Source organism: Melopsittacus undulatus, chromosome 1 (genome assembly GCF_012275295.1).
Source record: "Melopsittacus undulatus isolate bMelUnd1 chromosome 1, bMelUnd1.mat.Z, whole genome shotgun sequence".
Lineage (NCBI taxonomy): Eukaryota > Metazoa > Chordata > Aves > Psittaciformes > Psittaculidae > Melopsittacus > Melopsittacus undulatus.
Window position 1 is genome coordinate 137,837,242 of NC_047527.1, and position 267,486 is coordinate 138,104,727.

At 41.1% G+C, this 267,486-nt stretch overlaps 7 protein-coding genes across 11 annotated transcripts; 4 read left to right on the forward strand and 3 right to left on the reverse strand.

The window, feature by feature from the left end:
• Positions 1 to 9,318: 9,318 nt before the first annotated feature.
• BTD (biotinidase) lies at positions 9,319 to 16,944 on the reverse strand. The gene is made up of 4 exons (XM_005144441.4): positions 15,886 to 16,944; positions 13,819 to 14,053; positions 12,051 to 12,200; positions 9,319 to 10,727 (listed from the first exon to the last, which is right to left on the reverse strand). Exons 2-4 carry the CDS (start codon positions 14,035 to 14,037, stop codon positions 9,543 to 9,545), a joined length of 1,554 nt encoding a protein of 517 aa, XP_005144498.2. The 5' UTR covers positions 14,038 to 14,053; positions 15,886 to 16,944; the 3' UTR covers positions 9,319 to 9,542.
• Positions 16,945 to 17,333: 389 nt separating this feature from the next.
• Positions 17,334 to 40,508, forward strand: HACL1 (2-hydroxyacyl-CoA lyase 1). 2 transcript variants are annotated; one of them, XM_005144464.4, is made up of 17 exons: positions 17,334 to 17,460; positions 18,446 to 18,550; positions 23,263 to 23,303; positions 24,495 to 24,575; positions 28,459 to 28,531; positions 29,049 to 29,126; positions 30,088 to 30,182; positions 30,566 to 30,678; positions 32,052 to 32,187; positions 33,481 to 33,586; positions 35,008 to 35,091; positions 35,346 to 35,447; positions 36,340 to 36,494; positions 37,858 to 38,016; positions 38,322 to 38,429; positions 39,009 to 39,195; positions 39,491 to 40,508. In XM_005144464.4, exons 1-17 carry the CDS (start codon positions 17,386 to 17,388, stop codon positions 39,521 to 39,523), a joined length of 1,731 nt encoding a protein of 576 aa, XP_005144521.3. In that variant the 5' UTR covers positions 17,334 to 17,385; the 3' UTR covers positions 39,524 to 40,508. The 2 variants fall into 2 exon arrangements, with proteins under 2 accessions (XP_005144521.3, XP_033924066.1); XM_034068175.1 differs by lacking the exons at positions 17,334 to 17,460; positions 18,446 to 18,550; positions 23,263 to 23,303 and adding an exon at positions 23,653 to 23,902.
• A 9,107-nt stretch (positions 40,509 to 49,615) lies between these two features.
• On the forward strand, positions 49,616 to 90,279 carry COLQ (collagen like tail subunit of asymmetric acetylcholinesterase). Its single transcript, XM_034065056.1, has 17 exons — positions 49,616 to 49,721; positions 62,771 to 62,883; positions 64,648 to 64,752; positions 67,379 to 67,423; positions 68,115 to 68,141; positions 69,824 to 69,895; positions 72,254 to 72,316; positions 73,356 to 73,382; positions 74,035 to 74,079; positions 74,814 to 74,849; positions 75,747 to 75,827; positions 80,263 to 80,359; positions 82,374 to 82,513; positions 85,326 to 85,445; positions 86,035 to 86,155; positions 88,133 to 88,235; positions 90,210 to 90,279. Exons 1-17 carry the CDS (start codon positions 49,616 to 49,618, stop codon positions 90,277 to 90,279), a joined length of 1,371 nt encoding a protein of 456 aa, XP_033920947.1.
• Positions 90,280 to 100,348: 10,069 nt separating this feature from the next.
• Positions 100,349 to 130,471, reverse strand: PLEKHA8 (pleckstrin homology domain containing A8). 2 transcript variants are annotated; one of them, XM_034064065.1, is made up of 14 exons: positions 130,330 to 130,471; positions 119,215 to 119,331; positions 118,399 to 118,554; positions 116,626 to 116,750; positions 115,386 to 115,544; positions 114,633 to 114,673; positions 113,796 to 113,953; positions 111,772 to 111,931; positions 111,256 to 111,341; positions 110,559 to 110,617; positions 109,132 to 109,262; positions 108,560 to 108,630; positions 107,198 to 107,259; positions 100,349 to 106,262 (listed from the first exon to the last, which is right to left on the reverse strand). In XM_034064065.1, the coding sequence occupies exons 1-14, from the start codon at positions 130,367 to 130,369 to the stop codon at positions 106,065 to 106,067; spliced, it is 1,563 nt and encodes a 520-aa protein (XP_033919956.1). In that variant the 5' UTR covers positions 130,370 to 130,471; the 3' UTR covers positions 100,349 to 106,064. The 2 variants fall into 2 exon arrangements, with proteins under 2 accessions (XP_033919956.1, XP_033919960.1); XM_034064069.1 differs by having other exon boundaries at positions 116,674 to 116,750; positions 130,330 to 130,393.
• A 450-nt stretch (positions 130,472 to 130,921) lies between these two features.
• FKBP14 (FKBP prolyl isomerase 14) lies at positions 130,922 to 138,643 on the forward strand. Its single transcript, XM_005144440.4, has 4 exons — positions 130,922 to 131,293; positions 133,101 to 133,252; positions 136,256 to 136,383; positions 137,453 to 138,643. Exons 1-4 carry the CDS (start codon positions 131,097 to 131,099, stop codon positions 137,609 to 137,611), a joined length of 636 nt encoding a protein of 211 aa, XP_005144497.2. The 5' UTR covers positions 130,922 to 131,096; the 3' UTR covers positions 137,612 to 138,643.
• A 10,555-nt stretch (positions 138,644 to 149,198) lies between these two features.
• Positions 149,199 to 184,306, forward strand: SCRN1 (secernin 1). Of its 3 annotated transcripts, XM_005144438.3 has the most exons (9): positions 149,199 to 149,267; positions 158,973 to 159,132; positions 170,155 to 170,336; positions 176,424 to 176,626; positions 179,524 to 179,718; positions 180,116 to 180,281; positions 181,805 to 181,985; positions 183,564 to 183,723; positions 183,996 to 184,306. In XM_005144438.3, exons 2-8 carry the CDS (start codon positions 158,974 to 158,976, stop codon positions 183,720 to 183,722), a joined length of 1,245 nt encoding a protein of 414 aa, XP_005144495.1. In that variant the 5' UTR covers positions 149,199 to 149,267; position 158,973; the 3' UTR covers position 183,723; positions 183,996 to 184,306. The 3 variants fall into 3 exon arrangements, with proteins under 3 accessions (XP_005144495.1, XP_030900849.2, XP_030900850.1); XM_031044989.2 differs by lacking the exon at positions 170,155 to 170,336; XM_031044990.2 differs by lacking the exons at positions 149,199 to 149,267; positions 158,973 to 159,132 and adding an exon at positions 162,457 to 162,583.
• Positions 184,307 to 189,426: 5,120 nt separating this feature from the next.
• Positions 189,427 to 209,495, reverse strand: WIPF3 (WAS/WASL interacting protein family member 3). The gene is made up of 7 exons (XM_034060655.1): positions 209,406 to 209,495; positions 195,775 to 195,907; positions 195,041 to 195,169; positions 192,812 to 193,561; positions 191,174 to 191,320; positions 190,390 to 190,491; positions 189,427 to 189,467 (listed from the first exon to the last, which is right to left on the reverse strand). Exons 1-7 carry the CDS (start codon positions 209,493 to 209,495, stop codon positions 189,427 to 189,429), a joined length of 1,392 nt encoding a protein of 463 aa, XP_033916546.1.
• Positions 209,496 to 267,486: the final 57,991 nt, after the last annotated feature.

A 267,486-nucleotide genomic window follows, 5' to 3' on the forward strand; every position in this document is an offset into this window, starting at 1 on the left:
TCATGTCTAAGGTTAAAATTTTATATCCCTATCACCATTTTTCTTTTCTTATCCTGGAGTTACAGGGGTGGGGGAGGTGAGTTTTCAAGTATATTTCCCTATTAGAGAATAAAGTACCGTGTCTGGTCTGTGGGAAGAGCTGTGTATCTTTGTTGTGCTCCCTTTAGAAAGCAAACAGCAGAAACAGGTCCCTGTAAGGTAGTTCAGATGTGCCCGGAGATTTTTATTTTTCTTATTTATAACAGACTACTGTGGGGTTTTTAATTGCCTGAGGAATGAAAAAACTGACATGAGTAAGCTCAAGATTTGTCTGTTAAATATGAATATTTACTTTATTTGGCTCTGCTTTAACTATATCTGTTACTTTTCAAGTGACTTTGTCTATGTACATGCAAGGAATCCTTGCATGTCCTGGTAAAGTACAAATAAATTACTACAAACTGATTCCAATTTCCTTTTTATCCTTTTTGTATTGTGAAACTGGAAATCTTCATGATACTGTAAATTATCAGCTGGTTTTCTGAACATAGTGCGGAAACACGGGACAATATTTTGATCTATTTGATAATTTTGAGGGGTTTTTGAAGAATTAATGAGCATGTACATAGAAATAGTGACTGCTTGAATACTGTATTTACCTGCACTCTTTCAGTACTTCAAGATTCCTGTATATTTTATGGTGTATAATAAAACCCAAATGTGAGTTCTGCTAATGAATAATTTATTTGTATCTACAGAGCTTTAATGACAAAGTCTCTTTTGTTGAATTGTTACAATTTATAAATCTACTTCACAAAGGCTTTGCCAGCGTTTTCATTCTAAAGTGAAGCTGAGCTATTTACATTTAAAGCATTTTAAATGTCAGTTACGTCATTATTCCTTTAGGCTTCCTTTTAAGTACCACTTTCTTTGCTGTTTGTGCCTGTGTTCACTGTTCTGCTGCAGTGTTTGTCTGTGAGCAGAATTAGATGACCTGGGGGAGATGGTGATTGCTGTACTTTGTTCCCTCTGAATCTTTCAAGTATGGGGCAGTGTGGGAGCAACATACGTGCCTCAGCTGAGCATACAGGCAGCGCTCAAACTCCATACTGGTCTGTCCTGAGATTCACAGCATCTGTTTAAATACAAAGGCTAAACAGACCCATTTTCCTCATATGCTTATGGAAAAGCTGCTTCAAGATGCCAGGTAGCATGCCTGTAATTTAAAAAGGTAGCAACTGGTTGTTTCTGTTAATGAAACTGTCCAGGTTTTGTTGATCCAAAGAAACTGAGAAAATGGGATATTAATATAACTTTATTATCTGCACGAATTTCTGTTTGACTTCAAGATAACATTTCCTCAGTGTGTGGCGCTTGTAACCATTAGTTTATAGCAGGGGACTCTCCTTGAAACATTATCAGGGGACCAGAGACTGAGCTACATACATCCACTGTGTGCCTGGATGATGGAGGAGTAAAAGTTAGAGATTTGCATATGGAATACAGGCAAATACAGGAAACAGGGCTGCCGAACACCTTTGTTATGTCAGTAGGAATTGTGCCTCTTTTCCATTTCATTGCTACTCACCTTTTGAGGAAGAAAACTTTTTCACTGCATTAAATTGCATTGTTTTTAAGTTTTGTGAAATTCTAAAGAGCTAAAGATCTGTCCTACTACAAACTGTTGATGTTCCATCTAGGAATTCAGAGTCCTGTGATTCATGTCTCATCTATCTCATCAGAAGAATTTACATAGGCTGTAGATTGCAATTTGCAGGTATTTGGTTGTTCCTATTTAAAATTAAGAGTACAAAGAAAATCCTTCCATTGCTACCTGGCAGCACGGGTAGGACAGTAATTGTGCCTTGTTAAGTGATCACTGGGACTTACTAGAATGTGCTCTTACTCTGAAACTGGAATGTTACTTGTTTAAAGATCATGCTACTGTGGTCGCAGACAGCTTTCTTAAAGAGAGGTCAAGGAACAGAAGGTTCCTTGTTTCTGTGGAACAAGAACACTACTGTCTGTGGCTGGCCAGGGGTTTGTATTTAGAAAGAAGGTGTTCATGCCTCAGTGGAGGGCTGATCATTTCTGGACAGTGATCCTGGGACCTCAGTCTTTCCAAAAGAAATCCTCTTTTTGTACCACTGAATAGGCACCATGATTGTCACAACCTTCATGCAGGCAGTCTCTTGGATTTTCATTGAAAGAGATCAGTGAGCCTTGGCTGGACCACTGGAACAGTACGTTGGAATAAAAGAAACTATTTTTATCCTGAAAACACAAAGTCAAATGGACTTCAGGAATGAGGACAACCAGCTCTGCTCAGCTTTCTGTGTACTTGTGGGATGTTTTATGTGGTTTTAAGTTCTCAAGATAAGTGTTCTGCAAGAGAAAATGCCAAATTAGTATTTCATTTCCTAGGCTGGGCTGTCACTATCTGGTAGCATAAATATGGGATACTGTTAAAATCACAGAATGATCTGGGCTGGAAGGATCTTAAACATCATCCACTTCTAACCCCCTGCCATGAACAGGGACACCTTCCAGTAGACCAGGTTGCTCCAGGCCCCGTCCAGCCTGGCTTTCAAAACTAACAAAGAATCAGTCTGCCTCTCCCCCCTGCCAAGAGTGTAATCGAAAAGGTTTTCCTTGTAATCTCTTAAAACCTTGATCTTTCTGTGGCTCTTGCTTTGTGTTTCCTTCTATTAGTCTTTATTGCTTTGCCACACAGATATCTCAAAAATAATTATGTATTTGGAACAATCAGAGCTAGAAATACACACTTGTTAGCTTGGATCTTGGTTGTGATTGGTTGGTTTGGGTTTTTTTCCTGGTTGTGTATTTTCTTGTTTAAAATTCTGACTTGTCTACCAGGCTAAAGAAGTAATAATTGTTTGGTTAAAAAAAGTATTTAAAATAATTTAAAATAAATTACTTTAAAACTTTGCTCCTTTTAACATCTACCCAAAGGGCACTAAGGATGCCAAAGCTGTTACTGAATCTATAAGGAAGATGACTAAAAAGGAGCATGAGGTTATGCTTACAGATTCTTCAACCTAATGATTCTGGTTTTGAGAGGGACTGGCCTTCCTGCCTTACCTAAAGATTATGTCCATTTAAAGGTAACAACTACTCCAGTAATGCAGAATAACATACTCTGTTCATGTTCTAGTTTACGCTAAATCTAGTGGTTGGAGATGTACACAGGTGTTGTTCTGATGGCTCAGCTTCTTTAGTGTATGTTTGTGGTGAACTTTGTTAATCATGTGGTAACTGGGTGAGAGGATAAGCCTGTAGAAAGATCGTAAGCGACAGTCAACACTACAGAGGACTGCTGTCTGGCATATATTGTGTGAAGTTGTTTCATGTGTGTCATCCTGGGACACTTCTAACAAGACTGGATGTGTTGAGGGATCCCATACTACTGAATTCCATGCTTGGATCAGTGAGGTTCCCATCTTCAAGACTGAGACCTGAATAAAAAGAGTGAATGTTGATGGAAACAGCAGCTCTGGAGGATGTGCTCTCTGGCTTGATGTACCACAAGATGGGCAAGGGAGCTCCGTGAGCTTCCCTGGCTGCAGCTGGAGGAGGAGCCAGCAGGAGAACCACCAGTCTCCCCATCTCCTACCACTTTGCTCTGTGGCTCTGCCAATGGTATGTATCCACTTCACCAAAAAATGGCATCATACTTTTGGTTAAAAAGCATGGATTCCTGGTAACAGTAATTCCTGGTAATCCAGTCCAGGATGGAATCAGACTAATAGCCTTGGAGAGAAATGCCTTCCTAATCCCTACGTAAGCAGTTAAAACTTTTACCACCACTGCCAAAGTCTGGACTTGAACTCAACAAAATCCATTCTAATATCAAGAAAAAGTAAGTACTTAAATGCTTGAAGGTGGTCCAGCAAATTCATACAAATCCTTAAATCTAAGACTGGTAATTATTGCCTCTTTTAGTAATCTCTCAGTGATCTGTGATAACTTCCCCATAATCCTTTGATTTGCTGCAGAAGCTAATGGGATGGTTGGAGAAGAATTCTTTCAGATTAGGATTAAAAAACTCCTTATAAATCTGAAGCTGTAAAAAATAATAAGTAAAACATTATTGGTAAGAATTTATAAATCCTGGGTCTCCTTTACAGACTGAAACCTGAGACCTAAAACGTGAAGAGATGCAATACAAGCCTCTGAGTTGTTAGCTGGTAGCACTGGCCTTTTTCTGGAGTCCTTTTCTCACTCCAGTTTTCTCATATCCATATGTTTTGAATCATGTTAAGTGAATCACTGTGCAGTAATTTGAAATGGCAAACAAACTGATTCTTAAAATATTTATAGTGATCTATAAACCTTATCACAAAATCCCTCTGGTTTACTATTGAACAGGAGAAGCAAACGCCTAGCTGGACGTTGTAAATGCCACCCAGGCCACTTGTTTGATCCATGTATTGTGTCTACTGAGAGAAAGACCGAACTGGCAGCCTCAGAAAAGAGTGTTTCTTTCAGTTGTTCAGTTACCCAGAGCCCAGGAAAACTGCAAGTGTTCTTGTTTCCTTGCCCTGGGCGAAAACCGGTTACAGATGTGACTACAGCTTCCAAGCTGTGGGCTTCTTCCTGTCTCTACAACTCATGTTGCAACAAACACTCCTGACAGGGAAAGAAGATGAGTATCCCTACTTGCAGGACTTGAGGATTTCTTTCAACTCTTCCCAGCCTGGTATACGTCTCTAATATCCTAGTCTTCCGCTATCATAGTCTATTTGTCTTCAAATAAAGCAGTATCTGACTTACCTGTGTTTTTCTAATGCTGTGTGCTAATTTACATGAGAATAAACCGAACACGGAATGGAGGGAGCTATGTTTTAACAGTATTCAGGGTTGGGAAAGGAACCTTGCAGTTATTTCACCATGTAACTGTAAACACAGTTGAGTAATATGGAACCTAAAGAGCCTTTCAAGCTGTCTTAATATTGTTAACGCTAGTCAATATTTAAAGGGGAGAAACACCCTAAATTCTTTTTGTCATTAAAACTGAAGTGAAGGCAACTGGAAATTCTGCTATTCAGACTCACAACAGGACAAAAACCAAACCCCAGCTTCCAAGCCTTGTCAGATGACAGACGTGCAGGCTTTCTTCTCACTGTACCTGGGAGTTGACTTGGTTCAGAAAGCTCAAGACACCAAGGTCTCATATGCTGTTTTTGAAACAATAGATATCTGAAGCAGTTTTAAAGCAAAGTCCAAGGATTCGCATCCCATCCTGGCAGGTATTTCCCATCCCTTGCCAAACTTTATTATTCAAGCTGTCTGCATGTTTTTCCTGAAATCTTAAAAATCTTTCTAAGAATCTGTTAATTTCCTGAATTCACCAACCTTTCTCATCTTTTTCTTCCAAGAATTCATTTGATCTCCTATAGGTGCCACTAAACTGTCTCTGACTTCTGACCTGTGTTGCCAATGCCTGTCCTCCCAGTGAAGGGAGGAAGGAGAGCACACTGGGTCTCTGAAGGACTTCTGCTGACCATTAAAACTTGATTGAGTGATAACTCTCACTTCAACCTGTGAATATTTTGGGGTTTTAGGAATGGCATCTGTCACTTTATTTTTTTAACCTACATAAATGGAGGAGGAGGGAGGGGGTGGTTCTTTCGAGCCACTGAATCTGTGTGCACGCCATAGTGGTGGTTAGGCACTCTTCAGATCCTGTGACAGTTCTGAAAACCTTATTTTCTTCACTTGGCTCTTCTATTCACTTTAGATGGTACATCTGAAGCAGCCAAAGAGGTCAGTTAGTGGTTTGTGTTGGTCCCCTTCAGTCTTCCGTGATGCAGAGGTGTTTGTTAAATACTTGATGCTGCAAGAGATGTCAGAGCCTGGGCAAAACTGTGCTGTGCCTCATAATGGCTTCCTTACTACTGCATTGGCTGCAGGAAACCCTTGAAGCCCAGCTGATTCATACTGGTTCATTTTACTTATAGAGATCCAACTTCATAAGCTTATGTGCACTCATGCCTTGTGAAGATCTTGTCCCAGGCTGTCACCAGTTCCTAGGCTGTTCCCATGCCTCTCAACTCCAGTGTCCTCTTTGCTAGATGTGCCCTTAGTGTGCTTTCTGGTGGTTTCTCTCCCTGTAATCACAGTATCCTACATCTGCCTGGAAAACTCACTGGTCTGAACTCACTGAATCCCAAACCAGCAGATCCCTTATGAGGAAACTCCATGCTCTTCCCCCTACCTGGACAGACCGTTTCTGTGGTTGTCCTCCCCTTCCTGAGAGCAGTGTCAAGGTCCTTTAAAGACATCATCTCCTGCTGTCTGTATCAGGTAGGATGTTCTTTTGGTGTCAGTACGAATTTCCAAATCCTGGTTTCACCTATAGTCAACAGACTCTGTGACTTGAAGCTGTTCTAGGCTTCACCTGTACTTTCTGTATGTCTAAAGATCCTTGTGGTTTTGTTTGGTTTTGTTGCACTCACAGATGGAAACAGTGCAGGAAGCTTTAATAAAACTGTTTATATCTGTTGAAGAGATAACAGATGATGGACTGCATCTCTTCAGTAAATGGTATGTAGCTTTGTTCACATGAACACTAGGTTGTTTGGGAACAGTGCTGCATTCAGTAGGGCAGTTCTGGGACTGATACTCCAGTGCAGACTTCTAAAAGCCACCCATCGGTGATGGTGAGTGTCACGGGCTACTGCCCAGTCACCCCATTTCAGAACAGGATACATCTGTTGTCACTCAAAGACTGGGATGGTGGGGGGTAAGTTAGTTACTGGTAATTCTCCATTGTGTCTAGTACTGCCTGTTTCACTTTCTCCAGTGTTTTTCTGCTAAAGGCTGCGCTTTTGGCTGAACAAAGTATGAGAACACACAGGGAGGAGACAGAGCAGCATGTCCCGTTCAAGAGGTAAGGCCAGAACATCTTGTTTTCTAACAGTTTTGACATATCCACAATTAGAACACACTTTGCAAGTATCTCACAGATACTTTTGTTTTCCTTAAGCATAGAAAATACATGTAACACTATTTACTTGCTTAGCCTAACTCCTTGTGACACTGGTTTAGGACTAAATCCAAAACAGAAGTTAGTGCAAGAAGATGCATGTTTTTCAGCCTACAGCCTAGAGTGGGGAGGCTTGTCCTGAGAGCTGAAATTCTTCTTCCTTTTAGACTTGCTTGTACAGTACTAGAACCAGAAGCACAAATAAGCACAAAAAATGCTCTTCTGTTTTACCCAAATTCCCGCTCTGGAATTTGTACAGCATTTAGCAAGAACACTGCTATGGGTGCCAAAGAATGAATGATTAATAACCCTGCAGTGGGATGGCCTCCTTTTACAGCAACATGTCTATAACCAATGAGATACAGATATTCCACTTTCTGTATTTCTGTCCAATATATGCTGCAGGATAAACAAACTTGTGTTGCTGCATCAAAGCTGAATGTGACTAGGTCCTGGCTCACAGTAATGGAACTTGGATAAGGAAGGTTTGATAGAGCCCAAAATCGTCAATATTTATATACTTACTTTGTGTAAATATTTCACAAACCTTCAGGTAGAAATTCAGCAACTTCTTGGTTATTTTGCTTTCTGAAGCCAGAAAGTGAGCTTGTTCAAAGCACGAGCTAACTGAGCACTGTCCTGGGTTCAGCAGTAGCATTTTTCTCCTTCTTAGTAACTGGTGCAGTGCTGTGTTTTTGACTTTCAGCCTGGGAACAGTGCTGATAACACCGATGGTTTTAGTTGCTGCTCAGTAATGTCTTAGTCTGACCAGGGACTTTCTGAGTCTCATACTCTGCCAGGAAGGAGGGGAAGCTGAGAGGAAGCAGAGACAGAACACCTGACCCAAGCTAGCCAAAGAGGTATTCCATATCACAGCATGGCATGTCCAGTATACAAACTGGGAGGCAGTTATCTGTAAGGGCTAGATCACTGCTCGGTCAGGCTGGGTATCGGTCGGCAGGTGGCGAGCGGTTGTATTGTCTTCCCTTGTTATTTCCCTTATCATCATTATTATTATTGGTGGCAGCAGTAGTGGTTTGTGTCATACCTTAGTTACTGGACTGTTCTTATCTCAGCCCCAGGGAGTTACATTCTTTTGATTCTCCTCCCCACCCCTCCAGGAGCTGGGGGAGGAAAAGGGGGGAAAGAGCGAACAGCTGCGTGATACTGAATTACTGGCTGGGTTTAAACCACAACAAGCACCTTTCCAGTGAACATACCTGTAGCTGCCACAGTGGTTTGAGCTTGAACACAATTTGGAACTGACTCTGATCACCCACAGACTCACAGCTGTCCTGTTAGTGCTCTGCTCCTCTGGGCTTGACTAACAGACTGAGCAACTGGAACATGGGGACTCACCAACGGAATGGTTGCATTTATTCCATTAGTCAACAGCTATTATGCAAATTAAGTCATAACAGCTAACATGACCACACAAAATGAAAAAGTTTAAGAATCTTATCTGAATTTAACCTCAAATTTATAGCCTTTGAATATTCTCTTCCCAACTTCTTCGCTGCAGTAGCACAGTTTGTCACTGCAGTACAACAGTTACAGCACTTGCTAGCTGCTGCTCTGGAAAGAACGGTGTGTTTTACTTATTTAGCAGCAGGATCCTGCCATCTGGCACACAAAGTATTTATGTAAAAATCTTGCTGACCCACAATTCATTATGTACTTTTCATAGCTCTTGTTGAATGAATTTATGAACAACATGTAAGACATCTTAAAGTCAAAACAGTCTTGAAATGATCTCTCAAACAGGGAAAGTTAAAAGTATTTAAACAGTACATAACATAGTCATTGATATTCACTGCTGTTTTCTTTAAACACAATTTCTTGCACAGTAGACTGGCAATCGTGTCTTAATGCAGTCTAGTTTTTCACAGTCCTTTGATATCCTCTTCCCCAGATTAGCTGTTCACAACTCTAATTCCCTGTTACTGTTAAAAGTATATGATAAAACTCACAGAGTTTTCTAACAGGATTACAGACAACACAGTGGCCAGTGCATGGCTGTGATTTCAGCTGGGAGATTTTGACTCAGAAAAGAAAACCAAATCATGGCACCCAAATCAAAACTCAGACCCTCACCATATACAAGCTACATGTATGTATACAGATACATTTTCGTGCACAGTATTTCTCCCTCCGTTCCCTTTTCTATTTTTCTTCTTCTTTGCAATGGCTTTCCATTCCCTTCCTTTCCATGCTCCTAGCCAGGATCCCAGAAAACCAAAGGATTAAATTAAAAGAAACAAATTCAGTTGAAATAAGAAATGTTACTTTCATTATATAAAACATCTCAATGCATTACAACAAGCCTTTATCCTCACAAGGCAGTTCTTTTACTTCTGGTAGGACTTAACGTACCAAGGTACAGATAACACAGCCTCTTAGGTTAAGTGCTTCACTTATCATTTCAAATGTGAAATCCAATCAGTAGTCATGTACAAACACACCTGAAGCTTTAGGAAGTACAGATGTCCAACAACTTAAGATATATGCTCTCAGCATACAGGCAGTTGTTTTCTGATTCAATCAAGTATCTCTGTTAGTCCTTTTCATACCATCGTCCATATAGAGCAGCTGTCAGTAGGCCAAAAGATGTTCTATTTTTGCTTATGAAATAGTGGTTGTTTTTCCAGCCCATGTGATCAGCAAAGTCCAAGGTAATACCAGATGTCAGCAGTAAAGGAAAGATGTAAGGGGTACTCATATTTCCCCATAGCTGGAAATCTATCAGAGCAGTGGCATGTGTAACCTCCTCTCCACAAGTGCTGAAGTTGAGACCACCACACTTTACTAACGCACAGGCCTGGACATAGTATGTGCCATGCACTGTATGGAGCCCATCAAAAACTCCCAGAGCATATAATTCATCGGTTAAAACAGCTCTCGTATAGTTTAAGTAACAGCAAAGGGTATTGGCACAAACTTGGAGCTCTCCTTTTTCCCCCCATACAGGAACAAAAGTAAAGTTGTCATACATCATTTCTGAATAAAATACAGGAAGGAATTGTTCGTTTCCTTTTTCCAACACTTTGCTGTGGGTCTCTTCTCCTTCCTTAAAGCAAACTTGATCATCCAGTGAGGTGCCTATAGAAGTCTTGCATGAATGATGCAAGTTTTCTCTGACTCTCTCATTACTCTCCACATTGGTTTTATAATCTGTGGTAGTCACAGGAATTTCTGCTACTATGAGCTTGCCACCATAACTTTCCATGTTGTGGTAGATGAACGATTTGACTGGAGTATATATGCCACTCCCTGTCATGCCCAAGGTAGGGTGGTGGATATTAGCTGCTAAAATATTGATGTTGAAAGCTGTTGCAAAAGCTTGTTGAAATTCTACAGCAGACAGGAGTGGGAGCTGGTTCATCCATGCAGTTGGATATACAATTTGTTTCAAATTGTATTGTCTGATGAGGTTCACTGCAGGCTCAAAAAAAAGTATATCAAAGCAAGTGAACATACCAAACTTGCCAGCAAAAGGGGTATCAAAGAATTTATAGTCAGGTTCTGGTGGGGTATCAAAAGCGTATTCAAAGTACAGATTGTGTTTGCGGTATGTGGCTACTAAAATGCCATCAGCATTGAATGCCACATTCGTATTGAACTGGTATCTTCCATCAGAGGGACAGTGAGGATCTGTGTGCTCACACGGCTGCTTAGTTCCTAAGTTTGCCACAAGGAATATTTTGTTCTTCATTGCCATGCAGCTCAGACGCTGAAGAACCTGGAGAACAGCAGGGGGAAATGTAAGCACTTAAGAATGTGGACGAGTAAGCTTTACTTAAAGCAGCTGTGACTTATTTAACACTTTTAAATTTAGATTAGATTTAGATTTTTTAGATTTTAGATTTAGACGTAGATTAGGCATTAGGAAAAAAAATTTCCCTATGCAGGTGGTGATTACATTGGCACAGGGTGCCCAGAGAAGCTGTGGTTGCTCCATCCCTGGCAGTGTTCAAGGCCAGGCTGGACGGGGCTTTGAGCAACCTGGTGCAGTGGAAGGTGTCTCTGCCCATGGCAGGGTGCTGGAACTGGATGAGCTTTAAGGTCCTTTCTAATCCAAACCATTCCATGATTCAATATTTGCACCACGATACAATGGTTTGTAATGGCTTGTTCCTACAACTATATATTTTTACTCTATAATTAAAAAAAAAGATTTCTAACTACAACTTGAGAGAGCAGAGATGGGAATGGGTAGACTTTTCATAGTTATAGAAAGGAAATACAAAAAGTCACAGACTACAGCATTACTGGGATGTTTTTTCTGCACCATAGGCTATATGTACCAAAGACTACCAGTACTGCAATCTCCAAGTAGGATCTGAATGGCAAACTCAGCTCTTGCTTGTTTGCCCATCCTCAGTGGTAGTACAGATTCACAGGGTGAAGTACGTCACCATTTATAACCCTGATTTATGTTTGCACACAAATTCTGCTTAGTAGGCACCTGCATGATTACTTTCATTATATTAACTATGGTAACATTAATAAGAATAGTTTATATTACTAAACACGGTCATTTTCACTTCAGGTTCAGAACAGCCAATGAAAATACTTATTCTGTACCCTGCAGGTCACACTTGGTATGTATTATAGCAGGTCAAGTCCTGTTACTTGTGCTGATCGTTTCACACACAATCACAGTCAGAACGTTCTGATGTCATTAGGTCACTAAAACTGCATAATGGGAATGCATCAAAAGTGAAGATAGTGTTATGTTGTTTTATATAAAACAATATTGCTCAAAATTAAATCACACAATGTATCCTATTAAAGAGTAATTACCATTTCATGGGTGGGGGAGGATGAGATGACAAATCCAGATGGCTCATGAAAAAGCTAATCTTCTTGCATGTAAAACTCTCCTCTGCTAAGAATGAAACCTGCATAAACTTGTGAGTCCATGAAAACAGAATCTAGTACTGTAAGTTGTGGAACTTCTTGCTCACCTCCTTTAGCAAAACCACTACAGCCAGTTTCCCACTTGGAGCACAAACCTAGCATTCAACTATTCCACCTCTGCAGAAATCATTCCTACATTTACCTCCGTGTCATTGAACAAATACGGCTCTCTGCACGGATTCCACTTCACAGACTGTGAATGCAGAACGAAATCTAAGTAGGGATAAATGGAACTTCGGGTGAAATTGAAGCCATGGATTCCATCTTCAGGAAAAACAATGATCTGTGCCCCCTGTAAGTAAAACAAACATGTGTTTTGTAAGCAAAGGAAAACCAACCTAGATACAAAAGGGAAAAAGGGAATCTCATGGGTAAAAAGAGCTAAAGAAAGTAAAGGATAACCCAAGTATATTTTGACAAAAATGTAGTTTCAAAGTACCCCTTCCCTGACTTCACAGTAGATATAACTATCTGTATAAAAAAAAAAAGCTTATTTGACCTGACATATACTCCTTTCCTTGAAAAATAACTTATTGGACATTAAAGGCATGCAAATAAGAGCAGACTTCATCAAAAGTCTTACCAAAAGTATTCTCCATTGATATGAATCATCAAAATGGTATCATTCAGGTTAAAAACTAATGATGTTAAAATTTGCCTTTTCAGAATTACACTATTAGCACACGAACTTTGTCAAAGGTGCTGTACCCACGTCAAAGGTGCAAGCAGCATAATTTAAGCCAGCCTATACTTTGATTAGGTATACAGGGTTGGATAGAGTTCTGGGAGTATTGATTCCAGAAGCAGCTTGACTGTGGTTGGATGGAGCTTTGAGCAGCCTGGACTAGTGGAAGATGTCCCTGCCCATAGCAGGGGGGTTGGAATGAGATGACCCTTAAGGTCTCTTCCATTCCAAACCATTTTATGATACTATGATTCTGGTAGAAATGTAGCCATGCCAGAGCTAGGCTGGCCCTACCTGAAGTTCAACTATTCCTAAAAATGGGGTGAATTCCTCTTAAATCAGACACAGCATCAGAATCTGACTTTCCTGTGACTTTAAAAGTAAGATCAAATGTGCTATGGCTTTGGGATAATTTATGTGTCCTGAATGCCATACTGCATAACTGTTATGCTTCTGGACTGTGATGCCCAGTTACCTGAACATCTATATGTATCTATATGTATATATATATATGTATATAATGGAAAAATTAATGTTTTCAAATGGTACAAAAATGGTAATTCTTCTGTTCCAGAACAACACTTGTGTGAAACTTGCAAGTCAGTTCTTCTCTGCTTCCTCTGACTAGAACCAGCTTTGGATTTTCTTGGGGAGGGAAGGAAAGGAAGCTGTATATAAGAACAGCCAGAAATACTAATCTCTCTCCTCTAAATATATTTAGACTGAGAACAATTCCATGGAGGGCAGGAGAAAGGAATGGAAAACTTTACTTCCACAAAGTTGTTAATGGTGGAACATTAAGTTCCAAAGCATTTAACTTCTTTAGTTTTTAGAAACATTCAGGAATTTCCATTGAGAGCACTGGAATAAAATCAAACCCAAAGACAGCTGCCTGTAAGACAATCTTTCAATAAAAACATTCCATTTAGGAAAGCAGAAAGTAGCTGGGTACTCAGACCAAAATAGAAAATTAATTCCCCTATACTAAATAACTATAGGCATGTTTTTCCAAGCTTGAAATAACTCAAGCCAGGCAAGCTGCTAATTGGCCTGATTTTTTTTCAGAGCTGCTGGCAGGTCAAAATGTCTGAAAAACCAGACCGTAGTTATGTATATAAATATGGCTTTAGTTGCCTGGGAACGCAAATGTGAAAGATTATCCTCAAACAGCACTTACTCTGCATAAACACAGGACACATGCAATTGCTACTAAGCTGTGGCATACCTGTCTTGCAGCAGCCACTGCTTGCTGTTCATAGATGTCTAGGTTCCTGCCCATGAGCTCCAGTGCAGACTGTCGATCAACCAGGGCTGTTGGGTTAGGACTCAGTATGGACTCATGTTCATACACAGCAGCAATATAATGCCCCTCCCTCTTAACTCTTCCTGAGACAACTTGACAGCAAAAGAAGCAGATGAACAGCTTCCAGCACAGATCTGCCATGGTGCACACCAGAAATCTAGGGTGAAAAAAACCCAAACAGGTGGGGTGGAGAGAGCTTAATCAACAAATCATGCCAGGAATTAAAGTTTACTATTAAATATGGACTGGAACTGAGACTCTCAGCAGCATTTGAACTGTGTTGTTTTTAAATTCCTAACTGACCACAGGTGTATTGTTTCTAAACCTTAAATCTGTGTTGGTGCTTTAAAAAACTGTGTCCTGTTTAAAAGCATTTTCAGCAAAGTGTCAATATACACATGCTTTCAAGAGTAAATTTAAAGTTACCTGAAGCACAACGAAAACAGAATAAAGCCTTGGCATCTCTCTCAACATGAATTAAAGTTACTTAGTTTATATAAACAGTTTTGAGAAGTGATGTACAATAAGCTACCCTTGCTCTTCTGCATCTCAAGGAAAAAACTTGGTACTTATGGGGGAGTGGGGTGTGATATCAGGAATAAAGGTTCCTACTTTGTCCTGTGTAGCTTAGCTCTGCAAATGAAATACCAAAGTACATGTTAAGATATAAAGCAGTAACACGAGGAGGGAGAGGAGAGGTAGAAAGCCTCATAGTTAAGGAAGCCACTTAAAATAAACAGTGTTGCAAGCCACTGACAAAACTCCTTTCTATTTCTGTCATCCCTTTAGAGCCAAAACACCTATTTTGGACAGGAATGGGTTCTAGTCAGCTGTTCCTTAATTAAGTTGTCAACTAAGTTGTAATTAGAATTAATCATTACTAGTGATGGAAAAAGCTGGTGAGTTCAGATCACAGGATGGAACCGCTACAGGTTACAAAATTAGCCTTTTGGCCTTCTAAGCTGAAAACACCAACATAAAGAATTAGCAGTTAATGGACTTCTACAAAACCTGTTTTACAGATGTGCTTGAATTATCTTTTTCTTTTTTTCCCTCACCATGTCTTATTTTCTAGTGGTCCAAAACACTCAAAGTACTACCCTGAACCCCTTCCTTGTTTAGATGCACAGGAGGTTTGGCACTGAATATCCAACTACACAGTCCCATCTGGCTGAATCTGAGCCAACTAAAATAATTCCTCTGGATCTTTACCCCTGGCAGTGACTACTGCTAATACTACTGATGGTGTCTAAGCACTTACATGAGTGCTTCCTATTGCCTTTCCCTTGGTTGACAGCTTAAATAACAGAACCCCTCTACCTAATGGGCTGCTTCTAACAAGGAGAGCTGTTACAAGCCCAAAGTCTGAGCTTGGAGACAGTAACCTTTCCAGCCAAAATTAGGATACCATCAGGGTTTCCTCAGCCCTTATAGGCTGTTGAGGCTCCAAATAAGTCTCAGCCACATTCTGTCGGGGTTTGCTGGTTTCTGTAATGCAAAATACTACACTAATAAATCCTTTCCTTGAAGGGAAGTTTATTTGCTTAGGGTCTACAGAACTGTCACCTCACCTGAGCCATGACTTTAAAAGAAATCTGCATGAACTAAAATGCTTTACAATTTCGTATTTTTCTGTGCCTTTCTTGTGACCTATGTGTTTTTTTTGCCTGGGAGACATGTTTCAGTAGAATGATTTCACTGAAATATGAGTACTTCAATACAGTATTACTGTCAGGCAGTCACAGTGTTCTAGTTACAGTTCTATACAAAAGGTAGAAAGACCGGTGTTTAAGTTTGGATGTCAACCCAGACCATTTTCCCCAGTCCTGGTGCAGACTGGTTTTCCTATCCAGTTTTCCAGAATCAACTAATCACAGTACCTTATGAAGCAAAGCATTCAGTCACTCACATTTGAACAACTTTGGAAACTTACAAGTTTGTCAACTCACACCATACATCTATGTATACACAGCGCAAAACAATACATACCCTGCTTCTGAGCACTTTAGTACTTGCAAGAATCCAACAGACTGAAAAACAGAAGTAGCACATTAGTCTGGGTCCTCTTAAGTGAATAATGCCTGTTAAGCTATACTAACATCAACAATTATTAGTAAAAAAATAATTAAAAATGGCTATTGAAATTTGTATTTTTTTAGTAATATCCATAGTGTTGCTGTCATTCTGGTATATTGAAACCAACAAACCAATGTCCCCTGCATAAAGGTATTCTTGTATATAGTCTTTTTATGAGGTTGCGGGGGATTTTTTTGCAGCATAATCACAACTCAATACAAACAGGTACCTTGTATTTCCTTTTCTGAAAAATGTTTCTTCTGTGTACAATGCATTATATAACTGTGCTCTAATTTCCTGGCTTTTATCCAGAGTGCAATCTATTTTTAAAGAATGCTGCCCATTCAAATATGTTTTACAATAAGTTTTCTGTATTTCACAGGATTCCTGACTCGTCTCATAATTAAAAGATCTACGTTAATGAACTTAATGAGCTACGATAACTGAATGCTCCTATTATTAGTGATTCAGCATCAAAAACTCCAGATGGCAGCACAACCTGTAAGCAGGTGGGGCCGAACATTGGGAACTGCGTGCCACTTCTCCAACACCTGCACTTGGCATGGCCCAGGTATGTGCCGTCCTTCAGATAGGATTTGAGGTCTAGTGGAAGGTGTTCCTACTCATGTCAGAGCTTGCAACTAGATAATCTTTAAGGTCCCTTCCAACCCAAATCATTCTGTGAATCTATGACTTCGGAGAAGTGCCTCACATTATGCTATCCCTTCTCAAAACTGCTGGCCGCCGGTTATCTTCATCTGAAACAGCCTGTATTTCGCCGCACTTTGTGTCAGCAACCCCCGACCAGCTCCAGAACGCTTCAGGATCACGCTGCAGAGGCCGCTGCCCTACTTACAAACGCGCTTGGCCCTGCAGCGCCCACAGGCCCTGAGCTCGAGCTGCCGCACGCCAACCGTGGGGGACCCTGAGGCCGGCAGCGAACCCGACCACCCGCTCCCGACCCCCGGTTTGAGGCCGATCGCTCCCGAGCCGCAGGCCTTCCCCATCCCCATGCCCACAGTCCCCGAGCGAACCCCCACAATTCCCCGCTCCAGCCCCTCAGAACCACCGGTTCAACGTCCAGCCCCGTGCGCCGCCGCGTCACCAGCCGCACGCTGCTCCGCCAGGCCGAGCCGAGACGCCCCCTGGCGGCTGCTCCGCGCTCGGCATCCCCAGGTGCCCCCGTGTGCGTGAGGGGGGCGGGCACCTCCTGGCCTCTGATTGGGTGCCCGCTCTAGGCAATAGGAAACTCCCCCAGCCTCAGCCCCAGCCCCCGCGGTCAGAGGTGGGTACCAGCGGCCCCTCGGGCCCGCCCCATCCGCTGCCTCAGTGGCCGAGCGAGGTGCCAGTCAATGGCACCCGACCTTCGGCCGAGGGTCCCGGTGCTTCTCTCTGGGGTTGTGCGCAGCAGGCATGGCTTCCGTGAGCGGAGAGCGGGAGGAAGCGGTTAGCGGCGCTCAGCTCATCGCCGAGTCCCTCAAGGCTCAAGTAAGAGGGCAGGGGAGACCGGCGAGCGGGATTTCTATGGCAGTAAGGCAGGGACAGCTCCCGCCGGCACAGCGGGGCTGGAGGGAAGCGGCCGGACTCACCCTGAGCGCCGCTGCTGTTCTCCCGGGGTGGGTGGAAAGAGTTTGCCCTGCAGCTGTGCGGGGAGGAGGGAGGTCCTGCCGCAGAGCCCCAGGAGCGGCCTGGCCCTTCCAGCCGTGTCCCTGGGCATCCGTGAGGCGGTGACCTCCTGCGGCTCTCTCCAGCCTTTCGCTTAGTGTGGCTTCTTAGGAGCTTGTCCCCTCCCGAGCTCAAGATCCATGTTCCCATCAAGCAAACCTTACCGCACTGTGCGGCTGTACCTATGGCAGCTTTATGTGCCTGCTGCGCCACCTTTACAATTATCAAAATCCTCTTTTGTCTCTAAGCTTGGGGTGATGCTCACGGTCTCGACAAAGGACTTTTTGTTTGGCCTGTCACACGTGAAAAGGTAGTTCACTTGTAACAAAAATAGGCACAGTCTTCATCTGTAAGCTTCTTTGTGCACGGTGCTGCCGTTGTTTCCTGGGGCCTTTTTGGTGTTAATTTTCTGTGAAGGCATAAAAACATGAAACACGGCAAGGAATTCCCAGAGTATATGAAGGAAGGAGGAAAATGGTGTAGCAGGGATTCCCAAGTAAGAAATGATTAGTAAAAGGCACAAAGTACGTGTTAATTGGGGAGCCGGGCTGAACAGTTGTTCCACTGCTTGTAGGCCACCAAAACCCAGTGCTTTCACAACTGCACAGGACTGAGCTGCAAACATCAGCTGGCATTGTTTATATCATAGAATCATATGTTCCCACAGTGGCCTGTGAACATCTGTGAGAATGTGTATCTGTTATAATTTGCTTTTAGACTGCTTGTGTAGTTAGTCTGATTGTGTTTGCTATGTGCTTATTAAAGCTATCTTTTGGAAACAGTTCTGATTTAACATTTTTCTTTTTAGAATATCAAATACATGTTTGGCATTGTTGGTATTCCAGTCACTGAAATCGCAGTTGCAGCCCAAGCGGTTGGACTAAAATATGTAGGAATGAGAAATGAACAAGCAGTAAGTATGTAACTATAGTAGGACCAAACCTTTAATTGTTTTACAATAGAATGAAATCCAGTGTACGTTTTCTTACATCAAGAGTGTGGTCTCTGAATGTTCCTTTAAAACAACCTTCTGGAATAAGGGAGAGGATTGGTGCAATCTTTGCCCTTCTTGTGATAATTTTTTTTTTCTTAATGGAGTTTTAAAAGCTCACCAGACAGCAAACCATAGAAAGTTGTAGTGTTTCTGAATGCTTAAAATCAAGCATGATCATATGCTTAGGGTCTATATATGTAAATCACCTTTGTTGTCTAGGTATCCAGATTTTGAAGCTCATTAGCATTTTGATGTTATACCAGTACTTCTGGATTTGTTTGGCTTTCCCCAGTAGTAGCACTGTAAGCATTCAGTAGTTTCTTAGGTGGTCTGAGGGAGCATAAGAACCTCAGGTTTATACCTCACTTCCAGGGACTGCTACAAAAGCTGGTTAGCTGTCTGCTTGCTCTTGGGCTGCTAGCAAATGGACCATCAGTTTTCCGTGCTCTGATGCCCACAGATAAATAAATTGCATGATTATTACCTTATCAGGAGATTTTTCTTGTGTTTTAACTTGTTTATGGGTTCTGTCTCTCTATGAACATCCTTAATTAGAATTTTACTATTTTTACAAGGAACTCCTTCTAATATTCTGGACCTGCACATATTCAGATGCCTGTACTTTGCGGCAGTATTCTCTTTTTGTTTTCCACCGTGTAGTTCATAGCCTTCATTTTTCATCCCAGGCACAACAAAGTATTATAATAGTAGTTCTTCTAAATCAGGTGGTTACAAGCTGTATGTTTTTGCTGTCTAATCCTTACATCCTTATATTGAAATATGAGAATTTATAAAGAAGTGCTTGTCTTTATGTGGAAAAATCTTTAACACACAAGCAAAGCAAGCATATACAAACATGCTTAAAATGTGTATTTGATTCCTTTGAAGGACTGGGAGTTCAACACAGTCTTTTTATTTCTGTAGGCCATTTAGCAAGTATTTGAGTTTTAGCTTTGGTTATTAACATGATTAAAATTAATTTCCTCATGTGTCTGTAATTAACAGAGAAGATTACTTTGCACTGCCAAATGAGATGCTGTCCTACTTATCACTCTTTACTAAACTCTTCTACTATAGTGCAGAAGACAAGAAGCACCCTACTGTATAAGTGGTGAGATACTTCTGCTTAGGAGAATAACAGTAATGTGAGGGCTTGTTTTAACATCAGAATGCCAGGAGGTCTTTCCTTTGTGAACTGGAAAAGGATGAACAAGGATATATCTTGGAGTGGGTTTGGTTATGCTTTTTATCCTCAGTGGAGACAGAGTAATTGCTTGGCAGAGAAGAGGATAGAAGATTATACACAGTATATTCAAGATACACTTAATATTTACATGTCATAGCTTTAATTGTCTAAGTATCTTAGTTGTGTGGACTGTCTGTGGAGGATGTGTATACAGCCACTTACTTTATTTGTGAAGGAAGCTGTATATGATCTGAGGGGTTGAGTTTCTGCCTCATTTCTGGGCCAGATGTAGCAGAAGCCCATAAAACTGCAGAATAAACAGCTTGACTAGAAAGGCCAGGTTAAAGCATAAAGTTAAAAGCCAAATAGTACTACCAATATCCATTAGCTTGTCTCCTGTGGTCTATAATGTGTTGTAAATTTGCTAGAAGCAGATTAACTCATGTCCTCTATGCGCTTCAAACACTGAATAGTTATATTGCAATTTGATGGGGCGTGTGTGTTGTGTATCTGTCCCTGGGTAGTTAGAGGTTGCTGTGATAGTTTAGAAGACTGATAGCAGGGTCAGTTTTAGACTTCAGAGAAAAATATTTATTGTTAAAGTTGTTCTTAACAACACACTTTGGTAATGTTTAGTTCTTAATCTTTCATAATAATTATCACTATATATTCAAAGCAATCTCTTGATAAGCATATCCTAAGTTAGTTGTGAGTATACAATATACTAGAGGTGGTGGAGTGTGGTTAGTGCTGATGGTGCTGGCTGTCAAGATGATCCAGCTCGAGGACCCTTCAGTAAGAGCAGCTGAAACCAAAGTGGGCATTTTTTTCCTCCTTAGGTTCAAGATCTCTTCTTATAAGACGTTTTGGTCTCTGAACAGATCTTACCCCTTGTCCTTTGTGCCTGGACTATGGACTGTGTCATGCTGGACGGTGCTTTCCCAGGCCAAGACAGGTGTCTTATCCTGCTGCACTCTGTTGGGATTTTTTGTTCTTTTTTTTCCCCTTGTTTAGCCATTGCCACTTTACCTAAAGCAAAGCCAGTGTCATCTCAGATCTTAAAGTTACACTTTCTCAGTGACTAGTAATTGGCCTTTAGCGAATTATTTATTATTCTGAGATTGCTGCTTTCAACTGTGACCTGATTTTCCAGGTCCACACTGAAGTTGTATATAGTAACAGAAGATACCAAGTGTTGAGCTCAGGTTCATACAGCAGATTCTTGTAATGAGTTGATCCCAGGCCCTCTAGGCCAGTCGTGGAACATTGAGCATTGGGTACAATTAAAATAAGGGCTTATGAACTGCTCCTATGCATGGCTGTACTCTTTCAACTGGGCCACTCTGTACAAAAATGCTTAAATGCTGTTTACTAGCTATGCTGTATTAGTTTGCTTACGTTTGAGTTGAAAACATACTAATTAAACCCTCCTTAGTGTACTTCTACCTATATGGGAGGAAGAAGCCTCTGCTTTGGCTACAGTTCAAATCCAGCACTCATGGATGGTTGCAGATTTTAAGTTTAGTGCCTCTGTCTGGCTTCCTACATTTCTTTCTAATGCAGGTTGTGGTTTTGGTAGAAAATTTCATTTTATATGCCTATACCCCTCTTGCCTGTCTGATGAACATCAGGAACTAGTGTATGCTGATAAACTGTGTTGTGACCTTAACAGATAAAGTGCCATCACTCACATTTTAGTAGTGAGGGTGCAAGGTTCATCACTAAAGTGTTTTTTTGTCCATACTATTGTTCACACATGCAGAAAACCAAGAATCTTTTAAGCATACCTTCGAAGTTATTTACCATCTCCTCTAAATACAGATAGCTTTAGTTATGTTGCTTCCTTGCAGAGTGAAGCAGTAAAAGTTTTAATGACAATGACTGTATGTGAACCCAAATTCTACGTACTGCATTATTTTGCCACTTAGTTCTAAAACCTGATTGCCATGGAGACACAACACCATGCTTTGAGCTCCATTAGCAAGATTCTTTTAGTAACACCTACTCCAAATATTGCTGAATTTTTGCACACAGATATGTCATCAAATTGTTACCTGATTCTTAAACATTACTGGCATTTTTCCTCTTCATGTCAGGCATATGAAAAGTAGAAAGAGGTTTTTATTGTCAATGTACTTTTTTTGTCAACAATTCCTTATCTTAATGCTGCAAAGAAAATGAGGGTTTCTTCTCATTCTTTGGGCTTTTGCTCACACAGTTGGTCTGTACCTATGGGAGTGTGAAGATACTAAAGACTGTTGCTCCTTCCATGCAAAAGCTTATAAGACATCTGTGTTTTCACTAATTTAAGCTGAGATTTCTAGCATGCTGTGTTACCTAGAATTATTCCTAGGTTTGAGGAAAATATTTCTTGTAAACTTTTAGGGGCTTGTTACTTCTTACCACATTAGCAGTCAAAACTGACACGCAAAATTTCAACTCTTGCATTTTTAAATAGAGGCAGGCTGTAAGGCCAGGACCTTACTTTAAAAAAAAAACAAGTGTATATATTAAAGATAAAAATAAATTGCAAAATGAGCTTTTTCCATTAAGTGTTAGAACTTGCTGAATTCAAGACAAAAGCATGAGAACATGAAGGAGTTGGCAGTGTCACAGGTGTGAAGCCTTTGGTGTTTGTGGGTCACTTGTCAGCTTCCTTTCTGCTTGATCTCATGTTGTCTTGTTACCAGGTGAAATTTATGTCTGAGTGTTTAATAGATAATTATGCTACAGCAGTAGCATAAAAACATACTCTGAAATAATACTGGTGATAAGCTAGGATAACACAAGTTGTAGGTGTAACTTTTGGGAAAATCATTCAAAATACAGTTTTTCTTTAAAATGTTGAAGTAACTAAAGCTAAGTGTGGTACTAGGAGTGAGAAGTACTTCAGCAGCTCAGCTTGTAAAAGACAATTGCTAACTTCTCATTAGCCTCTGCAGTGTGTGATTTCAACCTTTTGCCAAATTTCTGAAGTACAGTGAGTCATTCCAGTAATTGCTGGATTTCTGCTTACTGCTTTTTTCTTGCAAATCCCTCTTCTGTGTTAGTCCAGAACACAGAAGATTCTTACTTCGCTGTACTCATTTTGCTTCCCTGGTTTTAGGGGTTTTCTTATGTATATGGGGCTTGGGTTTTTTTGTTGTTTGTTTTTTGTTGTTTGTTTTTTGTTGTTTTTTGTTTGTTTGTTTTTTCCTTTTAATCCCAAATATTTCCTGATGGAAAAACAGGAATCTGAAATATAGAGAGCAGTCATGAGATTTTTCACATAAACCTTCATGAACACACCTTACGATGGGGAGGGTGAAGGGGTGCATTTACTTATATTTAAGCTCTGATGATACGGGTAAAATCTGTATCTGCTTATTTTTGTTGAAAGTTATGTGCAAGATATCATTAAATGTGTAAATAATAACTGTATCATTAACTCCAATATTTTCAATAGGCCTGTTATGCTGCATCTGCTGTTGGATATTTGACTGGCAGGTACATTCCATATTTATTAATATTTATAGTAATACATTTTATAATAGTAACTGTGTTAGACTCAAAAGAAGCTAGGAACATTTCTCTGTTTTGGAGCTGGGTATTTTCAGTGTGTGCAGATGTAGGGCACTTAATATGGAACATGAATTTTAAAATAACTGTCAATAAGACTTATCAATATTTCTGTTGCTCTGATTCAGGGCAGAAGCAATGAGATGCTTAAGCTCCTATAATATTGCCCACTTTATAACTTTCCTCCCCACCCCCCCTTTTAATATCTGAAGAGTAGCTTGACACCACTGGTATGAGGGGCAGAAATGCCACTGTTGCTTTTTGCAACTTGGTGGACCTGCTATACATCAATCTCATCGTCTGGGCTTATTGTTAAACAAATACCTTACCAGTACAGAGACTGATCATATGCCTTACAGTCTCCCAGACAAGGTACTGGCTTTTCCTCTTTTACTGCATTTTGTTCTTAAGGTCTTTGGGAAGCATTCTGTGACCTGTGAGGTGTGCTTCTTGGGTATCCCTTGGATCCTTTTCTAAAGTAAACATCTGATGTCTGCTGTCTCACAAATGCACACCCAGTGATGCAGGTGACCATTCCTTATTCCATCTGCAGGCATGACACCCATTATATGCAGTTTTATCATTTTTCATCCTTTGAATAAGCCTCTTGAATTAAGCTGGGGGGTTTTGGGTGTGGATTTTTTTCTGATATGTGTAAAATCTGTAAAGCTACTGAAGAAAAAAAAAGTCATTCTTAACTACTGAGCATTTCTTATCACTTTACGGAATATGAAGTGCCTCTGCCTGGAATTAAACTGATAAAATTTGTGTTGAACTGGAAGCACTTCTTCCCTTGTGAGCTTTCTTTATTGATATCTAGTGCTGAAGTGAAGCTGAAAAAGTGCAAACGTAAGTGTTCCATAAATTCCATATAAATGTGATGAAAGAAGTAAGGAGCTGTGAAACAAGCCTGGGTACATTGCAGATGTCTGTGTGGGTAGCACGTAACAACTGTTCACTTGCTCTTTCAATTAGGTTGATGACTAAATGATTTGATTCCCATGTCTGTCTTTAGTCCTTTATACAAATCTCTTGAATACATGCTTGTTGATTACATGATTAATATTTTAATTTCAGGTGGTTTTTTGTTTGTTTTTGTTTTTTTCTTCTCTTCTCTAGACCAGGAGTATGTCTTGTAGTGTCCGGGCCAGGTTTTTTACATGCTCTTGGTGGGATGGCAAACGCAACCGTGAACTGCTGGTAATTTAACAACATTTTCCCTTTAAAAGTCTAATAATTGTTTGCTATTTGTTGCAGATGTTGAGCTCCACAGTATTTAGTATAGGACTTTTATTTCTTTCATGTGGGTAATGAGAAGCAAATTCGTGATTTATCATCCCTAAAAGTCATTTAGTTCCACGTTTTGTGTTCTCATGGATAAGTTCTCCTTTTTGTCTTACCTCATGTGCATATATTGGGAAATCTGTTATTATACCTGATTGTTTGGATGCATTTGAAAATGAAATGATATTCAGCTTGTAATGCTTTATTGGTCATGAAGACTTTTAAAGGTTTTTTCCTAAATTTAAATACACATCACTGTTGAATTACTCTTTCATATGTGAACAAATTGACAATTGCATTGTTACAATCCTTATTTACTCTCCACACAGACATTTAGAGCAGTCATAAAATATTGAATTAAATGATGTACAGAGTGATAGCATTTACTCCCATAAGTTTTGACTGAGGCATAGCAGTTTTAGCTGGTTTGCCACTCAGAAGGCTGTATGCGGTATTTTGGGTAGAAGCTCTGCTAATACCAGTCACACCTGATGGGAGGCATAAGATGAGCAGTAGCTGATTGACAAGAGAAGCTTCATAATAGAATGGTAGCAAATCAAGTCTCTGGGGAAAAAAATACCTCTAGTGTTCAAATACTTTAAAAAAAAAATTATTGGCTAAAGTTTTGCTGTCCCTATGTGGCCTTAGATAAAAAAAGTCATTTGAAAACCCTTTCTTTGAGCAGTCATGGATTTGGTTATAAGAAAGAAGTATTCATAGCACTTGCTTATGGATTTGCAGGATTTGTTTCTGTTTTCTCACACTTTTGCCTGACAACAGGTAAACAGGCCTTGTTTGTCAGGTAAAACAGACCCATGACCTGATGATACTGCATAAACTCCTAGTAAAAAGTGGAAGTGACTTACCTAGTTCAGCAGATTTCACAATATAGCAAGAAACTGGTTTTCAGTGGCCAAACTAAAGTATTTGGCCAGTGATATTTTCATTGGTCACATCAGGCTTGCTTTTAGCCTGCCACTTGATGAAAGGAGCATTCACAGACCCTAAATTTAGCCTAATGAAATTTTTTTCTTGGCTCATTCATCAGTAGGCACCTCCATTGAGTGGCTGAGAATCCCAAACATGGTTTTTCACATTTACTTTTTGGCTGGCAAAACCATTGTAAGAAAGGATGCCATGCTTTGAAGAGGAAAACAGGATTTTTATGTTAACTAATCATTAGCTTTCTGGCTTGCTTCACTAGATAGCAGCTTGGGCAGAAGTTATGGAGAAGTGTTGCAAGGGAAGAGTAGTAGTAGCCCAAGCAAAGGAGGTGAAAAAACAATACACACTAGGGCGTTTTGTTACACCAGTCTTGCACAGTCTGCATAAAAAGAGACATAGGCCTGTATCATCTCCACATCTTTCTTCTGGCCATGTACTGCTGCTTGCCCTCTTGACAGCTCTGGCACTTGTCTGTCCCAACAACCACATTAGATCTTCCTATTTCTCCGGCAACAAGGTGTTAAGTCTCTTGCTCTATACCATCCCCTGTGAAGAAGTGGTGTGAGTAGACCAATTTGTAAGGCAAGGTTTGCCTTCACAGCTATCTCCCAAGTATCATGTGATTCCATGACACTACGTCTGGCATTGTTAATGTGCTACAATGGCTGAGCTTTGGTCCATTCCTTACAGAAGTAAGCTAATAGTTGATCTGACTCTGCTTGTTCTGACATAACTCGGACTAAGCGATAGTCACTAAAGCTCTGTCTTGAGTTTTTCTCCTTGAGCCTGGAGTCCCTTTCTTCTGATCCTGTTCTGTTTCATTCTCATTTTGAGAAAGAAACTTACCAACTGTAAGAAAGTCAAGCAGTCTGATAGCTTAATGTAATGCTAATTGTGCTTTTTGGATTTTACTGCCTGAGCACATCTAGGCTGAGTAGAAGAGCCTTTGGTTTATCTGGAAGCTTGTCACAGTGAACACTTGGACATGTAAATCTAGCTACTGAGGTAGCTAATGAGGCCTTGGTAGACTGACTTTCTGAGGGTAAAACCTTTTGATATTTCATGTTAAAAGTTACATGCCGTGCTGCCTCTCCTGCCTCATCCTGAGCAAAAGTTCTAGTATCTTCTTTGGCTGTGAGAATAGACTCCAAAGAAGAGTTTGCAATAGTTGGTAAGTTTTTTGTGTACAGTAGCATGGTGCCATGATGCCATGCTCTTCACCTGAAGTTGCACCTGATTTTTTTTTTTTTACTTTCAGTTTGCTTCTCCTGCAAGTCCATAAGGCTTGCTATTCTTATTAGTTTTATTATAGTCAATGTTCTTCCTGCCTCGCTGTTGTGTTTGATTTCATTTTATAAACACAGCTTTTTAAAGTGTCTGCAGTATTGTGACAGTAGTACAATGATTTCATTGGGGGAAGAACTTTTCTGGTTATAACTGTGTAAACCTTAAAAGCAAAACCGAATCTTTTTCAAGATACAGCTATTGGAGTTGACTTTCTTAAGAGTAGAGCATTTTCTTAATTATATTTCAGTATTGGGAAGCAGTAGTTGTTTTGTTTCTTAAAACATACTTAAACTTGAAAGAGATAAGTGAAAGGAACATAAGGTTTGTCACTGAGAACAGTCTGGTTATATATGGATAGCGATGGGCATTTTGCTCAGAGTAGAGAATCAGCAGAATAAAATATCTACAGCATACATCAAATGCATTTTTCCATAATGATTTTTTGCAGAAATAAGCCTGAAATTCTCATCTTGCAGTGTCAGGGGATTAGAACTGTGGGTTTTTTTTATTTGTAGCAGAGAAATGGCATGGTTATGAAGCTTGGCTCTAGATACGGGTATCCCCAGATCTTAGGGTGACTAAATTTAGGATTATACATTGAGCTCACTGTAAATGTTTCAGCTTAATACATTGCATAGATAAATGCAGTCAAAGGAAAGGCTCTATCTGAAGAGATTTTTTTTTTAGGAGAAAAAGCCTAGAAAGCTGTTGACCCAATACTTTATTTAGTGTGGAGGAATGAGCAGATTAATAAAACAGTTCTCTTTTATTGACTCGTCATTTAGCACTTCAAGGATTTGACCTACAAACTGAATAAAAGACCAGTTGTTATTCACTGTAGGGAAATTAATTATTTTGTGGCAGTGATAATAAAAACATGCTCCTGTGGAATGTATAACCTGTATTGTAAATTTGTGCTGCCTTTCTCACATAGCCATGAACTAATTTAGGAAAGAACAGGAATGCTTATAGGCATGTTAATTTTTTGTTCATCTCTTTGGTCTTTGGGGTTTTTTTACAAAAAACAATGCAGGAAGAAATGCTGTTGGATAGTTTGCTAACTTCTGCTACCTTGAAAATTGCATATATATATATATAAAGATTGTTTTCTTCTGTATTTCTAGTGTTTGTGCATCTTACATTGCCTCTTAAACATTTTGATACTTTTTAGATCAATCAGTACTTGTCAGCTTTTTAGATTAGTTGTTGTCATTCCTCTCAAAACGCTTTGTCACCCATGCTATCAAAATTGCTAGAAACATGACTTCAGTTTTGAATTTTTATGCTGGATGCAGATCACTTAAAACGTCCAGATTGTCCTAAAACTAGTGACCCAAAAGCTGATAAGAAATCTACCAGCTGACACACTGGTGTTTAGAATCTACTCCTGTATAGTGCTGGTCACTTCCTATTCCTGTTGAGATCTGTGGGTGCTGAACGTGCACACCATGCTAAGAGCAATAGGATTTGACCATAAGGAATTTACAGATGTGATTGCAGGTATTAAAAAATCTGTATGCTTAAGGTTGTTTGTTTTTTTGTTTTGGTTCATAATACACTTTTCTAGGCCTTTGATTGTTATTGGAGGCTCTTCTGACAGAAATCAGGAAACCATGGGAGCTTTCCAGGAATTCCCTCAGGTATGCAGACATACAGTTTTCTACAGAAAGGTTGCAGTTAAATAATTGATGTTGTTTATTCATTAGTATGGGAATAACACCACCAAACACTAACATTTCCTAACAGATCTTATAATGCTGATGACTTGCTCCATCTACTGGTTGAAAAATGACATTGGATAAATATAGCTGATAACCTGGAATGTCTTTTTCCGTACTCATGTTAGAATTCATGAACCGTTTTAGGTTCTCAGTTGGTATAAATTGCCTTCGTTTGTTCTGAGATGGGAGACTGTAAACTCTCCAAGAAAAGTAGCACCAATTTCCAGGAGGAAAAAGAATAAGTACTTAAGCACGTAAGAGAATGAGTATGGCTTTGACAGTTTCTGTCAACTGAGGAACTGCATTTTTCTTCATGGGGGTTTTCAGCTTGTTGCTTTCCATTTGGCATTTCTTCCATTTTATTCAGGATGAAATGAGATGGGAATGATCAAATCACTTTGCTAAATCGATATAATAGTTATATGCATTTATTCAGGTTGAAGCTGGTAGACTGTACAACAAGCTGTCTGTCCGCCCAAGCAGCCTAGAAGCTATTCCTGCTGTTGTTGAAAAGGTATGAAAAATAATAAATTAGCAAGAGATCATTAAATAACTGTCTCCTTCTATATAAGCTTTGAGGGTTTATTTATGTAGTTGTTACCAAAACCAGTTTTATCTAGCAGATGTTAGGTGATGTAGTGAATTAACAAGCAGAAGGGTCTTTCCTATGAGCAATGCTATGAAACAGGTTAGAAACAGATTCTGGACTAGCCTGATGCTTACTGATACCTGCAGTGTTTTTTGTTAGCTTCAGTCAGAGTTGGAACATTCTTATGAAACAAAAAGCTTTTAGGGAGAGGTGCAATAACTAGAAACGTAATAATGCAAACTTCAGCTCTTCTACCACTCTCATTACAAGAAGGAGATTTAGAGGGTGGGCAGAGGAGATAGTTATATTTGAGTTTTGAGTTTGGTGCTGGTTTGTTGGGATTTTTTGAGGGAATGAGAGAGAACACTTCCTTACCTTAGTGCTTCAGAAAGGGTTACAAAAGTCTCTTGCTATTGCTGTAGCAACACTTTAGCCGTGTCAGCCTAAATTCTGCATACAGTGCTACTGTTTTCCAGAAGTGCAAATTCAGCAGTTCATCTACCTGCAATAAAAGAAGTGGAATGCAAAGTAATAGAAAATGGAGGCATTGGTTGTCATTGTTCAGTGTTTGTGCTACTTTAAAGAGAATGCTGTGTGAAAGTTTAATTTAGGATTTCCAAACATAGCAGCTAATGCAGCTGTCTCACTGTGAATTAGGCAAAAAACTTACAGTCTAATACTGTCCATCTACTGAAAGGCTTCTGTTTGTATTTAGGGGAAAATGTATCAAAACTTTGATTTATTGGGAAAAAAATCAATCCTGTGGTGGTTCAGCAGTATGAAATAGCATGTTCCTTCTCCTGGAGAAGGGGTTTCTTGGTTTTTACACATAAAGATTCTTAATGTGTTCTTAAGTGGTGGTTAACACTGATTATCTCTTTTCTAGGCTGTAAGAACCAGCATATATGGTCGTCCAGGTTCCTGCTATATTGACATACCTGGAGATTTTGTGAATCTTCAGGTGAACAAGAGCTCTGTCAAGTGCGTAAAGATTACATTCATTATTTTTCAAGTCACTGAATGAACTTTAGTTATTTTTGTATTTTCTTAAAACAAGAAAATCCACCCTCTGAATGTAAACATTCCATCACAATGTGCCATGGATTATAGTTTGTAATGAAATGTGCGAAAAGGAATGACGTAATATGATGTTAATACAGTATAATGTCACTTTGTATATCTCTGGAACAGCACTACCTGTGAGATGAAAGGAATATGCAAGAAAAGCTTTAGAGCCTGTTTAAATAAAAATATATTGTGTTCTGATAAATGCTGAGAGTAACATGGTGTGTAGCAACTGTGGCTTTATCTTTCAACATTTCTTGCTTTGAATTTTTTAAGAGCTTCTTTTGCTTGACTTCCAGGTATGTGGAATGCTGCCTGCCACCTCCCATCAGCACAGCTGAAAGCTCTGCTGTATCCAGAGCAACATCTATCATTGCTCTTTCCAAGCAGCCTCTGCTCATCATTGGCAAAGGTAGCATGCTTCGATGTTGCTTTGAACCATACAAATTCAGGACAAGGATAAGAACTAAAGTAACTTCTTTTCCCCATAAGTGTTAGCACTGTCTATTCGCACTGTCCTATGCACTATTAAAAAAAAAAAAGGTACCTGAAACAAAACCTATAAACTTCTTCAAAAGTTGATGTTAAAATCTAATCTGTTCTTAGAGTATTTTTGTTCTGGTGTGCAACTGTTGTCTTTTTCATCTAGTATAAGGGAAAAGGATTTCATCAGTTGACAAGTTTGAGTAGAAAATAGTGGGTAACCACTCTCTTAAGACTGGAGCCAGTACCAAAGTATCACTTCCAAAATTTCAAACAAATACTTTTAAGAACTGAATTGAATTGAAATAACCTACTTATTTCACCCAAGCTATTATCCTACAGTTGCTGGTATCATCCATATCTTGGAGAGAGGTTCTACATTTAATCAGGGACTCAAATGATTGAGATGAAATGGATAATTTCATTGATTAGGTAACAAAATAGTAGACAGAAGGTAGATCAGGAAAGGGTGGGGTTTTTTTTCCTCCCTCTCTCTGGCTTAGTACACATGAACACGAGGGTGTTCTTTGAAAGTGAAAGGTAAGAATATTAAACACGTAAATGCATGTTTTGTTGATGTCAACAATTGAGAATTTACTTAACAAATACCTCTGGACTTTCTGCTACGTATTGTTAGCAGAAGTTTATTCTTCAGTATTTAAGACTTATGGACTTATGTTATTGCATGAGCACCAGTCACTGCTCTAGATTTCTAGATTTCCTGCGCACCCTTAATACAGCAGCCATGTACTGTAAATGTATGGATAGGCACACAGCTTTTTACAATGTCATCTTTTGAGCTGGGTTTTTGTTTGGTTTTTTTTCATTAAAGACTTATAGTAAATCTGTTTTGGGCAGATTGTTATGGATCATGTGGTACAACAGCGTGCAGGGGGCAAGCAAAAAATGACATGACACAACACAAAGACTGTCATCTGTTGCTGCTGCAGAAGTCTTGGCCCCATAATACCAAATTCACCCACTCAAAATTATCATTTTAGATAAACAAAATTTCCTATTTTTTCCCTGCCCTGCTTCACAGAAATAGCTGAATACTTCAGCTAAAGTCTTAGCAGGCAGGGGAGGAGGGACAAGGCTTTTATAAACAAATATGGGAAATCTGAACCCAAATACCTGTAGTTTGGCATATTATGGTTTGAATTCTCCACAATGAAAAATAACAGGCAACTTTCATAATGAGAAATAGTACTCTTTCTGCCATGAATGTAATCAGGTTAATTGAAGTTCAAGCAAATACAGTAGGCTTCTGTAGTATTAAGCAGTCTTTTTCATTTCATTCAGGTGCTGCTTATTCACACGCTGAAAACAACATCAGAAAGTTGGTGGACCTTTGTGGACTGCCTTTTTTGCCTACACCAATGGCAAAAGGAGTAGTTCCTGATAACCATCCAAATTGCGTAGCTGCAGCAAGATCAACGTAAATATAAAGCAAGGCTTCTAATCCTAACATCTAAGAATCAACTAGGAATTCTGGTGGTCTACAGATGCCAGGGAAGACCAAGTGCATACAACAGATTTTTCAGCCACACTTTGTACCTCGTTTTAAAGCACTGAAGATCTTGCTTGGAAAGAGACAACAGATTTAGGTGGATCACTTTTGACAATGCTCTAAGAGGCCTGGCCAGGAAGATACTTTATCTGATAGCTAATATGCCATAACTGTGAAATCTAGGACAAGTAGATTTATCAGCGTTATTAGTATGTATTTAATAACGTAAAATGAAACTGGCAAACAGTTATGTTAAACATTTAACTTGGCGCACTACCAGCTTTTTATTTTAAAACCATAAACAAGAGTTTAAGATGCACACATTGCAGTTGAAGTTTTGCTATCTGCTGTCTCTGCATGATGTTTGCAATACACCATGGGTAAATTCCACATTATTTTAAAAGAAATACAAGGTATTTCAAACTACACTGAAGGACTGTGTTGTAAAGTCATTTGTAAGAGGTGGGGGTTTTTTGTCTTTTGCAAAATTAATGTGAATGGACTGTGAGAACCCTATTAGGTATGAATATGCACAGTCAGCTTACAGATGGAGCATTTAAATACTTTGAGATTACAGTATTTCTGTTGTTGAGCATCTTAGTTTTATCTCTGTTAAGCATGCTGTTAAGAAAAATGGAGAATAAAAGAACATACCAAATATTGTCTGCCCAGTTGAAAGGTAAATTAACAGGAGTCCAAGATGAAAGGTCCACAATAATCTTAATTTTGGCATCTGCTATTGCCAGTGTCAAAGTAGTAAGTCTTTTGCTTTAACCTCAGCGTAGTTTACTACTTACAGTAGTAAGTCTTCTACTCTAATAATTCCTTTCCCAAACATGGTGTATCAGGAAAATTGTAGAATCATAGAATGGTTTGGGTTGGAAGGGGCCTTAAAGATCATCTAGTTCCAACACCATGCTGTGGGCTGGGACACCTTCCGCTAGACCAGGTTGTTCAAAGCCTCATATAACCTGGCCTTGAGCACTGCCAGGGATGGGGCAGCCACAGCTTCTCTGAGTTCCTAAACTCAAGAATGGCTTGATACTTGGCTGTGTAAAAAGATACAGGTCTTGGGGGCTAAGCAAGCAATTTAGAGAAAATAAAGATTATATGTATATTCTGAGGTTTGCTGTGGTGGTTAGGTTTACTTCTAATTTTGCAAACATTATTAAATTTCATACTAATTCCTGCTTAACTAATTCTCTTCTTTCCCTTTCTCAGGGCATTACAGCATGCTGATGTAATCATCCTGCTTGGTGCAAGGTTGAATTGGATTTTGCATTTTGGTCTACCACCAAGGTTTCAAAAAGATGTAAAGGTTATTCAGGTGAGCAGGAAAATGATCATTTGTCATGTGCAGAAAGTCCTCTTCCTGCATTGCCTAGAGCAATTGATGTAAATTATTTTGGTATGGTGTTACTTGCCACATGAAGTGCACTATGGATAGTGACAACAGTGCACCATAGTTATGGTAGTTGTCCAGAAATACTTCTAATTTCTTTCATTATTTCTTTTACTTTCCTTTATTTTTCTAAAAATGGTTACAGTGTTGTTCCAGCCACCAAGGACTTGGTGCGGCTCTAGTGATAAGAGCAGACATTTCCATGTAGCTGGATTACAGGATTAGACTCACTATATTTGCGTGATCTTTGGAGCGCTGGAATTCCTGTGATTGAAAGCAAATTGTGTTGAAAGTGTGACATCTTTCGAACTGTTTGATTGCTCTCCCAGGCAGATTTTCTGAAATAGAGTAACTTTCAGATCCAAGGTCGGTCATTATAAGAGTTAAGTCCCTCAGAAATAAGAGGAAGAAAGGCTATTTAACTAATTAATGTATTAGGCAATCTGCCAGCTCTTAGAAGGACAAGTCATTAAATTGTTTATGTCCTCAAAATCTCCTCCCTTAGAGTCTATGATCAAGGAATATAGAAGTTGATTCAGTGTGCTGACTGGCCTGCCTTCAGTCGTCTGGAACATAATCTCAGGTTCCAAACTTTGCATCGTTTCCAGAGGAATAATGTAATTTTTGTAGGCTGGAGTTCCTTTTGATTTATGAAAGAATACATTTTTTATACTTCCTTCGTCTAAAGAAAGCAAAGAAAACTTTTAATATTATTTCACCTCACTAAAAGTGTATCTTTTCACTGTCAAGGGTTAGTATTGGAATACTGGTTCAGTTCATAGCCTGTGTAACCTGATCATAAGTTAGTATTTCATGAAACCTAAGAGGCCTGCTACATCACTGATAAAGAAAATGGGGAAGTTGCTTCAGTGGTTATAATTTACTTTTCAGTTTCTTCGTACTATCCAAATTCTTATTGCCAGGTAGCACACACAGACTTGGTAAGAAAATTACTGCTTTCTATAGCCTTTAAGGGTATACTTAAGCCTAGGTTTGTAGTTTCCATATAATTATTAGAACATCAAGGAGAAGGTAGTGGTGATTTTAGTGATAAAAGTTCTAAATTGTCAGCAAGAGCTTGTAAGAAGCAGGTAGTTAATTTTAAGTCAATTATATATATATATACACACATATATATATATAAACTTTTATTAAAATAGATATGTACCACAGGATTTTCCTTTAAATAAAGGATTTCCCATGCCATGTCAATGAAAGGCAGAGGGTTTATCTGCACAGCCAAACCAAGTGTGAAGACATTGTTAGACCATGTTTTTCACTGTAACTGAAAAAAAAATGTCTTTAATATCCTGGAGTTAATGGTAGCCTTTCTTTTTGAAATACAGATTGATATTTGTTCAGAAGAGATGGGGAATAATGTGAGACCAGCTGCAACTTTATTAGGTGACATAAATGCCGTGACTGGACAGGTAACGTAACATCAGGTGTCCTTCTGTTTAGAACTCAATCTCCCATGATTTATATGAAGTTACTAGAGAAAAGAAGAAAACTGTTCAAGGAAAACCATTTTTCAGGCAACATATTTAATGTTAAAAGATTCTGATTAGTGTTACTGTGGTTGTGCTGGGATCTTTCTTTGTAATGTTATTCTTGGGCTCATGATGGTTTGTTATTTTTGAAATGCGTTGAAAGAAATCTCTGCAACATTTCAATGTTGTTCCAGTTGTTGGAAGAATTCAGCAAAAGATCTTTGAAATATCCTTCTGATTCAGAGTGGTGGAAGAGACTACGAGAGAAAATGCTGAACAATGAGGAAAAATCAAAGGTAATATTAAAGAAGAGAGGTTTCCTTCCTTAACAGGTACCAATGCATAGTCAGTTTTGTCACTGATTTATGTCCAAACTTCTCAATTCTGACAGTTGTGTCACACAGGCTTTGAAGATTTATGCTATTCTGGTACAGGCTTACTCTTGTCAGGCTTGTGAGCTGTAAGTTAAGTCTTAATACTTAATTCAAACTGTGTGGAAGCCATTGAACTTTGGGGCTGGGTTTTTAAAACCAGTAGCAGAAGACCATAGCCAGAGCTGCTGTATTATGAGCAGTGACCTCTAAGCAATGGACAGGTACTCCAGGTACTTCCAGGTAGTCCAAGTGGAAGCTAGCTTCCATGAAGATACATTCTTAATTTTCTTCTGTAATTGTGCTGGCTAGTGGAGTTGGTGGGAATATAATTTGTATTAAAAGCAAGTAGCTATTCAGGCCAAAAGACCACAGATGCCTGGCATATGCCTAACTGTGCAACTCATATTCTGCAAGTTCAGATGCATGTCTCTGAGATTGGGATCTAAAATTCTAGCAGATCACTCTTTTGAACTACTTCCCAGCACACAGGTGACAGCTCACTTAGGGTTATCAATAGTCAAACGTATGTGCAGAAAAATTTAATGTGCCTCTAGGGTTAAACTGAGTTTTAGTGGGTTCCTGTTAATGATAGGGCATCCAAGGTTGTGGAGCTGAGTGAGCTTCTGATAAATACATTGTCACCAGTATAGGAACAGAAGGAGTGATCTTGATATAGTACATGGAAAACCAAATACTCCAGCCTTACCTAGTAGGGTGCAATTTTATTTCCATCGTTATTATTTACATATCTCAGTTCTGCACCGTATTGTAAAGTCTACCCATAGGAGTTACTAATTTCTCTTACTTTTTTAAGGGATTAGCATTCCAGAAATCTCTGCCTATGAATTACTACACAGTCTTCCACCACATCAGAGAACTGATACCCAAGGACTGCATCTTAGTAAGTGAGGGAGCAAACACCATGGACATTGGACGAACTATGCTTCCAAATTACTATCCCCGTCAAAGGTGCAGTATTTTCTTTGTTGTTCTGGCAACAGGATAGATCTATGTATACATGTTAATATTTAAGTGAGGAGTATGATGGTCCAGATTTTTTTTTGGTCCTTTTTAAAGGTTCTAAATGGGGGAGGGGAAAAAAAAAGTCTAGTATGCTGGGAGAGGGGTTAAGGGAAATTTTCCACTCATTTTCTGATGTCCTGTCGTAGACTTTAATTTTTGTGACTTTTCTATGTGCTCTGCAACAGATCGTTCCTCACTCACTTTCCACAAAAGAGTGAAGAATGTAGTGTTAAATTCCCTCATCTAGATATTTGCTTCTGTTCTCAGAGTCTGGTAAATTTCGATTTAAAATAAAAGCAGTTGTTGGGTTCTGAAGTTGAAGCGAATTCATACAAAAAGGTTTTCTTTGAAACACACTTGAAACCAGAGAAAATTTAAGAAGAATCAACTAATTTTGAAAATTGGATTGTATACTGGACACACTTTCATGTAAACCTGCATACCTAAAGTATAGGCACTCAAATTTGTAAGTGTTGGTATGTCATTATGTCTAGTCTAGTTTTAATATAAGACGGAATTAAATGCCATTTCTTGAATGGTGAAAAGTGAGCTCTGTCTGGTGAGGTGAAATTGCTGGTCTGACTGTGCCTTCCCATGAAAGTAGCCTAAAGTCCTAAATGAACCTAAATACTTCTTTGTGAACAGGAAAACAACCAGCCAACCAAAAAACCCCATGCTTCCAGTAAAGTTGAGGGAAGAGTTTGCATTTCCCCCACCCCTTATTTAAAATAAGGGCCCACTAATGTTAATGGTTGTCTTTTCAGGTTGCATTGGACATATCTAAAAGCAAATTTGAAAAGTCAACCCCAGAATAATCTAGTTCTTTATGTACTTTTGTATCCATTATGTGCTTCTGACTGCAATGATCTAACTTAATTACAGCTTTAAACTTGATTTCAGAAGTTGAACAGAAGACTAAAATTAGAACAGCAGTATTTAACCAATTGCTTCAAGGAATTAAACATGGAAATATTTCATGTAGTCTGCCTATCTCTACAGTAATTGAATGTTTTTTGAAATATTGTTACTATGCAAGCTAAAAGCATACAAGAATAGTTCATTACTATACAGCTGGTGTATGAGAGCTCTTAATTCTGAGTTCCAGTATGTTTATATCACTTAAAATATTTGCAGTCTTATAAAATGTTTGAATATAATAAGTATCTGGTATCCCTTTGTACCAATTGTTCATGAAACAGTATCTGAATATTATATGGAAGATAATTAAAAGTAAAGACAAGTTACTATCGATTAACTTAAAAGCTTGAGCAGAAATGAAGGAATAGTAATTGTGTATTGTCCTCTTTAGGCTTGATGCAGGAACTTTTGGAACAATGGGAGTTGGACTGGGTTTTGCTATAGCAGCTGCAATGGTAGCTAAAGACCGAACGCCTGAAAAACGAGTCATCTGCATAGAAGGAGATAGTGCTTTTGGATTTTCTGGGATGGAGGTGGAGACTATTTGCAGGTAATTGGTTTTTGCTCAAGACCCTCTTCATATATTGCCAGGATCAGTTTAACTAGGCAGCCTAGAACACTGGTCTTAGATAGGATACTCATAACAGCATATGAAAACAGGCCAAAAAATGTACATGGTTGTGTTAATGCTGTTTTGACATCACGTGTTACCACATTTCAGGAAGAAGTGGGGTTTTTTTAAACTATTTATTTTCCTTTTAAGGAAAAGTAACACTTTTAATACACTTCTAACACCTTACAGAAAGGTGCCTGTATTTCAGAATTCTTCCAAATGCATCTATTTTCTCTTTGTAGGTACAACTTGCCAATCCTGATTATCATCATAAACAACAATGGGATTTACACTGGTTTGGGTGAAGATGCCTGGAAGGAGATGTTAAAGTTTGGAGATCCTGCTACATGGTGAGCATCTTCAAAGTATGTCTTGTTAATTAAGGAAGAAGTGGCCAAGTGGTCATTCTCTTCACTTTTAATGCTTTGTGGTCTGGATTAAAATTTTTCATGAAGTCCATTTAGTTCTAGGCTAAGTGTCTGTAGGTAAGAACAAGTTATTAAAGGTAAGCAACCAACCTAATTTACACAACTGTGCAGCAGAGAGATGTGTCTCTATTAGTTGTCTCAGGATTCTGCAGCAGCTCAGGCCACACACATCAGCCTAACCCACAAAAACATGATAATCTCCAAAATTACCTGAGACTTGTACTCTGAGATTACTCTGGGCTTCTGCTTCTGGAGCTGAGAACTCGTGACAAGAGAACTAGGCTAAAGCTTCGCTTGGGAATGTCTCCAGAAGATGAAGATTAGTATGCTACCTTATAAGCATAGTATTAATGGTGTAGGAAACTTAGTTCTTCCAGCCCACAAGAATTCATCAGGCCAGGACAATAATCATCTTAGCACTGATTTAAAGTGTGAAGTAATTAAATTGGTGTCTGGCAGCTCTTCTCTGCTGTTAATCAGAGGCTTTCCATTTTGTTCCAGTGTGCCTCCTGTGTCTCTCCTGCCAAATTCACACTATGAGGAAATTATGTCTGCCTTTGGAGGTAAAGGATACTTTGTTAATACACCAGAAGAATTGCAGAATGCTCTGAAAGCAAGCCTGACTGACAAGCATATGCCTTCTCTTATAAATGTAATGATTGATCCACAATCCGACAGAAAGAAACAGGTATATATATATTCTCCTTTCTTTTTCTGCAAACTTCCTGTAGGCAAGCCCCTGATATCCTCAGGTGGTATCACTTAAACCACAGAAAAAGCATAGTATCTTTAATTGCTGTTTCTGTAATTTATGGTTCTTTCTTTTCATACCTGACAACATGAGACCAAACAAGGTTTTGAGCAGTCTTTACTTGCTGTGGATTCCATTGGGTAGTCAATACATATTTCTGTCATGTTCCGCCTACTGTTTGTCCATTCTGATATAGTTTTTATTCCTTTCTGGTTTTGTTTTTTTCTTCCAGGAATTTCCCTGGCTGACTCGTTCTAACCTGTAGTAGAAGATTGGTGGTGCAATGCAGTGTGTTAAGAAAGCTAAATCAGTTTCCAGAAGCAGAACTGGTACAACTCCATTTTACATAAACATTGGAAAAAAATTCTGGAGCTGCTATTAGAGGACTCTTTAAATGATGAAAAGAAGCAATTCTAAAATGAAAGACACAAATGAATCTATACCAGGCTTTCTATCAGATTGTACAGCAACACTGATGATATGATCTTAAGCTACTCAGTGTAGAACTGAACAGGTTACTTTGTGTCATCTTAAATGCACAAGAGGTTCTTTGTTGTTGTCTATGTAAAAGGGAAAAATCTGGCTCTGACATGGGTTTCGATTGTTTTATTGTCTATTTTTCCATTGACTTTAAGTGCCAGTTAACTAGTTAAAGGCACTTGGGCAGTATCTGCTGCCAGGCCTACAGTTAGGTTTGTTGCAAAAAGCTTGGCTTATTAGTGCTTGGACTTCAGTCTGGGTCTGGCACGAGGCCATGGGTTACTTTTAGGGGGAGGACTATCTCTGCATGCTTTTGCAGAAAGAGAGCATCAGACAGGAGCAAGAGTACCAGAGTCTGACTTGGATGTACCACTGCCTCTTATGGCTGTGGGAAGAGGCATGTGGCATTAACTGCTTGAGTCAAGATAAGGCAATATCCTTAGGAGGACTGCTAACAAGTGCAAAAAGATAAAATGTGCAGAATGGATACAACTCATGAACAAGTGTATGAGAGAGCAGAGATGCTGTGTTTCCTGGAGTACTCTGCAAGGAACATAGATCGTTGCATCTTGTCACCAATTTTGTTTCATTCTTTTTAACTCTCAGAAGTTGATTTTAATGTTGCAGTGATTAAACACAATCCATTATGATGATGTAAAATATCTGTAAGAGTTAATGCTGGAACTGACCACAGGGGAGATCATGTGCATTGGATGCAGAAATGCAGAAATTCTTGGTTTATATTTGAAAATTAATAAAAAGTGATTTTTATATGTTTTTGCCTTTAGTGAGAGTATTTAAATTAGATCAGTGTTTTGTGTCAGCTTTTGGAAATCAGCTTCCATTGGATGTTTAGGAAAGTTGTTGAATAACTGCAGTAACATGCACAATTCATTCTAAGTCAAGATGCCTAGAAAATGGAAGGCAAAGAATTTGAAACTTTCCAGGTGATGAGAGAAGGTGATAACATAATGAAATCCCAAAAGAAAAGAATTAACACTGCAGTGTTGGGCAGATGAAACTATACGAAAGAAAATCATTTTGGAGATGAAAGAGAAACAGAGTACCTCCAAATTGTCCTAATTTTATTAAAAGGAGCAAAATGTTACAGATGCTGTAAGTCTGGGAAACGATGTATGTGGCTCCAGCTGCTGGAAATTTTTCTTCAAGGAAAGAGCATGGAATTAAAAGTATTAGACAGACTCAAGAGCTCTTGAGAGGAAGAAAATGATGGGGCCTCAGCTGAGGGAATCTGCTGTGGAAGAGGTGCAGAGTGTAAATACTGAGACTTACCTGGGACCAACAAGTGGTTACAGGAAAAGCATTACAGAGAGATCCAAAAGCCAGCAGGTAATTTACCTGTGGGACTACAGGTGAAACTGTCAGCAGCAACAACACAGTGGCCAAGAATAAAGAATGAGAAGTAAGGTTTGTTACTGTCTCAGCACCTCACAAGATAAAGTGTTGTGTGTGTGTTCTCAAACTCCTGGTGTGCTCAGCTTGCTAACGGGTTTAGGTTGTAATTAATAACTTTTTAATAATTTTCTCATTTAGTTTGCAATGAACTCTGTAGAGTGCTTGCCCTATGAACATTTGGGTATATGTTGTGTATGCTTGACTTTGATTATTATGTTATATAGCATATCCACTTGGAGGAGAAGTGAGATGTATACGTGGTCTGGCTGGATTTGTTGTTAAGCATGCATGCAAAATCCCAAGTACACTAAAACAAGCAGCAATACATCTTCAGGCCTGCTACTCAGTACACAAGAAACTAGACATAGTGGCTATAAGCTATAGTACAAGTCCTATTAAGAAGTATAAATGACACTTCTTTCCTGATGTAGTTCCTATATATTGGAATCAAAATCCCCATTGCAGCTCTTTTTATGCTATTTAAAGAGCTTGATGGCTGTGCTTAGTAGAGAAAAGAGCAGTGTTCTGAGGTGGTCTATTTAGTGGTGTTCTGAGGTCAGACCAGGTAGAAGAGCTTATTGTCTTTATGACATACAGGCAGTGTAACTTCTGCCTAGTTATTTACTTAAAACTGAATATTGTAATGAGTAAGAAACAGCTATTTTGGAGGAGCCATTTGCTGTTTCTTTGGATGATTTAATTGAAACCAGATGGACAAGGTTTGAAAAGGCCCTCAGTAAAACAGGCCCTTCCAGCTAATTATGTCACACTAATATAAATGAGAATTAGTTCAGTGTCTGTTCTTTCCAGGAATCTCTAGGCTGACTGAAGTAGTGCAGAAATAAGAGAATTAATAGAATGACAGTTTGCTTACTTGAGTCAGTATTCTTAGAAACCTTTTGTTTTCATCCATTTTTTCAAGGAGGTGATAGAGATACAGAAGCACACCACTGAAAATATTGTATAGAATAGTTTAAGCCAGAGTTCTTTTACGTTTTGGCAGCTATAGGACATTGAGCAATCCAAATAGCAATTAGTTGTGTAATACTCTATGTCAAATTCTAAACTGGATGTGGAAAAGAGATGCTTTTGAAAACAGGATTTGAATTGCTGGATTTTGGAGTTGAAGAAAGGGATTAGCAGCTCAGCTAGGTCATGTAAAAGACTACAGACACATGAATGTCAGCATTGTAGGATATCTTTGCACACAGCTGGTGGGAGATTTCCTCTAAGACTTGGTAATGCTATCACATAAGGAAGATAGTGAAAGACTGTATAAGCTTTTTTACACCTTGAGTCTACACAGCAATGTGTTTTGTGGCTTTTATTTCCTGAAAGCAATCACTATTCCTAGGCATGAATTTTGGACAATGACTACCTGTAGCCGTTGCAGTATGAAACTTCAACCAAATTGGGCAGAGAGGCCCTTCTGCTCTCCTTATGGTGGCTATAGTGGCTTTGCCTACTTCTGCACCACCTTGGAGCTGCAGTGGTGACAACACATCCTCAGGCACTCATCCAAGCTTGAGCTCCACCGTGTCTGGATCTCAGCCTCTCTCTAATGAAATCAGCACATAAAAAGTATTTAGCAAAAAAAGAAGCTGGCACTTTCTGGAAGTGTCTGAAGAACTTGTCATCTGTCTCCTTGGCACTGTCATTAAGATACTGTGCACGTGTCATTTTATAGACCTTCACATTGGAGACACTGATGTCAGTACTGGTGGACTTGAAGATACACCTGAAGTTCCAGCCAAAGCAGTGCACCAGTCTTGCAGCAAGGAGACGCTGCTGCTGGCATTTAGATAGGTAAAACCTCATTAGCCAGGCCATAAAACTTCTGCTTGCTCTGCAAACAGGGATATCTTTCAAGTGCTCAGAAAATATGTCAGGAAAAATTAATCTTTCAGCCCTATCAGTGCTTTTAAGCTACCACAGGCAAGCAGCTAATGCTGGGCCTCATTCTGTGTAGCTGAAATCAATGAGACCTTTACACTAAAACTCAGCAGTGAGAGCTGTTTTTTTTCTCCAAGTTTTCATCCGTGTGCCAAATTGCTGCTTGGTAAGGATGTCTTAAATACAAATGATTGAAGCTTCAAAAGTAGGAAACGCTGATGCAGTCTAAGTTACAGCTCCCTGATTCTGCAAAGGAAGCTGGGAAAATGCATTTGCCCAGTTAGATTAGGTTCATCTGTTAGTCTGTGTTTGGAAGATGACAGCCCTGGCATCCCAGAATGACTGGGCAGTGTGCAGGACCACAGTAAGACCCAGCACCCCCAGAGATCAGCATGGAATTTGCCATCAGCTCACCCTACTATAGCAGTTTTAAAACACATGTGTGGGCTGCCCAGCAACTATGGTGTCAGAGAAGTCTTACTGAGTTCTGCTTGCTGTAACATCATGGTCGGCACTTGTGGCTGTCCATTTGCTAAAATCAGAAAAATGGGCAAGCAAATTTGGCAACACGCTGCTACTTCATCTTGTTCTGCTGTGACCTATTTCTTTACTCATCCCCAGCTTCATAATGTTGATCTTTTGTCAGGCCTTTGGGTAAGTGCGTGAGTGCTGGCTTCTACTAGTGCTCCCCAGTTGGGCTCAGCAGCTCTGCTACTGGTTTTGCATTGTGCAAGGCACAGGATCCATAAATATTTAGTTCCCAGAGGTACTCATGAGAGGGAAACCAGCTGCGGGAAAATGAGGCATCCTTCTATGCTGAAAACAAAGTATCTGAAGCTTTTTGAAGGCCTTGTTTGGCAAGGCACCTATACACAGCTTCATGGATTTCTCTTGCATGCCTGAGGTTACACTCGTGATTTAAGTCTTTTCCTGAATCTCTGGTTCTCTGCTCAGCTCATCTGATAAGGATCATTTACAGAAAGCCACAGAACCTCTGTGAGGAAGCACTCTCCTAGGTATATATGGATTAGTGTTTGGATCTATGTTTGCTTGCATCTTTAACGGGCTGTAATGCACTATGAAAGTTGGGAATAGAATGCTGCATTGCCAGCATTCATAAAGCTATCTGGAATGAAAAGTCCTGAGACTGGTGTGAGCATTACGACAATAACATTAGTATTTGTTCTCTTACACGAATGTTAACAGAGAAAAAAAGGAGGTTGTGCCTTGTGTTTAATTGACTGGGCTGTTTGGCAAGCTAGGTGATAAATCACATAAATTAGGGGTCTTGAGAGCCAGCTACTTCCAGGTATACTTCTGTTCCATGCTACCAGCAGCACTGCAGTGATACTCGTATGGGCAGTGAGTTCTGCAGGTTTTACTAATAGAAATAAATTGCAGCACTGAACAATCCAAATGAAAATAAGATGGAAGTATTACTCTGAGGCCTATTTCCATCTCCTCTAAATATGAATATCAAGAACAGATTGGGTGATAGTTGTGACTTTTCTGCGCTTCACCTCCCTAGGATGTTAAAAGCTATTTATCTACTTACCTACAAGTCAATGTAGATCTTAGCCGGCCAGGACTCCCATTGTCAAGGCCATTGTACGTGTGGATTTCTATGAGCATCTTCCTTTTCCAGTAGAACATTTTTCCATGACTAATTCATTTGGCAGGATTTCCAAATACCTGGCAATCCTGGACATAGCTTTTGATTCTGTGCAGGCTTGTGATCATATGTGATGAATGCATCTCATCCAAAAAACATCATGCGTTCAGCATGGTGGTCTGCTCCTGCACAGTAGATACAGCACAATGGGAATGTGTTTGGCTTACTCTGTGTGCACCACATACCTGAACATTGTGAGCAGCCACCAAACATTTTGCTTATCTGATCAACACATGCAGCAAGTCCAGTGAATTCTTGTCTAGATTTTTACAGCACATGAGTGCACTGTAGGGAAGCAGAGGGTGTTTCTGTGTGTCTACCATATTGTGTATATGGACATATTTCAGCTGTGAAGGGTAGCACTGCCATTATGCAAAATCTGGTACAATCCCACAGTGGATGCTAAATGATTTGCAGTTTGAAAGGCAGGGTCTAGAATACAGCTGAAACAGGAAAGGGGAGGCAGAGTAATCTTATAAAGATCTGCAATTGAATTATTGTTTTAAAGTTGTTCTACTTTGTTGTGCCTTCCACCATTACAAGGCCACAGTGGGGTTTTGATAGCGTTGATGGAAGTCACTTTGCATTATCCCATTATTTTTAATCATGTCCATAACTTTTCTATTTGGTAGTTTGTTCCATTATCATCAATAGAAAAATGATACATGGGGATTACTCATCAGAGGAGAAAAAGTGAAGGACTGAGTCTTTGAAATAGGTGTAAAAATGCAAAACCAGAGTTTGAGCTGAACATACTAAAAATGGGGTGAGAGCTCTGGAAACAAATAAAGCTGTAAAAGTACTCTGAAAGGTGTAAAATAACTTGGATTCCCTGGCCAGCTTTCATTTCTGTGAACATGGGGTATACAGGGAAGAGGAGGCCGGAAGCCAACCTCTAGTTATGCAGTGTGTAGCATCCATTAAGCGGCTGATTTCCAAAAAGGGGTTGCTTTTGGAAGTTGCTAGACAACAATGTCCTGCCTTCACCCTGTTCATCCAGTGGGTAATCTGAAGATTTACTAGCGCTGGCTTGCCTTTAAGTGGCCACTTGCCCTGTGCCTGATATCCAGCTGGGTGACTGGCATGGGTGGAGCTGTGGGGTGAGCCAGAGCTTCATCATGTGGTTGAATTTACTTCATCACACACAGTTAGTGGGTCTGCTCCTAGAGGGGCTTCTGAATTAGATTGAAATACACCAGCATGGTGAAGCTGTTTGTTGGTTTTCTGCACTTAATGTCCTCTTTACATCAGCAGCTGCCTCTGTACTTCAGAGAACACTATCTGAGTTGAAAAGCTCAAGCAATAGTTACTTAAGCAGGTAAAATGTGTGGACTCTTTTTCTCCATCATGGGTTGGTTAGCTTTTGGCATTTTTAGTTGCTACTTGAAATAGAATTCTTTTAAACTACAGTTGATTTGCTGCGATAAGACTGTGGGGGTCCTTACCTTTGAACACTAAACTACAGGTAATGTTTGGTGTTCTGAGGTTCTCACTGTAGAACAGTTCTTTAAAATTCAAGTCCTCAAAACCTCTTGTTCTCACTCAGGCCATTAGGGTGCCTTATAAGACTCAGAAACTGCAGTGTGAAATCTTTGCTGTGTTTCTTTCTTAAGCTAATGTTACCTGAAACAGAAATAATGCTGCAGCCATTATAATTTCATTCAATGAATGCTGCTCCTGGTATCAGAGTCATAGTTCTAGGTGAGACAAGAATAAGAATTATAGATTACTTCTGTTTCTAGCAATGGCATAAATTTGCATAAAAATGTAAAGATTTTTTAATTTATTCCACTAAAGATTTAAAATATTTTATTCTCAATTCTTTATGGATCTTCTGCAGTGGTTGCACTGTGAAGTCTTACTAATGTGAGTTTTCACTACACCCAGCAACTGCAGCTCTGGATAATAAAACCACAAACTTACCTCTAATCTCAGAGCACTGGCCTTAGCTCCCTGCTGCAGAGCTATCTGAAGGGAGCAGAAGCTTTCCATTGGCTTTATGATCCCATGGCAATAGCTGTAAGAATGCACTGCTTGACGGAGCAAGTTCACAGATGACAGATGGCTCAGGGGCCTGCAAAGCACACGTCTGTCAAATTTCTCACATCGTGTAAGACTTGCACTGCTACGTGACACTTCTCCTCCTCAGGATTGTCTCTGCCTGTGCACCAATGCCGCAGTGGTCAGAAACAAGCAGTGTAACCAGGTGTACACCCCTGTCATCTAGCATTGGGTGTCAGTCTTGTGAGTTGTCACCTAAGTCAAAAGCAAAAAGCCTGCAGCTATTGTCCATTTTATTTCCCATAGACTTCATTTATCTCCTGCTGAACCATTAGCAACCTTGCCAGCAGTTTCAGCTGGTGATGCCAGTACCTTAAAATGAGAGGAAACAAAACCCAGCACTCGAACCTGGAAGTGGCCTGGCTCACTGCCTTGTAATGAGTGAGAGCTCTCCTTTGTGCTGACCTAATGGTGGTCCCAGTAAAAAGCAATGAGTTGGACTACCACTAAATCACGATGAAGAGGTCTCTTCAAACGTAAACCCAAACATCTCCTTTTGAGTCTTTAGTGGATGATGGTGTTTTCCACAGCAGACTCTTTGCTTAAAGAGCTTTCTTCTTGCATTGGCTAAAAGCCAGTTCAATTCAAACAGGCTTAGAGTGATGGAGATGCTGTGTCAAAAGAAAGGAGAATGTTGACAAAACATTCCTTTTTAGTCATGGTTCTCCACTGAAAAAAATGATAAAAATTTTACCTAAGAAGTGACTGCAAAGCCATCTATGTGCAAAACCATCATTTAAAATCTGAAGCAGCCCTGGCTTCCTATGTAGTTCCTGGTCCCCTCTAATATAGCATTCCTTCTTACAAGAAAAAGCTACGTTCCTTGTTCCTGTCTTCTTTAAAGCAGATCAGAGGGTGGATGTGGTTTATGATAGAATTCCTTGCAACATTCTTTGAGGAAGATGTTGCATTTTTTCCAAAATCTGTGTTTCTGGTTTAGGCTGAGCAACCAAGAACTGACATTGGTAAGGAGGTGATGGAGGAAGGGGAAGATATGGGTCCTACTGCATGATCTTAGTTCTTTGCAGTATTATTGGATTAATTAATTTCCTTCTCAAATAGAACATATTTTACAATACAAATTTCTACCAAATTTTCTATTGCTAAAAGACTGCAGGAAGGCTTCAGGAGGAACTGAAGTTACTCAACTGCTGCTTTAACTACTGAGTCGGTCAAATGTTTTCAGAGGTGAAACTTTTGGTAAGATTTTGACATTCTAACTTTTGAGCAATTTCTTCCAGCATCTACACAGGCTTTCTTAGGGCTTGTCATGATAAACTCTGCAGGAGCTATGCCTTTCCCTCTGAGATGCAGCATGCCTAAATGGCATGCTAATGGCACTTACCTGATCCATGGCCATCTTGGTCTAAGAAGGAAGAAGTCAAACTACTCTCTTCACCAAAACTAACGAACAGTAGCAGCTAGTGGAATAAAGTAGATTAAATTAAAAAATAAATTCAGTTATCCAAAGTGTTGCAGTACTGGAAATAGATTTTAGAAAGCATTTAATGATAGAAATATATAATACAGATGTGATTGTTCCTATCAAACCCTTACATTTAGATTTTGTTAACATGTTTGCATTATCTTGAAAGTAACGGTCAAGAGTGTTTAACTAGAGTTGTGGAAATAGATCACTTTGCCCTTTAGTGGTGTACTCAGTAGGAATTAACGGCCAGGGGAACAGGTCATTGTCTCTGTCAATGAGTACCTTCCTCAAATGAAAGTAGCCCCATCAATTCTGTAATTAATCCAAAAGGTTTTCGTGTTTGTTTTGGGAGGAGCAATAAACAGTGGGCAAAGGAAACCATCTCCATCTGAAAGAAAGGGCGTAATGATGGTTTTGACAGCAAAGGAGCACCTCTGCTTTTCATGGAAACCACAGTCAGATTCCAGGCAGAAAGGAACATCCCTCTGTTAGTTATTCACAGGACAGAAATTTATTTGCAAAGCGCTTGGGAGCTGCAAGTGAGGCACAGAAACACCAAGTTTTTGTACAAGGGCATAGGTTGCTTTTTGGAGTGACAGAGGTTTGTTTTCTTCCTGCAGTGCTGTATAGAGTGTTGACCATCACCACGTTGGGAACTGACAGCGTTTTGCTCACCCCATCATGACACATGTATTGTTCCTTCCACCTGTTGCACCCTGTCAGTAAATCCTTACGTCCTACAATGTCTGGCACTATCAGTGATGATACTGTTGGTTTCACTTAAGTACTAAATAATAACAGGTTCTGCGGTTTGTGAAGCCTTTGTGGCATCCCCCAGCCTGCGCTGCCCTCTGTAAATGAATGTAACGCTTGTAACTACCAGTGACAAGCAGATGTTAGGTCACGGCTCATCTCTCTCATTAAGGCAATTAGTGACCTGTACAAGATGATCGGTCAGGGGGTTTATCCATCTCGACATCAGTGTCTGGTTGCCTGGACCACTGTTTATAGTCTCTTTCATAATTTCTCCCTTTCCTGTTCATCATTATTATTATCCGAAGTGCCTTTTTGCTTCTGTTAGCAAAACCGGAATCCCCCATGCCCCAGTTTTAGCAGCTAATGTCCACAATAGGGGCAACTGATCCAGCACAGGAGTTAAATATAACCGTGTCTAGTGCAAGGAGAAGATTTAATGGGAAATGGTTGTCATTCTTTCTTCCTAAAGGCACGGGAAGGGGAGGGGGGGGAGCGAGAGAGGGAGACGTACACACACAGACACACACGCATCCCACAGCGAGGGAAGAGGCAGAGAGCAAGCAAGGCAGAGAGGGACCGAGGGTAGAGACAGAAAGATCCCCAAAGCAGCCCTGTGCCTCTGAGGTGGAAGCTGCCAGGGCACAGCCAGCATGTTGGTCCTCAGCCCGCTTGTCTGGGGATCTTACCTGCAGCTTGTCTTCTGCTTTGCTCTATCTCAGACTGCGTACATTGACAATGTCTTCTCAGTTTCAGCAGGTAAATTGCTTTAAGTCTTGTTACTTTTCCTTGCTTAGAGCTCTCTGCACTTTGATTCTTGCAGTCTCTGGTGATTGGGAACACAGGAGAAAAAGACATGTAGTTGAAATTGCAGATCTTGGTGAAGGGATTTTGCACTACAGACCTGTTCTGCCACATGCCAGGATGTTTTGCTGCTTGGTTGTTTCTGCTTTTTTTCTTTATAATCTCTGTTTTTAAACTTCTCTCTTCCCTTCCCCATAAAAAAATAATAGACAAGATCCTCAGCTGCTTTAAAATGCCTTTTTTCCATTGGCTTCTCTGGTGCTGTGCTAATTCATGGATCTGGCCCAATTAGTATACTACTTGCATGTCTGCATGTTTCTTTCTATTTTGGATGAGTTTAGGTGGATTACAGCAAGGGAAAGAGAATGAATCTCAATGTATATCTGCTTCTATAAATAAAGTCCTGACCTCAATGAGCGCTGCCGGAGTCCAACTGGATGTTAGCAGAATAAACATCATCTGGCTCTGGCTATGACACTAACAAATACTCGAATGACTTACATAGCAAACAAGAGCCCACTGCATGGAAAATCCCTGCTGGGCAAAGGCAAAACAAATTAGTTGTCAGCTGAGCCGGGGCCCTGGAAATCCCACTTAATAGATTTTTACAGTTTCATCAGCAAGATGTTTCTTTATCCACGTTCTGTGCAAAGGAAGGGGAAAGCTGCCCAGAGCTCTGACTCCATCTCTCCTATGAGGAACTTGTGCCAACTTAGGCAAATTGCTGTCTCCCACCTTCTGTCTGCTATTCTGTATCTTGTCAACAGAGATGCTTTTGACTAACATCCTGAATTCCTTCAGTGTCAAATCTGAGATGGTTCAACTGAGATTGGTCAAGGTCAGCTATACCTATAGATCCCCCCTCCTCTGTGTCTTTCACATGAAGACAGTGCCCAAAAGGGTGCACATTTTAAGGCTATATGTAAAATAAGCCTTAGACATGATGCTAAAGACATACGGCCTTTCTCTTTCTGATCTCTGGTGTGACCACAGAACCAGATGGTTTAATTCAGGGCATTTACAAGATAAAGGTATCAAGAGGGTAGCTTCTATGAGGTGATAGATTTCTACATTAAGTTATAGAATGCATGATTTTTTCTAAGGGTTTGAGTTTTTTTTAATCTTTTCAAGTATGCAGAACCAGTACACTGTATTTCACTCCAAAGAGTCTGTCTGAACGGTCCGTTCATTTAAAGATATTAAAATAATAAGATTCTGAGGGCCAGAGAGTCATGCAGATATCCTTTGGGGAAAAGCCCTATAGCATTCAATAATGCAGCCATTATAGTCCTGTAGTCATTTCAGATAGCTTTTAAAATAGCATCTAGAGAAGCCCAATGTGTGAAGAAGTACATGCTTTGAAAAACAATTTAATCCATTCTTTCAGAATTTTAGGAACTAATATTTTTTTCTACTAGGCTCTGCAGGATGCTAAAGAGCAATTACGTTTGTTACCATTTCTATTCAGTTGGGTAGGCTTTTTCCATTATGTTGAGATTAGTTAATGCTGAGGTACAGGCATTGTCAAGATTTATTTTCACTCATATATTCCAAATTGCTTTACAATAACACGTATGTTATTAGACCTTAAATGTGTTTATTTGGCACTTGTATGGGCTGCCAAGTCAAACAAGAATGTCGTGTATCCATCACCTGCACGACCTGGACTTTCTCATATGGCACGTACTTATGTGTCTAGAGAAGCCATTTTAACCGCCCCCTTTAAAAAACAATTAACTTCCCCTTAGAAGAGGAAAGACTTATCATCTCTACTGAAACCATAGCAGAACAGGCAAATATGAAGGAAAATGACAGGCTCTGCCCTTTGCATTAGAACATTTTCCATAGTGCAGCCCTGGAGCCTTGCCTGCAAGAGACCCCAGGGCTCCCCACGCAGACTGCAGCCAGCCAGCAGCTTCTGGTTTTAGTCTTGGAGAAGGTGTGAACCTGACTGGGAAATCTGGTTCCCCATGTGGTGCTTTGGGTAGATTGCGACCCCATGCACCGCTCTGTGACAAAGCCCCACACCACGCTCTTCTGGCCAAGCCACTGGGAATCACCTTTATACCCAGCAAGCATTAGGAAGGCTCTTGTCGCAAATGTATTATAAATGTTTACTTGATAACATGTGGACAAAATAGCGTCAGACAGATGATTCGGCCATAATCCCACAGCTGAAGGGCTGGATTAAGAGCCATACTTTGGAAAGCTGTTACATACCTGTGTACCATTATTATTTGTTAATTAGGGCTATTTGGTATGAAAAATGATGTAAGAAAAAATTCCTTTAGTGCTTTGGTTGCATCTACATTTTAAGAAATACCTGCTTAGAAAAAAGCTGGTTGAAATCTCACAGCAGGTACAGGAGGTGAACTAATTCTCTTTAAATTCTCAGTTATTTTAATGGTTTCTGGAATGTTCAGTAACTGTTAGCTGTATCTGGCACCAGGATGTAGTTTCCCATTTAAAGAATGGATTCAGCACTATGCTTGCAAAGTCTATAACTAATAACATTTAACAGTGAGGATGTTTTTAAGCAACAACTTGTCTTTCCTACAGTTGGGAAATGCATTTGGGTATTCTCCAGGCATGCCTGAAAACTTCTGGGCTAAAAGTACTTTCATTTCTGCATAGCCACAAGTCACATATAAAGAGGTTTATAAATCACAAAGCAGTAACTGGAAGGCTGAGATAAACAACTGGTAAGGGGGTAATAGACTTGTCTTGTAGAATAATTGGGGAAAGAAAGATAATCTGGATCTTTGTCCGTTTTGCTGCCAACTCCACCTTATATTCCCATCAGCCTCAAGCAACAGCGCATCCTTGTTTCTGGAAGTATTTTCAATGTCACAGCAGCTCCAAAGAGTTGAGTCTTCTGGTACTGAAGCATCAATCCTAGAGGCAATACTTCAGGGAACAATACTACAGCACACTCGAGCATGTTGCTGTGGTTCCACTTGGCAGTGAAGATCTCCAGGAATGGGTAGCTCAGCCCTTCTGGAGACAGCAGGTTTATTGTCAGGGTAACCCCTTGGATCCCACCTTTATGCCACTGAGTTTCTGGTGTCATTTATGACTGTTTTTCAAAGCTCTGCACTTGAGGAGGTTGCACTCACATGATATAAGTCAGGCATGAAGTTTATAGTAATCTTTAGCAGGGTCACATGAAGCAGCCTGCACCTTGTGAGAGCCAGCCTGAAGGGAGCCACCTTCCAAATTCAGGTAGCAGGAAGACACTCATCCTCTCCCCTTCATTCCTTATCCTCCCCTATTCAAATCACCCAGCCCAAAGGCTTATGAGGCTTTGCAGAGAGATGGGGAAGTATTTAAATAACCAGAAACAGCTGGAGAATAAGAACAGCATCTTGATGCTTCAGACCTTGGCACCCTCTGTGCTGCTCAACTAAGGGAAGAGGATGATTTTCATGGGTGAAAGAAACATCAGGAAAGATAAAACACAAAACCAAGTGGCTATTCCTGACACTGAGGGAATCAGGGTCCCAGCTGCCTTTCTGTAATATATGACCCTCACGTTTGTTTTAGGGTTTGTTTTAGGTTTTTTTCTTCTGATGAAATAACCTGTAGGAGCTCTAAATATTGTCCAAAAGGACAGAAGAGATGTCAGGTGGATGATTTTGTTTCTAAAGAGAGTAATTGTGAACATTTGTTTATGTAAAATCACCAGGGAAAAAATGATCAGAGTGCTTGCAGGAGTAAGTTAGATTCAGAAGGGATTTAAAATGAGACCAAACGTAAAAGCCAGAAGACTCTCTCAGAGCCTACTAAGGAAACAGCCCAAAGGTGACCAGCAAGCAGAGATGAATCTTTGAGGGGCAAAAATACCAGCCCAGGGAAGGAAGCCTGGCTCTGCTCTGGAAAGTCACCGTGGGCCCAGGAGGTGCCCAGCATCCTGACACTGTAAATCAAGGGTCTTCTTGTGGAACACATGAGCAGGAAATCTTTGGTAGACCAAAATTCCTGGTGGAAATGAGCCCCTGGCAGAGGCTTCATTAGGAGAAGGAAAGCAGAGTACCACTGGCCATAAGACAAAGCAGTCACCTGGTTGTGGATCGGGCTAGGAAAAGGTCTTGGGGCTGAACTCTCTTAGGGCTGGGCATTTAAAAGCTTTCTACCTTGTCTGTGACTCACAGAAGCCTGAAAGAGAGGCAACAAATTCTTTCAGTAGAGTATCTCTTCAGCTTGAGAGAAACAAATAACTTTGGGATAGGCCCAAATGAATGGCTAGAATGATAAGCCAAAAGAACAGTTGTACAGCAGTTAACCTTTGAAGAAGGTAGCTCCTGAACAGCCTCTGGGGAAAAGCTTGGACTAGTAGCAAAACAACAGGCTAGTATGGTGTGGTTGCTCTTGCTTGAGGTAAATGGGTCATTAAAATAAACACAGTTAGGTTAAAGAAGCACTTGATTTGTCTTTATCCATAGTTCCACCCCCTAGTAGAGATGACCTGTGAGAATTGCAGATCGGGTTCCATGCTCTGATCAATGCAGGTAACGCTCACGGATGAGATTACTTAAGGTTTCATAGACCCTTCTCTTGGGGCATATGGTGCATTGCCTGTGCTGAGTCATGGAAAGCAGAGCAGCCACGCTGGTGAGCAGCCTATCCATGACCTTGTGCCTGCAGCCAGCTTCATGTTGGGAAGGACAAGGGGAAGATTGATGCAAGTCACCATAGCAGAGGATCCTCAGGACATCCTGTGACATTAGCAGTAGATCAATGATTAGCAGCCCACTTGATCCTGTGGGTAAGAGACAAGGAAAGGCTATCAGAGGTAGTTAAGGAGGCTGTGGGATTTGCTTTGGAGCAGTAGATAAAAATCAGAAGACACAGTCACTGGTGAGGAAACTATAAATTGTCCTTGAATACAGCTCTGGGTTTTGCATGCAGGACAGGAATGGGGGCTTCTGACCTGCTTGTGGCATTACTGGATGACAAGGTGCTCAGCTTGTCAAAAAAGATGCAGTGACTATGGTGAAAATTAAGGGAAATGGTTCAGTGAAATGCTGCTTAAGGTGAGTATCATGAATGTTCACTTGCTCAAGAAAATGCATGTCAAAGGACCATATGGTGTGTCCCTCCCCTGGGTTCCCCTGCTACCCCTGACTTGTTTGGCTTCATGTGGTGAGCTGATGAGGGCAGAGGCATGCTGAAATACAGAAGGCACATTTCATACCTGGACTCCTGAAGTGCAGGAAGCTGGGACTGCACCACAGAGCAACACTTGTATGACAAGTAAGCCAGCCTGAGGCTGGGGAAGCTCCTCTGGAGACACAACCACAGCAAAGCCAGTAGTTGTTTTGTGGTGAACAAGTTATCCGCCTGCCCGGGACAGAGGTCAGGACAGGAGCTGAGGCAGTGCTTGCTTTCTTTCCAGCAAAGGAAGCAGTAACTGATCCGAAGGGTTTTCTATAACCTGTGAATGTTTCTGACAGCCAGCAGCAGGTCCAAAAGGGAACCTCAGGGCAAGGATGGGAGCTCCACTGACAAGCAATCCAAAGTGCTGAAAATCAGTTTATTCCCTATGTACATGTAGACAGTTAATGCCTGTAGACCTCTGCTCTAGTATAGACAGTTCATTTGTGGATTTGTCAATGTTACCAAACCCTGCACAGGAAGAGAACAGTCTGTGCCTTCACATTTTAGCCTCCTTAGTTTTTACAGCCTGTTTCATACGGGATACAGAGACTCCCCATTGGGTAGGCTGTATTGGCACAGGAGCACGATTGCAGCAAAAGCAATTGCTAATCTTTGTTAAAACTATAGAAAAAATATCAGTGGTGTTCATGCAGAAGGAAGTTTGTTGTCAGGATAGGCCATGTATCCCTGCAGTCTTTAACTCTCAGTGCTAGGACAGAAAGTGATTGCAAAATCAGGAGTCACATTCAGCTGTACTGCAATATTGGACTCACTCAGGACACATTCAGGAGACCTACATCATGCTGCCTCTTAACAACTAGAAGAGAACTGGGAAAGCCCTTCAGTTCTGGGGCTTTGAGAAAGATCAGAAATAGGCAAGAGATAAAAACCCCATAGGAGCTGACAGACCCCAGACTAGATGTGTTGTTTCTTCCCTTCTTCTCTCCAAGGAATTGCTATTTTAATGGCAAAGGCATTGGGAGGATGCTTTCTGTAGTCACACAATTTTAATGGTACAAAGGCATTTGGGCTGAGAAGATGAATGTAGGAAGAGCACAGAAGAGGACTGAGACTGTAGGGAAAAAAAGAAAAGTAGCTATTAACCATTTTTCTCAGCAGCTAACAAGTGTGTTTGCATAAATACACGTGCCTGGGGAATGCACACAAGTAAAGGGAGATGCTTTATCTAAAGAAAGCAGTGCTACGACTTCAGTTGTCTTCTATCCAGGGAAGATGTTGATGGATTTATTTTTTAGCTTATGGAGACTACAAAGTTAATGACTTTTTACAATACCAAGTCAGTGCAAAGTTATTTCTTGTGAAGGGTGGGAGAATAAATCTGGGCTGTGAATCTGTCACAGCAAGGGAGTCATGAGGAATGAATCTAGTCCATGGTAGCAAAGTCTCAAAGAGGAATTTGAAAGTCTATCTCTGAAGTGTTTCTGAGCACACAGCAACACCCACGGTCTCATAGGGATTGTCTGGGACTCTCTGAGCATACAGTGGAGCAACATCAAAGTCAAGTACATGTTTGATCTGTGCCAGCACTGACAGATTATGATCTTGCAGTTGCAGAAGGGTGGCACTGGTGTCTCGGCTTTATGGCTACTGATCTCACAGATAAAGTGGGAGAGGACTGCGCAGCAGTGAATGACATGTAGAAGTTTTGGGGCTGATGCAGCAGCCATCTTGCATTAATCTTTTGGATTTCAGGCTCTTCTACAGATTGTAGAAGGTTCTTAGGCTTTTTATAGAATATATATGTTACACTGCTGGTATGACAAGCAGTTGAGTTTTATAATCCAGCTCATAAAATGACTCAGATATTGTAGTTTACATGAATGGAACTCTGTTTCTGGTATTGAGTTGTCTGTGGCTTTGGGGGAGTTACTTAACTTCTCTGTGCCTCAGTTTCTCATGCACTAAAGGGGATCATATCGAATTGCCAGCATTGTTTAGCAGTGTCTAGAACTCTGGGCATATGCAAATGGAAGGCAATAGAAGGAAAATGGCACAAAATAGCCCCGTTGTGGTTGTAGGGAGTTATAAGGCATGGGTTTATTTTATAAACCCATATAATAAACCACGTTACACCCATGACAGATTTTACTGGGATTTTCATGTTCTTGTGAAACTGAAGTGCAGAACCAACCTGAACAAATGCTTCTCTCTCTGTACTGACCTCAGCATTTTCCTGCTGCAGTCAACCTGGGAGAACAGAATGTAATCTTCTAGTACATGCATTGCCCTCATACATGCACATGCACACAGATTAAATGTCTGAAATATTTGTATATAGGGAATAAAAATCCTTTCCCTTGCTTAGAAACCTTGCGTCTTGCCATTTCTGCAGTGTTTTCTAAGGCTGTCCTGCAAAGATGCAGCCACCTATGACTGCCCAGCCAGGCTGCGGGGGCTCACTGGGGCCTCACTGCCTGTGAGCACATGGGGGTGCTTGATGATGCTGGGGGACGTGGGCTAAGTATTAGGTGGGGACATGGGACAGAGTGTCCTTGCTCCTCCAGCCGGGTGAATACCAAGATCTGCTGTCCAGGCAGTGTGCCAGGATCCTGCTATTGTCAAGCTTGTTGAACGTGGACTGATTTTAAATACTTTTATTTGTCATTTATTTGTTTGTTTGTTTGGTATGACAGCTTCTGAGTGTGAGCCAGCTACTAAAGTGCACACTACTGCTGCCACAGCCCATAGCCACTTTGAGGACTGAAAATGGTGTATTTCCAGATTTGTATGAGTTTTTCTTGGCTGAAAAGAGACTTGCAAAGGTTTCAGCTGGATTTGGTTAACTTTTTATCAGAAAGATGGGAAATTATTTTCTCATCAGCTTTTCTCTGTTCCTTAAATGCTCTGAAGCCCCATTTCAAGCAAAAGGAAACCAGAAACAAGGGAGAGCTGCAGCTCTGTGTCTCATCCTGTAACTTCCAGGGGAGCTTTGTGGGTCACCACCTCCTTCTCCATGCAGACACCATTACCTAAGCTGTAGGGCTTGGTATACTTCTTTGGTATGTTTATGTTAGCTGGTTTATAGGGAAAGATATATTTAGCCCATCAACTGTAAGGTCTAAGTTCAAAAGTGTACTGAGAGATGCAGACCATTTGCAAACCTGACTTTTCAATCCAGCTCCAGACACAAGCTCTACTCCCAGCTATGCTTATATGTCCGTAAGGCACATTTCTGGTCACAAAGCTTTGTAAAGCATGCTTTAAAGAGGTATGTATTGTTAATATGCTGCTGCATGTCTTCGGGGTTTTAAAGAAGAGCTTAGCTCCTGCGTCTGCTCTGTAAATAAAGTATTCTGACCTGTATGGCTCTCAAACGGCACCTTTGGCAGGTTCTTACACTTTCGTAACTTAAAAGGAGCATGTGCTATAGTAACCTTGCAATAGATGCACAGAAAAGCACCTTGTGGCTGTGGCTCCTGGCATGCTGCTCTTCTTGTGAGGAGAGTAAGAGAAGCATGAATGAATGACAACAAAGCAGATGAAAGCAGATGAAAGTCTCAGTTTCATCTGTGACAAGCCCACAGTCATTAACTGGCTGGTCTGCCCAGCTTGTTTATTATTAATTCTGAGTGCCATCCAAGCAGGAGAAGCACCTGTGATGGGGTATCAGCCATCAGAGCTCCCCATCTAGCAAAGCCCTGCACATCACAAACTGGGCAGGCCACCAGCACTGCTGTCAGGGTGACAAGCCTTTGGATAGCAGCTCGGCTTCCCGTCAGGGCTTGCTGGAAGAATGTGGTTGCAAATAGGAAGGGAAACACATGTTAAGTATCTCTTTCCTTCCATGCCCTTTCCTCCTGACAGTTGGCCTACAGCTTTGTGATTCATAGAATCACAGCATGGTTAGGGTTGGAAAGGACCTTAAGATCATCAAGTTCCAACCCCTTTGCCATGGGCAGGGACACCTCACACTAAACCATATCACCCAAGGCTCTGTCCAACCTGGCCTTGAACACTGACAGGGATGGAGCATTCACCACTTCTCTGGGCAACCCATTCCAGTGCCTCACCACCCTTAACAGTAAAGAACTTCCTTATATCTAACCTGGACTTCCTCTGTTTAAATTTGAACCCATTACCCCTTGTCCTATCACTACAGTCTCTGATGAATAGTCCCGCTCCAGCATCCTTGTAGGCTCCCTTCAGATACTGGAAGGCTGCTATGAGGTCTCCACACAGCCTTCTCTTCTTCAGATTTTAAGGTAAAAAGTAACTTTGAAGGTATATTTATGATTTTTTTCAATGAAATCCTATAAATTCAACTGTAACCCAGGACAGGACTTCTCTGGTACCCCCACTGTAGTGTAGCTGAGGGGGTTTGAGGGTTGAAGGTCAGCTCTAGGATCAGCTCTATGGGAGCCCAGAGACCTCATATGAGCCCCATTCCAGAGGACTCAGCATGGGTGACAGCTTCTCTCTGGCTCTGTCAGACCACCTCAGATAAGAGTTCCCAGACTCTTGGGTCAGAAGCTAGCAGCCTGCAGGAGCAAATTGAAACATTACAACAGCTTATCTGGAATATGTTATTTTATAAAGCAGCCATTGCCAGTATACCCATAGATATATATAGTTACTTTCTTGGACTAGATTAGCATATAGTGTGGACTGAAAATAAAAATAGACGGAGTTTGAAAAGGGTACAGATTTTCTATTTTAATGCTCACTGTTATGATTTTTATGTTCTTTGAAAACATCTGTCACTTAGACAAGTCTTAGAAGGAGTTCTTCATTTTGTTTCCCTTCTCTTATTGAACGCGTTCTTTGATACTGAAGTTGTTGACAGAGCAATTTCCATAGGAGATATGTAAACACACACTCTGTGTGGGCAGGGTCTTCATATTTCACAGAAAACTATGACAGTCCTATTCTTGGGCTGAGATTTTTTCCACTGATGGGGACTGGGGAATTCTGAAGCTGTGTTTAGCAAACAAAGCTAACCTGGAGCCTAAAAATACACACTGCACTTGCTCAGGGCCTGTAAGCCTGTCAAGGTAACCCTGTTGTGATATAAAACAAGCCAATAGTGAACTGATTGTGTATCTTAGACCCATCGCAGTTACAAAGTCCTTACCAACAAGATGTGGTGCTTACTGGAAGATCAAATTATAGCAGTCATACCTGTAGTCATTCAGCCACCTGCTGTTTTACTCTGTCTGCTGTCCTGTCACGTCTCATACTCAGTGTGGGAGGCCCTTTTGTCCAGGACCAGCCTTTTCTTAAATATTTGCTTTACAAACACACCTTCCAGAGCATAGCCATAGTTAATGATGGAGCCCCTGGAATATTACCTACCCACATCATTTGTAATGGATATCTATCCTACATAATAGTAATTAGATACTTTTTTCTTGTTTCGACGAGATCAGTATATGCTATCACCATTTATGCCAGCAAACCTAAATTGGTTTGGTACAGTAGTATTAGAATAAGACTATAAAGACTGAAATCAATGGCTGTTTTGCTGCTAAATTGCTTAGCTAGAGTGTTTTTCATGATAAAACCCATTCCACAGAATTTCAGACTTTGCTGCTAAGAAAGAAAATCCAAACACTTTATAACCCAGGACTTGACTTTACTCATAACAACATGATAAATTGAAACTATTAAGACTGTAGATGTACATCTATATTAAATCTTATATTTGTAAAATAATTGAAAGACAACACTTTAATCTACTCTTTTTTTAAAAAAAAAAAGAAAAAGTAGCAATGCACATGCAGTAACTAACACCTATTTCTGCAGTGCCTGGTAGTGATCTCTTAGCAACTAAACCATATTGAGCCAGCTTTGATATTCTTATTCTTATTGAACAATAGCAATCCTATTGAAATTTAGCTAGATCCTGGCATAAAGTAATACTAAAAAAGAGTCATGATATTGGAATATGGCCTAAAATAAAATAATAAGCACATTTTAGGCTTGCTAAATTACCAGCTGTCCATTGTCTTAGTAATACGCAATTTAGTCCCAATGCAATATGTTCAGATACAGTCCTGAAATTAAGAAAAAACAAAAGTATGTGTAGTAAAAATTGAAGACCTTAGTTACAGCTGCGTAAGAGTGACTGAATTCAGGATAAGCCAATATAGAATGTAGCTCTACTTATCTTTCTATTTTATCACTTGTGAGACTGGAGACAGCCAAACTCAAACCTTTGCTACTTTTCAACAGGCATTGGCATATTCAGTATGTATTTAAATTTTTAAATGAAATAATATGGGTCTGAAAAAGGGTAGACTTAGATTAGTTATTACAAAAAAATTCTTCATTATGAGGGTGGAGAGGTGCTGGCACAGGGTGCCCAGAGAGGCTGTGGCTGCTCCATCCCTGGCAGTGTTCAAGGCCAGGTTGGATGGGGTTTGGAGCAACCTGCTCTAGTGGAAGGTGTCCATGCCTGTGGCAGGGGGTTGGAACTTGAGGAGCTTTATGGTCCCTCTCAACTTAAATCTTTCTATGAGTCTATAAATTTTTCATTATTATTATAAAATCTTCTGCCTTTCTCTTAAATTGAAGATTTTTGTTCAGTTTCAAACTTGTGAGGAAAAATTGTGAAAGAGTCTTTATTATGGAACTTTTCAGACTTTAATTGACTCAGCTCTCAAAGGTATCATCACAGATAGTATTTTGATAGAGAAAAATATATGGATAACATAAACAATGCCTGAATGCTGCTGAATCACATTCCTCTGTGCATGAACATTTTCTGTGCATCAGGACTGAAGATGCTGCCCCCATTAACATCACAGGATGATAGAACTGATGTAATGCATTTTCTGAGACATTTGAAAAATCTCAGAGTATCTCTGTCCCTTGGAAAATTTGCCTTACGTTGAGATGTGACCAGTATCCAGCTTGTGATTGATTTGCACACAAATCTAGCAATTTTATCCAGTTTGCTTTCCTAGAAACTTAATTTAGAGATTTTCTATTAATACCAGATACTCCACCATAGGCTTTTCTTCCTGCTGTGTTTGGCTCTCTGCCACCCTTCAGTTCACTCCAGCTGCCTTTTGCCAAAGGAAGAAACCAACAGACATAAATAAATGTTTGCTGTCCTTGGCAAAACCTTTGTAGAAGGTCCCCACTGTGATTAGAGATGTATTTCCCAAGGAGTAAATTGATGAAAAACACCCTCCCCCCAGTATAAATGCATCATCCTCATACCCTTTCTCTGTGAAACTTTGGTCACAGCTTCTCAGATTGTTGATGGAAGTTTACCTCCTAGAAAAGGTTGAATACACTGGTGAACACAACTGAGATCCTGCCTTATCGGTCAGCTGGTGACAAGGCTACCAACTAAATCTGGGTTGCAGAGTATTTATTCTTAGGGATGATGCATGAATCAGAAATAAGGCAACCTGATTTCAGTCCCAGGGGAAATATAAGCAAATGTGCTGTCAAACAGCTTCCCACTCTGTTATCACAAGAGTGCCTGAAACAATATGGTCCACAGGGAATGTTAGTGGGCAACAGCACAGAGTTCCTGGTGACATTCAGGCCATAATGGGAATGAGAAGATGCTATTTCTAATAAACTTTTGGAAGAGGAGAGAGAAAGCAAGAAATACTTCTATTTTCTAGTGTTGCCTGTCTGAAATTTTCCAAAATGGCCACATTAAGAGTTTAAAACTCCACACAGCCTTCCTTCAGCACAAGAAGGAACTTATAAACGAGGGGCCATCTAGTTTCTTAAATCCGTGCTTGGATTACAGTGTTACAATCAGTGCACATAAGATGTAGAAAAACCCTGTGAAATGGAAATTCCTCTTATGATGTAAGAAATATTTGTGGTGTTCAAGACAACCCATGAGTGTTTGTATTGAACAGATCTCCCTTGTTTGGAACAGAAGAAACAGCCCAACCTCAGAGCGTGCTGCCTCTTCATCCCTCCTCCACCGCCCCTGTTCCCACCACCATCCTTCAGGCATGGCTGGAACACTGTAAGTGTGACCCTGAAGCCTTTTTCTTTTACATGACTCTTTATACATGATAAAGACTGAAGCATCCTCTCAAGCACTGCTTCATGGTGTCACTCAAAAAACCTCTCTGATCTGACTTTATTGATATGGCTCTGTTAGGAGAATCATTCCAGATTGTGGCTTGAAGTGAATCTCAAATAGGTCAAGGCATGAAATGAAGTAGGGTTTGTTCAGGCAGTTAATTCAATTAACTTAAAATATTCTTATTCTGTTTTGGGAACTTACTTAGCACAAGGCAATCCTGAACTAAGGGAAATGGCAGTGCAATAAACCAAGTAAGGACAGAAAGGTAATTTTCCACCCCACACAATGATTTCATGGTGTATGTGTTCTGGTTTAAATCACATTTGCCTTATCTAGCAGGTGAAATGAAGATCCCAAAATCCTCCAATCTATTCCCACCATTTCATTTTGTAGAAAGACAGACATGTCTGAGTTGCTGTATGCAATTTTCACTCACCCACCTATGCACATACCTGCTTTATATGATACGTACCCATATGCATGTTAACATACAGAGCATACAGTGGCAAATGGGTATGTTTGCCCAGTTACTCTTGTTGCCAGGGTCTGTTAACTCTGATATATTTTCCATCCCAACATTAAGAATTTTTCTACCTACTCCATAATTTCTTTTTCTTAATACTACTGTTCATTTACCATATACAAATACTGCAATTATTGCTACTGTTATAGAAATAATCATTAACAAGATGTCTGACAAGAGCTATCCCAAGAAAAAATACAGTGTAAGATCCTGCATTGCCTTCAGAGAGCCCAGGCTGCTGTTTCCCCCAGACGAAAATCTAGTTGCTTCCATCTTCCTCATCCTCTCCCTATGCCTTGATGTCCATAGAAAGGAGACCCAGAGAAAAGATTTCCTTAGGAACGTGACATATCCCTTCACTGAGGATGAGGTTAGGACCAGGGCCCTGAGATTCCCCCGGGCAGCCCAGAGAGTAATCTGAGCATAAATTCACCCTTCACATCATCCCCCTTATGTTGGGGAGGGAATAAGACAAATTACTATGAGGATGGGAGACACATGAATTCACTATGAACTTTGTGCTTTAAAGTCTCTAGCTGGAACTTTTCTGGAGACTGGCTTTTTGCTGGGAAGCTGAAGATCAGTTTTGTAAATCCGGTGTTTCTGGCTCAGTGTTAGCCTACATTTCCAGGGGATATCACTTCTGCCACAAGCCATAAGGCAGTTTACTCATGCAATCCTAATTTTTAAGTCAAAAGATTAAGCTTTCATTGATCATCAAAGACATCTGCTCTGGTCTGGAGTGAATGAAAGCCTATGGGCTGGTGTCTTCTGGATCGAAGTTCACACTGGCTATACCCTCGCTGAGCATAGTCTCCATTATTAGAGCAAAGATGCTATTTTTGGAGAGGTGCAGATACATGTAAAGTGGAACATAGAGAGCAGGGTCAGGTCTAAGAATAGGCCAGGATCCCACGCTGGCTCTGAAAGGCGTATGGCAGCCTGGCTGCCATGTGCCTCTGTGAGAGGAGGGGGAGGAAGTGTGGGGCAGGACACTATGCTGAAGTGCTAATGTTCAAACATGCGTGAAGTTAACCTTGTGACAAACCCTGGGCTTCTCCCTAAGGGGGCAAATAAACTCTCCTGGGGCTGTAGCATTTTGTGACACTTTTCTTATTGCATTTCTCCAGCAGGCTACATATGGCTGCATGTTTATTCCTATGTTTTATTTTATGTAGAAACTCCTTGCCCTGGATATGAAAGAGTTGTGTCAGCAGCACCCGATAATGCAGCCTCCCTCTCTGCCCAAATCATACTGCCCTGCAGGGCCACCTGGCCCCCAGGTGAGTGATGCCCTTGTGATTAAACCACATTGTTCTCTCACTTGCTCCTAGGTCCTTACAAAGCTGTAAAACATCTGCAAATGCTTTTTGCCTCTTAATAAGCCTATCAAGCTCTAGCTTAATTTCATTGTGACATGACTATGCATAAATCATGTAGGCATTCTACACTATGTTCTCATCTCTGCTTTGTGTACTCTAATTGGTTTCAAGTTCACCCTTTGTTTGTTGTGGAGTTTTACAGTGGGTAGCAGCCATCAAAAAATCACAGAGGTGCAATCGCTTCCTTCAGAGGCTCTTGTTACTTTTCTCTTTGCTTTAGACTCTGTTGTCCTTCATGTGAGCCTGTAAATGGATGCACAAAAAGTGCAATGAACTTGCATATTAGTGGAGTACATCCCTGAGATGGCAAACACCTATAGGAAACATCAAAGACAAGGAGAGGCTTCAGGAGGGCAGTGGGATTCAGGGGATGTGGGATCTTCTAGCTTGACCTGCAACATCTCTGCCTCTGACTTGCTGGGTAGCCTTGGGCTGTTCTTTTTGATTTCCCATTTCATTCTGTACAATTTGCGTGTTCAGAAATGTTCTGAGTGAGGTCAGAAATCTCCCAAGGAAATGGTCCATCTCTAGGGGTAACATTTTTGCACACATCTCTGTAGCATGGAGAAGATCACCCGTCAGCCTTTCCATTCCAGTTCATTCTATCCAAAGAAAAATCAATGGAGGCATAATTCCAGTTTCTCCTGGGGCATAGGAGTTCCCAAGCTACATGATGGTGCACCAGGACAGCAATCTTTCCCAAGGCCCCCAGGTGTTGATTTTATTGCGATACAGCTAATAGCAGACATGGCACAGGACCTTTGCTGCAGCAAAAGCTGTGACTAGAGCTTGGGCAGCCCAAGAAGTTAACAAGCACCCGAAAACTATTTAAAACATATGGACAATAGGTCACAGTAAAGGTTCAGTTGTGTGGAAAAAAGCTTAGCTTTAATTACTTAGGAGTCAGTACTTCAGAAGGTATTTGTAAACAGTCTAGAAGCTGCAATGTGAAACAAAGTCTTGTTTCACCAACTTTGACTTTATTGTCCTGCCATTTTGTCTTTGCTGAGGTGCAGGACGAGGCAGATTCATTTAGCATGTGAATGATGTGAGAAGTGATGGGAAGTGTTTGTCCTGTCCTGCATTATGGAACAGCCCTGCAGCCTGGTTGGCTATGATCCAGAGTTGCAGTATATGTTAAAGAAGACGTTGTTATTTCAGTCTTCTCTAGACTATCTTTTATTTTTAAGAAAAATCCTCTTAATGTTCTCTCTGACTTAACTGGAAGAGCAGAAACATTAATTCTATCATTCCACAAGGTCCATTGCTATAAATAACGCTGATCTTGCAACCAGATGACCTACGATCCCTCCAAGAACATTTTTCAATGGAGTAGGCTGGTAGATTTTATCACAGCAGCAGACAGTAGGGTGGGTATAACATGGCTTTGGAATTTTTAATTATACATGATGGGACTGTGTCGTGTAAGGGACAGTGCTGGAGCCAACAGTCGTCTGGGCAACACTTTATGGCAATGATCACCTGAAAAGAAATACTACCATTACAAAAGAGAAAGAAATAATCTAAGAGGTAATTCTGAATTCTTTTCTGCTGTAGCTTGCTCGGCTTTCCAAGGTGTTCTAAAACCTCCAGCTCTTGACTCAGAGCTACATTTTAACACTTTTTCATGAGAAAAAGAACTAGAATTGTAATGGTTTAACTCACAGTGTAATAACCTAAGGGAAAATGAAAGTAACAAGATAAAATTTGTCTCTGTCTCTAACAGGGTGCGTTCTGATTTACAGTATTGAAAACCTAAACCAACTGCACTAACAAAAATAGTTGGAGTAATTTGAATTTGAGGGTACACTTTGCTGCTATTCATGTACAATTTGCTTTATGTTTTGGACAGCATAAGTCAGCCAGGATCCAAACCTGAAGTGATTTGTATGATGAATCTGACACTCCTCTGATACAGGCTCATAGGAGTTTTTCCCTTGGTCATTCACAAATGAAAGATGATCTGTGACCTGGAGCACTCTAGAAACAACACTGTTTTTCTGATTTCTTTTTCTCTGAGATGGGGTTCAAGGTCTGTCTGGATTAAGAAGTCTCCTGAAAGAAGAAAACCATCCTCATTTGAGGGAGAGAGATATGTCCGGGATTCAGAAGTGGTAGCAATACACTATGTCTGTACCACACTGCAGAGCCCCATGTTTTATGCCACTTCCCTTACCACCCCTTTGGCTGACCTGCTTTGCCAGGTGACACAGTGTCTCTGTGCCCTCGTTGTCACTAATTCTTCAGGACTCCAATAACTTCTCATCTTTCCTTTGCCCCAGGCCTTTTTCCTGCTGGTTTTCTTCATTTAGAAGATGCCCCTGCATTTCTCACATCAGCCCAGTTCTCAAGCCTGCCATTCAGGAATGGCAGAGACTTGGCATTTAGAGGCCATGTTCAAACACCATATCCAACATCCCAAACTTTATTCCCAGGAGGCACCTACAGGGTCAGGGGTGGAGGGAAGACAACCACCAGTGCCTCCTTACTAACGTAGTTTAATAACAGTATTCACTTTTCTCCCTAGGGCCCACAAGGAATTCCTGGTATAATGGGACCAAAAGGGGATAAAGTAAGTGTCTCTTGATATGGAGTTTGTTGTGTTTTTGAGGAAGAAAGAAGGGGGTGGGGGCATGTTCACTTTTTTCCTTTTGTTTAGTGAAGGGTGGGCCTTACTGATGTTGGGGGTTTGGTTTAATTTGAATGTAAGGCTCTGAAATAGTTTGAATCTATAATTTAAAGCTTCATATTTCAGTGTATGTTTTCAGTCTATGCATTTTTTATGGCTTCTCACCATAGCTACCTCTGTCTACAGTATGTGTTAAGAAAGCAGCTCAGGTGCACAAGTCAGTGATCATACTGATCCAAAGGCTTTTGAATGTCCTGTCCTTCTGGAAGGACATGAAAAGCAGAGCTCTCCATGCATGTTAATTGCATGGGTCAGCTCAGATGTTAAAATTGTCCTATATGTTAAGTTTGGTCATTTGCTTCATGATGATGATTTTAGGGGCCTTATACCTGAAGTGGGACACATAATTATGTGCTTTACTATACAAGGGGATGACTGTAGAATTAGGGCTGAGAACACAGGAAAAACCAAGGAGCTTTCTTACAGCAATTTTTCTCATTTTGCCTTTGGAAGCAAAGCCCTGAACACAAAGGTATTCCCAAATTGTTATTATTTTTCATATAAATGCATTGACAAATGAACCTCTGTGCTTTGTGTGGTGCCTATGGGACTAACATGTTCCTTTCTCTGGCAGGGGGAGATTGGCAGGCCAGGAAGAAAGGTATGAACAAAAGTGCTCTCTCAGAGCCCACCTAATACTTGACATGTAACAGCTGTCAGAGAGGGGTGCAGACAATAGTTAGGTAAAGATTAGCTAATGTTCAAGTTTAACCTGTATGTGCTGTTTCTCCTGGTACCACCGGTGGGTGGTAGGGAGCTCTGGATGAAGGCTGGAGAGCTGGGCCCTCTGGTTTGGAGACCTGTCCCAGCTGGTTTGCATTCAACAAATTCCCTTATTAAAAGCATACATCTCTGGCCAGACAATTCAAACAGAATGGGAAGTTACCTGACCTATGCCTTCTGTGGACAGGGAAAGAGGATTATGCGAGCTATCACAAAAGGTGCATGAAGAAAAGTCCAAAACAACATTAAACTTTTTACTTCTCCAAAGTCTAAACAAGGCTCAGAAAAATACCCCCAAAAGGGGGATAGCCATTAATGATTACACTTCCAAAGTTCTGGCACCAATACAATATGCTGACTACAGTCCTATGCTTGGTGACACGTGAGCCATGATATGCTGTCCGAAATGTGTCCCTACATGTGATGAAACAGAATACGTTACCTCAGTCACTAAGTACCTCCATTTAATGTAATTAACTTTGAAAGAAGACAGCAATGCAGGATGAAATCAGAGATAAGCAGAGGGTAGTCACTAACCAGGAAAAGAAATACCCTTCTAATAATACACCAAGGATTTTAACACCTTTTAAATAACATACAAAGGATTTTAACACCAATCAGTAATTCAGATAGATATGAAGCAAATAAACAGAAGAGTTCTTTTTCTTTAATCTAAATTGCAAATGCCCTACAGTAAACAAAGATATTACTTATATAAATTCAAGAGTTCAAAATTGTAATGTCTCAGAGAGGGTCACCCACCAATCTACAAGAAAGTGCAACCTTAAATCCTTAAATGTAGTACATCAGTACTTACTCTTCTAAAATAAACTAATAAGTCCAGAAAGAGAAGGTACTCAAGTTGGAAATAAAACAGTTTAACCCTTGCTAAAAGTTGTCTGGTTTGTGGGAGGTCATTTATGGCCCTGGATATCATAAGGACATTTCTAAGATCATATTGTCAAGTTGCATAAAGCAGTGGAGTAGCACTAATTTGCAGCATTTTAGGAGATACTCAAACAGTGATTTACAGACAGTAATTAAAATAGATAAATAACTGTATGTATGTTGTTATCCCTAGTCATAAAGTAGCTAATAAAGTAGCTGTTAGTAATATGGGAATGTTCAAAATAACAGTAAATAAATGTAGAAATATCTCAGCTAAAAACCTGTTTCTGTTCTTAACATAGATATGTACTGATATGACTACATGCAAGTCTTTTTGATTTACATTGTATTATTAAATGAAAAGAAGATTTAGGTTATTCACACTGGGGTTTTAGGATAATTATTTTAACTGCATGTAGATTTACTGTGTAGCTGAACTGCTTATTTGAATCAGTATAATTTGGTATTTCTGTAAGCCCTCCTCCAGCAGCATCAACATAAACTGTACTATGAATATAATATAGTAGTTTTTGTATTGAAAACAAGGTAAAGAAGCATTTTCAGGTCTTTTGCTGAAAATACTTTATTCCTCCATATCTCCTGTTTGCAGTGGAGGCCTGTGTGTAGGAATGATGTTGCATGAATTGTTGTAATTGGTGTTTTCCGTTCAAGGGTAGACCAGGTCCTCCGGGTGTCCCTGGAATGCCAGGACCAATAGGATGGCCTGGACCTATGGGGCCGAAGGTAAGACTAAAATTTACACAGAATAACCTGTTCAATATCACCATCTGAACATGAGAGTTGTCATGGGAAGTCATTGGGAAGTCTCTAAGTGATTATCTGCTGGAGGCTGGGAAGTTGCAGCAGTGTTTGTCCTGTTTCTTACACTGCTTTGCAAAGACCTGCCTAGTCCAGGGTTAGGTTTATCCACCTTCATCCTAACCCCTGTAGCACTTCTTATGTTGATTAAAATATGTCAGAGGGAAACTGAAAATTAATCTAATGAAGACTCATTGATAACCACTGGTGTCTCACAATCACATTGATCAGTGCTTTAAAGCTGATCATCATCAGTGTTCTTTATGATGATCTCTTTGCCTGAATGTGTTCTTGGCAGCACAACTATGGGCCCATGCAATCAGAGGGAAAACACCAGGCTGGTTTTAGGGGAAGGAGATTACAAACCATGTGGATTACTGATCACATCTTTGAAGTTAATTCCCGTACAAACAGACATTTATTCCTGTGACTTTTAATAACCAACAGCAGAAGAAATGTCAGGACATGCTTTGCTACTGCTGAGTGGTTGCTTCCTTTGCGTTTATTATAAAAAAGCTTCAGGGCAGTCCTTTGCTGAGTATTATATGATGCAAAATCTATACAGCTCTTCACAGAAGCCACAGTATATGGCGTTTCTACTGGACTTTTGAGATGACTTGCTTTCCTTCAATTTGGTGTGCATCAGGCAAAAGAACTGCACACAATGTTTAATTCAAAGCTACATTTTCCGGTAAATCTTTGCTCCGTGAAGACTGGTGCCCCCACCTCAGAGGACTACAAGAATTAGAGTATGTGACTTCTGAATTCAAGCCACATCTGGAAAGCAGACCCTCAACCCTAACACATCTTCACTGTGTTAGATGAAAAACATCATGTTATAGAATGTAGGTAAGCAACAAGAGTGTTGCTTAAAAGGAGACAATGTTCACTTTGAACTGTGAGATAGCAAATGGTGTCCCTCCTGAAAACGCGTTGTGTGCTGTGATTTCTGACAGTAGGGGCAGTGAGGGTAGAAGGAAGCTTCAATTACCTCCTTCTCTCACAGTCTTAGTACTAAGAGCAGAGTAGTCAGAAAAATCATTCACTTGGCCTTTCCTTATGTAAGCTTTAGTTTTATTTACAAAGTCTTCCTAATTTTGATACTATCTCCCCTTTGCCTATTGTTACGCTTTTTCATCACACTTCCAGGAGCATCCTTCATATTCAGTAGTAATACTTTTTCCTATACTTTGACTGCAAGAGGTACTTGCTGTTTGATTCCAATTCTTCTGCTTTTACTGTCTCCTCTGATACCTGTCTCCTGTGTTCCTTAGATGGGTTCACATTTTCATGTCTCCTGGTCTTTATAAATTTCAGATTCCTACTTGTCAGTAAAGGCTCCAGTCAAATAGAGGCCAGCAGATCTCTGTGCTTGCTTCCATTGGTTGTGTCTCTCTTTCCTTTCTCTCCTCATCTTTCATCTTCGCAGACTCCTGATACTCATCTTCTGTAGTCATTTGCTGCATCCTCTTCTTGCTGTAAGCATCTCCAGTAAGATGCTCTTTGTTTTGTTTTACTTTGTTTTTTTCTCTCATTCCCATCTCTGTGCCTTCTGGTTTTTAGCTGTGTCTCCTTACTTCTCTTTCTTTGACACAGTGTTGGTCTAATCCTTACTTCTACTTTGTTTCTTCACGTCTTTTCTGAACTTCTGCTGGAGCAGAAGCCAATGTGAGAATCCTCTTCATTTCTAGGACAGTGAAAGCCAAAGGAGAGTAAGAGCCAACTGTATTCTGCTGTAGTGCTACTGCATGTCTGCAGGGACTGCTCTGTATTTCACGCTAGATATAATTAGCTGGCAGCAGCCAGAAAAGTTGTTGTAAAGCCTTTTCATGATTTACTGGCTCCAAACCACTATAAAGCACATGATGTCTCAGAGCTGCAATAAAACTAGTCACTGTGTTTTCCCAAGACATAAAGACTTGCAGCAGAATAGTTTTATTTTCTGCAATTCAGTGGAAGTGAGGCTGGGTAGAGAAAATGTACCTTCATGCAGAAAAAAATGATGCACTGCTGCTTCTAATTTGTTTGCATGTCCTTTAATAGCATCTGGCAAAACTGAAGCACAAGTTATGCATCCAAGAAGATGCCAATAGAAGGATAAGATAACATATGAGGACTCAGGCAGGATATAATTGAAATATAGACCTCAGACTACCATACTACACCAAGGTCAGGCTTGTCTCAATCATTTGACATAAAACCTCAACTGCTGAACTGTCAGACATTCAAATATGACCTCATCAGAGAGCCACAATGAATAACTCTCTTTATTGACCCCTTTAGGGTGAAAAGGGAGAGTTGGGTGTGATGGGATTGCCAGGTACAAGAGGACCAATGGGCTCCAAGGTTTGTTAACCAAACGCTGCATTTTCAGACATTGGTTTCTAACGCTCTGCTGACAGCTGCTTCCTTCATGAATTGGCTGGAAAGCATTTCTCAAGATGCATCTTTTCTAATACAGCTTAAAAGATGTGTTCCTCAAGCAAGGTTATGTTGTCTGGTTGGGCTTGGCTGTGTTTTTGGCTTTTCATAAAAATGCTTAGGTATAGATTATTCTAATGCAAAAATTTATGTTAAAAGCAAAACTTGTATATAATTGTATCCCACTACAAAACTGGAGTTGTTTAGTATATCTGTGGTATTAAATCATGTCTGCAATGTTTTCCACCCACCTCACAAGACTGGAGATCATTTTGGTCCTCTACTAAATCTATGCATATGTATTGACAGTCAGATAGTAAGCACAGTTTGGTCTGTACATTCTAGTATCTGCACATCATGGTCTATAGCATAGCCTTTGCCCTTACAAATTTAAGCCACAATATTTTTAGGTACTTGAAAAAGATTGTGCAGTCAGTTTATTCAAATAAAGGCTTGGAAAGAAGAATTGAACACCCTTGATTATTGTATGTTTCTGAAAGAAAAACTTGTGTTTATAGTAATCTTCACATTAGAAGGTTACCTACATATAATTTAGAGATGTTCCATGGGGGGGGGAGGGGGAGGATGACAGGGGACCTAAACACAACAACCCAGAAGAAGAAGACTATTGCTAAAAATATTTTAGATTATTAATTGTGTCATCTAAGGCTTTATTCAGCTACATTTTATCTCCCTTGTCTCAATTTTAAAGCAATATCAAACCTGCTAGCTTTACCCGGCTTTTTCATGTTGGCTTTTGGGCTGAGTTGTCTTGCCTTTAACTCATGTTTCATAGTTCTGTTTCAGTGCAATTTTAGAAGCTGTAAATACTCATTTGCATTTACAAGTTGATGCAGTTAATTATTTGTGCTTCACTCTTTTTCTTCACTTCAAAGTTTGAAAGTTCAGCTTCTTGGGTGATGTTGAAAGCCAGAAGCATTAAAGTGTCTATCATTCCCTTTAGGGTTTTCCTGGAACTAGAGGAGAAAAGGTCAGTGTGACAACAGAATAATGTGTAATTTAACCATTGGAAACAGTTATGCAAAAAAAGTAACTGTAGAAATGAGACTGGGTTTTGATGGGGTGAAGTCCAAAGGTCCCACTGAGAAACGAAAACAGGCATCAGTAAGGAGCATGGTCTTGTGTTTTGGGCTGGGATGCTGAAGAAGTGAGTTTTACACTGTCTTGTGAACAAATTACTACAATGCACCTCATTATAGCTTCTCCATCTGTAGAATGGGTATGATAATTCTTAGTTGTCCCTCTGGTTTATTTAGACAACATATATATACTTTGACACACAGACAGTTTTTACTGTAAGACCTTACAATGGAGCCTCAACTTAGATGAAGCCAAGTGGGGCAAAAATCAAGTTTGGAAGTATTATATCCAGGAAAGCACCTATTTAAAGTAATTATCTGGGGAGAATGAGTCCCTTTTCCTGCAAGCCTTACTTTTTATTCTGTTGTAATGTCAATGAAAGTAAAAGGGAAACATTTTAGGGTATCAAACCATATGCCACCTTCTGAAGATAATACTTTATTATGTGTGACTCCAAAAACGCCTCATGTGGGAGAAATATATATTGCTTCCTCATGAAATGGTAGTAATTAAGCTGTTATTACCCTGTTATCTCCTTCCAGGGATCCAGAGGTGACAGGGGTGACAAAGGAGTCAAAGGAGACCAGGTAATTTTCTTTTCTAAAGCTGTGAGCTTTAGCTGAATGTGCACATGAGGACTAATGTAATTCTGATGGCAAAAACCAGGAATGGGTTGGAGGAAGGGAGCCTGGAGGCATCTTCCTTGGAGAGCAAGAGTGGGGAGGGAAGGCAGTGGTCCTGCCTGACAGGAGGGTGGTGGGAGAGCATCCATGTCCATGTGCCCTCCAGTGCCAGTACACAGAGGGGCTCACAAGTCAGGGGGGAATTCCTTGGGGATAACCTCAGACTCTCCTGGCCTGTGCAGTCCAGAACCCCAACAGCTTGCCAAAATGGTTTTAACTGGTGAATGATAATGCTGAGGATAGGAGGGAAAAGGAGGGGTAAGATTCGTGGCTTGGGGGTTCTTTTAACTGAGAAAGGAAAAGTAAACTGTTTCTGATGTAAATGGAGAAATGCTATTCCAAAACGCAGGAGCTGCCCAGGTAGCAGAGCTGCCTGCAGACAAAATACAATCAGGAAGTCCTTGCTGGAGGAGAGGAAGCAGGTGGCAGAGGAATAGTGTTACTGTACAGGGGGATTTACAGTAAAATTGTGTTTATAATTCTCCACCTACTGCATCACCCACAGTGCTGAATCACAGTGTGGGTTTCTTTAACCAGTATCTGTACATGGCACTTGTTCTTCTTGTGTCCAAGGAATATGCTGCTTTGGCAAAGATGACTCCACATTTTTTTATCATTTTTGTTCTTTTACTTTGTAGGGAGAAATAGGCTTCCCTGGAATGCTGGGACAAAAAGTAAGTGGCTGTGATGTGTTGGGGAGCTGTGTTAAGTGCTGACACAGGGTCAGTCAATGGTTTCAGGGACATCCTGGAAAGTATAAGACACTGAAAGTCATACCTGACTTCTTAGACTGATGATCAAATTCTTCAGACCTTTTATCTGAGGAGAAAACCCTGAAATTTAGTCATTAATTGTTTCTCTTTTTTCCTCAGAACACTGGTTTAGTTATAATTTTCCTCCTGTTTAATATATTCAAACCCTTGTTTACAGATTCATAACTGCCCTAATTGTTTGGAGATTATTCATTTGAAGCTTATAAACATTTCCTTCTTGGTACTCTGAATTCAAATGGCACTACTACAAATAGCAGTGATAACCCTGACCAGTTTTTATGTCATCATAAATCTGTACTTGAAAAACAATAAAATTTGGATATTGGCTTCTGGATAGAAACTCTAAAGGAGGATAATTTTAAGATGTGATCAGATCTTGTCTCTGAAATTAGGATAAGGAAATAATTGTTGCTTCTAAAGAGGCTATAAGATGAGTGAATTCACTTCCCTTTCCCTGAGTGATTTTATTATACCTCCATCTTAACAGCAAAGCAAGATATTGCCAAGGCATTAAAGAGTTTTGCTAGCCTTGGCCTCTCCACATCTCTGAGCATGTTTCTGGTCTTTCCATTTGGCCTCCTCTTAAATAAAGGATTTTTCAGGGAAATTTTAAGCAATATTTTTTATTTTACACTTGGTTGAAAATATTTAATTGAATTTTGGATTTTTGAAAAAGAAACAGCGCCAGCATTATCCAGAGGAATCATGTAAATGAAAGCACCATCCATCTGCTGCTTCGTATAAGGCAGGTACAACCATGTACTCACATCCTGCTTTCTTCCCTCTGCACCCACCAAGGGAGAGATGGGCCCGAAGGGACAATCAGGAGTACCAGGACACAGAGGACCTATAGGAAGACCTGGAAAACGAGGCAAACAAGTAGGACCATGGTGTTTCCTTTTCCTGTGACTCGTGGCATATGTGTGGTGTGTGCTTGTGTGATACCAGGCACTTTATCACATGAGGAGCAGACAAATTCTGAAGCCCCTCTTATACGTGTACAGGCTATGCAGGAGTTAAAGCCTCAGCTTTAGGGCTGGAACCTTGTCTGTAGCATTCAGCTCTCTGGCCTTGCAACATGGGGAAAATCATATTTTTCCTGGCTTGGTAATGAACTCATTGACTAGAGCTTGACCAGACCATGAACACCTCCTTTGAGTCCTAAGCAACACAGAGCTACAGTCTCAGCCCCACCTGATGGTTAGATAGTAGATGCAAGGTTCAGGTCTTAGTGTGGGATATAACATTGTGGTGCCTTACACTTTGTAGATCCTAACCGTGAAGCTGACTTAGGGAGCAGGGCTGCTTGATTTACAGGCAGGCTGCCATGGCAAATGGGGTATATCCAAAATTCAACACCCAATGCCATCCTCTATCCCTCACAATAGCAGGTTCCTGGGATGAGTGAAAGAAGGTTTGTGTGGAAACACCTGCCTTCTGAGCTTCTGAATGGGGAGAGGGATTGCTGTTGATGGTACAAAATCTAACTCTTCCTCACCTCAGCCGTGGGCAGAAAGGGCAGCATTAGCATCTTGCAAGGGAGATCCCATTGCCAGTCCATGTATTTTCTCCCTGGCTCACCAGTGTCAAGAGGTACACTACTGCTAATAAAACCACTGCTTGTGTGCACTGGCAGGAGCTGCCTGTACGCTAGGAATGGTGTACTGTAATGGATTAAACTGGTGTGTGTGCGGTGGCAATGAAAAACACTGGTCTACATGTCCAACATGCAGCCTTGTACTGCATTGTAATGCACTCTGGGTTTCTAGCGCAGGTACAAATTGTTTACCCAGAGTATATTCAGGCTCTGCCCTTGCTACCTAGCCTGCCTGGAAGATGCTTTCTGTTCAAACTATCCAATTTGGTTGATTCAGCCTTTGCACAGACTCAGGTGTTGGTCAGCACAGATCAGCTTTCACAGCCACAAGGTCTTGGAGGTGTTTGGCATTCAGTGCACTAAAACACCCTCTCTGTTTCTCCCATTTCCTCTGTTAACTCTAAATCAAGACTGATGTGTTAGACTAGATATTCATATGGCAGTTCTCACAATAGTACTGCATGCCAAGGATAGATTCTTCTTCTGCTCTGAGAAAGGTCAGGAAGACACATAGTGACTTTAAGGAACGGTAATCTTGTATGGAACCTGTTCAGGAATGGGATAGCTGACAAACAGTCCTTATTTAGAGTTCAAAATAATTATGCTGGTAGAACTATTTTTCTCAGACTTTCAGTTGAATTGTAAAGACCAGGAGTTGTGTGTAAATTTGGTATTGACTCCTCTGCTATAGCATTTTCCAAGGAGGAGGTAACAACATTAGTACAGTTACCCGTTCAAGTCACCAAATGGGCCTCTTTGAGTGAACCTTTCCTTTTGTATTCATTTTAAACAATTATACTGTGGGTACGAAGGAGACGAGTCCCTGGTGCTCTGAATTGCTGCCTCAGAGCCTGTTTCTTTCTGCTGACCAACAGGGAAGGGAACCTGTTCTCGCTACACTCACTTGGTGTTAATGTACATCTGTATCTGCTCAGACACAGGAGCTTGTAGATGAGGTGATTAACAGGCTTAGCTGAATGTATTTTGTTCGCAGTCTGGTTATGCCCAGCGCTGCAAACAGAGACACATCTGCTTCTAGGGCTTTGATGCTGTCAGCTAATATCTGAAGTGAAAGAATAGCCAGTGTGGGGAAAAACTGAAAGTTGGGTGTTAGGAAAAGAAAACAGGTCACCAAGTAGGGAAAGTCTGTGCAAAGCACATCTGCTTTGTGACCCACAAGAAATGGGGGTTTTGTCCTTGGTTTATCAGGTCTTAAAGGCTGATGTGTGCTCTCTTCTCTTTTGGTTTTGCTTGTTGTTTCTATGAACTGTGCTCATCTGTCGGGTCAAAGTAATGCTCACACAATGTCTTTCTATAGCACAAGACAAAGAGAAGACACAGCACCTGTAGATCAACCTGAACACAGCATGTTCCTTACTTGACCTTCAACATTTTGTCACATTCCACCATGTCTTAAAAAAAAGTGGTGGCATAAGGCATGCCACAATTTAAGGCAACAATCTGTGTGACTGAAAGAACTGTAGTCTGGCCCTAAATTAGGATTTCTAGGCCCAAGGCTCAATACACAAACCTTTCTCATGCCCTGAAAGCAGTCTTAGTATTGGTCTTCTGCATGAAAACCTTGCTTTTTTTCTAATCCTTTGAAAAAACTTGACAGTGGCATTTTAAGGCTCTGTGGGTCTGGGTGCTGCATTTAAGTGCTGTAGTTGTCTGGCTGTTTATTCAGCTGAGAAGATAGTTTCCATCAACATGGGGCCATTTCCTGTCTCTTGATCCCCCTGACATCCTTAGATAAAAGCAGCTAAATTAGGAAGGTGTCACTTCCGCTTCCATTTCAAGATGTGTCTTGATTATCTCACTGACTTCTTCAGCTCTCCCTTGCCTCTGGGCAGGCTCTTCCTAAAAGGTGACCAGGAGGTGGGAGTCACAAGTCACAGCCTCATTGCCCTCTGAGCTATAACACCTAAAGCTTTGTAACCTGGGACTTGACCCTAAGGAGCAAGTTTAGTGTTTCAGTCTTGATAAGGAGGAGTGACTCAGGGCTTTAGACAATGTTACTTTGAAAGAAAGGAAGGGAATATAAATATTGTCCCTGGGGAAAGCTTCTCTGATGCCATGCGTACATTTGAAAAGAAGCAAGCAAACATGTTTAATATAAATCTCCACCATTATTATTTAATCCATCTGCGCTAAGCAAGAGAGCATTAAGCAATCACTCCTCCAAAGCAGGAGACATAGAAGACAGCTCATTTTCAGGCAGTACATGTCCAACTGGCACTGGCTTGTCTCTGCCAGATCACTGTTCTGTGGGGGAAAGAGGTTTCCCACAGACTTCTTTGGGGCTACAAAATCCTGGTCTGCTCATTCTGTGTTGCATAATGTAAGAAGTAATTAGGGATCAGCATCGTTGACATTCACATAAATCCTGGAACAGTGTGATGGCACAGAGCTTACCTAATAGGATTAAACAAGGCAAATATTCGATTAAGTTCTTTATGGGCCACGGCAAAATCAACCTTCCTCAACATTCAAATGTATCCATGGAATATGACATATTATACAACAACAGATTATTCTAGCATACATTACCCCATATGCCTTATTACTCTGCAACTAGACGTGTAACAACTCATCATAAGCTCGTGAATTTACATTAACCTAGAATTACACCATCTTTGAGGAACTCATCTCCCTTCTTATTAAAAGAAAGCTTACACAACATACACCATTTTTGTTATACTAAATAATGTATACTGTTACATAAAATCTAATCAGATACTTAAAATTTAAGCTATGTAATATGCTTCCGAAATATAAAACTGGGAAACCCAAGCCTTGGAGAGTGCTTGAGCAGGAAGATAAATATAGGTATTTTTAATAAGTGTCACCATATTAAATTCAGGAGCGTAAATATGAAGGTGCTGAATAATTCTAGGGTGAAAATTTCAAATGCCTAAGGTCATGGCTGCAGAAACAGGAACTCAGGAGGCAAATTAGGGCTGATTTTGCAGAATATTAGCTATTGCATGGTAACTGAGTGCAAGCTCATCTCCCATAGATAATGTTACAGCGCTTTGACTGAGAGATAGGGTACTGGAAAAACACTATTTGTCAGTATGGGCTTGCCACACACTAGATCGCACTTCTTAAAGCCAAGCCCTTGCTTGCCTTGTGATTTGTTAATGTAGCTATACCTGTGGTGAAAGTTAAGGAGACACAGGAGTCCAGACACCTAAGGTACTTCTGGAAACAGTGTGGGCTTCAAAGTCATTAGTGTCCTTCTGAAAGATGGCACCCTAAGACTGGGAAATGTCACTGTGGAAGCCATTGATGAATGCTTAGTGAATTCTCTTTCTTTTCAGTGTGTATTGATCCAGTAACTAGGGATTTCTGGGATCAGCTATTTCAGCTCCACCAGCCCTTTCTGTCTGAGCTGCACTGACAGCTACTAGGGGTAAAAGGTATCCTTGAAGAAAGGCTATCAAATAATTGAAGTCAGGGTGATTCCTTACTCCACACAGAGCAGAACTCTGGGACCATTCACATTTAGGAGCAGAAGCCCTGCCTTGACACACTTTTCTGTCTCCAGGTAGAAGAAGACAGCACCTCTTCCTTGGGGTGGTGGCTATTAAGCTTGTGCTGCATGCTTTGACTGGCAAATGTCTTGGTTTCCTAGAAAGGGAAGCCAGTGCTGGCTGGAAGAGGTTGTGTGTTATAAATGGTTTATCAAATAAATGAATGCTTCCTCTCTCCTAGGGGCTGAAGGGAGACACCGGACCTGCGGGTGTCATGGGTCCACCTGGAAGGCCAGGTCCTTCTGGCCAGCCAGGCCCCCCTGGACCTTCAGGATCAGGTAAGCAGTGTCCCTTCCTCCCTAGCCCCTCCTGACTCATCATATATGCCTACATAGCCCCCTTTACAAAAAGTGTTGCAGGGCTACATTTGATTCTCCACTGACAGCAAGCAGAGGATTTCTCCTAATGCCATCCTTGTGCATTGTAAGGATTCTATACCTCACTTTTAAGCCTACATTTTGGCTTCTGATGTTTCAAAGAAAAGCAAAAATATGGCTTAAGTAGTCCTATGGGACTTTGGTAGATGGGGAAGATGGAAACCCATCTGGCAGCCTTGGAGGGACTAGTTAATCTCCATCATCAAAGGTCTGCTGCTTCTCCAGATACCCTGGCTTACAACGAAAGACTGGTTTCTAATCAACATACTCTCCCTGTGCAGCTCTGTAAAAGAAAACCAGATAAAACTCAAGTCGCAATAGCATTAAGGAAAGAAGGGAAGGGACAGCAGTTGGTGGGGGAAAAAGCGGAGAAAAGCTTTAATAATTAAGTGCTGGAGATCTGTGCTTGCTGCAGTTGTGCGTGTGGCTAAAATCATGAGAAAAATCTTGTAACTGGTACTTGTACAGCTTCAAAGCTATGCATGCACATGAGCTCTGGGCAGCTTGTAAGACCAAGTGTAGACATGAAGGACAATACACAGCCCACAGTGTTCAGTGACTGGATATATACTAAGGTATCTGAAAACAAAAGCAAAACCATTTGGAAACTATTGTTTCTTCAAATGGGCAACAGCTGCTTCTACTGCAGCTGATCTGTTCAAACTCTTCCATTTTGCTTTCCCTTTTTCTTCCCCTGCTTATGTCTGTGAGCAGGAGATCTCTTCTTGTGATGATGTGGAAATGGTACATCTGTGAAGCTGGGATTTGCTTCAGAATCTTCACATACCTCATGTCTCCCATTATAAAACATCTTTGTCTTGAGTAAATTAGCTGGAAGTTGTTTTCAGAGGAGACAATTTTCACTATGTCAATGGAAAGGCAGCCATGATCTTGAGATTGAAATAATTCCATCCATGGAAAGTTTATGTGGTGTCAGGCTTGTTGATCTTTTTCCTTTAGAATATAAATTCTCATCCTAAAAGACCTTGCTGTAATGATGTCACTGCTTGCAGTATGAATGTGTTGGCTCACTGTCTAATTCTGCAGAGTAGCGAATCCTTGCCAAAGTTTCAAGTCAAAAAGCAGTATCTTTTACATTTTAATTTGCAGCTCTCCTGTATTTCTAGTTGTGTTTTCTACCTCTGAAACAGTATTGCTCAAGTGGTTATATAAATGCACAAGTCCAATGCATTGTGGATGTATACATAGACTGACTCTGCTAAACTTGGCGCATAGGTGCTATAGAGTGATCTGTGTGTTCATCGTGTCCTAAATTTCTATAGCTTGAAACAGGCTGATATTTGTTCTAAGCAAATAGTGTCTCTTTCTCTGCAAACCTGGTAGAAAATTTTAAAAGAGAACTGAAATAATGTGACTGTGGTACAAACGTGGATCTTTCTCCTGAAGTGCTGGAATTGATGGTTTTGCTAATCATAGAATCATAGAATTCATAGACTCAGAATGGTTTGGGTTGGAAGGGACCCTAAAAATCATCCATTTCCAAGCCTGTGCTGTGGCCAGGGACACCTTCCACTAAGACCAGGTTGCTCAAAACCCCGTCCAACCTGGCCTTGAACACTGCCAGGGATGGGGCAGCCACAGCTTCTCTGGGAAACCTGTGCCAGCGCCTCAGCACCCTCACAGGGAAGAATTTCCTCCTAATATCTAATCTAAATCTCTCCTCTTTCAGTTTAAAAACCTTCTCACCTTGTCCTATCACTACATGCCCTTATAAAAAGTCCCCTTCCAGATTTCTTACAAGGTAATCTCTTCCCTCAGTTCCCAGTGAATTTAGCGGGAGATATGCTTATCTGAAAGCTTATATCCACCTGACTTGTACTTTTTCCACTAAGACTGTGTTTGTGTTTTGTGTATTAACTTCTCAACAAAGGCAACCTGGTATTTTGCTTCCTAGGGCATTTCGCAATAGGACCAAAAGGGGAAAGAGGACTTCCAGGACTTCCAGGGAGATGTCTCTGCAGACCCCCACAACACATGAGCAACCCACCGTATGAGGAATCTGTGTTTGGATACAGTTATCCAAAAGTCCCTGTGGTAAGCAGATTTTCTGGGAGATGGTGTGAGCAGTTCTTAAGTATTTTTATTGTAAGAGGTGGTGTACTCACTAATATTTTTGATTTAACACAGAAGACATCTGTATGTGGGCAATGTGTTATTTCTAGTATCCAAAACTTCTGCAATCCAGTTGGTGCAAAAGAGTTTGATCTCATAACTAGTTGAAGGGTTTTGTGATTGTGGTGCTGAAATGCAGCTGTTTCAAACCATCAGTAATGTAGCATGTGTTTAGAAGCCTGAGGATGCTCTCTTTCATCTTCTACTGTACGTATGTGAACTGTTCTCTTTATTTCAGTAAACTGAAATATATTTCTGATAGGTCAGTGAAGTCTCTTTCTTGCTTATTTTTTGTGTCTTCTTCTGCAAAACCAGTGACTTTAGAATTGAATATTGGGATCCCAAAGCACGGGCCATCTACCTTGAAATAAAAATTAATCTCTGCAAACCGTGGCAGTCAGATTTCTGAGCTCCTGTCTGTAGATGTACATACACTTTGTATAGCTAATTCCAATATCTAGCCTCCTTGAAAACATTTAAGTAGGCAAATTGGACACAGCACTTTAAGGAAGTCATTGCTGGAAGGTTACTTAGCAATTTTTCATCTCTGATTTCTTTGGACTTTGTAAATACTATTCCTGCACATTTTCCTTCTGCTGGGCCCTGCCTTATTATTCTGTGCATTGTAGCACTCAATCAGCAATGAAAATGCTGCCTTGCTGCTGTGTACCAGCACAGCCCAGCCACTCCACTCATGCATGGATATTGCTGGTGTCTGGTCCCCTCTGAATGACAAAAAGCAGCAATTAGCTGTGTTAACTTTCCCATCTGTCACGTTGTCAGAAAGCTGTTAGTGTGTGAAAAGGACCTACTCACAACACTTCCCATTAAACCGGGTCATTGAACTCAATCTTCTGCTTGAGTGTACTGCAAGTCTTGTCAGCTGCCCGTTCATCCCTTTCTTTGTTGCATTACAAAAAAAGCCCTATTGTTTTGAAAATGTAATGGTGAGAGAAGAAAGTGCATTAAATGAATGTGCATACTGCATGCTGCTGCATAAAAACCTATCGTGTGCTTCATGGCTGGAGAGCTTGTAGGAAAAGGTATAAGGCTTACAATAATCTGTGTAGGTCTTCTGCTCCATCAGGCAGTTTCATATTAGATCTTAAAAGTGGAAATGATAATGTAACCACCTAATAATATAATACCCTGCTCTATCACTGCGTACCCTCATTTGGTGATGATCAAATGCCATTTTGTCCTCAGAAATGTGGGATGACAAAGCAGCAAACCTCGGCTCTCTGGAAGTGGAGCACACACATAGCAGGAGTCCCTGTACTCCTGCTCCATTTGTTTTACTCCTTGAAGTGTCAAGAGCAGGAACTTAAACATTGCTGTTATTTATTCTGTTCAGATCCCCATGCAGCAGCTTTGAAGTCTGCCTTGTACCACTTGAAAACTATCGTCAGGGTTCTTATAGCTGTACATGAAAAGACCCAGAGATAGTGCTCTGTGCCCCAGTGTCGAGTGGTTTGCCAAAGCAGCATCCTTCTGCAATAAGTCCCCAGTTCACTCACCCGTTTGCCCATCATCTCCTCCAGTGCCAGTACTGCCAGAGAGGGGAGAGGCTAGGAAACAAAGCGCTGTTTTTCTGTCACTGGCTAAGGTTCATTCTGGTTTTTAAATCTTTTGCAATTTCAAAGGCCAGTGTCTGTAACAGAGAGCACAGATCTGCTATTGATTTCAAGGGAAATTAGAGTTCTGGGGCTGGGGCTTGAGCTCCTGAACACAATTACAGGATCAGTTCTTTGTTGGCTTTCTATTTCCTTGCTTTCTTTCATTCAAGCTGAAGGCAATTTTATTCAGTGCTTCTTCAATGAAATTGGTCTTTGTTGAGGGCTATGGGAATATTCTGCTATGTAAAAATTTCAGGGTATTTTGCTTTAAAAAGAACTAATTCTGTTTCTGCTAGTGGGAATCAGGCTCAGCCCTGAATCCATTTTGATCAGAAGCAGTCCATTTGCTTTTCTTAATTTATAAATGGTTTAATCTTGCTAAAATTAATTTGGTTAAACTGCTGAAGCGAGGGACTGTTTCCTAATGCCCTTTAAAGCCCGTTGCAGTGGCTGAGACATTTTAAAAGAGGGTAGGAGAGGAGCTCATCCTAATTTCTCCATTTTAAACTTCTTTTTTTTTTCTGTTTAATTGAAGACTTGTCTTTAGACCAAAGTGCATACATATAAAGAAGCATACATTTCAATGCAAATTAAGTCTAAACAAAGTAAAAGGTAGTAAAAGTAAAGGTTGCATTGAGCTATGAGTTATTTATTTTGTACACATGAGCATGCCTAAAGTGTTATAGATGAACCTCCAAAAAGCACTTACACCCATGTGGATTTTGCAGTTGTTCCAGCCTTTAACCAAGTTGTTCCAGCCTTTAAACATTTGAGCATCTGACAGTTTTCCTTAGGAATGACTGTGCCTAAGTGTTTGTATGTTCATTACCTGTGGAAGTACGTGCTGTAATAGGGGCCATTGGAGCCATAGCTGCGTGCTCAGGAGAGGCAGTTCTCCTTTGGAAACTTGTGTCTCACTGATCACAAAGGAGGCTCTTATGGTCTGTCAATGTGCGTGTAAGTTCTCACACCATTCTGTATCTGGAAACAACAAAACCCTTTTTCTGTGTAATTATGTAGCTATGTGCAGATACATGTGTCTGTCGGCAAAACTAGGTTCTGTGAGAAGCCAAAATACTTCAAGAGGGTCACCAATCACCTCTTTTTCTGTGCCCCAGATTTTTGTGGTGAATAATCAAGAAGAATTGGACCGGTTAAACACAGAAAATGCCTTAGCTTTTAGAAGAGATCAGAGATCTTTGTATTTCAAGGATACCTTTGGATGGCTCCCAGTCCAGGTGAAAATATGACTGTGGTCTCAGAAAACTTGTGAGTGTATGTTTCATTTTTAACTACAGAACATAATGTCTGTACTTAAGGTGTCACATGTAGAACATTATCATTTTTGAGTACTGCCACAACTGTACATAGTTCTGTGATTTTTGTTCACAGGAGTCTTAATTACTGAGGCATTAACTCATCAGTGTTGCAGGTTGTGATAACACCTCTGTGAACCAGGCTCCACTGGTGAGCAAACTGGGGACAGTTTGGGGAACTACAATAGTAAAGAACTTTTTTTAGTTAATACAAAATAAAGCAGAACTCACCAGGGTACAAAGTTATGGAAAAACACAAACCCTGCAAACCAAACCTGTGGATTTCATTTCTGCTTCATGTTCCTAAACTAAGTCCTGCTGAAATCAGGAGCAGGATATTTCTTCTGTCCACTGGATTTTGAATCAGATTCTGTATAAACTCTGTGAGCTGCCAAATGGCAGGATATTAAAACCTGGTTGTAGGATCTGCCTCCCACAGCCCTTCACCTCGGCTTGCTAGCCAGGCTGCTCATGGTCCAGTTCAGTAACCACTGTGTGTTTGTTTGGCCAGCTATCCCCCTTCTATCCCATGGATTACCGCTTCGAGGATGGCAATACCTGTGGAGATGGGATTGTACAGGATGGGGAAGAGTGCGATGATGGCAATACGGTTGTGACTGATGACTGTATAAGTAAGTTGCAGCACATCAAGAGAAGCCTCTTTCTAACTGGGAAGGTGCATGAATTGTTTCCATAGGGTACATGTCACACAAGTATTTCATTTAGGGACGCTTGCATGGCTTGTGGGTAAAGTGCAGAGGAGTTAGGCACAATAGCCATAGTGTGAAAACTGAGGTCCTTTGTGCATGTGAATGTCACACACCAGTACAAGCTAGATCCTGGGTCAAATCCACTTTGGATTTTGTTATTCACTTGCATAGGGAAAGTGTCAGCCTTCATTACCTTCACTGCTTGGTTTATACAACATTTTATTCCTGTCTAGTTGAGCTTCCTTTCATTTTGCTAGTTGTGTATAGCAAAGAGCATATAAGTATAGAAGCAGCTGTGGCAACTTTGGCAACTGTGGCAACTGTGGCAACCTTCGTATCTACCTTTCAGTTACTTTTACCACTTGATTCCTTCCCCAGAGCACAGCTCTGTACCCTATCTACAGCTGACACACATCCGGTTTGGTACTCTGTTGGTTCTAGCAAAGGGATGCTTCTTCACATTTCAGAACCTGCATCAGCTGACACTGAAAGATTTAGTTTTTCTTTGTCATTTATATAGCACTCTGTTCTTTAACCTGACTTGGCAAGTGCAGTGCATGCAGCCATGCTCTATATGAGTTTATCCACCCACCTGTCCATCACCACGCTTCCCCTCATAACTTGGGAATCCCAAACAACTTCTCAATGACAACACGAAAGAGATTTCAAAGGCAATACAATTGCAACGGGTATAGGAAGACTTATAAACAAATGCCCCTCTAAGCTTGCCTGCCTGCAGAGTAATCCAGCAAGAGACTATGAGCTCTTCAGCCTCTGAGCATGAGAAAATGATTCAATTAGAATTTGCAATTAACTCTGGGGAACAAGCATACAGGAAATGATGTTCATTAGTTCTAGTGCCTGCAACATTGTACATTGCTTGTCTGGAGGCACATCATGTTACTTTGTGCTATATGCTGGGCAAAACTTCAGATCAATCAAGGCCTTCTGACAATGATGCGACCTGAAGAATTATCAGTGAGTTACTTGTAATTGAGCACATTGTCATCCTTTGGCTCTTGTGGCTGAACCAGAAGAAAAAAGTTAACCAAATATTAGGTAGATTTAACTGTAAAATAGGCTTGTTTTTCTTGGAAGCATCAATATCTAATAAACAGATGCCTGGTGAAATTAATTAATACCTCTTTGTAAATAACTCACATTACCTCCTACAGACTCCCTATTCTTGAGTGTCCTCTTAATCTGTAGCTTAACAGTTTTCCAAGAAGATGTCAAAGGGATTTTAGCTAAATGAATTTGAGTCACACTCAAAAAGCTGAAGATGTCAAAAGCAAAGTCTGGTTGCTAGAACAGCAAACAAACCCACAAATTACAACAGCCTACACTTCAGTTAGCATGAAAAAAGACACACTCACACCCCAGTCAGTAGGAGTCAGCAGTGAGAAAAACACCTTTTTGGCAACCATAACATACTCTGTTTTAATTTTGATAGACAGGCAATAAGTCTGCATAATTCTGTTGGTACGTGGGAACTCATTTGCAGTAGACACACGTAGATACCATGCAATACTGGGAAAAGGTCTAGGCTGGGATTTTCAAACCACTTAAAGACCTCAGAGTGTTCTTTTGAGATTATTTATGCTAACTCTATTTTATGCTTAATTTACTTCATTTTGACAGTAATTATCTGGGGTAATAATAACTATTAGAATACCGTTGTGATTAGTGTTTCTGTAGTAAACACCTTCAGTAGTTATCCACTCTTTCATATTCTTTATAGTGAAGAGTATTCCTCCTCCTAAGACAGTTCTTATAGGATGCCCTCCCCAAAATGCCTTGTTTTATACTTTGTCCTTAAAAATCTAGTTCCACTTACCTTACCTGCTTCTTGTACATATGAGGTGCCTTGAAAGTATTTCTTTCCGTATTTTTCACCAGGATGCCGCCGTGCTTACTGTGGAGATGGCTACAGACATGAAGGGGTTGAAGACTGTGATGGAAAGGATTTTGGATATTTGACATGTAAAACATATCTCCCTGGGTGTGTATGACCTGCTTTCACTTTGGTTCAGGGGCTTTGGTTTGGTTGGCTTTTCTTTTTTCTCTTTGCCAGCTTTAACACAAAAAGGTATTACCCACTTCAACCTTGTTCCACTGGGACCACTGCAGGCAGTGGGAGAGAAAGACTGTATCAGATGATTTCTGTATATCATTGACTTTAAGAGACAAATCTCATCTCTCAGTGATTGCCACATACCTCATCGTACAAAATGACATATATTTGCTCAATGTTTGCAAGGTTTCCTCATTTTGTGGCATTATCATTGCATTAATGCTCACCCGTAACATGGCAGGAGTAGAAAAGACCATGATACAGAAAAGATTACACCGAAGGAAAAAACCCAACAAACCAAACCACAACCTCCAACTGTCCTCCTGTTGTCCTTACCTTTAATGGGTACTTGTATCTTTGTTTCTGAATCAACCTGTCATCTATGGACCTTTCCAAAGTCCAGGAAATTCACTGAGCTGCAATGCAAAGCCATGCATCTGCTTAGCAATGGCCTTCATTTAAAACGTCTGCTTATTGTTGACTTGCCTTCTCTTGCCTTTGTTTAAACAGCTTCTTCTGGTCAGCACTTTGCCTCCTGCAGCAGTACCCCTGTTTAACTGTCAGGTATTGTTACTGGCTAGCAGGAAACATTTAATTTGCAAACGAAATTAGGCACAGAGCCCTCATCATTCACGGAAGAATAATGTGCTAATTGACAGGAGTAAGAAACCACAGGATGTCTTTGTAAATCAGGTGCTGTGCTAATCCTTCCACTGTAATTGTTGGAGCACTCCTGGTGTAAGAGATTACCAACATGGAGTATCAGCAAACCTGGCAATCTGAAACATTTTACAAGTATCTAATCTTCAGACAGTGTGGATCTGTTCTCTACTATGAAAGCTATTCCCTTCTAAGAGTTCAAAGTTTGGTGCCAAAAATAGCAAGCTTTTTGTTGAGATTTTTTTACAAATGTCACGTTCCATGTATAACCAAGTCGTGAAGAGCAACTGAGATACTTTATTTTTGTGCGTGCAGTCTGCAAATCATCTGCTAAACTAAAGAAAAGGCTGTGACTCATGAGTAAAATGGAGTATGTCAGCAGGCACTCCTGTGGGAGTTCAATCCCAAAGCACCCTCTCCTCCAAGAGCTCTGCTACAACTGTTTTTCCCATTTTCTACTCTTTCCAGTTCCCAAATCCACCCTCGTATTTCACACACCTTCACTTGAGATTTTATGTTGGTTTTCTGAGAATGTGGGTTATCCCAGGACATAGCTTTAAGGACCTGCTCAATGGCTGCTTAATCCACAGTCTGTAGATTATTTGATGGGTGAGTTATTCACTTACACATATGCTAGCAATAAAAGCTCATCAAAATGCTTACTAACATCTCTGCTCAGGTCTTCAGTAGGTAGAGTCACAGCACACAGTTTTAGTCGATGGAAAGACTAAAATCACTGGTTTTATCTAGACTAAAATCACTTATTTTGCAAGGACCCCCTTCTTGTTTTTTTAATCTCAAAGATGTGCAAGCATCACTGTCATTATTTCAAGTACACAAAAAATAAGTTAAAGGACAGGCACAGTCATGCCAGCTGGAGATATTGGAAGTAACTGGAAAAACACTTGAAGGCTCAGATATTTCTTTACACAGTTCCCACGGGTGAGCGCCAAGGCTTCCTGCACCCACCCCTGCTCAAGTCCCAGTGCCCACAGGGATTTTATTCTTTAATTGACATTACTGGGAATTAAATCCCCACTCATAGTTTCTCCAGGACTCTTCTTCTATTGAGAAGTGGGAGCAGAGTGGAGCACTGATGAATTACCCTCTTATTTTGGTTCCCATATGTTGCAGCTCCATATGGCATTTTCTGATGTTCATCACTCCTACAGAGTATATCCAGAATCCACGTAATGTGAACTATAGCATACTTTGAAACTGAAATATTCTCTTTTATTTTAGGTCTTATGGAAAATTGCGATGCACTTCTTATTGCTACATTGACTCTACACAGTGTCGATACTTCACATGAGTGGAGTGGAGGTGGGGAGCATCCCACATGCAGCGGGGTGCTAGGTGCTACACTATCATCTATCCAAAAAGGACTGGGACAAAAAAAACCAACTCACCCACCTCTGTGTGAAAGCAACGAAAGAGACATCATGCTGCTGATTGCCATTTAGAGATGTTTTTCTTTTAAATTGTCAGATTGGAAAAAAAATAGGACCACTGCATCCTGTCTTAATAGAGAAATGTCAAACGTGTTTGCCAGTAAGACCTTTATGGTGTGGGTGGCAACCCACGCTCCACCACAAATGCCATGTTAAGCTACTGGAAACTGAGTTTCACTACCCAGGAATATCGTGTAACAATTACCTCGTTTTAGCACTGTTAAACCTACATGTAAGATCATCAGGGTTTCTGTCTTTGAACCTTCTCAGCATAAACACGAAGCATATCTTGGATGTGCTGTTTATAGAAACTTACTCTTTTATTACAATGTGAACTTTGCAAGTGTTGTACCCATGAGTGATGGCTTCAGCAACATAAGGGTAACTGTACACCTTCATGGGTTGAAGGAGTAAATGCCCTTCAGTAAATGCTTTCAGGATCAGCAAATCAGCCCAAAAAGCTAGTTATCTTCACCTTTAGGCTAAGACATTCGGCTGTGTGTGTCTGCGTGCGTATATAGCAATGCAATCACAGGGGTCCTGAAACTGCAGACCAGAAGGCCAAAAGGACAAATATACTATGAAATAACCAAGGAGATCTCTCCCACAAGAGAAATCAGACAAGGAGTGAAGATAAAGAAGGAACATGTTTCATTATTTTTCACCTTTGTGCTAAGCTGGCTGGAATCTGTGTGACCCTGAAGGGGCTGGGACAGCATTGGTCACCTGCCTGAAACTACATCGTGACCATGTACACATTGCCTTCACTCTGGTTTCTATACTGGAAGGTCTTCTTGTTTTCATCCCCTTGTCCACCCAACCTTCATCATTGAATCCTGGTTATACCCTGTTCTCTCCCGTTTGTTGTTTCCACCATTGTGTCTGGGGTACCCCCAGTGTATGTTCTCACTTTTGTATTGCTGTAAATCAGACCTTGGAGTAGGGTGTTCACGGATGCTCATACATGCTGTGTAATGAACAGTGTAATGTACATGTATTTTTGTTTTTAAGAAAGTTTGTTCAACTATATTAGCTCTGATAGGAGTCAGGGTAATTATATACTTATTTATTAGTAAGCATTAAAGATCAAATTTCACATGGGAAGCATATTAAATGTTATGTGTGAAAGAGTCTACAACAGAGGAAAATGAAGCAATGGATGTGCAGAATACAGGACTAAAAGCCTCAAATCAATGTGTTATTTTCATCCAAGCCCCTCTTTCCTGCTTCACAATCAATGCTGCAGACAACTGTTTGAAATGCAAGAGTCATCTGTACCAGTGACAGCACTGTAACAGCTGCACTCACACTGGTACTGCTGTAAAGGTTAAATAAAGGTGGGTGTTGTGTTATAGTGATAATGCATTAAAGCAATCAAGAAATGCATACAGCGTTCACCACCTGTATAGAAGATTCTAATTCCACATGTCCAAAGTGATACTGGAAACAACAAGAATGACTGTGTTCTTTGTGGCTATCACTTACTTGGGCCATTTATGTTGCTATGAGGCCAAGCCACCAGCATCTGTAGCCCAGTTCAAAACTTTTCATCTGGTTGCTTCTTTTCTTTTTAAATAGAGGTCTTAATAAAAAATCAAGGAACCACTGGGGCAGGAACTTGCCATAAGCTCTGGAAATCCGTCCGCTGGCACAGCTGCTTTGTAATTTCCCATGCTTTTGCTGTGATGGGTTCCAGCAACGTCACACCATGCAATAGCATGCATCCTGGCAGGAGGCTCTCGAGGACAGCCATGCTTCCAGCAGCACATCCTGCTGGCCAGCCTTCCAGATGAACCTTTGACAACATCTGCCTGGTGTTACCATCCTGGGCTTGGAGATACTTCGTCTGAACCCCTGACCTTCTCTAAGGAGTTCACCTCTGCTCCCCAAAAGGCTGGAGTCTTTTGGAAAACTGATGATTCCAGTGGCCTTTCATCTTCAGCTTTAAGTCACATCATTTTTAAAAGCTCCTACCTCCAAAGGACATTGAAGTTGCAAAGTGTGTGGACGGTGGGGAATATAAACAGCAAATCTGAGCGTGTAGTGCAGTTGTACTGTGCTGCACGTTCTGGAAGGGGCATATCGGTCTGGTCAGAAAGCATTCACAAAGTATGGATTTTAAATGAACTTCATTAGTACAGCACAAACAATTCAACATCTTAACAGACAGCAAGCAATGTAAGATATAAAGGAAAAAAAAAGACTTGAAGCAAGTTTCTCTGCCATTATTGTCTTGTTTCCCTCAGATGATAAAGCATGAGGAAGACATCTGGGAAGTTGTTAAATATATATGATTTAAAAGGCTGCAAAATAAATCCTTCCCCTTTATTTCTGACATACCTGCTTTACCATTGACAGGGGATACTTCAGCTGGATGGTGCCTGGGCTGCTGTGAATTATCTTCCCTCCTTCTCTGAGTTTCTTAACACGTGCCAAGACTGATTCAAAAGTTAACTGGGGTATTGCAGTTCCTTGGCCTTTTGGAGCAGCAAATGCTTGTGGGAGAGTTCTCTAGTGATTAGTACACAGCTCTAGAGAAATACAGAACCAGTACAATCCTACACCGTGCACTGTACTAAATGTCTACTAAAAATCCAGCTTGCACTTAATATATAATTAAATATATGTAGTTACCTACTGTGTGTATTAGCAGCTCCTGTCAATAAATTGTGCTGCCTTAGTTCTGCTATGTCCTTACTTTCACCTATTTTGTTTTGGGTTTAGTAACACGGTTTTTAAAGACAATGACCTACTTTAAGATACTGGGGAGAAAAAAAAGCCTGTGCCTCCTCTCCCATGCCTGCTGCCTCTCCTGGCCTGCCTCTGGACCTGGCTCTGTGCTGTCACACCAGCATGGACAGCCCAGGGTTGTGACTGTGCATCCCCACATCTGGTCTCACCTCTGCCTCAGCCCCACACTGACCTTTGCAACACGCCATGTGCGGAAAGGCTCCACTTTCATTGCTTTCTGGTTGCAATCAATGTCACATGGGCTGCTTTAAGGCAGCTTTGAGCTGAGTTTGGGTGTTATCTCCTCCTGCTACCTCATAACCTGCTGGCTGGTTTGTAACTCCTACCAGCGGCTCAGCTGATGGCTGCAAACCAGAAAGCAGCGGTGTTGGGTGCTAATGGAAAATGGGAATGGTGTTGGTGGCATCCAGGGTTTGGTCAGCCCCAGCAGCCAGCACCCAGGCTTTGGGAAGAGGCTCCTGCCTTGCCATAGCAGCTGGCAAGTCTGCTGTCCAGAGGCTTTTTGTGCAAGAGGGCATCCCAGAGAAGGGCAGTGCTGTCTGTCCCTGGGGGAAGTGGAAGTGAACTGACAGCCAGAGGATGAATGAGTCTTTGGGGTGATATATTTCCTGCCTCTCCTTTCTATAAGCTCACCTCTGTGACACTCACCTCTCTGCCTTTCCAAACACTTACATCATGTCTCTCTTCACTTTGAATCATTCAGAACTGCAGCCAACCCCGTCCTTACCCATAAATCTGGCCATGCAGCTCTTGGCCTCTCTCCATCCTTATGGTTTCCTTTAACATCACCAAAGTTCATAGCCTTTGTAGTCTCTCCAAAACCCTGCAATGCCCTCACTGCTCTGCAAGCACTGGGTTTAGTTGGCTTCTTTTTCAGCCCCTTTCCAAATATCTTCTGCATGTCACAGTCCCACAAATGTCACAGCAAAGCCCCTTGGCCACAGCTCTTTCCTTCTTAAAGGTAACATTGGTGCAATCCCCATTTCAGTCTCAGTGATATGGACCGAAGGAGAGGGGATTGGTGGTTATCCTTACACTGCGAGTTCCCCAGAACAGGCACTGTCTTTGAGCACCATCTGTTTATGAGTAATAAAAGTAAAAAGTCACAATTTAGGGGCTTTTGGGGACAATTCAACAGCTTTGGCACTCTGCTGCCACATACAATCAGGGCATGTATGAAGAAAAGAAGACCAAAATAAACCCTAGAGAAGTGACCCAGTGCTGTGCTGTGATTCTGTGATGATAGTCAAGTGTGTCATGCAGGCAAGGCAGTGCCAAAAGCAGATCTTTAAGGAGTTGCTGGAAAACTAATGGTTTAATTCACAAAGGGTGAGGCAACAGACAACACTTTGTGATAGACTTTCAAGTTCTTCCTCTGATACCTTTGCCTAAGGAGATGGATACAACAAAGCAAGTGTCTTGCCCCTGGAAACCATTCTCCTGTGTGGAAAACACTGAGTAATAGGCTATTGAACTCTGCTACAGGCAGTGTAAGGTGCTGACAGAAAGACAAACTAAAACAGGCAGGGAGTGAATGTTCAGAGTAACTGATGCTTATTGATCTGGTGAGGGACTGTGCAACTTGCAGACTGTCTGAGTGCTGCCAAACCTTAATCAAAGAGAAAAAAGGAACAAAGCCCAAGCAAATGAAACATTTTGTGTCTTTATTGAACATGGTCAGTGAAAAAAAACCCACTGGATTAATGCATCAGCCCCATGCCCAGCAGTGTGCTCTTTGCTGGAGTCCTCTGTGCTGAAGGCTGGTGTGACTCCGGGGCTGCAGAGGCCAGAGCAAAGGCTGGGCACATGCTTTCATTGCATCAGTAATTACTGGGACAGTTAGGAGGATGGCCCTGAACCAGCCCAGCCAAGGAAAGGCTGTGTTTGAAAGAGTAGCCAGGCCAAATTGTATTAGAGGAGTGTAATCCTGCTGGAAATCACATTACTGTCTACTTCCCTCCCTCCTGCCCCAGCAAAATCTTGGCACTTAGAAAGCACTGAGTTATAGCCCTGGCCTTTTAGGGATTGTAATTCACTCTTAACAGTTTCCTGTACATCTGATGGAGGGCGCAGTTTGGATGCATGATCTTCTCGAGTGAGAGAGAATAGGGTTTAAACAGCTGCATTTTGCTGCTGCCAGCCCACCCACTGCTGAACAAGTATCCCTCCCTGCACAGGCTGCTGCTTAGCATCTTCTCTGGGAAAGGAGAACCATGGAGCTGAGCCCATCAAGCTAAGCAGTGCTGCAGGGCACTGCAGGGAGCCAGAGCCTCTCCGGCCATTGTGCTCAGGGTCGAAAAGATGCCACACATGCATCTCTTCAGGAAACGCCATGTGTCAGGCTGTCCCATTGTCCCCATTGTCCCCCAGGGCTAATGTTACCAGTGGCATCTTCTGCAGGACACCACGAAGGACAAAGCAATCCCAGAGCTGTTTTGCAGGCATGGCTGGGGCCTGCCTGGCTGGTGTGTGACAACACAAATGCAGAGCCCTGATGGAGCAGGGATCTAAGGTAACAGGACAATAAATCAGCCAGGAGGAAGAGGAGGTAACATAAACCTCCTCTCACTGCAGCACATTGAGTATATTTAGAAACTCAGCAACTTATGTTCCTCTCAGCCAGTTCAAAGTGTCACCATTTAATAAGCAAGCACACTGACATCAGCACTAAATTCAAGCCTGTGGCAAAATATATGTGCTTGACCCTTGTACCAGGTATGGGAGGAAGCTTTCAGGATTCGTCTTGGAGAGGAGACAGAGACCTGTCTGGGTCCACAGCATCTCTGGTGTGGAGTGAGCAGGGGGGTGACAGCTATTCACCATCACCCTCCCAGGAGGAAGAGGCACCCAATGGCATTTCCCACTGAACCACCAGCAAGCACTGATGTAAGTCATGGAAATGCAGGCATGTAAGACTGCTTTTCCTTTGCCCTCTTAACCAGAGCATCTCCAGCTTGGTGAAGCAAGAAGGAAATAGCCTGGGGAGTCCATATGATTCCCAAACCTGCTAGTGAGGGGCCAGAAACCTTTTAGTGATGAATTTTGTTTGGAAGAGAAGAGCTCCCATTGCTCCCTGTCCTTATGTCCATCAGCCATGAAGCTCACCATGCAGGAGCTGAGGGAGGTTGCACTGAGCCAGTCAGACATATGGTACTTCCCATGCCTTCCTCTCAGACGTTATTTGACAGGCAAACATACAGGGAAACCTGGCAACCCTGATGCTTTATAGCAATATAATTCCTCTCATACATTTCCATCAGGTTTCTCGTCTTACCTACCTGGCACTACTGCTCTGAGGACAGGATGCGCTGAGCAAGGTAATACTGAGGACTGCTTAGGTTTCGAATTGTTACCAGATTTTAAGGGGAGGATGACTGCTTAGGGGTAAGAAACAGAATAGCTGAGGCAACTGAAGTGTCCAGAAGTGTCCTGTTGAAATGTGTATTACTGGCCAAAATCCACAGGGAGGCTGGTCAAGAAGTACAATAAAAAGCCAAGTTTCATCTGTAATGCCCCAGTGCATTCAGACAAACCATCATAAACCATCTGGTTACCATAGTAATGAGTTGCTGTCTTGCTGTCTTCTGACCAGAGATTGGCTGTCAAACCCAGCAGTAACCCCAAAGCAGAAGCATGGGTCCAGCAGGGTAAAGCTGACAATCTCACAGGTCTTGGTAGTCACAGTGAAGGGCAGAGAGGCTTGCTCTGTGCGAGGACATTTTGAGCAAGACAACACCTGGCATGAAATGCTGCAGGATTACAGCTTCTAAATAAAGTCCGGGACCTGTACCTGCTGCTGCTTAGGCTTGTCAGGCTTGCTCTGCCTTAAGCTGTCTGAGACAGAGCTGTTAGGCTGATCTAGATGTTAAATATTTGTTCTCCACTCCACACTACCTTGTTATTTGATAAGTGGTAATGTCCTGTAGGTTTGCCAGGGGGTAACCACAGCAGGAATGACTGAACTGATGTGACTGGCCCTTGGGGCAAATAGATTGACTTAAGAGAGTTTGCACTGGGCATAGGCAAGGAAGAACCAAGTCCTGAGGACATATAAGTAATGAGATTATTCCTCCTGCATTCAGCAGTCAAGTATCTGTTACACAGACCATGTAGAAGGGGAAAACCATACTCTCTACTCATACTATTAGGGACTGTAGTGATAGGACAAGGGGTAACAGGTTAAAACTTAAACAGCAGAGTTTTAGATATATATATATATATATAAGGAAGAAATTCTTTACTGTGAGGGTGGTGAGGTACTGGAATGGGTTGCCCAGGGAAGTTGTGAATGCTCCATCCCTGTCAGTGTTCAAGGCCTGGTTAGACAGAGCCTTGGGTGACATGGTTTAGTGTGAGGTGTCCCTGCCCATGGCAGGGGGGTTGGAACTAAATGATCTTAAGGTCCTTTCCAACCCTAACTATTCTATGAGTCTATGATTCTATGATATTGTCCCTGTATTACGGAGCCCTGAGGATGGTGGGACTCTAGCTGTGGGATAAAGGACAGGCAGAACGACCCCAAAGGTTGTTCCCCATGTCTCAGTGATGGGGTTTCTGCAGCACCGCACAACACTGCACAGCGATGTCTCAGGGGGCTCTGGTGTCTCTCCTTGTCTGCAACACCCATGCCCATTTTCATGGCTGGGTGGTCTGTTTGGTTAGCACATCTGCACATGAAGGTTCAAGTCTTCTTAATTTCTACTGTATCGATGCACTGCATGGGGATTTGGGAGCAGAAGGAGCTCCCTTCTGCACCTTCACCAGTTACAGCTCAACTGAAGGTTGTTGCTGAGACTGAAGGCCACATGCTTGACAGCTCTGATTTAAGGAGATAGCCAGATCTGTCTAATGGTTAGTTATAGAATAAGTGTCTGATGTTTATTTAGGGAATAGAACCAAGGCACTTTTCCAGATCCTGTCTTGGTTCACCAAATTTTGAAGCACACAAGGAAAGTCCTTTAAGGCAAGACCCCCCCAGCAGAGAACTGATTGCTTCTCAGCTTCTGTTAAAAGAGTAATAACAAATAGTTATCTTTGAGAAGTTACATTTGTGCAGGAACAGCCTACTTTGACGTGTTTTTAAGCACCTACATCACTAGCTGAAAGCAGTGCTCCATTTGAGATGATCTGTGGACAAGAAAACATGAAGTGGACAGATGAATCCTCTCCCTTGTACTGGTAGCAGGTACATACTCACAGGCTGTTCACACTGCCTGATGATACAGGTTTAAGAAAATGTAAATTAATACTTAATTAATTTATCCAAAGTGGAAGAGCTTCAGCAGAAAAGAGTGCTATTTCAGAAGGAGCAAAGCCTGGATGTATGAACTCTCCATGTAAGTAAAGGACCAATATAGAAAATAAAGCACCACATAAAGAAACCTGTGGGCTGGCTGACAAGAAGCATGTCCAAGTTCTTTGAAATAGCTTCCACTCAGAGGCTGGTTCAAGCCCACAGGCAGAGCAACCTTCTCAAGGTGACTGATGAAGGGTGAGGTGAGTAAAGCCGCAGTGATTTATACACCCACAGGGTGCTGTAATTAAAGGTGAGAGAATACAAATCCTTAAAAGACTTTGGGGGAAGGGGAATTTAATAAGCTGAAGAAAATAAACTGAAAAATCCTGGCAGGATCCAATGTGCAACTTGTTGCTCAGCGTGTCCCTGACAAGGAGACAACTCCTGTATTACAGACAAGTGCCTGCAGGAAGGTCCCTGTGCCTGGCTGGCACATCTTCTGGAACAGGACTGGTGGTGCCTCAACACAAGGGTAGCAGAAGGAAGCCCTGTGAGGGAGAGGGAGCCTCTTGCTCTTGATGAGGATCTCCTACTGTGGTTTTGGCAAGAAAGCTCTCCCAGATGCCACGGTGCTGAGGGGCACAGGTTTCACAGGGAGATCCTGCTGCACACACAGATGTGTCCTGCTGCAGGGCAAGGTGTCTTGTTCTGTTGGTTTGGGAAAAGCCGGTTGCTGCTCTATGTGTGGGATGAGGAGCTTTCGGCTCAGTGAGTGTTGAATGCCTGAGATCACAGTTCAAATGTCACGCTAGGGAGAAAGCAGGGCAAGCAACAGGCAACACAGCAGAGGCTGCACGACACGTTTTCCTCTCACTTGCAGGAAGGAGACTGGGTACCAGCTGCTAAGCAAGAAAGCAAGTGGAAAACTATGACCTATAGGAAACTATGTGTGGCACGTCTGGTTGCTGAAGGCTACAGATGAGCTGACGGTATCAACACTGGAAACAGATGCTAAATTGATTGGAAATTATTTTGGCGGAAAGCCATAGCTGGAGCAGGAGCGTTGGTAGGAAGACAAATTGATGTAAAAATGCGTTCTGAAGCCTCAAATCGGTTTGATTTTGAGAAAAGCGTGACCTGCTCTCTCTTTGGCATCGCTGCAGGACTTTGCACAGGGCCCACACCACTGCATGTTGCTGAAAGCAGCAAGGTACACGCTTAGAAAGCAGCCAAATGCTGCTGGTTGGCACCAGGATCCATTAGGGATCCTGACAGAAAAGCAGTCTCTCAGTGACTCCTTGATTGACAGCTCTGGGAAGACACAAGTATCGCCAATTCCAGGTGCCCCTGCTTCAGGTGAAACTCCTGCACTAATGGTGATGTCTTGCTAAAGCAATGGGTAAACAGCAAAAGATCCTGGAAATTTTTTGCTGGACCTTGGAAGTAGAAACACCAGCTCAGGGGAATGCAAGAACACAATGGAACTTGGAAAAGCTTTTTTCCTTCATCCCCAAAGTCAAGATTGAGCCTGTGCTGCTGTCACTGCAGCTTCTGTGGGAACCATCCCTCACAGGGTTGGGAAGGGAAACTGGAAGCTTTCTAAGGCTGATGTGTTTTTGAATGATGATATGCAGGAAACAAATCTAAAATCTATGTTAGACACAAAAGGAGAAAAAGGAGAGGAATAAATATCTGTTAATAAATCAGTATATTGAAATATTAGGAAAAAATACATAGCAACATCTTGGATGAAATATTCCAGATAGACAGACCCTTAGCTTGGTTGCACCCATGTCTGGAAGTGCCCAGCATCCTGCAGCATCTCCTGCACTTCATTTTCTCCATCCTAACAGTTGCGCTTGATACTTACTCTCACGCTGCCAGGCTGGCTTTTGTTACTACAGCCTTCACGTTTTTACACTGGCCAAGAACCCACAACCATATGCCAGAAACAGCTTTTATTCTCATAATCTAAACAGGCTCCATGTTTGTTAACATTCTTCATACAAAGATACATACAGGTAGTTTCTGTGAACCAGAAACATACTGGTTTCGACTGCTCACACAGTACCTAGAACAGATGCAGTCCTGAAGAGCACTTTAGGCCCCCTAATGCAATAAAAGAAACAAAATCCATGCAAGGAGAAAGCAAGATTTTAAAACATGCTTATTTAAAATAAGTTTATTATAATGAAATGATATAAAAGTCAGACAAAGGTCTTAACAATATTCCAGGAGACAGATGCTGTATGATTTGAGAGATGATGTGGACTGGAAACTCCAAAGTATCTTGGACATAACAGCTTATGAAAGCAACAACTTGTGCAAAGCTTACACTGGAACAGGTGATTTTGGGGGCATGAACAAGCCCTTAGAATTAGGTAAATTTAAAGTGTGAGGCAATATACCTTCTCTTTATCTTTAAATGTATTTCAGTGTGCATGTAATGTATTTTAGTATGTATAAGTAAGGCTTTCCATAAGCTCAGCTTGACATTGGTAAAACGTATGCCCAAAATTGGCTTGAAAAAAGAAAATAGAAAAGGAAAACACAAAAGCAAGCTGCTTTGGTTTTCAGTTTAGTCACCATATTCTGGAATGCTATTTACTTGTCAGGTTTCAAGTAGATATAAATCTCAAACTTTCACAATGGTTTTAAATAAAGTAAGTTTTGGACCCCCTGAATGCTGCAATGAAAATGAAAAATAACAGTGTTAAGCAGAAATCAGGATATGAAAACAAGGAAGTGTCATACACACACACACACACACACACACGTATAAAATCCACCTCCATCACATCTGGAGTATGTGGGGGGAGAAATCCTATATCAAGAAAAGGGTGTTAAAAATGACAGTCAAAGATCACATTTTGAAGAACTGCATGCCGGTGGGAGGGTGCATGAGTGTTTAAGTGACGCATATGCCTATGTTCTAACTTCAAAGTAAATGCTTAAATCCGTGTGTGAACCATGAGCAGGATCAGCTACCGCCTGGGCTTGCTCAGAGCCAGTAAGCGCGCTATGATACCTCTTCTGCACATGGGTGATTTTATATTGCTTAGAGCATGCAGTAGTTTGCAGGGTTTGTTCACAAAGAGGCTACAGAAGGTAGCAGCATGGCATGAATTCAGTTATTCCCAGCCCCCTTCTCTTTTTGTTTTATCTATACTATGCAGGCAAGAGAAGAGAAGTCAATGAAAAACAAAAACAATCCCTGTGCTTTCACTCACAAGAGGTAGAGCTGCCAAGTCTGAAGTGTCCCAATTTAAATTTCAGCAGTGCAATTAAACATTCCAAGTGGTGTGGTCTTTCCAGCAAAATATATCAAACCAAGGTGAAACTGCAAACAAAAGCAACACATTCTCCATCTGACTGTATGTGTGGTTGCCTGCCAAAAAACTGAGGTCCTATTTTCCGCATTTACACTTCTACCACTTAAAATTTCCTACTTGTGTTCTTATGGAGAGATGCTTTGACATGACAGCAACAATGGAAGACCTGACAGATGATAGCAGAAAGAAAGGAAGGGATGGGGACCAGGTGGGGTAAGAGGGAAATACAGTCAGGGAGGAACATGCTAACAAACTTATCTGGGGTCCAAAACACACTTTAAGGTTCCCTAACTTTTTTCACAACAGCTGAAGTGATAATAAAAAGTGATAATGAAAAGAAAAGGTTAGGTCCAGCACATGAACATGGGTAATACTGTTTTCTATAATGGTCCACACCCCTTGGCCAAAGCACCCTGTGAACAACTGGAGCAATTTTGGGCATACTTTTTATACATCCAGCCAACAAAGTAACACTTTTCAAACTATGGAACATTTTAAAACCAAGCAGCTGTAACCTAAATTATCTTTACAAACAGCTTGTAAGTGAAGGTATATGGCCCTTAAAAGTTAAGTGCATCTGTTAAAGGGAGAGCCATATTACAACAGTGTCAAGATGGGATGTTTCAAAGATTCCTTAAGTTTACACTAAAGCATTTGAGTATCCAGTTCATATTATACAATTGTAAAGTCACTGTACATCAATATGCAACTGAGTATGGGGTCTTAACATAGCAGAGGAGGCTGCAGAACATAGTTTAAAAAAAACCCCAAACAACCAAGCAAAAAAATCCCAAAAAAACAAAAACAACAAACCCCTCAACAATAAATAAAATAAATAACAGCCTCCCATTGCTAAGCAGAACTCGACTGAAATTATTTGAGAGCCCTGCTCTAATGCCAACGGCACTATATTACAAAGATGCTTGTATGATCTCTATTCAAATATGCTGACTGCCATTATTCAGTACTAGATAGCACTTCTATCAGATTGCTTTGGGATTTACCATGTCTCAGCAAGGATGTGCACTGGATAGACACTGCCAGTGTCATATGCTGTATCAGAGTTCTATGCTCAGCTATACTAATTTGACAAACAGCAGCCTTACTCCACTAGGGTAAGGCTGTGATTACTCTTATTTTGCCATGGCTAAGTAAAATCCCTGAGAATATGCAACTGTTAGACATTGCAGGAAACAGCCGAAAGCATTTCTAAGGAAAGGGATGCAAAACTTTAGACTAGTGCAGTATAAGAAACTAAAGCTGTTCATGTAAAGTATACAGAGCAAGGGTGCTGTTATCTGGGGATCATGTGGACTTGTATCAATGTGCGGGTTAGCTGTTCGTAAATGTCAGCCATTAAAAAAAACTCAGAACAGCCCTAACAAATGAACAAACCAAACAAATCAAACAGAAAACAGCAGCCCTCTCTCCCTTCCTAAATCTGAAGTCCAGAAGTCAGTTGCTTGTTCTCTATGATCATTAAAATCAAAAGCAATCCTGTTTGCCAAACTGGCATCACAAGAAAAGAATTGTGCAGTAGTGTATATGCTTCCTCTTGGTCATCTGTCTACTGCATCCTTAGGGGTATAACCTGGGGTTCAGCTCTACAACACTGTGCATGAGTTTCTTTCTCAGTGGTGCTCTGACTGGAAAGATAGCATTTGTGAGTCTTAGAAGTGCTCAACACCCCACAAGAGAAGTGCATGGTGAAGTACAAGTTTTGAAGGCAAGGAGACTTTGCTCAATTCCATCTCTACAAGAGAAGGCCCCCATTAACAACACACAGGAGCCTCCTGAAGCCATTGTTTCCTAAAAACATTCTCAAGCACCATTTCTAGAGTTCAGAAAGACCAACTTTACATAGGAGAGCAAGACAAGGAAGCCTGCTCTGAGGCAGGGTGTCATGCTGATCAGAGAATATGCATTGTGGACCACTCTCAATTTGTTAGAAGAAAGAAGAATGGTAGGAATTAGTAATTGCTGAAGCTAATGAACCAATGAAGCTGTAAAGCTCTCTGCCTATGAAATAAAGCCTCCTGACTCTTTGCATCAAATACTGGGTATAACACACTACTAACAAACCAGTGTTTCTCCAGCTAGTTAAAAAAAACAACAAACCAAACAAATCAAAAACCAAAACAAAACCAACCAATTGAAAACAGAAAACCCAAACATACCTCCAAGACTTTAAGTGCTGAATACACTTCCCTGCTACTGGAAAAGCTTAGAGCAAAAAGGGAACTCAATTTTTGTCATGATCTGACAGGTAATTTCTAGAGAAGACAGATCTCATCCAGCCGATATTTTGTGGAATTATGGTTTCCATTACCTTTCCAAAGCATTCAGCTAAAAACTATTACAGCAAAGTTTTCCACGTAACAGCTGAAAACCTTAAGGAAACCATGCTAGGTAGAGAGTTAGTTGCTCTACTCCACAAGTAATTTCTTTGCATTCATGCTTAGGAGCAGCAGGCAGCTGAACTTCTACCTCACTTTCAGTACTGCAAGAAGTGAAATAATTGAATGGAGCTTTGGTCAATTTAACTTTGTACTCAGACATAAATATATACTATTAAAATTAAGAAAATCCAAAAGACTAAAAACTCCACATCCTTCTGATTCCTTTTGGAGTACGCTGGAACTACAGATAGGCACAACTCGGAGAAGATGACAGGAACAAGGAAATTGCACTGTTCAAATGCCTAATTAAAGCCCTGGTATCTTGCTTTATACAGCAAGTGTGAGGTTTGGTCTTTTCTTCAAGCATCACATGCTTTCCTTAAAGCTCACAATGCTAGGCTCTTTGAAAAGGATCAAGTATTCAATGTGCAGAGAGGCTCCCATTGCAGAGCAATGCAGGGCAGCAGGTCTGCAGTACATTCATTTTACTGACAACATGGTTTTTAGCCTAGAAAAGCCAGTACTTCTCCTGTATGGCGACACTGACTTCTATATTTATGAAGACTTACTTATTACAAGTACCTTACTAGCACAGCCTTCTCTCCTGCATATGAGTTAAAACTCAACTGTTTGCACAAAGCCATGTGAAGCCCTAGGTCACCACTGAAAGTCCTCCTTATGCTTTGAATGGCCAGTCAGTAATTCACAGGCAACCTTCTAGTCATCAATACAACTAGGAATTTTGTCCATTCCAGATCACTAGGTAAATGAACTCCCTTGTTGTTTTTAATAGCAGCAGTGTTAAGGGGCACATTTTTATCTGCATCAGCAAAATGGGAAAAAAGGCAAATCTTACATTTTTAATTTCTAGTCACTTATATGTCATTTCAGGTTTTTAGGTTTGTAACTGTCCCAGTAACAGTGTAACAGCTCCATGACAAATTCTAGCTTCCCCTATGCTTTACTCATTTAATATCTGCTTTCATGAAGTCTGCCCATAATGGCAGTTTAGGAAGGATTTTAATAAAATCTGCCTCTTAAACTACCAGCTGTATTAAATTTAAAAGCAAATATTTTTTTGTGTGTGAATTTAAGAAAATCCTAAACCCAAAATAGAAAAAAACCACCAAAACTTTAATAAACCAGAATGATGAACATGATCTTCAATTCCTTGTGTGAAGCACTGTTGAAATTAGCTGGGCTTTGCCCATCTGTGCCAGCAAATTTCTTGTGGACCACTGGCAGGAGCTGACAGGGAGACCATAACACATACTGGGAGCTGGCCAGGGAACATGACACCCAGTTTCAAAGGCTGGCTTCCGGGGAAGCTCAGACCACCAGCCACATACACCTGTGGTGAAGATCTCTCTAATAGCTGAGGAGATGCTGCATTAAAAAGCTGCAACCTAAATTAAGGGACAAACTCACCACATACCTTATAGGCTGTTATTCAGGTGCCCTTTTACTACCATGCTAACTATAACTCTCTGCCTCTGTCCTACACAGTCACAGGGAGTGGGCACAGAGCATGGGAAAGCTACAGCCAGCAGTGCCTGCATGGGCACCGTGTTGACATCCCAATGCTCCACTGCACACGCAGCTCTCTTCTAAGGGAGCAAAGGCCAAATTCTGCTCTGTTAATCTGATGAGGTGAAGAGAAAAGGAAGCACACAGGCAGGAGAGAAACAATCAAAAACATTCATCATGGACATAGTTATGACCCAAAGAGAAACAGTACCTCTGCATTTAAACACAATCCAAGTGTAACAAAAAAGTAAAAATCACACACACCCTTCCCACAAAACACAACACCCTTCCCATGTGAAAAGACACAATGAACAGAAAGGATGTCCAAAAATAAATCAAATGAAAGAAATCTTTGTTAACAGACACAGTCCCTGAAGTTTTAAGACATGGTCTTGCTGTAGTCATACCACCTCATCTGACTCCAAACCATGTACTTCATAGAGAGTGTCCAAGATATTTAGCTGCTTTTCCATGGCTGGTAAGTAAATATTGAGGTCCCTCTGCATTCCTTTGTAAAATGTTTCTTCCTGAGGATCACAGTCCTCTACAGACAGAGCTGCCACAAAGTCTTCGTAAGTTGGAGCTGCCCTTAAAGCTAACTGGGAGAGGAAACAAAGCTATCAGATTTGCAAAATCTTGAAATTTTAGGAAAAGAAACCTAACTAAAGCCAAGAAAAACTTCCAACACATCCCTCACTGCACTTAGATTACATAGCTTTAATGTATTTATGTGTACATGCATATGTTAAGGATTTTTACCAGTAGGAAGGCTAACAACTTTTTATTTTACTGTTTTTATTATCCCTGCATAGATCCCCAGTCCAAATGATCTTCAGGGAGGCCTGATTTTTAGGGAGTGTCTATATATCATATTTTGTACTGACAAATAACATACATTAAATACAAACCCCAAACAAAGTACTGTTTGTTTGCGGAACTCCCAACTCAGTGTCACACACTATTGCACTGAAGTCCCATTCTCAAAATGCTCTTCAGAAAGCTCTCCTCAACATTTCTGTTTCTCCCGGTTGAAGTCTCTGTTATGATTGCCTGGATGAAGTTTTCCTTTCTCCTTCTGCTGTTTCAGTGATAACTTCCAGTGATAAACACAAGGGGGAGCTGCCAGACTGGCCAAAAAATAAACCATTTCCTCTAGCCGATATATTCTATTACAACTCCTAACACATTCTGCCCTAGACCTCCTTGAACGATCACATCCAAAGACAGATCAATCCGCAAAAAAAAGCAACCTTAAACTCTAATTTTGAGGCCTGAAAGACTGTGCTGAAAAACACATAATGAACAAAGTGTACATGCAAGTGTGATCCAGTTTGGCAGCAGAAAGCAGGTTCCACCCTGAAATCCCAATACTAAACATAGTGATAACTATAATCCTCACCATGAGAATTAGGTTGGACAAAGGCATCTATTAATTGTAATGCTTAGAACTTTAGCATAGGTTATTAATTACATACAACATAAGATCATATGAACAAGACCCCCACCTTCATCAGCAAGCAAGATAAATACTTACTGCAAAGACCCCGCGGACAACCCAACCATGGTGTTGTCGTAATGTCTTTCCATAAGCATTGTCTTAAAGGAAAAGTAAATAAGAAAAAAATAATTAAAGAGATAGATGTATGGCAGGTTTAAGTTTGCATCACAAAGAGAACTTAGAGTTTAGAAATTATTATTATATGATATATTCTTGTCACTGGATGCAAATAATGTCTGTTTCTGAGCACCACAGTAATAACTGAACCTTGATGACAGATATAGGATTTTTGCATGGGGGTCTCAGCTCTGCTGTCAAATCTTCAACACATCCTCAGCAAGTAAGTGTTCTAACAGATAGGAAGGCAAATGTAATTTTTATTTGACTACCTGTGCTTCATAAATAACACCTCTTCTACTGTCTAGAACTCAGTTCAGTGCAAATCTGAGAACATATTATATGGGGTTAAACAACCCTGCAAGCTGATGGTTAGCCAGCCTCAAACAAGGTGGTTAGCTCAGGCATTAACGAAGAACTCCATCTTCACATCTGAAGGTCCAGTTCTGAGGATCACTAGAACAGAAAGCACCAGGCCTTTACTAAAATAACCCTCAGGATCTCTCTTGTGAATGCCCAGAGTGTAGCCTTTGATGAAGACCCTTGTTATGTTCCTAGGCACCTCCACTTTCATATACAAACTTCCTATATGCAAAGCCAAACATCTCTGAGCTGTATTTTCCCAGTCTTAGTTTGTTACTGTTGTATTTTCATATTCTTGTGCTTCAGTTGAATATTTAAGTATCTGACATTGTATCACACTTTCCCTGAGCTGTTCACCTTGAAGAATCACCTCTGCATTTTTCTGCTTACTCAGGGATAACTACATCAAGTCTAAAGCAGGTTTGTATTTTGTTTTATACTTGCTATGGGCACTAGCCTAATTCGGTGTCAGAAACTGTGTACTTGGAAAAAATTCCTTCACTTCTGTTACAAGTCCCCTTCTAACTGATACAGGCAGTTCACAACCATGCTGGCAAAGAGGTGATTTCAAAGAGCAATGGCCAGTCTCACAAGGAACTAAAAACGTAACACTACAGCAGCTACAAATTCCAGAGCACTCCTGCTGCAAACTCATGGAGAAAACAGAAAGAATACTTTTTCCCTTGGTATGTGAATTAAGAAAATCTTTATCTGCTATTAAATCAACATTGACCAGTTATCCAATAATCCACTTGAAGGTGGCCACTTTCAAAACTGTGGTTTTCAAAAAAAGTTATGTCTTGGAGATTACTTGCATCATTAGTCACTGCAGAAAAGAAAACAGGTTCTAAATGAGTAGGAAAGCAGCCTAGTATGTAAATTCAGAAGCACACAAAGAACAAAGCAGCTGGCACTTACTCAGAGCTGTTTGGATATTCTTTTCCCCATTCTTCACTTCTGTCAAAAACCCTTTCAAGAACTTTAAGCCTCTGTCAGGATGAACCCATGAAATAGGAAGAAACCATGTTTATAACAAAGTAACCCAAAGTATAACAAAGCCCCTAAAGTCCCAATACAACTCATAAGTGCAATAAAACTCAGAATTAAGATGTTATTTTCAATCTGGATTTAAAAAAAAATGCAGCCACAGCCTCCAGCTTCTCTCACAGCCCAAGGAAAAACACTTAGCTAAAACATTTCTGCCACAGCCTGAAATCACCTGCTTGATGTTCTGGCCCAGAAAGATCAGTCACTCACTGTAACTTCACTTTTATGGGAAAAACAGTTGCCTGCCATTGCTTCCGCAGGCCTTTTGGCAAAACTGCAGCGATACAACCACAAATGACACATTAATCTTGAAAGTAGCCAATTTGGATTAATGAAGCCTGTGGAAAGTAACTGATTTCCTTCACATACATAAGCCTGCACTGGTGAAAGGTCCCTCATTGCACCTCAGCAGTTAATAGGGTGAGTAGATATGAGGCTGTTACCTTTTCAGCCACAGGAGAGCCTCCGTAGCAGAATTTCTAACTTGTGCTACACCTGCATTCACTTCATGCAGCACTATCTTCTGAAGAGTATCAAATTCTTCTTTGTTGGTTATAAATTTCTGGTTTATTTTCTGGGAAACAAACAAACAAAACAAAAAAACAAAAAACCAAGAGCCAAAGCTTTAGGTTTTTAAGACAAAAGAGTTGCCTGCCCTATAAGTACCACCTATTTACCAGAACTCTTCCCTTCAAAAGCATACACAGATACCCAACCATGTCACACTCTCCCCACCGCACGACTGCTCCGCCGTGCTGGACATGACTCCCCAGAGCACCACCCGAGACACATGTGACTAGCCATCTGGGTCCTGCCACCAAAAAAAACCCATCTCAGTCAAAGATTTACATGGAAACTGTGTAACAAAATGCTTTGGATTCACATGACACCCCCCACACTGGTGGATAGGAGTTAACTCAACCTGCTCTCCAAGCAAGTCTTATTTGCCCTGTGCTTCAGTTATAAGCAAGACTACCTTCTGACAACTGCTAAGCTGCAAATTCTTGATTACAGTTAGCAGTCATCAGCATGCTTAAGCTTTCTGAATTTATTCCCAAGTTTGTTATACAAAACTCCTCACAAAAACGAGAAAAACTATAAGGGGCAGATAAACAGATTCTTCTTCTACATTAAAGGTGTAGCTGCCTATCACTTGACAATAAATATTCAAGGTTTTAGGTTTTTAAATAGCATTCTTCTCTCTTGCTATTTTCTGTCTTTCAGTTACTAACTTCAGTGAGATAAGCAAATACGTGCCTTTGCGCCAAACAAATCTCAATGTATGTGATGCTCCTTATCATCCACTCAGAAGGTATGTTTTGCCTTTCTTTTTCCCCTTTAAAGAAAAGCTATGAAGTCTCGCTATGAATACATCTTCTCTCACAAGCAGCACTTCAAACCTTTTCAGACTTGGAGCTGGAAGAACTTCCAGATCAAGAACTGGGGCTGCTGAGGAGCTGTTTGTTAATGCACTAACTTCCTCCTCCTTGGTTGAGGAAAGGGTTCCGCCCCGCCCTTGCCTGTTTGTTTTAGAGTCTAAAGTCAATATTGCTACCACCTCATCATGACTTACAACCTATCGAGCTAAGAATCAAAGTCATACTCCTTAGGTGTATGACATAATTTTATATGGCAGTCAATCAAGTGTTTTATAAGCTTATGCACAACAACTGGATTTATCAAAGCCCACATATACTGTGAGAACAGATTTAGGGGCATTTCAGCATTCTGATCTGACAGATGGTAGCATCATCAAGTATTAAACAGCCTTCCAGTATTGACTCCTACAACAAAGATTCTTGAGCTTTAGTCCCTAAAAAAGATACTTTGTTAATTAAAAAAAAAATCAGTGCTAGATATAAGCTTTTACCTTGATGTTACCTACAAAATCCATTTTAACAGGAGCAAAAACAGTTGGCCCCAACTTGTCTAGAAAAGAAAAAAAGTCCATACTTTAAAATTGTGCCTTTTTCCAGCCCTCATGTCTTCATGTCTTAGTAACAATTAATTTCATTTACTGTCTTAATCCTTCTAATTGACAAGAGAATATCGATAATATCAATAAATGAACAATCAAAGTTTTTTATTTGGTGTTTCATGCAAGTGTTAAATACACCAAACTACAGTTTGGAAGCCTTCAGAAGCGTGCATGTTCAAAGGCCCTCACATCCGCTGTTAGATGCAAGGACCAAGCAGGTAGATCTCCATTAGCTGGAGATAGAAGTCTTTCAAGAACTCATATAGCTAGTTCAGCTGATGGTGTGCTGTCAGCTGTACTGGATGTGTAAGGTATCCACACTGCTCTTGAAGGGAAGAAATCTATCCCAGATAGATTTACATATTTACAGACAGCCTATACATGGGTCTGTACTAAATGAGAGTGGATCCTGTATAATGGGAAGGAGTTAGAAACATCTTCAGCTATCAGTCAAATTCATTCTGCTGATAGGAAGTGTTTCTACTATATCACTTTGGCAGAGAAATTAATTCTTCAAACCAACTGCTCCACCTTTTCTTGCAGCTGGTAGCAGTCAGAAGTAGTCAGAGGAAAAGAAGGAGCCACTTACCAAGAACAGGCACAATTGCGTAACATGACTCCAGAAACTCCTCTGTTGGAATGCCCTCCTCCTCACGAAGTTCAATATCACTGAACCTGGTGTCCAGGGCAAGCAGAAAAGACTGTTACCTTAACTCATTCTGTGCAGCTTCTAAAGGCAGAATTACATTTCATGCCCACTTCATTTTCATAGAAGTAAACTTTATAGATATATGCAAAACTAAATAAAACCTAGAGAAACAAAACCAGCATGACTTTTATTTCACTTGGTTCAAGAAAATAAGTGCAGAAAATACACACTCAGTGGTGTGCAAGCACGGCTTGTAATTACAAACAAGGAAAAGACCTCCCACTCTACCCTGCACAGCTAATTCTACAAAGGATATCTTCTTCAATTATACTGTGCTCTATGCAGTCTTGTTAAATAATCTCAGCAAATACAGCTTTACAGACAGGAGTCTTAAAACTGAGTCAATTAAAAGCTTAACAAAGTTTCAATAATCTTTTAAACTGAAATTTGTACTACCTATTGCTCATGACGCTGAAGAAGGTAGGAGAATCATTGTCATTTCTGTCTTCCTCACACAGAGTCAATCCACTTAAAGAATTCATTTCCAACTGCAGCAACTTGTGGGCACCAGAGCTTTCTACCGCTTGCAGCTTGCTCTCTCCATCTTCTTTAATGCCTTACATTTATAGGAAACAGAAGAAAAAACAATAGAAAGAGAAAACAGCTACCTACCCATATTGTTATTCCTATTCATCGAGATGTTTTCTATTTGATGGAAGGCACTTGGATATCTGGATCATGCAAGTTTAAAAGCTTTCCTGCCAGCACTATGACTCTCACCATAGGTGGTCCATTGGGTCCTCAGATCACATTTCAACCAGTCCCCTTCCTGTTTCTTTTTATGAAATAGGCCAACCACCGGGCTCCAATGAGGTGAGCCCACACACCTTCAAGCAAGGGCAGCCTTATGAGAGAAGAGGATTGAAGAAGTGATTGGGTGTAGCAGGGAACAGACCATCTCCTCAAAAGAAAGACTACTTCTTACATAGTTCTAACTTCCCCAGTGCTGATAAAGTGGCACAGTGCATTTTCAAAAGCAAAAGAATAACAGTGACTTGTTTGCTCCTTCTGATAACTAAGAAAACTGGATGCTCAGATGGATACTGCTATGATATCAAAGGCTGCTATGTTCTCTCCAATTTGCGTATCTTTAAAGTTTCTCAGAAAAAGATCCAAGTGCCCCTTCCACACTGTGGTCTATTTTATCTCTTCTTTGGGGTGAAGCACATCCATTTCAAATGAACAGAACACTGCACAAGCATCTACAAAGGAAGACAAAGTCATATATATCCTTTGCATTTCTGACCTCATGAAGAACTACAAAGAACAAGTCAAGAAGCAAAAATGATATACTCACAGCATCTGCAGCACACAAGCCACGGCTACAGCACATCTTGCTGCCAGAATGTCAAACTAGCATGCAAGATTTCTCAGGGAACCTGTCTCTCCAGCAAAGGAATACTTTCAAGTGCCACTGAACACTATATACCACTAATCTCACTTGAATTAGTTTGGTCTCCTTACTTTAGCACTGTATTCTTGAGGTGTTACACTAAGTGGTGACACATGCATATTACTCTGCAGGGACTTAGTACACTACATCAGCCACAGAAATGTGGGGGGGGCAGAAATAAGTCAAGAGAAAACCCATTTAAGAGCAAAATCACCATGTTCATTAACTTGGGCTTGGGCTTAAAGACTTCAGCTAATTCACTGACTTGCATGCATATGTTTTGGAATAACAGCCAGGCAGAGAAAGCTACTGTTCACAAATGATACAGTCCATTTAATAGGACTAGCAGAAATAACATGTTACTTATAAAGGCTTACCAAAATCAAGCTCAGCAGCCCCTAACAATATAGCTACTTCGGATGAAATTTTATACTCAATCAGTTCAACAGCCTTTTACTGAAGTCATGCACAAACCTAAGTTTCATGCTGTTGCTAAGGTAATGGAAGAAATAAGGTCCTTTCTAGTAAACTCTTAGTTGCAGAAAAAGGGTTAATTTTCTGTAAAGATTCCTTATAGCAATCAAGAGCTACTACAAGGTCAGCTCCTTACAGACAGGCATACAAAGCTTTAATGTCCCCCTTTTGACATTGTAGCTCTAAGTATTAGCAGAGGTGCCAGCATTCCTAGTGGAGGGCCTCTGGGAATAATGTGCCTGTCTACAGGCAAGAAGAACCCAAGCTCTGCCAGACTGTATTGTTACACATGTCAATCAGCATCCAGAGGAGTCTCCACCTGTCAAAAAAAGACTTTTTAGTTTCCTCCCCCATTCAGTCCCACATTAGCTATGAATAAGGGCTTCAGCTTTGTGGTTATAAGACTTGCAAAGGTCAGATATCAGACTAAAACATACTGACATTCCCCCTCCTGGGAAGCAAGGTATCAGCACACTCTGAAGCAGCCTACACCTCCCTCCATTTACATTTAAAAAAGCAATGATCCCAGATAAATGCTGATGCATGTATTTACCTGCCAAATCCTCTGCTATGTGATTGTCAATAGAAACATCCCTACTTCCTTCATTTGTTTCCAGGTTTAAACATTCCAGACTTTTAATAAGGGTTTGCTCTTGATGGTTAATTTCTACTTTTACAGAGCCATTTTCACAGGGGTTCAATTCCATCTGCCTGAAGAAAGGGAAAGAATAATGGTTAGTATATAAAACATTGCTTGGTAAGCCTCTTCCTGTGAAAACACACAAACAACAGTAAGAGAAAAATAGCAGACAAATTATAGGCTGCCACAGGCTGCTCTGAGCAAAAGAACTTGTCTAAAATAATAAAAGGAACTAGGCAGCTCGTTGCAGCAAGCAGGACTAATGATTCAACCTCAGTTCGCAGAGTTTGAATGTATTTCCAGTGAACTTTATTGAAAAGAAACATAATAAAAAAATAACACAATTGATTACAAAAAAGAAAATCACAGGCAGGTGTTGCAACTAAAATAATATCCCCCAATTGGTACTTTAAAATATATACCCTTGCCATCTATTCCACAAATCACAGCCTGCTCTCTATCAATGATTTTATGAGGTTAGGGAGTGCAACCAGAGTGCTGAAGTGGGAGAGAGCTGTCTAGTGACTGACCAGTAAGTCACCAAGTAGACGGCTGAGAAAAACAAAGGGGAAAGGGCCGCTAAAGGAGAGACATTGTGAACCAGCTCCCTTTTGTTGTGTCAGCTTTCAAGTACACGTCTTAGAGCTATACAATTCTGCCTGTATACAATACTAGAATAAACATACGGAAGTAACAGATACTAACAAAAACAGGTTAGAGAAAGACTGAAAGTAAAGAATTTTGTTGTACCTTTCCATTGGGGTGTGACCGGACAAAACAGAGTGCTTTATCTGTAAGATAAGTGGGGAGGGAGAATTCTTTAAAGCAAGATGACTGTATCATGCTTTTCAAACTTCAGGTTTTATTAAACACAAACTGGAGTCAGCAAAAAAGCTGAAAAAACTAAGCATATGCTCCCTAATTCTCTGACCAGGAATCAGTACGCAGACAAACACAAAAGAGGTGCTACATTATTACACCATTACAATATTTCTCAGATGCAGTGACACATCTACCTTCCTACATATACCTTAATCTGTTTGCCAGAGATGATTCAGTTTTGCCTATGTAAGTTGTGGATCCAGGATTCAAGAAAGTGCCCTTGTCTTAAAAGATAAGCTCATCAGCTCCTATTGGCATATTACCACAGATCCAATGTTGCAGGAGCTTAGGAGAGTAATAATTGTGGTAAGCTCCTTCAGTGAACCAACTTGCCATACAGCCAAGGTATTTTGAAATACCACAGTCTGCAGCTGGAGCAGGCCCCGAAAGTTAATGCTTAGTAACTTCCCCCTATCATTAAAAGTGAAAAGATTGGTCACTTCTTGTTAAAGAATGGCCTACCTCACTTGCAACCCACAAGAAACAGCTGAGTACATCCAGTGGAGGATTACTAGCTCTCTTACAGTTAAAACCACATTCCCTACTTCTGAAAATGCTGCTTTATGAAACAGAGCCTTAGCATCCCTCCCAAGGCTGAGAGAAGATGATACTGTCCATTACCTTGTTCGTTCTGAGAACTGCTAAATGTGGGGATCCTGGTGGGGTCTGATGCAGTAACTCAGAAGTGAAGGCAGTATTTGCAATCTGCATACATTCTTCAAGAGTCTTCAGGAAGGTGTCACAGGTTGATTTTAACAGAGCTCCCATGTCAATCTCACTCTGTGGGAAGAAACCAATTGGAACAAATAGACTCACTACAGAAGATAGATTTGGAGCAACCAACATCTACAAAGCCCACAGCTGCTACAGTCATGATTTTTGTTTAACATGAATTAAAATGCAATGTGTCAGTTTCTCAGAGAACTGTCATCATGTATTACTGGGGCTATACCCCCAATAACATTACCAGTCTTGTCAGTCTCTGACCACAAGCTCAGTATGCTTGCATTTTAAAATCAATGCCTTTTGGTTACTTATCTCTGATGTTAAAAGTGTATTAAATACTAAGCCTTCATGTATTCAACAATGACATTCCAGAAGACAGCACTGACATGAGAAATGAAAAGTAAACTAAATAGATACAGAATGTTCTGCAGACAATAATTTCAAAAATCTCATGAACAAAATTACTGCAGTTGAAAACCAGGCAGAATGAAGTATCACATTGCCACAATACTCTTCATCACTGCAAACCACAGTTATTGATGCTGAAATGCTTTTAGCAATAAATCTTTCCAGTTAAATACCAGCAAGATCAGGGAAAGTGAGTTTTCCCCGAGAAGCATGAACTATGAGCTGGATAAATACCACATTACTTGTTCATTGTCAAACACCTGTGAGCTGCAAGTTTTAACAATGACTTTTAGTCACACACTACACCATGCTTCTGCACTGGCTGTTAATTCACCATAAACAGCTTATCAGATATCTTTACAGAGACAGTTTGGAGACACAAATGATTAACCTTCAGATGTTTTGCCTGCCTGTCCTGCATCTGAGGATGCATCTCTCCAGGGGGAGGCATCCTGGAACTTCACACCAGCTTTTCTAGCAAGTGATGTGCATCCTCCTTCACATCTTTCCCAAAGCAAGGGGAAGATGACTCTCATTAGGAGACTGCACTTAAACGAAGCTGCTTTGGTCAGGAAGATTTGCAAAGCTTGAAACTTTAACATAAACAAGGCTAATCAAGCAGGGTGAAGTATTAAGAAATTGTGAGTGAATACTACATTGGCTAACCAGAAGAGTTCACAATGCTCAAGAGTTTACAGATGTGATCTACACCAAACTAGGGCTGTACCTCTGGTTCTGATACGCCAGAAATGCTAGCTTCCTTTGTTTTATGCACCTGCTGAACAAGGAGGTTACAGTACAGTCTGAGTTCAGACATTTTGGTCTTCAAGGCTTCTGTGTTTTCAGTGAACTCTAAAAAATGAAACAAAAGATGAATTAAATTTATTGCATTCATCCGGCAGTATATGACTTTGGAAAGCTGCTGAAATAGTATTATTCAATCTAATTCAGTCAGTGCTTCCTTACTTCAAAACATTTTCTATCAACTTAAAAAGGTGAGCTGGATTTGCCATAAACTGTGCTCCTCACAGATAAAATACTGTTTTATTATTTGCCATCACAGATAAGAACAGTGAATAGGATATGCTCCTAAACTTACAACATCGAAAAAGCAAGTACACAACACTTGACCTTAACAGGCCTTGTAAGTAGTGAAAACAAAAAATAGGATACGTACAGATTTCATCCTGAGTAGTTTAAGCGGCAAACAATTACACTGTGAATTAAAAGATCAGGGTTCTGGGAGAAAACACTGGAGGAAAAATACACATCCAGTCCAACATAAAGGGATGAATTAAATATATATACTTGAATCTTGAAATAGTTGAGGTTAGAAGGGATTCTGGAGACCACAGAGTCCTGCTCCCCTGGTCAGATCAGGGTCAGCCAGAGCACATTGCTCAGGGCCATGTCTAGTCAGGTTTTGAACACTGCTAAGGATGGAGACTCAGCAACCTCTCTGTTCAACCTGTTTCAGTGCTCCCTCATCCTCACAATATAAACATTTTTGCTTATGTCATGTCTCAGTGGAGTTGCTTGTGTTTAAATTTATGCCCATTTCCCCTCATCCATTCACTAAGAGTCTGGCTCCACCTTTTTTATGCTCTTCCAGCAGATATTTCCTTTAATCATCTTAGTGGCCCTTTGCTGGATTCAGTCCAGGATGTCCATATGTTTCTTGTACTGGAGACTGCAGAACTGCGCAGATTAATCCAGATATGACTAACAGTCCATCTGAGATTTTTCAGAAGTATTTTTTTTACACTGGAGTCCCAGAATTACAAACTAAGTTTGTCTGTTAACAATACTGACATTATTTAGTTCTGCAAATACAGCAGTACTTTTTCACCCATGCAACTGCAGGTCAGTTATACCTACAGATTTTACCCTACTTCTAAGCACTGCACATCAGGTCTCCACTTTGTGCAGGACCCTACAAGTCCATCCCTGGCAGTGTTGAAGGCCAGGTTGGACAGAGCCTTGGCTGACAAGGTTTAATGGGAGGTGTCCTGCCCATGGCAGTGGGTTGGAACTATATGATCTTAACATCCTTTCCAACCCTGACTATTCTATGATTCTATTGTATGATTCTAAGTATCATCTTCTGTTCCGCTCTGACTCAGTTTGAACTGGTAGATGCAAAGCCTGGGGAAGATGCACATAAGGCCAAGAGGTGAAGTGATTTCTCACCTCGGGTAAAGGAAGTATCTGCTGCCCCTGCATTTGCTCAGGATCATCAATATATTAATAATTCAATGTTTTCCCATCTTCTACATAGTCATTGCACTGAGGTTACACAAGGTTAAGCCCAGAGGTCTCACACTAACTCATGAATAACACCATACTTGTAAGCAAGAAGGTTTTTCACTGCGGTGAAACTAAGGTTGTTGATGAAAGCAAAGAGGTAGGTGAATTAATCTTCACAGCCTAACCATGATGGCATTTCAGTTTCCAAATACTAGTAGGCATATTTAAAATCAATCACAAAGGGTATTCTTGCCTTTCTCCTTCTGTGTTCTGCTGTCAGTCAGACAGGCTTTGGCAGTTCCTAGTGCAACCAACCACTTTTGTCTTTCTACTGCATTTCTTGCCTTCAGATAGAAGTATTGTTCCCCTGGGATGATCAGGTCCATTCGTGTGTTATCTGCAGGATGAACTGGAAGCAACACAGATTTCAGACCTCACCCTTTCCGAGCCCAACTGAGTATCTTAACAGATATGTTAAGGGGCAGGTCAAGCAGTAATAAAACAGAGGCAACATACAGCCCAAAACTTCACCTGTTTCAATTTCATGATTTCACTTCTGGGTTGGGGAATAGACAGGACACACACATGTACAGTTGTGGCATAAAAAGGTATGAAAGGCAGTTTTGTGATCAGTACTGTAAAATCTGGGAACCTTTATGGAAAGGCAATCCTTTCTGGCAACCCTCTCTTTGAGGTTTCCAGCCCCTAACTGCACTTCAAACATGTGGCAAACATGCTCTGAGCAAGCAGACCTAGTACTTGTTTATTATTCATATTTCTAGCTTTAGCTTTGTTCTTATAAAGAGTCATTTGAAGCTGTATGATGTTCCACTGTGACTCATGAAACACAGTGACCCACATGTAGAATATCCATTACATTAGAGGCTTGCAGCTCTCTAGCATTTTTAAAATACTATAAAAACTAGTACATAGATTAATATATATACCAATACAAATACATACCAAAGAAATCAAGCTACCAAATAGCTCTTGCGACCTGAAATCTCATCTTGAGTACAACATTACTACAAAAACTTCACGCAGATGAGTGTTACTGTATCTTAATTACCTTGGATTTCACACACGGCCATTTGGATGCTTCCTTTACAACCCTTCCACGCATCTTCCTGAGAGTCATAATAGGACAGGATGCCACCACAGAGAAGAAACCATCTAGGCTGCCAGCCTGAAAAACAAAACTGCATTTCTTAGTTACTCCTCTCCCTGCAGTGCCACCACCTCTCTCATTTGGGTTTCAGTACAAGTAGGGCCCCAAAGGTTCTCAGTCCCCTCAGAAAATGAAATCCTCTGAAGTAGTAAAGATTTGTGGACAGGCCTGGATGCTGTACATCACAACCCCTGCTTGCTGGCAGCTACATGTCCTTTCTGCAGACAGCTGGACCACAGCAGTATGCTCCTGAGATGCCATGTCATTTTCAGTAGCTTTGCTAACATTTGTGTCACTGACATACTCTCTTCCAAACCCACCTTTTCAGTTCACCACCCCTCAATTCCTTCCATGACTCCACAAGCGACCTCTTCTGTCTTACCAAAAGCTATCCCAGCTATCTTGCCTTACATGTCTTCCTTCCTTGTTAGAAGGGCTTGAATTGTTGAAATCTTGAAAAACAATGGGCAATAAACTCCTAAAAATCAAGGGAAGGGGAGGACAGAGGCAGAAGCACTAATTTCTGAAAACCATCTTTCAATTAAACAGTTCTCAACAGCTCTTGAAACTCCCATGCTGCCCACACAAAGAGTCTTGAATTAATGACGTGCTCTTCTGGGTACTTCCCCAGAGAACAACCAAAATGCCAGACTAAACCAAAATCAATAGTTCTGGTACACTTTTGCCCACCCTGCTGCCTGACTTCAGAACTAAATTACCCCTTTTGTTTTCTTCTTTTGGAAGTACTACAGAATCATGAAAAGATAAAACCAAACAAGGCACAATTAAATGTCTAATTAAAAACTACAAGCTCATCAACTTAAGAAGAAATGAGACATCACTGGAGGAAAGCAGCTTTCATTACTGAGCTACAAGTTTCCCTGGCCAAGATCAATGGAGTGAGACGCTGAAGCTCCCACTCCACAGGAATGACTGCGCCTTACCACCTAGGCACTGATCCCTTAGGCTACTGCTGAAGCCAAGCCCAACTCAGTTTAAGGTCTGAAAGCCCTAAAGCCACAAGGCTAATAGTAGGAGTATGGTTTGGGGTTTTTGTTTGGTTATTTTTTAAACAAGCAATACCACTGTAGCTGGGCCAATCTGGCCTGTAGATTGTTGAACCTTAGGGGAGGCTGGAAAACAAATTAAACAAATCCTTTTCCACACCCTTCCAGAGCTTTCTCATATTTCCTAGAAGAATATAAAAACATTATAAATCCTAAAGTATTCTCAATACTTCTTTATTTTATATGTAGAGGAAAACAATTGCAAGAATGAGAATTAAAAAAAAAGAAAACAAGACTGATTTTGTCCTGCCACCAAAATAAAGAAATTATCCTAAAAGTCACTACTGATATAGAGGAACTCACAAAAACAGGAGGTGATTGTTCAGCAGAGAGAAGCAGTTAATTGCTTCAGACACTCAATGGCACAGAACCAATCCTTTAACTAATGCACAGCGCCACAGTCAATACAAGCCTCTAATTCAGTCTGGAGATCCTGCTGCTGCACATGAATCATTTCAGCCACAGCCATACAGCTTACAATTGCAGCTGATGCTAAACCAAACTGTATCCCATCAATCAAAGGCTGTGCAATCAATTAGCCAACATACAAGGCACTCTGCCTCCATCACTCTGGAGGCTGGTTAAAAATATGTTATGAGTCAATATATTTTGTTGAGGTTTTTGTTTGGTTAGGGTTTTTTGGCAGTGGTTTTGGGGGTTGTTTTGTTTTGTTTTGTTTTGAGGGGGAAGCAGCAATTACTTGTCATCCATTGCAGAACCTAGCTCTTCTTTATTAAGATATGCATTAAAAAGTCTATGATAGGCAATTGTTAACTAGGACAGCATTTTCCAAACAGAACTGCTCTGATAAATGTAATAAAAACACATTTTTGTAAAAGAAAACCAATTTAAAAAAATTAAGAAGATCCCAGCAAGGTTCTTTCTGTCAGAAGATGCAGTAACCACCTGGTACTCACTGACACTGAGTCAGCGGCCACTGGAAGGTTATCCTAAACAACCAGCTAAAAATAGCGTGTGGCTGACAAATCATAGGCAGTGCAACAGGGATACAATCTTCAATTACAGGAGCTTCACATTGACAAGCACGGAGAAAAGGGAAGGAAGAAAAAAACTCCAAACAACAAGAACCAACAACAAAAATCAAAACGGCAAAAAGACACTTGGATGCTTCCATGGACACAAGTGTTGGGTTTATTCGTTCTTATTTTCTCCCCCTAAACTGTCCTGAGAATACTGCAATTTTTGGAACTGCGCATTCAAACCTCACCTGATACAGAAAATTAAAGCTGATCTTTCCAAGGTCTTATTGGTACTAGCACTAATACAACTTTGGAGAAGAATTTACTAAGCCCATTTACAGTGGTGGTGCACAGACAGGACAAAATACAGCTCATACTTCCACAGCTCATTTTGGAGGCACAGAGCCATTAAAAGTAAAAATTGACCTTGCTGGAGAAAGACAGGTATGAAAAAAAACCCACCCCAAACAATAAAATGCAAAGCACAATAAAAGCTAGCAGTAGCTTAAGGTATCAGCCATAGAAGAAAATTAAGAGATTCCAGACAACTTCACAGATACAGGTTAAGGTCCTAATACATACTGCGCTCCTGTGTGAAACTTTTAGTACCTACAGTACCTGGAAGATTTGACAATGTCCACTATAGAAACAGGTATTTAAGCAATCTGTGCCTGCTGCCTACTTCAACCATTACACTTCAGGAAGTTTGGATGCAGCTATCACTGAGCAAACTTGACATTTCTCAATAACACAGCTGAATTTTGGACATAATTCAAACCTAAATGTTATGCAACTCAGGCTCCAGACAGCATTCGTTCAAAAGTGCCAAGCCTGAAGACAGAAAAAAACGTTTGAAGACATGCAGATCATGTTAGACATCCACAAAGCCAAACCATCTGGGAGAACTGCATACTCAACAAGCCAAACTGATGACCTGGAAAACAAGCTGCAATTAAGAGATGCCAGTTCTAGTTGCATTTCTAAAAGGCACAAAGAGCCGACACTCAGGATTTTATTATTGCTTGCTTTCCACTAGAATGATGTAATAGAATCATAGAATAGATAGGGTTGGAAAGGACCTTAAGATCACCTAGTTCCAAACCCCTGCCATGGGCAGGGACACCTCACACTTAACCATGCCACATAAGGCTCTGTCCAACCTGGCCTTGAACACTGCAAGGGATGGAGCATTCACAACTTCCTTCGGCAACCCAATTCCAGTGCCTCACCACCCTTACAGTAAAGAACTTCTTCCTTATATCCAATCTAAACTTCCCCTGTTTAAGCTTTAACCCATTACCCCTTGTCCTATCGCTACAGTCCCTTATGAAGAGTCCATCCCCAGTATCCCATCAGATACTGGAAGGCTGCTATGAGGTCTCCATGCAGCCTTCTCTTCTCCAGGCTGAACAGCCCCAACTTTCTCAGCCTGTCTTCATATGGGAGGTGCTCCAGTCCCCTGATCATCCTTGTAGCCCTCCTCCGGACTTGTTCCAACAGTTCCATGTCCTTTTTATGTTGAGGACACCAGAACTGCACACAATACTCCAAGTGAGGTCTTACAAGAGCAGAGTAGAGGGGCAGGATCACCTCCTTCAACCTGCTGGTCACACTCCTTTTGATGCAGCCCAGGATACGGTTGGCTTTCTGGGCTGTGAGTGCACACTGCCGGCTCATTTTCATTTTCTCATCAACCATAATACCATAATACTTTATGCTTATTAATTTCTTGAGCTTCAACATAAGTCTATATAAAAAAACTCATGCAACAGACAGTGCTTGGAATTCTCTGACCTTAATTCAGATTTTAAGTGTGGATAAGACATAATTCTGAAATTTCTATGTTATGGCAACATCTGCCTGATGGAAAGGAGAAATTAACACCTTCCTAATATTATGGGCAAGACCCAAGACTTAGCTGCAGGTGGCAGACAGGGGTAGATCCCTGTTTTCCTGTGGAGGATCACAGGAGAGCCCCAGAATGGCTCTCTGACAGTCAGAGACATCTCACAGCAAGAATAACCAATATCCATCTTTTCATCCCACCCTGGGCAAAGTAAGCTGTGCTGCGTGTTCACCATACCATCACCTACTGCTTTATCCCCCAGCATCCAAAGGTGGAATAACCACTGGCTACACTCAGTGCTGTATCAACAACTGATAGCTAAACAAGAGCTGCTGAAACCTCAGCTCAAATGGGACCAAGAGAGTTCAGGTGTCTTGAAAAAAGCAAGAGCAAACCCGATATATGTCGTTCCCCAGTTGTCACTACTGATGTAAGTCTATGAATGCTGCCAGGTTCGCAACTTTGCTAAAACCCAGCCTGCTCCTGGTTGTCCGCATAGCAGCTGTTTGCCAGCAGATAGCACCTTCTCCTTGTGCAACTGTGACCACAAAACACCTGCATTCCAGTTACGAGGGAAGTCATATTTTCCAGTTGGAGGATGCATCTAACAGCCAAAACACTGGATCACGTCAATATATCTTATTTCCAGTTCAGAAAGACTACTGAGCTGCTAATGGATTGTGCTGAAAAAACCCTGGCTTGTGCACTGAGCTCCTCAGCTATACAACACAAACGTTTCATACTGGCCCAGAAGGACCACTGCTGGTCTTGGTGCACCAATGTCCAACACATATTTATTTCCTTTAGGAATTAAGGCTATGGAAATCTCCATGTCACAAATTTCAAGATTTGCTCATTTTCAAGATCCCAGAGCACCAACTATTGGGCACCCACACTAAATCTTACAATCTAGTTCTTAACAACTGAGTGCATGACTAAGTTCCGTGCAGACGACCATGTGTTTCATGCTGTCAGTCACCACCATGTTTCTAGCAGGAAAAAGCATTCAGCCAAAGAGTTATCTTACACAGACCAAGCTTGAAAACTTTCCCTTTCTTCTCATACAATGAACAGAAGTAATACAGTTAAAGGGTTATCTCAACATAAGCAATCTGCACCCAAAACTGCTGCCTGCTTTCTCCATACAGCCTCCTAAGGATACCCAGTATTTTGGAAAGGGCTATCCCAGGTAATAGAAAACATTTTGCAGCCTTAATTATCTAGCAAAACAATTTGTCAGGATGAAAATCCAGTCTATATCCACGAGGGACAGGAGAAAGGTAGTCAAGAGTGTGTGACAATTCATGTCTCTCCTCTGAGATATTATCTCTCACCTAGAGATCAGCTTCTAAAAATGCCCATATTGTAATTTAACTCTGATTATGTGCATATTAACAGCAGGAATCAATACCAAAAGCCCCTAACAATAATGAATTTAACAGATGTAGCACTTAATTGTATCACTTTTTAAAGTACTTGTTTGAGGGACATGAGCAGCAACTGGAACTGGCTTTAACACAGTGATCCTCTCCTCAAATGATTTTTCTTGCAAGGATCCCATAAAAACCACTCATTTCAATCACAACTGTTAGGGCAGTGCTAGCAGCAGTGGAAAAGCATCCTGCTGTCTGAGGGATTTGCTTATAAACGATTTTATGCCAGTGACTAGCCAAGGCATGTAGAGCACAACGGATCAGCAGTCAGGCATTTCTGAAGGGGCACAGCGAAAGGATGAAGGGCAGAGACAGGATCCTGATGAGCAATGGAGGCAAAAGTTCAATAATCCAGGACACTGCTCAGACATGTTCATTCAAGTCATTCATTGCTCCTGGGAGTTTCCATCCTCTGTTTACACTTCCCAGCCCCAGCAAACTAGCTGCTCCTCTCTCTGACCCCTGGGGTGATTATCAGGCCAGACTCAGCCAACCAATGAATTTATGTAAACACAGATACCACACTGCGGTATCTCTTCATGATCATTGTGTTACACCTTTCACTTCTGTCCTACCCAGTCATTCCCTGTGAGCACGCACTTACTTCAGTGCATAATGACTGAATGCAGAGGCACTGGTACTGCAGCATACCTGGCAGGGAACACTGCACCATGTAGGCTCTGCAGCATTGCTCAAATACCAAGAGATGAGAGAGGCGACACTGATTCCCATTCCTGCAGCCTCACCAAACTTTTCTGCTGCAAGCACATTACTAAATTCCAAAAAAGTATGACAAAAGCAAGATTGCTTAATGAGGATGATCAGGGGGAAGGAAAGAGAGACAAGAGAAGGAAGGTCAAACCACACAAACATAATTATGCAAAATCTGAAGAGAATGAACTAACCGGTGCCTATAGCATCTGGCATGAAAAGTGTAGCCAGAACTGGGTGAGACTTGGTCTTCCATCTAAACCAACACCCAGTATCTGAAAGCAGTGACAGTCAACAATACTGGGCAGACTACTGCCCTGAAGGCAATAGAAACCTCTTAAGGTCCACCTCCACAAAAGTCAGACTTCTAATTTCATACCACCAGAACTTAGACTATACCCAGAGACTAAAAAGAAGGAAAAACATTATAAATAAAAACTTTTTTGAACCAGATGTTTATCTAAGTGTGAAGTTTTCAATTACTTCCTTCACCTCTGAGAACACAGGACTTATTTCCAGAGCTTGGTATTAACCCTAAAAGGTCAGATTTCTTTAGCTGAACTCCCAAAAGAAAGATCTATTATAAGCAGTATCATGTACATCCAATTCAAACTATAAAACCTAATGCTTTTCCACATTTTCTTGAGCTGTATCCCCAAGTTTGTTAAGGAATTCCAGATTATTAGAAACAAGAATAATATAAAGTTTTATGTGAATGCTGAAATTTACTGCTTGGTGCTGGCTCTGGGCACCTTCAAATAAACTGAAAAGAATTCAGACCACAACAAACAAGTGGATGATCACATACAGGAAGATGGGGAGAGCTAACTATGGCATGTGGTGCAATGCAGTGTCACTGGTGATTGCATGAACACAAATGTGTCATACCTTGAGGAAGATGAGATAGTGTTACTCAGCACAATTAAAGAAGCAAATGTTTAAATGTGAAGAAAATCTTAGGTTTGTGAAGAAAAATGATCAAAGCCATTTCACAGAGCACATAATGAATACCAGGCAAGTCAGTGGAGGCAGTCAGCATTTTTCTTTCTAATGACGAAGCTGCCTTTGATCCCCAAGCCAAGAGCTGATACATGCAACCTCTTCCAGAGTCAGTGGCAATCCTGCCTGTGGCCAGTGATCCCACGTGATGTGTGCCTAAGCTGAATATCTGAACTGAACTGAATTTCAGCAGGGTGTGTAGGAGGAATTAACTTGAAAGCGCCAAGCTCTCACACACACCACTGAAGAAAGGTATTCCCCAACTCCATGCTCTATTTTCCTGTGGGTAAGCAATAGCTTACTCATTCCATAAACCTGATGAAAAATAAAAATTGCAGATAATTTTTACAAGGCAATCTCCAAAGAGTAGACAAATCTGCTTTATTAATCAGAAGGTATGCTTAACAAAGAATATGAATTGGAGCTTGAGTTCAGAGTCCTGTGGGAAAGAGCTTCCAAACAGCAGAGAGCAGCCTTCAGGTGCAGTTCACCTCTACTCTCTCCTTTCTTTGTTCTGCCTGCAGCATCCCCTAGGTTGAGACCAGTCCTGCTACAACACTGTAGCCAGGATCTGCTTTGCTGCTGTCCACAGCAGAATATTTTATGTTCAGCCAGGACCACAGGCAGTGGCAGCACAACAGACTGGGGAGCTACACTGAAGGTATTGGGCAATACTTTTATCACTTCAACTGCTTACTACAATAAAAAACTGAAATAAGTGTTACACTCCCTTTATCCATGTAATAAACCCATCCCTAGCCTCCACAACCTTTGCTGTGCAATGCTAACGTTAGATAGAGTTTTGTCAGAGGGTAAAGTCTTGGAATTTTTTAAGATCAAGTTGCATTGCATACTTTGACTGCAGGCTCAGCTGAGGCCAACAGTGCCTGCAGGATGTAAGTCACCCAGCTCTGGGGATATTTAGGATTTATAATTTGAAGTTTGCAGAGGCGTCATATACTTGCCCAAGTGAAAAAGTGCTATCACACTTTCTACATCAACAGTAACTCTTCTTGCAATATTCCCTCCTCTCTTAAAGTTTTAACCAGGCTGGGGAGGCAACACAGATGAGAGCAATCTCAGGACACATTTATTACAAACACAAGATCCCAAGTGGGTTTTTATAGGCTAAACCTGTATGCATGCATATCCAATGCAAAGCTGGCACACTTCACTTAAAAGATGACACTGAGAAATCACTATCTGGTGGCCACTGCATTAGTGGGGAGAAAAATTCTAAAATCTCAGTTCTCTGAACTCAAGAGATTTCAGAGGCAGTACTGGAACCCCTGCATATAGAAACCACAACATGAGCTCAGGATCAACACCAGAGGAAAAACCCTAATTCAATTAACCCTAATCTATATAAAGCAAACAAGTGCATTTGTTATAAACAAGATAACTTGTTTGAGCAGTAAAACAAGCTAATCTATCTTTCAGTTGTTGGCAATCATGCTATGCTTTCTTTGCCTACAGAAAGCCAAACTTGTTTCCTAGTTCTAAAATGCTCTTGCTGTCAATAACTATGTAATTTACAACACAGATCTAGCTCCCTGCCCAAGAGCCAGGGGGAAATAGGTCAATGTAGACTTGACCTCTCATGACGGTGATGTTATAAAACCAAAAGACTCTATCACCAACAAAGTCATATCAGTTCCTCTTTCACAGCAAGAAGGGAAAGCATTTCTCATTTTCGACAGTCAGAAGCTTGTTCTTCATGAACGTTTTATCTCCTCTCCGTGTGAAACAAAAGTGTCCTTTGTTATGAAGAGGAAAGTTTGTAAGATACCTGCTGTGTTTGTTTATATCAGCACTGTGTTACTAGCACAGGCACATACCAACATACGGAGATTATATACATTTTCCATGCCCTTTGCATACATCCTTTACACTATGCAGCACCAGATTAATTAACCTTGGTGAAGAGGAAAGGCATACTGGGGGCATAATATTGGCAGAAATGCTGTTCTGGATGACCTGTTGAACCTTCTTAGTTCCCTTAATCCCTGAAAGGAGGCTTTCCTGTCTCTCACTCCCCAGCTCTATGCTACTGCTTCAATAAATGCCACATTCCAGCATGTGGGTTTTTTTTTTTTCATCATTGCATAGATTTATAACTTCATGGCTTCAGGGCAGGAATTCTTCATTTCATGCCAAAAGAAAGCGCATGTAAGCACAGTTAGCTTGCAGAGCAACAAATTTTTTGTTCTCAAACACATGACATCTTCTACAACCTAAAAGGCACGTAGTGACCTTGACCACCACACTTATGAGAGTCAAATTTCAGCAAAGCAATCAGAAAGATGCATCAATCCTCCACCACAGACTTTCTCTGTTGAGAACAAAACCTCCATTAGTTTTTAGCAGATGCAAGTCTCATATATCTGAAGAAAAGATATTCCCTCCGTCTGCATTCAGTTAGAGAGAGGTTTGCAAACCATCATCCTTCTTCATGAAGGGTCATTTCGGTTGAAAATGTGTATCAGAGCGGCTAGCAAAAGAAAAAATATTAATATTGATGGAACAGGTATACTTCCGGTTCTTAGGCTTCATCTTATCATCAGAAGACAAGTCCAACTGATCCTACCACACACTCACTTGGGCACAAATACTACAATGCCAAATGCCTGTCAGTCCTCTCTCTACAAATGCACTGGTTCCCACAGACAAACATTCCCCGGGTCTCATGGCACAAAAGCAAGCGCGAGGGTTCCAAATACATACCAGCATTTAAGCAATGCAAAGAAAAACACACAGATAAATGTAACCACAGATGTTTTAATATGGTGAAAGAACTAATCATAGAATAGTAACAGTTGGAAAGGCCCTTAAGATCATCTAGTTCCAGCCTGCCTACCATAGCCTGAGTTCTACAAACTGAATGGAAAAGCCAAGCCACTTGCTCTATCACTCAAAAGCAAAAAATAGATAAATAAATAAAAATCTATGTCTATTCACTGAGACCTGACAAATTTTGATTCCCTTCTCAGAACACATATTGCCTAGAAGGGAAAAGCTGCAGCAGTCTTCCAGCACACCAATAAGTCCAGCCTCATGCACCGCTCTCCCCATCCCCCTGCCACATGAATTCACCACTTGCTTGTACTTCAGCTTTTTCTTTGTTTAATCCCGATTTCCTACACTTTCGCAAGGAACCGGAGAGATGCAGCTGTTCCAGCCTCTCTAAGAAACTCCAGCAAGAAGGCAGCCCTCATACATACACTACCGCGCAGAACTTGCACATGGCAATGTCAACGTGGTCGTGGTTATTTTTCTTTGACCATCAAGTATCCAAACTGCTTCAACAACCCACAGAGAGGTTTTATAAGCCTAAATTACAGTCAGTCCCCCCCACCCCCGACTCCAACGCATCCAGCGGTGGACGTCCCACAGGAATACAGGTGGCACCGATCCTCCCTGCCTTTACAGCATTTCTAACCCCACCACCTCCGCTGAACAACCCCTGGCCATGTACGGCTGTTTCCAGTCTGCTAACAAAGTCAAACTTCCCACGGCACGGGGACACCCCCAAAATTACAATCTGGGCCTAACGCCAGCAGGACAGTTCCTGTTCTTTCTTTTCTTGTTTTCAACGCATTTTCACCCAAACCTCCCAAGTGTGATTTAATGCCGACACCTTTTCCTCCCAGCTCTAGGATTCCCCCAACTCCCCACAGCGCCTCCATAAGAACAATCAAAGTTTCACAGGGGAAGTTCACTGGAGAGTATGACCCAGCGCATCCAGAACAACCCCTAACGCCAACCCACCACCCCACGGACCCCCCCACAAGCGGGTCCAACGCCTCCACCAGTGCTGGGCGGTTGTCATGTAGCAGCGCAGCTGGGTGAGCCGGGACTGGTCCCCAGCACGGCGGGGTCAGCGCTGATCCACACTCAGCCAATACACACACAAAGCAGAGGAGGGCACCACGCTGGGGAAGCCCGCTCAGCGCGGGGGCTGAGGACTGGCAGCAACTCACCACTCAGGTAGTTGGTCCACTTGTACAGCACCCCCTCCATGGCGGCCGGCTCCCGCCCCCATGCAGCGCGGCCGCCCCCCGGCGGAGTCACGCTGCCCACCGCCGCCCGCGCCCCACCGCGCCGCCGGCACACAGGGCCATAGCGGGGCACCGCCCTCCTGCAAGAGCCGGCCCGGCCCCTACCGCCGAGCCGGCCCACCGCCGCCACGCTTCTAGCGCAGCCGCACACCCACAGAACGACCCCGCAGCGCTACGCAAACGCAAACAGTTCCAGGAATCGCAGCCCATGTGACAGAGAGAGGGGAGGAGGGGAGCAGGAGCAGACCGCCCAAAGCAGGTGGCCTACGTCAGCCAATCAAAACCCGCCGTCGGTGAGAGCACCGCCCAATCGGCGCCCGGCAGGAGCCGGCTCTTTTGTGTGAGCGGTCCGCCGGGCTCCCCCGCTCTCTAACGTTTGCTTCCTGGAGCCCCAGGGCCCGCCCACTCGCACGGAGCGCTGCCGCTGATTGGGCAAACTGAGGCACGAACAGGGGCGTGCCCCAATGGATGGCTGCTTTTGCTGGGCTCGCTCTCAGGTGAGCCAATCAGAGGGCTCACCCCGGGTTCTGGGCCGTCGGAAGCCTGGGGCTGCTCCCTGCAAGAGCCGCTGCCACGTCTGCGGGCCGGGCGAGTGGGGCCGTGCACCGGCCCTGGCCGCTGCCTCCCGGGCGAGGGGTGCGGGATGGCGGCCCCGAGGTGCTGAGGTGGGCCCTGGCTGCGGAGCGGCGATGGCGGCGCTGCTGCGGGCCCTACTGCTGGGCGCGGTGCTGCGCTGCGCGGCCGCGGCGCTGATCCCTGCGGCTGACGTGAAGGTGGAGGTGCTGCAGAAGCCGTTCATCTGCCACAGGAGGACCAAGTGGGGGGACATGATGCTGGTTCACTACGAGGGCTACTTGGAGAGGGATGGATCCATGTTTCACTCCACGTAAGTAGCTCGCCCCGGCGGCCCGCCTTAGAGTGCGCTGGTGGGTGAGCTTCAGCGGGAAACACCGCTATACCTCTCGATACATACCTTTATTTTCATGTAGGTGATCTCTTCTGGCGGCCCGCATCCGCACCCCTCACAGCAGTCCATCCCTCATAGCTCTGTAAGGAGTGTTGTTGAGGACGGGTGGATTTTTATTTATACAGTTACATCTTCCTCCCAAAATTTGCGTTTGCCTGCGCGCAAGAAAGCAAAAGCAGTGGATGTGTGTTCATGGCATGCCCTGGAGCTTATTTGCTATTTAATTAAAATAGCTTAACGCTGCAGAAACCTGTCAGTGAGACCCTTGCCACCACCACCTGTTCTCAGAAAGTTTGGTTTACCTTTATGCTTTGGCAGTTTAGGAATCATTGGCTCGCAATGCTATTTAAGATGAACACCAGTAGTAAAACTTACCTCCTTCCCGTTTGCCAAACCGAGGCTATAAAAGAAACCTTGTTTAGCTTTTTTTTCTGGTTAGTCTGTAGAAAGCAGAGCCGTGTGGGGTTTGTTAAAAGGGGGAGATGTTAAGCGTTCTCTGCTGGAATTTGGATGGAGGATTCGCTTTATGATATCGGTAGTTTAATTTAAAGTCTTCTTCCGTGCACGAATTTCTAAAGCAAACTTCTAATTTAAAAAAACACAAACAAGTGTGTGTGTGTGTGTGTGTATATATATATATATATATATATATATATATATATGTCCGCTACTGGCAGCACAATGACAGCTTTTCATTACTGAAACGGCGGATTCTTCACCGGCCCCCGACCAGACAAATCAACATACCAGAGCCACAGTAATGCAAGCAGGAGGAGAAACCAGAAAGTCGAGGGAGTGCTAAGAGCCTGCAACTGCTTGCTAATGGCGCTTTTCCCGTAAAACATCAGCGAAGTGTTAATAGCGGGAGACAGCAAAATACTAAAGTGTCTGTAGGCCACGTCTGAAATCTGCTTGTATGGAACGTATTGAAAAAGTCAGTGTTTTGCATGTTTAGTCTCTTGTAGGCCATTAAACTAAAATCTCACTAATTTTCTCTTGTAGTTAACCTGCCTCTCTAAAAGGAGCTATAGTGGCACTCTTAAGTTTTTGCTGCTGACTAACTTCTGTAAGTGCTGTTTTCTTGTTAAGTACCTTTCCTGCATAACTAGTAAATCGAGCTTTTAAAACTGTGTCGGTAGAGTGAAAGTAGTCCTGGTGTACCATCTGGTTAAACTGGGAAAGGGCCTTGTCTGTCTTTTTAAAACTTGAATGTCTTGCATGCATTTGTTTCTGTTTTTTTTCTAGACAATCTGTCATGTAGCTGTTTTTTATTTCCCCATGGCTTTTTTGGAAGAGATGTGGCCAGTTCTTCTGAGCATGTTATAAGGTATATTGTAATCATGACCAAACTGGGTTTTGATTTGCAATTTACCAAAGAATATGCATGGTCTTGAATGTAGATTTTGAAGTAGAAATGCCTTTCTAGTCTGATCAGTTTCAAAGTGGAAATAGGTGATCAGGGAAGTGAAGGTGGGTATTCAGGTTGTTTAGTGTCATAAAAACACCATGTAGATGTTGTTTTATTCCTACTTCTTAAGCAATCTTCTCATGCAAGCTGTAGGTTTAAAGACTTTAAAAGTCTGTGTTTTTCATATAAGAAATGCCAAGGTGCCAAATAGTGGTGTGTTTTTAATCATGTACCAATGCTCTGAGTATATTCCATGTGCTCCACATACCTTTTATGGAACTTGCTGTCTAAAGACTGCTTTATTCTGTTCTTTTCCAGTCATAAGCATAACAATGGGCAACCTATGTGGTTTACACTTGGCATAAGGGAAGCTATCAAAGGCTGGGACAAAGGTTTGAAGGACATGTGTGTGGGAGAGAAGCGGAAGCTAACTATTCCACCAGCCCTTGCTTATGGGAAAGAAGGGAAAGGTAAAACACCCAAAGTCCTTCCCTTAATTGTTTTTAATCTCTGTATTTTACTGTTATTCTTGGACTAAGAGGTGAGCAAGCTTTCCAGGCTGATTCCATTAAATAAGAATTGATGGAGTCAGGTGCTCTTTCTCACTGATTTATTTTCTGCAGAAGCAACCCTTAAGTGGTTACATAACGAATGCAGGAAAAAAGCCCAGGAATTGATGGTAGCTGCTGTGTGGTATGTTCTGAGTGCCTTCTCTGTTAGTGCTGTGCTCAACAGTGCCTTCCTTTTTTTATTTTCCTTTGCTTTTTTTCCCCCTTTTTACAGTCAAGATGGAAGTGGTTGCTTAGGTAACGGTTGGCTTTTTGGCTGTTGCATCTCTGTTTGTGGTACTACTTCATGAATGGGAATGTACAAGCCTCATTCTTGCTCACAGGTGTCGTTTAGAACCATAAGAAACTCCCTGTGGTGCTGCTTTTCTCATCTGATACAGTGAAAAGTCACCACTTACTATTTCATACAGGGCCACTTAATTCTTTCCCTTTTTTAGCTATTTTCAGTTTGGACAGTAAGATAGGTAAGGTACATGAGTGGTCATGTTGACAGCTACTGGAAATGTATTGAGTGGTGTACAAACAGATAAAAGTATTCTTTGTCCTGTTTTCTCAACCTAGTTACTACTGATGAGTTTGGGGTTTCCTTTCAAACATTTCTAGATTCCTGTTTCAATAGGAGGGCCAAATCTGGAATTCACAGTTAAATGAGTGACAGCTTGAACGATCTGAAGGGGGCCTACAGAAATGCTGGTGAGGGACTATTCATTAGGGACTTTAGTGATAGGACAAGGGGTAACAGGTTGAAACTTAAACAGTGGAGGTTTAGATTGGATATGAGGAAGAAATTCTTTACTGTTAGGGTGGTGAGGTACTGGAATGGGTTGCCCAGGGAGGTTGTGGGTGCTCCATCCCTGGCAGTTTTCAAGGCTAGGTTGGATGAAGGGTGATACGGTTTAGTGTGAGGTGTCCCTGCCCATGGCAAAGGGGTTGGAGCTTGATGATCTTAATGTCCTTTCCAACCCTAACTATGATTCTATGATGGTTGCTTTTTCTGCTTTATGGGGTTTGTTTTAGTTAACTTTTATTGAAGCAGTTATTAACTGACAACAGTTATCACAATGACCTAAGGTAATACAAAGTTCCAAAGCAGAAAGGATAAATGTCTTGGAACATGCAGTCTTTCCTGTTGCTGTCCTCTCCCATTAATCTGAGACTGTTTTAGAAATGAGGAGTGTTTACATGTCTGGATCTTCAGGCAACTAGGCTGAACATTGGCTAAGTAATAGTCCATATTACTCCATGATACATAGTACTCCATACATGCAGTATACTCCATACCTTCCTTTCTTGAAAGTATCCTTCTAAAACATTTTTTTTTTCTAGAAGCCTTGGTTTCAAGAGATAGTATTGGAAATAATCATGTTTCTAGTAGAGAACACAAAACTTGTGGTCAGCTGATGGTATGCAGGGCACAACTGTAACTTTCCACCAAGAGATACTAAATGCTGCAGTATTCACAGTTGTCACAGACTAATTGCCTTGATTAATATGTAAAGCACTACAGTTCTTGGGAGACTTGCAAACTTCACCTCTGTGCTAGTGAAAGAAGGTTGAACAAGTAAATACTGCTACTGCTGTGAGAAATTACTTGCTTTGGGAACACTTTGAAGTACTTGAAAATAATTATGTTGCTATATTCAAGTTATGCCCTTGAAGACCAAATTACTCCATTTTCTTCATGCTTTCCTCTGAATGCACATAATTTCACTAGCCTCCCACCTTACTTGCTGACTTAAATGGTGAGTCAGATGCCTTTTTCTGTAGCACTCAGAAAAATTACCTGTCTTCCAAACTCTAAGCAGGCCACTGTGCCCTGTATTTCCAGAAGTTTATGCACATTTATTTATCCCAGAAATTTATTCAATCCCAGAAAATAAACAAGGCTGTTTACTGCTGCAGTTCAGGGTGTATTTAACACCATAGCTCCAAAATACAAGAAGTGGATTATTTTTTCCCCCTGTCTTCTGAAGGCACAGGAATATTTTTGGGGGATACTGCTGGCCAATACAGAAATATATTTGGTCCTATTCAGCCCTTTTCTATATAAGGAGGAAAGTGGTGTGCAGAAAGGTCTTTGACAGGAGCTTCAGCCATTGGCATGAAGGCATATTACAGCACTGTAAATACCAATGTCTGATAAACTGGAATCCATGAGGGGTGGTGACACAGGGGGGAGTGGTCCTTGGTGCTTTTAGGAAGTGACCAGTTTGTTCAGCTGCATCAGAAAGGGCATGATGCCAACACATGTCTTTGGGCAGATTTACGTACTTAGTTTTTGCTGTGTGTTTGGAAATGGCTCAGTTCCCTGTGCAGCTATGGAATACTGACAGCATTGCTGGCCTCCTGGCTTTCTCTGCAGGAAGAATTTTTCCAGTGCCAGACTAGCCAGGTGCAAGGTGTTTGTTGGCAGTGAAGAAGAATTTGGACACTGGTGGGTTTATGGTGTGTCAGGAGGACTGGGCTCTCCCTTCTTGCTACCCTGTCCATCAGTCTTGGCTGTAAGTTGCAGTGGTGGCCAGCTGGCTGGCTGTACAGTCTCCTTCACTGTTTTCCACTTTATCTGGCTCTGGCCATGAAAATAAAAAATTCAAGAACGTTGGTCTGATAAACCTGTGATGATGACTGTTGAATATGAGCTCACATCAACATGTACTCATCTCTCACAAACCTAGTTGCATCTCAAGTTGTATGTGTGCTCTAAGGGCTGCTCAGGGTCCAGGCTATGGTCTGAAATAGTTATCACTGTTACAGTTACTTATCCTCTTCAGTTCCAGTTGAAGGATTCTTTTAAAGTACTAGGATTACTGGAATATTTATCTGAGGTATTTTGCTTTTTGCATGGCACTGAATATGTATTTTTTTAAGTTTTTAACTTTTCTTCATGTTTACCGTTTTGGGCAGGAAAAATTCCACCTGAGAGTACACTGATTTTCAACATTGACCTTCTAGAAATTAGGAATGGACCACGATCCCATGAGTCATTCCAAGAGATGGATCTTAATGATGACTGGAAACTGTCCAAGCAAGAGGTGAGTGGGTTACCCTTCTGTGAGCAAAACTAACAGGATGGGATAGTGGAAAGGGAAAGCTTAACTTGAGGGAGGCATCTAAAGGTAATTTAGATTTTTACCTACTACCGTGCACAGAGTAACTCTGCAAGCAGAATACACGATATTTAAGAATGCTTAAGGCAGTTATTTATTGAGTGATGCACAATATGGGTAACTATTTGTTAGCATAACTACTGAACTGATACTGTGAATGGTAAGACACCCAAAAAGTCATTGCTGGCCAGGTGATCATCAGTCATGTGAGAAAGGGTGGGTCTTTGTTCTTCCTCGAAGATAACTTTTTCTATGTTGCTGCTTTCCAGCTCTCTGCTTTTTTTTGACTTTGTTTTATGCCTTTCTTGTTGGTATCTCTGCTGCTGAATGTTCTTGAATTCCCGGCTCAACAATTAAGCTCCTGTGTGTGCTTTGCCTTTCTTGCATGGCCTCAGCTCGCATATTTTCTTGCACCTTACCAGTAGATTTCTTTATTTTTCAATATCAGCTCACCTTTAGTAACTAGCTTAGTGTACATGACTGTTCCACTAGTCTGTTTAAAAGCTACCTCAAATCTTTGTCTTTCAATATTGAGATGTCTAGAAATAAATCCTTATTAATGTAGTTCCCATGACAGCAGAAGACACTGAGATTGTGGACAGATTTTTGTATATATTTGGGATGGCTGTTTACATCTACTGGTTTGTTAAAGTGCTAGGATGTGAAAAAGCTCTTTGAGGGCCTGATCAAATCGGTACCTGATAACTTCTGCCTAGCTATTTATACTTTATTGTATAGACACCGGATGACAGGTTTTCCTGGTTCATGTTTCAGTCAGATAGCATAAAGGTATGGCAACTGCTTTCCTAGTTTTACTGTCAATTATATTACTGGAGTCTTCCATCACTGATCAGGGCTGCAGAACCAGCCAGACAAGTATTGCTTTGGCAGTGGCATAGGAAGGAAGGTATCTATTGTCTAATAGTACAATCCTTTACATTGTAATAATCCTTTCACAAGCCTAAAACATTATCTCTCACCTTTTGTCTAATAGGTGAAAATTTACTTGAAGAAAGAATTTGAGAGGCATGGAGCAGTGGTCAATGACACCCAGCATGATGCTTTGGTTGAAGACATATTTGATAAAGAAGATGAAGACAGTGATGGGTTTATATCTGCAAGGGAATTCACATACAAGCATGATGAGCTGTAGAAAAGGGTGGCATAATTTTTTTGACACAAATGGCAGTGACTCAGACTGTCTGGTTCTCTTGTTGACTTAATTCTGTGTTTTGGAGTTGACAGTTGCTGTCGGCAAAGAAACGCTATTTGTTTATATAAAAGAATTTCTGTTCATTATGGACAAATGTTTTAAACTATTTTGAAGTATGGAAATGTGCCTCCTTTTATGCAGAAAAGACTTGCACATCAGTTTTTTTTTAATTTTGTATTAACTTATTTTTCAGAAATGAAACAAACTTTACTGTTACCAAACATTGTGAAAATCAAAATCCAGTTCAGTGCCTTTCTGTGATTTGTTTGTGTGTTTAAGATCACTTTCAGCGACTCCTTTATGTATGATTTCTACTCTGGGGCTAAATTACTTGCCCTTCCTTCTTGAGTGCCACTGGTTAAAAAGTAGTGTGCTGACCTTTTTTTCCTGCAGATTTTAGAAAGATGCACTAGAAAAGCATCAGCATCTCTTTATACAGCTGAGAAACTGATACAAAGTTGAATGAGATGAATGACTACCCTGTCCTGATTTTGCTCTTGAAAGTCTCTCTAAAGGTAAAGTATTAGCAACCAATAATTGTCTGCATTTTTCTTTATATTACATGAACAAAATAGGAGTTAAATGTCAGACTTTCACTTTTAATGTCAGCAAGATTCTAGGAAATGTCTGTAATTTGGAAAATAGCAAATTATGCTGCAGTGCAGAGGTGATATCCTTTACATTTGTTTTGAAACTCAGAGCTTGCATTCATGAAGAAAGGTCATACCAGTCCCTTCCAAGTTTTGAGGAAGATGTTGAGCACAATGTTACAAGTCTGAAGTTTTTCCCATATCCAGAAGGGGAAGAGCATCCTGACAGGAGGATCAGTATGGCCTGAAGAACAGTCCGCATTGGCTTGCCTGCTTTGTGACTGCCTGAGTTGCAGAACTTGTTTCGTCATTCCCCTTTGCAGTATTTGCACAAGTAGCACACAAATGGTGTGAATTTTAAATAATAAAGTGACTTTTTTTTTTTAGAAAAATAGAGGCATGAGGTAAATGTTAGTACTGTGTTTTCATGAAGGTTCATGAAGGTGGAGACCATGAGGAATTTGACTCCAATTTGCATGTGTTTAAACTGTTTCTGGAGAGGAAGAATCATTCTGCAATTTCTATGGTCTCTTAAATGAGAGGGCAGGGTAACTCAGGGGAAGGAATTGGCCTCTGTTCTGGCACCAGTAACACATGGGGCTCTGAACATCTTCCACTAGACCAGGTTGCTCAACCTCCCATCCAACCTGGCCTTGAACACTTCAAGGGATGGGGCAGCCACAGCTTCTCTGGGCAACCTGTGCCAGTCTCACCACCCTCACAGTAAAGAATTGCCAAGTGAGATTCTGCATTCAGATGCTATAGATGAGGTAGGTATTTTCCCTGCCACCTAGTGTTGCAAGCAAGTATTAGAAGACTACCTTATTAAACAGTTCGACTGCATATGGATCTTACAGGTTATTGTCTGTTTTGGCAGAAAAAATGTGTCAAGTAAAGGCATGCAATAGTTCGGAGTTTTGATTTGTGGGTTTTGTTGTTTTTCCTTCTGATACTCTGTGGCTTATGGCCTACTTGGAATTGTGGCCACCTATTTTGTTTTCAGTAACCTTTAGGTCTTTCCTCAATGCTATCTAGTTTTCTTGAATGTCCCATGGCAATGATTTTCACAGTAGAATAGTGTTGGAAACTTTTGGTTTTTAGGCTTGTTGCCAATCCTGATTCTTGTATTGTGAGGGAATAATGAATATTTTAGCTCTTTGTACCAGCTGTGATTTTGCACATTGATATTTTTTTCTCCTTGTTAAATTTGCCTGATTTCAGCTTTCCCAAGGTTGCTTGCATGTTCTGTGCTGGGTATGTTGATTTACCCTATGGTCACCAGAGCACCTGGTATCTGGGAGCAACACATCACAAGTATATAGTGTTCATGTTGTATTAGGACAGAAGCATTACCAAATAGTTCAACTCTATTGACTACATGGGGAGCCTAAGCAATAAGCATAGCCTAGAGCAAGGAGGGCTGGTAGTGTATGAAGTTTACCCTTCAGGCAGCCTTGTCTAGGATGTGGAACTGGCAGGTACCCAGCCAAAGGGGAAATACTGTGTGTGCACTACTGAGAGAAGTGGAACTGAGACTTGCATTGCGTTTGTCAGGGTTTCAGGTGACTGCAATGTTTAGTGTGTTTTCTAAACATCTGGCAGGAAAATAAAAGCATAAAATCATGAAATTAAACTTAGCCCAGATGACTAACCAAATATATAAAAAGCTAAGCTTAAAATGGAGTGCCAGTATGTGCCTTCAGTAAAGGGCAACTGTTGTTTCCTTTGTATTAATAGGAGTTCGGAGCTGGTGAATGCTGTGAAATGCACATATGCATTATCTGCTGCTTAGTTTTTTAAAGCATTTCATAAAAATAACTGTTGGTGAACATGGAGGTAAGTTGTTAATGCCAGCAGGCATTAAAGCTGCAGGTCCAAGGTGTTTTGTTTGATGTTGCATGTTGGTTTATGCTGGATGAGTGGATGGGCTTTGGTTTTAGTGCTCTTGGTAGCTGTGTTATTCTGAAATGGAACTGAAAAAAGATTTCAAAAGTGCAGGATCAGCAGCAGATTTGGGAAGCCACTTCAACATTTTTACTGTTTGCTATTGTTACCGTCCTTCTGTGAAGATGAAGGGATTTTTTAGGTAGAAATAGCACTGCTTATCTTAACCTCAGTTGCATCTGTTTGTGAATTCACAGGCATTGTGCTGCAGTGCCAGCAGGAGCCAGCTAGCTACCTGCAGGAGAGCAGGAGCAGGCAGCTAGCTGCCTGTCCCCTGAGGGGATGAGGAGTATTGGAACTTCAGTGGCACCCAGCAGCATTTTGGCTAGCTTGTGTGTGAAGTGCAAGGTGTATTGAAGAAGAAACAAACCCTCATTGTGTGTCATTAAAATGCAGCATTTGAAAAAGTGGAGAGGGTTCCATACAGTGCTCTTTCCCCCTGTTCTTAGGGTATTCTTTATACATTTCTTGTTTTGTGGTTATATAGGAAAATATGTACTGATGGCTTTTAGAACTGCAGCCTGTCATTCACAGCCGCAACCTAACAATTACAGTGGGAGTTGCTGCCTTGTGTAGGTACAGTATCAGGAAGTGGTGCTTTTAGTCTGAAATGTTTTTTAAAGCTTTCTTCTTCAAGATCAACTGACAAGGCAAACAGTGTTGAAAATGAAGGAATCACTTTATCGGGTCTTAAGTCTTTGCTTTTCAGTACCTTATGTCCTTGTGCTGCCAATAACATTCCCAGTGTGGAGTTGTTTTGGTGAGTGCTTTATGTGACAGTCATAAAATTGCAGTGTTAAGTACATATCAAACTGCTACCATAGCTTTTTCTTCATGACATTTAGAACAAATATGATCCATAGTGTATTTCCTGAGTACCTCAGTGTAAAAAATGGGTGGTACAGGTCAGCTTTTAAATTACAATTGTGTTTGTCATACGTGCTTCCCACACCCCCCATTGTTTCTGCTGTTAGATACAAAGTGGTTTATCACTTAATACAGACATCCCAGTTTCAGATGGCAGGTGAGTATCAGCAGGATGGGGAGAGCTCATTGCTTTGGGACATTCTAGGAAGAGGAGAAAAATTCGAGGAAAAGGAGCAAAATCAGTGGTGTGTGTTTTTGTATTTCTTACAGAGCAATGTGAGAAATACAAAAGATTTTGTTTCCTAGTTTCTCTGGTATCTGCTTACTTGGAAGAAAGAACATTGGCAGGTACTGCAAATAATGAATCTAGCTCTTGGTCTGACTTTGATTAGAAATCACTGCTTCAGCTAGATCCTATATGGATTTTTACTCTTAGCACAAAGCTTAAATTCATACTTCCAAGATCCATTAAAGAATATTCAGGTATGTTGAGTTTGCTTCCAAAAAATACATTGGCCTCGTCATAGAGGTCTTGAAAAAAAAGAAACTACAAAAAAAAGCCAAAACCCAGTATCCCAAACTGCTTTGTCTTTGACACTGAATTGTTTTTAGTACCAGGAAAATAAAAACAACAACACCGAAACAAACAAACTGCATCTATTTGTATAATCCTGGATAATTTTAGCCTCTCCTGAAAGTTAATCGTAGTGCTTACATTCTGTGCCCTAGTTTTCTGCTGGTACATAGGAAAAACAATTCTTTGCCAAAAGGATATTTCTTTAGCTATCCTGCTTCTGGTTTTATGCTTGTGCTTGATTGTGTAAACAGTTTCACACAAGAAATGTTAGTTGAAAAGCTCAGTAGGAAACTTGCCTGTACAGAGATAAGGGCCTTCATTATTAGCCCTCCCAGTCTGGAGGGGATTCAGATAGAACTACCTCTTATATCACACTTCTTCATTCTAGGAGGTTCTGTTCCAAAAGCAGGCTGGTTTAGCTAGGGGTTGCACCCACTTAGGAGTAGTGTGGTATTTCTATCCTTATCAATGATGTAAAAAAAAGTAGGAGATGGGTTTTGCTGAGAAATTTGCCATGAACATAAAGGATAGTTTGGAACTTGTCAGACAAGTAATGTGCAAAGTTTGTGAAGGCAACATTCCTGATGGATGGTTGGAAGTTGTTCACAAGGATAGTATTTTTCCATTCTTTCCCTTTTCTACCTTCCTCCTGTTTTTTCCTTCTCGCCCTTTCTCTATTTTCCCTTATTTCATTCTGCATCTCCATTAGGTAAACAATGAACAAATTCACTTCTAAAATCTGAAGAGCTAATTGTGGAAAGCTAGTGTAGCCAGCTCTTCAGAGCTTCCCAATTCTCAGTTATGTTTCCCTCTAAAAAATCTGAGACTGATGCTAGCTGCCATTGAGAACTGCTCTTCATATTAGATACAATGCTTCTAATTTCTAGTTTGTGTCATGCCATGCTTAAGGAGATTAAATGATGCAGGATAATTGATTCCCATCTGGGAGTCAGACTGAAAGCATTAAATCAATCCTGTTCTCTTAGATGTTACTGCCATTGAGATTTCTTTAAAGCAACTGATGTTTCCTCTTCTGCCTCTTTCCCTGAATAGTGAACTAAGTAAAACCTATTTCTTTTGCGTGCTTGCCTGCTTTCTCTCTGGGAGTAAATAGCACAGCTTAACTCTGGTCTCTCTAATCTGCTGGGATATGTCTTTAGAGAACAGGTTTTCATTCCATAAATACAATGCAGACTGTTTTTGGTGGCCCTGTGTTCATCTTGGGATACGGAATCTATAGGGCAATAGCTAACGGATTAATCCAAGCTTAAAGAAAATTACTACTTGCTGTGTTTTACTCAGCAGTGCTGACCACTAAGAGAGGTAAGGCTGGCAATGTTCCTTTTAACAGAAGGTAAGAAGTTACATTTGCATACAGTATTGTGGCCCTTATGTGCCATCATGTCCTCATTGTCAGTGTCACTATTATTAGGTTAAAAGCTGGGCTTAACATAGTCACATGGGCATCACGATGTAGGCTTGCCCTCTGAAATAACTCGGTGCTGTGCCTCTGCAGAACTCAGTCTGAAGCAAGGCTCCCAGACACGTGTTGCTCATCTTGCAGCTGACGAACAGCCACAAACTGCAGTGGGAGCACGTATGGAGCAGAAACAGTCGATGCTTCTACTCATTTGGTACCACATCCTGTTATTGCTAGCCTGAGCCATAGCACCCTTTGGAAACAGCTACAACCGGCCCTCCATCCAGTGATGGAGCTGTGTGAAGGTGGGCTGATGAGGTGGGCTCTCAGCACCAATTAATATGCTCTGCCAGACCTCTGGTGGCTTTGAGCTTTCACACCTTGCTTCTTGAGCAGGCAGCTGCGGGAGGGCAGCACAGGGCTATGTCAGTGTCAGGTTTGCATTGTCACACCACCGCCTGAGGGTAAAGCCAAGAGCAGGCTTGGGGCTCTTGCGCTGGGGGGGAAATTACAGATGGAATAGGCAGGGGATATAGGGAGAATAGATTCTGTACTACCTAGTTTTTCTTGTCTGGCATCCACATCTAATATAAGGAAGTTCAAAAACTCCTGAGTAATTTATGGTAGACATCTCTTTATTAAAATACATTCATAAGGAATAACATGCAAGCAGCATGAAATGTACAATACAGTTTGAGCTTTGTTATTTTCCCCATCTATGAACTACTGTTACCCAGTTGTATGTTGTGGACAAGGACATTTATGTAAATGTGAGATCTTTAATGACTGAGATACTCAGCTGTAGACTAAAAAAAATATATATATTTTTTCTTGTCCTTTGGAAGTGCAGGACTGAAAAGGACTTCTTTGTTTTGAAAGTTTGAAGTAGTTATCAGATGTCCCTTTCCACCTGCAGATATTTACCACTTTCATGAACAAGGAAAACTATTTAATCATTGAGGCAAGCTCCTTAAAGCATGCCACTGCTCACAGCCCCCAGTGTACTGTGTATGGTAGGGGAAAAGAGGTTGCTGATGCTGACATATGCATAACTTTCTAAGTGTACTCAGCAGACCTGTTGCTGTGGTAACTAATCAGAAGATGCTAACTTCCCCTGATTGAGTGCTGTTTGAACTGCACCAGGTGGCTGATAAATCACGTGGTGGAATTTTCTGTCCCTTGAATTACTGTCTGATCTTTTCCCTATGTGCTTTGGTTTAATTTACAGCAATTTACACATAGATTATTCAGACCTGACAAACTAATGGAAAATGCAAAGCTGCTTCAGGTATGTAGTCACTTTAGTGAACTCCTATATCACTAGAACTGTTTTTTGGTTTATGTATTGATGTTCAAGCTGTTGCAATTTTATGAATAATGCTAAGCTCAGAAACACTATGCTTGAATTTTAATATAATTTTGATAAAGGGTAACTATATAGCACATAGTTACTATGGCACATTTCTTGCAGAGGGAAGTGAGACACCTTTTCGAGTTTATTTGTCTGCTACAGCATTTCTGTACAGGCAGCATTCTAACAATGGAAGCATACATGAAGATTAAACAGGGTCATTGCATAAGAAAGCAATGCTGTTGTCTCTATTTTCTGCTTCTTTGTTGTCACTGCTGGTTTATCTTCTCCGGATGACAGGTTTCCTTTTTCCACCCACCTCAGTTGTTTATGAGTCTTAAGCTATTGTTAAGTGGTTTAGCCTCATTGTTACAGGTTCTGTTCTAACACACTAAAAAGAGCTCCAGGCTCACAGATTTTATAAGCCAGTACTAAAAAATGTGCCTTTTGATACCTTTTAGAGTTATGAAAATAAGTATGTTGTCACTGGTTACTGTAAATTAAAACAAGGAAAAATACAAAAATTATGAAAACAAATCAGGAAACTGATACTTTCTTGGTAAATCATTACTCCAGAAGGCAACAACCTTTCTGAATGGGCAACAGAGCAGCTTAGTTGTGTGGTGTAGTGCTGTTCCTGATAAGTTTCTAGACTCCTGAGTCCTCGCAGCTCTTCATCTTCTGTCCCTGTGACACAAAGTAGTTGTGTTCTGTCATGTTACTTGTGCAATGTAGAAACTAGTCACCTTCTGTGGCTCATGAATAAGAGTTTGACACCTCAGCCTGCCGTTGTGCCTACAATGACATCTTATGTACAGCTGCAGCTGTTTCCATAGATTAATCTTCAGTGGTGTAATTGGATAAAGGGACTGCAGCTGTGATTTCTCTTTTGGTTTCCATTTTGAATATTTACTGAGCTGAGCAGGTGACATCTTTACTTGACATCAGAGTATTCCACCTGCCACCCTCTTTCTTTGTTATGGCTGAAGCCACCTTCAGCATGGGAAAAGTACTATCAAGTTTCTGTTCCAGACTGGAGCATATGAATATGACCATATACAAAACCCAGGACACCCAAGTACTCTTGATACTTTTTGTTCTTTAACATTGTTTTATGACATCAGTTGAATTTACTGGTCTATGGTGAAACTATTATCTAGGGTCTTGCAGGGTTTTTCAACGTTTTCAACTCTATCTAACACATATAAGAAGTTATTTTATTCTTATCACTCACTGTGAGAGGAATAATTTAAATTTAGTGAGATGCCTTTATGGGTATAAGATTTGAATTCTGACTTGGCAGCAAGTAGGTTCACTTACTCTGTACAACCCCTAAAAATCAGTTAATCTGATTTTTAAGTACTCCAAATCAGTGCTCCATTGGAGAGAACAAGACTGAGACAGTGGCTTGGAACAGCAAAAAGGAATATTGACATGAAGGCTTTCTTGGATACACTACCCTTTCACCAAAATCTGTCACAGTAAATTTTTAAAATATAATTTCAACTCTTAGATGGTCTTTCTCACCATCTGCATTAAGCCACCTTCTTTCATTCTAAACACTGCTGACAAAACCAGTTCCATCAGCAGTATGCCTGCATGGCTGCTGTCTGGAACTTGCAGAAGAAAGTATTTTGGAAATGACAAATCAAAGATTAGTGCTGCAGTGTCTTGAGGATTTTTGGGTACTAGTTCTGCTGAATAGGCTTTGATCTCAAACTAAAGAGGTGTTTAAAAAAGAACAAAAATAAACTGTAACTTAAGCTGTATGGTGCTTTATTTGCCTTCTGGTCTCTTCCTTTCACAGATAAAACATGGAATAAAGGTTCTTTGAAATTCCCTTTTCTAAAGATGTGTCCTTCCTGCACTCCTTCTTTGATGTTTCATCCAATTGGAAACTTGTTTTTCATAGAAGAAATAAATAATTTTTTAATACCCATAAATTCTGCTGCTATGTTGGTAACGACAAAGAGCAAATAATCAATAAATAAGCATTGCGGCTTTCTCCTAATTGTTATACTTTTGTATTTTCTGTTTACACAGCAATCTCCATTCAAAGTTTTCATAGATACAGCTGTGTGTAAATGCTCTCCCCATTTTATGGATGAGGTAATTTAATTGCTATGAGGTTACAAGATTTATCCAAAGCCAAGCAGCAAGCTTATTGCAGAACGACACACCCCAGGCTCTCTTAATTCCCAGGACCATGTTCTAACCACTCATCCTTGCTGCTTTATGCAGTTCATGACAGCTTGCACAGAAAGGAAGCCTCAAGGATTTCTGTGTTGCCAGTATGTAATCATTCTGTAGACTGCCTAATAATTCTTAGGTAGATTATGCTCAGACATAATCATCTCCAGTGTAATTAGAGAATAGACTTAGTCATCTAAGTGAGCATAATATGGGTAATGCAAGTGGTGCATTATAGGATATAATTTAAACCTCCTTTTAAATTGCACCTGCTCTTTTCATCGGCTATCTTTTCGATTCTAAGAAGCAAGCTGCTTGTGACATGGTTAATCCTTGATGTAATTCCAGAGCAAAGAATTTGGGTTGTTATGTTCAACTGAAATTGTTATGATTAAATTGGTATAAACTCCTCAGCCTTTTAGTGATTCCAATCACCTTTCAGTTAGGTATTGTAAGCAGGAGATATCCAGCCTTTTTTCTATTGCAGCACACATTGAACTGTAATTCTGATGACAGCAAACTGATAGTGGAGGAAAACAAAGGTCTTTCTTAAAATACATAACAGAAAATCGTAAAGTATGAAGGGCCCCATGTTGCTGATGATCAGCCTGGCATTTAAAAATGAAAAGCATTGGTCTTAAGTAATAACTTCTAAATTAGTCCCTATTCAGGTAACTGATATACCCCCAAAAGGTGCAGATGCCACAATGTTTCACATTCACTGAGATTTAGATGGGGAACAGTTAATTTCTCTTCGGTTATATGATGTCTGTGATTAAGTTTGACAGCAAGTGTCCAAAGCTTGTCCATAGTTTCTGAGCACATGCAGACCCCTGGATCCTTCTGCTCCTTGTGGTGTTGAAAGTCTTTTTGCTGCATATCATTCCAGGATTTTTCCTTCTAAATTTCCTTTTCATGTAGGATCCCATATGCAGATCCTGCCTGGCATTTTGTTTTTTTTGCCAGATTACTAAGCAAGGTCTACTGATCTAATAAGCAGTGTGATATTTAAGTGTCTTGATTCCTACCTTGCAGGAGTGCATCACCTGTAGTACTAACTGAAATTTGGACTGGCTCTCAGTCCTGTGCTTTTTGTGGCAGCTGCTTCTGCAGACATGTTAGCCTGGCTTGCCCCTTGTTAATGAGTTAGGCTCCTGAAGAGAAACAGGAAGAAAAGCAAGTATCCTGAGGAATCCAACTCTGACCACCCAGCCCAGTTGTGCAGCACTATGGCAGAAATGCTGACAGTGTTCTAGGTAGTTAGTTCTGCTGGCAAAAAGCCTTGAAAACTGTGAAATGAGGCAATAGCTGAGTGTAAAACCTCTTGGACTTAGATACAATGCTCTTTTATAGATTTCTGTATTTTCTGTGCCTTCCCCAAGTTTCACGGTGCTGCACCAACCTAACACACTTGCTCCTTCCTGCTCTGACACTGAAATGCTCTAGCTTTTAATGCTCTTTGTTCTAATGTCATCCACACAGCTTTGCCTTTCTGACCTTGTCACCAGCTTCTTTTTAACCCTCCTGTCTTCCCATCAAACATATCTGTCATTCTCCTCCACACTAAGTGTGTCTGAGGCAGGTATTGGTGCAGCGTGCATCAAGGTTCCTTGGTTCCTTACCTTGAAGACAGAGATAGAAACACAAAGGTGATGCCTCACACCAGCGAACCGTGTTTGTTTTCCTAAACCAGAGCAGTTTGAACCAAGTAGCTGGGGACATGCATGGTTAAACCTAGCAGTGAAGCTACTCTCACCTCTGTATGGAGGCACAGGTTGTGTGCTGAACAGACCGGACAGCTCCATGCGGTGAATGGAACAGGCCACCCACTCCATGCACGACAGTTGAGGGATGCTGTTCTCGGTGTGATGCCTCACAGGGATGGTCGGTGCCACCTTGCTCCGGGCCTGGCAGTGCCGGTGCTGCTGCATCCCAAGAGCTGAGAGGTTCCCAGGGGTTCAGCTGCTGCAGGGGCAGGACCCCACTGTGATGCTTCTCAGGTGGCCAGCAGAAATGTCCCCGGCCATAAGGAAATCCTCATAGCTTTGCCAGGTGACTGGTTAATCAGGTAGCAGCCACAGTTTGAATTACCTGCTTTATTTACTCCCTACACTTATCCTGTGTGTGAGGCAGAGGGACACAACTTACCCACCCAATTATATGACAAAAACGGAACGAACGAGCTTCTACTCTTCCAACACATAAAGTGAACAATTGTGGTCCCCGAGGGGCTGAAGGATGCATGCACCACTCCCTACCCATGCATGCGGGACACGGATGCCTCTTACTGCACTTTGGGGTCCTTTCCTTCGGCGCCGTGTTTGAGGGTACAATCACCCACCGGCGGGGCACCGCTTGCCCTGAGGGCAGCAGGCGCCCGCCAGGACCTGGGGGGACCTGAAGCAGTCCCCGGCAAGGGCAGGACCGTTCCCCGCGGTGCCCCCCTGCCCGTGACCAGGCTGTGCCGTCCACTGGGGCTCAAGCAGCACCGCCGCCCCCTCCGCCAACACCCGGGGCCGCGGCACCAGCCGGGACTCGCCGCGCGGAGCGGTTCGGTGGCGGCTGCGCGCGCAGGGAGGGGAGGGTGCCGCGCGCCTGCTCCCAACCGGTAGGGGCCGCCACCAGGCTGAGGGGAGCGGAGCGTGAGGTGTCCTGAGGTACGGTACCGTGCTGGGAACGGGCGGGGAAGGGCGGCAGCAACCCGACCCCTTCCTCCTGTGAGCGGCGGGGTCGGTGCCTTACTGAGCGGCCAGGGGGATGCGGGGTCTGCGGGCAGCGACTTGCCTGCGGGGCTTGTCCCGTTCGCGCTGGGCAGCGGCAGGGAGGGAGGATGATGGATGGATGGATGCCTCCGGGAATGGCGGGGAGGGATGGCGCAGAGCCGGTTTACCGGTGTCGGTACGGGCGCCGTTCCCCGGCAGCGATGTCCTTCTGCGCACCTGCTCCCGTGGCGGCGGCGGGAGGCACCGCACCGCCCTGGGCGGGGGTTGCGGGTACTGTGTAGCATGGCTGCCCCGCGGGGGCCGGGGCCCGGGTGTGCGGGTGGCGGTCCGGGGCCGGGGGAGGGCTTGGTGTTGCGGCTGGCATTGGCAAGCGACGTGCCCCGCTGTCCCCTGCCTCCCAGTCTGGAGCCGGGCTCTACGGTCTCCGTGTTCCCTGGCTGCCTTCTCTACACTGCTGCTTTCCCTTCTGCTCTTTAAAGACCTGGCGTGGGCTGTGTCCCCCCTCCTTTATTTTGAAGGTGCCTTTTCATATAGTCACCTTGAAATGTAGATGCCTTCATGTGCGTTTCTAAGCATACTGTTACGCTTAGGTAGGTATGTGATGGTTTCATGCTGCTGATGAGCAGACATACCTCCCTGCAGGAGCCTATAAAACTAAGATCTCTATTCGTGCTACTATAGTAATACTAGAGACTATGATTAAGCTGCGTTAAAATACAAAAATTGTATCCAGTAATGATAATTAGAGGGGGGGGGGAATTTCAGCTGATAGCCAGAAGACAGCATTGTTAGGGCCTGATTCTAGAAGTGCACATATATATAAATCTGTCCCTATGAAAAATGTCTTTAAAACAGGGTAAACCCGTCCATACCCTTAAGATGTGAAACTTTAATTATTCCAGAGAAGTGGCTGTGCTGCAATTCACTTGTTAGATTCTGTGATGCAAATTACATGTGTATGTTAAATTTGCTCAGTAGTGTAGAAGGTAATAAATACCTGAACTTGTGAGAAGTGGAGTGTCTGACTCATTTGGCTATGGACTATTATGGTTTCAACTATTGGTCTAAAAGCTGTTTAGAATTAGGATTAGGGATTTGAAGCACCTCTAAGCATGTTGGTTTGTTTCTAACATGCTCCCCAAACCCTCCAGAGAAACAGAAAGAAATCTGGACTCCTGAATCATAAATGTTTAGGAAATTGACCTCTGTGGACACAGCACTTTCACTGGTTTGAGATGAATCAGGACTGAAATTGACTTAAGGCATTCATAGTGCTGTAGCCTTTCCCAAGTACTTTAGAACCTAGAGCTTACATAGACAGTCTAGACCCACAGGTGTTATACTGAGGTAAATGTGATGGATGCAAATCCTTTATTGATGTAAGTAGGCTTGGGCCTCCCCAGAAAAGTATTTCTGATGCTTAGAGTTTGAGATTTTTATGGTAACTTCGTGTTTTTTGAGGAAATTTGCAACTTTTTTCCTCATAAATTTGGGCATGGCTTAAGCTCCATTTATTTACTCTTGGTGACTTTGGTGTTTTTGGTAAAGGGTACTGAATTTGGCTCTCCATCCTCTCCTTCCAAAGTCATCAACTGTGGATGCTTTATGCAACTTGCATGTTGGAAAGTGTGCTAGTTTATGCTAGAAGATTCCATAAGAATTTCTGTGCTTATTGTGGACTTGAGGAGTTGTGAAGCTGGACATTGTCTCTGTGGTATGTTGGCTTTCTCTTTGTGTAAGTTCAGCAGACTGGGAAGTTGCACAGAATTGCTGTCTATACTGCCTCTCCATAAGGTACCCAAATGGCTGGTTTCTGCCAGTGTGTTTCATTACATCCTAACCTTTGCAAACTGTTGCTAGTATTACAACACTTGCCGTTGTTCTAGGTTATCTTTTAAACTAAACTGAGACTTCCAGCAAGGTACTTTGCTTTTTATTTTGCCCTTTGTTAGCATAACGATATTGCTAATTTGAAATGACTACCAGTCAGTGTGCATTAGCCAGCTGTGCATGGAGGTGGACAGTCTCTTATGTGCAGTGATGAAGGCCTAGCTAAAGCACAAAATTGGGTTATCCTGGCTCTTTACAAAGAGGAAAGCTATGTAGCTAAGTGTTACGCAGCACTTAGCGACTTCTCATTATGAAGCTGTGTGTTGTGCAAAGATGCTTTAGATGCCAGGAGCTCCTAACAAAGGTCTCTGCACCAGTGGCAGAAGCAGGAAAACAGGTGCTTCTCTATGGAATGGAGGGTTTTACAGATACGACCTTAGGCTGTAGACTGGAATACCAGCTACAAAAGGAACAGAGTTCTGTGGCTGCTTGGAGACTTAATTAAGTGCACTGACATCCACTCAGTAAAAAGTCTGTATAAATAATGAATTTTGCCTCTATGTGCAGCCTGTGATGGAAATGAGATTTAAATCTGTTGTCTTCTGGGTGACTGACCCTGATTTGTTTTTAAATAGAACTGCCTTCAATAACATAATTCAGATTTCTTGAGGCAAAAAATAAGCTCCTATCTTTTTTGAAAGCTGCCTACTTTGAAAAGTTGGGTGTGTATTAAAATAGAACTGATTGGTCAAGGGACTGTAAACTTTTATAACAGCTGAAATCTTACCATTTGTTAGGACTTCAAATGCTGAAGAGTTTTAGCATACTCATTTGGTAGCCAGTATCTAATCTGTTAGATGGTCTTAAGAAATCTGGCAGCTGTTGCCAGGAATATTACAAATTTTCCCACATGCAGCAAGAGAAGTATTTTCAGTTCCTTACAGGCCTATTATGCATTTGCTCAGTTAAATCACTGAAGGGGGTGTACTGCTTAGGGAAGCTTTGAAGCGCAACTTGATTTTATGCTGGTGTAGGGAATTGCTATGTCTTGTAATTCAAAATTAAAGTGAACTTAGTGGGGAAAAGGACCGTTTCAAATCCCCAAGTGAAAGTTTGAGATGGTACTCATTTTGAGCAAATTCTTCAGAAATTTTCAGTAGTTAATGGAGATGGGAGGGAGGAATGGACAGAGAAATGTTGAGCATGCTAAGTTTCAGCTGCTGATAACTCTTCTCGGGTACCTTCTCAAACACAGTTTAGAGAGACAGACACTGTCCAAGTTGAGAGTGGCACCTTCAAGTTGTAAATTGGTGGTGTCTGTTGGTGGTAAGGAAAGAGTCAAACAGTTTGAGTAAGGTCTAATGATGAAATGTCCAAACCATAGGGACATGGAGATCTGGCATGGTTTTGTGCTTTATATTCAGGAACAGTCTCTGCTTTCTAGTTTCTTGATAAATGCAACCTTCCTCTGTCCTGATAAGTCATGCATTAAAGCTGTCCAAATTGTCAATTAAAAAAATAACCTTTCAATGTTTCCTGAGATGGAAACAATATTATTGTTGTGCCTTTCAGTTTGCTGTCTTTGTTCTCTGCTTGCAGCTGAATGAATTTTGCTTTTCATTTCTGGTTTTGGAAACATTGCTTTTCTGCAGGATGCAGAGATCACATGTCTCTATGTGCATAAGACACTAGGCTTGATTTGTAAATGGAAATATAAGCTGTCTCAGGCACAGCTTAATTTAAAAGCTAAAACAGGGGTTCAGAACAAAGAACTGAAGCCTGAACAAAGTTTTCACAGTTCTAACTGACCTTTCTTTCTGCCAGCCTGTTAAAAATATGGAAGAATTAAGAATAAATGTGTTGCCTATTCGATATATTCTTCCCCTCCTAATGTCTTGATCCAAATCTGAGGATCCTTGTTCAGATGCTGCATCTCAGTTTTTCATTGTACATGTTTCTTGCAGGTTATGTCACTTGTTCTGTTTGGTAGCAATGAAAACAGGTCTTTAAATGCTACTGAAATAATTCAGAAGCATTATCACAGCTGGGTTTCTGTTTTATAAAAGCCCAAAATATAGTGAAGTCATTCTTTAATACACAGAATGTCTTTGTAAAAGGTTTAATGTGCTTCTGGACTTCTAAAGCAGCTCAAATCTTTTATGCAATATAAATGTTAAAGAAAATGCTGTCAATCACCAAAATTGTGCTGAGAACTTACCAGCAAGTTTGGCACCCTGTGTATTTCTGGTACATAAAGCACTCGCTCCAGACCAGCTTTAATTTAAAGAAACTGTAGGAGAGAGAGTGGAAAAAATAGGCTATATGATCAGACCAAACTGCTATGGGGGTCTGAGATGAAACCCCAGCGTTAACCCTTCCACCCTTGTTTTTGTGGTCTCTTAAAGACCTGCACTGTCTTGGAAACATGATGTTGATTATTGCCAGCATTGGCAGTATCTATTTTGGTTATGTCTGTGCTTCTGAAAGCACAACAGTTAATTCCAAAAACTCTCGAAGACAAACTCTGAAGTTGTTTAGAAGATGCATTTTTTGTGATATATCTGTGCAGGTACCTCACTAAGCTAAATGAAAGCAAGGTGTAGTGTTCCTGGTTCCATCCATGCTGGAAAACTTGCTAGCATAGTGCTAAACCCAGGACGCATAGCTATGCTTAGTAATGAATGTAGCAGTTGTGTTCCTAGGTGAAGGTTTGGCTTGATCAAGCTGAAGTTTTGCCAGCTTCTGAGTCAAATTGTATCAATGCAAGGCAGATTTTACAGTTAAATCTTATGCATAGTAACATGAGGTGAATGCTTTTCTGTTGTCAGTGCTGACTGCTTGGGCTCACTGAATTTTTCTTCCTTGATATCTACTTGAGCGTTGTTTTGATTTCTTGTGAAGACAAGCAGTAATAGTGGTAGCTGACTTCTCATGTAATATCTTTTACTGATCTGGTATTGCTCTATGTGATGGTGACTGGGTATTATTAAATTCTTAGGCAAGAGACTATATTGGTGTAGAAAAAAAAATCCTGCGTGGTGTATTAAGGGCAGAACTGTGTACTTGTGCACCTAAATGGTGCCTTGTTAGGAAAGCAGTAGCTCTACACATAGGAATAGCTACTTCAGAAATTTTTATTTGGTGTAAATCTTAGTTAACATTAACAGTAAATCTTAATTATTACCATTTCAGAAGCCCTAGCTAACCTAACTTGTATTAAGACTAAAGGACTTGTGTATGTGATGTTAGGGACATCTTTAGATTTTCCTTAGATAAAGTCACGGTGCATTAAGTTAAAAGCAATTAAAAAAGTGTGCAGAGTAAATACTGGTTCAGTTCAATAAACATGAATAAAATTTCAAGACACCTTTTTTTTGACCCTGTTTTCTCATTAATCCTTTCTATTGCCCTTTGCTTCCTAGTGAGTGCCATTTCATTATAAGCCTATTGTTTTCTTTTCCAATTGAAAGAAAAGACACAGAAAATAACCTGCTGTTGGTTTTACTGATTTAGAAATAAGCTTTGGAATTGCTCAAACAGTAAGTTATTAGAAGAGCTTCAAAAACTAATATTATTAAAAAAAATAACGCTATAAGTAAGACACAGCAACTATGAAAGCTACCGTTGGCAAGCCAGTATTCACATAATTTATAACTTCATAATACTAATATCTACTTTGTGCTTAACATCTTCAGGGTGTTTTGGCAAACAAGGAAAATTGGTTGGATTGAAAAGAGGACATCTATTTGATATGGGAGGATGAAGTTACCTTTCTGAGAAGTTATTGTAGCAGTCAGATTCTTGAACTTTATAAAAGATTATTTCAGTACCAAGTTGCAGCTTTGGGAGAAGCAGTACATAATGTTATTCAGAGAAAAAACCCACCCAGAAAAGCAAACAAAAAAGTCTTGAGCAAGTTAGTATGAAAATCTTTCTGTCTTTAGTCTGGTCTCTGACTTGCTAAGCTCAGAGTGCTTTGCTGTAGATACACAGCTATTTAAGTTTTCCGGGGTTGGGCTAGTGGGAGGAAGATTCCAAAACATGCTGAATAATATATGCCCATCCCTATTATTCTAGGAGTGTGGCTTCCGTCTCTTGACAGCTGTGTTCATCAGGGGAGGATGGGTTACTGCAATTTTCCTCCATGTCTGTTGCTATAACAGAACTATTTGTCTATGCCTTTTTTAATAACTGAAAAATGACATCTAAATGAAGCTTTAATTAGATTATGTCACAATCTGTATGTACAGACTTAAAGAATAACAATTTTTTTCCTTGTTAAACACTCCAGAAGTCTGGTTGAAGACAGATTTTGACACTAATAGTACAAGTTGTTCTAATTAAATTTTATGACCTGTCTTAATACACGTTGGCATTTGTAAGATCCTCATATTGTGGAATTGAAAATACTCTAAAATGAAATGCTCTGGATCTTGGTATTTTCAACTGGAAAATTAGTTTTTTGTTTCTATCAAAATCTGTGGGTTAGTCTTCTTGAGATGGTGCTGGGCAATAGCACTTACATATTCACCCTATTTCAGGAATATGGTCATGTTCACGCATGTTTATAAAGGCCTCATAATTGTCATACCTGTTGTTTCAGATGGTGATGTTTGGAGCCAGATGTTGCCCAGTGCTCATGTGTTTTACTGCTGACAGTAGCGGTTATTTGTTCATAGAATTAATTTGGCTTGGCAGCTTCTAAATGAGATTTATCACAGTGAGAGATGATCTTAATCAAGGAACTTGTAAACCAAAACTTCATAGTGTCAGAACACAAACTAAAGGCCACAGTGACCAGAAGACTGAAAAAAAAAGATGGCCACGTGTAATATTGCATCCCTGCTGTAGTACATTTTTGTCAAATAAAAAGATAGCAAGTGGAGTGTATTACCTTGTGACTGTTGCTCAGAGCTGATTTTGCAACCTTCGTGGAAAGTGATTCTGGGTCAGTCAAGTGTGGTGCCTGTTAACTATGTGAAACTGCAGCAGCATTACATTGTGGCATAGCATAACATACAGCTCTTTGTCTATTTCTACTGCTTTCATATGTAGAATGTATGTAGGTTTTGTATATAGACTTTATGGTCCCCGTTCCTCTTAAGTTGCAGTGGCCCGTCCATGAGTGTAATGGTCTGCAAATATAGGGTCTGTTGACATACAGTGTAGATTTACCTTTGTCTACACCAACATGTAGACCTGAGAAAATCAGCCTTGTGTGCTAATATGCACTCTGGTAATGAACTGTGTGAGTGGGTGTTCTTTGAGATCTATTTGCAGTTATTCCCAGTGTTTTCTAAGGTTTTCAGGGTTGCCTTTTGTTGGAGGAGCAAATAATCTGTGAAGAAAGAGTAGGGATTAACGGTAGGTGGTTTTGTAAATTAGCCTGATTTATCAGAGGTACTGTGGAGGAGGAGTATTCTGTTCCTCTTGTAGATGAAAAATGCTTGTTCGGTACTGAGTCAAGATGGTACCTTGTGAGAGGGCAAAGAGGTGGCAAATGTGTGAAACTGAGAATGAGGGCAACCTGAAATTGAACTAAGGAAAAAAGAAAGTTAAGTAGGCAAGTAGAAATGTCCCGCTTAGATAGGCGGCTACTAACAGACTGCTTTAGTTAAGTGATGGAAGGTGAAGTTCAGTAGTTTTGTGAACAAACAAGCTGCAGGTGTATCTGAGAAACTGCCATCCTTACCATATTGAAAATGAACCAAATTAGGTTTTAGGAAAAACTGCTACCTAGCAAACTGAGTAGAGTTAAACTGTAGTACACGGCTAGCTTCCTTCTCTAGAAATACGATTTAAGGTCTCAGTGCTAACTCTTATGACAGTCATGTTTTCAGTATAAGGTTGTAATATTCAACTTGCAGTGTTTAACTGTTATATACCCACCCCCCATGAAATCTGTTGAAGTGAACTCTAGTTACAGTGTAGTTTACTCATACTTTCGTACTTTAAAAGTGTTAACAAAATGGCAGTTTGTTTTTTTGTCTAGTAACTGTTGGTATGTTTAAGGGACAAAAATTAAACAAATCCTCACAAGTACAATTGAGGCTGCTTTATTCCAAGGAGGACTTCAGGAGTCTGTAAAACATTAGATAGAAGTTTTTAATTTTTTTCGCTGCCTACTTTAGTCTGTAGGTATGTGAAAGTCTGCCTTACATACCTTCCAATTTGTTCAGTAATACAGTGCTGAAGTCTTCCCTCCTCCATCTTTTCAAGCCTACTTACAACTTAATGTAATAAAAATCAGTATTAATACTTTAAACTTTCTCTCTAGGCTGTTGGGTGTCTAATGTCTTTCAGCTGCCTTATGTATTTCAAATAAATCCACTTAGTTTGTGTTTAGAATAAAGAAAATATTTCTTTTGAGTACTCAGGTCTACAGTAAGCCTGCAAGTTATTCAGGATTTTGGCTGATCTGGGAAGGCATCAGAAGACAAATTTAGAGCACTAAATGATGACTTAACTGAAGGTAGATGTGACTTCTTAGGGTGCTGGAAAGCAGTTATGTTGACATCGCCAACACAGCAAAATGAATGTACATACTCAAATAATTTGTAACAAAACACTACATGATTTCATTAGTATTTGAAGCTTGGGCAACACTCCACATGTTGCATTTCAGTTTAATCATAATGCTTTGATGTCTCAGAAGTGGTAATAGTGGCAATTGAAGCGGACTTTGTCTTCATGTGTGTCTGCAAGACACTTACCTAAAACAAGTATACTGACAATGTTAAAATACTCAAGTCTGCAGGTACGTGTCCTCTGCTGGTTGTATTCTCTCAGCTGAAGCCATTCCAGTTCATAGTAGCTTGTCCTTTCCCACTGGTCAAAACTCTGCTTATAAAAAGGGGTTGGTTTGTTTCCTAGTGCACTTCCAACTCAAATGGCAACTTTGTGTATAATCTTACCTAAATTAAAAGGTCATGTCAGTTCTCCAGACAAGTCATCATGCCACATTGTGTTGGTAGTGGAAACCTTTAACACTCTCTTCTCTTGAAGTTGTTTTTTGCAAGGTAGAACATCTGTTCATAATATATAGGCAAACTTTTAAGTATGTTTTTCACAAATGATTACCACTTTATGGGTTATCACCTTAATCCAAAAGGTATTCTTTCTTTGGGTTAATATTGGAGGCCTGCTGTCCTGTGAGAAGTGTGTGCTGAAATGGTATGGCTTAAAAAAAGCTTTAGGTAAGGGCAGCAATGCAGGCAAACCACAGAGAAAATAAAGTGCAGTTAGTGCTTCAGGCTCTCTCTGATCTGAGCAGATAAATTGACAGTTCTTGATATAATTGTGTTATATCTTTGTTCAGTTCCCAGTTACACCATTGCCCTCCTTCAGGAATCCCTCAAACATGTTTTCTCTTTTTTAAAATACCAAACTGCATGGGAGCAGAGAGTAAGTTATTTAAAGTTATTCTGTGTCTCTGCACTTGTCTGAGTCAGCAGAATACATTTAGGTCATGTGTTCCTGAACAGCTCTGGTGCAGAATATCTTCTTTGTGTGAGGGCTGAGTAGGCTCATTAAGGTACAGTTATCTTTTTTTCCTCTTTATTATTCCTTCACAAGCCTTGGCTGAAAAATGTCTGAAAATTACTATAATTTTTTATTTTATTAATAAATAAAGATAAGCTTCCTATGAGCTAATCTTCCAGTATCATTGGACAATCAAGTGACAGATAAAAGGAATGCGTTATCTCTTAGCTACAATAAGTAGCGGTAGACTGAGTGATTCTCTAATGCATGCAGTTATGAATTCAACAAACACTAGTTTTGTTTGTTTACTCTTCCTTTCCTTTCCAGGATGGCTGCAGCTCCCCCAAGTTACTGTTTTGTAGCCTTTCCCCCATGTTCTAAAGATGGGCTGGTGGTGTTCGGAAAGAACTCTGCAAGGCCAAGGGATGAAGTACAGGAGGTTGTCTACTTTGCTGCCGCAGATCATGATCCAGGAAGCAAAGTTGAGGTAAGGGTGAACTGTTACATTCAAACTGTGAGAAATTATTATCATTGGAAGAAATGAATGCTGTCTTGTTTTCCAGTAAGACTGTGGAGGCCTTGTTCCCTTCACTCAAACCTCTCAAGTAGAGAACAGACAAGAGTTTTGACAGTCCTGAAAGCGAAACTCAGAATGTAACTTTTTTGTTTATTTGAGGAAAAAGCCACAATCCAGAGACAGGCCAGACTTTTTTTTTTTTAAGGGAAGAGTATTCTGGCTAACTGTAAGTTAGAGCAAATTTTCAAAGTTTGTCACTTGCCATATGACTTATTCTTCTTCATGATAGTTTGTTTTAGAGTTGTAATGGAGCCTCACTATGCTACGCGTGTTGCAAAACAGGTAGCCAGAAATCACTGCCTCAAAAGAACTTATGCTCTAATAAGGCAAAGTGAGGAGGAAAGCAATAGTGTAAACTTTGTAAGACTGATGTAACTCTTGTTCATACAGTTGGCTTTGACATGTTCTGCAGCTGAGGCATCTGCATCATGGGCAGTTTTCAGTACTGTGGCTTCTCTCTGAGTCCAGGCTGGATGTGGAGTCCTGTAGCTAGATGTTGATGCCATGGATGCAGGTTGAACGAGACCCTGCTAGAAGTAATTTTAATTGTAGTTTTTACTGTAGCCTCACTTTAATGATGGAAGAAGTGAAAGGATAAGCAGATGTGGAAGTGTGAAACAAGGGGACAAGTGAAACAGGAAGATGGGAAGAGGGGAAAGTGTGGTGAAGAAGGAATGAAGAGACAGAAGGGAAGATGAAGATTGGTGCAGGTAGCTAAAAAGCAGAGGACACAGAGCCTGACCTGCACTGCCAGGAGCTTTTAGAGTTCACAGGTTTGTGCTCTTGCTGGCAGCTGGGAAAGCAGGAGCTGTGAGGTTCCTTGCATTCAACTTCCTCCTGTCTCTGTGCAGAAGGCTGAGAATACTAGGAGTTCTGCACCAGTTGGTGACTGTCATCCCTACAGGTTCCTTATGGATAGAATTGTCACTTCCCCAGAGGGGATCCTAAGGGCAGTGCCAGTTTTAATTTTGTATTTCAAGTGGGACAACTTCCAAATGTCAGAGGGCTTGTTTGTTCTAATAGTGAATGTTCTCTTGATTATTGTTTCTACCAACATCTGGTACAACTCGTGCATTATTAAATGGTTCAATCTTGAATAGGAAGAAATCCCCTCCTCCTGTCCAAAAGCACTACTTGGACAGTACAGGTAACTTGCTGTTACTTCTAGTGCTGTATTGGTAGCACCTTGTAGACTTGTGTTAGCACACAGAACACAAGTGTGACAGTAAGACAAGAAGAAAACTTCAGAGTCTTTTTTTGTTTGTTTGTTTGTTTGTTTGAAGGTTCTCTTCATTGAACTGGAAATGGAGAGAAAAAAAATGTTATTATAGAAACATAGAATGGTTTGTGTTGGAAGGGACCTTAGAGATCATTTTGTTCTAACTCCCTGCCATGGGCAGGGACACCCTCCTCTAGACCAGATTGCCCAAACCCCCATCCAACCTGGCCTTGAACACTGCCAAGGATGGGACAGCCTCAGCTTCTGTGGGCAACAGCTTTACTTCAGCAACAAGTTTCTCACCACCCTCTTAGTGAATAATTCTTATTGTGGAAAATGAACTTCCAGAAGCTCCTCTTGAGTATTTTTATCCTTTGGATAAAAAAGGATACTTTGTAAGAACTTAATGTTAGAGTACTTGATTCCTTTGGTCTTTTTGCACCATATTTTATTCTTTGATGAGACTGTCATGATTTGATGAAGGGTTTAATTAAGACATATGTGATCTTATTATGATCCCTCTCTCACCCATGTAATGCTTTTAATAGCAATCAGTCATAAACTGGACTCTCTTGCCAGTCTTTTGGAAGCAGGGAGCACAGTCCTTTTGCCTAGCACACTGCCATTTGTAGATCTGTTCTGCTACCCAGTACCTTCATGCCTCCCCCTTAAATGTTCGGTTGGTTCTTTATTAATGAAGGTGAGGTTTGTTGCAATGTGGTGAAGATGCACTTTTAGAAAAGGGACAGGAATGGACTAATACTTTATTTAAGTAGGGGCTTAAGCTCTAGTTAGCTGGATCATTTGGCTTCTGCATAATTTTTCATTAGCTAGCCTGAGGTTTTCCAAGGATAGTGGTATGCAGAAACGTACAGGCTTCAGATGTTTGTTGAAATTCTTCCTGTTTCCTTTAACTGCTCTCCTTTGGACAGACCTAAGCATAGATGTATTTGTTAATTCTTCTTTAAAGTTCAAGATTTTTTCCCCCACTTGCCAAGAGTGAGTGTTCAGTCAAACAAGTCTAGAAAATGCCAGTGCTGTGGGGTAAATGTCTTTAGAAATAACCTATTCTATTCTTTTAGAACTGGCCACTTGAAAGGTCTTTAGAAAAATGTTATAATAATCTGCTTTGTAGGAATTGTGAAAGATTGACTGATCAGTAAGTGCTCTACAATCCAAGTTTTAGGCTGCTAGGTTTGCTTCTAGGTTTTGCTGTTTTACAAAATAAGGACACTAGTGAATAAGAAGATTGATATTTCAAACATGCTTTGTAATAATAGAAGTACAGTCTTCAGTTTTGTTAATTAGCTGAAATGTATATATTTCTCCTGTTGTAGGGTTGTGTCTAAGACTACTCTTGTTTTACAGCAAATGCATGTATACCTATAGGCAGAGCTTCTGCAAAGTCTGTTAATTCCATGTGTGCAGTTAGTAGTACCTCTGAAAGTTACGGAAAGCTTTAAGGAAGCTCTTGAATTCAGCTGCTTCATGTTTTTTAAGTATAAGGCGTGCAACACTATATCCATTTTATAAACAAACTTACTGTCAGAGGTAATTAGCTAATAGGGAGAGTGAAGAGGAATGTCTGTTTCTAGATGCAGCCTTTGACATATTCAGAATTACTACTTTGTTCTTTAAAACCTGTGAAAACTGCCAACACTTCAGTTATCATTGGGTGGGGGTATTTTTGCTACAGTTTTCCTTCCCTTGTGTTTTCAAAACTAGCTAAGCAGGTCTGCTATAAAGGAATCTTGCAGACAGTGCAATATAGCTATCAGCCAGTTTGTGGCAGAGCCTTAAACACGGGAATTCAGTCAATACTGCAAGTCATTTTAAGCTTGATCTTTTTGGCTCAACCTACCAGACAAGTAACTGCAGCTAACTCATCAACATAATTCCTTCCCTTCATGTCAGCAGATTCCCAAGACCCTGAACAATGGGGCTTTTCATTAAGGTCTGCTCTCTGTGTGACAACTTTCCAACTTTCTCAAAAGTTTGTTCTTGTCTTGCATTGTAATTTTGCAGTTTCAGATGCTGATCAGCACTTTTCCTCGTTGTAGTGATCAGTCTAGTAAGCTTGTTTGTGCAGATCTGCTCCCCTAACCATAAATAGGGGCCTTTTTTTGAATTTCTCTACTAAAAGTAAGTGTGCTCTTTTTTTTCCCCAGTTGTGGATTTCAAGAGTTTTTCATGTGTTTGTGAGGATTCAGGTTGTATTCATGTGTATTAGAGACAGGTCCCAAAATCTAATCGGAGCACTATTAGTTTTAAGAAGTGAAGCCCTCTATCTTGTTTTTAAGGTAGACTTTACTGACTAGGTTTCTCTTGTTCTCTGGTAACATGCTGCTTGCTGTGATTTTCTTTCTTCTTTGGAAGTCCTGAGTGGGTGACCTTTTGTTAGCTGAATTTTCCAGGTCATTTTTTTTTCTTTTTTTTCTTTTAGATCAACCTCACTTTTTCTGATTTGACCTTCGATCCATGATTTGAAAATAGTCATGGTTGCTTGTTTCAGTGCAGAGCTGTAAAAGCTTTCCTAACTTAATAACATGCAAGTTATGGAGGAGTGGAAGTGGGAAAATAGAAAGGATGCTCTACAACAAAGTCTATCAAATTGTGGAATATGGACCATTTTTCTAATATGCTGGTATCAAACACTTCTGGGCTTAAAGTCAGCCCTCTGTGGTGCAAGAGGAATTCTGTGTTCTCTGAAACTTCGGGGTACAGTTATACCTGAGTGGTTTTGGTTGTTTGGCTGTTACTTTTTCTTTTTTTTTAAGGATACCCTACCATCTCTTGCTGAGTTTTTTTCAGAAGAGCAGGAAGACTTTGCTGTGTGTTGTTCTGAGCACTGACACAGAACTTGAAGCTAACTGAGGGGTCTCTATCTGATGTTGCAAGATAGATACAAAGCTTGGAAAGCAGACTTTGAGTGTTTTAAAGCTGGCTTTGTATTACCTGGAGGTACTTAATTCTGGTACTTGTAACTAAATCCCCAGGTATCATTCTAATGCCACAGTTTAATTCTGGTATACTTTGATTCCTTGTTATGCCAGCTCTTAGGGTTATTTGCATTAAATCTGGGGATAAGATGTTCAGAACCTGATAACAAAAGTCAAGCAGCAACCTAATCTATTGAGAATTTGCTCCTTGGGGAGCCTCCAGATTAGATTGACAGTGCCACTCTTGCAGGCAAGTTACTGCAGCTGCAAACTTGAATGGGGCACCCCTGCTATGACACCTCCATGGGTAAGTGCTGCCTAGCAGGAAATGATGAAACACAGCAGTGTTTGTGCCGATGATGAAAATTTTCATTTACACTATATAGACAAAAAAGGTTGTAGTCTAAAGAGTTACAATGCTCTGAGTTCAGGAACCTGCTTTCTCTTTGCTGCTCAGTTGAGACCCAATAACTCGCTGTATAAGCAGCCTATCTCATGACCCAGGCAGATGTCTTGCATCAAGCCACCTTGTTTGCTAACCCTTAGACTTCGCAGAGAGATAGAAGGGAGGCACTATACAGGCAGATAGCAACTAATGAAAGTGGTTTCTGCCTTCAACAGAGTATGTTGCTTGGCTAATGTGGGCTTTTTCTCTGTTCTGCTCCACTGCAGGCGGCTGGCTTTTAAACTAATGTGTTTGACTTTGCTTTGTAACACAGTGCATGGGTTGGCAGCAGTTCAGAGGTAGAAGCCATAATCTCTTGGATGTTTCTGCCCTCTCAAAGCCTCTGTTTTTTTACTGCAGGAGTGCTGCTGCTTTGCTCCTTTCTGCTACTAAAGCAAAACTGGTTACCTTGAACTTTTTTTTTTTAACTTACTCTCTTTATTTTTTAAATTGGAACAAAAAGGAAGAGGAGGAAGAATGCTGGAATTGTCTGGGGCAAAAAAAATTGCTGTCTTGACCCAAACTGTTCATTAATGGCAAAACAGATGTGTAAGCAGGCATTTGAAAGTACCCAAGCAAAGAAATCAGTCCTAGGATACCTGAGAGTTCCAGGGATATCTCTGTGATGGGCTTTTTGTAGCTTTTTTGACATCTTTTTGTAGCTTCTTTGACATCTGTTTCTTAATGTTTTAAAATATTGAATTGATAAGCTTCATCCCTTTTCAGTTTTACTTTTGCTCATCACCCACATTTGCAGCATAAAGAACAAGAGGTGAGTTGACTGCTAAATCAACTCTGACTCTGTCTTCAGTGAGTATTCTCAACCTTGGGTGCCTTGCTGTACTTTGTGGTGTTTTATTTCTTTAAAGATTTTCGTATTTAATTTTGCTGAGCATATTTCTGTCCTATGGCTCCCCTGCCTGAAACTCCTTGGTGGCATGACAGAGTAGGTTAGAGTGGGTCAGAGTAGTTCTGCTTTTGGACAGGAGAACTGTTTGGCTCTTTCTAGCTGCTCCAATTATTTTCTAGAATAAAATCTATCATCCTTAGTCTTCAGGATAAATAACACTGCTGGAGATCAGAGGCATACAGATTCAAATTTTGCAGTTATCAATGAACAGAAACAGCAAGGAACAATAAGCAAATACAAAAGTTCACATAAAATGTGCTAGGCTCTTCATGAAAAAAGGAAAAACTGTTCTTAATTCAAAGAATGGGTTTTGTTCTGTATTTCTATACCTAGTAAATGCTGCTGCTGTTTGTATCTGGCTAAAACATCAGGTTGCAAGTACTAGCATAGCATGTGTCTTTGAAAGCTAGCTACCTAAGGATTCATCCTGCCACTGGGAGACTTCTGTTCACCATTCCGGTTTGACTGTGTGACGTCTAGAACTAGGGCTGACCACTTGAGGTGTACTCAGCCTAGGTGTATCCTCATGCATGGGTGTCCCCTCCACTGCGGCACAGCAGTTTTGCTGCTAGTTTTATGATACCATGGCCGTGCTTAATGGGTGTTGTAAAGTTAACCAGGTGTCTTCCACTGTGTACTTGGTGCTGGTTAAGTGCATAAGCAAGCAGTGCTAAGAGCATCAACTTGCCACTAGCAGTATGTGCTGCTGCTTGCATATTTTTCTTTTCAGAGAATGTCATTCTCAGTCCTTTTAGCTGTATTGCATTTTTTTCCCCTGTAAATAAGCAGCAACAGAAATGTCTGTAAAACTCATTCTGTCAGGCACATTCACAGGGATGTGGGGCTTTATTGAACAACCATGTTTTATCTTTCCAGTTCCTTATTTCACTATGGTGGGAGGGCTTATGTAGCCCATGTCACCTCTGGAATTGCCTGTATAGACAGATCCCACCAGGCTCTCAGTCTTGATGGCAATGGAGGCAGCAGGCTGGCAGACTGCCTTGTCACATTTTTGCCATGTTAAAAACAGCCACAGTGCAACTTCTTGATTTAATGCAATAGTTCAGCTATTTTGCTGTTTTCTAATATGTGCTGTGATACAGCAGTGCTTGAAGTGGCTAAGAGTTAATGCCGACTTAAAGTCTGGGTCTGATGAGAGTGGTGTGGAGGAATCTCCTCTGGAATCTAGAAGTTTATGGCCCTTCTTCAAAGATTATTTCTTTCTAAAGCATTCCCTGACTATTGCCTTTGTTATCCGGGGCTGAAGCCTGTGTGATTTCACTGATATTTCATAATGACCTGACTGACAGTGCTAGGAATTGGGCTTCTGCAGCTTGGGTACAGTAGAAGCTGCACAATAGTTCTTTTCATTAATGAAAGAAGAAATCTCTTGTGCTTATAACTGTTGTGTCTGGTTTTGGAATACCTCCAACATATCTGTACGCCTTGGCTAGGGTGGGAGATCATCGGTGCCTTGTACTGTGCTTAAAACTGCCTTCATAAGATGCTTTTCTTGATACACTGTAAGCAAAATAAAAAGTTTCCAGCCTGCTCAGTTCTCTTTAAAGTCATTGGCTTGTTCTCTTGTATGTGAAGTCTCTGTTTGTTGCTTTGAAATTTCCTGATGGGAATTTATTGTCACAGGGCATCATGCCAGTTATGCTGCTTTCAGGGTTGGGATTCTAGCAAATGAATGGAGCCTGACACCACTCATTCAGAGCCATTACCACCAAATGTATGAGTATTCTTCTGGTTTAGCTTTCATACTCAAAGAAAAATGTTACTGTTAGGACACGCTGAGGCTGGATGCTTCAAGAATTTTAAAGACAGGGCTGGTAGCAAGCAGAATCACAGCAGTACCTTATGTCCATTTTATTTGTTATTGCCTAGTTTGACACCGCTCTCAGCAGAACAGGATGCTATGCGGTTGTGCTGGAGGGATTTGCCAGGTCAGTGGGGTGCAGGAGAGAGGACAGGGAGGTTGTCCCTTGTGCTTCCTCCTGAAATCTTGTAATCATCTGAGGTCTAAAGATATAGTGGCCAGGGTGGTCTTTTGGTGGATAGTGCTGTCTTTCCCCACTATTTTCTTCCATGTTTGCTTCCATGTATACTGTTATAACCATACGTTCTGATTTCTGTGGAATAGGCAGCAATGGTTTGTTGTGCTGCAAATGCTAGTTGAGCTACCTTTGCAATTGATGTGTCTTGGCTACAGGTGAATAGTTCAGCTCCTCTGTTTCCTACATGAAGATACTCTTTTATCTGGAAGTTTATAATGTTATCTTAAGGGGGGAAAAGGGAGTGGAGTTGCAGAGTGGGAGGTTTGTTTAAAATGAATAATCTATTGTCACAACTGGACCCTAGTTTTATGATAAGCTCATACCTGTTAGCAAATACGAGCCAAATGCCTGCCTTAATACATCAGTCGTATTGACTGCCTACTTTTCGGCTTACTGGATTAATTAGTTCTAATGGTAAGGTAAAATCTTATCAAGGTTTTTTCAGCAATAACCATGGCAAAGGATTGTTGAACAAGAATCAAGACAATGCTAGTCCTACAAAGCCTGTCAGCTGCTATCAACTGGAATGGTTTTCTGTTATTTAGGTCTCCTAAGGCATTTTATATAAGTGAGGCTTGAACATTGTGTACATAAGCTAACGTATGGAAGCTGAAAATAATATGAAGATATGGTCCATGTTTGCTTATCACTGGACTGGGGAATGTAAAGAAGCAGTTTAGAAGGTGACAGCTCTATTCTGAGGTAGAGGGGCCTCTAAATGGTTTCTGGCATATGATTATGTAGTTACAAAGCAAAAGCACTTTTTCCCCAGAATGCTCTGGATCCTTCAAGCAGGAGCAAACAATTTCCTCTTTCCCCTTTCTTGACTGCTACCATTGACAATAAAATCTCTATCATGAATAGCAGCTTTGGAAATGTTTGGCTTTCGAATGAGGCTCCAAGTAATCAGCAGTTGGTAGCAAGGGTAGCCAGAATGTTTTGCAGGCAAAAGGCATTCAGCGGTTTTTTTTTTTTTTTTTTCAGCCTAACCATCACTTTTTCAGTGTGTTTTAATCAATTTTTTTTTTCTTCTGGAAAATCAAAACAGCAGCATAAGCAAGCTTGTATAATAGGGCTATTCAGCTAGAGAATGCTATGCAAGTGCGGATTTATGGAGTACTAACATCTCTTCCTCACTGTGCCTTGGTTTTTGCTTTCTGCTGCAGTGTGAGGAAGAGTCATGTCCTGAATGGCTCTGTAGGAGGGCTCGAGCTAGCTGACCACCTGTGCTGAGATTTAGGGAGTCCAGTGCTGTGCAGGGACTGGTGTCTGCCTGGCTGCAGCCCTGCCTCCTGATAGCTGCTCTGGTTGCATCTTCATATGTAATGTGGGAAGGTGCTTGTCCAACCTTTTTCTTGCTGCTGCAGCTCCAGTTTTGCATGTCCAGGAAATACAGTTATTCTCTCTTCAGTCACACACATGCTTATCCAAACAGCTCTCACCTAAAGCTCTGAAAAAACTCAGTATGTCAAAAAATGCAATTTGCTTGCTGGCAGCTCACATGGAGAAGGTGGAGTCCTGATAAGAAATGTCTGCCCTAGTGTGGCTGGGTTAGCAAATGAAGCAGAGGGTGAGCTGTGTAGTGCTTTTTATTAGTGGGATCATAGCTCCTGGCCAGTGCCTGGTGTTGTTGCACCTCAGTAGATGAAGAATCTGCCTGTACACAATCATAGTGTATTACTATATAAACGATTTGGTCAAACAGCTTGGTCAAATATTAGGGATTTTCTTCAGCAAATACAGCAGGTACTTATATAAGTTCCTGCTGGGGTCTTAATGCCTAAGCCAAAATCAAACTGAAGCACACAGCAGAAAGAAAAAGGGAAGCATGTCCCTACTCTATTTTTAATGCCTTGGAATGAAAGAATTCCCCACCTTTTTTTTATCATGTGTCCTTGGTGAAAAATCATCCTCTTGTTTCACCTGTCATTTGCTTTATAAAAAGGTGACAGTTTGACCTGTTTCCACACAATTACTAATGAAGGTGGCAAGCTCATTTCTAGTGTCCTTCTTGCATGGTTAGAGTGAAGGACTCTACAAATGCCATTCCTGACCAAAGGTGATCTGTTACACATTTTAATTGTATGCTAGCCTAACTATTACTGTGAAAATCATTGCCCAAAATTAGAGGCTGAAGGTTATCATGCTGTGCAATCCCCAGAGGGGGAAAGACAGGTTAGGGAAAAAAAAAAAGCTTCTCATTGCTAATAATCTTGGGCTGATTCTTCTGGCTTTAGGTTCCAATGTATTCACAGTATGTGTTTTCATGGCAAACAACCTCTAGTCCACTAGTCCAGTCTACTCATCCTGCTTCCTTTGACACCTCTGGCCAAATATTCCTCCAGAAAAATGTTGCCGATTACTTCCTGCAAGGCAGATGCTACAACAGGAATGCTGGCCACTCAGAATGTCTCATAAATAACACAGACAGCTTCAGCTTCCTCAAAAGAAAATTCGGTGGAGTTTGGTCCTTGAAGAACACAATGTGACCTCAGTAATAAAATGTAAACCCCATTTTTTTGGCTGGTACAAGCCAATGATCTAATGATGGCTCAAGCTCTCTTCCATGCTGTCTGGAAAAACAGTGCTTGTTTTTAAGTCCAAAAGCAAGGGAAAGGTAAATATATTTGAAGGATAACAATTTATTTCTTCCTTGCAGTTTCAGTGACTTCAGCCTTCCTTTGTATTTTTAACGTAGGATACATTCACAGAACTCTGATCACATTTACACTAGCAGAAGCACCAGCTTTAAGCAAAAAAACAATGCCTATGTTTTATTTCCTCTGACTGCTTATCAAAGCATTCCACTGAATCTTTTCAAGTCTTGATTTCCACCCCCACCCCCTTTTCTACTGGCTGTCTCAGTCCTGGGGGCAGTTGCAGGGGGGGCAGTTGCAGGGGAGGCAGCAAGGAAGAGAAGGAAGCCTTCTGATGTACTTTATCCAGTTACCATTGTTATACTGTGTACTTAACAACATACTGGAGATTGTGCTTAGGTGAGATGGTATAGTGGTTTGATGTTGTTGCTATGTACAAATGTGATCGGTGCTTTACTGTAACAGTACAGTCTGTCTACCTCTGCTTTCCACTGATTTTAGCATTTGTGTTCTGCTTGACTCTTTAAAGCCTGTAGCTACCAAGAGAGATGTATTTTTCCAGACTTTTACAATATAAGCCTATAAAGGTTCAAATATAACAGTTAAATGTTGTTTAAAAAATTCCCTGCTCATACATAAGATGTGGACTTTTTAAAACTGATGTGTCCTGTCTGTACACAGAAGTTTTGCGTTACTTCAGTCACAGCATTAGATAGAGTGCTTGCAACTGGTTTGCTTTTTCTCTTCCTGCTTTCTCTGCAGTGCACATATATTGAGATTGAGCAGGTGCCGAAGACTCACGCAGTTGTGCTGAGCAGGCCCTCCTGGCTTTGGGGGGCAGAGATGGGAGCGAACGAGCATGGAGTCTGTGTAGCTAATGAAGCCGTCGTAACCAGAGAACCAGCTTCTGAATCTGAAGCCTTGCTTGGAATGGATCTTGTCAGGTGGGTGGTTTACCAAGCTGTGACCAGCCTTTCAAACACCAAGGATTAGATGATAATGATACTGGATAACAGCTTTGTGGCAATGATATCAGGAGATTTTAAAATGGTATAAGCAGACCTGTCTAGGCAGAGCTTCAGACACAGCTGAGTTAACACTTAAAACACTTGGAATCTGAATTCGCTCCTGAATATGTACTAGTCTAATGAAGGTTCACTAAACCTACCTTGTCTATGTACCTTATAGTCTAGAAGTGGCTATTCTGACAAGATAAGAGATATGATTCCATTGTTAGCAAAGAACTGCTAAGTGATTTGTGAAATAGGATTGCTGGTGTGTCCTTCATTCTCCCCCACGTTACAACAGCCTACTCTGACCTAAAAAGCTTATCCTGGGCTTACAGCCAACTGTAGGCATAAACAGGCGACTATGTCTCACTTCAGCCCATGCATTCCAATGTAAACCATTGCCCTTTTTTAAATGCTGGCAAACTCCTGTAAGTCTCTTCATTGAAGGCTGGCTGCCTAAAAGGCTTGTGCTGCACTGTAAGCCTCAACCTGCATGCTGATCTTGTAGGGAGAGAATTTCTCATAGGAGAGTTGGGTAGGAAAAGAAAGCTGAAAATGAAAGAACAAGAGAAAATGGGGCAGACAATACAAAGAGAAAGGGAGCAAACAGACTCAGTTAAAGATAGGACAGTGAAGCATGAAATCAGACTCCACAACTCAAAGAGAGTTATAAAGCGGGTATGTTTATTACAGCGCTGGGTGCAAAGGGGATAGCTCTTCCTAACTTGCACACCGAGGGGTTAAGCAAGCAGGTATTTATTACACAGAAACATGCATATTCATTAGGTTCCTGAGAGTTCGGTGGGGATATTATGATTAGTTTAGGTACTCATTATCATAAGTCTCCTCCCTTTTGGCACTTGCGCACTGCCCTCTGATGGTCGATGGTCGCGGGCAGTAGTCTTCAAGATGAAGCAAGTAGTCTTCCTCAGGGTGCACTTTTCACCTTTGACACAGTTGGATGCCCCAGTAATCACAAATTAGCTGAAACCAACTGTATCTGCAAGTTTCTGATAGCTGGCAAAGATTTAAAACAGTGCAACCTTCATCTACAGAATTTATTGCCTCCCAAGCTAGCAGATGTTCGGGAGTCACTGTCTCCAAACTAACTGATAATTAGAAGGATGGTAAGAAGTACTTCACTTATTAGAAGGATGAAAGGAAATAATTCACTCTTGTTAGTAAGACTACTAAATTCTGTTATCACACCACAGACTTACAACATATTGTTCTCTTAGACCCAAGTTAAAAGTATCTTAACCCTATGTTTTCCAGGCACTTGCTTTCCTTATATCAACAGGACAACTGCTTGTTTAAGCGAATCAGTGTTAGACCCAGTGGTCCTGCTGACATTTGCCTTAGGGTATTTAATGAGTGGGCTGAACCAATTTCAGATGAATGCACATTTTTCGTGAAACTAGTGAAAGATGAAAGAGGCTCTGGATGACTGGAAAAGGTTAAATGTTGTGGATATGCTTAATAGGGTTAAAACCAGTTGTGGTTATACACAGGTTATAGACCAGTGGTTATTAACCACTGTTCCTGAAGGGGAGAAAAAACACTTTAAATACCAGTAAATTGATAACTATGCTATAATAATTGTTAGTCAAGAAAAATCCTGTTGGACCATTCTGCTTTATTCCTGCTATAGGTTAACAAATTTTATGAGTAGAGGATAGGAAATAGATACCTTGACTTTTAAGAGGGCATTAAAACCTTAGAAGGTATTCCCGTAAGCAAGCTGGGTTACAAGAAATTGTCGTTAGATATATAGCTGCCTGAAACTGTAATTGTAGATGTTCTTTAATGGTGCCTCTGTAGAAATACAGTATCTGATTCCATCTACCATTAACCAAGAAGACTATGAGCCAGTTGGAGAGAATGCAGTGGAAATGGGAAATATGATCTAAGATCTATAGAATCTGGCCAGTGTGAAAGTCATGAGGAAATTTGGGTTATGCTTCTCTTTGATGTTTTCTCTAAACTCTGTATTATAGAAGGAATCTGCGAGGAAGCTGAACCTCAGAGGACTAATTGCAGTGATGAGTTTAATTTCATGAATGGAGACTCAGGGTCTCTTGAGAAAATATAGGACAAGCTTTTGTCAATAAGAAGTTATGTTAGGTGACTTTCCAAGCCCCACCTTCATTTTTTCCCTCCTACTACCATTGTTTTGAAACTTTAACAAAGCATTACTTTAGATGCAGAGTTCCACTTATTTTTGTCATAGTTATTGCAGTCTCAAAATACTTTTTAACGTTCAATTATATAGGTTGTCCAGCAGCTCTAGGTTTACCCACCTAGCAAATCAGGAGATCTCAAAATAAGGAGAAACTGGTAGTAAACTATGAGTGACCATCATGTGTCGATATTACTTTGTATCTGCAGATGAAATGGTCTGTAGCTCAAATGCAGGGTGTGCTTCAGGCAAGGAGAACTAGAGATATGTTGCAGACTACCATCTGTCACTTGTTCCAGCCAAAGTGATTCTTTTTCTTACTGTGAAGACTTGGCCAGTTGCATTAAGCTTATCTGTTTTGGATCACCTCATAGAATAGAGAGCCATCAAGTACAAAATCAGTCATATCGCCTGCAATGAAGCAGCTGGCATGAGCTCTGCCTCTTTTTACCTCTGAGAACAGGCTGATTCTGTCACTCAGGACTTCCTGGAATAAAAGTAAAGCCTAATTAAGAAATGCATATCTCTGCTGGCCAATTTTTTTCTCACACCTATGTATGTGTTTGACTTCTGTATCTGTGTCAGACCTTAGTGAAGGATGAAGATTGATATTCTGTGTGTGCATGTATGACTAGCTGTTTGCTAAAGAAACTTGAAGGCTTATACTCTGAAACATATTCTTCAGAATTGTCAACCCAGGAATGTCATCCAGGTAATAGAGTGAAATTTTGCATGAGTGCTCAGGCTCCCCTAAGAGTTTGTTTGTGTGTTCTCTTAGGGTTATTCTTTTTCTCTAGGGGAGTCTTCCTCTCTCTTGAGCTGACCTGGAATTGTCACTTTTCAGTTAGGATTTAAAATCCAGCCAATATGGGCAAAGGCTGTAGGTGGGTGCTGGGAGAGCACATGGTATTGAATAGATCAGAGGCATCTTTCAGCAGGGTAGTGTAGTTCTGAAGTCAGCTTGTGCTGTTGTTGAAATAGGAAATTGAAAATTCATCTTGCAAGTTCATAGGTAAAGGATTTGTTTCAATAAAGGTCACAATGCACATCAGTAAAGATGTATTTCACAAAGTTTTCAGCTTGTTTAGCAACTGAACTCCTGGCTTAATAACTGAAAAGTGTGTTACCCAGAGCACTGGGTATCTGAGGATTACGACCTATTCGTGTACAGTTTTGTTTATTTCAGTACAGCTAGAATAGGACAACATTATCATACAAAAAGTATATATGAAGAAACCTGTAAAATACACCCTTCTTTTTGTGTTGTTGACTTAGTTTTTAATCTCTGTGTGTTTGTATTGTTTCTTAGTTCTTCTCATTGCTGGTGCAGCCACTTTTTCAGAGCCACACAGAGACTCTCTTGGCAAGGAGTCAAGAATGCTCTTTAAAATTGTATTAATTTGTTTACTGATGTCTTTCCTGAGAGACATCAGAACTGAATAAAGTAGAATGTCATAATCATGCATGTTACTGCGTTGGGAAAGTTGGCATCTCTAACTGATAAATTAAAAAGCTTAAGATAATGTTTTGACAGTGTGATAGCATATCGGAGGTACTGAGGCAATGGATTGCACAAAGTCACTGAAATTTTCTTAATGAATAATTCAAGCTCTCATCTGGGGGTAAAATTGCTTAAAATTTTCTTCCAGCTCACCTTGAAGGGTCCTCTGAAATGTGTTAGTGGGAGGGCTATGCTGCAGTTACCCAGGACACTGGTGGGGAGAGATGAGTGTCAAGACCTACATTTTTGTGGAGATGAGCTGTGTGGTTGTTGTGTAGGATGGGTTTTCTTGCTGTCCTTTGTGACTGACAGATAGGAGCACCCAAACAAAAGCAGAGTCTAGGCCTTTGTTAAATGGAAGTAAATGTAACATTGGAGCCATTTGCAAAAAAAAACCCCAAAAACCTGAAAGATTTCTTCAGCCTGAATATCTGCTGGAGTTTTGACAGAGAAAGGTAGACCATAGCCATCTCAGAGGGATAATGTCAGGGAGACTATTAAAAGTTACGACGTTATGCCTCTTGGCAGGTTTGGATCTAAACCTGATGCTTTTGGTCATAAACAAAGGAGAAGGGAGCAGATTATCAATGAACCTAGTGACTATATGATCACTAAGGTAGTTGTCAGCCTGTTCATTTACCTGTGCCAGTGACAGCAACAGCTGTTTGAATTGCTCTTGGGGAGTGAATCAGACATGCTTTTGGGCTGGCTTTTAAATGATTTCTGTGTTAAATGCTAGGACTGACAACTCTGTATTGCTCTGAAAAAGTGGTTGCACCAGTGATGGAAAAAATGGAGGAATAACATGAATGTAACAATACAGAACAAGTTTCAGCTAATATAAAAAACAAGACGAGGGAACAATTATACATGCAAAGTAAGAAGATGATGGGGGAGAAACTGTCACTATAAGTTAGGACCTAAAATTCTAGTTGGCTCTCCTTTGTCATGAAGTGATAAAGAGATGCTGCTGAGAGAGATGAAAACACTGCTTTCAATAATTTAACCTAAATGAAGGTTAATAGCAGCCAGCTATTTAACAAAGCAGGCTCAGTGCAGAGATCAGATAGAAATGTATTTAGATCAGCAAGTTTTATCCAAGTTATCAGGAGCTGATTTGTGTACTGTAGTTTTTAGGAAAGAGACAGTAGTGTCTTGTTGTCATGTGAGTTCCAGGGAAATCATAGAATGGTTTGGGTTGGAAGGGACCTTAAAGGGCTAGCATAGCACTTACATTTAAACAGGTGAATTTCCTGGAGCTATCCATCAGTCAAAATGGCTTTGTCCATAGAACTATTAGATAAACAAAGCAGTAAATATTAAGGTGACATAACAAACAGGGAGAAATGTTGGACTGATCCAGGTAATTGTCCTAAAAGACAGAGGCATGGATATTCTGTTGCTTGAAATAGTGCATTTCCTCATTAGCAGTAATTACATTTTGGAGTGGAATTGTTTGCAGGTCTGATTTAGACTTTTCTAGTTACTGTTTTCATTGATTAACTTGGTTAGGGCTGTAAATTATATCTAGGGATTATTTCATCCAATTTATTCAAGTCAGGATACAGTAATTCCCTATAGCTTCATAGAGCCTATTCTTGTTCTTCAGCTTTCTTTTCCCTAAAATACCCTTGATTTGCTTAAACTTCCTTTTAAAATTGTGTTCTTTTAGACATATGGTTAATTTTAGTTTAGATGAAAGCCTCATTATCTGGTGTTAAATGGTGAGGGTTTTTTGGGAAGCCTCTGCAGGAACACTGAAGCATGACTGTGCAAAAATGCTTCTGTCTACAGTGTGCAGTATGCATCCAAGGATAACATACATCTAGCTTTGATGGCCAAATGAATATTGGAGCATTGGGAAAGAGAAGTTGTACAGAGATTGTAATACTGAATACCTCTTCCATTTTGTGATCTCTGGCAATATTAATTTCCAGTTCCCCACTCTGTATACAGCTAAGTAAGCTTGCATACAGCTGTTACTTTAAGAAGACCTCTGCAAATTATCCTTCAAATTTATTCTGCCTGGGGCAGGGATAAATAGAGCATTGCATGCTTACAGCATGGTTGAGGTCATTGGTTGGTAGTTGGACTCTAATAAAAACCAGCTACAGGTCAGAATGAAGAAGCAGTGTAGAAAATAAAGGCTTGAAACAAATTATATCATCTGATATGTCATCCTGTAATTCCAGTAACTCATTAAAGCAGGAATTCTTACACTAGGCTGACACTTTGGAATTTTTAAACCAGATCAGTACTGATGTTTAAAATCAGTAACTTACGAAGCCCTCACTACTTACTATATGTCTGTCTGAATCTCAGTTTTTCCCTTTTCCTACAGACTTGGCCTAGAAAGAGGAGCAACAGCTAAAGAGGCACTGGATGTAATAGTTGGTCTGTTGGAAGAGCATGGACAAGGTGGAAATTATTATGAAGATGGGAGCTCATGTCATACTTTCCAAAGTGCATTTTTGATTGTGGACAGAAATGAAGCCTGGGTACTGGAGACTTCTGGAAAGTACTGGGCAGCGGAAAAAATCACAGGTCAGTATCATTCACAGCAAAACTTCCTTATTATAAATAGCTGTGAGAATTGTTCTGGAAGAATTGGTCTTAAAGTCAGAGTTTTAGTAAGTGACCAGTTTATGCAAGTGTTTGATTAAATAATTGATTTTAACCTCCTGTATTTGTACTATTCCTTTTTTTTTTAATGTTGATTTGCACTGGCTGATGTAACTTAGCATTTTCTGTGGAGCTGGAGATTGTTACATGTATACCTCAGCTATGTAATGATCATGCTTAGGTTTTTGCCTTTGGTAAGTGTTGTATTTTCCTAGATTTATTTACTGCTTGGAATGTGTCAAGTGTCTTTCTGATGCAGTTAATGCCCAAATTGGTACTTAAAAATCGAAAATATTAAAAAGGAAGGATAAGCATTGATAGCTTTGAGAAAAGGGCTCCTATTAGGTGGTACATGGAACAGGCCGCTGCTGGTTGCTTTAATGCAATAGCCAGAGTCCCTGTATATCACCATTTCTTCTTTGATACTGCAGAACAATGCTTTTCTGCTCTTTAAACTTGTAGGTGGTTTCTTTTTCTGTAGGTGTGAAGCCAGAGCTGCCAAACTATCTTCTAGATTTCACTGGCTTAGTGGATGAACTTAATTAAAACTTAGCTGGCAAATATTTGCTGTCTTAATATAAACAAGTGTCTCGGGTTTTATATTTAATTTATTATCAGTTGTTGGTTTTGGTTTTGAAGGGATTTTTATTTTCGTAAGAGTAGAGCTTTTAAAATTTACTCATGTTTGAATGAACTAAAAATTCAGGTGACTTGGAAGGATTTGTATCATCCGTGCTTTGAGCTGTGGCAGATACATTGAAATCAGTTTTCATTTCCCCTTCAATGAAAGGTAGGAGATAGCAGATATGGGGAGGTGGGCGGTTTAACTTCGGAAATGCCAAAGCAAAGAAATGGCACCAGGCTGTGTAAAGTTGTGTGATGGCCTATTGTCAGTTCATGCCATCTAGTATGAATCAGTTTACCTTAGCAGGGATGGTGTTTTCCCAAGCAAAGCTTGCATTTTAAGGAAACCTGCAGGACAGAAGTCCTCTAGCACGAACAGATACCAGACATAGGGGAGGGAAGAATGATAATGCTGTCCTCAGGTCCAAATTCTGCAAAGCAGTTGGCTCCTGAAGTTCCTGGAGTCATGCAGTAACATCCTGCTGCCTCCTGGTGCATACCTGGCTGATACTTGAAGAACAGTGGTTTTTACTAGCCTTTTTAGCTGCATCCAGCAATACGTAACCTTCACATCCTTCTTCCCAGCAAATACACTGCTGCCTTCACCTGCTGCTTGCAGCTTTTTCAAATGATGCTGCAGCTCTGTTCTGATTTGACCAGCGCATTTCTCTTCAGGAGGGCCCTTTAAGCTGCAGATAAGTAGTTTCCATCTCCTGCTGTATGCTGAGGCTTCCAGGCTGCTGGCTCTGCAAGAACTCTGTATTTCATAGTTTTTTCAGAGGGTTCTTCTTTGGAACCATAAGTGTGCCTCTGAGGCTTTCAAATGACAGCACAAATGCTGCTAAAACAGGGAAAATGTGTCATTCCCCACTGTGAAGGCGTTTGTTTTTTTTTTTTCCTGATTCTGTCATCATTGCTGCAGTTCTATAAAGCTTATAGTGAATATTTATCAAGCAACTATCTTACAGTAATTTAAGGATAAACACTTTCACAGTCCTTCCTATTACTGCTCTTCAGTCAGAGTGGAAATATTTATTTGCTTGATAAGTTTTCATTTCTTGAAGGTGATAAAGCCCATGAAATATTATTTTACAGAAGTTAGTAAATGTGATACTCAAAGAGCTCTTAAGGAGTGGCTTGCCTAGCTTGACACGAACACAGATATTCCTATCACTCAAGAAATTCAAGACAGAAAGGTGTTTTCTGTTTGGGAGTGTAAATCAGAACAAGCTGTCAGTGACCCTGGTAAAAGTTGGAACTGAATGACAGTGACTTTTTTTTGCAGGCTGATGCAGAGAACTTCCTACTCTAAATTGTTAGTCATATCTAAATTGCGTGCACAAGGCATTACAAAAGCAAGCTTGCTTTTGGGTAAGGCAGTGTAATAGCTTTCAGAAATACTGCTTTGGTTTCTGTTTAAGAAAACCTTTGTGCTAAATTCCAGAATCTGGTTTTGTTTTAGTTTAGAGATTACTTTATCAGCTCTTTCTCTGGCTTCCAATGCATTTGCTTTATGCTCTCTGAGGAGTATCTGCAGCAGCCACCATTCGTCATGCTGTAGATACATGGATATAAGCACTGCAGTGTTTTTGAGGAAAGCAAATTAAAAGACTCTAATACTCTTTGAAGGCTACTTCCACTTTCTTTTTAATTCATGCCATTTTAAAATGTAAGACTTAAAATTAAGTTCAATTTAAGCCCATCTTGCAGCTAAGAGTAGAATTGTTTTCAAACTGGGAAGCTCAAAGCAATTGGTAAGCTTTTAAAACCATCTTCCAAATTGAATTTTCAGTTTAGGAGGGCAAGGAATGTTCGTGAAACTAAATGCAGTCAGACCTCAAGCCTTGTTGTGGCAGTGGAATACACTATTGGAGACAAGAGTAGGAACATTTGGAGACCACTGTAATTTCATGGTCAATGTGAGAGGTCCAGATTGCAAAACTGGTATTCTGACTAAATACCACTGTTAATCACAAGGCAGTGTAAATATCTAAGTAGGGCACAGAGAATTGAGCTCTGCAGCCTGCAGTGATTGGTAATTCTGTGTGTGTGTAGCTGTGTAGTTATGCAGTCATGCCGGTGTACATCCTAACCAATGGTTTAATTTGTTTCCTAATTGAAATTAAATTGTCCTTCCAGCTTCTCCCAGAAAAACTGTATTAGTGTTTTCTTTTAATACGTGGCTCTTTCTACAGAGGGGGTAAAATGCATTTGCAATCAGCTTTCATTAACTACAAAAATTGATGCTGAGCATCCTGAACTAAGGGATTACGTGAGAAGTCAAGGCTGGTGGAATGGAGACTCCGACTTCAATTTTTCTGAAGTGTTCTCTCTAACTGATGACCATTTAGCCTGCTCTTCTGGCAAGGAGAGCCTAGAAAAGCGAGGTGGTAAGTGTTGAACTATTTTCCTGTGTATGTGGTGGGACTTTTAGTCACTACTGTCTCTTTTCAGGCATTCTGTCCAGAACATGTAATTGGGAATGCCTCTACATGTGAACAATGTGTACAGAAAGACCAGAGCTGAAGACTGTCCCTAAACTTGCCACAGTTTAGGATGAAGCACTAATGTCCCCCTCCAGTTTAATGCTTTAACCCAGGATTGAAATTATAAACTAAGTTTCTTCACTGTTGTTCTGATGTGCATGATGTGCCACTGCATATGTGCTTTGGTGTAATTATAGTGACCCTACCTGCTGTAACACCCTGTGAATATATTCAGGCTGAAATCCATACCTGGAGTCCAAGCCATTGAACACTCAGGAAATTTTTCTCCTCCTCCATATAGGTGACGTTTCTGCACAAGCCATGATTGATGTCCTGCGTGACAAGGACAGCGGTGTCTGTGTGGACTCTGAATCTTTCCTTACTACAGCTAGCATAGTGTCTGTTCTGCCTCAGGACCTTAGTTTTCCCTGTATTCACTACTTCACTGGCACGCCAGACCCTTCAAGGTAAGCCACAATTATTGGGTTCCTTGAGGGCAGAGCAGGTCATGGGTTGAAATATATTAAACCCTGCTACCCAAATTGGAACATACATTGGGAGCGTGTTCTAACCAGAAAAGCAATCAGTAGTTAGTGTTGTGTAATCTGACAGTCCTGTGTTACTGAACTGCATCTTGCTGCAATTCTAGATGAGCACCACTGGGCTGAAAGGCCATACTTGGAACTTTGCCTGAATTCAGAGCTCCTAGAGTAAATATAACTCAGGGAGGTCCCAGGAACTGCTACTCCAGCCTAGTTCCTTTCCATTGGGTTCTTGTTGAGGTGATGAGGTTGTAGACGATTTTAGTCGCCTCTCTTGAATAAGTGGGTGCAAAACTGAAACAAAGTGTCTAACTAGCAAAGGTGGGGTGTGTACTCTAGGTAGCCGTGTATGACATCTAAACATTACCTGGGACTTGCAGATGTTTCTCTGTTATCCCAGCTATGTTTTTTATTGGAGGGACAATTTCCAGTTGGTTTAAATGATATTATTCAGGACATCTGCCACTTGTATCAAATTAAAGAGGTTATGGAGAGAAGAAAATGGCACAGCTGACAGTCATTCCTGTAAGAAGAGTGGTAGTAAGCACTAGGTTCTATTGAGGGCTACAGAAGTCATCCATGCCAAAGGGACTTTTCACCCACTTTGCATTATGCAACTCAGACTTTCAGGATTAAATATGAAGTTTGAGCTTGCTTACCAAAGCTTTGACTTGGTGCAAATCCTTTGAGATAAAAAGGAGCAAAGCTTCAAATGGTTTTGGTGCAATTTCTGTCTTTTTAAAAGGTGGAGAACGTAGCTGTAAAAAAAACCCCTTGTTCAGAGGTCCTTTTTGCTTTATCTTACACTCTAATGCAGTAAAAACCACATTATTTTAAGTGTGCAACTAGTGAGTCACATAAACTCTTAGTCAACAAAGCTTCATGACAGTGATGGAAAGGGTAGCAGCAATGAACTTGCTGACTGTGTGGAGTCAGTGGTTATTAATCATGTTTTGCAGAAGTCTTGCATTTCTGGCAGCTTCTTTACTGCAGGATGCAGGGTGCAGTTTCTCCATGCACTTGCCAATACCTACTCTTAGATTCTGTCAGTGGTTTTGATTTTAATGACAGCTAAATCTGGGAGGAGAAGGAGAGATGGCTGTATGAACAGAGGAGAAAAAGTGGTGCAAGGCTGAATGCTGAGGTTTCTGTAAAACAAACTTGGAGAGGAAATACAGTCCTACTTTTCTAAAGAAGTGACAGAGCTGGCATGAAAGAGACCAAGCATAATTATAGGTAAAAGGTCTAATAAAGTTTTACTGTTACTTTAAAGGACATAAATTTATTTTGCCTGTGACCAGTACCAACTCTCTAGCCTAGCCTATGCCTAGTGCAGATGAATTACCTTTGCTGTTCCATATCTGTTGTTTTATTATAGCCTGGTGAATATTTCAATTGCATATAAAATCTCTCTTACTACTGCAAGCAGTAATTCTCATTTATTTCAGGTCCATATTTAAACCCTTTATTTTTGTTGATGATGTAAAATTAGTACCAAAGGTACAGTCGCCTTCTTTTGGCAATGATGATCCTGCTAAAAAGATACCTCGATTCCAAGAGAAACCTGATCGCAGGCATGAATTGTACAAGGCACATGAATGGGCCCGATCTCTCCTTGAGAATGATCAGGTAAGAACTGTGGGACCTGGAATTAAAGTAAATGTACATTCCTAACTCCATAATTTACTTCAGAACCATTCACTGAAACACATTCTCAGCATCCTTGCATGTTTAGCTTGAATAATGATGCCCTCTGAAGGACAAACTATTCTGCATGATAGGTTTTCTGGTCATCCAGAAAGTGTTGCTCTGCTCCATTACTTTTACAAAGTGAAAAGTCAAACTGAGAAGCTGATGAGCTTGTTCAGCCTCCACTGTGTCTATAGTCCTTTTTAAGTGATTATTGAACACTGGATGTTAGTGCAACATAATATCCGCATTGCATACTAGGATGATGGCAGGAATGTTATAATTTAAATTATATGATGGATTAAGAACTACATAGTTGGAGGTTTTGGGTTTTTTTAAGAACTAATTTTCATATGACAGTTTTGCAAGTCTTGATTTAATGCATTTCTGTTAATTTGTAAGAACTAATTGAAAATGCTGTGCAAGAAAAAAAGATGCTTTCTGGTGCTGTGCAACAGGTACCTGAGTGCTGAAAACTTTTCAGTGTAGAAATCTGAAGTGTCAAAAATCTCTCATGGGAATAAATAAAGGCAGGAAGGGAATTATTCTATCCAGCTTTTCCAGCTGATTGAGATACAGGGTTTGCTGTCATGGTGCAAGCAGTTTAAGAATTGTGCTTTGACATTTGTAATTACAGCTACAGCAGTAAACTGGGTAACTGGCTATAAAGAAGTAAATCAGAGGAACAGATCACCAGGGCATGCCAGTCACACTTATATTGGACAATTTCTGGCAGACCTACATAGTCATGTTGGATTTGATTTTCTAAAGTTTTCATCTGTGTTTGTGTAGGTCAGAGTCTTGCTAAGATCATAACAGCATTTAGAGTTGCTCATTAGTGATTTGCTAGTACAAACTTTATTTAAATGCAGTTTTGGCTAGATGTGGTTTTTAGTCCCTCAGAATGGTTTATTTTAAAGCCTCTGGTCTCTGGTAATATCAACTCAATATGCTGGATAAAACAAAATGACACTTTCTTTAGGAGAGAACTTCCTGCCTAGAACCATGAAGTGCAGTATGTCAGAATGGCACACAAAACCTTTCCTGGGACCTGGAGTCTTATGCTGCCTACATTACACATAATTTCAGATTTAATCATCATCTTGCAGGTGATGATCTGAGGAATATCCATATACATACTATGATCTGTACAATCCTACCTCTACTCTTCTGACATAGTTCCGTTTGCAGGTTTACATGCTTAGTAAGTTGCTTTACTTCTTTCTCATGTGTACAAGGATTACAGCATTATCCTCTGTCCATCTCTCATTTCATCTGCCTTCTCTGCTATAAACTCAGCAACTCCTTTTTGGTTATTTTTCTTAATGCATAAGGTGTCCAGCGCTGTTCCTTTTAGCCTTTGACCATCCAAAAAAAAACCTGTTCACTGGAATAGTTTGTACTTAAAAAAACTTTCTTGTTTTAAAAATACTTGAAAGGATCTCCATAATAGAACAGTAAAATGCTTTAATGAGTCTGTTTCCTGGTTAATTGAGTTTGGTTGTTTCATGCCCATAGGATAAAGGCCAGAAACTGATGAGGATTATGTTAGACCTTGAAAGACAAGGCTTAGAAGCAATGGAAGATATCCTCACCCGTGCAGAGGTTCTGGATCCTGCTGAAGTAGTGGATCTTTTCTATGACTGTGTTGACACAGAACTAAAGTTCTTCAAGTAAAGTAAGCAAATACTTCCAATTCTTTAGATACTGAGTTTCTGCTACCAGGTACCAGTGAATGTGAAATGTTGGATCCGATTCCGATCCTCCTCCTCTTTAGCACTAAGCTAAAAATGTTCAGAATCAGGTCCAAAGCCACCTTTCTACCTCAGTGCATCTGCCCACATTGTCTCTGGAGTTCCTTTTCCCTGTGTTGCATTGCAGGCAGTTTTTATTTTTCTCAATTTCACTCTTGCTTGGAATGGATTTTAAACGAATTTTATCTCATTTCAGCTACGGTGGCTATTGCTAGCCTTTTCACTGGAAGACTGCAAAGTTCTTCAGGCCTTGACAGAAAGTCTTTACACCTGTGAATTTGCAGGAAAAACCTTTCTAGAGGAAAAAAAGTTACTTGCTAGCTGTATCCGGTTAACAAATTGCTTTTCTTTGTTCAATCTTGTGGTGTTCCTGTTTGTGTATGTATATAGTGAAAGGAGAAAGTCACTGACTGGTCCAATTACTTTGTGCATGCTGGCTAATTTAGTACAGAATGTTTAAATATGTATGTTGGGCAACCAATTAAAGCAAAGATTAACTTCATCAGGCTAACTGGCATGTCATCATTGAAAGCAATCTGGTTTGCCTCTGCTCAGGACTAAGCTTGCTGACTCACATTTTCCTCTTCTTACTAATTCAAAGAATGGTAGAGTTGAAATCCCAGTTTTATGGGGGCAGGAAGGTAAGTCCTGGTTCTTGAGCTTGCTGTACTGGCCTCAGATGGATATATCTGGTTACAGTAGCTCTGCTTCTGACACTGTGCCTGTACAAATGAGCAGAATTAGGCCCCCCAGGTTTTTTCTTCACCTGCACCCAACTTAAGGAAGCTTGTGTTTGTAATGCACCTGGCTGCTGCTCTAGTGCTAAGCACTGAAATGCAGAGCCAGCCTGGATGCTTAAGACATCTGTATATAACCTATTGGCTCTTAAGGTGCAATTAATAAGATGTCATGTTTATATACAAGCTACAAATTGGGAATATTTTAGGGAATAGATGCCGGACATTAATCAGTAATACTTGACTATTCTCCATCTTTCTGCCTTTGTACAGTTCCTTGTAATCTCTGTGGTGCATATTCATGGTTGGTGAATCCAGTAAGTACCAGTGAGTTACTGGTGGTTGTGGCAGTCCAGCTGGTTAGGCTTAGAAATGGCTGTCTTAACACTTCCATTTGAAGTGTGGTTCTGCAGCATGCTTCCCTTCCTTGACAGTCCTGCAGACAGAACTGCTTTTCATGTGTTTCCATCTTCTAGAAATGAGATAGGGCAAACAGTTTTAAGAATTAAACCAGTGACCACTCTTTCCTGTCATGCAAAGATGGATGTTTTTTTAACAGGAGGTTCAGACAAGAATTCCACATCTTTGATAAGTGGAAGTTAGCTTATGGCATTAAAGTCCTTCACTGTTCAGGGAAGGGGATTGTGAGGAACCATGTATTTCTCTACTGAGGAAATCAAAGCTCCTTAGAAGGCAGCAACACCTCAACTTGATACTGTGAGAGTTGTGCATTTGGGAAAGAGTCATTGCCATATTGGCACATTTAGTTCTCAGAAGTTTTTGGAATGAAATTGTTCCATTCAGACTCATTGCTTTGGTGCTGCCTTATCTGACAACTGGCAGTTGGACAAGAAAACATTGAGCCTTCTCACTTAGGAAAAACAAGCATGAAGATACTTTCTCTTAGGGCCTGCCAATCTTCCCACTACCAATTCACTCCTCCCACACTCTCTATTGAAGGAGCAACTAGTGTGCTTTGGTATTATGAAAATGGAGACAAGGGAGGGAGAAAATAGGCAAGGTAACCCTAAAATTAAGCTTCTATCTGCCTAGCCAGAATAGGGTCTGCAAGGGCCATGCTTCATTTCTGAATGTGTTGTGCTATATCCACACTGCCCCCTGAAGTAAATGGATTTCCAAAGAAATCCACTTTTGGAATGAAAGGCTGCTTCAAATGAAAATATTCCGAGTCAGAGTACATCTAACACATACAATGTTGAACTTAAAAACTGCTTCTTTAAACTGTTGCTTGCCACACACTTTGCATCCTGATAGGAGTTGCTAGATGTTTGTGAACAAGGGGAGAACAGGGATGAAATGACTGACCCATCCAGAGGGCTCAGATCAGGATATACCACTTCACAAAGCTCTTTTGCACAACTCGGATCTGCATTCTTTGGCAGGTGGGAGGGAGGCAAGATGAAAGAATGTGTTCCTGCTAAAACCATAATATATCTTATTTGCTTGTTTCTTAAGAAAGAAGAAATGAACATTTGCAATTATCTTGTGGGAATTCATGTCCTTATTTGGAACTGCTTATGCCAGAACCAATAAATTGTTTTAAGCACAGTGATCCAGGTACTAATTTTCTAGTAATATGTTGCTTTTGCTTCAGCCACCACTAGTTCTACAAGTTTGAGAAACCAGAGCACTCTCACAGCCTTAAAACTACTGGGTAGTCTTGAGTGCAGGAGTGGCTTAGTGGAAGGACAGAGTGGGACTACTGGGAGTGATGGCTGCTGTGATTCTCTGTTATCTCCAGGTTATAGCAACTTAGAAGCTTCAGTAGATCTTGAACAACAATATAGTATATAAGGGAATAACATTTCACTACTGCTTCCAAATATGCACAGGCTTTCTGGTTTAATCCCTGAAAGATGATGTTTGCATCTAATTGTAATAAAAACAGGAATAAATTTTTTTCTCCTTTAGTTATCTCCCGGCAGGTCACCTAGCATTAAGGAGTTGTGAAATCCTTGTGATGGTACTTACTACAGAGAAGTACACAAGTTCCAGAACAAATGAGAACCAACAATAAGTCACCTTTAATAGTACTATAACAAAATATTCGTCAAAGCAGTAATAAACTGGCTGTTTGAGCAGCAGTGCATGTGCTGGCCCCTGCTTATTACTATATTCATGCATATTTATCAAGTAACTATAATAATGACAGCGACAATAATCAGTGACGCTTTGACCAATACTTATTTTTTTCTTTTCACATGATGTACAGCAAGGTATCATAATAGGCTAGGAAAAGACTAATAATGCTTTCTTAGAGGCCTGCAGGTGAAGAGCTGCTTACCCTTATACCATCTCCACCCTATGAGCATGCACATGTATGGGGGTAAGAGATGGAGCACAGCTGAGCTGCTGCAAGAACTAAGAGAAAAGCAGAGATATGTGAAGACACAGTTACCTGTCTTTTCCCAATAGTTTTGGTCAAAGGCATGGCCATGGGGAAATATCTTTACCTGTGATCTATACTGTTATTACAGTTGTAACTGAGGGGAATTTATAGCAATTATATAAATTAATGCCATAACTGTTAATAGCCTGGCTGTTAGCACCAGGTTCACCCTGGAACAGCAGTGCCCTTTTAAGGCTGGTGAATCATAATTGTTTAGATAGGAAAAGACCTTTAAGATCATCAAGTCTGTTAATCAGCACTGCCAGGTCCCACACTAAACCATGTCCCTAAGCGCCACATTTACACCTCTTTTGAATACAGTCACTTCCCTGGGGAGCCTGTTTGACAACCCTTTCAGTGAAGAATTTTTTCCTAATATCCAGTCTAAACCTCCCCTGGTGCAGCTTGAGGCCAATTACCTCTTGTCCTATTGCTTGTTATCTGGGAGAAGAGACTGACCACCACCTCACTACAACCTCCTTTCAAGTAGTTGTAGAGAGTGATAAGGTTCCCATTTCCCCCCCTTCTTTTCTCCAGACTAAACAATCCCAGTTCTCTCAGCTGTTCCTCACCAGACTTGTGCTCCAGACCCTTCACCAGCTTCACTGCCCTTCTTTGGACCCATTCCAGCACTTCAGTGTCTTTCTTGTAGTGAGGGGCCCAAACCAGAACATGTTATTCAGGGTGCAGCCTTAACCAGGACCAAGTAAAGTTCCAGCCACAGCCACTCTTCCCCAAGCCTGCATGGGTTTGTAACCCAAGTGCACCAACTTCTGTGATAAGGGGAATCAGAGAATTGTTGAGGATAGAAGGGATGGCTGGAGGTCATCTGATCCAACCCTCCTGCTCAAGCAGGGTCACCTAGAGCAGGCAGCCCAGGACTGTGTCCAAATGGCTTTTGAATATTTCCAAGGATGAAGACTGCAGATCCTCCCAGGGCAACCTGTACCAGTGCTCAGTCACCCTCACAGTCACAGAGTATTTCCTGATGTTCAGGAAGAGCCTCCTGTGTTTCAATTTTGCACCCATTGCCTCTGGTCCTGCCACTTGGCACTACTGAAAAGAGGCTGGATCCACCTTTATACTTTCCCTCCAGGTATTTATGCACTTAGATGAGATGCTCCCGAGCTTTCTACAGGTTAAACAGTCCCAGCTCTCTCAGCCTTTCCTCATAGGAGAGATGTTCCAATCCCTGCATCACCTAGTGCCCTTTGTAGGGCTTTCTCCAGCACGTCCGTATCTCTTGTACTGAGGAGCCCAGAACTGGACACAGAAATCCAGGTGTGGTCTCACCAGTGCTGAGTGAAGGGTAAGGATCACTACCCTTAAGCTGCTGGCAGCACTCCTCTGAAGGCAGTGAAATGGACAAGAGTAATTCATGCTGGAATCTTGACCAGACCTGAACATCTGCGATCCAAAGACCTTACCTCAGGCTGCATATGAAAAGCAGAAGCTCATGTCTTTGCTCTAGGTTGTTACCTTTTTTCAGCCAACTCTGTGCTTGGGAACTGCTTGCTCCACGTGGTGTATTTTGGACAATGAATCCTCATTGCCTTGTGTGAACAATAGTAGCTCTAGTTGCCTGTTTAAAATGCAGGTTTTGGACCACTCATCCAAAGGCCTCCTAATTGCTGGGTAAAAACAATCTGTCACACAAAATGGTAACTAACCACTTGGCCAGCAGAAAAATACAGGACACTTGCCCTTACATACATATTTCATGGCATGTGTATGTAAAAACCCACTAGGGTGTTTTTTTGCTTACAGTAGAACAGCTTCTCTTCCAGTTTGGAAAAGTTCCATCTTTCTTCTCAAGTCAAGTCCATGATCACCCTACCCAGCTGGGCTTCTTCAGACACTATCCTATAAGGATCTGTACTCAATAGGAGGTAGGCTAAACAGCAGCCACAGCTCCTGGTCATCTCTGTCCTCTTCATGCTTGATGAGAAGAGGATTTTGGGCCCATCTGTTCATGAAAGTGACATTCTGCTGCAATCTGAAGATAGGCAGAATAGAAGAAATAAAGGACCATACAAAGAGACTAAAGGTAGCATGTTAGTTTCTGGCAGTTCATTGAAAAGTGGCTGAATAATAACTGGAGAATTTTCAAGATACTTTAAAATTATGATGGAAGGGGAAAAATTAACTCCAGGCATGTAATGCAAAAAAGTATCCTGAGGTAATGTGTCAGCATGATTGAGAATTGTTTCAACACTACAAAGAATCTCAATTTTATGCTGCTTTGCTTAAAAAATATCCACCTATATACAGTAATTTAAAAGCCGGTACTAACACTCCTGTAGTATGTAGTCCAGTTCAAAAAGCATCATGTACATTGCTGTTTCAGTCTATAGAATATTAACAGTGCAGCACTTGCAATCCAAATACAATCTTTATCACTGTAATGGAAACCCCTGTTTCAGATATTATCTTGATGTTCTTTTTTGAATACTAATCCAGAGAGCATCAAAAGACTCTTCTCATCTAACGTGTGTTCTTAATGGAGGATTTTTGGAGGGATCTGTAAATAGACAAGAGAGGTTTAATCAGAGGAGATAGATACATTTTTGGGGTATTTTGGACACAGTTCTACAGCAGGGATACTGCATTTATGTCTAATCCTTAACTGATACATATCTATATATATACAGACATATATTGCTTATGCTCTATAGTGAAAAGTCTCTGATCAGATCATACAGCAGACAATTTAGACTGACAGAGGCTGCTATGAAAAGTCATGCAAAGTACCTTGACTTGGAAAGAGAAAAATCCCCTTCAACTTTTAAAGTTGAAGATAAATAGCTGGAGCTAACAACAGGGAAAAGGCAGGGGTTTATAAAAAGCAGAATATAGGCATGACATCTTTCAGCACCTTCAACTACCAGTTTTCAAAGCTGGATAGGTGAACTTTTGCTCTTACCACAGTGACCTGATACCCAGTTTTTAAGTTAAGGAGAAGCAAGGTTCAGTCGTTCATCCTGACATGGCTCAGGTATTAAGTTCCTTTGTTACTCAGGTATGTAAAACACCATGTGCAGGATTTAACTCAAAACACATGATGGAAGACACTGATCAAGTCACCTTTCTTTTGTGATTTTACAAGTTCATGAACAAAAAAAACCAACTCAGTAGCTGCCTAAGTCTGCTTATGTGACACCACTGTTCTTAACATTAAGGGCTCTGTAAATTCGACACTCCCCAGAACACAGCCTGCATGCCAAGCCACATAATTTTATTTTTAGCTCTTAAGACTTTAATTAATTAAGAGTGTTTCATTATATCTCTGGTCCCTGTTACCACTGTAACAAATCCCATTACTCTCTGTGCCTATGCTGGCAGCCCAGTTCTTCAAGTTAATGCTGCTTTCTGTTCTTTATTTTCACTCTCTGCTTCTAGTCCTGTTGGGTAATTATCAGATCTTCTCATGTTTACACACTTACCTCTAGCTATCTTGCTGGGATAGATTTTCTGAAATGGCTTGAATTCGTCAGGTGGGGGGAAATCGTCCACAGAATGGAAAGTAAATTTAGATTCAAAGTCATCTGAGAAGATTCAGAGAAACAGACATAAGTCACTGTTAGAGACAGACTTAAAAATAATAACAAAAATGCCACAAGTCATTTCAATTTAAAATGCTGACTCGTTTTCCCTTGGAATTATTGATAGTGGCTCATTCTGTATAACCAATCTTGGTGAGTACTCTGTGAGCCACCCAAGTTTTCTTGCTTAATTGCAAACACTGCCTACTAATAACTGAAGTGAAGCTCCTGGCTGGAGTTCCAGTTTCCTGCATTGGTGATATTGTGGTACAGAGGTAATTCCTGGGTGATTTTCAAGCCATTTAGCTGTGAATGAATGGCCAGTTCATCAGACCACAAAAATAATTCTTCGCAGTCTTTGCTCTATAGTATTGAAGCTACTAAATATCCACAAACTGGTTTTAAGAATAGTAATACAAGTAATACAAGCAACTTTTCACAGTCTTAAATAATTCTGCAGGTAGCTTACGCTTTTCTCATCTACTGCATGATTCAAAGCCTGTGTGAAAAGCCTAATTTTCTCTCATTATATAAGGTTGCACAAAAATGTTTCTAATGGCTCTGGTTATACTACCCTGTTAGTGCTGTGAGAAAGTCTTGACTGGCTTTTTGAGGTCTCAGACACACAGGCTTTTCTATTGAAGTTGTTAACTAAGGCTAAGAGATCTGATCTAGAGGATATTACCGATGATGTGCATGTTTCCATTTTTAAGTGGTGGGTATGGGTCATGAGCTGCAGCCCAGGCTGAGACTCCAGACTTGCTGGTGAGCTCAGTTGTAGGTGATCTTGCTGGTGGCTGTGGAGGTGTGACTAGCTTCCCAGCACCAGTTCCTGAAAAAGCAGTAGCAGACCAGTGCATAAACATCATAGTGACTTCACAAAGCAAGCATAAACTTTGCAGAAGAGGAGGGGAAGTGTAGAAGGAACGCAATACTCGGGGCAAACATACCCAGCTTCATAGCTGTTTGTCAAGCCTGACCATGGATTTAGAGCATTAAGTATTAAAGTCACTGTGGTAGTTCTAGTTCTAATGAAAATCCAACATCCTGCAGTATGGTTTAGTCCTGTTCCGATGGGAGGACTGTCATTACACTTTCACAAGAACAAGCAGTTTCTTTAATGAAAAACAAACAACCCGAAGCCAATCCAACCATGCTGAATGGTATTTCTGAAAGAAAACAATTTCCTGACACCCTGGCAGCCATGCAGCGATATTACCATTGTTCTTGTGCATTTCACTGAGGAATTGCAAGAGACATCAAAGTTTGTACTTTCTGGGCACATCTATCATGGGCACTGTATAAGGGGGAAGGAGCCCAAGGCCTCTCCAAACTGCTCTCCCCCTTGGCAGCCAGGAGACAGGCAGGCTGATGTGATGAGCCGAGAGCTGAACCACCATGTGGTATAGATAGCTCAATAAAATAATGGCTCATCAGACAGTTCCTGAGCAGCATTAACCCCCATCAGGAAGCCCCTGACCTGCATACGGCCCTTCCCAGGGCTGTCACAGGGAACCAATAATCTTTCCCTCGACATGTGGCTGCTGAAGCACGGGGACAGGACATTGTGCTCAGATGTGCCTTATTGAGTCGCTGTCTCCTTTTCTCAAACCCACACAGATCTAGCCTCATTTTCTTTTAATTATCTTCATTAGATCAGAGAAGTCTGATAAATGCCCTCCATCTGCTCAAGGGCACACTGTAGCTCATATCCCTGCTCGCCAAGTAGGCAGAGAAACCTTTGGCCCCATCGCCTTCAGCGCAGGAGGCACTGCCTGCTCCTCTACTGAAGAGCAGAGGACTGCACCCACGTTGCCTTTGCTCATCTATGGCTGGAGCTGCCCCATCTTTGTTTTATTCTCTCCTGTGACATTCCCCAGCCATTGCTGATATTGCTGCAGACTGCAGGGGTACAGCAGTAGATGGATGTCATGGCTAGGCTGGTGCTTGAGCAGGTGGGGCAGACACAGTGGTGTGCACTCCACTGCCCTACCTGAGAGTGTTAGGAAACTGCTGGAGATGTAGCAATGCCAACACAAAGGCAAGAAGCAGCCCAGCAGTCCTTTCACTGATCAGAATGTTGCTTCCAAGGATCACAGTTAAATTACATGGCACATGTGCCCAGCGCTAAGAAGAACCTGATGTCTTGCATGCATGCCATGCAACCTACTGGTGTTCCTCCCATGCCATGGACCTCATCCTTCAGCTGTCCTTGCTCCTCACTTCACCCCTCCAAGCTCTCCAGCCACCAGTGCAATTCCATGACTGGCCAAAGGGAAGTAAACTCCCCCCATCCTCCAGCATTCCAGGATGTCGCTCTCACCTGCGCCTCGGCCGGGCCTCTTCTTCCTGGTCTCCGGTGCCACCGCCGCTGCGGGCTGCGGGAGGCCGGGGGTGGGGGGCAGCGGCAAGGACTGGATGCTGCTGGGCTTGTGGAGCTGGGACAGCAGGTTGGGAGACTTGGGGGGCAGGGGCGGGGGCACGTCAGCGCTGCCGGGAGCGCTGCTAAAGGCTGGGGAGGGCGGAAAGGAGAGCCTGTTGGGGGTCAGGGGGTGTCCGTGGGGCGGAGGGGGAGGCGGGGGGGGCGGGGTGGGGGGCAGGCAATCCCTGCCTTCAGCTGGGGTGGGAGCAGCGGCCGGGAAATCGGTTGTCCTGGTTGGAAACCCGCAGGGGGGCACAAAGGGCAGGGGAGGAGGAGGAGGAGGAGGAGGGGGGGGTGCGTGTGGAGCACCTGCCTGCAGCTTAGCGAGTTTGTCAGGCTGAGGAGGGGCCGCGCTGGGGGGCACCCCCTTGGGAGGGCGCTCTGCTGGGGGGGGCACAGCGGGAGGAGGGGGGAAGGTGAGGGAAGGTTTGCTGGAAGCGGGAGGCGGTGGAGGGGGGGCAGGCAGGCTGGGCCGCCCGGGCCCCGTGCCGGGCCCTCGGGGGGCGCTGGGGGGATCTGGTGGGGCAGCTGCCCTGGGGCCTTCGGTGGGATGCGAGGGGACGCTGCTGGCCTTGGCAGCGCTGCTGTTCGGTGCGGCAGCGGGCTTGGGAACCGCGGGACGGATCCCTGGGAGCTGCCCAGGCTTCCCAGCTGGAAAACAGGTAACACGTTATACACTGGCGTTTTGTTCCTGCTCCTCAGGCAAAACACTGCACAGGGCAAGAGCTTCATCTGCCCCTTCCCAGTGGGGACCCCGAGTGAATAATCCTCCCAAAACACCTCATAATCAACATGTTGCCCCTGGTGTAACAGGGTTTAGGAGGTGGTGGCTTCCAGTGAGCACCAGGGACTCTGCTCTCCTCCCTGCTCGTCAGTTTCTGCAGAATGGAACAGTGTAAGGAGAAGTGGCTGTTCTGCGGAGGCCTGGAGCTTCATACGAGCCCCATGTGCCTGGTACTGCCTGCTGAACATCCATGAGCTCTCTGCTTGGAGGAACTGAGGGTCCTAGACCCTCAAAGAGCACAAGAAGACTGACATGCATCAACTTGCACCCTTGAAGTGCTCACTTAAGATTAAAACCTTCACACCAGCTTTACATGAATCTCAATCCCACGGATAAAAGCCAAGGTCTTAAAAGCAGGGCCCAAAGGCTTCCCATAATACACAGGTTCAGATGTTTGCTTCTCAACAGCAAATGCCCAAACACTTGACCTTACAAATGTATTTTGCTGATTAAATGTCAAGGATTTTTCACAAAGCAAGATGTCAAAAAGGCATCAATTCTGTATTCACATAGTCTAATAGGCATAGTCATTGAAACTATTCAACAATTCACAGCAGCTACTGCAGCTGATGCTGTATGAGGAAGCCCTAGCACAAGCAGTGCTGTGTATCCTGGGTTTGCCTTCCAGGAAGAAACAACAACCCTGGATGTAGAGCCAAGATCTCTCTTTCCCTGCACATACCTGCTTTACTCTGTGCTGCCTGAGCAGGCACCAGCTGCCCAGCAGTGCCAGGGGCCATTGTCTGCCAGTCTACAAGTCACCCCTCACTGATACTGGCACTTCTTGAGGTGAAAGCAGCAGTAGGGCTCCCACACGTGCCTCCCTCCTGCCTTTGTGAAGCAAGAACCTTCTCTGTCAGGTCGGTAAGCTACCTTTCTGGCTCAAAGCTGTGCTTTATAAAAGCTAGAGGGCAAAAATCTTAAATACAGATCTTTAACACACAAGCCTGTAATAACTTAGAAATACACACTAATGGAGGGAGGGAAATAGGACTGCTTTACCATTTGTGCTGAAGTTGATAAGCTCAGATTTCAATACTATTTGAGGCACAGTTAGAAGTTTTCATTAAACTGATATAAAAAGTCTTAAAACTGTACAATCTATTCAATCTCTTTCCTACCCCATGTAGAGACAGCTCATTATTTGCGTTTTAAGGAATAAGGCAGCTGAGGTCTAGAAAGATGATTTAAAGCACATTATTAATTGAGCCTTCCATGAGTACATGATGAACTAAGGGTCCAGGAAAAGCCCCAATAGAAATCAATCAATAAAGCTCACACCAAAGTATTTATACCCCAAATCACACTTCTCCCCAGCTATTCTTAGATACAAATGAAGCCCTTACCTGACATGTCCCTCTGGCCTGCTGGTCTGAGGACAGGAAAGCCACCTGCAAATAAGCCTCCCAGGGGCTGCTGAGGGCCACTTTTGTTAACAGCTGGGTTAACCCCATCTCTGTTAGTACCTTTGGGTTCTGTTAAAAAGAACAAAAAAACCAGGGTATATCAAAAAGTCACTTCATCCTCACACTGCTAAACTTGGCACCAAACATAGCCAAGACCAGACTTTTCCCTCTTTAAGCACTCAGCAAGGAAAGTTACTGGTAATACAGTAAACTGCCATTAATTACTCTCTGACCCGTATCTTGGAGAAAGTTCTGTTTGGTGCTTTTTAATCTCACATCAGTAACGCCACCAGAAAAGTTGTGTTAGCCAACATTATATTTATGCTTCCAGATTTCTTTGGTATTTTTTGTTCTTAGTGAAGAACAACTTTTCTGCTAGAGCAAACAATTCCCACTTAAACATCTTGTTGAGAAATTCTCAAAGATTTCATCATTTGTGTTTTTCTGGGATGAGGAATCCCTGTTAAGGTGATCAGTTACAGAGCCATTATGAAGTGTTGATAGTTGCTGATCTTCGAGCAGGATGCAAGTGTCCCCTCTCCGCACCCTAAAGCCCTGTGAAGATGCAGCCCTTTGCTGAACTTCAAACCTGCCCTTCAGTTTGAGCACCATCCAAATGACCTCCACGACTGAGTGCAGCTCACCCAGGACCTTGCACAGGAGCACACACTTACTGTCAATCTGTGGTGCGCTGCGGTCATTGATTTGAGTCACTTTTCTTAAGCGAGTTCCCTGCTGGATATCAGCTAAGAGTGCATTCCGTGCCTTTTGGTCTTCCTTTCGCAGCTTTGGTATCTCTGAACTTGCCTGTGGGCAACAAGAACATTAGATGGGAGGCACACACGGAAATGGATGCTTCGAAAGGACACATAAGCAGACACAGGGTAGAATGTTAGAAATTAACCATCCTTAGCAGCCATCATTTCAAGGCCTTTGTGTTGAATCAACAAGAACAGTATCTAGTTGTACAGGAGGCAGGAAAGCTGAAAGTTCAACACAGAAACTTAAACAGGGGAAGTTTAGACTGCCTATAAGGAAGAAATTCTTTACTGTTAGGGTGGTGAGACACTGGAATGGGTGGCCCAGGGAACTTGTGAATGCTCCATCCCTGGCAGTGTTCAAAGCCAGGTTGGACAGAGCCTTCGGTGACATGGTTTAGTGTGAGGTGTCCCTGCCCATGGCAGGGGGGCTGGAACTTGATGATCTTAAGGTCCTTTCCAATCCAAACCATTCTATGATTTTATGATTCCTTGAAAACAAAAAAACACAACTTGATGATAGCATTCTGAAAGCAAATCCAAAATCGAAAATACTTGTCCAGCTGCTGAATTAATAAAATGTCAGATTTCCCCATCTTAAACGAAGAATTATACCAATGCAACTTCACTTGTGGTTATTTTTGTACTTGACAAAACGAAACCAAAACCAAGCTAGCTTCGCAGAGCCCCACTAGATGGCACTCCAGGCCGCTGGTAATGCTGCCGCGTTCCTGACACCTGATGTAAAACTCTGAATTAAAACCTGGCCGAGGCTGTAACCTATATTATTTTAAAATATTGGAAGTTCCCCCCCCCCCATCACACGGTTTATGAATCTGAAGCAGCGCTGCCTGCCCTTGTGCTCGCGGGACAGCCTGTCTGTCCCACTGCCCATTAAGCCAGCCCAGAAAAGCTGCCAGTGCAGGCAGCGTTAGACCAGCCGGGAACTCTTTCCACTCAGATTCTCTGTAAGCTGACAATACTCACTGTGAGAAATGGAAATACCATAACTGCAAGAGGATGATTCCCCTTCTCGCAAAAGCTTTTTACCCGAATCTTCAACTTCACACCTCTCTGCTCCCGCTAGTGACTTTGCTGTACCAGGACAACCGGGATCTAGATGGATCTGATCAAGACTTGTTTAAAATTAGATCCAGCAGCTGTCTTTTTGTTTCCGGGTTCAAGTGTCCGTATATTATGCCAGCTGTCCACTTCATCTCCCTGATCCTCTTCTCTGAGCGGGTAGGCTACTGGAACATGAAGTCTTCATATGCCAGTAGCTATTAGGCTAAAATACCCCACATGTGACAGGTTGTATTCATGACTGACCCATGACTTGATATCACTGTAACATGGTTAAGAGACTAATTTGTTCACAATCTGTAGCATGTAAAAGCAGCAGCACTATGCCACAGGCCCATAATGCAGCAAACAAGATGCCTTTTCTTTCAGTAGATCCCCTTACTTCACAACTTCATCCCATTCCCCAGCTGCTTCTTCTTCCCCCTTGTGTACGTGAGAGATACAATCTTCCCTGCCCAGCCTGGTGGACTCAGGTGATTGATTAGCTGCTGAGTAGCTTGATATGGATTCTCTTTTTCCATTACAAAGTCAAGATGCTCCGGGGTGTAGTGTTGCCTGGTTGCACAGCCATCAGAGTTCCTTTGGATTTGTTGTTTGCTGCCTGCACTCCCAAAGCCAGTGACAGTCCCTGTCAATAACCATTTCCCCAGGTAAGTCTCTCACCCATTCACCTACTGGTGTCCAGCATTTGCAAACCCGTGTTTTCACCATATTGCTTTGTGATACACAATCAGAAAGGAACCTTCCTCCTGTTGATTAAGAAATTAATCTGGGATGCACACTCATGCTATGCCTGCAATCCATAGCACAAGAACAGATACCAAACATGTAAGCTGTGTATCAAGAGAAAAAAAGAGGAACTCCATGGGTGCCAAATCCCCAATCCTAATCACGTGCAATAGAAGCATTTCAGCATGAAGACAAATGTATTTCGAGTCACTGAGTAAAGCCAGCTGCAAGATAAAAGATGTAATCCTGAGGCTGCTTTCTACCCTGCCATCTGCAGGGCAGCCACATTTATTTACACAAAGAGAGACATCTCAATCTTTCAGTGAAAATCAGGAGGGAAGAGGAGAAGAATGTGAAGATCGGTTGCCAGAGCTGCCTCAGGTAACACAGGGTGAAATTAAATTCCATACTTTATTTACATGAATTGGTCGGAGAACGGTGGGTTCTCATTACCTTAGTAACCACTAGGTTATTCTGCTACTATTTCAGACACAAAGAATGGCACATTCAATACATTATTGGAAATAGATCAAACCACACATGTAAATAGCCTGGATGTAAGTGAACTCCTCCCTTTTCATCTCACCAGACTTCATTAGTTCTGTCTTCAGTGTCCTAAATTACATACTCAGCTTTGCCCTTGAGTAAGGTATAGGGTCAATGTATGAGCATTATACCTGTAAACAGGAAAATACCATCAAATCACAATATCTAGAGTGACATTCCAGAGTGTAAATCACCAGTGATGGAAATAAGCATTTCAAAATTTGCAGCTGATAACTGAGATTGGCAGAGAAATGGATGAGGACAGCACGGTTATACAAAGATCCAAACCACTGCAGCTTGAGGAGCTGAGAAATAGAACAAATCAAAACATGCTCCCCCACCACTGGGGGAGAAAATCATGAAGGGAAAATGATAACAAAACCCCAGAAGATGCATAATACATAAACTTAAAGCTGAAGATGGCTGGATGAAAAGTTCTGGCCATACCTCTGAAAGGCAAGCCTGTGTCCGGAGTGCCACAAGCCTGAACCTGGCAATGGGCTCCAGTGTGCTTGACCGCCTAGCACAGTGCTGTGGCAAGGAGGGATAGCACACTTCTCTGAGATATTTTACCCCTTCAGAAAAGATCATGTGAGCAAAAATGAAATTACAGGTTCAGCTCTGGTCTGCAAATCTTTAAAATAACATTGGAAAACTGGAGCTGCATAGGAAACATCCAGAGACGTATTCAAATAGGATGGAGCAAACAGTTCAGGTTTTAGCAGGTCAGTGTGGTCTGCCAGCCCCAAAATCTATCTGAGGGTTGTCTGCCTGCACAACACACTGATCTTCACAGGGAAATGCTGGTGAGGACTCAGCAGAGACAGGGATTTGGTGAATTGATGGAAGACACGTCCAGGGAAGCTCTGATTAGAAAACAGCAAGTACGGGAACAGCGAGACTGACAGTTCTGTGCAGCAAAGGGCTGCGGGTGGCAGCAGACTATCAATTTCTTGAGCTTCAGATCCTCTCTGGCAGAAGTGGGTTTTGTGAAGTGCAAGTCATTATGCCCCATGCAGAGCTACTTGCTGACATGCAGTACCTTGCAGTGGGCAGGAAGCCCGTGGTTCATAACAGTTTCTTGCATTTACAAATTCTGTGAAAGTGAATCATTTTGTTTAGGAGAATAGCTCTGTTTATGCTGTATGTACGGATCACACGAGGTCTGGCTCTGATTAATCACAATCTTAACACCCCAAACTGGATTGTGTCAGGCAAATTACTTGCTGAGACTTTTGGTTTTAAGGAAAATGGACTGAAATCCATGGCAATGAGCTCAGTTTCTGGGTGTATGACTGCTGAGGTATTTGCATCACCTTGAGAAAGTCACCTTACATCTTGCAAGACAGATGGGAGCATTGCCCTACCCTCTGGGCTCCCATGATACTTAAAATATTTAAGAGGTATACGTGCTCAGATACTAAACTGATGTAAATGCAGAAGGCACCAGGCATTTGAAGAAGTTTATAGCAGTGCTAACTATTGTCTTTCAGATCTGAAAGAGCACCCCTGCACACAGAAGAGGGGAAATCCTCTGGACTCCAGGCAGGTATTGCAGGTCACAGGTGCTGGCAGCAGGCATAAGCAGCACGTATTTTGGAGAAAGAAGCGTTTGAGAACACCCCTTAGCAAATCCTTGCCTTTGTATTATTTTTTTATCTGCCATGCTCAGCCAAACCCACACAGACAGGGGTGAGCCAAGGCATCTTCACCAGTGCAATGTGCAACACCCCAGGTTTGGCTTTTGAAGAAGGGAAAGACATTGGAGCAAGATAAAGATGGGAACTGGAACTAGATGAGGGGACGAAATGATCTTGAAGTCCTTTCCAACCCTAACCATTCTATGATTTTATGAAAGAAGGATGAACAGAAAGCTCTAGAGTGAAGGATACTGGATCACAGACACACACACATTCATGGAAACAAGCATTTCTGGGCCAGTGCTGGCCCTCTGGCATCCAATCCAACATGATTCAGGTGCCAAACTTAGATTAAGAAACACAAAAGAAAAAGTGTATAAACATGGCAATGAACAATTAAAATCAGCATGCAGAACAGCAGACAGGGCAAAAGCAGCAACAGTTGCATAGACAGTATGGTCAGTAACCTGACAGTGCCAAGTCTGGCCAAAGAAATCATCCACCAATAGTGAGAGACAACTGAAACACCTAAACCTTAATTCAAGGACCTGCAAAGCATTAAAGAAGAGCCTGAACAACTGGAAATATAACAAAAGTTTCTGTCCAAATATTACTCCTATATTAACAGTAAGTAGAAGTCTGGTGTAGACATATATAGATAGATCAGGAAAGAATGTGAAGGTAGCTGTGTGACACTGTACGTGAGTCATGTCAGAAGGAATATCTAGAGGAAAGCACAGCTTGTTGGGGGCTGGTAAATCATCTGAGGAAGGATGATGGGTGTTCTCAGCACCCATATGGCACAGCAAGGTTCTCCAAGTAGGAGAGAATGGAGGGAGAGAGGATGATTGCGTCCTCATCCAGCCATAAGGCTCCAGCTCCTTTGAAGGGAAGCCAGGCACAGGGCTGGTACTCACAACAGTCTTGGAGGGCACAGACACACAGTGAGGAGCCTTAAGGGCAACGTCCAGCTAAAATACCCTTCTGGGAGCACTGTGATGAAAATGAGTGGACTAAGAACAGGGGAGACCTGCTTGCAAGCAACTTACTCTATAACTTCCTTCCACTTAACCACAGGCTCCTGACCACAAATGCTCCATAAGGAAATCTCTGTAACCATCAGGATTAATGTATTTACATGAATTAAACTCTTTAAAGTCTGCACCATTTTCCAAACAAGAACTAACAGCAAAAGAATACATTGACAGTAAGATGCCAGCTACAACATATTTTAATATAAGAATGGGGTTGTTTTGGAACAAGGTAGAATATGGAAGATGACCAGGAATCCCAGTGCTAGCTAGCCAGGATATCTTAGCATAGGATAGGATTATAACCTCATAGCATAGGATTATAACCTCCCTTTTGCCCATGGAGGTTGTGAATGTGCCTAGGGAGGTTGTGAATGCTCCATCCCTGGCAGTGTTCAAGGTCAGGTTGGACAAAGCCTTGGGTGACATGGTTTAGTGTGAGGTGTTCCTGCCCATGGCAGGGGGGTTGGAACTTAAGGTCCTTTCCAACCCCAACCATTCTGTGATAGAAGTCATCTATGTTTCTGTGGCCCAACATGAAATCTGAAACGCCAGAAGAACTTGTTTTCCCAAGGTGAACTTAATAGATTAGAATTATGCCAAGAATTCATGATTCTGTATTTGCAGCAGCAGCAGTTTGCCCAGCAGGCAGGAGCATTGCTTTTACAATGAATTCTTAGAGCAGCAGCCAAAGCCTCCCTGGAGAATGTGCCGAGAAATGCAACTGCAACAGAAAGCTTATTAAAATAACAAAATAAACCCAGTTTCCAGGAAGTCACAAGAAGTACAATAGAGAAGAGTATCGTCATCCTTCTTAAAGTTACTTTAGATATGCATCAGGTGTGGTTTCATGCATGTACTGTCAAATGCAAAGTAAAATAATCAAAACAATTTCCCCATCCAGCTTAAGTTAAAACCCAACAAGTCTCAACAACAAAGCATGTGGCAGCTTTCATTTTAAGTATTTTAACCTGTTTGCTTATAAAGAAACTTGTGAGGTCTGGTACATGCAAGTTTGGGTTCAGCTATTCACAATAGAACCCTGACCTCTGATTTAAAGCTTTTTAATGACTGGAAACCTCGCCACAGCACGAGACTCCACCTGCACAGTCAATCGCAACATCAGAGCTGCTTCTTGTGTTTCTGCTGTGTAGCATAGGATGAAACTAATTAATTCTTGGCACTTGATCTACATGGCTAAACACAGCAGCCTCTCAGCCTTTGAGCAAACTCAGCTTCAGATACTTCCCATGCGAGTGGTCACTCTCCAGCCAACTTTTCTGAGGTAAACCACATAAGGGGACCTGACAAATAGCTTCCTGGCAGCAAATACAGGCATTGTTTCAAGAGAATGACAGGACCAGCATTTCACGATCGCATCTACACCCAGCTCAATAATGATTAACTGTGATCTCAGTCTCCATCACACAAAGTTCTGCAATCTGAACCTGCCAGGTTGAAAAGGTCATCAAGCAATGTGTGTACTTAGATAGCCTGTGCATACACTAGCCTTGTTCCTCAGCTTCTAGCAAGGGAAGTACCGTGCAGGAGCTGTTACAGACCTCTTCCCGGGGTTTTAGCCGCCGCCTAGTCCTGGCGTTAGTCCCAGATACTGAGGCATTTCAGCGTGAGCAGAGCCCAGTGCCTGCTCTGCTCTAGCATCGACCTGCTCAAAGTGTACCAGCAGAAACAGTGGCAGGAACAAAAGATGGAAGAACAGCATTGAGGAGTTTCTCTCCTCTACACCTGCATTCCAGTGCTCATTTCAAACACCACTGTGCCCAATAAAGCCCTCTTCATTTTATGTTAACATCACTCCATCAGACAATGTAAAATCTTGTCTACTCAAAGGTTCAACTGGTCCTGTTAGTAATGGAGCAGTGGGCTTATTAATAAGGGTGTACTTCAAGATTTCCAGTGTGGGTTGCTAAATTTCTGTGCCTGAATGCAAAAGCACAACAGAATCAATATGATGGTTTATACCTGCTGAGCCACTTAGCTTTTCTGTGGGTATTTAACCTTCTGACACACACATTTTAAATACAAATTCCGGCTGTTCTTTCACTAAAAGAAAGTGTGCAGTAAAAGAAGCCATGAAAATTGGGGGCAGTATGAAATAAAAACTACCCTAGAAGTGTTTCCCAGCAGTTCAGAAAGATCCTAAGTCACATACCAAAAATACCTTGAGACTGGCTTCAAAAACAAATCTGAATTTCACCTTTTGATTTCTAATCCCTTTTTTATTCAAATTCCCAAGATTTGCTCTGCATCAATAACAACAGAAATAAAAATTCTTATATAAACAGGAAACCTGAGCCCCTGGTATTGCAATGGAAACATCAAGCAGCATGAGGCTGAATATACTGTTGGGAGAGCTGGTGATGCTACCGCTGTTTATTCTCTCTGTCTACCATAGCTGGGTCCCCACAATGGCTACTTCGAGCATTGATAACATGTCACAACCTACATGTATCACAAATTGTATCACATTCTAAGAACAGTAGGGCATTTTCCCCACCCAGTTACCCGTATTGAACTACTGATCTTTCTGAAATGCCTTTCAGCATCCATGCAAAATTATGCTCAGCCCAAGACAGGAGAAGAGTGAGAAATAACATTTCTTGCAATGTCACCTTCCAGCCATGCAGGGAAGTCCAACTCAAGGACCGCTATAATTCTGGGTTCTCTTTTAATTAAAGGGCTACAAGTGTAGCATTAATTGACAGATGGAATTTAATATGTAGCCACTGTGTATTGCTTTTCCAGGGCAACAGTACCTTGTTTTTAGAAAGGTAAATTAACCTATTAGATCTCTGCAGCTAGGCTGCTTCTACTACACGGGATTGATCGTTTACACTGGTACCTCTGGGACATGCTGCAATCCCTACACTTTCATACAAAAATTATACACAGGAAAGAGAGCAAAAATAAGAAAAATTAATTTAAATGCTTTTCATTCCATGCAGACATGAACAACACACAACATTATGAAGAAACCTGCAAAACTGAAATCACCACCTCAATATGTTAAATGTGTTCACCTCAGAGATCTCAAGTAAAGCATTCAAGATTAGCACATATGAACACACATACTCTTGTACCTGTCCACATGAAGCACACAGAGCAATATCAGTATTTAGGTTTTCTTTACACCTTCCAAACCTTTCCTATCTCTCACTCACGCCTCCTGCCTTTGCTGACTACAAGAATAGAAGGCTAAAGCAGCAACACTTCAAGATGCCATAGCTAAGCAATCACACACATTCCACTACCTGAAAATTAAGTAATATAAACCACACAAAGGCACACCATTTTTTTTCTACATAATTGCTTCTCACTTCTTTATGACAGCAGACTGGTACGAGATGTGGTACATTATTAAAACACTATAAACCAGTTTCCTTTATTTTGGCTGGAACAAAGCATTCTCAAAGATTTCAGCTGCACTCAGCCCAGCCCTTAGCACAGTCTGCATGATGGCCAGTCATCAACAAGATGCACTCAATCTGCAATAAATATGATCTAGTATCTCCTGACTTAGGGAATTCATGACAAAGTACTAAATGTCATCTTACTCATAGCTCACATTAAATTTTAATAAACACATTCCTTCATCTTTCATAGTTGGCACTATGCATGATTCTGTTCTTCCAGTGTTATGCTTGCACATCTAAGGGTCTGAATGAAAACTGCAGAATCACCTTAAGTTTTACAATAAATGACTAGCAAGCATGCACACACATTATGTATGTTGTTTTTTCTCCTTCCAACGAATGGTAGTGCTAAATGTCTTAGGAGCAAGTGCAGGTCCCACAAGCTTCAGGTAAGTACTGCAGCTCTGAATTTGTTTGGAAGGCTGAAGGAAACAGCTCAACAAGGTTTACACTCTGACAACTGTGTGGAGGAGGAGAAAAGAGCATTCCCCCAAGGAAAACTACTAGTTGATGTTTTTCTTAACCTTGGAAATCCACCTCTGTAAATTGTGCATTTATTGTAGTGTTATACCATGAGGAATTGCTTTTATTTTTACTACAGGGGTAGAAAACAAGGTCAGGATAACAAGGTAAACCCTGACATATGTTTATTTACATATGTTTATCCTATTTCTTTTCTTTTTTTCTTTTTTTAAATTTATTTTAGACTACATAAGAGGGATGTAATCATTAAGATTCATGCATGTGCCATCCAGCATTCAGTATTATTTCAAGTGTCACACTTCTTTCACTGAAGTAACCATACCCCTTTCTTCTGCTGCTCTCCTAGTTCTCAGTGTGGCAATAATGCAAATAAAATCCTGGTGCTACTTTACTGGTTTTAAGCATCCAATTCTTGCAACTTTGGGGGTTAATTTCTATGCTAAGACTTTAATAATAACAATTCTAAAGAGAGCAGAAGTATTTTCTTAAGCTCCACAAACATATGAATCATTAAACAAACATCTTCTCTGAATAAGGCATAACCCAGCAGGGCTGCTACACATCCACACTTCCTTCAATATTAACATTTTAATAAGTGATGACTGATTGTAACACTAGGAATTCTAATGTACAAAGGCTGCACAGCAGTGAGCAAGCCACCACTGCATGTAGAAAGTGAACATGGTATATCAAAGCAAAATTCTCTCTCAATCCTCTTGTGGGAGATTAGGTAAGGAAGACTTTTAGTCAGTCTCAGTGGTGGTATCTACTCCAGGAAATACGACAAACCAAAGTTAATCAGAATGCCTCCCAGCAGTTCAGCTGAGAAGGATAAGGGAATACTAGTGGATAAATTGACTACAGCAGTGTGCCCTAGCGGCTAGAATGGACAACAGAGATCTGGGATGCAACAGGAGAAGTGTGGCAGCAGATTGAGAGAGGTGATCCTCCCCCTCCACTTGACACTTGTGAGGCCACATCTGCAGTGTCCAGTTCTGGGCTCCTCACCACAACAAAGACAAGCAGCTTCTGGACAAGGTCCAGCAGAGGCCACAAGGATGATCAGGGGTCTGGAGCATCTCTCTTATGAAGAGAGATTGCAGGAGCTGGTCTCATTTAGTTGAGAAGAGATTGAGAGGGGATTTTATTAATGCATGTAAATATCTCAAAGGTGGGTGTCAGGAGGATGGTGCCAGATTTGTGGTGCCCAGTGAAAGGACAAGAAGCAATGGCCAGAAACTAAAACACAGGAAGTTTCACCTCAACATGAGGAAGAACTTATCCGTGTTGAGGGTGGCAGAGCACTGGAACAGGCTGCCCAGGGGTTTCCCTCTCTGGAGACATTCAAAACCCACCTAGACACATTCCTGTGTAACCTGCTCTGGGTGGCCCTGCCTTGGCAGGGGGTGGGACTGGATGATCTGCAGAGGTCCTTTCCAAGTATAATGATTCTATGATATGCCAAATTTTGGTTTGGCAAAAGAAACAAAAGGAGAATAATAAAAAAACTTTTCAGGAGCAGAAAGCTTTTTGAAAAAAACCCAAATCATAAAAACATAATGCTTCCCCCACCAAAAACAAACCTATTAAAAAACCCCTTCCTTATGTGATGTACTTATGCCTATAAAATTGGAAGTGGTTTAGAGCAAACATCGTAATGCCTCCTTTCTAAGATTTCTTAATTGAGGTGGAGGGGGAAAGAGAGAAGATCTGAATTCTATAAGCCAGTGCCAGAAAATATACTGGGGCACAGTTTTATTCTGCCTACTCATCTCTCTCATCTTTATCTATGACCCCCAGAAGGCAGGCATTTGAAGACATGCTCAATTAATCCAATCAGCTATATTTACGTTTGACTCAGCCACCTACATCTGCTACTGCTGATACCCTACCATTCCCTCCTGAAAAATCCATTTTGTTTCCTTTTAAGTATGCTCTAACAGCCAGTAGCTTTTCAGCTGCTTGGCACAGGTGGCTCCTAGCATGTCTTAAATACCATCTCCAAATCACTTTAGTACTGCCTTGCAACAACTTTTGTGACCGGAATTCAGTATGAGTACTTACACAATATCTGCATATCCAAGATCTTTGGAAACAGTAGGGAAGAACCTAACTTTCTTCTGCTGTAAAAGGGAGTTAACAGTACAAAAAAGTCAAGTGCCAACAGTGCTTATTATTTCAATGAAGTAAGAAGTGCAGTATCCTTGGGGACCATGACTCACGATATTCACCAAGAAAATACTTAGAAGAAGAGATAATGTAGTGACTGCTGCTGCTAAAAATCTCATAATAATGAAATCAAGAGGAAAATATCAAGCCAGGTTGGACAGGGCTTTGAGCAACCTGATCTAGTGGAAGGTGTCCCTGCCCATGGCAGAGTGGTTGGAACCAAATGGTCTTTAAGGTCCCTTTCAATGATACTAATATCCATATACTTAGAAAAGCAAGACAAGTCTAGGGTACCCATGGAATGGTATCAGTCAAAATGACAGGATTCTAAAACCTCAGCCTACTCACAGATGTTTTTCTCTTTAACATAAATGAAGTAAGTTAAACCAGTGGCTTGCTTGCATATCAACAACAAAATTCAAACCTAACTTTTAATTGCTAATATGTAAACAATGTTCTGATTTAATCACAGTGCTGTTTACTTTGGAACATTTCCAGGTATTGACCAAATAAAACTTACTTGTTTTGCAGGTGTTCCTTAAAGCTACATGCCTGTTAGAATATTTTTCTTCTTCTGTCCTCCAGCTGCAGAAGTGTAACAACAGCTGGGCAGTTTAGCAGCTGTAAAAGGCAGATGCCAACACCTAGGACACAGTTTCTTAGTAAAAGAAAATAGGGTCTGGAGCAATTTTTTCATTATTTCCTTAATTATAAGATTTTACTTTGCAACTTGACACCAGCTGGAGAGCGGACTTACACTGTGCTTCTGCTGAACACACCAAACAGACTACAGACCCTATCAGTTGGCCCTCTCTCATTCAGTTTTGACAGGGAAAAGGCCTTACGCTATTGCAGAAAAAACAACATTCTGCCACGTTATTTTACTAATCCTTTATTATTAGTTAATGTGCTCTTTTTGGTGTCAACACTTACCAAGAGGAAGGCTTAAATAGAGACATTAGAAATATGTCTAGTTTGCACCATGTCACCAAGATAAAACTCCCTAAATTCTGCATGTCTTATGCATAGAAGATCACATCTGAAATAGACTGATCTAACTAAACCACAGAAATACAGTATAAACCTTCTTGTATCAAAACCTTATCACAGTAATGGTTTTAGTCATTAGAAAACAAGAAGAAACAAAAAAATCCCAAGGTTGGTCATACTGGTCCCTAGGCATCCTCTTAACTTTTCCAAGTCATTTACAACTACCATATGTTAGAGAAGTCTAAAAATGTTTCTAGATACTTTACTGAGCTAAATTTATTGGGATAAGAACACTTGCAGCTTCTGTTGACGTTAATTGCTGGGCATTAAGTTGCTCACAAAATTCAGCCCACATATTTCAGTGTCTAAGTATAGGTTGTGTACCAATCCAGAAGAGCTGCTATCTCTGCTCATGGTGCCCAGAGTCAAACCAGAATGGTAAAAGGAGTCAAGCACGGCTTATTTCATGTGCTGTCTTTATCTTCCTCTTCTTCATCTCCACAATTCATGGAGAGTTTTACAAAATGGTTCTGCTGCAAAGCAGCCAAGAGGAACAGGCAAGGAAAACTCCTTCTGGAAGAAGATAACATAAGAACAGTATCAAGCAAAATCAACAGATCTTCATGGGAACAGAACAGGCAAAAATGCCAGAGAACGGAAGGGAGAAGTAAGGTTCTTTAAAAATACCACAAAACTGAAGTACATCTGAAGTACCACGTACTTTGCTACAGGGACTAACGTTTACCACAGGAAGTACAGAAGTGACAGAAAAATATATGAAAAAAAAAGAAGCCAGGAGAGATTTGGTATCTTAAACACAACCATGCCAGGCTTCATCATTTCAAAAATGTTCTAAGAATTTCAATGCAGATATAGGCTATGAACAAATGAGAGCAGAATACAAAGAATTACTTAAGCATGTTTTACCATAGGTACAATAGTTGTGATTGTAGGAAAATGTAATACCCGGAAACTCCACTCAGAGCATCCTCCACTTACAGCAAACATGTTGGCAGGGCACATGTTCTACTTCATAACACAACAAAGTAATGATCTGTTACAAGCAGTAATTGTTCCTGCACATGTATAAAAGCATATTGTGCTATATCCCCGGGAAGACAGCATGTGCTAGAAAAAGCAACACCTACAGCTGAACACTGTGAGTCTTAATAGAAGCTGTAAGAAAGAGGATGAAGAAATTAACATTTACCACCTGCATGTTACCAATACATAAATGAGTTCCCTGCGGCTGGAGAAGTGCTCACAAATGCTAAAGTCTCAGCATATGCACACTAATGCAATCACCTCTGAACTTTTTGATCCTGCACCCCTAGCAGCAGAAATATTTTAAGCATGCATCCCAATATATACTCAGTTATAAATGAACTGAATGGGATCCTACAGCTAAGCTTTTTCTAGTAGAGATGAAAAGTCCATCTTACCAGTGGTGGTGGTGGTGGTGGTGGTGGAGGGGGCCCTCCAGAAGGAGGTGGAGGTGGCGGAGGAGGTGGTGGTGGCGGCGGCACAGGCATCCGTTCAGATTTCTAGCTTCAAGCGGTTATGAAAAATACAGCCAAAGTCTATGTCCTTGAGGGGAAGGGAGGGAGGAGAAAGAGAGATAGGAAAAATGGGAGGAAAAAAAGAAAATGTGTTTATACCCTGTAAGCTGCAGATCAGCCAAATTTCTAGCTCTCAGCAGACTGAAGAATTTCATTCTCCGCTACTTCCAACCCTACAGTACGAACGGCCTCATTATGGTTATCCGATGACAACATTAATCTAAAGAACAAGCTCACAGATCTGGACAACTGCCATGAATACCAAATGCATAGATGCCAGCCTGTCCAGATTTAACTGTTGCACCTTGCCTTAATCTACCTCATAGCCCTGAAATGCAAGTCAGTGGAGAACAAATCACATGTAGACATTTCTGCTGGAACAAAAGCTCTGTTGACTTCAAGCCAGAAGTTTGCTGTTCTAAGGGCAGAGTAAGGAACTTTGTAAGGTACACTGGACATTCTCCAATGTTAAAAAGAAAGAAAAGAGAATAATAACTGAAGAAACAATTCTACAGATTGAAACTTATATTACCAAATAACAACATGTAAGTACCAGACATTTCAAGAATTCAAGGCACATGAGTCTTTTCTACCATTTTAAATGTTAACATTTCACAATTCTTCTGTAATACACTGATGAAAAAGACACAGATCTGCCAACAAAAGCCATATCCATTTTTTAACTCTAAAATATCTCCTGCAGAATAACAGTGCATCACTCACTGATTTTCATCTCTAACCCAGCTCCCAGTATGACTGCATACCCTCTCAATCTGAGGCCATCTGTGAAGTTAACATGCAACTGCTGTATTTCATCAGTAAAACTGCAAATGAAAGTACTAGGCAACACCAAAAGGAGACCCCTGCAAGCCACACTCCACTTCTTTTATTTTGATAGTGATTCTTGGATAAATGCTCCAAGTATGGGTTTACATTTAGTTTTACGCCCACCATGTTGACTGTTTTGTGAGACTCTTCACAATGTCATGTGAAACAGTGTCAAAATTCTACAATTAAGCAAAATATGACATCCACTATTTCTTTCCTTTCTGTAAGGCCTTGCCTTAGCAGGAAATTACACTGATTTGACACATTTGCTCCTTATACATCTCTTTAGATGATAATTTGTTTTCTTGTCTCCTTCAAGTATTTAGAAACATGTTACTCATCTCGATGTTTTCTTGGGAATTGTTGTTAAGTTGAATGGACCACAATTCCCAGGCCCTATTTCCCTATCCCTCCGTTTTCAAAAGCAGGCACTCTATTCTTTTCCAGCTGTCTGAAACCTTTTGGTCAAGAAATTTAAGAATCACCTATGTAAGCAGGAGTCATGAGGCAGTTAAATCTGAAGAACTTCAGGAGAGAAGACAAGACAGAAATGAGGCAAGTTACAGTCTTTAGGGGAATACTTGGCTGTTTTGCTAGGGATAGATTAGAAGAGGCAATGAAGCTAAAACACATATGCAGCCTTGTCCATTTCCTAGTTAGTGTACATGAAAAACATCTAGGTAATATCTGAATATTTTCCACTCTGCTGTATCTTGTAAAATTCTATGGAAGATCAATCAAAAATTAAATATGCAGAGCCTCTGCAACACTTGCTTTCTCCCTTGAGAGATTACTATGCAAAGGACTAGCATATCAAAGCACTCTGGATCTGTAACAGAATTGGTTACAATCACTTTAATAATGGCTTAATGAAGCTTTCCAAGAAAGCCGGCATCACAGCATTTCCACCATTCCACCCTCATTGTCACCCTATGCAAAAAGCTGTTATCAGAAGAGAGCTCTTCTCCTCAATTAAGTCATTCAAAAACATGGACAGAAGGAGAATGACTCTTCCCTGCTAATAACATGTTTCTGGTTCGTCTCTTCCTACCCTGCAATACAGACCTTTTGTCTTCATTAAGGGTTTAGATTAGGAAATATGCTCTTAGTCAAATTGAAAAAAAATACAACCCACACTTGTGTGGCAGACCACATGCGTGGCAGCAGGAGGTAAAGCACACTGGAGGCGAGCAGCAGTGGGAGAAAGGAAATGGGAATCGGCTCTTAGTATTTAGAAGTCACAGTCTGAAACACAACCAAATGACTTCTCTAGCTGCCTCTCTTACCAGCCCCTGCCCCAGTGCCCATTCCTCCAGCCTAAGTGCCAGAACAGAAACTGTGTGATCAGCAACCCAAAATTCAGTGCAGAGGTAGTGTTCACTTTACCATGTATTCCACTCCCCTATCCTGAATCCCCCTGAATCTTCTCCAGAGAAGAATGCATTTTGGGGGCTCTAGTACATAGCCCTTGAATGAAATAATAGGGACACACTATAGCTTTCCTCCTATGCTGTTTCAAATTCTCTACAAATGAATTAGCTTTCAGAAAACTCTGCACATGTGTCTTTCTCTTATCACAAACTCAGAGGCTTGATGTCCTGTGCACACAAACTGATAAGTCTTTTATAGAATTACTGTTACAGTGTGAAGGTGATCACATCTCATGCCTACACAATGAACTGTTTTCCACAGAAAGGTTCTATTTATTCAAGCTTTGGAAGGAGGAGTGCTGTCATTCACAGAAGCAGACAATGACAGCAAAGAAGGACTGTATGTAGATAAAAGTAGGCATCTTCAATCTAACTTACAATAATGATTAAAAGGGTATTAAAATTTAGTCATAACTGCACAATCTACACACTGGAATATGTAGGACTGGTTTTGAGAACCTCTTTTGTATTACTGCACCTATCTTACATGGTATTTAAAGAAAATTATGGATGTCTGCAACATTTTCATTACATCAACACGTTATTTGGAGGCCTCTATTCCTTGGTTAAAAGCTCTATTTCACTTTCTTCTTCTTTCTCTCCACACCCAGCTCCTCACCCATGAAGCTTCTAGTTAAAATATGGCTGACAATTTCAGACAACAGTTTCAGAACATAGTGCGTACAAGGATGCTGGAGAGGAGCTCTTCATTAGGGACTGTAGCGATAGGACAATGAGTAATGGATTCAAACTTAAACAGCGAAAGTTCAGGTTAGATATAAGGTAGAAGTTCTTCACTGTGAGGGTGGTGAGGTACTGGAATGGGTTGCCCAGGGAAGTGGTGAATGCTCCATCCCTGGCAATGTTCAAGGCCAGGCTGGACAGAGCCTTGGGTGAGATTGTTTAGTGTGAGGTGTCCCTGCTCATGGCAGGGGGGTTGGAACTAGATGATCTCAAGGTCCTTTCCAACCCTAACTATTCTATGATTCTGTGATATGATTCTATGAATTAAAACCAAAATAGGAGTATCCTGTTGATCAGTTCTAGTGTCTGTTAAGAGTCAGAAAAGAGGGAAATGCCATGAAGGGTCCTTAAGACATGCACGTCCTTTCTCCTCTCCTCTAAATATACATATTTGTAACTGGAAGAGAGGGGTCTGAACTATCCCTGAAAGACAGAAAAAAAATATACCGTTTAAAAAGTCGGCAGTCCATAGGGGAGAGAAGCCTGTATGATTAACCTCGGTTTTCTCAGGCAAAAAGTCATGTAAATCTTCCCTTGATTTCCATATAATGGGATAGAACCAGGCCCAACAACTGCAGAATTTATTGCAAAAAAAAAAAACCAGGAAAATCCCAAACCCTGCCTTTTCTAGTCCACCTGCCTTCCAAAGCAAGGTTGTACATTATTTTTAGTGCTTTCTGAAGTCTAATTTTAGGTGTCCCAAATAATGTGGCTTGTATTATTTCCCTTGGGAAGTTCTTTCACAGTCAAATAACTCTCATAGTTCAGTTTTCCTGATGCTCAGCCTAATTTCTCCTTTTCTTAGTTTGATCCCATTTGCACTCCACTGCAGATGACTCTACCTTATATCAAGCTAAAGTTTCTCCTACCCCTTAGCATCAGCTTTGTGAAATCGAAGAATTATAATTCAGAAGTACATTTACAAGGACTAGTTATACTTTTTGAGCTGTTCTACTTCTCACAAGTCTTCCATCAGTCAGTGAACTGATCTCAAAACAATCAACCTCTTTGTACTCTTGGTAAGGGTAATTCTAAAACTGGTAATTTAGGTGTCACGGATTGTTCCTTGCTTCTCCTCATAGTGCCTGCCTGAATAGCAGATGGGTTTAAGAGCCACTGTGCAGCCCTTGATGTAGAACTCTAGTTCTAAATTTCTGAAGGCTTAAATAAAGTCTTCACCCAGACTCTGATTTTGAGCACAGACAAGCAGAATAGGTGCAGATCTTCTTCATGCTCTGGTCTCTCAGTCCTGTGCTGAATTCACCTGTGGGAATCTCAATACCTCTGCCTAGGCTTTTATGCAGATTTGGTCTTACCTTGCCCAGCCACCAGATGTACAAGAGCTCTGATCCAAGCACTCCCCAGAGGTTTCCTCCTGAAGTGTCACTCCCACCGTGCTGGGCTTACAACTAAGCCAAAGTCCTGCTGGCAGCACAGAGCCACACTAAGAAATAACGCAGGTTTTGGACAGCAGCTGACACATCTCCACACTGACGCTTAGCAGAACTACTACAGGTCTGCCTGCAAAGACTATGCTGAAATACCTTCACCCATCATGGAAAGAGAAGGCATGAAACCTTCAATGTCTAGAAGAGAAAAAGACAAAGGAGAGAAAATAAAATCACAATTATTTAAATGCACATAATATGCATTTATACACAAAACCATTTCTTAACTAGTAGCATATTTGTTTAAATGGCTACAGTCCTTAGGTCTTTGAGTGGCATAGCCATTAACATGGTTGGAATTGAAAATGCAACCCTTTTAATTAATTTGGTGAAAGGACTGCAAATTAACAGATTCATTATTACTGGATTTACAATCATTGCAACTGCACATTCTGAGGGTGCTAATTCAGCTTTGGGGAAATTAACAGGTCTTTTTTTGCTTCAAAGAGAAGGCTGGGGTAGACATTTCAAAGGTGTGCAGGAAAGCTTATTTAAAATACTGGTCTTATTTTCCTAATTAAAAACTGAAGGAAAAAAGTAGACCACAAAATCTGGTTTTAACTTTTAATCAGCTTTTATATAACCAAGTATGAATACCCCATTAATTATCCTGTTCAGAGTTATAGCTTTTAAGTCCTTCTATTTTAATAGAAAACTAAAAGAATTTCAAAATTACACAAGAGAAACAGCATCTGCTCAACTTTTATGATCTGAAAAGTAGACAGTGAGCCTAATTGTATCCCCATTTGCTCCTGTGAAATATCACCAAAGAACAGCTGAAATCACTGGAACAAGCATATCACAGATCTTTTAGAGACAGTAGAACACGTGCAGAGTCAGAGAAGAGAAAAAAGCCAGGGAAGAGTAGATGTGTGTTACACAGATAAAGTTTTCTGCTGTCTCTGTCACACAGCTGAAAATAACTTGGGAAAAGCTTCTGTTTGGAATGAATCAGTTTATACTTTAATTCCAACAGAATCAAACCACATAAATTTAAGCATCAGATGTTGTATTTCTCTCTACTATTTTCAGTCTGAATGACTTCTTGTGTTTAGAGAACAGAAGGAAAAATCAAGGTAGAGCTTCTGAGTACCCTTACAGTCTTCTCCTTTGCAAAAATTACCCCATCCAGAAACCCCTTGACAATCTCTGCTCTATACAAGAGATTTAAAGACAGTGCAGAAGTGTTAAACTGTTACAAACTTTTTTTTTACAGAAGAAAAGCAAACATTCTTATACATACCCATCTTACTATATGTATTTTAAGACATTCACATATATAATCCTACAGCTGACTCAGAAAACTCTAGTCTTTCATTATTTCCTAACAGATGGTACCTGGATTGTATGCAACTTAAGGAGAGAAATTTCTGCTCTCAGTCGCCATGTACATCACTGCAATTAAAAGCAGAATCTGTTTATTTTCAATTCAGTTGAAATGTATGAACCTTGAGGGCTCTTCCTCCATTTAAGATGTGATGAAATGTTTAAGCAGCATTTGTCTACAGAGGGTCTGTGAGATTGCCTCACAGCACGTAACAGTATCCTGTACTTAAGCCAAGGAACATAAGTTCTCAGTTTGGACTACTTCCACCAGGCTCAATCCAGCTAAGGGTTGCATCTCTTTTCTGCCTGAAAAAACCAGCATGACTCTTACTCTGTCAGGAGCCTGATAACACTGCAACAAATTGGCCAGGGCTGACTTAGCACAGATTATAGGAATTTGGAGACGCCTTGCTTCCATGTGTGTTGTGGGCAGATCTCTGCTGGGTTCCCTGCAGTGCTGAGGCTAGAAATTCAAGTGCTACCTCTTGACAAAACTCCCTTCAGAGGCAAAGCTGCACAGATGACTTCATGTCCCTGTACATGACTATTTCAGGGTGTAACTTCCTCTGCTTCATGGGGATCTGCCATAGAAGACTAATTGCTGCAAGGGCGCAGAATAATAGAATTCGTCATCCTCTTTTAAGTAAGGAGCAAGAGAACAGAACGACATGAAAGCAATATATTATGCCTAATGTAGTGTTAACCTGAAATTAAGGAGCCTAAGGCAAATGAGGTAAATGAGAAGCAATTAGGACTTGCACAAAGACATAACTTTGAAAAGGAAACAATTTATACAAAGGATTTCCTTTAAATATACCGTATCATCCATATGTATCATTCACTGCTAGATATATTAACAATGGTGAATTCGATATACAGTCATCAGCAAAGTTAACCACTGGCCTAGGCTAAATAAACAAAGTGCAGCTCAGTGGAAGTTCAAGGTCACTGCCGCATTCTGAAGATGGCTGTTTACTTTCAGACTCCTCCACAGTTTCAGTGTGAACAGCACTTGAGCTCTCTTAGTAAGGCAATCTGATGTTACAAGTTAACACAAGTTTTGCGGTCTCTGAAGAGAAGTAAATGGCATGTTTTCACATAATCATTAATAACATATTTCTTTATAGGTATTCACATATTTCTTTATATCATTCATATAATACAGAGATATTTGAAAAGTGTACCAGTACACAGAATGGTTTCCACCAAAGAAATTCCTAAATTTGTTTAATTGATTCCCCCAACAGAAGAAAGTTTTGTTTTCAATCAAGTAGCTAGCATCAAAAGAGAAAAGCCAAACAAGGCAGTATTCAGTATCCAGCTCAACAAATGTCTGTTTTCAAATGCCAGTCAAGTGAAAAGGATTTGCAAATGTAAATTTGCAATCAGCATCAGAAGACTCCAGGACTTTCAAAATCCGTATCTCAATTCTAACATTTTCACTTTCAAACACATGATGTCTCATCAGAGATCCTGTTTTCATAGCTTTCCATCTGGAAAATATAAATTTATAGAAATGTGTATGTGTGCCACAACAGGCTAATATCTACCTGTTTAAGAAACACAGTCTATTGCAATGCAAGGAAAATAAATCTGTCAGTTCAACATGAACTATTCTTCCCTACAATGCAGTATCAGCACCATGCCCCAGCGTGGGTTGTGGTCACTGAATCCTGTAAGAAGAATTGTCTTTCATAAAGGATGTAAAATGTGATGATCTGATGACCTGCAGGAATAAGTTGCCAGGGAAATCCTCACCTCAAAGAAAGAATAGGAAGCTCTGATCCTGGTTTTCAGTGAAGTTGTGATTATTTAATTTCCCTTCCAAATCTATTTCAAAAGGTAAAAATCCTATCCCTAATGTCCTGACAAATTCAACTGTAACTTCTGAACATGCATTCTTACTTCCATACTTTTATCTGTCAGCCCTGTTGAAACTACTGCTCCTTTTCAACGGCATAGTTGATAACTTCATCTTAGATGTTCTTTACATCTAAGGGTAAGCTTTCCATACTTGTATGTAAAAGGTATCTAAAACCCTGTGTTATTAAGGAAGCCTCATTACACTACCATATATTGCATTTTTCATATTTTAGCTAATTCATTGTACTAAAAAAAAAAAATGCAAAGTGCCTTATTGCCCCTTAAATGTCATAGCTCATACATTTATAAAATTTCCTATGTACATGAAAGTGTAAATATGCTTTCTTGTACAGAAAATTGACAGCTGTTTTTAAAGGCAATGGACAAAATTTTGAAGCTCCAAACTTAAATCCATTTACTCAGGACAATGATTTCACTTTATAGAATGAACAACAAATCACAAAGTCATTTGCAACTGCATAGAAAACATCCCTGACAAAAGATGTTTTGATTTGTAGGCCTTGTTCTGAATCGGTGGTAAAACTATGTTCCCAGAAAAAAAACTATATGAGTTTTATGAAACTGAAGATTAAGTCCTTTGACTTATCAAAGGACTTCAGTTGCAATTCTTTGTGAAAGTCATTACCTTTAGAGAGGACTGTGATTGTACCTATCCCTGTTACAAAGAATAAGCAATAGACACCAAGAATCCAAAAATACTCAACTAACTTCTGCTGAAGAAGGAAAGTAGTTCTGGCAATAGCAGATTCTTTTGAATATGTGTCTATCATTGATACAAAGCAGCAAAATGGTTTTCTACAATTTTCCATCTTGGAACAAGAAGATCAAAATCAGCTGGCAGAACGAGCTCCCAGGAATACTTCCAGCACAGCCAGTATCTGCTACCATCAGACCAAACAGGGGGAAGATGAGGATTCGTGCATTTCCACCAACTCTGGTGTCAAGTTTTATGCTGGGTCAGGCCCTTTTCTTTATTTACCTCTGTGAAAATTTCTCTCCTTTTCAAGTGGTTTATCAGTCTTTCCATTAACCCCCCTCCACTTTATTCTTTGTCTTTGCTCTTTTCACCATTCACCTCACCTGTTGTCTGCTGCTGACACAAGGAAGGCAAGACAAATAGATCCAATTAATTTCAAAGGTGGAGTTGTCTGCCATGGGGGAAAAACACTGTAGATAGTGCAAAAGTAGATAACTCTGCATGATGACAGTAAAGGATCAGCACAGGTTGCTAGTATTGAGAAAACAGAAGAGATGCAGAACTAGGCTGATCCAGCTCTGGAAAAAAAGGAAATGTGATTCTAGGAGGTACCAAGAGATAGATACATCCTGACTAGAGCTGGGAAGTATTAGCACCAACGTACAAAGCCTCACCTGATGGACTGGATAAAGGATTGAAATATTGGAGAAAAACAACCAGGTAAAATAATATGGCCAGAAGAAAGCAGCAGAGCAACCACATTCTGCATTCTGCATTCTGCAGCTATACCAGGCCTTTGCAGCTCCTGGTACAGCTTCTTCAGAGCAAGCTCAAGTATCCCACATAGTGGTGCATCATTTAGTCTTACTGTTTAGTCAATGTAAACTCATGATCACTTGATCCAAGAATATTTTGAACAATCCATTTTTGCATAATTCCCCTGCTATATAGTCATTTCAAGGCTATAAAAAGGCATTCATTCTGCATTGAATGCCCTGTTGGGCTTTGTATCTGTCACTCACACATTACACAACTGAGTTAGTGTGGGACAGTATGAAGTTAGCCCCTAAATTCGTAAATTGACAGAGGGGCTGGAAACAAACTCATCTCTTCTTTTTTAGGCTACATTTTCCTTTATTTTCAATAGAAATGAGGTCAGTTCTTTAGGGTTTAATTCTGAAAATACTCCAGCAAATACAAGTTGCAGCAACACAAGTGACATCACTAACATGTTCAGCTGTTTGCACTCACACAGCTGATCAATCAAAGCAACTTGTCCAAATCCTAGAAAGAATTTGACAGGTATTTCTGCAGTGATTCATGCATCCCCAGGAGGAGTAAATGTGCTCTCTGAAAAGAAGTTGCTGAAAAAAGAAGTCTATGTAAGCCTGGCTTGTCTTTACTGCACCTTATGATTTTATGTCTACTCAACTAACACAGCAGTTCCATAGATTTTGTAGATACAGTGTTATTTCTTTTCTTCTTCAGCATGCAACAAAAGTGTAACTGACTGGGACAAAAGCCCAAAACCTGCCAGGACTATTTTATATGCTGTCAGTAGGGCTGGTGTATGTGTATTTTTCACTGCACAAAACTATGCCAGCTAGGAAAGCAATAACATAATACCTTTCAAACAAGAGGATACAAAGGAGGAACAAAAGATCTCAAGACCTCCCTTATGATCCAGTACCATATCATGCTCTCCTCTTTTTCTGTTTTTTGTTACTTATAATGAAGAAGGTAAACATGATACAGTAACTAGAAAAAGTTAAACGATACAGCAGTCACTTACAGACCTGTGCATAAAGGGACCAACACAAAGGGGTTACTATCTCTAAACCCATTTGTTCACTTTGTTCATCTAGAAGGAAGCATGTTACCCCTATCTTATGAATCAAGGAGAAGCACTGTAACTTCTAGCCAATGCTTTAATTTATCGAGGCAGACACTGCAGTTGCCAACAGTGTAAATGAAGGATATAGCATATGCATTACATGGAAGCTGCAGAGCAGACACAGTAGGTAGTTTTCTTAGACATTTGTAAGAGCAGTGTCAAGAATGAGCACATGCTTTTATGTGGAATTTTTTGTTCTCTTGTTTAGTGAACTTTGTCTTCTAGGGACCTTTGGTCCAGTTTTCCTCTGCTTTTCACTCTGCATTATCACTTATACTGTAGCAGTAGTGTGGGCTGTTAACACTGCTCTATGCCTGGGCTGGCTACAGAATGACACCATTCTCATCACAGAGGGTTATATATCTACTCATTAACAGTGGTGTAAGACGACACAGGGTCATTGCAAAGAATCCGCCTCCCTATCTTACTTGAGAGGTACTTCTGGTAGTCTAAAGGAAATCCATTTCAGCTGTTGTCTGAATTACCAAGGCATGAAAACACACTTTTCCACCCTATGAAAATTCTATAGTTGCTTCACAAACCTTCAAAGCAATCCAAAAGCAGCTTCATGGCTATCAAGTATGCAATACTAAATAAGTCCACTTGACAATACTCAGAAGTCAAATTAAGGTGGGCAGATTCAAAAGAATACAATTTTGTAAAAAAAAAAAAACACTCTTCTTCTGTCTGATTTGGAAGTCCCAAGGGCATTTTTTTTCCTGGTTGCAACTATAGCACTGCTTATGTCACTATTCAGTGTGGCTATGAAGCCACTGAACAACCCTGGTGCAGAATGATCAAAGATGAAAAAGCAACTGCGAAGTCACATTAAGGTTTCACTACTATGAGCCAATTTTCAGAAAGCTTCAGCCTTTCAAAGAGAGCAACTACTCTGTGTGAGAGGATCTACAAGAATAGTGGTGAAGGCATTCCAGAAAGCTGTACCTCACAACTGCATGGCAGTCACTAATAATTCTGTGTGAGTACTGAAGATTTACATAAAAGAATTTAAGGGATATTACAGTTATTACATTTGTTTAGAAACTAGTTTTTACATATACTTGGCAGAAGCTAGGAATCTTCATTCTGGCACAACAAAGCCCAGTATCATTTTCCAAAGCAATAACCTGCTTCAATTTTTCATTTGTGATCTCATTTATTAGACCTTCAAATGAATGGAATAAAATACCCACATAATAATGCAGCAGATGCTCACACACATCCAGGCTCAGTGACTTATGGAAATGGTAAGAGCTGAACTGGGCTAGTCCAGTCTCACCTAGTTTTCATAACTGAACAGAACTTGTCCCAGTCCCTGAGAACAGAGAAGTAAAGCTTTCACAGAAGCAAACGTTTCTGAAAAGATCATGTAATTCTTATAGGCAAGTTATGACTAACAAACATACAAAGAAACTTGATACAAATCCTTTTACTGCTCTGCTTTTCTTTGTATATTTTGAAATATTAACATCAAACTATGTAATACTTACTCTTTATTTTACATGTAATATAAAACAGTAAATCATGTCATTCACCTTTGAAGCCTTTAACATCTATCTCTTACAATGTGCAAATACTTTTCTATTTGTTATGACTAAGTTACTGATTTCAGTTCAAGGTCTTCTTTTCAGAGGATAAAGAATTCCCCAAAATACTGACCTCACAAGGCAACAAAACTACTTTTTAAAAGTATAAACAGCATCTATTAAGATCTATGCTATGTTCTATTAAGACATTCAGAAAACACTGCTGACTTTTATGGTGTAATTACTGTGATGTGACACTACCATGTTTTAATTTACTCTGAAAAAACTTATCTAAGTACTTTCTGCAAATTCAGATTTAGCCATCATTATGTACACAGTCCCAGCATGGCCCTTCCTGAAGTACTGCAGGAACAGAAACTGACATATTACAGAGTCTTTATTTGTATTTCCTTTTGGAAGTACTGATGGAGAGAGAGAAACAAAGGAGTCAATTGCCTTGTATTATACTATATGATTTGATAAATACAGTCATATGTTGCTCTTTCCAGTGCAGTGCAATCACAGAATACAAGTCTCTAGTGCATCTCAATTGTTTTCAGGAACAGATGCTAACTAGCAATGACTTGAGCACTGCAGTTAATGAATTAAACTTTGCATCTGCCCCTAAGCAACCAAAGTTTGTATACAAACTATTGATCAAACTATTTACACACCTGTCTCCACAGAATTTATATCCTTAATTTAAAAATCAATCTATGAATCAAGCTTCATATTGCAAGCTGGCAGAGGCACTTGCACTTTCAGGCAATTTCATACACCACTTAGCTATAGCCTCAATCTTTGTAAGATGTTGTAGATAACACTTGAAAATGTTTAATAACAGTGTCATTGTGACATCAAGAGGGGTTGCATGTTGGTTGTTAAGCCCCATTCCTTGACCAGGATCTTATAGGAAAAGCATCAACTTACGAATCTAACCCACCTTTTGTCATCATCACCTATGACAAAACATCCAAAGCATTCTATCAGTGAAACAAAACACACTTACATAATCCTCTTTAGGGGTCCCACACTGAGCTTCTGGTATGTTACCCTGTACGTGGAAGCTGGTAGCTGACAGCAAAGCAGATTCAGTCTTTCTGCCTCACGCCGGCAATGTCCCTTAGCAACTGTGGGTGGCAGCAGCGTCTGCACCGCCCTCACATTCCAGCCGGGACACTGCTTTGGGTCACAGGTCCACGCAGTGAACGGGAGCCATCCTCATGCACACATACCATGAGTATATACATACCATACACACATAGCTAACAAGTGCCCCAGCTCAAGATGCCACCACAGAATAAAGATGTATTCATTTCCTTGATCATCTTCCCTGTGGCTTGTCTTTCAGTAGAAAGGATGCAAATTGAAGACTTCAACAACGATTAAACACATGTGGTTAAATACACGGGCATTTGTGCTGGATATACAGATGGAGAAACTGAAAACACTAATTGTATGCGGAAGCAGCTCAGCAATCAAACTCATGCAGCATGCACGATAACAGTTATCACTGTTACCACAATTTCAGTTATGTTTCACTATTTGAATCAGCAGGACTTGTAAATTTTAGCCGCATGCTGTCCCAAGATTGTTCTGTGTTGAGATCATCCACCTGTATCCCAGTGTCAGTGAACCTCAGTGCATTTTCTCGTAAATCAGATTTATTTTGCTACCTTCCAGAAATCTCACTTGATAAGATTGTTACCAAGTTTGTTACTTTCAATAGCAGATGAAAAAAACCATGCTGGCTGAACGCAGCCTTCCTGTTCCTAGAACTCCTGAACTCCTTCTGGGACATAAACACCCCTTCCTCCACCCCTCCCTGCACGGGCAGAGATGCTGTGAAATAACCTACCACTGCAATACCTTTGATAAAGCATATCCTAAGAGTAATAACAGAAAACCCTATTGCTACCTACCCTTTGCCAACACATTCCTTCCCTCTCCGTATTAGCACCAATAGGCTGATGCAAAAGTGAGGTTTTAGCCTTATTTTTACGCGAGTTAATTGCTATTAAACCTTTAAGAACTTCTTTCCAACACTTCTCCAGCATTCCCCCTGCAACAGGTATATCAGCATTTAACACACAGTAGCTTTTCCAATTACACAACCCCGGTTTCTCAGCTGACCTATTCCAGCACACCTATTTCAAGGGCGAGAGCTCGGGGAAAAAAAGTTCTTCCTATCCACCGCCGTCTGCAAACAGCCCGTTTCCCTTTGCTTGGTAAACCCGTCGAGCAGCACCACGCACAGCCCGTACCTAACAGCACCCACGCTTCCTCCACCGCTCTGAGTAACCGCATCCCCAAAGGCTGGGGTATCCCCGTACCCTCCTCCCCCTCCGCAGCCTGGGGCAGGGCCCTGCCCGGAGGGGCAGCAGAGCCCGGGGGACGTGGCCTTGCCCGGCCGCTGCCGGGGCCGGTTACGAACCGCGGCGGCAGCAAGTTTGTCCGCGGAGTTGTCTCGCCCCCCGCGGAGCTCCAGCCTCCGGCCCGACTCGCCCACCGCGGACCCCTGCCCGCCCTCAGCCCGGCTGACTGCAGCTGCGAGGCCGGTCACAGGCACCGGAACCCTCCGAGCCCCAGCCGCTCCGTGCCCACCTGCTCAACGGCCGGTGCTGCGGGGCCGGGGCGGCGCAGCGCGCTCCTCCCCGGGCAGAGGGCGCCAGGTATGGCGGCCGCCAGCCCGCCTCCCCTCAGGGGAGGTGGGAGTTGGCTGGGAGGCGGGGAGAAGGATCTTAAGATGTTGAGGGGAAAAAAGCCGGTTCCGATCCTGGGGGCAGTAACAGTTGTGTTTCCTTTAGTTTAACTCCAGCGGGAGCGGAGAGCGCAGGGAGCAGGTGACCGCCAGCCGCAGCCGGCCGGGTCCGGCGGCAGCAGCACCTCAGCGCCGGGCGCCGCCCCACAGCGCCAGCGGGCGGCAAGTAGCACGGCCCGGGCCTGGCGGTGCCTCCGTGGGGCTCTCTCTCCCTCAGAGAGGAGGCGCTGCCAGAGCGTCCACCCTCGGGCCCCATGTTCCATCTTCACCCTTGATGAATTTCCACCTTCACCCTCGGCTTGTGGGTGAAGCCCGGCTGTGGCCTGGCGCGCCTTCCCTCAGGCAGGTGCCTTGGCGGAGCTGGTTGTCTTTAAAAGCCCATATGGAAGCCAAAATGCTGCCCCATGGACAGATAGGTGCTGCTGCCCTGTCCCCCTGCCAAAGGCCATTCACCTGCCAAACTGCTCCAGCCCAGCAGCCTTCGGAAGGCCTGCCCTTGGAGCTGGCTGGGTGCCCTTGTTTCTTCTGCTCCAGATTGTGCACTAGAAGCATTTGCAAAAAGATGATAAAAAAATTCTGTTTTCTTCTGTATTTTTTTCATATGGAAACATGAAGGTCTCATACTAGTGAGCCTTTCTTGTCAGGGTGAGGGAGTTGCTGCTGAGTGGCCTTCCAGCCAGCTGGAAGAATGAGACATCCCCATTTTGTCATGCAGCAAACACCTCAGGAGTGGGGATGCTGCTGAATAACTTAAAGATCATAGTGTGGTTTCTTGTCTGCCTGGTGGCCTTCAGATAGTGCTTGCAGGTGGCTGAAAGGCAAGTCTATCTTCTCGGGAAAACCTGTTTAGTTGTAGAAATATAAAATCATTTTTTTCATTGCCTGCTTGATTATAAAGCAGTCTGGACAAATCACTGTCATTTGGGATCCGGACAACGCAATATCAGCCTCTGAGACTGGTGGAGGTCACTGATGAGCTGAGACACCTCTGCTCATCAGGGCAGGGACATAAAATCCGATTTCTGGGACATAAAAACAGGATTTCTGTCCTGTTTGTCCAGAGGTGTGAGTTTGATTTATTATTCTGGAAATAGCCTTCTGATTGCTTGTCAGACTAAGTAATTCTCAATCCCAAATATCTGCCCCAGTTGCTTCCACAGTGGTCAGGGAGCTTTAAACCCATTTCCAGCTGGTCACTAGTTTGAACTCCAAAGCACAAAGCAAAGTCAAATGTGCCATAGGTAGTGCCCCAGGGGAAAAAAGTAAGCACTTACTTTAGAAAAAAAAAAAGCCACGTTTGAAAACAGCTTTCATTGTTCATGCAAATTAATCTCAGCTGAGATTTGATGCTAGATTGCTAATGCTGAAATGGACTTTGTCCACCTTTTGGTTTAGATAAAAAAGGAACTTTAGGGGAACAAGCTGCAAAAGTGCAGGAAAAATTTGGTTTTGTCCTGTTCCTATGACTTTTCTTTCACTTCTCAGTGAGGTCCACATAATGCCAGCAGAATTTATATGGTGCAGCAGTGACCTTTCTCAACTGTGCAGCTGGTACAAAGATAAACTTTATATCAGCTGAAGCACTGATCTAGTTTAAAATAATCAGCTTTAATCACGGTACACAGTATTCATACACTCAGTACACTGAAGTGTACAATACTTGCCTCTTGGCATGGTGGTAGCTGGTTACAGAAACCTGTAGAGAATTAGATGTTATTAAAAGATTACTACAGGGCTGCATGCCAAGGAATTATAAGTCTCCACATTCTTGAAAGGCATAGGTGAAAAGAAGTGTTCCCTTTCCAATGCTGAATTGGTATGAAGGCACTTCTGGAACACACAATGATAGTGGAAGAGGCCAACAACTTCTGTACAAACTGTAAGGAGATCTATGAAGGCTAGTGCACTGAAACCCCTATTTCTTCTAGTTTTGCGTATGAAATCTTCCTCCTCACAGCTTCATCCAACATCACAGGAAGGGTAATGCAGTAGGGGCAAAACTGACACCAAATTAAAATGTAGGATGTGCTTTTCCTGGGTTTTATTATCTACCAATTTCAGATTATTTGCAGTGTTTCAAATACAGAAAACTTGCCTCAAACATTTGTAGCTAACACTGATACATTTTACAAAGCATAAGTATAAATATGAATTTATTTTCCATATGTTTTTTTCTGCATAATTATTAAATTTTTTTTATACTGAAATCATGTTTTTACTCTTGACAAATACTTCTTAACATGTATCGAACAATACATCCATTTCTTCAGAAAAGGACAACCTCTGCATCTTGTCTGAGATGCAGGCTACCAGTGTGATGTTCTCTGTGGTTCCTTGGTACCATGCTGCAAGCAACTGCAAGACTTATTTTGGGTTTTGCCACAGGTTGGGAACGTGTCTCTCAGGTCAATGTGGGGAGTATTTTCTGAGTGACTGTGCTGAGTGGCATAACAGCTATACTCTGTATCTTTCCCCTACAGTTCATTCTCTTGCTATATTTTGCACAGCTGAACCCCGGCTCAGACCTTCAGCTTTGACAGCCTAAGTGAGATGTTTTGCATCCTTCCATTTCTGGTCTTAGCTCTTATGTGGAAAGCTGCATTCATGATGAGCCTATAAATTCTGAAATATTACAATTGTATAGTCTAACTTAACATAAACAAGGAGGAAACGGAATCTCCGTGCTGTATACCAAGAAGCCATTAGGAGAGATGTGAATGGCCTGTGGTGATCTGTGGTATCTGGTGGGAGAGTGATGCTTTGTAGCAAGAGAAACTTCATTTTTATTAGTCTGGTTTTACTACAAACAAAATTTTTAAAAAACCAAACCAAATTCAAAGAATTACTAAATAGGTGATTCCTCCCATTCATAACTTGTTCAATACTAGATATTCATTCTTAGCAAATATATAATTGACCTTTTCTTCTTTAAAAATATCCATCTCCACTAAGAGCATTTTTATGGTACTGTAATCTTCAAGACCCTTCAAAATCCCATCCAAGAAAAAGCAAAAGACCCAAAGTAAATGAAGAAGTTTAAGAGGAGATAAAGAGTGTCCCAAACAGAGGAAGAAGAACTGCATCTCCTATTTGGCATATTGTTACTCATTTTGAGTAGAACAATCTGACATGTGTACTCAAATGGCATGTTAAAACTATAGGTCAAGACATTTCAGCATACTGTAAAAAGTAGTTTTTGCATAAAAATGCATGAAACTTGAAAGCTTGAGAGAACAAAGAAAAAGTTTTTTGCTTTTAGAGTGCCATTTGATTACACTCCTGAATAGCTTTCAACACCTGAAAATTCTGTTGCAATAACAGTCTCAGCCGTTGTGTTTGATGAGCTTTTAACTAACCCCACAGTTAACAGAGACATTCTCACGTATGAACAGAGATATTACCTTATGTTTGTCTCCAAATATTGATCTTTTCCTTGTTTGTACAAATTCTGTACTTTCCATAGAGAGCTAATAATAACTCAGAACTTTAGTTTTACTCTAATACATTTTACTAAGAAGCTCCTAGAAGTGGCTGAGTTGCTTGTTACAGAACAACAGAGTCATGTTTACAAATGCAGTTGAGACTGCAATACTGAGGAAAGCTGCAGACAAATAATTAGTAGAGATGATTTCCCTAGAGGAGAATATTAGTGTTTACTTTTTTTCCACTGTCTTAAATCCAAATCCTAAACCCTTACTCCTGATTTTGTTGAGCAAGCTGTTTGCTGAGTTCATTTGAAATGATGTCTAAATATATTCAGGCTCATAGTAAATAATTAGTAGCTAATGTCAACTCCTCCGCTAATTGTATTTTTTTCTGCTTATTTCTGTTTATGCTGTGGGATGTCTTAAAAAGTATTTCTTAGTAAAAAAGCTTTGGATTTTTCTTCAGTGCTTGGTTCTGACATTCATTTTCTGCATGACCTCTGTGAAAGTACTTAATCGCTCTTAATAGCATGAGTGGAACAAGAATGCATTCATTAATATTTGTGAGACTGCCAGATAATATGCTGTTGCAAGCATTTACAGTACCTTAAAAAAATTATAATTGCACTATCCAGCTGGTTAATGTTTATCCAGTTACTGAACAGCTAAACAAAAAGCAGAAAGGCAGACCTACTCTTTGCTCTCCATTGACATTGAATTTGAAAGGAATTTTTCCATGTTAAAGCTGTAGAATTAGGCAGTAGATGAAATACCATTAGCAGGCCTCTGTAGAGAATAATGGGCTGAAAGCATGCCTGGTGCTAGCCTGCAATTAGGGTGAAAAGTGAAATATGGCAAGAATCAGAATACCATTTTTGAATCTCACTTTTCAGAGTATAACCTTTTCATCCCCAGCAGGGGGAGTGTACTTGAAGATAATAATTAGTAGGGACAAATAGTCTGTTTCAAGAGGATGGTTTCCTTTGCCACTTTCTTGAAATAGAAAGGTACTTTGTGATCTCTGTGAACAATTTCCTCCCACAAAATTCCTTATGCTTCAGCTATTACATTATAGCAAATAAGCAGCATGACTGTTTTTCTATATCCTGGGCTTTGAACATACTATTCTGAACACTTATTTTTTTAAGCATTGATGTGTCAAATACAAGATTTAGCTCAGAGTTTACCTAGAATAGGATGATGAACAGCAAAAGAAACTCTCCTACATCATGGCAAACACAGCTATTAACACTGCATGTGCAGTTTAAGCATTAGCATAATCAAAGAGAAGGGCAAGTCTCTATTTTGTCACCTTGAGTACAAGTGCCCAGATAGTCCTTACTGTTCCTGACGGTAACTCAGGCACAACTGAGTTTTCTCAGCAAATTATTGCACTTCCCTTATACTCTGCCACTGAACCGCTCCTCTTGTCTGTCTAGTTCACTGCCAGTCAGACTTGAAAAACTGTTCAACTCTGCAGTCCTTAAAATCATGCTTATATAGAAGGAATGGTCTATGCTGTTAGACATTAGGAGATGGCCAGGCACCAGGTCTTATGATTTGTTTGCATAAGCAAATCTGCAGCTTTACCATCTGGGTATATTATTGCAAATACTCCAGATTTTATTTGAAATAATAATTTGGCCCTTTATGTCTAAAGAAACGTATAGCCTCATTTGAAACCAAGATTTAAATATATATTAGTAAATGCCTGCTCAGTTTTCCAGCACTTAACACCACCATCTGAAATATTTTATGGGCTGCTGATAGGAAAAATACTCACGTAAGTCCTGTTGGAACAAATGGGCTCACACATAATCTTTGCAAGTGATGCTATCAACATTTTAATAGATGTTTAAAGGCATTTTCCCCTTTGAAATATAGTTACTATCTCTTCCAGCCCATGAGAGCACTTATGTTAGACTCATTGTAGGGACCTGAAGAAAGGAGTGCCCTCTGCTGTGCTATATGCAGACAGGACTTTCAATCAAATTGTCAAACAGGAAAGATGACACTTGAAGGACTATTATCACATTCATTGTCAATATTCTCAGCAGCAGTTACCAATAGTGTCACCATCTGGTTTTGTCCAAAGTGACATTATTATTTTCAGTCATTCAATGAGATAGAATTCAATAACATTTTATTATCATGGACTACATCTAAGTGGAGATTTTTTCTCAGTACTGATTTGGAGAAATTTCCAGGAACTCGAAAACAAAGTTTAAGTTGACAAGCAGGTATTCTTTATTGAGGTGCCGAGAGACACGGGGGATAGCTCCACCTCGCGTGTGTACCCCAATTGCTAAACAAGCTGTCCTTATATAGTCACTAGGCATACGTATTCATTATGTACATACATGCATATTCATGAGGCTGTGTATGTATTGCATCATTCTTCCAGAAAGTTTCCCCACATGTGTACAAAAATGTGGTGGTGGTCTCTGAGGGTCGTTTACTTCTTCCAACAATCTTCATCACTTCTGGCAGCCTTTGAAGCACGCACAGTAGGTAATGCTTACACCAGCTTAATTGGTTCGGTAACGCTGCAGACATAATCATCCTGTCCTTCTACTTATCAGTTAGTTTAGCTGCAGCCCATGCTGGACATCTGCTAGTTTCGGATACTCTTCATCTACATGTCCTGTTTTTCTATCCTGTTTTCTTACATTTATTTTTGTACTAAGGTCATAAGGACCTAAAACTACGTCAGCTACAACGGTTTATCTTATACAAGGATTCTCATTATGTTCTCTAACTGCACTTTGATTATATATTTTTTTTCTTCTGTGAAACATGTACCTCAGTTATTTTCCATTGCTACTGTTACAAAGCCATCAAACTTAACATTACTTAGAACTGATTGTACTTATTTACAAAGGTTTGTATTTAATTTTGTGCCTGCTTGTCTCAAATCCCCCCTTTTTCTGGCTTTTGTAAATTCTTTGCAACACTTTATATACTTCCATTACTGTTTAGAGTCTTTTTGAAATATTTTCCTGTTTCTACCTGATGCTTCCTTTCATTCCTTTTCCAATCTTCATAATTTATCATAGATCATTCCTTCATCAGAAGGAACATTGTATCACACCACAAGTAATCAATATTGAAACAATTAATATTAATATTCCTGCAACCAGTTGCCTCAACTAGGAGAGATTAGGTAACCATGAAGTTAACTTTGTCCATATTTCTTCAAAACCCCAAGAGGTATCATCCTTGGCCATTTCATGAAATATTTTAGTTTGTTTCCAAATTTCCTCCAGATCTGTTTCAATTTTGCCGCTTTGATCTATATAGGAACATCAACTCTCATTGATTATGGAACAAACTGATCCTTGTGAAGACAATAACATGTCTGGAGCCATTCAGTTTTGTAATACCACTTTAGATAGGTTAGTTATCTCCTTCTGTTCTGTTTGGATTATATCAATAGTTTTATTTTCTATTTCCTCTATGGGTGCTGAGATATTTACAATTGCATTCTCCAATTCACTTACGCCCAAAGATGGAATCAGCTATCTCACAAAATGCAGTGTTCCATTCAGCAATAGGGTTAAACCCTCATTTGATCCATTTAACAAAACTTCTAACCCAGGTTCCAGAAGGATGTATGTCAATAGTAGTAAGATTGGGTACCACAGTACCTAAAGTGCATGCCCCCTTCCAGCTGGGGGGTAGAGTCCTATAAGCATTTTCTCCACATAACCAATACCATCCTTTCCCTTCAGGAACAAGCCACCAATGAGCTATGATACCATCTATATTAATAGTGTGATTGCAATTTGGACAGTTACCTACACCTGTGGCATGTAAGTGAACATGATCTCCTACATTGGTTCCTGGTGTAATACATCTTTGTACACAGGTATAACATTTTCTATTTGGATTAGAATTAACTATCCCAAGTCTTAACTTTTCCCTTGGATGTAGATTGCTAGTGTTCACCCACAAATTTGTCCATGAGACAGTGTTGGCAATCGGAACACCAATTAATGGAAGGTCTGGATTTTCTCCTGATTTAGGCAACTGTGCACACATCCAGCAGTCACTATGATTAAAGACTTCAGTAACACTCTGCATTTATTTCAGGTATAAGTTTTGGTCCCAAGCTTGTAGGCCGATGATCATCTAAGTCCAAATTATGACCAACACAATTTCATATGTAAGGGTCCTGAAGGTTCAATCCGCCGTACCTTCTCTGGCTCTGGTGTTTTCTTTATTCATGAATAATGTATCCAAGCAGATTGTTCCTTTATCTTCACTGCTGTAAAGGTAGTTAGTAATATCTGATATGGTCCACTCCTCCTCTAGGGGACCTCCTGGAAAATTCTTGATATAAACCCAGTCTCTGGATCTGAAAGGGTGATTCAGATAATCCAAACCTCTCGTTTTTGTCCCTAATATTTTCTTATTTATTTCTTCTAATTGTTTTCCCAGATTGACCAGAAACTGCCGGAGATAGCCTTCTCCCACTTCCTGAAGACTTTCTTCTTTAAACTGGGATTGATATGGTTTTCCATATAGAATTTCAAATGGACTAACCTCTTCTTTCGGCTGAGGTTTAGTTTGAATTCTTTATAGAGTTGGTGGTAAGGCTTGGTACCAATACTAATTCGTTTCCTGACATATTTTACTAATCTGTTGTTTAATCAGATGGTTCACCTTTTCTGCTTTCCCACTGGCCTGAGGCCTGTATGGAACATGTAGTTGCCAAACAATTTTTTGCTAGTTTCTTGTAACAATTTTGCACTAAACTGTGAGCCACAGTCAGAAGAAATTGCTGCTGGTACTCCAAAAAGAGGTATTATCTTGTTTTATAATGTTTTGATTACTTGTCCTGCATTATTTATCCTTCAAGGGAATGCTTCTGGTCAGCCTGAAAAAGTATCTGTTAACGCCAGCAAATACCTATAACCTCATTTTCTCGGTAATTCAGAAAAATCTATTTGCCACTGTGATTCGGAGAAAACTCCAGGAACAAACTTGCCAACAAAGTTTCAAGCTGACAAGCAGGTATTCTTTATTGCAGCGCCGGGAGACATGGGGGATAACTCCTTCTAATGTGTGTCCCCCTATTGCTACACAAGCCATCCTTATATAGTCCCTGAGCATACATACGTATTCATGAGGCTACGTATGGATTACATCACTTTCCAGAAAGCTCCCTGCATGCGTACAGAATTGTGGTGGTGGTCTCTGAGGGTCGTTTACTTCTTCCAACAATCTTCATCACTTCTGGCAGCCTTTGAAGCACGCGCTTATACCAGTTTAATTGGTTCGTTAGCACCAAGACATAATAACCTTCCTATCCTCCTACTTATCAGTTAGTTTACCCGTAGCCTATCCTAGACACCTGCTATTCCCAGATACTCCTTATCCCTGCGTTCTGTTTATCTAGACTGTTTTTCTTAAGACTACATCAACTATAACGATTTATCTTGTGCCGGTATGTTCTCTAGCTGTACTCTGTTTTTTTTTTTCTATGTATTATGCACCTCAGTAATTTTCCACTGCTACTGTTACAAAGCCATTGAACTTAACATTGCTTAAAACTAATTCTAAAGGTTTATATATTCCATTTTGTGATTTTGTGTTCCCCTTGTTTCAACTGCTGTCCCAGATAACTTCCTCTCCCAATTGTCCCAGTTTGATTTCTATTTTCAGTTTTAGGATTATTCTTCAGACAGAGCTGACATTGTTTTGTCACTAATTGAACTATAGTGTATAGATTCCTTCCTACAATTTGTTTATCTAAATATTTATATAAAGAATTGCTACTCCAATGAGTTTTATTATGTTTCTCCTGAAGTAGCTTCCAGAATTGATGATAGGGAATTACAGTTTGCCCATTAGGTATCTAATGTTTTCCTGTCCTTTCATAGGAATGTTTTTCATAGGAATGTAGCCAAAAGGGTTTAGTCACATCTGGAAGTCCCAGAGCTAGAGCTCTCATTAGCCCTATTTTTAAATTTCTAAAAGCCTTCTCTGGTGAATCAGTCCATTCTACAGAGGGAGGATTTCCTTTTAACAGTTCATATAGTGGTCTTACCAGAACACCGTAATCATGGATCCAAAGTCTGCACCATCCAGTCATTCCCAGGAACATCTGGAGCTCCTTCACAGTTGGCGGTCGTGGAGTTTGACAAATGGCTTCTTTTGTGGCGTTTCCAAGTTCCCTCTGTCCTCCTGTTATTTCATATCCTAGGTAGGAGACTCAGGTTTGTATTAGTTGAGCCTTTTGTTTGGATACCTGATAACCATTCAGTCCCAGAAAATTTAATAATCCCACCGTCCACTGGACACATTCTTCTTTTATTTCTGTAGCAATTAATAGGGCAGCCACATATTGCAACAGAGACCCTGTCTGAGTGGATGGCTTCCATGATTCTAGTTCCAAATGATTTCCAAAGAATGTTGGACTGTTTTTAAATCCTTGAGGTAATACTGTCCAAGTTAATTGAGTTTTCCTTCCTGTGACAGGATTTTCCCATTCAAAAGCAAACAAATTCTGTCTTTCTTTGGCCAATGGTAAGCAAAAGAAAGAGTCCTTTAAATCCAAGATGGCAAACCATTTCTGATTTAGTTTTAGTTTGGTCAATAAAGTATATGGATTAGCCACTACAGGGTGGGTCTGCTACTATTTTATTTATTGCCTTTAAGTATGCCTTGAACTAGCCTATAGCTTTTCCCATCTGCTTTCTTTACTGGTAAAATGCAGGTGTTATATTCCGATTCACATTCCACTAATAAACCATATTTTAGAAACCTATCAATTATTTCTTTAATTCCCTTTCTATCTTCTAACCTTAAAGGATATTGTTTTATTCAGACTGGGCAGGCCCCACTTTTTATTTCAGTTTCAATTGCCTTATCTGGAATTTCAGATGCCCAAACTCCTGGATATACCTGATCAAGGATTTCTTCTATTTCAGGGAGGCCTTCCTGTTTGCTTTTCTGTTGAATTAAAGATAAACTCAAAACTGCAATTAATTGATCATTTTTAACTCTGAATTCCATTTTGTCTTCTTTAGATGTTGCTTCTCACTCTAATAAGGATTTTGGATAATTTGGCATGCATAAAAATTTATGCATTCCTATTTGGTTTCCCAATTTGTATTCTAAGGGTATCAGAAAAAATGCTTTTTTTTTTTTTGAGCCAGTAGCTCCCACAACTGTAACAAATTCTTTTCCCTATTTAATGCCAAATAAGTTGTTCCTGTATCCACTAAAAATTCCACTTTATTTCCTCTAGTCCCTAGCTTTAATATAACCAGTGGATCTGCTAGGGTAGATTTCCCAGGTCCCCGTCAGTCTAGTTGTAATTCAGTCACCGGAGCCACCTTATGGGTATTCCTTTTAGGGCAGTCTCACTTTCAATGTCCATATTCCTTACAGTATGCACACTGATCCAGTCCCACAGGCGAAGAATTCACTCTTTCACCTCTGCCTGACATTCCTTCTCCACCTCTGCCTCTCATCACTATCCTTGTGACCACGACCTCTGCCTCTCATCACCATTCCACTATATCCTTCATTCACTTGCTCCATTGCTGTGAGTGTAGCCATTGTCAAGACCTTTCCTAATTTCCTTTCTTTTACTTGTTCTCTATTCCTGTATACTTTCCAAGCCACTTTCAATAACTTTTCTGTATCTCTTATTTCAGTTCTGGATCATTTTTGAAGCTTTTGCCTGATGTCCTCCTATGACTGCCCCACAAAGGAGTTTGCAAGCCGTAATTTGCCTTTCCCTGAGGAAGGATCCATTGTAGTGCATTTTCACATCACTTCTCTGAGCTTGTCCAGAAACTCTGTCGGTGACTCTTTCAGTCCCTTATTCCAAACAACACTGACCAATTTACTGCTTTAGGTATAGCATTTTCAAGCCCATACTTAATCCAATTTTGGTATCTCTTCAGAAATGCATAATCTCCATCATCATCATAATCCCCGCCCTTTACCCAGAGCAGTAAAGGGAATATGATCTTCAACCCTCCCAGCCCTTGCCCCTGAAGTACTCTGAGCATTTACTTGAGTACAAGCAGTTTTTACAACCAATTGTTTTTCTGTCTCTATTAATGCATCCAATATTACATCTGTATCATTCCAGTCAGGATCCTGACTTTTTATCAGCATATCAAATTTCTTAGCTACCCCTATAGGGTAATTTCGATAATTCTTGCAATCTACTTCCAATTATCTAAATCTCCTAAAGAGAAATTCACTTTTATGTTGGTATGTCACTCCGTTCCCATTGCTTCCCTAGGAGGGGCTTGTAGGACAGTGTTAGTTTTACTATGGACATGGGTGGCAACAGGAGTGGAGGAAATTTTCTTTACACTTTGTTCTTGCTCTTCATCTGAATCAGAGGATTCCTCCTGAATCAGAGGTGGTCTCTGATCCAGTACCTTTGGGGAAACATAATCCTCCATTCTATCCTCAACCATGTTATCCTCAGTTCTTTTCCTAAGTTTCAGACACATTTCCCCAATATCACAACCAGAACATCATCTTTCCAATCTATTCCCAGCCTGCTTCCTTTCTTTTTCTAAAGCTAAAATTAAAGGTGCTATATTAATCCCACATTCTTTCTTCCATTCTGGGTGGGTCTGCAACTTGAAAAACATATCTGCATACATTGCTTCATCCCATTTTCCTTACTGCCTCAAAAACAACATTAATTGTAACAATGTATTGTAGTCTAGAGTTCCACTTTTAGGCCATTTTTCCTGATCCTCCAAAGTATACAAAGGCCACCATTGGTTACAATATTTTATCAATGTTTTCATATTTACTGAGCCCCCAGGAGACCCTCCCAGCTCTTTCCAATGTGCCAAGATGCACACTAAGGGACTCTTTTTCAAGATTTCTCCACTCTGTTGATTTCCCATTATTAATCTCGCATTCACACACACACACGGGATCCCACAGCCACACTCCACGCAGTCACAACACTTGAGACAAAGACTAAAAATAAATCAAACAACAATTAATAACACAGTTACAACATCCTGTCACCAGTACCAAAATCAAAAGACCAAAATTATTACTGTAATGAGCTACAAAATAGGTTGAATACCAATAAGATCCAAAGTCATTTCCACAAGATATCCCCTGCTTCTTGTGGGTGTATACCAGATAGATGCTAGCAGCCTTTACCTACAAGATTCCCTATCTCGATTTACGGAAGGCTTCCAAACCTTGTGTACACTTACCAACCCAATTTAGTTTTTATGTAAAGTGCCCTGGCATCTTACAGACTATATGAAAGAATGCCTTTTATGTAGATGGTCCTTGTCTGCTCCCGCAGAGATCGGAATGAGTCAGGGAGTCCCTCTGGGAAAAGTTCCCAAATGCCTTAGGGAGCCCTGTCCTCAGCGGGTCCTGCAGCTGGGCAGAGCGAGTCCCGTCCGTATTGCCAAATTGATTCAGAGAAATCTTCAGGAACTTGCCAACAAAGTTTAAGTTGACAAGCAGGTATTCTTTATTGCGGTGCCGAGAGACACGGGGGATAGCTCCACTTAGCGTGTGTACCCCAATTGCTAAACAAGCTGTCCTTATATAGTCACTAGGCATATGTATTCATTGTGTACATACATGCATATTCATGAGGCTGTGTATGTATTGCATCATTCTTCCAGAAAGTTTCCCCACATGCATACAAAAATGTGGTGGTGGTCTCTGAGGGTCGTTTACTTCTTCCAACAATTTTCATCACTTCTGACAGCCTTTGAAGCACGCACAGTAGGTAATGCTTACACCAGCTTAATTGGTTCGGTAACGCTGCAGACATAATCATCCTGTCCTTCTACTTATCAGTTAGTTTAGCTGCAGCCCATGCTGGACATCTGCTAGTTTCAGATACTCTTCATCTACACGTCCTGTTTTTCTATCCTGTTTTCTTACACTTATTTTTGTACTAAGGTCATAAGGACCTAAAACTACGTCAGCTACAACGGTTTATCTTATACAAGGATTCTCATGATGTTCTCTAACTGCACTCTGACTATATATTTTTTTTTCTTCTGTGAAACCTGTACCTCTGTTATTTTCCATTACTACTGTTACAAAGCCATCAAACTTAACATTACATAGAACTGATTGTACTTATTTACAAAGGTTTGTATTTAATTTTGTGCCTCCTTGTCTCAGTACATATGAAACAAATGACATACGAAGCAAATGATACAGGTAATTGTGTGACATTCAGGTACTGTTGCTAGCCATGATATGGCAGGGCTCAAAAATATTATGATAGATAACTCCAGGAGGAATGGCTGGTGAGGGAAAATTGGCTCATTGGAAAGGCACTGCCTCCATAGAAGGGAGTGTGTTGCAGTGGTGAGGAGAGCCAGAGAAACAAGCTTGCCAAATGCCAGAGCGCAGAAATGCTGCTGTACTGGAGTCTCAAAGGGATAGGACATCTCCAGATATTCTAGGGAGGAACTTGAGTGGTTTCCCTTATGTTTGTGTCGTTTCTGTAGGCACCAGACTGGAAGCAATCAGATAAGTGAATGGAGGGAAAGGATAGCTTCTGTTTGTGATATTCATTGCTTACTTTTCTTTCTCTGTAGCTTTATTCCTTTCAGACTGAACTTTCAAAGTGTAGAGCTAACAGAAAAATGGAAATGAGGAAATACAGCAAGTGTCTATGACCAAAAGTATTTCTCTCTCCCACACCAATCTTGAGCTCACTCATGCTGTAGACAGCACTTAAAGCAGGAAGATCAGTCTAGAATAGTGCACTGCATGTTTTTTTGTTTTTTTCACAAAACCACTCACAAAGCCTTCAGAAAATGTGTTCAAGGCCTCACATGTGGCAGGAGCAGTGTAAATTTGACTTAGGTTTTTATCTCACTACATTTTTTTGCAGAATAAAACTTGACAAGGTATTGACAATAAGCATCAAAAGGAGAGGACTGGATTCTCCTCTTGATTCTGTTTCTCCAGTAATCCTTTTCTTTCTTTCTTTTTTTTTCCCATCTTTTTTTTTTTCTTTCTATTTATGGCAGACTGACACGATAATTTCTGGGAGTTGGTGGTGTTACCATAGAAACAGCCTTGATTTGATGATATCACTGCAGGTTGCTGCTGTTATTCTGCTATGTTCTAATTAAAATGAAATCTTCCTAGATACATTGCTCTTAAGTCTTTGGATGCTTTTCTAGGTTAGTGGACTGGTATAATCTCATGGTTTTTTTGAGGCCAAAAAACTTTCGATGACCAAGACACCATTCTTTTCAAAGCAGTCTTTTTGTCTCAGTTCTGCAGCATTCATAAAACCCAAGTGGGCTTTTATAGCTAATAATAGTAGTTATAAGTGGCTTTAAGTGATTTGTGGAGTAAGAGCTGTAACTATTACATGCCACTAAGGAGCTGCTTCTTTTTCTCAATGTTTAATACTTTGCAATAACAAATGTTTTTCTTTCAGAATCTCAATGCACTTTCCATTATTAATTATGACTTAAGGTGCTAATGAATTCTGCATTAAAAGCCAGATATTTAAGTATCTGGGATAAAACTCTGAAGAGAAGGATTTCAATTGCTTTGCAGTAACTGTCCTGTAAGTGTTGTAAAAGGCCTCTTTTTAACTTCTTGTTTACATCCACTTCCCCTCTAGGTCACAGAAGAGGCTTTGTTGCCAATTCATTTCTTCTAGATACTGTAATAAAAATGAAATTGTGGGGTTTGTCTAGTCATGAATGATCTTAAAGGATGGAAAGGAAAGTGGAATGTGGTTACTGGAGCAGCAGGATTGCTTTGAGTTTTTGTGAGCTTGAGAGAGAGCCACTGCAGTTCTTACTGATGCAGACAGATGCCTCACCTTCTTTGGCAAGCGAAAACTGCTGTTGTGAGATTTGCTACTGTCCTGTTTGAGGAGACAAAATACAAAGAAAATAGCCCAGCTTTCATTCTCTGATTTCTCCACCTGTGGCAACCTAACCCACATACCCACAAGCATTAGTACTTCTCAATAGAAGGCAACATGATTAACACTGCAACTTTAATCTCTCCTTAGGAATAATTAGATAAATAATCTTTTGCAAAGGAGATGGTAATTTATGAAACTGTAGAAATCCCACAGGTGGAAAATCTATGAACAGAATTTGGGGGAAGATCTTTCTTTTTCACTTTATTACAGACATGCCATCAAATTCCCTTTTATTTAGTGCTTTTATTGTGCTTTTTCATTTGCTTTTGATAATATATTTATCAAGTCACTATGTTCATCCACAGATAAATTCTCATACATAATATACCTAAATATGAGCCAAAACAGGCCAAAGCTGAACACATTCTTAGGAAATACTGGAAAATGAAATATTTATTCTGAGGTTAGAGTGTGCTGTTTATGGTAGGTTCAGAGAAGGCTGTCTGAAGATCCTAGACATGGCAACAGTAAAAAGATATAAGAATATTTATTCCCTTAGAAAGTGTTGCAGTATCCAGAACTACCCAATCAGCTCATCTCATAAGCATGGTGTGCACTTCAGCTCAAAACCTAAATGAATAAGAAAACAGAACAAACCCAGGTGAAATAATTTATAATTGAGTTTCCAATATTAACAAAGACACACTGTGCAGAGGAGCAGCTGAGCATTAATCAGGTTGATTATTCTGGTGTTTAGCACCAGAGAGCTGCAGAATGCTAGTCTTCCTCTGAAGCTGTGCAGGTAGTTTTCAGTTCCCTTTCCCTCTAGAGAACTTTGCAGTAGGCTGGGTGCCAAACTCCACAGTTGCCCTGCAGCAGCCAGTTTCATGCAGCTCCTTTCACCAGCTGAATTAGTCTCAATACAAAGGGCAGAATGACCCTGTAGAAAACAAGCCACCAGCACACAGCAATCAAACAACACCTCTAGGTTGCACTGGGCTGCCAAGTCTACCCCAGCCAACCAGAAGGTCACTAACAAAACTCACTTTAAATGTTTCCAGGCAACAAGGTCACCACATCTTCACTGGCTATGCTGTTTGCTTTTTACCCAGCAGGCAGCTACTTTGCCTTAACAGCTAACTTCTGCTTTTTCTTTGCCTTCTAGTACTTTGCAGCACATTGAATACTACCCTTGTCTCCAGCTGGGAGCCAGTTCTGGAGTTCCCACTAAAGAAGAAGGGATTTTGACTTGCTGAAATCAGCAGTTTCACACCGTGTGGCTTCTACCACAGCTATTGCATTTAATATAGTTAGTGATCTTTCACAGATCTTTTTCTTTACTCATCTCTGAAGTCACGTATGTCTCTTTCATTCTGATTTGTAATGGATTGTGCCTTTATTTCACTCCTTTCTGAGATATATGAATTTTTAATTTTGTATTTGAAACAAAGAAAAAATGTTTATTTCTTAATTTACAATTCACAAATATTCTGTGAATTAAACAAAGAAAAAGAAAAAGCCTTCTTTTTAAAGAAAAAGCCTCTTTCTGAGTTTTGGTTAAAGTATTTACAGTTTGGAATAAAATGAGATATATTATGCAAAAATGTTGTGCTTACACCAGGTTCAGCTTAAGGCATCTTAGCAGCACCAGCAAAAATTAATTTTGCTGCTTGGAGAAGAGGTCTGGGTTCTGCCTACCATGGGAAAGGAGGAAGGGAGGGAGGGGAAGGACAAAGCTGTTATGATGAGTGGAGAGGATAGTTCAGGAGAGGCAGACTTGCTGCTGCCAGAGGAATGGGTGAGGATGACAACTACTTATTTTGAAATGGCTCATTCCCTGTCCTAAGCAGCAGCCCTGACTGGATTACCAGGCTCTGGCTTTGTCAAAATCCAAAACAAGGCCATGGGTTTCTGGTGCCCAGGGAGTTCTTGTCTCTGCTGCTTGTACTGGATCTACTTACATATTCAGCTTTCACTCAAGAGTACAGGAAGATGATGTTCAGATCCCTTCCTTGACTGGAACAAGGAATTATATTTATGTCAGATATTATAGGAAAATATCTTGGTCATTGACTCAGGGAGTGTTTGAACATCTATCTGCTCTTGAAACTGTTCACTTTGTTTAACTCCAGTCACTGGGACTGGCCCTGGAAGTCACACATGAGTGCTATGAACTGCACCTGCTTTCTGACCCTAAGAACATTTGAAGTGTATGAACGACTCCTGTGGGAAAGACCTCGTTAAAACTGTTTTGTTTCCATGACTCTGGCACTAAACCTGGATGTTATTCCTTTTGCCCAAAGCACGGAATTGTTCTTGATTCTCGCCTAAATATCCATGTCCACATTCTGCTTTTCATCCAGTTCAGCACAAAATTGAAATTTATGTTTAGTTTTACATTATTTTAACTACAACATGATTTCACCTCATTGACTTCCACCCTTCTTGTAGTGGTTCACTTATTATATCTCACATTACTGTAAGGTTAAGGTGTTGCAGAAATTTGAACTGCACCTACAAAAGACAGAAGAAAGTGGTTTTCTCTGTTTCTGAATCAAATCCAGTTTTCCTTTCCTACTTTTTAAAATTCTGCATTTTTTATGGAACTCTGCCAATCTGATCTAATGTGTGTTTCTGCAACCTTAGGGCCCACACACGTGATTGAGGTATGAGAGCTTAAGTTACTGCACATCAGCTAAGCCATCGCAACTGTCCTGCGTTCAGGCTTAGCCCACAGCAAATGCAATGTAATGTGAGTTATCTTAAGCCTCTTTCATGATGGACTTATCTCTCCTCTGTCCTTCCCTGGGAAGCTGCTGGGTGTCATTATTCCAGCTGCACTGATTCGTCTGTTTGGGCTTTCTATCCCCCTATCTTGTAAGTAATTAAATCACCTCCTGCTATACATTTAACCTTCAAAATTTTTCCTTTTTTAATTCACTTTAATCATCTGTTGCTGCAGATACCTTATCATACTTTGCTCTTATGTAGAAGTCTGTACTCAACATTATCGGCTGGTTAGAGAAAGGTTTTCAGTACAGAGGAAAGAAAGGAGTGGATGCAAACAAGTCTGTACACAAAGGCAGAGAACCCCTTTCCAAATGAATTCCTGCTGTATATCAGACCTCTCATCTTACCTGGCTGCTCATGCATGAGACTCCAAATGTCTCATCAAAAATGATGGCTGAAGAGAGAAATATGCATCCAAGAGCAGGAGGCCTCCTGACAGAAGCAAAACTGGGGTGTGTAGCTCCTGCCTGGGGGTGCCCTTGGTGTAGTCCTCCTTTGGTTATGGGGCAGCCCTTGGAGGCACTGCTGGGGCTTCAGGCCACACATCAGGTGCATTTGTATTGCAAATAGTAGAGATGTAGACTCTGCAGCAAGGCACAGGTTAATGCAATGCAAAAAAGGGCTGGAAAACAGCAAGTCTAATTATTTCAGTTGTGCAGCTGAAGTAAAAAGGAAAGTGTGACTGCTAAGGGCTCAGATACAGGACAAATGAGTAGAACGTCTGTAGCCCATGCAGGGACTAAGAATGATCTACAGAAGATACCTGTGTTATTGTGTCTGCAGACTGGGACAAGTCCAGCTACAGCATTCAAAGGAACATAGCCTGATCTGAGTACCCATCATTGCTGAGGCCTGGGGCTTGTGTGCCTCCTTCAGGGTTGAGTTAAGTATGTAATCATTTAGAAAGGGCATGCTAAAAGATAATAGCCAACGATATGCTACAAGATATAAGGAACTAAATAAATGTATACAAAAGAGACTTACAGCTTGAGGGTTATGGGATTCAAGTAGCTGGACAACTGACCACTAGTTGATTGACAGTAAACCATTGCTGTTTGTCATCCTGTCTTAATAAAGTAAGCCTGGTGTCAAGTTGGGCGCTGTGGCTGAGCATGGATGTAAGTGAATTTCCTGGAAAAAATAGGCTTTGAAATCAATTTAGGATAGTCAATTGTAGTTTAGCAGCTGCCTGCTGGAGAGACAGGAGCGTGAGTAAGGGGGACCTTCGGGGAGAAGCCAGTCCATTGGGAGCCTGTGGAATGAATTCAGTTGAGTGCACTTTGTTCTTATAGCATGAAACACAACAGGTCTGAAAACAATGAACAGAACTGGTTTTGAACAAATGTCTTCTTATCCATGTTTTCGGCCTCTGGGGCCTTGGCATACCCTGCTAACACACAGAAGTGGAACTAAAGTAGTCCTGACATCCAAGTCCTGCTAGGATCCAAACTCTAGGCAGCATTAAGTAACTTAGCCTTTTCCTCATCTTCACTCACTAGGTTTCTCCTAGTATCCAGCAGAGAATGGAAGTTCTCCTTGGCCCTGCTTTTATTGCTAATGCATTTGTAAAAGTAATTTTTGTTACTAACTTTCTACATAACCTATCAACATCCCTGTACTTTACATAGGATGACAGTCCCTTTTTCCACAGGTGATAAATTCTCTTTTTCACCCTGAGTTCCAGCACTATCTCCCAGACTGCTCTTCTTCCTCACTGGCTTGATTTTTGGCACATAGGGGTTGCCTGCACCTGCGCCTTCAGGAATTCATTCTTGAAGTGTCCAGCCTTCCTGGTTCCCTTTGTCCTTCAGTAATGTTTCCCAAGGAATTCTGCATCCTAAACACGTCAAAGTCAGCCCTCCAGAAGTCAAAGGTGGAAGTTTTGCTGACCTTCTTCCTGACTTCTCCAAGGACTGAAAATTCAATCATTTTGTGGTTGCTTTGCCCATGACGGCCCCCAGCCATCACACCACCCATGTGTCCTTCTCTATTGTGAACGGCACATTTAACCAGGAATCTCTCCTAGTTGGCTCACGCACCAGCTGGGTTAGGAAGTGATCTTCCACATCCTCCAAGAACTTCCTGGGTTGTTTCTTTTCTGCTGTGTTGTGCCTCCAGCAGACATTGGGTAGGTTGAAGTCCCCCATGAGAACAAGGGCAAGCAAAGAACACATCAACTGTAGTTTCACCCTGGCTCGGCAGTATATAACAGACTCCTGTCAGGATATCAGCTTGGTTCGCCTTCCCCCTGATCTTTACTCACAGACATTCAGCCTTCTCACTCACAATACCGAGTTCAAGGCAGTTGATGCACCTTGTGACATACAAGACAACCCAACTACCTCTTTTTCCTTGCCTATCCTTTCTGAAGAGCCTGTAGCTACCCATTGCAGCACTCCAATCGTGTGAATCATTCCACCATTGCTGCTGTATAAACTGACCTGAGGTCAAAACCCCCAAATTCTGGCACTGACATCAGTCACAGAGACAGGAATTAATGAGTGAGATTTTTCTGATGTAACCATTGTCATTGATTGTGACTGGCAAGGGCAGGTGATTACCTTCTGTAAGAGTTTTTATCTCTTTGAGAGATTGTTCATTGTAGCATTGGGTCTGTGAAGAGAAGATAGTTGGGCTACTGCACTATTTCATTACTTTAACATAAATGAAATTGTATAAACACATTATAATCAAGGGAGTTGTACAGATTAGATGGAAACAGCCAAACACTGACTTAGACCCATGAACAGATCTTTATATTCTGAGACAGTTGCCATAATTGTGAGTATTTTCATCATACTCTTCTACACAGAGAAATAAAGTCTCTGTTAAACATGCTGTATTTCCATTAATGTGTATGAATATGTAAAAAGAAAAAGGGTTTGGTTTGACATAAATATGGTTGTCATTATTATAGCTAACATACCCAAACACAGGAGGATGCTGGTAAAGAAAGCTGATCTTCATATTCTGCTTCAGTCTCTCAACATGGCTTAAGCTGACAAAAGGATTAATAACCTTGTCACATCACAAAGGTTAGAAGTCATAAATTGACACTGCTCCAATTGCAATAACTGTAGGAGTGAGAATAAAGGCAAAGAGATGAAGAGACCATTTTGATAGTGTTCTTCATAGCTATTTATTCATTAAACCAGTAGAATTTTAAACACATCAGTTTATTGTTCAACCCCCTGGCCAAATATCATGTGCTTGAGATAACTAGACTCAGAAGAAGTGCAAACACCCCATGATATGTGATACAAATCCCATCTGTGCTGATTCACACAGACATTTTACAGACCAGTACTACTCTTCAGCTCAAGCTGCAGCAGCACATAGATCCTCAAGGTTCGTTTACTCCAAGGTCCATGGTTCATTCCTCAACGTACCAGTCAAGGCAGCAGCCTGCACACAAGCTTCCATTGCAAAAAAGAAATTGCATGTGGGACCTTGATGTGATTGAGAAGATAGCCTAGTAAATATGATTAAACAACACCACATCTTAGGCAGTCAGTGTCAGCAGCTTTTGATGTATAAGCTATTCACATAGTGGACTGGGGCATTAACTTTAAATGGTACTTTCACCAAGTAAAGCTTTACAATAATCAAGAAATTGCAATTGTGTGATAAATTTGGAGGCATAATTATTACAAGGTGCACAAATCAAGCAGTTTAGTCCAGCAACAGCTACATGAGTAGAGGACAGATAATACACTGATATGGAAGTGCTTTGCATCTTTATTTCCTACTGCTGCCCAGTTTCCCTGTAGTTTTTATACTATTTAAGCTATATCATCTTAAAACCAAATACAATTAACATGCTAATTATCATTCTTCTAAAATAAGGATGACCTTGTGCCTTGAATTTAGAATTCATTTCTAGCTAGCATTCATGTGCACCAAGACCACCGTCATAATACAATATAATCCTCACTGGTTTGTACGTATGCATGCATGGGTGGAGGAGCCTCACATCTGCACTCTCTAGACCTGCATCCTGCCCACTACACAACAAATTTCAACAGCACCCTGCTCCTTGAAGCAGCAGGAAGCAGAAAAATACAGGTCTGGTGCTCCTCCCAGGTCTTAAGCAAACACATACCTAGCTACACAGTTTAATGAATGCATTCCAACTATGAGTAACATTTGTATAACTACATGCATCGTAAAGCATCAGGTATTTTAGTTTTGTCACAGTATCTTCAGGACACGAATTGTTTATGCCATAACAGTGTGATTGTGACACTGGTAGTGGGTGCATCCTGAGCCGTTTGCTCTGATATCCCGGGAGTGACTGAAGCTGGAGCTTGCTTTCAGGTTTGAGTTCCAATGCAACTGCCAGAAGTTGGACTTAAGTGTGCAATCTGCCTTGAAAGATAAAGTTATTTCACAAAGCAGCAATCTTTACGTAAAATTCCCTTTGGGTATGCTCCTGAGAGGCAGTCGGCCCTTGCTGCTCAACAGGAAGCCTGTGGGTATCAACAGTTTGGAGAATGGCCTTTGCTGAAACACAAGCCAGGATTCCCTGGCCAAGGTTGTCTGCGTTGGACCACTGCCTCAAAACAGGGTACAATGGAGCTGCAGCAGGCTCTTTATTCCAGAGAATGAAGGAAAAGTCATCTTGTGTATGTGTGTGTTTTTTCCATCTTTGGAGCTGATTGCATTAGGTGATGTATGTGATTGGTCACATCACAGTGAATTACCAACACGAACATTTCACGGTGATAAGGTTCATGGATCACTGGAGACACAAAAGACTTTCTTTGTTTAAGTGCCCAGAAAGAAGTTGCTGTCTGGCAATTTTATTTTTCCTTGAATAAATCACGTGAAACAAGAGACATGTCTCCAACTGTGTAAGTGACATTTTAAAACTCTGGGGTAAACAGGAGAGGATTAATGATTATGCAAGCACTGCATTTCACAGAGGGCAGGATCCCAAACACCCTCGCTTTTGTTAGGTAGCAGATCAAAATCTGCAAAGTTCTGGATGAAATTAATTCTCATGGAATCCAGAAACATAGGAGGGAAACACTACGAGCTGGGAGCTGGCCACCACTTATACTGAATTCTGTGGCTGCACCTGAACATATCATGTGGACTGTATGGTCCTGAAGATTATATTTTCCTTCTGTATAATTGTCTTTTATGATCAATAAATAAAGTGGAACCAGATAAGGCCTTATGATCGCAGAGCCCTCCAGCAGTACTGTGGAACACAGAATCAAGTTGGTCTAAAAATGCTATTTTAAGATGACTTTGCTTTAAAGAAATTGCTGGTTTTGATCCCAAGCATTAACATAACCTAAAAGTGACATGTGAGGTATGTCAGCTCTACAGAAGAATCCGTGATGCTGGATTTGTGTGTTTTTCTGACTTTTATCATAGAATACAGAAAATATTTTTGAAATGACAAGCAAAAAGAATGAATAAAGTAATTAAAAAATCATATTCAGTGGACTAAATACATCAACCACTACATAAGCTACGTAAGATGTAGCTTATGAAGTTTCCCATTCTCCCTCTTTTAGCACTTTCAAGTTGACAGCTTCTTTTTTTGAATCAAGAACTTCACTTTAAAGCAATAGCTCTGGTAAGCTAGGTGTGGTAAATGGAAACAAACCAGATCACTACCCCACCATAGAATCACAGAATGGCTGAGGTTGGAAGGAACCTCTGAAGGTCATCTGCCCAGCTCCCCTACTCACACAGGATCACTTAGAGCCGCTTACCTTGGACCATGCCCAGACAGATTCTGAATGTCTCAGGAGAGCGAGACTCCACAACATTCCTGGGCAGCCTGAGCCTGTGCTCTGTCATCATCACAGCAATGTCTGGACTAGATTACCTTTAAAGGTCCCTTCCAACCCAAACCATTCTGTAATTCAATGGAAATGTCCACAGTTATGGGGCTTTTAGCAACCTGAGCTAGTGAAAGTTGCTCCTGCCTACAGCAGGGGTTTGGGCTAGATGATCTTTAAAGGTCCCTTCCATCCCAAACTCTTCTGTGATACTACGAAAAGTGTTCCCTAATGTTCAGACAGAGCCTCCTATGTTTCAGTTTATTGTCCTGTCTCTGGACACCACTGAAAAGAGCTCCATCTTCTGCATATCCTCCATTCAGATATCTGTACATATTAGAAAAACCCACTCTGAGCCTTCTCTTCTTCAAGCTTAAGCTCTCTCAGCCTTTCCTCGTATATGAGATGCTCCAGCCCAAGATACTGCTGGACTCTTTCTGCAAAGGCACACTGCTGGCTTATGTCCAGCTTGTTGTCCAGGACTCCCTCCGAATAATCCTACCTCTATGGCAATCATGCAGCTTACAAGTAACATTTATCAGTCCAGAAGAGCTGTGACTAAATAATAGCACGCTAATTTTTCAGAGACGTAGCTACTTGAAACCCAGCTAGCTAAAAGAGTCGACGTGTTAATGCAATCATTTCTATTGAGTTTTATGAATGGTGATAAGTAAGAGTTGTGGAGTCCAGGAGGTTCCTGCCTTCATAATAACCCATGTCAGTGGTTCAAATCATAAGTTACCTCCTTAGGGCTGTTTCTTGTACAGCAGGGCATGGTATGCCATCTACATTTCAAATGGTTTACCTCCTCAATTAATCCGCCCAAAATAAAAATTCATTTGATTGCATGATCCTTAATATTTACTTTGCATGTGTTATTATGACGGTATTTTGATCTGCACCGTGGTTTCTAAGCTTTGCTATGCGCACACTGCTGCTGCCTACAGCTGAAAAATGACTCTAACTCTCTTTTACCACTGGGTGGCGACCTCTTAAAAATTATAAAGGCTGGAAGTATGATGCCTGATCTTTTAATTCCAGGATAACTAAAGAAAGTCAGACTTTAATACTTCTGAACAGCAGAGGCAAAATAATCCTAAAGGAAAACAATATCCAGAAGTCTGCTTTCTGAGCATAAGACATCGCAGCAGATCTGGCTACACTGAAAACAAATCATTTTATAACATCACCTGTGCCAAAGTATTCAAATGCTGCAGAGTTTATTATGACTTAGAAGCAGCAAAGGGCTTTCAACACAGCCAGATATAACTCACAGCTTTGGAGAAATGTTTTAGGTGTTCAAGGCCAGGTTGGATGGGTCTTTGAGCAACCTGGTCTAGTGGAAGATGTCCCTGCCCCTGGCAGGGGGTTGGAGCTAGATGGTCTTTAAGGTCCTCTTCAACCCAAACCATTCTATAATTCCACAAAGACTAGCAATTAGGTTTTCAGGCTTCACAGAATGACGAGTCGACATGTAGCCTTAAAACATCACTGTAGAGGAGCATTGCTGAATACTCTGAGTTCACTTATCTAGTTGAACTATTAAGGTTTTCAAATGAGAGTTAGGTGTAGGTTAGGTACAAAATTAGCATCCAGTCTTGCATCCCTAGATGAGAAAGTTTTAAGAAAGTTTATGTAAGTGATACCTCACAGATGCATGAGTTATTGTACTGCATCTATTTGAAAAGGTACTTGTAGTTCAACGATAATTCTGATTCATGTTGAAATATGATTGGAGAAGTCTTTTATATATAGCTGTGCTTTTCTTAAAGTTTTTAAGGACTCTTTAAAAACTCCAGCAATAATGAGCTCCACATTTGGCCTGGATGGCCCCACAATCCTGCAGCAAAACCCCTAGATTTAATATAAGGTGACCACTACCTTTTCCCACCCCAATCAGGAGCCACAAGACATGCCCATTTCCTTTTGACAACAACTAAATATAGAGATAGGGTTTTCAGTGAATAAGATAAATAACTTGAGCCTGGACTCTGCCAACTGCAAACAAAAGCACATGAGCAAAGGTTGGCACCACACCCGGCTACCTTTACCTCTTCTATTTTCATTTAGTCAGCTTAGTTACAGCTGAACAGCTTGTGATATGCCTCCTTGCAACCATAGGGCATGCTGCAGAGGTCACAGGACCAAATGGACAAAGGTGTTTTTGGATCTCCAGGCTCTTTCATCTGCTGCTTATCCGAGCAAGATAAGAAAATAAGTGCTGTAGTTTTTTGAGTTCATAAGACAGTGTTCAAAGTATGAAACAATAAAAAAGCAATATCATAGAATGGGAGAAAAAGTCCTTAGCTACAGGACTGCAGCTCCTCTACCAGGGAACTGTTTCCAAAATGTTTGTCCATATGTAACACGTCGTTAGGATATTAGTAACTGGTGCAAGGCGTCTCACAGACTTTCTTCTTTCTTGCTGGCTTTTGGATTTCACTGAGAAACTTAACCCTCTGGATGCTGTGGAAATGCATAATCACCCTTCTGAGCAATCACTTGGCTTGCAGCCGAGACATTCTTGCCTTTGCTAAGCAAAATGGAAAGGAATTATGACCACAATAAAGTGTTCAGCTTACTAATTGCTATTTAATTGCTGTTCAGCATTCCCAATGCATTAACTAGCAATGATGGTGTTACATAAATACTTAAAAGCACCAGCCAACTCTTTAGAAAGCGTAGTGTGTCTGGGTGCACGTGTATGTGTGTTCACGTGCATGTTTGGTGGCACTCCACATGAAAAGGGTTCCTTTCTCCACGTTGCATGGCACACAGGCATGAAGCATATGTGTCCCCTCCATATGGATGTCCCTTACATATGGATGTCCCCTCCAAAGGAATAGCCACCGACTCTGGGTGGTTCTTTCCTACAGACTTAATGTCCCCAAAGGATGTATATACATTCCAACTCCAGAGCTCTCTGACAATGGGCTTCCTTTTCTTTAAGTGAAAATCCTGAGGTTTGCTTCCTCCCCCATCCAGAAACACTCTGCTCAAGCTGCTCGGCTTCACTGGAAATGCAGTCTGAAAATGCAGCATGACAATAGAAAATTAAAACAAAGGCAGAGAAGAATCATTTCCTCTTCTGTAAATGCAGAGAACAAGGAAGACAGGGAACTAATTAAAACCTGAAGAGATTCAGTGTTTTTAGGAATAGCTGTCAACAAAAAACATTTCCCTTCAGCTCTTGAAGAATGCTCATTTTTTCCATGAAAAATCCTTTCTGTCACTGCATCTCTGCCTGCCTGCCTTGTTCAGGGCTTCTATGTACCAGGCCATCCACACACAGAGGACAGACCTGGAGCAGTTATAATCTCAGGATGCGTTAAAGACCATTCCCTGGGAATGTATTGGATGTGCTGCGGGCAAGCTGGTGTGATCTCTCTGTGTACCAGACCCTTCTGCCTCCATTCCCCTTGCATTGTTGTCAATGCACAGGGAACAGCACACACAGGGAGAGCTGGGGGAGGTAATGGGACCAGGACCATAGGGCACCCTACAACATGCACCCAAAGCCTAGACAATCAGTCTGATGCAATGGCTTCACAGGAGCAAAGTGTGGTTGCGGTTATAGTGAGCTGAGAGGTAGCTGCTGGGCTGCATTTCCAATGTTTTCATAGCAGGATGAATCCTGAGAGCATTCACAGATTTGTGCACATTGGGAGCATGGACCTGCCTTTCCCATCCCCCTACTCTGTGTCTCTGTATCTGGTACTGACAGGTTAACAGCTAATCCACATTATGTGAATGTTATTTGACTCTCCTCTGCAGGTTCTAATAAAAAGAAGAAACACTGATCCAGAAATCCCATTGGTATTGACCTGTCAGTAACAGTTGTGATGCCTTCCCCGTGAACCATGCGCACATTCCTTACCCTTTTCCATCTGCATCCTCAATTTTGTAGCATAAGGGGTGAGCCCCTGTAGCAAGTGGGCACTACAAAGAGCTGAATAAGGACACTCACTGTGGGAGCACATAGCATCTGCAGATGTCACAGTGGGTGTGGATGTGTCAGGTGTGGATGACATTTTAGTTAAGATAGGGCTAAGGACTATGTAGATCCAAATCAATTTTGTGCCACAAGCTTCCTGTCTGATTTGTGACAAATTACTTAATCTGCAAAAAAGGGCATAAAATAATTCCTTTTAGAAGTCCTCTGGGGCAGAGACTTTTCTCTGGGCCAGAGCTGTGTACCACTGACTACCAAGAATTCTGGATTTTATTGAGTCTCTTGACATGCCCGTAACATATAATGAAATAATAATGTAGCAGTCATAGGAAATTATCTCAGTATCCCATAGATTATCTGGTTTGAGGGATTATTTTGGCTATTGAATCTGACTTCACATATACCCTGAATTAGGAGGTTTTAATGAACCATTTCTTGCTTGAATTAGAGTATCTTTTCTATAAATAATTCTATTCCCAGCTTAAAATTGAAATGATTTTATAAAAAAATTACATCTTATTTATAATCTCAGTTTGCTGCCATCCCATCCCAGATCTTGTTATATCTTTGCCTACCAGATCAAGGAGCCTGAGATCAAAGTTTTGTCATGCTGTGGCTCCTTTGTTAAACTAAATAGATTGAACTCCTCTTGTCTTAGCCTATGAGGTATATTTTACAGTGCTTTAATCATTCTTGTATGATCTTGTATGATCAGTTTTCTCTCTAATCATTACCAGATAAATGAACTAAATGTTCTTTTAGAAGTGGATACACCAGTGGATTGAGGGAGGCAATATGCCTTCCCCCATCATTCTCACCTTTCTCCTGCTCACACATCAAGGTTTATAGTAGGTGTTTTGGCCACTGGAAGCTTGCAAAGGCTTGCTCTTCACGGTCTGCTTGCCCTGTTTGGACACCTTGTTTGATGTGACCAGAAGACCAAGACTGGTCTCTATCCATAACATATCTTCCTCAGTTTTCACCCGCTACCTCCAGTCTTTGCATCAGCTCAAGCTTCCAGCAGTCATTAAGGCTGGGAATTATTTTATCTTCCATGTCACTGATGGAAAATGTTAAATGACATGAAAATAAGAACCAATTCATGTGAGATTTTACTGGTAATCCAACCATGCGGATTTCCCACTGACACTGAGATTCTGGACCTGTCAAGTTGTTAACTACTAAAAATCATGTACTTTTTATTTTTTAATTCTTTTAATAAAAACCCTAGTGTCTTTCCATAAATATTTCTTTACATAAACTTTTTTTTATGCCTTATAGGCCATACTCAGTAGTAAATGTATTTAAGGACCATTTTTTTCCCCCTGCAATTTCTCCATCCTATGTTTAAAACTGAAATCTAAATGCATTTGGACAGGAGAAACTAAACCCAGTCCCATATTGTCCTGTAAAGGGGCAGGGGTATAGCTCAGTAAGCACCAAGACAGTGCCCAAATCCTTCTGTCTAGAGGCAAGACAGTCCAACACCACATCAGCAACAGCAAGGGTAGCTGGGAGCAGGCTCTCCTTGCAGAGGCTGCGCTCCCAGAGGAGCACACATCCGCACCTAGGTCTCTCTGCTTCAAGGACTCTGCAGCCTCCCTCCAACCTGATAGCTTTGGCTTGCTCTTGGACTGTCACTAGTACTGTAACCAACTCCTCCCCTTCATTTTTCCATCTTATTTGCAGATATTGGTGTTCTGGTGTTCTGGTGTTCAGATAGGACTTCATAGGTTTACCCAGGCAGCTTTTAACCTGCTCTCCTTTTTCCATGAACAAGAAATCTGTGAAACCTGTTTACAAGTAAGCAGTGAGAGCCTCTCCTCATCTTGCTGAAAGGAGGCCCAGCCACACTAGGATGGTGCACAGTTGAACCTCTGAACTGAATGGGCAGACAGTAAATGCTAGTTCTTGCTCCATGATCTTAAACTTCTCAGCTACAGCCTTTTGCTGCTATTTAATAATTGAATTTTTATTGCTAATAGCTAATCTGAGTTGGCAGAGTTACTGCTCCAAGGCTGTGCTTGCTGCTGACAGATGTGAATGTGAACATTTGATGTCTCTTCAGATTTGTGCAGCTCGAGGGTGGGCACTGTGTTACCCACTGTGTAAAGGAAACATCCAGGGATCGCTGCAAGGGGCTAAGCTAAGGCATTCCTTCATGTTGATTCCTGCCTCTTTTAGGCTTCTATAGCTGCAAACTATCTGAACAGCATTTTTACTTGGTTAGGAAATTGCTGGCTTCTGCTCAGGCTGGAAAAGGTAAATGTTTGCGGGCACACTGTGAGTAAAGCACACATGCTAGCGTGAGATTTGGAATCCTCCCACACTGGTTTGTTCCAGACCCTGGAAACACCTGCACTGGCCACTTCTTACAGAGCTTTTATCTACTGCTTCTTCATCAAAGCCACTAATTCCTTCAACATGCACTTTGTAGGAGTCATTTATGGCTTCAGCTTCCCTAAGGCCAGATGGTTGCACTCCTCAGAGTCATTCTGGATGGGGCTGGGTTTTGGCACCTACAACCCCTTACAAATCTTACTGCTGAGAAAGATCCTGCATCATCCCCAGAAAGAGGCTTTTCTCTGTGTTACTCTACCTTCCTGTAGTACATGCCAGGTATGGTGAAGGTGGTTACGGTCTTTGCTGGTGTCAAAATTACCCTAGCTGCATACAAGGATTGCAGTCATCCAGTATGCTTCCCAGGACCCAATAAATGCTCTCAGAAAGATCAATTTGGTATAAATTTCTTTCCTCAGAGGGATTGCTCCTCCTGTGTCCATAAAACAGCCAGTAGAGACAGCTAGCCATTATTTCTCCCTTTACAACCAACTGCTTGGAGAGCTGGAAGGAATCCAAAGAGATCCCTGGCTCCAGCCTGCTGCCCTAAGGCAGTGTCAGCTGTATTTCAGGGAGACTCTTATCTTAAAGCTGTGTATGGCAAAAGCAAACTTTACAAGCTCTGCTTTTTAAAATGTCAAATCTAAGCTCCCTTTTTGTAGTCAAGATCTGTTACTCCTTGAATTAGCTACCAAGGACACAGGAAGCAGATTATTCTTTCTTGCAGCAATTTTGTAGGTGTTTCAAGACCATTATGTTTCCTCCTCTTTCTTTTTCATTCTAGGTTAAAACCCGCTAATTTTTTCAGTCTGTCCTCATATATCATGCTTTCTAGGCTTCTGCTTATGCATATTAAGTACCTCCTGTAGACTCCCTTTACTTACCCTCCCTCTTTATTAATGCCTGAAGGATTCAAACCTGGGTGCATGCTCCATTTGCCATCTCAGCAATGCAGAACAGACTTGAAGTATTGCTATCTAGGCCACACTACTCTTGATTCAGTGCTTTTCCTGCAACAGCTTCAAGGCACTGTTGGTGGGTAAAAAATGAGACACAGTGTTTAAGGGACCCCAAGTATCAACATGGCATTCCTGGAGACAGGGGTCAGAATGCAACTTTTAAGAAGAAAAGAACTCAGAGGCCTGGACACAGAAGACATCATTACTTTTGTGTAGTTTTCTTGTTTTGCTTTCAAAGAGACTTCCTGCTGTTTCTGCAATGAACTGGAGAACAGTACATCAAATGCACTGTCAGTAAGATTACAGGGATCTTATGCTCATTAAGGATATAGACTCTTTGGTAAATTACTGTCATTCTTCACTTTCATTGACTTACTTCTGTAATGCAGTTCATCCAGACTGCAGCAATTCTCGCTGTCCTAGTTGTTCTGCTACCGCATCCTGTAATTTGTATGAAGTCTTTGCACTACTTTCCTGGTAAGTTCCATACTAAAGCAAAGTTCTTCCTAACACCCATATTGCCATGGTCCTGAATGGTGATATCCCTGTAAATCAACAACTACCCACCCCCTTGTTTTCCTTCAGTTCATTAAAATCATCAGGATGCTTCATTTGAGGTGAGCGGGATGGATTAGGAACCTAGAAAGGGCACTTCAAGAATGGCTGAGGGAATTTCCCTGGAAAGCAGCAGAAGTCGTGTGGCTAAAACCTGTTGAAAATTGCACAGAATTACATAAGAATCCTGTACAGCTCAGTTGTGAGGCAGCCCTTGGCCTCTGGATTATGTGAAAGGTTTTAAGCTAAGTGGTCAGTTGTTATTTATAACAGATGTTTAATCCTAAAGGCTGCTGTTGTAACTCCCTGAAGACAACTGTGATTAATTTCTGACTGTTTTGCCTGCTCGCATGAGTAATTCCATATTTTATTTTACAGAGAGCATAAAGCAGTGTCACCATGAAAGGAAAAGGATTTTAAAGGAAGATAGGCTAACTCTTTGTTCCATTTCACTCTGAGAGAGCCTTTCTTCTATTCATTTTCTTCATTGAAATGTTCTTAATTTAAAATAGAAGATGTTTAAACATATCTCAGAACTCTGTGGAAAATACTGCACAGAAAACACCAAGGCATTTAAACAGATACACAGACATGAGCTGATCACTAGCTAATGCAAGAAGTGGTGACTCATGACTTGGGTACTCAACTCGAAAAGTAATTTAAAGGGACTGAATTTTCAAGGAGGAGCTCAGCTTTCCCTGAAAACCACAAAGGAGAGGCAGAATTTACCATGTTAGCCAACTCTGAGCTCGGTTGAGATCCAGGTTTGTTTTCACCTGCCTTTTAATTTCCCCTGGAAACTTCCTATCCATTTCCTAGGAAGCCATGTTTCCCACGCACTTTGCAAAACTCTGCAGAGCACAGGTGCAGTTATGTGGCTGCCCAGGACTAGCCTTACCCCCGTGCTCTCCTGCAGCTTTCCCTCCTTGCCCTTCCTTTACTGTTTACATTCACAAGCCATTTGGCAGGGGCACAAACTGAAAGTTTGGTCATGGGGATATTTGGTTTTGTGGGTTATTTTTGTTTAACGTGAAGTGATTCATCGTCTCCAAACCCAAAGCCTGTTTGCTGAAACATCTCCAGTTACTGATCCTCTAGGTGAACCCAAACATCCATTTTCAGTAGCTCATAGTAGTGAAGGCCAGCAGCAGCCACCAGCTTTGCTCACCTCAAATGTCAGCTTCCAGCTTCCCCAAAATGCCATACTTTCTCTCCCCCTTTCAAAAAGGGAATGTAAGTTGATCAGTGAACAATGGCTTTGCTATTGCTATTTGCTATTGCAAGTATGTGAACTTCACCTACAGGGAATATTCCAGAGAAAGGAGTGATTTCTAAGCTAGCACTCAGGATTGCAGAAGGTGGCACTGTGTGAGTCACGAGCTCACTGGAAATTCAATTGCAGAAGTGGTGTTTGCCAACAGGAACAGGATTGTAAAGAGGGAAGTTCAGCTGAACTCAACCACAACCAACCAATTCTACCAGACTGTCAGATTTCCCTTTAGTAAATAATTGGTACATTGTGAATACAAAGTGCAATGTATTAAAATAATGTGAATATGTAACACAGCAGAGACACGGACACAAGAGAAAGGTGTCTTCACCTTCCCCTTATGAGAGGAAGGCACTTTTGGTGCCTTTTGCCAGGGGAAATGTTTTAAACCATGTGCATTTTCTGCAGTGAAGTCTTCTCATTCTGAAAAGGATGTTAGTCTGGTGTCTGCCTGCATTAGGTCTTAGCTAATTCACATTTGTGAAACACTTGGAGTTCCTCAGATAATGAATGGTACCACATGAATGTGAAGATGTGGTTGATCTCTGTTAAAGATAAACCACTCTTTAGACTGGATATCCCTATAATCACGGAAAAAAAAGTCCTTTCCTCAGCCCTCTTTAGCACATGGGTTCAGGATATTAATTCATTCAAGTTTGCAGTATTTTGTAAACTTAGTTCTTTGAAGTCATGTTTTGTTTTCAGAGGTTCATCTAAAACTATGAACTCTAATGCATCTCAGACTCGCAGTTTAAGCACAACCTAACTTTTGAGATGTTACATGTTTCAATTTATTGTTAAACCAGACTGACTGGTAACAAAACCTTGATCTCGAAGCTACCCTTTGACTTTAACAGAGAAATAACCTTTTAAACTACCATAAATTCTGGCGCCAAGATTCTGCCATGGCCTGTGTTATGAAAATAATATAATCTGCATCAATACAACAGTACTGAGTTAGTGCTGATAAGTCTGATAAGAGCATAGATAACAAGCACATCATGCCAGTTTATAATAGCTCCCTGCAATATATTCGCAAGAGAATGATAAACTGCTTGTATACTTTTTATAGGACTCTCATAAGATAGCATGTATCACCCAGCACTATCTGATGCATAAACTTAATTTCAGTGTATTTGCCTGTCAAACAATCAGGTTTATGGTGCCCACATGCAGTCACAGTGATCCGAGCAAAGGTCCATCCAGGCCAGCAGCCAGCCTCTGTGACACTCAGTAGCAGATGTTTATGAAGAATAAAGTGAGTGCACAGTTATACCCTACAGACCCTAACAATTTTGCTGGGGACTATCTGAGACAGAGATTTAACTCATATCTTTGTATTTAATAGGTTTTGATGGATTATTTTTATATTCAAATTTATTCATAACGCTTTTCTCAGCCTACTTATATGCTTTGTTTCCACAACACCCTATGGTGAGGAGTTTCACAGTTTAACTCATTGGCCACTAAAAATACATCCAGACAACTCAAAGCTTTTGCTTAGAGGGAGAAAACAGTGGTGTCCTGCTCACCCTTCTTTGCTGTTCATGATCTTGAATAGCTGTGTTACTCTTTACTGCACTTTTCCCCAAGCAAATCTGTCTAATCTCATCTTGAACAAAAACCTTTCCAAACCTCTATCATCTTTTCACCTTTTTCTAAACCTTTTCTAGCCCTACCATACGTTCCTTCAAATAAGGACCAGAATTGCCTTCTAAAAAGTCAAGCTGTGGTCAGATTATAAGCTTGCAGCTTTCAGTTTTGCCCTCTGTTCCTTTACTGATAAATCTTCACATTTTATTTACCTTTCTGGACTACCATGGACTACTGAGTTGGCATTCATGCTGAAATAGCCAACGCAACAGTTGCAAGCTCTCTTTACTGAACAGAAATAACTCTGGAGAGTTTACCGTTGTAAGGATTATCTTCCCTGGATTCATTACTGCACTGATTTTGACTTTCATCTGCCATTTTATTTGCCAAGTCTTGAGACTATTGTGTAAACTCTGGCTTTTCTGAATAATCGATGGACTTTCACCTTGACCTCCACTGCCTTTTCACTGAGAGCCACTTCCTGCCCTTGGGAAACTGACCATTCATTACCCTTTGGGTGTTTTCGCTTTGTCTTTTGAATGACTATTGATTCATGAGAGGACTATTTCTCGTGTCCAATTTAATGATTTATTTCCTAAGTGACAAGGGAACCATTCCATTTAGACCTGGTTGCTGTGCAAGACACAACTTTTTAATCCCATGCCCTTTATACATTTATAGCCTCATTCTTCACACCCAGAATTAAAAGGAAATGTCTTTTCTTAAACTTAACATCTCTGGATCCTGCAGTCAAATCTGCATCATTTTATAATACACATAGTGGTGGCTGCACACTCAAAGCATTGGTTTGGCTGTATAGTCCTATGGTCCAATGATACCACAGTCTGAAAGCACAATAAAGCTATCAGTGTATATACCAGTAATTATTTATTTTCCAGGAGTAGCAGGAAATCCAGACTTTCATGCATATAAAACTTGGAGAATAAAAGCAGAAAAACCTCAGAGTCGCTGTACAGTGGCTGAGACCAGCAGAAACCATTGGTATACTCCACTGAGTATAAGATATCAGCAGTACAATAAGAAACCTTTTCCATCCTCAGCAGATTTTCTCAATTGGGAAATGAAATGTGCTTTCATCCACCAGCCATGGATCAGGATCAACTTTAGTACATTACGACTTAAAATGCCAGTATAGGATTTGTTAATAGGTGTTGAGTCATGTTTATAATGCAGATAACAATAAACACAGGCTGTCCACCCTACCGTGGTTCATTATTGGGCTGTTTTCTCTGACTGTACCAAACGAAATTGCTTGCCCATCACAGAGCATACAACATGCATAAATACTTACATCCAAACCTGTTTTATAATGCGTGTCACTTCTGAAGACCTACCATCATGCCTTATTCCCTTCTGGCAGATTACCCTGCTGCATCTATAACCAACACAGAGCATTTATGTTCTACTCCTTAGCTGCTGAAATACCTGCTCCTTCTACCTTTCATCCCTGGTGCAATTTACAGTTGAAAGCCACCAGCATTTGCAGCAATCATATCAAATGAACAAAGATTTAACTTTATTCCTCATGCTTTGCGCAGGGGAAAGAAGGAGGTTTGGCTCAAGGTGCCTTCTCAGGTGTTTTCAGAAGCAGACCATCAATCAGGTACTGGCCTTGTGCAGCCTGACATCGCTTTCTATGGAGCTGGCAGTGTGTGTAAACACACCGTGGGAGACATCCATCGATCAGCTTTCCTAGACCAGTAAAAAGCAGAATTGGTTAGCACATGGAAAAGTCACATATGAGGTGGGAAATTAAAATGCAGATGATGTAGAAAATTCAGGAATTGGAGAGCATGAAAATGAAGGATCTTTTACATTTACCTTACCTGGCAGCTACATACAGCTGAGCAGACGACAGCTGCCACCACGTGATGTGAATGGAGTTACCAGGGAAGGTGACAGAGCAGGGATTAAAAACTATTTTGGTGCTCACTGAGATTGCTCCAGGCCCAAGACAAAACAAGGCTGATACATTGAACTGGAGAGAGGCCTGCGTGCTAGTTCTTAAAGCTCTGCTTCTGCCACATTTGGCAGAGTGAACTGTTTGTCCCTAGTAGTGCCTGGAGCACCCAGACATCTTTTGCACGAGTGTTAAGAACATCAGATTAACTTTCTCTCCCCAAGGAATCTAACAAAATTATAGGCCTGTCTTATTCCTGATTTAGTTATACACAGTACTCTTAAATTTAAGCTAAACTATTCCTATAGTGTATGATTAGTTCTGGATAGGAGACAGCTTTAGAAACCTCTGAAAGCTGTGTCTTTACCAGTGTCAGAAAGAAGGCCTGCAAACACAAAAAATTATCATTTATATGGCTGTTCCTAATGAATAAAGCTTTAGGATATTTATGTTTAAAGTAATTAAAAACCTGATTAAAACCTCTTGGAATCTCATGGATGTATTTTTCCTTTAAGTTCCAATCTGCAATTTCAGCATGCCTTTCAGAACCTTGGAGGACAAAGGGAGTGCTGAGACTAATACATCAAAGAGCAAAAGCTTTAAACGTTATGGAAAGCTTAAATCCTCCTCACAGGATCACTCCTGACAGAGAGCCAGAATCAATAACAGCAGCTATTATCAACGCCCAACACAAAGACTGTGAACTGGGTAAGAGGGTGAGAAAAAGCTTGTGTGAGCAGTAGATTGAGCCTGGGATTCACAATCCATACAGGATAAAATCTCAGTAGTTACTAAAAGTTGGTGGTCTGATGGCCTTGCCTGAAGTTAGTCAGGCAACTTGCAGCAGCTCCAGCTGCACAGGAACTCATCGATGTCTTTAAAAAAAATCCTCAAACTTGGATTTAATTTTTTTCCTTTTTTTTTTTTTTAACAGATCCTGAAGTATCAATGACAAAAAAAAGTATTATTAGTGATTTTTTTCCCCTGGGCTTATTACAGTGGTTCAAAACAACAGCCAGTTTCCATGAGACTGAGGCTGTTGCTGGAGACCATCAATTATAAGATTGCCAGCTCAGGAAATGATCAATGTTAAGCCATTTTAGGCACACACAAAAGGGACTATGCAATGGGCAGCCTTACACAGCTGGAGTTGTACAGGTAAAAGTCTCACTCTTCTCGCAGATTAAACTCCTACCAAGGCACTCCAGATCATCATAAGGTTACACCATAGCTGATACAAAAAAGACTTCCCCTGGTAGGTAGGTTTAAAATCTGGAGAGTCACTAGGAAGAGTACAGGAGCGTAAGAGCTGTCATTACTGCAAAAGGGAAGCTGCTGGAGCTGACAGGCTTGGGTGTCTCCATTGGGAAGGAGGTTGAGGATGCGAGATCCTCCCAAAGGATGTGGGTGAAAAGCTTTTCACATCAGCCCCTCCCTGCAGCAGGAAGGACATTGTCTATTGCTGTGTAATTGTGAATATTTTATTGTTTGAACATTGGACAGTTTAGCTGCTATAAAAACCAGCATGTCATGTCACCCTGTGAGCGCTGGAGCTGGCTTGCTTTCTTTTTACTGTTGAGTAAGACAAGTCATTTTGAAGATACTGCATGTTCCAGTGCAGGCACAGGAACTCCTGCCAAGTACACATTCACCCCAAGGAGCAGAAAGCTATCCCTTCTGCTCATGCAGCTCCCATGCAGAGGCATTCAAAAGCATTTAGTGAATATTATCTGCCTACAAATTAGTACACAATGTGCAAAAGTATGGGCACATTCAGATAAAACATAGCAATGATATAGCTCGTCACAGCAGTTGCAAAAGGTGCCTGCTAGTTTGAGCCACAGAGGAATCAGCACTCACAAGTGCAGACCTTACTGTACTTTGTGTAAAGGGTCCTTGGTCTGCTGCAAGTAAAATGCCTGACTTTTGGCCTGCTAGCAAATCCCAGGTTCTTTAAGGAGCTTTGCTTTTTGGATTCCATTCCAGGCTGGGGCTCCTCAAAGTTCTCGTGCTGAGCTCAGGTGAATGTCTTGGGGATAGACAAGACATTTTTGTGTCCTCTCTTTCTGCTGGGACATGCTTTCATCAAGGCATGATCCAGAGACCAGGATCTCCTCCTCAGCTCAAGGGCCAGCACCATTGCTTCCATAGAACTTCATAAGGCTTACTTTTGATTTAACGAGACAGATTTTTAGCAGGTCAGACCTAAGTCCATCTAGTTCAGTACCCTCCGACAGTAACTGACTGCAAATAGTCCCATGTCTCATATTCTCATTTCCTGAACAGGATGAACACAGGATAACTCCTCTGCTATGCTATCCCACTTCTGACAAGGCATCAAGGCTTCCTGTTTGTGAAGTTCCCATCGGGGGTTATAACCCCATTTCTGTGTTAATAGCTCTCCAGGGACTTTTCTCACTGGAATTTGCCTAATGATTTTTGAGCCCCATCAACAGCACTGAGATAGCTAGCCTTACATTTAAAGCACTTATCAAGGAGCCTGGCTACCTCAACTGTGTTTCCCTCATGCCTGAGGGGACTCAAATCTACCTCTGTCAGGAGAGTTACCTTAAGGTGCAGATATTCCCCGTCTGTTGGATGGGCAGGTTTCTCTAAGTACCTGATAGAGCAAGGCATCTTCCTCCTCAGGCACACTTCTAATAGCTTCTAGGTATATTCAGAGTGAAGATAAGCAGGACAGACTAACAGAGCAGCTGCCCAAAGCAGAGCCATCAGCTGGCCTGATGAGCAAATACCACAGCAAGACTAATCTAATAGCGATGTTACGTTGCCATCAGAATAAAAAAGGACTATCAATGTGTTTTCTTAAACCAATCATTTGAGTGAGAAGTTTCCTACAGGTTGGGATCTAATCCATTAGCAAGGAAAATGAGTCTCAGTTTTAAGGTCCCTCAGAACATGTGCAGCTTCTACTGGAGGGAAAGAGCATCTAGATCAGCTGCATCTTCAGGTAAGATACTGCAGCTCTCATTCACAAGAATTTCACTGGTGGTTCAGTAATGGATATGGATCTTAGACAGGGGGAACCCTCCCTAAAAATTTAGCTTTATTTTATCACATAAAAATGACTCCTCTCCAAACTCTTTAGCCAAGCGTTCAGTGAACCACACCTCTTCCCAAATCTGTCAAACATATCCACATGATAATATTACTACACTACTTAAAGGCAGATGAAAGCAGGTGAGGGAGCTGTCACAGCAAAAGGCAGCAGCAACACAGCTCCCACAAGCCAAAGCACAAGTAGCTTTGATTTGGCAAAGAGGATTTATTAAGACCTGCTCCTCCAGAATCCCTGTGGCACTGACTCCTCCAGCAGCAGCTTTTGCTTTCCGTTTTGCTGGTTTAGCAAGCCTTGTTGCCTCTCAAGGGACTACCTGGGTGCTCCAGGAGAGGTGTGGTAGACTCCAAGCCTTCTCAGAACAGTGCCATCGTGGAGTCACATGGGGTGTGTAGGGATGCTCCAGCCAATGCCACCATTCCCAGGCAAGACGGGAAGGACAGCATTTTCAAAATGCTTCCTGCAGGTAACAGGCTATGCTGATTTGCACAGGTCCACACCTGAATGCAAATCCTTCACACGTATTGGCAGGTGGCATCTTATGAGCAGATGCCAAAGGCTGGGTGTCTGATACCTCCTGGGAATACTCCACTTGCTAGCGCACACTGGGCATTCACGTATGTAAGTTATCAGCCTCAGGAAGCCCAGTTTGTACTGCTGTTTCTGCTCGTCCCCAGACAGCAGACTTTTCTTGGTATCACTTCCAGAAACCACGACAGAGCATGCAAATTCCATAAAGGACCTGCAAAGCCTTGGCAAGTGACCTTTCCCCAGCCTTGGGAGCAAGCTGAGGATCTAATACGCTGATGGTTCGGACCCAAAAGCAAGTTGAAATCGCGTTGCTGTTTTCTGCTGTGGATTGCAGGGTTTGGAAAGGTGTCGTATGACTGCTGCTTGACACAGGCATTTGTTGAAGTAAACGTTTTCAAAAAGAGCTTGAATAGCTCTTAATGAAATGGGTTTGTATTGTGCTGGGTGAGGGTGTGCCCACACTGGCTGGCAAAGCAAAACAGGCAAAGGCCAAAGCTGTAACTAACACCGAAACACAGGGAGGGATGCGGGGCTCCACACACCTCAGGACTTAAAGTAATCTTCAACCTTTGGTCTTGTTCTCAGCAGAGACAAAAAGCACAAGAAGAGATTTCACTGGGGTTTCTAAAGAAGTGGTTTAGCAGTAAAAGCTGATCTACATGCAAAGGACAAAAGAACAATGGCTCTGCCGAAATGCTACACGGGGCTGAGCTGAAACCATCTCACTGAGAGGCTCCGTAAGGACTAATTTTGAGTCAAGACTGGAAAAGATCAAATAGCAGCTGGAAAGCAAGAATATACCAGGGAAGAGGGGAGAGAGGAGCTACACTGCTTCAGCACAAACAGCTGAAAATACAGAACAAAACCCCCATGTGTAATTAGGCAGCTCCTTTGCATTGTTAACTCTATTTGCCTTGGTAAATAAACCAGAAATGTACCTTTGTAACTACCTCACCTCAGTACAGTTTTGACAGTTTTGTGTAGCTACGCTCCCTCTTCTAAGAGGTTTTACTGAAGCTTAGATCCACAAAGGTACTGAGACACCATTGAAGCAAGTGGAATCAGACACCTCAATGTTTTTGTCAACGTGACCCTTTGACCACACTGGAAATCTGCAGCTGAACGAGGGGAGATATATACTCACACAACCACGCTAATTCAAATACACTTCTTAGGTTATAAAGAAATTGTTTTTCCTACGTGTACAAGTGGGATGTCAATGCCACAAATAAAACTACAGTTCCATTTCTGCCTGTCTCTGAGGTTCTCATTAAAATCCCAGCCATAGTTTACAATGCACAGCATCACTAACTGTCCTGGAGGTAGCTGTGCAATGACACCTAAGTTTAAATGATGTTAAAACTCCCACGTATCCAAAGGTTCCTCTCAGGGATCTAAAACCTTAGAAAGTCAATTTGAACCTCTTGCTACCACCTATTGCAGATTGGTTTTCTTAGGCACTTTCAGCATAGCGTGGTCTCAGACTACATGTGTCATTCTGTTCAGGTACTTACAAGCTTTACTTTAGCCCTGTATCTTGAATTTCCTTTCTTTAAAGCAGAAGCAATGCATGCTTCTTTTCAGGAAGATGAAAGGAAGAGTCTCAGTGGTGAGCTCACTTCTGCAGAGCTCTCCATCACTCCAAGGTATTGTTATTAACTTGAGCTTAGGCTTAGGCATAGGTGATAGGAGTATCATTTTGTGTAAATGTTTTGCAGGAGACAAGAGCAGCAGAATTTGGTTTTCAGCATAAAAAAAAAAAGAAAGCCAATAAATGAAACCAGAAAGTTAATATAGTGTATATAGTATGTAGTGTATTTAGGATATAGTGTATATAGTTTATATAGTATATAGTGATTATGATTCCTCACTGAAAAGGTAATTGATGGTAAACTATTACAGCAGAAAAGTAAAAATATACAAATGAAGGAAAACCAGCTGACTATAACAGAAACAGATAATTTTTAAGTACTTCAACTGATCATTTAAAATGGGGCTTCAGCTTTCCAATGCTCATGTGGTTTCAATCATGGTCAGCACTGTTTGCTGTTCTAATGGGATTCCTCACTTTCTGACTGTTTTCCATTTCAGATCCAATTCAGCAGATGTCAATTAATACCTGTGACAGCTAATATATTACCTAGGGGCATTTTTCATATCTACTGTTAGCCAGGTGAGAACAGACCATAGATTCCCAGGCTTGCAGGAAGAATTAACTTACCTTTAAATGCCCAGTGTAATGTCTAGTCATTGGTTTGTCTCTTCCTCAAGAGAATGCCAGTGCAAAATGCTGTTCATGTGTATTCTGCACATCTGCCTATTTCATCAATTCTACTTCTGTAGCTGCTTTAGGGTTCAGCAAGGAGACTGCTCTAGTACTGGTATGCCAAGAAAAGAACCCAAAAATAGAGGATCCAGAAAATAAGGGTTTTGTCTTCCTTGCAGAGGTCAAAGCTATATAATTTCTAGAAGTACTGTTGGTAGGACGTCTCTTTTAAGTTTACCATGCTCCTAGTCCTGAACCCAGTGACGTTAAACAGGACAGGTAAACCGACTCTGATTTTTGGAAACCTTTGTCACTGAAAATGCACACCAAGATAAACACAACTAAGGATGTGCAGACTACGAGGCTCCTTCTGTTCCCAGGTAGCTGTGTTTCCAGAATCAAGACTAAGGCTCAGTTCTGCTCCTGTTGGCAAGATTGAGTAGGAATGTGCCCAGAAGCACATACAGAAATGGATCTATTACAACTTTTGGCCACTCTCCCATTACTGAGCAATTCTTGTGAGATGAGTGGATAGTTTATCTGCTCACACATTCACAGGCTGGGGATAAAACAAGGACCTGGATAGCAAAATGAACTTGTCAGCAGGGAACAAAAAAACAAGTAAGACACCAAAGTTCAAGTGCTCAGTACCTCTAATTTTTCATTCTAACAGACAATACACACATATGGTTCTTACCTTCAGTAATGCAAAGAAGCATGCTTTTTACTTCCTTAGTGTAAAAGGAGCTACCATAATAGATAGTAACCTTGGATAAAGACCTTAGGCATTGCAAACAGGCAGCAGAATATTCACAGCACACATAGGCTTGCACCTGAGAATCGAGCCTACTTCACACATCCCAAACCATCAGATAGTCTGGTAACTAATACCCTGAAAAACATTCTAACTCATTCTTACTCACACGAAACATGATGTTTAGATCTGATGAAGATTACTCACCAGAGTAAATTTTTCATTTAAAACCATGCCTTACAGCTATCATGGAAAACTGTTTGCTATCCTCAAAACACGCATTACCTGATGTTATATTGCTTTATCTAGATAGATGGGCAC

Coding starts and splice junctions, on each gene's coding strand:
- PLEKHA8 (XM_034064065.1), bottom strand. CDS start 130,369: ATGGAGGGGGTGCTGTACAAGTGGACCAACTACCTGAGTG. Junction 114,674..115,385: donor CAGTTCTCAGAACGAACAAG/GTAATGGACAGT, acceptor CTTATCTTACAG/ATAAAGCACTCTGTTTTGTC. Junction 107,260..108,559: donor GAATATCCAAACAGCTCTGA/GTAAGTGCCAGC, acceptor TTTTCCTTTAAG/ACAATGCTTATGGAAAGACA.
- WIPF3 (XM_034060655.1), bottom strand. CDS start 209,495: ATGCCTGTGCCGCCGCCACCACCACCTCCTCCGCCACCTCCACCTCCT. Junction 195,908..209,405: donor CACCACCACCACCACCACTG/GTAAGATGGACT, acceptor TGTTGCCCACAG/GCAAGTTCAGAGATACCAAA. Junction 190,492..191,173: donor TGGAAACATGCACATCATCG/GTAATATCCTCT, acceptor GAATCTTCTCAG/ATGACTTTGAATCTAAATTT.
- SCRN1 (XM_005144438.3), top strand. CDS start 158,974: ATGGCTGCAGCTCCCCCAAGTTACTGTTTTGTAGCCTTTCCCCCATGT. Junction 170,337..176,423: donor CTTGGAATGGATCTTGTCAG/GTGGGTGGTTTA, acceptor CTTTTCCTACAG/ACTTGGCCTAGAAAGAGGAG. Junction 181,986..183,563: donor CTCTCCTTGAGAATGATCAG/GTAAGAACTGTG, acceptor TCATGCCCATAG/GATAAAGGCCAGAAACTGAT.
- FKBP14 (XM_005144440.4), top strand. CDS start 131,097: ATGGCGGCGCTGCTGCGGGCCCTACTGCTGGGCGCGGTGCTGCGCTGC. Junction 131,294..133,100: donor GGATCCATGTTTCACTCCAC/GTAAGTAGCTCG, acceptor GTTCTTTTCCAG/TCATAAGCATAACAATGGGC. Junction 136,384..137,452: donor GGAAACTGTCCAAGCAAGAG/GTGAGTGGGTTA, acceptor TTTGTCTAATAG/GTGAAAATTTACTTGAAGAA.
- COLQ (XM_034065056.1), top strand. CDS start 49,616: ATGTTGGTCCTCAGCCCGCTTGTCTGGGGATCTTACCTGCAGCTTGTC. Junction 74,850..75,746: donor CTGGAATGCTGGGACAAAAA/GTAAGTGGCTGT, acceptor GCACCCACCAAG/GGAGAGATGGGCCCGAAGGG. Junction 88,236..90,209: donor TGTAAAACATATCTCCCTGG/GTGTGTATGACC, acceptor CTTTTATTTTAG/GTCTTATGGAAAATTGCGAT.
- BTD (XM_005144441.4), bottom strand. CDS start 14,037: ATGGCAGATCTGTGCTGGAAGCTGTTCATCTGCTTCTTTTGCTGTCAA. Junction 12,201..13,818: donor CAGTGGCTGCTGCAAGACAG/GTATGCCACAGC, acceptor TTTTACTTACAG/GGGGCACAGATCATTGTTTT. Junction 10,728..12,050: donor ATTTGTTCAATGACACGGAG/GTAAATGTAGGA, acceptor GCTGTTCTCCAG/GTTCTTCAGCGTCTGAGCTG.
- HACL1 (XM_005144464.4), top strand. CDS start 17,386: ATGGCTTCCGTGAGCGGAGAGCGGGAGGAAGCGGTTAGCGGCGCTCAG. Junction 28,532..29,048: donor CTTTCCAGGAATTCCCTCAG/GTATGCAGACAT, acceptor GCATTTATTCAG/GTTGAAGCTGGTAGACTGTA. Junction 36,495..37,857: donor AATTACTATCCCCGTCAAAG/GTGCAGTATTTT, acceptor TGTCCTCTTTAG/GCTTGATGCAGGAACTTTTG.